At 41.8% G+C, this 264,202-nt stretch overlaps 1 protein-coding gene across 3 annotated transcripts; it reads left to right on the top strand.

Annotated features, from left to right (window-relative positions):
* The first annotated feature begins 62,734 nt into the window (after positions 1-62,734).
* On the top strand, positions 62,735-253,650 carry MYO1B (myosin IB). 3 transcript variants are annotated; one of them, XM_047870439.1, is made up of 31 exons: positions 62,735-63,089; positions 98,094-98,237; positions 118,759-118,874; positions 151,104-151,198; positions 168,279-168,383; positions 172,601-172,647; positions 178,826-178,889; positions 190,417-190,515; positions 192,143-192,246; positions 194,234-194,381; positions 194,661-194,779; positions 200,826-200,912; positions 201,539-201,604; positions 210,837-210,941; positions 213,804-213,866; positions 217,415-217,615; positions 218,779-219,005; positions 222,181-222,381; positions 224,004-224,097; positions 224,957-225,106; positions 228,274-228,342; positions 230,074-230,160; positions 230,407-230,493; positions 232,300-232,386; positions 235,799-235,873; positions 237,192-237,326; positions 240,395-240,501; positions 243,516-243,648; positions 244,032-244,184; positions 246,443-246,570; positions 252,339-253,650. In XM_047870439.1, the coding sequence occupies exons 2-31, from the start codon at positions 98,103-98,105 to the stop codon at positions 252,460-252,462; spliced, it is 3,411 nt and encodes a 1,136-aa protein (XP_047726395.1). In that variant the 5' UTR covers positions 62,735-63,089; positions 98,094-98,102; the 3' UTR covers positions 252,463-253,650. The 3 variants fall into 3 exon arrangements, with proteins under 3 accessions (XP_047726395.1, XP_047726393.1, XP_047726394.1); XM_047870437.1 differs by lacking the exon at positions 230,407-230,493 and having other exon boundaries at positions 62,962-63,089; XM_047870438.1 differs by lacking the exons at positions 230,407-230,493; positions 232,300-232,386 and having other exon boundaries at positions 62,962-63,089.
* The last annotated feature ends 10,552 nt before the right edge of the window (positions 253,651-264,202 follow it).

The following is a 264,202-nucleotide window of genomic DNA, read 5'->3' as shown; positions in this document are numbered from 1 at the left end:
CCCTAGTAGGTTTTAATATGTGATAAAAGATCTGCATGTACTGTGTTCACTCCCATTAGCCTATGTACATACATTTCTGCTGGCTATTCTTGTCTCATGTCTCTGTGCCTTGTTCCTTGTAAGTACTGATCATCTTATCAAATCATTTCCCACTGATCAGGAGTCAGGATATATCCTTTCCTCAGGCTACTTCTCCTTCAATATGAAATGGATAATCAAGTGTATTGCTCTTAAATCTGCCCAGTGGGAAGATTTCTTTTAACCACTTGCCTTCTGGGGCAGTCTTGAGGAGGGCTTTTGTACGGTAGTGGCTCAGTCCTGGCTAGGACCAACATATTACACCTACATATTTGTGAACCGTATCCAAGTCCTTCCTACCTCTGTCAGTTGGCCACAGGGAATCCCCAGTGATGCCATAGATGTAGATTAAAGGAAAGGTAATGGTACAACAGAGTTAGGGGAAACGAACCTGGGCCACTTGTCTATATAATTTACTCAGGTGTTCTGGACTGACTTCAGTCTAATCCTGAATGTACCCCTTCCATTTTGGAATGGACTACTGTCATACCCATGTGGCCTTAGACTTAGTGGATCTGATAACACTCAGCTCACGATGGGCAGCTCTATTTCATAGTCGTTTGGTATTCCATGATGAGCACTAAATTTTTATTTGTGAAAACTGTCATGCTATCTAAGTAGGGACTTGTTCTCTCCCACAAAAGATATGGCCTTTACTCCCAAATCTTTAAGTATCTGTTTTATGATTCTTCTAATGAGACTTTTAAGAAGTTATATGCAATATTCTTACCCACAGACACCTTTAGAACTTTCAAACCAGATGAGTCATATGGCTTGCGTGGCAGGACAGCTTTCACTGCAGCCTGAACTTGCTACAGGTCCCTTCTTCCTCTGGGCAACATGGAAATTGGCCCTTCCTCTGTACAAAAGTATAACTAGATAAAGTGAGAGAGAAAATCCGACATTCTAGCGGGTTGTCTATCCATCTCACTGCTAGGAACGTCCTGATCTTCCATCACCAGCGGTCCGTGTGAATCAAGGCATTCCCCTGGCCAACGGGGCAGATCTTGAGGAGCACAAGTGTCCTCATATAAGACTTCAGATGAGGTCACTGAAATGTCTCAGGACAAGTAGAAGTCCTTCTCTTCTGGGGAAGGAGAAAGGGCTGTTTCTGCTAGCTGGGAGGGGCCGGGACTCTTGGACCTTCACAATGATCAGGCTTGTCTACTCATATGTGCTCATTCCAGGTCTCAGTCTCCTGCTCCTTCCCTATTAGGGCTCTCACTTTGACATGGGAGCGTTTGGAGGCTGTGCATTTTGTCTCCTTTGTAGGTTTGCCACCCAGAACATGTGATCCTGGACATGATTTTCTTCCTTGTCTTTCTTGCATCTGCAGGAGACAAGCTACGTAGAAGCCCTTTGGCTTTCACAGCATGCTTTAAGTGGGCAATTAGCTTCTCTGAGCCTGTTAATTCCTTTTTTGCAAATCTTCCAGTGCCATCAAAAGCAGCCATCCCACAAGACAATCCTTATAATTATCTTTTCTCCTTTACTGATGAAGGACAGCAGCCACGTGACGTACCAATATCTTGCCAATTAAACCCAGGTGAACATTTTAGCAACTGTGACATCAGTGCATTCCAGGGATGAGTGACGCCCAGTTTACCACCATATATGGGGGCCCAGAATTCTATCCTGAAGGTCTGCTTTCTAAGGGCACTCCGTGTACCACTGTCTTGGCCTGGATTCCTTAGAAAACAGGACCTGAGGCAAAATGTTGTTATGTTAACACTCGGCCGAAATCCCAGGGGAAAAAGAGAAATAATGCAGGGAAGGAGGAAGAGCCATCACAGGGAAGTTCATGACCAAGCTAGGCAGAGCTTCACTGCAAACACATTAGTTGCTCAGTCTTGAGCAGACATCTCCAGAGGTACTATACAAAAGTAATTGCATTTGGAACAGTCTGGGGCGGGGGGAAGCAGGAGGAGGGAAACAACTTAAGCACAGATGGTCTCTCGTTTCTTGTCTCCCATTGGTCAGAGTTCATCCATTGTGTCAATTTCCCCCCAAGTCCAGTGGCATCAATACCGCCTCCAGGAAGCCACGGGAGCTTCCGAAGGCCCAATCCAGGCATTGTGTGGTCACAGTGTCTGTCTTCCTCAGTTAGCTGTGTCTGTTAAAGCTTCTCAGCTGTGGTGATAACTCCAGCATCAGCTACCAGGCCTTAAGGCTGCAAGAATGGGTAGGAGGCTGCTAGGCCCTTCCTGGTTGGCCTTCCAAAGCCAGGCTCTGGAAAATAGGTGAGAATGAGTGGATCTGGGTGGCACATAAACCGGGCCTAGTATATTCATTTTCCCTTCGAGGAAATAAAGCTTGATTTTAAAGTTAAAACCCCCTTTGTTTTTAAAGTGTATTTATTTATTTTAAGAGAGAGGGAGAGCATGTGCATGCAGGGGAGGGGGAGAGAGAGAGGGAGAGAGAGGGTCTCAAGCAGGCTCCATGCTGTCAGTGCAGAGCCCGACGCAGGGCTGGAACTCATTAACTGTGAGATCATGACCTGAGCCAAAATCGAGTCAGATGCTTAACTGACTGAGCCACCCAGGCACCCCAAGTTAAACCCACTCCTTAATGGTATAGCAAGTCAGTGTTCAACTTCTCTTAATGAGAACCTTTCCTCTTTTTAAAATTTTACAGACTCACAGGACTAGAAAGTTCTGGGATAATCATTTGGCTCAGCCGCCGTATTTTTCAGATGAGAAGCATGAGCTTTAGAACACTTAGGTGACACTTTCAAGTCACGTAGAAAATGGAAGAGAGAGGGGCGCCTGGGTGGCGCAGTCGGTTAAGCGGCCGACTTCAGCCAGGTCACCATCTCGCGGTCCGTGAGTTTGAGCCCCGCGTCAGGCTCTGGGCTGATGGCTCGGAGCCTGGAGCCTGTTTCCGATTCTGTGTCTCCCTCTCTCTCTGCCCCTCCCCCATTCATGCTCTGTCTCTCTCTGTCCCAAAAATAAATAAAAAAACGTTGAAAAAAAAAATTAAAAAAAAAAAAAAAGAAAATGGAAGAGAGAGACTGCCCACCTCCATCTCAGGCTTCAGTCCACAATGTCATGAGGCAGGTGAAGGGGGAGAGTTGTTGGTACCCCCACTTTTGCCTTTATCAACGATTTTTGATGGTGTTGGTTTCATGAGGTAATGTCTAGAAGCTATTTTAAGAACATTCAAGAAAAGATGTCATGTAATTTTGAAGCAATATTGTTGGTTTTGGAACACAAAATTTGAAAACAATACTAGCCAGAATTGTTGTTGAATCAAAGTGAACTTTATGAGAATCTACATTTCCAGAAGCAAGCCCTGGTCTTTGGAAATGAAAAAGAATATGATACAGAGGGGAAGTGCAATAAACAGAGGTGAGTGTGTCAGATAGAGTTATCGCCTTTCTTTAATTCTACAGATTTCCTCGACTCACAATGGGTTTACATCTCAATAAACCTGTCATAAGTCGAAAATATCGTTAAGTCAAAAATGCATTTAATATACCTAACGAACCCAATGTCATAGCTTAGCCTAGCCCACCTTAAATGTGTTCAGAACACTTACATTAGCCTATAGTTGGGCAAAATCACCTAACACAAAGCCTATTTTATAATAAAGTGTGGAATATCCCACGTAATGCGTTGAATACTGTATTGAAAGTGAACAACAGAATGGTTGTCTGGGTACAGAAGGGTCTTAAGCATATGGGTTGTTACCCCCATGATCGCAGGGCTGACCAAGAGCTATGGCTCACGGCGCTGCCCAAGGTCAAGAGTATCATACCACATATCACTAGCCTGGGACAAGATCAAATTCGAAATTCGAAGTACAGTTTTCTACTGAATGTGTTTTACTTTTGCACCAGAAAAATCTAAGTCAAACCATTGTAAGTCAGGGACTGTCTGTAAAGTGTTTGTGTTAAACAACTCTGAAGGATTGGTGCAGAGGTCTTCTTCCTGTGATCTTGTGTTCAGACCCAAATGGAAACACAGCATGCTGCCCTTTCTGCCCTCTTTAGCACAGCGATGGCGGCAGCATTCATAGCTGTCACGAAGGAAAAATATGCTCCTTGAGCAGAAACCCCTTGTTCCTTGAAAATAGCCCCATTCTTAGCAAATCTGCTTGCTTTTCCGTTGGTGGATACATTGACTTCGGTGCCCTCCTGACATGAGCACTGACAGTATAAAGACCTGAACTCTTTCTTCTGACAGCCTCCATTTCTAGAGTTACTGAAGCTACCCTCGATGTACTGGTCTCCTCTCATTGTATGTGCTCCCAATAACATCCTAACTTTTTGTTTTTATTTCTCGTCTAAGAAAATTAAAAAAAATAATTCTGGCTTGCTCAAATCTGTTTCCTATCATGTCTTAAATTAGCCTGGCACTGATCTGTTTGAATATCTGCCCCGGCTCTGTGGGAGGAAACTGATGAGCTGGCCTTGAATTTCCACCAGTGGATGCCAACCACGGTGTATCCTGGCGAGAGTTTCGGCTCCTTTTTGCCAAGGGCAGAGTTTCACTTCTGATTTCATAGAGAATCAAACCCTGAATGAGAAGACAGCTACAGACAGGAGGGAAAACAGCATCTCTTCAATCTGTCAGCTCTCTTCTCCTTCCATCCCTCTCCACCACAGAAGGATCCATTGATATGCAGCAGGAAAAATACAGATGAAGTGCAATTCAGTGAAGTGTGGGGAAAAAAAAAAAACCCTAGGTAGTTTCCAGACAAGGCTGTCACATTAGCAGTGCAAGTAAAGCATCTCAACTAGAAAGGATTTCCCACCGAAAGGATTCTCGCTTCCAGGGCCTGCCAGGTGCTACGCTAGATGCTAAAAACCTCTCCTTCAATGGAAGGAATAGCACACTTGCTTTTGTGCATGCAGAGTTTCCTATTTTACCTCTTTTAGTCTGAGAAAGACTATTGCCCTTCTGTGGCACAATCATGCTGAAGACTGAGAAATATATAATCATGCACTCTTTTTGTTGTTGCTTGAGTTATGCAGGGTGTTCTTTCCAGTGAATTCTTCTTTGGAGCCTTTCTGAAATGTCAGGTCTATGACCTCCTGCCCAGGAAAATCCATTACGGACTTGCACAGACGGAGCCAAAAAAATAAGACTTTCCCCACTAATGGAGACTGAGCAGGGGCTGCAGAATTGAACCCTCTGCAAGTGCTTTTTTGGCTTTCTCTCCCCTTCCTTTTATAGTAAGGAAGTTTGTTGAATGCACATGTTTCTCAGAGCTGAGAGGTGTGGGAAAGCCCACAGAAGTCCGGGAGGGACAATCTCCAAGTCTTAAATAGATATTGAAGGATTCTCTGCTTCTCCTTGAATATACACCCTTAGTGGAGCGATCTGAGTAACAGCACTAGAGATATTCCTGGGTGCCTCTGGGATTAGAACAGATATTGGGGGGGCCCGACCTCCTACACGACCACGGATGCAGAGTGATAACCAAAACGAGGAGCAGGAATGCTTGTGAGTGCTATGCACGAGGATAGATGAACCATCTTGTACGTGTATGTACAAATACAAAGCTGTAGCATGATATAACTGGGGTACTGGCCTTGATACAGTCTCATGATCATATTTATATGTATAGTAATGGTGTTACTCATAAAATATAAATTCCTTTAAAAAGGATATATGATAAGAAATTAAGGATATTTACGAAAGTATATGCATGGAAGAATTAATTATGATACGAACATGGCAAAAACCAAGAGTAAATTGTATTATGGCATAGCTCTTAAAGGCATACTATTCAAGTTATTGTCAGTGGTGAGAATGGAAGTGATTTTATTTTATTTTCCTTACTTTCATTTCTATATTTTTTCATGTTTTCTACAATTAAATAGTACCCTTATGATAAAAATATAAACCATTTAAAAAAAGAAAAGAACATTTTCCTTTGGGTATGATAGGAACACAGCCTGAGAGTGAACATACAAATATCTTGAATGGTCAGAATTACCTTTTTCTTTCTTTCTTTCTTTCTTTCTTTCTTTCTTTCTTTCTTTCTTTCTTTCTTCTTCTTCTTCTTCTTCTTCTTCTTCTTCTTCTTCTTCTTTTTAGAGAGAGAGAGAGCAAGAGCAGGGTAAGGCAGAGGAGAGAGAGAGAGAGGGAGAGAGAGAATCTTAAGCAGGCTCCACATTTAGCATGGAGCCAGACGCAGGGCTCAATCTCACTACCCTGAGATCATGACTTGAGCCAAAATCAAGAGTTGGACACTTAGCCAATTGAGCCACCCAGGTGCCCCTCAGAATTACCTTTAAAATGGCCTGGTTTAGGAGGCTGGCATGTATTGTTAGTTTGGTTGTTACTACCTCAATCATGTACACACACACACACACACACATATATATATATATATATATATATGAACTGAGGTAATTATAAGTTCACATGCCATTATAAGAAACAAGGCAGAAAGATCCCTTGTACACTTTACCCAGTTTCCCCCAATGGTAACCTTTTGCTAAACTATAAACTATATTATAAAATAATATAATATCACAACCAGAATATTAACATTGACACAAAATACCAATCTTATTCAGATTTTCCCAGTTTTACTTCTGCTCGTGTGTGTGTATGTGTGTGTGTGTGTGTGTGTTAAGTTCTATATGATCTGATCACCTGTGTAGGTCTGTGGCTACCACAGCTAAGAGACTGAACAGTTTCAACACCAAAAGTATCCTTTCTGTTATTGCTCTCTTATCACCATACTCACCTCCCTTGTCTCCCCAGTCTCTCATCTAGGGCAACCACTAATCTGGTCCCATTTCTAAAGTTTTGTCATTTCAAAGATTGTTCTATAAATGCCCACTATGTAACTTTGTGGGATCTGCTGTTTTCACTCAGCATACATCCCTAGAGAGCCCAACCCCTGTTGGTACTGCCATCACAGTAGTCTGCTTCTTTTTATTCCTGAGCAGTGATCCATGTTGTGTATGGAACACAGTTTAAGCATTCACCTATTGAGGGACATCTGGGTTGATTCATAGTTTGGGCTGTTACAAGTAAAGCTATGAATATTTTCTATACAGGTTTTTGTGTGACCATGTTTTTCATTTTTCTGAAATAAATACTTCAGTAGCACAATTGCTGGATCAAAAGACAGTTGCATATTTTGCTTCATAAGAAACCTCCAAACTGTGTTCCAAAGTGGCTGTATCATTTTTTATTCCCAACAGCAATGTATGAGTTACCCAGCTTCCCCACATTCTCCCCAGCATTTGGTATTATCAGTTTTTAAAACACTTTTTAAATGTTTATTTATTTTTGAGACAGACAGAGAGAGAGAGAGAGAGAGAGAGAGAAAGAGAATGAGTGCGGGAGGGGCAGACAGAATCTGAAGCAAGCTCTAGGCTCTGAGCTGTCAGCACAGAGTTCGATGCAGGGCTCAAACTCACACACTGTAAGATCATGACCTGAGCTGAAGTCAGACGCTTAACCAAGATGACCCAGGTATGATCACTTTTTTATGTTAGTCATTCTGGTAGGGGTGTGATATCTCACTTGTGGTTCCAATGTGCACTTCCCGAATGTCCAATGATGTTGAACATCTTCATGAGCTTATTTGCCTTCTATATATCTTCTTTGGTGAAATTTCTATTAGTGTCTTTTTGACCCTTTTCCAATTGGATTTTTTTAACTCATGAGTTTTGAGAACTCTTGACCCATGATAGGTATTAGTCCTTTGCTATATACATGATTTGCAAATATTTTCTTTCAGTCTGTATCTTTTCTTTCTTTCATTTCTATCCTTTTCACATGGGCTCTCATAGAGCAAGAATTTTAAATTTTATCATGCCCGATTTATTGATATTTCCTTTTATGGATTGTGTTTTTGATGCAGAATCTAAGAACTCATTACCTAGTCTTAGGTCTCAAACACTCTCTACTATGTTTTTTCTAAATGTTTTATAGTTTTACATGTCACATTTAAGTCTATAATCCATTTTGAGTTAATTTTTACAGAGTGTGAGGTTTAGATCAAGGCTTCTTTCTTTTCTTCTTCTTCTTCTTCTTCTTTTTTTTTTTTTTTTGGTCTTTTATTGAATTGCTTTTGCACCTTTGTCAAAAATCAGTTGGGTATATTTGTGTGGGTCTATTCCTGGGTGTCAAGAGCATTTTTAAACAGCATTCAACTTCACCTGGAGAGATGGAGAATGAGAAGTCACCACTTCACTGTGCATGAAAAGGGAGGGCTCTCTGTGGGGTTATTAGTGTAATAGAGCCAAATGGAGAATCAGTGAGTGAGCACACAACCTAGCCTACAGAGGGAACATCTGCTTGGAAATTGTTGAAACATCAGGTCTGAGCTTTAAAAAAAATCCCTCTTGCTTAAGGCATACAGTGGAAGATTATAGTGAGTTCTCTGCCCTCCCATTGTTTCTCACTGTTTTATCACTTAAAGGAAATGGGGCTGTTTTGATTCCTCACTATTTTCTCTTATAGATGATCAAAGACTAATTTTTAGGATATCTCTTTGAGCTTTCAGTGTCCACCAGAGGCTACAATGATCACCTTCAAAGTGGTGGTTTCCCCTCTCAGTCCCCTGCTGCTCATGTATTTGCAAATGTCCAGACTTGTGGCTGAGTGGGGTGCCTCTCAGATTTTCCCTCTAAGAGGTCCCTATGAATCTGGGGGACCCCATGAATCATTTTCAAAAATCCTAGTTATGACCCACTTACCTCAGGCAGCTGTCTCACTATATTTTTTTTGAATCAGTATGATTAACATGACTTTGTCTTAAACTTATTCACATTCTTTGACATCAGAGAGGTCTTTGAGGGATAAATGATCTGTAACCTTGAATTTGCCCCGACCATAATTACTGTCACCTTTGCTCTTTTAACCTTTCTTTCAGGCATTTAACTCTTTATACTCAGAATAACCTACAACGTGGATGTATGCACACAACAAATACTTAGAAATTTTCTTAATTAATATAAAGGGAATAAATCACCTTTCTCTCCTCCTTCTCCATAAGATATTTATACCACCCCGTCCTTTGACATTTTCCCATGAGAGCCTCTCGCTTCCTTGTTCATGTGTCTCATAACACAAATGAGAAAAAAATCTCATCGTCTTGTGTGTGTGTTTCTCTCTCTTTCTCCCTTTGTGTCTTCCTCTTCCTCATTACATTTTCTTCATATTTCTTTGTGTCTTCCTTTCAGCAAGGGTAATGAATTACAACGTCTGTGGTGCAAAATATTTATGAGGACTGAAGAAGGTATTTCCTTCATAGATCCTTAAAATTCTGGCTTCTTTGACTACATGAAAATAGTTTGCACATGCAGGTCAAATTAATTCTCAAACTTCCAACAGTGGTAAATGGCACTTGTTATTCAATCAGTCCATTAACAACTGTTTACTATCAACCTACTGTGTGGAAGGTATAGTGTGAGCACTGGAAGTTATGAAACAGTGCAATCTTCTGGGCATCTTTGGTTCATCCCAATCCAGGCCAGTCTCATTGTCCTGAGAAGCCCATGGGGAGGTCAGCGAAGACACACAAAGACACACTCACTCGTGGGACACTTCATGTGAAATGTATGGCAAAAGCTTCTCATAGGAAAACACCCCTGTAATCCTGGACCTTTTCTGCTTAGACCACAAGGCATTTGGCTTTGCTAAATCATGCCCTATGGTGATCCCTGCAGTTTCTTTGACCTCTTAAACAAATCCACCAAATAGTCAAACGAACAGTTATTTCTCAAGAGATAATTTCCAGTCCTTAAGAATTAACACGCTAAGGGCTTTGATACATAATCTAATTTAATCTTCACCTTGAAGTCAGTAATTTTATTATCCCCGTTTTATAAATATATATATTTTTAATTTTTTAAATGTTTATTCATTTTTGAGAGAGAGACAGACAGACAGAGCACAAGTGGGGGAGGGTAAAAGAGAGAGGGAGACCCAGAATCCAAAGCAGGCTCCAGGCTCTGAGCTGCGAGCACAGAGCCCAATGTGGGGCTCAAACTCAGGAACCACGAGATCATGACTTGAACCAAAGTCGGATGCTTACCCCACTGAACCACCCAGGCGCCCGTATTGTCTCCACTTTATAGGTGAAGAAACTGAAGCATAGAGAGTGTGGAAACAAATGAAGGTGACCCAAATGAGAACAAGCACAGGCTATTCATTCAGAACTTGGTGTAGCAAAGGAGTCAGTCTGCATCACTTGCGTGTGGCAGAGACTCAAAGGCAAGTAGAAGGGTGGGAAAACTTTTCAGTGGAGAAAAGGGATGGTTTCAGGTCTACCTTGCTTTGAGGCTGTTGGCATAGGGAAGCTGTGGACAAGCTAACTAGAAGCAATCATCCTATGTGATTGATTATGGGACCGTATTTGGCTTTCTCTGGTTTTTCTTTCTAAGTTGGAGGTGGGGGCAATAATTATGGAAGTTGTCAGATATCAACCAAGTCCTGACCATTTGAAGTCAATTGTTACAGAGGTATTATTTGGTTTTGTGAGCTGGTTGCTAGAGATAATGATCTGACTTCCTGGACTGGTTACTATAGGCAATAGGTTGGTTTTCTGGGCTGTTTGCTGCGGACTGTTGGTCAGACTTCTATTTTTATATATTGTCTGGTCATTGTTCATCTATATAATGATGAGCCTTTCAAGAGTTTAAGCAGCTTCTCCATCAACATATAACAAGATTAAGGTTCAAACTCAATATAGTCTGTGGAAGGATCCCCAGGGAAAGGGTGGCAGAGACAGTCAAGTTGGCAAATATGGTTGCACTTCACCTGACACCTGCTAGTGGACACTGTTGGTTGTTTACCCTCCAACCCCAATCCTCCTTCCTAAACAAACCCTAATTTTGTTTAGGTATTAAGTACTTTTGCCATGAAGCCAGATTGCCTCAGGAGAATTGACTGCTTCTCTCACTCCAAGAACCCTAATTTTTCTAAGCCGAACAATGGGTGGCATTGCCTTGGTCACTTTTCGCCTCTACCCCCATGTGGAGCTAATTTGGCCCAGAAAGAATGAAGAGGGTGGGTGGATTTGTTTCTATCTGGGTGGCAACAAAGGGGCACATACGTACCTTTTGCTACTGGTTGCCATCCCTGACTATAACAGCAACTAATCTTATGTGAAGTCAACCCTGTGGGGAACAGAATCAGAAGGCAAGAGACATCAATGAACTAGTGGCTTGACCAATTCTGCAGCTGCCCCTCCTCTTGATTTCTATTACATGAAGTAATAAATTTCTTCTTTGTTTAAGCCAGTTCGAGTCGGGCATTCTGATACAGAGAGCCAAAAGTACCCTAGTGAACACAGCAGCCTAGCAACGAATCTTTGCCTTCATACTCTGTCTCACGTCCAGTGGCAAAGCCTTTGGACATTCAGCAAGATGGATAAGAGTCATTGCACTGGGCACAGAACATCTGCATTGCAATTCAGCTTCACCTCTTGCTAATAGCTGACTTCAGGCAAGCTACTTAATTTCCCTGTACTTCACCATTTTGTGAGTAAACTAAAGATAATGATAACATCCAACTTACAGGATTGTGCTGATTATAAGAGCTGAAATGTGTCAGGTGCTCAGAACAGTGCCTGGATCATTGTAAGAGCTAGAATGGTGTTCAATGTTGGTATTATGAGAGGCTCAGCAAATATTCCCTTACCTTTGTTTCTTCCAGAATTAAAAAAAAAAAAGAAACTTTCTTTTTATCGTTCAAAACCTTAAAATCATTTTCATCACTGAAGCCAATGAGTCCAGTTCAATGTTTTCACCTCTGCTTCAAATGTATAGCCAGGCTCCAGCATCCCAGGAGCCAGCACATCAAAAGGGGCCACTCTGCCTCTTTCTTTACGTGCCTCATGTTCTGACAGCTCATGACTCACCTTTGCTTTCACTCTGCCTCTTCTAATGTTTTTTTAACCATCTTAATAACTACCATGTCAACATCTTTCCTTTAAAAATTGTTGAAAAGCCACCACTTTTAGACAGTGTGTTCTGAGGGAGCTGACATGTAGTCCATTTGTGATTACATCAATGTTCTGTTTCCTTTTTCAGTGGGGAATGTTCAATAAAGACATGAGAACCTACTACTCAAGTGCTCACACTGTGCCAGGTACTTTGCTTAGACAATACATTCCTATTAATGACATACACACAAATTGAGTGGTTTTCTCTTTTGAGGGTTTTGTGTCAGTCAGAATAACCTGGGTTATATATGAGTAACAAATAAGCCCCCAATTCTTGTTATTTTAAAATAACAGAGGCCTGTCTCTCCCTTCAACCTACATGTCCTCCTCGAATAAATGTGGGTGGAGGTTCAGTGTTCTGTATCAAGGGTCGGCATAGTTTTGCTTAGAGGGCCATTTGGTAAGCATTCTAGGCTTTTGGGCTATATAGTCTCTGTCCCAACAACTCAATTCTGCCATTGTCACTGGAAAGCATACATAGACAAATGGGTATGGCTGTATTCCAATAAAACTTTATTTATGAAAGCAGGCAGCCAACCTGGGGGCTATAGTTTGCTGATCTGTACTCTACATAACCTCATGCTGGCACCCAGGCTGGTGGAGACTCTGTCACTTGGAGTGCCACCCAGCCAGCTGGTGCAAGGAGAGAAGACCATGGAGAATCATGCACCAGCTCTTACATGCCTTACCCACGAGTGACCTGTATCCCTTGCATGCACATTTTGTTGATTATAGAAGATCACATGGCCACATGTAAGTTCAGCACAGGGAGATGGTAAGGCAGTCCTCTGTGGGTCTAGAAGAGGAGGACCACAGACACTGACCAGCGGCAGTGATGTCTATTGTGTATTACATCATTCTTCCATTCATCTCTTTCTGTGGCTCCATTTTTGCTGTGCTGTTATAAATGAGTTATAAGCAGTGGTTTTGTCTATGTTCTTACAGGTGTATTAGTCAATTTCTAGATAAACTGGGCCTCTTCCTCTTTTTCTTGCTTTTCTTGCTCAGCTTCTAGGCTTGTTATTACTCAGCAACCAGAGCACTAAAGAGCCAGATGGAAAATGATGAATAAAATGCAAATTCATCCACCTCAACGGTAGTTGGCTTTGTGCTACCACCTAGGAAAGTTTCTTCTGGGGCTCACTGTCAGGTTCAGGGTGGGACATGCATAAATTTGCATATTATTGATAATACGCAAATAAATTAGATAATTCTAATTTATATAATCTATTCAAAGTAACCAGTCTTTGTGGCAATATCTGCCTTGTGTTGGACAGCTGTGTGTATTAGAAGTGTGTGTGTGGGTGTAGGATAAATATTAAAGAACCAATTTGGTCAACTTTTTCCATAGTTTAATTTACATCTCATTATCATCGTACTTTCCTCTATTTCCTCTTTACATTTTCTCTCTCTTTTCTCTTAATGAGCCCATAATTTTTTGTAGAGTCAAAGTTAGGTTGGAGGGAGTGGGAGTTAAGGATAACTTTTTAGTTAAATTCCCTTTGCCTGTGTGCCTGATCATACCTTTCTCCAAATTTCTTTCTCTCATCCATTCATCTACCCATCCAACATCTGAATGAGTACCTACTATTTGCCAGGCCCTGTGCTAGGCATGTAATGGGGCTATAACTGCGACTAAGAGACACAATCCTTGCCCTCATGCAGCTGAAAACTTGAGTGAAAAAAAGATTGTGATAATTGATGAAAGAACCAAGGAATCCCAGAAGTTGGGGATGGTAACAGAGCATGTGGTGGGGACGTCAATCTCCTGGAAGGTGAGGCATCGGAGGGGAGAGTTCTGATTACTTTGCATGAGTGGAGGCACTATTAAGGGATTTTATTCGAATATTTTTGTTCTTTAACCTTTTGCTTCCATTGTTTATACCACTGCTGTCTTTTGCACTGTTTGGAGAACGGCATATAGCCAGCAAGTTCTCAGAAGATTTCCTGTTTGTAATAGGTTTCTCATTTATCTAAGTCTGGCTTAAAGATCAAATTGCCTGTAGGCTTGCTCCTGCTCCTTGCCAGAAGGAGCTGGCTCTTTTCCCACCCATCTGCATACAGCACTGCTCAGGTGAGAATTCACACAATTTGAATAGGAGCCCTAAAACTTTCCAGGAAATAAAGGGAGCAAGAAAGGTGTAGCTTCTTTATTTTGTTACCTTCAAGGCTCCAGATTGAGATTTTATGTTTTCTATCATTTTGTAGCTTTCTATGGTTTTAATTTTTTTTATTTTGTGGGGGAAAATGTATAACTAGTTGGAATGCTGACCAAATAAAATGAATACAACACATAAATGTAAGGGAATTTTAAGAAAATAATTCTTTTTTTTAAGTTTATTTTTATTTTTGATTGAGAGAGAGACAGAGAGAGACAGAGTGTGAGGAGGGGAGGGGCAGAGAGAGAGGGAGACAGAGAATCTGAAATAGGCTCCAGGCTCTGAGCTGTCAGCACAGAGCCTGACGCAGGGTTTGACCCCGAGATCATGACCTGAGCCAAAGTCAGACACTTGACTGACCAAGCCACCCACGTGCCCCAAGAAAATAATTCTTAATAAAATCAGCACAATGTTCAAACTGACAGAACCCTACACAGTGACAACTCATTTATTTTGCAACCTGGAAAAATCCGCTATTCCATATTGCAGAATTTTCAGAAAACTTACTACTTTTCCTTCCTCTTTTGTGAACAAAATAAAAAAAAAACACTAAACTATTTAGAATTAAAATATTTCTATGGCATTTCATATTTCTTTTTTTCTTTTTTCTTTTTTTTAGTGTCTATTTGTTTATTTTGAGAGACAGAGACAGAGTGCAAGCAGAGGAGAGGCAGAGAGAGAAAGAGAGAGAGAGAGAGAGAGAGAGAGATGCGGGGCTCAAACACACAAACCATGAGACCAGGACCTGAGTGGAAATCAAGAATTGGAAGCTTAAACAACTGAGCCAGGTGGCCCAAGGTATTTCCTATTTCTTATACCAAATATATTTTATTCTTTTCTTGATGACTCCTGGTATTATTAATTCAGATGATTCTAATTTCCTATAACATATTGATACCCTTGGAACCTACCTAAGAGGTCTAGGACAATTTATTTCAATAGGTATGGCTAGAATGCTATGCTTTAAAACTATTTACATGAAAACCCATTATAGAGTTTATTGATTTTTTGTTTGTTTTCTGGTTTGTTTTGTTTTGTTTTTTGGTGTCTCCTTCACTTTTAGGAGACACCAAATGTTCAGATGTTCCTTCTCCCAGGTAAAATGTGTCTGTCTTTAGCAACCACAAAACTAAAAGTTTATTATTTTTTATTTATTCTGAGCATAGTTATTAGGATAAACTTGGATGCGTTTAACATTTAGAACAAAACTAACAGTGGCTAAAACAAGATAGGTTCTCATGCATAAGAATTCCAGAGATAGGCCATCCAAGATGAGCATAGCACATCTTGAATTTCTTAGGGATTCAGGCTCCTTCTAGCTCTCCACTGCAACATCCTCAGGGCATAGCTCTCACTGTCACAGCTCCAGATGACCCCTACAGCCATCATATCAGGGTTCCAGCCAGCAGACTGCAGGCAGGAAGGCAGAGAGCTGGGTCTCACCTTTATGGGATACTTCCTGGATGTCTTACAAAACATTTCCGCTTGTATTTCATTGGTCAAAGACTTGGCACACTTATAGTTGTAAGAAGACTGGGAAATATCGTCTTTATCTGGGTGCATGGCTTCCCCGAACAAACTTGAGTTTCAACTAAGTTGAAATGGAAGAAAAGATGTTGGGGCCAACCACTGGCAATCTTTGCCATGTCCCAATACCAAATATCCACACCTATTAGAAAATTGTGTAGAGACTTTGAGTAATGTGGGTTTCTCCTAGGAAGTAAAATGAATGGCATTTAATACACGGACCTGTCTTAATCATTACAGGCCTTTGATCATTTTCCAGATTCTCAGCTGGGTTCTGAATACTACATGTGCTACATAAATGGCATTTGCACAACTGAGGAGCCATTGTGGCTGAAGTGATACTTACATATAAAATCCAATTGTAGAATTCAAAAAGTTCTAGTTTGCCCTACCATATAGATGCATTCTAAATATAGGAGTTTCTTCTCAAAGTATGTGCTTCAAGTACATGGGAGAATTGTATGCTGCCTGAACAATTTGGATTGGAACCTTTTACATTCTGTTACATCTACTTCCCTTATCACTGTTTCTCAACTTACACAATTTATTTTTTTTTTTAAAGGTTTTATTTATTTTTGAGACAGAGAGAGTCAGAGCATGAACGGGGGAGGGGCAGAGAGAGAGGGAGACCCAGAATCGGAAGCAGGCTCCAGGCTCTGAGCCATCAGCCCAGAGCCCGACGCGGGGCTCGAACTCACGGACCGTGAGATCGTGACCTGAGCTGAAGTCGGACGCTTAACCGACTGAGCCACCCAGGCGCCCTCAACTTACACAATTTATGCCAGGACTTACTAGAAATAATTTTTTCACATTACATAATTTCTAAAGTATAAACAAAGTCTTATATTTGGCTTATTCCCTGCATTTTATCTCTCTAAATATGTTCCTTGTGATATTTGAAACGTTGGGTGAAGTACATGTGAAAATAGGATGCCAGTTTGTTTGTATAATATATTCGTGTTTGGCACAATACCTGTGGATATTATTTCTTTGGTTTCCTAACATTTGGTTTAAAACAAAAACAACACTTGGGGCACCTGGATGGCTCAGTCAGTTAAGCGTCTGACTTCAGCTCAGGTCATGATCTCGTGGTTCATGGGTTCAAGCCCTGCATCGGGCCCTGTGCTGACAGCTCAGATCCTGGATTCTGCTTCGGATTCCCTCTCTCTCTGCCCCTCCCCCACCTCTCTCAAAAAGAAATAAAAACATTAAAAAACTAAAGAATAAAATAAAAACAACACTAGCATGAACTGGACACGTATCTGATTCAGACCTGGCTTTGCGTCCCCAAGTCCCTGAGTGACTAAGTTCTCTGAGTAGCTCTTACGGCAGCACACATACTCTTCTGATGAATTGTACAGGCTGCTGTGATTTAGCTGTGACCACAAATGTGACTGTTGCCTGTGAAGCAAGTGTGGACAGTGGAATCAGCAGTTAGCTCACTCCAGGGCTGATGAGTAACTGCTCTGCTCTAATACAGTGGCTCTGGTTGTCTACAACTGATCTACCTGGTGTTAGATATTTTGAGTATCTCCCCTATTGAGGGTTAGATAGATCTTCCCAGTCCTATACCAACGACTCACCAATGCAAGATTTCTCGCCGACCTAGGAGGAAGTTTACCCCCCACACCACCTTCTGCATCTCAGGCTGTCCACCGGGCAGGAGTCTGGCCAGTGTCAGCCAAGCCTGAGGAGTCAGGTGCCTGAGCTGGGGCAATGATGCAGAATTCTTGTCTTCCACATTTGACATGGCCATTGTTCACTGTGTTTTCACTCCGGCAGCTCAGCCATTCCTGGCCTCAACACGTTCACATGAAGTTTTAGCAGTGGGAGTAAATGCTTTCTTGATCTACCATTAAAAGTAAAAGGTAAAATAACAAGATGGCATAGGCATTTGCCTTCTGCACCCTCTGCAGGCATCTGCCTCCACTGTGTGTTCTGCCTGGCCCTTCACACATTACTGCAGGAGAAGAATCTGCTAAATGCTAAACGCAGACAGCTGCCTTCTTGCTTCTCTTCACATGGCATTTGCTCGGTCTGTGCACCGGGGGGAACAGCCTGGCAAGCTGTCTGGTGTCTCTTACAGGAATACGAATCCTATCAGACCCTAATGAATTGATTTAACCTTCATTACGTTCTTACTCCAAATACAATCACACTTGGGGTTAGGGCTTCAACATATAAATTTGGGGAAGACACATTCAGTCTATAACACCCGGAGTTCATCTCAAACACCTGGGAGGGGCAATGGTTCTGTCTCCCCAATCTCATTCTTGTTGTCTGGAAGATTTACTTGAAAACCAATGACTTCTTCCCTTGAATTGTTCCCATTTGCATGACCCCCTACCTCCTAGTTTAGACCCTTAGCCTTAGAAGCTACTTCCATTTGGGTGGATGATGGTAGAAGTCCCAGAAGAGACCCAACTAAGTGCCCGAGTGGAGCGGAAGTGGTGACATCTTGATGATCCTCTGGGCTGAAGTTAAGAATAACCACATTTCTAGCACTAAAAGCAGGGGAGAGGTCCAGATTCATACAAAAATACTTAAAGTTGGAATTTCTCCAGATAATACATAGTTTATGGTTGCTCTTGGGTGGGTGCAGGAGATAGCGGAGGAAATACAAGACTATGTAAAGGTAAAGAAGTGCAAGAGAAAGGAACTTAGCTGAGGAGCAAGGTCTAGCTTTTATCCATAGCTCTAAAAAGGACCTGAGGTTTACATGTATATTCTTAGTCCCCGTATGTTCAAGATCTATATCTCACCCAGGATACTTCTTTCTGTGCCTTCCTGGCTTTTAAGACTGCTCTCAGGGTTCCCTCAACTAGACTTCCCATGTCTCGGTCTATGTATGTGAACAAATACTGTGGGAATTTTTTGTTCTTCTCCTCATCCTTTCCCTAGTTGGTTACTGGAAAGCAGGTGTGGTCAGGGAAAACCAGTGGACTGAACTTGGATCTCTGGGATGTGCACTGCAAAGCTTTCTAGGTCCCCGTTCCTGGGGATATTGCTCAGGTTTCTGTAACTCTAGAAAAGGTATAGACCTCTTCTAGTTTTGTGGTGTAACACAAGCCCAGAGGGTACAATTTGCATCAAAGCCTACATGAAAGGTGGCCTAGGGTTGTGCCGTGCCTAGGCTGCAAGTTCATCGGAAGTGACCCTGCCTCTACGCAGTGATTCCCTAGTCCCGAAGAAATCAGTTTTTGTACCATCATCTCTGACAATAGCAGGAATGCAAACAGGGCCAATAATGACCAGGCCAAGGTTTATTTGTGTGCTTGTGCAAAAAGTTTGATTTTCCCTACCATTTTTTCCCTAGTACATACCTTGATGTTGGAAGTGACCTGTACTTTCATGGATCTCCACTCATCAGATCTCTTCTAGCTTTGCGAGGGGCAATTTGCCTAAGAAACCGATTTATTTATTCTGGCTAAATGCTACTTTCATTCCCTCATATATCTAAATCTCCTGTGGGGAAAAATAGGTTAATAGTTGTATTTACAAGCCTGACTTTGTGGTGGACCTAACGTATGCAAAATTATTTAAATTAGGACAGGAAAGTGCAAGGTGTTTCTGAAGCTTTCAAAGCAGCGAAAAAGAGTTTTCCTTAATTATTTAAAATCTAGCAGTGATGCATGCTAATATCTAAGAAACTCTAAACCAGTGGTTCTCAAAACGTGGTCCCTGGAACAGCATCACAAGGGAAATTGTTAGACATGCAAAGTATCAGGTCTTACTCCAGACCTACTTAATCAGAAAAACTCAGTGTGTGGGGGGAGGAGCAGGCAGTAATCCGTGTTTTAACAAGCCCTCCATGTGAGTGTGATGCATGCTCATGTTTGAGACGCCGTGCTCCAGGTCTAGGAACATGGTCCTCAGTCTTGGGTAGATATCAGAATTCCCTGGGGAGCTCTTAAAAAATCTGATGGCCAGGCCCCACCCCAGATGAATCAGACTCTCCAGAGGGGGAACGGAGGCTTAAGTTTTCCAGGCGATTACAATGTCTCTTTGAGGTTAAGAACCACCGCTCTAGGAGCAGCCCTTCTCAAACCTCAGCATGTATAAAAAACGACCTGGGGGACTCATTAAATACGCAGATTCACCCCCAGCGATTTTGAATTAGTGGACCAATGGAGAGGCCCAGGAAGTTATCATTTTAGCCAATAGCCCAGGTGACGTGGTTGCAGAAGGTCCATCAACCACTCCTTAAGGAACGCTACCTTAGGGCCGGGATTGCTTACAGAATCGTGAGGAAGGGCTGCGTTTGTGGGCGGGAGTGAAGAAGCCAGAGCTCTGAACACTTAAAGTGCAGGCTAAAAGAATTCAACAGATGACTGCATGGAGGAGATGGGAAATGAAACTGCAGAAAGGTGGCGAGGCTGCTTCATTACGATGTCCCTGTCAACCACTGCTTTTGCTGACCTGGGGCGCTAATGAGCTCTCATTGTGAGCAAAATAATGATACTGGGAGGCTGACCCAAATAACCCATTAAGCCACACAGACCTGTGCCTGGGTGGCTGCTGCATCCTAACAGAGTGAACACCCAAACCAGGAGCTGGGCAGCAGCATGGAAACAACATTATCAGACCTGGATTTGAATGTGGAGGTCACCACTTGCTAGCTCTGTGACCTTGGGCAAGTTCCTCATCTCTCTGACTCTGTGTTCTGACCTGTCGAATGAGGATGTGGCTATCTCCTTCACAGGGTCATTATGAAGATTAATACGAAAAGCACTTGGCACCCACTAGCCTCACAACAAAGGGTAGCTATTGTTACTCCGCTGACCGTTTATCTACCAGAGTCTGTTTTCTAATGTATTTGTACCAGATGCCGTCCAGTGGCTTTGACATCTCGAGAAGTTCCTCCAGGGCCTCTGTGTAGACTAGCAGAATCCACAACGAGCAGAGACACGAAAAACTGCCATGGTCTTTAAAACCAAATAAAAGCAAGCAAGACTAGATAGTCTTGGGAATATTTTTTTCCAAGACTTGCACTTGCTCAAGTCCTCCAGACGATTCGCCTCCAGTCTGTTGAGCAAAGTATACCTTTAGCAATTTAACCGGTAAAAAAACAAACTTGGGGAAAGAATCTTAAATACTTTCCCAGCTGTGTCCTAATTGTACGTTTAGGAAGAGTATATACAGTACATGAGCTTTTTTTTTTTTTTTTTAACTGTGGTAACATCAAGGCTAGCTGCTGCTACAGAGAATTTTACAGTGATTCATTCAGACTGTGTTTCCTTATTCAAGAAAGCTCTTTTGAACTTTCTTCTCATAAGCCCAAAGGAAATGAAAGAGAATATGGTAGAGAAAAGCAAGAAGAATTAAAGTTGGGATAGAATTCAAGGAGTCACCCAGCTTATTTCTTTGTTTCACACAGAAAAGTGTAGCCTGGCCCGCAGCAGACAGGCTTCTGTCAGCCTGAAGTAAAAAGTCAAAAGCTCCCTGTTGCTGGGCCGCATTCCTGCTGCCAGTGTAAACGAGGCGGGTGGGGAGGGTAGGGTGCGGTGGTTTCGGGAGGGAGAGCAGCTGGGTATGGTTCCCATCGTAATTACCGCTCAGATCCTTGAAGATGACAATTGAGTCATCCCCTTGTCCTTTCTTTTTCCAGGGAAAAAATCCAGTTCCTTAAAATTTGCCTCATAGGCTCTGTCTTCCAACCCTTTAATCACGCTGGCCTCTGTGAGCCCTGGCCACGCTCCCCGCTTGTCTTCTCCGCCTTGGCTGTCCCAACTGGCCCTGGTCCACGGACCAGCCGCGCTGGCGGGAACAGGAAAGCCCCTCTGTTTCCACAGGCGCTTGGAAGCCAAAAAAGATGCTACCAGGGGTCGCCCGGCACCTCCCAGGCGTTGCTCTGGGTGTAGAAAACTGTCATCCACGCGGCCGGGCAGGGACGTAATGGGACGGGAGATGATGGTGCCAGGTGCGAGCGGGCGCATTCCGCCAGCCCACGGCGGGCAGCCCAGATGGCTCCATAGCCTCTGGCCTCGAGGCCCGTTGTTGCCAGGTCTCCCTCTTTTTAAAGATGTACCGCATCATCACTCTTTTCCATTTGAGCTGTAATCGACGAAGAACATCATAGGAGCTTCAGGTGTAGAACATAAATGATTCATTATTTGTTTTTTTTTAAACATTTATTTATTTTTGAGACAGAGAGGGACAGAGCATGAGCAGGGGAGGGGCAGAGAGAGAGAGAGGGAGACACAGAATCTGAAACAGGCTCCAGGCTCTGAGCTGTCAGCACAGAGCCCAACGTGGGGCTTGAACTCACGGACTGCAAGATCATGACCTGAACCAAAGTCAGACGCCCAACCGACTGAGCCACCCAGGTGCCCCTAAATGATTCATTATTTGTATACCCCGCAAAATGATCGCGATAAGCCTACTGAACATCCCTCACCGTGGGGTTCCTTCTTTTTCTTGTAATGAGAACTTTTATGATTTACTTTCTTAGCGACTTTTGAATACACACCACAGTAGTATTAAGTATAGTCGTCGAGCTGAACAGTACATCCCTGTGACTTATTTCTTTTATAAGTGGAAGTTTGTACCTTTTGACCCCTTCACCCACTGCCACCCCCTGCCTCTGGCAACCACCAGTCTGTTCTCTGCATCTATGAGCTTGGTTTTGTTTTTGTTTTTCATTCCACATAGGAGTGAAATCGAATGGTGTTTGTCTTTCTCTGTCTGACTTATTTCACTCAGCATAAGGCCCTCAAGGTCCATCCATGCTGTTGCAAATGGCAAGATTTCATTCTTTTTATGGCTGAATAATATTCCATGATATATTTTATGTATTTGTGTGTCTATGTGTGTGGGTTCTCCCCACTACTATCTTTTTCCATGAATGGTAGTTTTATATTGCTGTTTATTCCTTGTTTTTCTTTTTAACTTAGGAATGTAATTTGTTCTTTTATAAATTTTATAAATGTCTTTTAAGTTTATTTTTGAGAGACAGAGAGATAGAGCATGAGTAGGGGAGGGGCAGAGAGAGAGGGAGTCCCAGAATCCACAGCAGGCTCCAGGCTCTGAGCTGTCAGCACAGAGCCCAATGTGGGGCTCAAAGTCGGGAACAGCGAGATCATGATCTAGGCCGAAGTCGGACGCTTAACCGACTGAGCCACCCAGGAGCCCTTAAGAATGTATTTTGAATAACTGTAACATTCTTTTTAACCAGATCCCTACTGATGAATACATAGGTTGTTTCCAGTCTTTTATAAGTAACACTTCAGTGCATCATCTCACACATGCAGAAGGAAATCTATTGAATAAATATAAGTGGAATTGCTAAATCCAAGGGTGTGTACATTTTTAATTTTTAAAGCTTGCCCAATTGCCCCCTGATAAAACCCAATTTATACCCTCACAAACAATGTACAGAATGCTGTCATCCTATTTTGTAAAAATCTACTTTCTAGTTTATTCACCTACCTGCATGGTCACACTCCAGACAATCCAAAACCATTTCATTTCTGAAAGCCAACATTCGAACATGCATCACATCTCTGTTACCCCATAATGGCCATGTTTTAGAGTACAAAAAGTAACAATAGATTTCAGAGTACAAAAAAGTGCCTCAGAAATTCCATTACGAAACATTTATCATTATTAAAATCAGAGATGTACGCAAAGATGTATTTATATATATATATATGTCTAACAGTCTGTTGTTCTTAATGGCAAAGCATTGAAAATAACCTACAACAGCAGGGTGGATCAGTTAAATAAATTATAGTATAGTAATATACTACAATACTATGTAGTCAATAAAATTTATGCTTTTGAAAATATTTAACAATTTGGAGGGGCGCCTGGGTGGCGCAGTCGGTTAAGCGTCCGACTTCAGCCAGGTCAAGATCTCGCGGTCCGTGAGTTCGAGCCCCGCGTCGGGCTCTGGGCTGATGGCTCAGAGCCTGGAGCCTGTTTCCGATTCTGTGTCTCCCTCTCTCTCTGCCCCTCCCCCGTTCATGCTCTGTCTCTCTCTGTCCCAAAAATAAATAAACGTTGAAAAAAAAAATTTAAAAGAAAATATTTAACAATTTGGAAAAATATCTACACTAGACCATTAAGTGAAGAAGCATGTGACAAAAGTTACACGTAAGCATGCTCCCTGTTTTAAAAATATGTATGCACAAAGAGGGGTGCCTGGGTGGCTCAGTCGGTTAAGTGGCCGACTTTGGCTCAGGTCATGATCTTGTGGTCCGTGAGTTCAAGCCCCGCATCGGGCTCTGTGCTGACAGCTCAGAGCCTGGAGCCTGTTTCAAATTCTGTGTCTCCCTCTCTCTCTGACCCTCCCCTGTTCATGCTGTCTCTCCCTGTCTCAAAAATAAATAAACATTAAAAAAATTGTTTAAAAATATGTATGCACAAAGAAAAAGACAAAAAGCACCCACTAATATTTTAATAGTTGTTATCTGGTTAGATCGTGTGTGATTTTCTTTTTTTTATGTTTTAAAAAATTCTCAACAACAAATATGTACTTTAACAAGCTGTTAAAATGAATACTTAGAAAAAAGAAAAGAGAGTGGAAGGGAAGCAGGAAGAAACAGGAGAGAGAAGAGAGGAGAAAGAGAGTAAGAACAGGGCTTCGGGGTCAGGACAGCTGAGTTTGGATTCCAGCTCTATTAAGAGGCCGACTGTTTTAGGCCAACTCATTTCATCTTTGTGTCTCAGCTTCTCTCTCATCAAATGGGAATAACAGGACTTACCTTGCATCATAGAATTGTAAATATAAAGCAGTAGCGAAGGCGCTTGGGGAAGGTAACTGTATTTTGTAACAGAAGGTGGCATTATTGTTATTCATATGGAATATTGTTTAATCACAACTACCTTTTCTGTAACTTGCGTTTTTGGACAGATTTTTTTTTTTTCATCTAAAATGGTTAAATCGAATGTACTATTTCCCGTGGGGCTTTCCAGGCATTTGAGAGAGAGACTAAAAGGTTCAGTTGGTCAATAAAGGTATCTGTTTTATTGAAACAAAACATAAAAATTTGTCCCACTTTCCAAACTATCTGAAATCCCCATCTTCTTCATACCTTTGGGATGATGTACTAAAAGCTGCATGCCAAAGTCAAAAGTTATTTGAAAAGGAGAATATTCTGCGGAAAAAAACATGTGGTCAGTGGCTTGTGAAGAGAACAGGGAAGATGCGTCAAAGAGCTGAATCACAGATCACTGCTCTGGGGAAAGGTATTCCTCACTCCATCGAGAGGGTCTGAGTAGCCAACAGATCCCCTACAGCTTCAGATACCTGCAATTAAACTACTTAGACTAGCATTTAATACTCTCCATGGGTTAGTTTCTAAGTGCCTTTGTAAGATTATTTGTAGTCCACACTCTACCCTTCAGCCAAACTAGAATACATTGGAATCTTATTGTTTGAACTTTTAACCTTTTTTTTGGTATTTTTTGCCAATCAAATAAGTATAAAATGGTATGTGATTGAGGTCTTTATCTGTACTTCTCTAATCACTAATAATATTGAACATTTGTTCCTATGTTTACTGGATTTCTGTGTTTCTGCTGTACTAATTTCTTTTGTTCTTTTTTCCAATTTTAGGTATTTTTCTTACCTGATGCAGGGCTCAAACTTGCAAACTGTGAGATCATGACCTGAGCCAAAATCAAGAGTCAGATGCTTAACTGACTGAGCCACCCAGGTGCCCCCAAATCTTAAGATTCTTAAGAAATCTTACGAAATTGCAAGGTCTTTTTTGTCTTTTTTAGTGAGGTATTATTAACATGTAGTGTTGTATTTATTAGTTTCTGGTGTTCAATATAGTGATTCAATAATTCTATATGTCACTCAGTGCTCATCAAGTCCTTATTACTTCATAATGGCCATGCCCTTCATTTTACAAAGATATTTTTGCTAGGTATAGAATTCCATGTTGGGGCTCTTTGTGGGGAGAAGGAGAGGATGGTCTCTCAGATCTGAGAATTCTGTATTGACAGCATTTTTGTTTTCAGCATGCTAAAGCATATTCTGCTTTACAGTGTGCTAGAAATGTTACTACCTGCTAGCTCATGTTAATTTTGACAAGAAATTGACTATTATTTTGTTCCCAATTACTTACTTTTCTCCTGGTTAAAAGTCACATTTCCCTGCCTCTTCTGTTTTTAGTATTGTATTATCTGTTATTATCTATATTATCCAAAATATTATCTGAATTTTTAATATTTTTATTAGATGCTGGACATTACCCTTTTAACATTGTTGGGTCTCTAGATTTTGTCATTCTTCTGATTTCTGTCTCCCCACCTCAGTGAGTCCTCTGAACTCTGCTTGGGTTCCCCTGCTTGCTGCACAGTCTATAAAGTGCCTCCATGAAGAAAGCCAAAGTGGTCATAGAGCAACTTTATTTGAGCCAGTTTCCTCAGGGATCACTTCCATGCACAACTTGTTTTCCAATATCTGAAATCTTGGTCTTTTCCTACACTTCATCCACTTTTCTAGTTGTTTACAGAGAAAGCATAAGTCCGGTACCAGTTACCCTGTCATTTTTTTCCAAAAGCAGAAATTTTGTTACATTGTAAAAACAACTATCCAACTAATAAGCAAATAAAGGTATCCATGCATTAACCAAGGAAGAGTGTTATCATGAACCATGAACTATGACTAGTTCAGTCCCACGACCCTGAGGCCCTTTGCAAAATAAACTGAAAACACCAACTCCACATCTGTATTGTCTGTTAATTGCCTTCAATCCTGAAAACCCACTTGCTACAATGCATTGCTGTGGTGCTGGCATAGGACTTTTATTTTTCTCTGTTGTAAGCCTAACTCTCCTAAGTATCATAAAGAAGTATGAGATGCTATAGGAGTATTTATTATTTGGGATAGACTCATAGGTTTCTGGATAAATTCTTCCAGAATAAAAAGCATGTACTATGCCCTAGATTTTCTGAATTCACTCCATGCTCACGTTATTCCTTCTCTCTTGCGTATCTCATTGCATATGTCTGTAGCTATTAAATTCTGCACCTTCCTCAATACTCAGATGATATATTACCCCCTTTATTTATTCTTTCCTTGTCAATATATTTAAAAGATTTTTTTTATGTTTATTTATTTTTGATAGACAGAGAGACAGAGCACAAGTGGGGGAGGGGTGGAGAGAGAAGGAGACACAGAATCTGAAGCAGGCTCCAGGCTCCGAGCTGTCAGCACAGAACCCAACGTGGGGCTTGAACTCACAGACCGTGAGATCATGACCTGAGCCGAAGTCGGACTCTTAACGGATTGAGCCACCCAGGCGACCCCCCCTTTTTTTAAGATTTTTTTCCTTGTAATATATTTAAATTGAGACTTTGTTGTCTCTCCTCTATGTTTCCACTTCTTTTGATTTATACTTCACAAAGGATAATTATCAATTCTAACCTGTATCATCTTCGTACAGCTGTCACATTTGCCCACCCACGCCAGTTCATTAAAGGAAGGACCCAGGTGTAATAACCTTTGTGATTTCCTAGCGCCTTGGCCCAGGCCTGTCAAACAGTAGTGCCCAGTAAATCATTGTTGAATGCACGATGTGAGTAAATGGAAGGGCCTCTAAGATAAGCTGCCCTTGATCCACTTTTTTACCAGAATCCAGCTCTGTTCATTGCAGTCTCTGAATGCAGGCACCACTGATCTCTGGATGTGTGCTTCAAAGGTCAATGATCCTGTTGTGGTTATAGCTCATGCCAACTTCTCCTTACCCTGGGTTGCCATGGAGACAGCATGTTCAATGGAACTGGTGGTAAGACTTCATGTTTCTTCTCCTTTTCATCCGTTGTATTCCTCTGCCAATCCCCTGCCCCATTGTCAGTCTCCCTCACTCACTGAAGCTCTGGAAGCTTCTGTGAGCTAAGGATAACAGTGGTTTCCGTATGCATACTTCCTCATGGAGAGGAGGTATAGATGTGCTTAAATGATAGTTTCTCAGTCCCTCTCTGATGCAGTTTCCAACACTAAGGACACTCTTTGCTCAGGGGCCTTTTGCCTCTGTAACTTCTCCTCTCTTTAGTGTGTTGGCTTATTTGTCCCTGCCCACCGTGTGATTGCAGAATTAGTCTTCAAATTGCTGTATTCTTTGGGAGTCTAAGTGAGCTGGAGGTCACAGTGCTACTCAAACAGAGGAAGGTTTATTCATGTACTTTTGGATATTTGTTGTGAGCAGTCAGTCAGAGATTTCTTCATGCCATGCAATGCCCTCGGTACTGGAGGTGCAAAATTGAGTAAGTTTTGGTCTCACGAAATTTATCACTCAGATAGAAACGTTGACAAACAAAAAGTAAACATGCAATGCATGACTGCACTAGCAGAGGATAGGTAACAGGGTGTTCTGGAAATGTAAAGAGGAAATAACTCTGCCTAAGGAAAGTAGCATGGTATCTCAGTGTCCTTGGGAAGGGAACATCTAAGCTGGGTTTTCCAGAATGAATAAGAGTTCATTAAGTGGAGACAGTAGGGGACATAGTTCAACAGGAGGAAATGACATGTGCAAGGGCACAGAAACATAAAAGATTATGATGTATGGTATGTTTGGGAGGGAGGAAATTGGTGGGAAAGTAAACATGACTAAGACTGTACTTTTTATGACCTAAGAAATATGGATTTGTTTCCATAGGCCCATGTTTCCTATATATTAGCCATTTTTTTTACCACCTTCACATTATCACCATGTATACTGTAAAAAATCTATGCCAATGTTTACTTTTTTTTTTTTTTACAGGAAAATTACTTTATTGATGACTATGGCTTACTATATCTGCTGAGATACAAGCAAAAAGTTCTAACTTTAATTTGGGTTGTAATCAATAATTCTCCTAATGTTTACTTAATACTTTCCTTTGAAACAAACTTCACTCACCTTATTTAAAATCGTGTGTTCTGTAGTATTTGATTACTTTAAGAAGAATATATATCACATACATAAATTCTGAATCAGAATAGTAGAATGGATACTGGTGAACTCATTACTCAGCATAAGAAGTAAATATTGCTATCCAACTTAAGAACTAAAACATTTCCGGTTCCACTGCTCTAATTATATGACTCTTCCCTGTGTCATCTCCTTGCCTCCCCTAAGAGATTACCACTCTTCTGTATTTTGTGTTCACTTTCTCTTGCTTTTTGAAGAATTTTATCTCCCACGAATAGATTCATAAACAGTATATTGTGGATGGAGCTGGAGAGTAGTATGCTAAGTGAAATAGAGAACGACAAATACCATATGATTTCACTCATATGTGGAATTTAAGAAACAAAGCAGATGAACATATGGGAAGTGGGGGAGAAAGAGAGGAGAGGGAAGAGACTTTTAACAATAGAGAACAAACTATGTGGGTTGTCAGAGGGAGGTAGGTGGGACATGGGCTAGATGGTTGATGGATACTCAGGAGGGCACTTGTTGTGATGAGCACTGGGTATTGTATGTAAGTGATGAATCACTGAATTTTACTCCTGAAACTAACATTTCACTGTATATTAACTAAAATTTAAATTAAAAAAATTAAAAAGAGGGGCGCCTGGGTGACTCAGTCGGTTGAGCGGCCGACTTCGGCTCAGGTCACGATCTCGCGGTCCGTGAGTTCGAGCCCCGTGTCAGGCTCTGTGCTGACAGCTCAGAGCCTGGAGCCTGTTTCGGATTCTGTGTCTCCCTCTCTCTCTGACCTTCCCCCATTCATGCTCTGTCTCTCTCTGTCTCAAAAATGAATAAACGTTAAAAAAATTTTTTTTTAAATTTAAAAAGAAAATAAACCTAAAGACTTAGTATGGAAAAAAGAATGTAAAATATCTCACCAATGTATTTTTTTATTTATAAAAAAAACCCAACCAGGATGTTGTTTCTCTTTGTTTGGTTTTTGAGCTTTAAGTTTTTGCCCTGTGACAGCCTTGTGGAAGAAAGATCAGCACAGGAGCAAGCTTGGAGGTGGGTAGCCCATTTAGAAGTGATTGTCGTCATCTGGAAAAGAGAGGAAATGGAGGGGAAAGGGTCAATATGAACCATGTCAAAGACAAGATTGCTGAAACCAAGGAATCATATAAAAAATATCTAGTATTGGCTTCTTTTTAAAAAGTTTATTTATTTATTTTTTGAGAGAGGGAGAGAGAGAATCCCAAGCAGGCTCCACACTGTCAGCACAGAGCCTGATGTGGGGCTCAAACTCACGAACCGCGATGTCATGACCTGGGCAGAAATCAAGAGTTGGACGCTTAACCGACTGAGCCACCCTGGTGCCCCCTACAGTATTAGCTTTGTTAGATATCTGCCCTTTGTAATATTTCTGATACTAAAAATACAAAATTCTTTGTTTAATTTATTGATAAAAAGAATTTGTATTTAGACCCTTGATGTGCTAGTGGAACAGGCAAAAGCAAACCCATATGCCTCCTTCCTAGAAGGTCTGCTGTGTGACCTTTAAAGACAATTAAAGAAAAGCCATGTCCCTTTGAGTGGTGTTTAAGGTGTGGTACCTTACGATACTATAAGGTAGCTGAACCCCTACTCAGATTATTTTTTAACTCCACAACAAGTCCTTCTCTCTAGGTCATAATTTCTTCAATTTGCTTCGTAATTCACCACACCCAGACTTTCCCATATCTGTTTCTCAACAAAAATCTCACCATCTTTTTGTAATTTGTCGATACAGCATTGCTATTGTTTTCAGAGTAACTTCGGAAAGACCCAACAGTTTGGGCAATAATTGCAAACTGTGGTTAATTTAAGGCTGTCTACACCACGGGAGATTTTTAACTTTAAAATAATAAGTTGAATTAGCCAGTCTTATTGAGACTAGAGCAATTAACTTGTAATTTGTGGTTGGCTCGAAACGACCACACACTGGAAGGGGAGTCTAGGTACTCCCCCAAGTCCTCACCGTGACCTGAATTGGGCGATTTGAGCAAAGCAGAGTGGCCTGGAAGAAGCTCTCTCTAGCCAGGAGGACATTCATGCTATACCAATTAGACTTGGAAACTGGTTCAACTCACTGGAACAACCACACAGCAGGAGTGTAAAAAATACAAAGTGATTACTTGTGAAAATACAGGCAGAATACAGTAATTGTCAGGTTAATTTAAGTCATCTTTGCAGAGTCAGTATCCCCTCCCATATCCACCATCATTTGATCAAGCAGTTTTCTTAGTTTGTTCCAGAATGGTTTTCAGCAAACTATTTGACGGACTAGGAAAGCCAGTTAATGGGAGAAAAACATCTTGGATAAACTAGCCATGTTCATCAGTGGTGGAATTCGTACAGTCTCTAGTGGTTCCTCATGCCTCCACGTGGCTATGCCCTCTTAGACAACTCAATTCAATTACTCTAACATTTATTTAATGCCTATTATGTAGAAGTTCTGTTCCTGGTGCCCTGCTAATGCCATATTACTTTCCTAATGAACTGGGCAACTTGGGAAGATCTCCAACAGGTTATATAATAGGATCCTCTCTCTCATTCTGAGGAAGTGATATTATTTGTCTCAAAAAACAAAATAATTGGGCAGATTGGGGAAAGGAGGGAGGGTGTGGGCCACTGAGAATGGAGAGGTTGAGGAGAGCAGGTCTGTTGCTTCATCCTGCCCAGTGGAAATTCTGGCAACTTGAAGCATGAAGCCTAGTGCAGAAAGGAATTTGGTGGTTTGGGGCCTTAGGAGGTATGATCTACTGATGCTAGATAAAAAACCTGGGATTTAATTCTACCAGAATATGATACATTCAAGATTTTGTGGCCACCTTGATGGGTTGGCACACATCCCTTTTGAATCCCTGTTCACTCAGCCATTAATTTTATTTGATTATATACCTCTATTCTGGACTTTTCCTCTCTGAATGAGAGTTTAGCTTTGTTTTTATTTTTTATATCCTGGTGATTGATGGTGGGGAGGGGAAAGATGAGACAGGAAGCAGATAGATACGCTGACAAAAAAATGACAAAATATAATTTTAATGTTTAAGTCAGAAGAACAAAAAGCTCTTTATGTGTTGTGATATTATTTGGTACTAAAGAGGAACACAAATATAATTAAGTCTTTCAACTCTATGTTTTATCCAGAGAGATCTTTTCAGAGAGTCAGGTAGTATTTATGTCATAAAAGCAGGCCTGTTTTATGGAGCTCATTTATGTGACAGCTGTTATAACCAGCATGTCTGGGCCTAGGAGCCAGAAATATGGTCCTAAATTGAACCTCTCAATATCCATGGCATAAGGGAGTAAGTTATACATACACAGGGGGAACAATATCTCACATCTGCACAGTGCTTTTTGCTTCTTTCAAAGCGCTTTCACATCCATTAGAACATGAAATTATGTTGTTTGCTAAAATTCATTGTTAATTGTTTTTTTCTGATGGTCATTTGGCCACCATTTTCTAGACTGTGTGGTTTAACTGAGTTTAAGTAAGAATCATAAAGTTGGAAAAGACGTTTGGTGACATTTTGGTCTGGGTCTTGGACTGTGAGTAGATCTTCTATAGTTCTTCCCTGAGGGGCGTCTGGGTGGCTCAGGTTGAGCATCTGACTTTGGCTCAGGTCATGATCTCGCGGGTTTGGGAGTTTGAGCCCCACATTGGGCTCTCTGCTGTCAGCGCAGAGCCCGCTTCGGATTCTCTTTCCCCCCTCTTTGCCCCTCCCCTGCTTGCACTCTCCCCAAAATAAATAAATATAAAATTTTTTTTTCAAGTTCTTCCTTGGAATGCAAATGCCCCTTAGAAGGCTATCTGACTAGGCAACAGCTGAAGATGTGATTGTTCACATCTTAGCTTGGATTACTTGGCAGTGACCTGACAAAGGAGAGAGAGAGAGGGAGTTGCAAGGTGGTAAAGAAAGTTGGCTAGAGGAAGAGGATACCTCCGGGAGGGAACGGAACACTCAGCAGGACTACCAGAGACAAAGTCTGTCTCTCCAAGGGCAAACTGTGGCAGGTGCTTCTCTGAACAGAGCGACGTCACACTCGAGTAGGTTGGCCTACTCATTCTGTCCCAAGACTCTAAGTTCTTTGCAGGCAGGGACACTTGTCCCTCATCATTGCTTTTCTGCTCTCCTCAGCATATGGTGGAAACTCAGGAAATATCTACAGCATGAATGAAAACTTTAGCCCATAACTGCATGCCTAGTTGTAATAGTTAAGCTTCTCTCTTATGCCATCCTTGTTTTCAAAAGGAATGACTCCCAGGGTGCCTGGGTGGCTCTTGAGCATCTGGATCTTGATTTTGGCTCACGTCATGATCTGGGGGTGGTGAGATCTAGCCCTACGTCAGACTCTGCACTGAGCGTGGAGCCTGCTTGGGATTCTCTCTCTCTGTCCCTTTGCCCCTCCTCCCCGCTCATGTGGAAAAAAAAAATTGGAAAAAAAAAAGACTCTGGAGCATGCCAGACTTTGAAATGTTTCTTTGTCGTAATCCTCTAGAACAAAAAGTATCCAATTTCCCTGTGGGATGATACAAGTAATGGACAGACGACATTTACTGAGTGTTGATCAAGAGTCTGGCAAGACCCTCTCACTTCATACAGATTAATTTATTTCATTCTCCCCACAGCCCTGGGAGGTAAGTGCTACTATGATCACCATTAAAAAAAAAAAAAAAAGACAGAAAATTTAAATCTAATTGCAAACAAATGTTGCCTTCCTTATGAAAAAAGAAAAAAGTGCTGAATGACAATGACAAAGGACTTTCTTCTGTTTTGTCAAACTTTAGTGGAGACTCAACGAAAATTAAATGTGATAAAAAAAAAAGACAAAAAGAGGTATTGATCCCTGAAGAGCCTAGCATAATGCCCAAGTATATCATTGCATAAAAATCTATTAACAAGTTCCTAAAATACACATGAATGCGGAATTGCATTAGAGATAACAGTTAAGAAGTGGAGGAGCCTGGGGCAGCTGGGTGGCACAGTGGGTTAAGCATCTGACTCTTGATTTTCGTTCAGGTCATGACTCTGTGGTTCGTGAGTTCGAGCCCCACGTCCGGCTCTGTGCTGACCATGTGGAGCCTGTTTGGGATTCTCTCTCTCTTTCTTTCTCTACCCCCCCCCCCGCCCTCTCCTCTCTCAAAATAAATAAATAAACTTCAACAAACAAAAAAAGTGGAGAATCCAAGCAAGATAGCACAACAACTATATCCACCAGGTGGCGCTAATGTCTCTATATGTGGGGCTTGCGAGAGCACACTTCCGCTGTTCTGTCAATGCCCTGGGCAAAAAGATTCAGGTTTCCCAGACCCTTGGCTTTGTATCCAGGGCTAATCTAGGAGATGCCAGACATCAGCGCACTCTGCCTATTGTGCTGTCAGAGGAGGAAAGTTCTCAGGTGCATAATCACCGAGGTGTAGTGGATAAAGGCAGGTCTGTTTCAAATGCAAATTCAAATGCAGGCTTTTTTCAAATCCAAGCCCTGCTAGTTGCAATCATGTATGACCTTGGGCAAGTTACTTAACCTTTCTGTGACCCAAGATCCTCATCTGTGAAATGAGGACAATCGTGGTGCCACCCTCATCCCGCATCACCTGTTATAGGAGTGCTCTGCTCACAGAAGACCCAAATGCGTGTTCTATGAAATGGAATTGATAATATGACCTTTAGTAGCTGGACACTTAAATGTAATCAACATTCACTGGGCTCAGAATATACCGTCAAGAAGAGGAGTTTTAGTCTGAAGTGCTAATGTAAAGCTGTGGCTATTTACCAGATGTAAGATGGTCACTAGAAGCAGAAATAGGGATTTAGCATTTGCAATGAGCTGGTCATTTCTCTGTGTCCTGCTGCAAAGAAAAGCAAGGCAGGTATTACCCTCCCCCTCATGAAGCTTCTAACCTAGTACGGAAGATGCGTGTTAAACAAATACCGACACAAAAGTAAACAATTACAAATGTGCAAAGTACCAGGTCTTACAGGAACGTAAAACAGATGAACCTAACCTTGTCTTCAGCTCAGGAAAAGTGCCCAAGAGGAAGTGATAGTACAAGGTGCTCAGGATAATTAGCCAAAAGGAGGGATGTGCATTCCAGGCGAAAGAAATGATATTTGCATAGGCCCGTAAGCAGGAAGTAGCCTGCTCAAGGCAAACAACTGAGAAGGTTCCAGGATATATAGCTCAAGGGGAGAAAAAGTGGGACAGAGAGGCCAGAAGTTGAAGAGGTTGCCTGCTGGGCAGTAAGTATTAAAGCATTTTAAATAGAAAAAAGACACGATCCTGCTCATTGTTTTTAAAGGATGTTATGACTGAAATGGGGAGGCTGGGTCGAATAGGTAAGACGGATGGGAAGGAACCAGTGCAAAAGCTTTTGTTTTACTTTAGCCAAATGATGATGGCAGCCTGAACCAGCATGGCAGGGTGAGAAGAAGGGAGATGATTCATTCTCAGAAATACCAAATAAAAGCTGTGCTAACAATAGGTTTACAACCTATTGTTATGTACAAAATATGTACGAGCCCATCCCCCTCAGTGGAGTCCCAAACCCTTAGACATTTCGCTTCCTGATTCTTCTTTCCCTCTCCCTTTCATGGGCTTCTTTTCACAGGCCTTGCAATGAGTATGAACCTAAGAACAAAGGGAGGAGAGACTGAAAATCTCCGTGTCACCTCAGGGAATGTACATTTGTTCCAGTTAGACTACTCTTTACCTTGTATGGGCATGGGCAACCTCCCAGTAAGGCTGTAGCCTATGTAGTACTCAGCCAATGAGAAACCGGGGGGGGGGCGGTGGGAGGGACTTGCATGCTAGGAGATAAATTGTCTGCTGTGACTGTCCAGGGTGTGCCTGTCTTTTGGACACCTGCTCTTGCAAGAACATTGACTAAAGCCCCACTTCACTGTGCTCTGGGTCGCCACGTCTCTCCTTTGATCGGGTTGATGGGCTTATTTCTAACAGCAGGAAGCGAGGGGCTCTGAGAGCCACTGACAGCATGGATTCATTGATGGGATGTGTAAGAGGGAGGAGTCAAGGTTTCTGGCTTGAACAAGAAGATTGATGACATTGCCAAGGTAGAAAATACTGGAGAGGTAGCAATTTTGGAGGAAAATTCTTGTGTTTATTTCAGGATATTTTGAGTCTGAGGCACTTAACACTCAAGAGGAGTTGTTAAGAAAGCACATATATATGTGTCGAGCTCAAAAGAAAGATTGTAACTGTTCATCCAGATTTAAGTCTTATCAATATACAGATATAATGGAAACTCTGAGGAGACCTTCTAAGGAGCAAGTCAAGTGGGACAAGGGAAGTTGTCCTGGGACAGTTCTTGAGGGAACTTCACCATTTTCCAAATTGGTAGCAAATCAATAATCAGTAATGAAAATGAATTAGGAATCAATAATCAGTAATGAAAACAGAGGCTGAGCTCAGAGGTATAGAAGGAAAACTGGGAAGTCCAGTTCCCCTCCCACCGAAAAATGATTATCAAAGAGGAAAAAGTCAATGGTATTGACAGCTATGGAGAAGTCAGGGGAGCTAAGAACTAAAATGTGTTCTTCGGATTTGGGGACAAGGAGGTCACCGGTGAGCTCGGTGGGATCAGTTTCTATGGCACATTGAAGGCTGGGGCCAGAGTGCAGTGAGATGAGAGGTTAAACATGAGGTAAAGAAATGGTGATAATACATGCTAAAAACATTTTCTAGAAATTTGGCTAGGAAGGTGACGTAGAGGAGGGAGGTTTTTTTTTCCCCCATGGGAGAAACACCAGCAATTTTAATGCTGATATAGCAAAGCTAGTAGTTTGAGAGAGAGAGAGAGACATTGAAAATGCAGGCAACAGAAAGATTCGTCAGAAGGCAGCAGGGGATTGGACCCAGGACCCAGGAAGAAGGACAACTTCCTCCTGAGAAGCACGAGAATGAGGTAAGCTCAAGAACGCCTAGAGCATCGGTAGCCGGAAGTTGGTGTGGTTGTCTATGTGGTGCTGGCGAGTGGCTCTTAAACACAAAGGGTGTCGTCAGCTGACAGTCAGCGAGGGTGGGGTGGGAGCAGAGGGAAGATCTGAAGCAGTCGACGTGCTAACTAAGCAAGATGAGCACCCAGGTGAAATTGCAGACCCCTGACGTGCAGCCACACGGATAGAAGGTGAGCGACGTCTGTGGCCCAGAGGTCACCCAGAGATGGTGAACTGTTGGGCGTGTTCACTCTCACATGTGCATCTGCTCCGCGCCAGCCCCTCTGCCGTGTGCCAGGTGCTGCCGGGCAGATGTCAACAGGACAGACGATGGCAAGGTAATGCTGGGTGTTAACAAAAGAGTGACTTCAGTCAGGAACCACAGAATCTGAGCCGTGTGGGGGAGGAAAGACTTTTCCTTTGGCCTCGAAGGTTCTGAGCCTGGGCCTGGGAATTAAAGTGACAAAAGACGAGCATTCGGGTCTTACTTGCTGTGCCTGCTTTCCCGTGGCACAGGAGCCTTCAGAGAAAAGACAGCCAGACCCGAAGGAGCTGAGAGTTCAGAGAGCTCACAAACCACTTCGACAATGAACCCTATGTTGCAGAGATGTGACAAGACCAAGAAAAAAGGGTTTGGGGCAAGGGGCAGTACGTTGTAAGACAGTGACAAGTACATATATGGGGGAAACTAATGAAAGATAAGGGGTTTTTTTAGTGGTCTATTTATACAGATTCATCTCGTTTCCAGTGATAAGAATGTTCTCCTTTTCCTAGTACAGAGGGCATCTCTCTCATGGGATATTTATGTCCTGCTTTTAGGTAGAAAGGGGGAGGGCAGAGGGCCCTTTCGGCACATGCTGTTTCTTCTGCTCAAAATAATCAGTATGCCAAAGTGGCGTATTTGGGCGTGGCAGGTTCTGATCCCCTTCTGCTAAACGGGGGGAAAGTGAAGGAAAGAGAGAACCAATGAAAATGTAGACAGCAGAGTGAGAAGGCCACTGGAGGTCTCCATGAAATGAAAGAGAGGGTATCCTGGGGTATTTGTTATCACCGCAGAAGAACAGCATTTTGTGGCCAGTGACCGAGGTTTCTGAGTGACTGACGTGAACTGTTAATATGGCTGTAAGAACTGGTGGCTGAGGTGAAGGAGGGATGATGTCCCAGCAAACTGATCATTTAAAAAAAATTTTTTTAACATTTATTCATTTTTTGAGAGATAAAGAGAGAGCACAAGCAGGGGCAGAGAGAGAGGGAGACACAGAACCCGAAGCAGGCTCCAGGCTCTGAACTGTCAGCACAGAGCCCGATGCGGGGCCCGAACTCACAAAACGTGAGATCGTGACCTGAGCCGAAGTCGGACGCTTAACCGACTGCGCCACCCAGACGCCCCAGAGTGGTCATTTTAACATACAAATGTGAGCATGTCACACTCACACATAAAACTCTGGGTTGTTCTTAGGAAAACCAAACGGCAAACAAACGAAATTCTTAACACTTTCTGTAAAGTTATGCTTTCTGCTTCCAGCTTCACCTCATGACACCTCTTCCCAACCATTCTGGTCTCTAACCTTTGAAAAATGCTGTTTCTTTGATGTGGGCTCCCACTCTCTCCTAGCCCTCAAGTCCTGTCAAGTTAACCCCTACTCAACCTTCAATATTTAGGTAACCGCATAATGTCCCAAAAAGAGCCTCCTTTGCCTTCAGGCTAGTTCCACGAACTTTTCCCTCATAGCAATGATTGTATGTTATCACGTATTTGTGTGATCCTTAAAAAGTTATTTTTGAGGGGCGCCTGGCTGGCTCGGTAGGTTAAGGGTCAGATTCTTTTTTTTTTTTTTTTTTTTTTAAATTTTTTTTTTCAACGTTTATTTATTTTTGGGACAGAGAGAGACAGAGCATGAACGGGGGAGGGGCAGAGAGAGAGGGAGGCACAGAATCGGAAACAGGCTCCAGGCTCTGAGCTGTCAGCACAGAGCTCGACACGGGGCTCGAACTCATGGACCGCGAGATCGTGACCTGGCTGAAGTCGGATGCTTAACCGACTGCGCCACCCAGGCGCCCCGTAAGCGTCAGATTCTTGATATCGGCTCAGGTCATGATCTCATAGTCATGAGACTGAGCCCCGTATCGAGCCCCACATCGGGCTCCATGTGCACTGTGGAGCCTGCTTGGGATTCTCTCTCTCCCTCTCTCTCTCTCTTTTTTTTAAAAGGTTATTTTTGTGTCTCCCCCAGCAAATCACAGGCCCCTTGAGAATAGCAAATATACATGCTTTACTTCTAATTGCTTCCCAGTCATGAGTCCTGTGCCTAGTACTTACTATGTACTCAATAGCTATTTGTTATTTAGTAAGATTTAATTGGATAAAAGGTGAACTTACCCAAAGCCATTGATTGGACTTGCTAAGAATAACAACATTAATGTTTATAAAATGTGCTCATTAAATTTTATACCCTTGTGACGTTTGCATGTATGTCACAATGGATGAATGACACCAACAGGCATGACTGATGGCAAAGAATATGAAAACTAAAGCAAACAAAAAGAATACAAAAACTTAGAGATAGTGATGTAACACAAGAGGTAACACAGCATGGAGGTTTGATACCCAGGAATCTTCCCCAGGATTTTGCCTGTAGAATGAGGGTTGCAACAGAGCAAAATGACCCCTTTTCCATAATCACAGGAGGCTGTATTCTTTTCTGATCTTTCTTCCTGCCTGACCGTTGTGGAAATTCTAGCCACCTACATACCTACCGACCAGGAACAAGTAGCATGTGTGAGACAGCCAGTGCACATCCTTGAGACTCGACTGCCAGGCTGAGTGAGGAGGTCAGGTTCTCAGGGGTATCCCCCAGCAGGCTCCAGGCCTGTCTGAGGTCTAAACCTGCCCCCTCTCCTCCCTTATTGTCTTAAGCATTCATTTAAACAATTGATGGTGCGATAACTCTGACCTATTACTTAAGAATTGTGTTCATGTGTTTTCTTGCAACCCTATGGCACTTCTCCCATTTTGCAGCTAGAGCACAGGCCATCCACTGACTCAGAGAAAAAAAGAAATATTTTCCTGACTTGAGTTCAAATGTATAAACCCTACAGAGAACAAGGTGTTCTCAGGTGAAGTTAATGGATTTGAGAGCATACACAATGATGCAGGAACAAGATTTTGTGCCCCAAAGGATTGTTCAATGAGTTAAGAGTGAGAAGTTTCCCTGAATATCGGAGGGGAAACAAAGAACATGAACTACCAGCTTATTTCTAGAAAAAAGGCAACTCCCCCACCCTCGGTGTTGGATGAGAGACAACAGAAATCCCAAGTAAATACAGGTAACTGCAGCTAGTTACAGACAGGGCTTGAAGAAGTTTCAAGATGTCAGAATAGAAATGGCTATGCAGTTTGTCAATGAAATGTGTCTCAATTCATCGGCCTGACACTGTCTCGCAGAGGGCCTCCCAGCCCAGACTTCATGTGGTTTTGGGGAATGATTCCAGTTTGCTCATAAAGAGCACAGAACTTCTGGAGGACCTTGGACAGTCTTTCAGGCCACACCACCTGCCATTCAGGCTTCAGGAAGGGCTCTGATAGCAAGGACAGTCCCCAACCACGAGGAGCCCTTTGGATAGGAGTGAGGTCCAGCCAAGCAGCCATCTGGCTGGCCAATCCCCAATGACCAGATGAGACAACAGACCTCAGTGGATGCCAGCTTGGGCACCTACCTATGCCCCCATTCTTCCCCCATCGTGTCAGCTTCCTCAAACCTACAGCGGTACCATGGACAAGGAGAAAGAAGGTCTTTGAATTGTCTAGGATTACATTTCTGCTCTTGGAAGAATCTGAACCTGATATCAACTGAAGAAATGTACCTTTTTACTATTATTCAGGAATAAAACTTCTGTTTCTTGCACAAGTGAGTTTGTGAAAAGAGATGGATTTTCTACACACATATTGCCGGTTATCTTTTCTTGCATTGATGTCTAGTCTCTACAGCTGGACTGCAAGATATCCAAGGCTGGAAAGTAGCCCTTTCCTGCCTTCTTTTTTTTCCTGTTCAGCACCCTGTACATGACAGGCCCTGTTTTTGAGAGAACCCCTATGGAATAGGATGTGCATCGCTGTTTCATTTACACACTATTGGCCAGACCATCAGTTTAAGAGTCTCTTGGCTCTGACTTCATTTGTAAGTTACCGCAGATAGTCATTTGTCACATTAAGAGATAGCAAATATTTGTCAAGCCCTTACAACATACAAGGCCTTACTTCTACCTCTTCCTGGGGTGCAGTCCTTGTTGCTAAGTAGCTCATTATTGGAGGTGCAGACAAGATGTAGTTGCATAAATTGAACATGCATTGACTTTAGGAAAACACCTAGGAGGTTTGTTGCTCATTATTTTAAATCCATGTATAATTTGATTACAAAACTAACAAATGTTTATCTGAGAAAATTTGCAAAATTGAGAAGTAAACAAATTGCACCCAATGGCGCAGAACCTGTAAAATTAGAAGTAGTCAATGTTAACATTTTGGTGTATATCACTAGGTATACATTGTAAAAATGTATCCTTATCTATTGGAGTGTCTTTAAGAAATCCCTGATACACTAGGGTGTGTGTGTGTGTGTGTGTGTGTGAGTGAGTGATTTTTGCTTCCTCCTTTTAAGAGAATGGTATTTAGGGGATGATGGTATTTGAGAGTTTCAGTGACTAAATGTATTCAGTGACCAAATATAGTAAATCAACAAAAGAAATTTGAAAATGTATTGCTGATTAGAAAAAGTTAAGGGGCACCTGGGTGGCTCAGTCGGTTAAGCATTTGACTCTTGATTTCAGCTCAGGTCATGATCTCATGGTTTGTGAGATCAAGCTCCACATTGGGTTCCTCACTGACAGTGAGGAGTCTGCTTGGGATTCTCTCACTCCTGCTCTCTCTGTCCCTCCCCTGCTCGTGCTCTCTCTCCCTCTCTCTCTCTGTCTCTCTCTCAAAATAGATAAATAAACTTTAAAAAATCTTTACAAAAACAAGAAAAAGTTAAAAATTAGATTTCTGGTGACTGGGTGGTGGAAAACCAGATAAGGCATATATTTGAGTCTAATCTGTGATGTATCCATAAAAATAGCTCTGTGGGTTAACTGAAATGTCACCCCCTCCCTGAGGCTCCCCCATTTTTCCTCTAGCTGGGTTAGCCAACTGACCCCTCTATGCTCCCAAACATTTTCACTCTCTATGTTTTACCATATATTCATTATTTTAACACAAATAATAGATACTGCTATTTCTGTATTATATTTTAGGGAGGACGCATAGTGTCGTGATTAAGAACATAGATTTTGGATTTAAACAGCCCAAGTTCAAAGTCTAGCCTTATCACTTGCTAGCTATTTGGCCTTGAACAAGCTACTTAGCCTCTCTGAACCTGTGTCCCCATCTGCAAAATGGGAATAATAGCACTTACTTCATAGAACTGTGGTGACAGACAACTAGGACAATATTTGCAACAATGCTGACCCGCCCCCAAACACAGCCAATAAATAATAGGTATAATTATTTTTATTACAGAACTTGCCATGTTGCATTGCAATAACTGGTTTAGGAATGCTTTTGTCCCTTGAGTGTGAGCATCCAGAGAGCAGGCCCTGCGTCCTGACCTCTCTCCTTCCCTGCAGAGTAGCTCATAAACGGTAAGCAAAAAGTAAGTAAATCTATATGTGTTTGCTGGAAGATAAGATAGTCATGGAAAGTGCCAGACCAAATGCTTTATCCTCCAGGGTACTGTACCCTTACTGAGATTTTTAGAACAAGTTCTAACTACAAACTCTTGACTCTTAAAATCAATATTATACAGGGCCATTTCCACACTTAACATAAGCTAACACTTAATGAGCACTTACTGTGTGGCAGTTTTTATCCCAATGGTTTACACTATATTTAAGCCATTCTGTGAGGTAGATATTGTTTCTTCTTTAACAAATGAGGAAATTGAGGCCCAGAAAGGGTGATGTGAGCTCTGCGGTTTCTGAGATTTTGTTAGGGTTCTCAGGAAAGTCCTGGCTCTCTATCTTTCCACTTGAGCTCCTAGGAAGGCAGTGAGGAAAAGAAGCGCCCAGATGTTTTTCTTTCTCTTTAGTAAAACATTTTATTTATTTTGCATTCCCTTGTCTCTTCCGGAAAAACAAACAAAAGAAATTCTTGCTTCATTCATGATTTTACCCCTGCTGAGGTCCAGGGCAGAATTTCTTCCCTGCAGAGCCCCATTAGGGCACTAATGAAGGTGACAATACTCTGCTGAGTACCCCAAGCAGTAATTATTTTTTTAAGACTGGTTTGAAATAGACTTTCAATACATTAAAATAATAATAACAATAATTCATATCCCACCTATGTGTATAAAAACAAATCACCTGTGAAATCGTAAAACTACCAATAAGCTAAATGAAATTGAGGGTGGAGGGTATTAAGAATTTTTCAGAAAGCAACTTACTCTCACAGAGAATTTTTTTTTCCCACGCGGTGGTGCGGTTCCATTAATGAAATTTATCAGTCACTTGTTCGTGTTGCCTACCCGAGTGAAAGATGTTTTAGAAATAAGAAAAACCTTGAATTTATTTTACTTCAAGGAAGCTGATTGGAACCTGTCCAGATTCCACATTTGTTCCTATTGACCAGAAGTCTTCTGACTTGGGAAAATATTTTTATTCCTCTCCCCCTTTTCCAAATGTCCTACAAAGACCTGCGTTAGGATGGGAAACATTTTCTGAGTCCCTAAGGAGTCTTCCATTGCCTGAAAGAGACAGTGGAGCTGCGTGCTGTGAGGGGGCCCCTCAAGGACGAAGATGTCTCAGAATAACCTTTTCAAACATTCTATGCATATTTTCTTCATTCATACTAACATCTGCCATATGACAGACAAAATGTGATTCTGGACAGCATTTACGATTTCCTTCCACATACATATTAAAAGATGCCCTCCCCCCGCCCCCCCCCCCCAGCATTGTCACTTTTAAGACAACTATTGCATGGGGCCTGGCATATTTATTACTTAAAAAGTTGGTTTCAAGTTTACTTCTGGAATCAGAGAAATAGCAGAGGCCACTACGTTAGAGAGAGCTCAACTTTTATTCCTCTCTCAGGAAATAAATAAATTAAGAGGAATGAGGGAAAAGACCGACCAGTTCCCTGAAGTGGGAATTTTGCCTTAGTTTTACTAACATTCCCATAATAGTAATAAGCTAGAACACATTAAGTAGGAAACTGAATTCCATCTACTGAAACCATCTTTTGATGTACTAACAAGAATTCACATGTGAAATATGTAGTGAATTTTTAAATCAGTTGAATCATAATGGTAGCTGGTGTCATAAAGGTAGCAGCGTTTTCTGTAGTGAAACAGGTAGCCCTCCTTTGGAAAAGTACTTCGAGAAATACTGTCACTGTAGAATTTTGTCCCGAATTTGAGGATGGGGTTGCTTCTGGCTTTAACTCTTGGAGGGAGATGATATTCTGAATGGATGAACTAAGAAGTGTCGTGTACTAAGAGTGGCAGATAATGTCTTCACTCAAGCTACTCATTAAATGTTTGGTAAATGAATGATGGAGAACGCTATTGGTTGTTTGGAGCATAAGGGTTGCCATTTGGGATACTCCAGAAGCAATGTGTCTCATTTACTTCCTTTAGGAATAGGTTCATTCTTCCTTTCTTCCTTCATTCATCTGTTGATGCCTGCTGTGTGTCAGGATCTCTCGTTGGAACTGAAAATACAACTATCACTCTTAGAGACATTGCTCTTAGAAAGCTGACATCCTAAGAGGTGGAGAGCAAAACAAACAAACAAAACTTTAGTCAATAACCTCAGGTCGAACAAGCGTTCACGGCTCTGATCCTGTCTGTGTCAAAGTTAGGACGTGCCTGGTATGAGAAGCAGCAAAGATGGCCGGCCTCTCTTGGGAGCTCCTGTCTCTGGACCTTTCCTAGGGGGCTGATTGGCTCAAGCTTTATCATCTGAAGCTTGCAATTAAAACACTGGAATCAGAAGAGGGCACTGCACTGAGAAAAACTCAAAATTGTCAGGATAATAAATGAATCTCTTATGTCTTCTTTTTTGAAAAATGCTCATTTAGGAGTGTTAGGCTTTAGTTTACTTGGTTGTATCCACCATCAGAAAAATCGGTCATTTTAAAGTGAATGTATTTCCTTGAGGAGAATGGATATTTGATTGGGTCTATAGAACAGTGGTTATCATACAAGTTTCCTGTCTTCCCTGACTGCCCCTTCTCCCTACCCTTATCATCACCATCCTTCCTTGTTTTGCTTTATATACTATCATCAAGTAAAAAGGAGGGTTTGGAGTCTGCATTTACAATGAGGCTAGCCCACATCATCTTCTGAGACCAGACCATTTTCACTTCATTTGTGGCTCTGTAAAAAGGGTGCTATGTCCCTCTAGCTCTCCATGTAAAAGTAGCCATAATTTGCCTTTTTAAAAAAATAAATGTTTTATTTATTTTTGAGAGAGAGGAGAGAGAGCGGGTGCAAGCCAGGGAGGGGCAGAGAGAGAGGGGGACAGAAGATCCAAAGTGGGCTTTATGCTGACAGCAGCAAGCCTGATGTGGGGCTGGAACTCAGGAACCGTAAGATCACGACCTGAGCCAAAGTCAGACACTTAACCAACTGAGCTACCCAGGTGCCCCATAATTTGCCTTTTATGACCAATATTTTTCTACCATGCAGAGAAGGAGGGAGTCAAAGTCTGGTTTCATTTGTTGCCAGTGGTTCTAGTTCAGGCAAGCCCTTCAAGTAGCTAGCTACAGATGGGGGAGGTCCCTAACAAAGAGATTGACTCTCAGTCTCAGATTTTAAATGTCTGGGCTGTTGAATTAGAATTCCTATGTATGACTCTAGTGCTTGGATGTTATTGCACAGTGAGTGTTTATTTATTTTCCAAGTGGGTCCACGGTTGTCATGTGTGAGCCATTGTTACCTTTCCTATGAACCGGCGTGACTGGATCCTGAAGAACAAGGGCACGGAATGGAGCCAGTCCAGCAGCACCTGGGGACTGCTTATCCTCTTCTTAGTGCTCTGGGCAGGACCATGCAGAGTCAGGGTGGCAGCAGGAAATCCAGGCTGCTGTAGGGGAGCAAGCGCTGGTGGCCCAATTTCAGGCCAAGCAGATGGAAGAAATGCCATCAGTCACCTGACGTACAATTCCGGGCCGTGTGGCCTAAGTGTGGGAGGACTGGCAACACCAAGATCAGGACACTTCTTAATCAGAAGGGAGGTGGCCTTGGGGCAGTTGGGTGGCTTAGTCGGTTAAGTGTCCAACTTGGGCTCAGGTCATGATCTCGCAGTTTGTGGGTTCGAGCCCACGTCGGGCTGGGCTCTGTGCTGACAGCTCAGAGCCTGGAGCCTGCTTCAGATTCTGTGTCTCCCTCTCTCTCTTCCCCTCCCCACCTCGTGCTCTATCTCTCTCTGTCCCTCAGAAATAAATAAACGTTAAAAAAAATTTTTTTAAAGAAAAAAATAAATAAAATCAAGAGTTTGAATCCCAGCCTTCCTACTTAATAATTGTGTAACTCTTGGGAAAATTACTTAATATCTGTGAACTTGAACCTCCATTTTTAAAAAAATGGGCATGATTAATTTACCTTCCACTTAGCGTTTCTGTGAGGACCGGATGATGTAATTACAGTGCCTGGCTTGTAGGAGGTACTTGAAAACTTGTGGATATAATGATTACCTTTGTAAGGAGCTCTCCGGGGTGCAGAAGAGAAAAGAACCACTCGACTGATGTCTCAGGTTGGTCATTTAGCTGATCCTCATAAACTCGGAATAGTATCTCATGCTCTCTGCTCTACCAACATCTCTTATCCCTAGCACGGACCCATACGTTCATGAGTTTGAAAACTGTGTCCCGCAAATCACAACAGGAATGGCCAACGTGATGTGTTTCAGAAATGGCATGTCTTCAACATTCGAAACGGTAGAACCAAAGCTACTGTTTTTTTTTTTTTAACGTTTATTTATTTTTTTGGGGACAGAGAGAGACAGAGCATGAACGGGGGAGGGGCAGAGAGAGAGGGAGACACAGAAGCGGAAGCAGGCTCCAGGCTCTGAGCCGTCAGCCCAGAGCCCGACGCGGGGCTCGAACTCCCGGACCGCGAGATCGTGACCTGGCTGAAGTCGGACGCTTAACCCACTGCGCCACCCAGGCGCCCCCAAAGCTACTGTTTTAAGAAAACCCGTGGAAGAAGATCATTGGCCGTTTTAATGCTAGGAACTCATTAGTACCTTAGAAATGGTTGCCATGAACTACTTTCTATTAATAACTCAGTTGATTAGGCTGAATATTGAATGGGAACTTTCCCATAGCAATAGTCTCTTTGAGCGGCTCAAAACACAAAAAGCAAAAACTAAAACTATTCCTGGATGAGGTCTCGATCCTGGCAAAATTATTTTATAAGACACTTTAGAGCTGCAGGCAGGCTTTCTGCTTCCTTTCTCATGCAGTTGAGCGTAGCCGGGTGAAGCGAACAAGGAGACGGATGGAGTTTGTACAAACTCCACGCCCACAGTTCAGATGTGCCCTGCCTGACGCTCCTCCTACCCTGCTTTACAGGTTCCATTTCACACCAGCCAACTGGCCTCCTTCAAAAAACCTGTCACATGTTTCCACATGGCCATCTACTAGGCTCTTAACCAAAGTACATGGTTGGGCCCAGACATCTTTGCGCATCTGATGGAACTCACATACATCATCCCACATAGTAGGGTCCATGGAGCCCAGGAATCCAGTACTGGGCTTTGAAGTCCTACTCAATGGTGCCCAAAGGAACAGACACAGGTTCCAGGGATGCCTTTCTTGCTTCTCCTAAAAAGATAGTCTCATCAAAGGCCCGAGTAAGGAAAGACAAAGATAGCAGTTATTTGTCTGCATGAGCAGATTAACAGGAAACGTTGAGAAAAATAATGCGGGCAGAATTCTTTGCACAGACACATTAGCATCACAAAATAAACGGGCCAGGTGTGTGAATAGACCTTTTTTCCCCACTTAAGCACAGGCAGTGCTGTGCTCTTAGCAAGAGTCTTCTCTTTCTCAAGGAACTTCTTTATTTATTCTCCATTCCAAAATTAGTTCCCTAATTTGAAACAGCAATAAACAAACATTACTGAAGAAATCCCTTGGGCTGCCTTCTCCCACACCCTCTCCCCCCACACACATTTTTTTTCTGCCGCTTTGTTTGTTCTCAGTTCTCTTTGCCTTTGTGCCCAACACAAGGGCCTGCAGTGGTTTGACTTTCTGAAATCTCTTTAGAAGAATCTCAAAAGATACTTAAATTCCATTTTGACAGGAGGGAATTAAATTCACATTAATTTCAATCAATTACGTATTAAATCCAAACAAATCTCGGTTCCATCAAAGTAAGGAGTTTAGTACTCTACTGGTTTTTAGGGCTCTGTAATTCTTCTGTTGGCCCGTTCTAGATACTGCTGTACAGGGATACAAATGGAGCCTCTGATCTAAGAAGTTACTGGAGCAGACTTAGAGAGAGATCCTTCCCCTCCCTCCTATCTCTTCTTGACTTGCAATCTTTGCTCCCTCCTCTTTCTTTCCTACCTTTCTTCCTTTGACCTCCCCTCCTTCTCTTCTCCCCACCAGCAAAGAATCCCATAGCCATGTGGCTTTTCTCTTCAGGCTCATCTGAGCACCGTCGTCATTAAAAGAACCCGCTGGTCACTTGCCTGGTTGCTCTGGCATTTCCCCTGCTCTGCTGTGTCACAGGGGACTACATTTTCTGGTTTCTTTGCCTTCTGTCTCCCACATAGGTTGAGCCAAAGGGAGGGATAGGTAGAAGATCGGGGGGTGGAAGGAGGGGAGAGCCAGGGAGTTTCTCCTCTTCTCTTTCTGTTTGGAGCCATTTTTCTGGCAGTGGCTCCTTCTCCTCCATGCTTCCAACTGCTGTTGGACAGCCCCTCCCTTCGTTGTCTCAGCATCTGCCAGGAATCCTCCTCTGCGCTTCCGACTTCTCTCTGATGGTTCCATCTTCCAGTCTCTGATAGCACCACCTTCTCCCTCGGCTCCTCCAGCCCTAGGGGGTTAGCGCTTTCTGATTTTTGTTAAACTTTGGGTTATCCTCACCATCTCTGCTTAACTCTTTGGTTCTGGTTCTTCCATCACGTGTTTAACAAGTGCCCGTAATAAAATCCCTTTGCTTGAAACACCCACAGTAGTTTCCATCTTCTCACCTTGCTCCTGACTGAACAGAGGGCTAACGATGGTAACAGCAGCTAACGGCAGAACCTTCTAGATTGGTGCACACGTGGAAGTGCTGGGAGAGGGGTGTGCTTGAAGAGAGCGTGAAGTTCTGCGCCCTTTTCCACATACTTGATCCTTTGTGTCTCTTCCACCTGGCTGTTCCTGAGTTATATCCTTTTATAATAAACCAGTAATTGGGGGCACCTGGGTGGCTCAATCGGTTAAGCGTCTGACTCTTGACTTTGGCTCAGGTCGTGATCTCACAGTTCATGAGGCCAAGCCCCGCATCAGGCTCTGTGCTGGCAGTGTGGGGCCTGCCTGAGATCCTCTCTCTTTCTGCCCGTCCCCCTACCTCTCTAAATAAATAAAGAAATACATAAATAAATGTAAAAAAAAAAATACAAACCAGTAATCTAAAATCAATTTAAGAGATTATGACCTTCTCTGAACCTCTCAGTTCTCAAGTCTTACAAAGTCTTCATGAACTGAATCCAGATGACAAGAAGTCAGAGAACGGCAGAGCCTTTGGATGGAATGAACCCTAAATGACCACATGGAGGAGGGCAGCCTACCGAACTCACTCACCACCTCAAACTGGCCCGTGCACAAGAAAGAAGCTATTACTGCCTTTGTGCAGTTGTGTATTTGGATGGTTATTTGTTATAACTGCTTATTCAGCTCCACTAGAGGAGAAAGTGAGCTGTCTGTGGAGAAAAGATAATTCTGATAATTCTCAGACAACAGCTTAAATCTTGAAAGTATAATTTTTAGGCGTGCCTGGGTGGCTCAGTGGGTTAAGCATCTGACTTTGGCTCAGGTCATGATGTTGTGGTTGGTGAGTTCGAGCCCCATGTCAGGCTCTGTGCTGACAGCTCGGAGCCTGGACCCTACTTGGGATTCTGTGTCTCCCTCTCTCTGCCCCTCCCCTGCTCATGCTCTGTTTTTCTCTTTCTCTCTCAAAGATAAATAACATTTAAAAAGAGTAGTTTATATAAGTAATCATAAAATACATATTCAACTGTTTACTGACTTTTGGATTAATGAGCTCATCAAATTTACATGTGGTAATGAAATTTTCCTTGTGTATAACTCAATCAGCTCGGCAAATGTGTTTGGACTAATGTGTTAGTAGGTCTGTCAATGTTGAAAAAGGAATACAAAATTCCCAGACACAAGGGGTTAATCATAATTTTGATGTAGTAAAACAACAAATGTGAAAAGAACAAATAGGGGTGCCTGGGTGGCTCAGTCGGTTGAGCGTCCGACTTTGACTCAGGTCATGATCTCATGGTTCATGGGTTTAAGTTCCGCATCGAGCTCTGTGCTGACAGCTCAGAGCCTGGAGCCTGCTTTGGATTCTGTGCCTCCCTCTCTCTCTGCCCCTCTCCTGCTCACACTCTGTCTCTCTCTCTAAAAAACAAATAAACATCAAAAATAAAAATAAAAATGAATTTAAAAAAAACAAAGAAAGGAACAACAGCAACAACAACAAAATAGCGACATCTCAGATCAATGGTTCTCCAGGGTGGAATGCTGCTATGGAGGACCTTATTCCATGTCCCTTTGGGGGTTTTATACATGCAACAAACCTTATAATTTTTTTTTGATGTTTATCTATTTTTGAGAGAGAGAGGGAGAGAGACAGAGCACGAGCGGTGGCGGGGCAGACAGCGAGGGATTCACAGAATCTGAAGCAGGCTCCAGGCTCTGAGCTGTCAGCACAGAGCCTGACGCACGGCTTGAACCCACAGACTCTGAGATCCTGACCTGAGCTGAAGTCAGACACTTAGCTGACTGAGCCACCCAGACCCCCCAGGCAGGAAACCTTATAAAACTAACAGCTGTCAAAGGTAGGTTGGGGTGCCTCTGAGGGGTGCCCTAGGGAAACAGGTGAAGCGTCTTTTCCTCTGTGTGCCTGGGGCACCCTGTTGCTTGCACTCTTCTAAACATGGAGAGGAAGATTTTCTGGCCTTACCTCGCTAATATTTGAGTTTCCAGCAAAATGTTATGTGGAGTTCGTGAGTGATTTTCTTTCTCATTCCCATCTGAGTGGGCAATCCCAGCTGCTTGGCACCACTGTCTCAAGACCCCAGTGATGTGGTTTTGTTCACCGCTGTGTTCCATAATCTTGAATCTCAGCTGACAGTAGCATATCTTTGTTTATGAACCTGGGGAATATTTGCCAAAGAACAGTGGTTGGTAACTCTTTGTGAGTCGAAAGTGTTTTGGGAGAATCTGAAGACTGGTCAGAATCCTCCCCCAGAGAACTATGCATATGTGTCATAATTGTAAGCAAGCATGTGCACACACAGGGGCATGCACATGTGCACACATGCACACACATGCACACACACACACACACACACACACACTTTGACATAAATCCCAGTAGGCTTATTGATCCCAGATTAAGAATCTGTCACTCCCCTACCCTGCCACATAGTCTTTGGTCATATATTGTTCTATCTATAATCAAGATGCCCTATGGGGCGCCTGGGTGGCGCAGTCGGTTAAGCGTCCGACTTCAGCCAGGTCACGATCTCGCGGTCCGGGAGTTCGAGCCCCGCATCAGGCTCTGGGCTGACAGCTCAGAGCCTGGAGCCTGTTTCCGATTCTGTGTCTCCCTCTCTCTCTGCCCCTCCCCCGTTCATGCTCTGTCTCTCTCTGTCCCAAAAATAAATAAACGTTGAAAAAAAAAATTAAAAAAAAAAAAAAAGATGCCCTGGGTATGGCCTATGTATGTAGCTGCAGTTTTATAAATTATTTATTTTCTTCCCATTCATCCCCCTTTTTAAAAAAAATATATAAAACCTATTAGACACTATTTGGAGAGAGCCTTCCTTATTTTGGACTTATCCTAAGGCAGATAGTTCCATGTCTTACTTATGTTAAAAGATTTCTCTACAGCGATATTAAATGTTTCTGCACATGAAACAGTAATTTCTTCCTGCTGTTTTAAGATATCTGTCTTTCTTATTGGCACCACATGAGATAAAGTTCTGTAACTGGGACAGAGATTTATGGAGTGTTATTGTTGAATGTATGTTTATGTTGCTTTCCTGTGGTGAAAGACCCATAACACAAGACTTCCGTTTGGGGATTGATTTGGGGCCTAGTGTAACATGTAGGCTGTAATAAGTCACAGCAGATGCTGCTTATTCAGTCCCTGCTATCCCATGTGGTTTCCAGGGTGGATAATTTTGCTCATTCTTTTGGCCTTTGCTATGGCTTGTCAGGGACCGGACTCACGTTCATAACTCTGAGAAGTGCTCGGCTGTGAAGTAAGTACTGAAAAGATGAAATGCAGTTGATCCCGAGCCATTGTGATCTTTCAATCCCATGTAAGCAAGAAATAAGTATTTAAAGCGACCCAATGCATCTTTTTGAGTTTAAAAGTCCATAGATTAAAAATATTTATGAATTGACTTGGGCAAGAAGGCTGGGGAAAACATACGTATTGGTTCTGCAAATAGATGGGAAGAAAGCAGTATGGAACATCGGTGATAAGCTGAATGAGGTCAGCCTACTGTATCTGTTTCTATCGAAATAAGACTGCTTTAGCATTAAAGTATTCTTTAATGTGCATCAGAAGTATAGGGGATGGCAGTTCCAAGATGGATTAAAAATGAAAAATTGGCTTTACAAAAACATTTAGAGCTATTTGTTGTATTTGAGCTTATTAGAAGAGGATATGACACCAAACATCTTACTATAAGAGGAAAGTGACAATCTTTCAAATTGAGCAGTAAAAGCTGTACAGGAGCCACAAAAGAAGATCCTGGAAAAACTTGGTATTCATTCACTCATTTCACATCATCCTTTCTCAGAGGAGGTGATGTTTTCCAGAATGAGAAGGCGTTGGCCAGGAGAAGAGGGAGGGGGAGACATCTCAGGCAGCAGAGACAGCATGTGCAAAAGGTAAGTGGTACTGAGAGGTCCGGAGCTGGGAGGACTCGGTGGGAGAAGCCTGGGCTGGGGGACTGGTGTAGCAGTCACAGGTATGCCAGTGGAATATCCTGAAGTCAAAGGCTTTAGGAGAAGAAGGCGGAGCAATGAGTATGGAGAAAAGAGCATGGATACTTGAGTCAACTAGGAGGTAGAAAAACAACAGAACTCCCAGAGAGGCAGAGTCAGACGATAACTGAGAGAGCAATTTAGGATGACGTTTACCTCTGGCTTGGGTTACTGGATTGATGGAGGTGCCAGTCACCATGACTGGGGATAGAGGACGAGGACTGGGGTTGGGATGGGTGGAGATGATGATTTCTCTTTTCATGTAGTTTCTCTTCTGAATATATTGAGCTTGAGGTAGGTGCTCAGTAGATACGCGAATATTTGGAACTTGAGCTTAAGAGATAACAGATTCGGGAGTCATCAGTAGTTGAAACCTTGGGTGTGGGTGAAATTAGGGAGAAGGATGGTTGACAATAGAATCTAAGATAACATCATATTCAAAGGAAAAAGGCAGGGAGAAAGGAATGATAAACAATATTGAGAAAAAGCAGTGAGACCATTAAGAGGACAAGAAAGGGAGGTAGCAAACAGAAGCCGATAAAAAGAGGGTCCAAGAAGGTGGTAGGGAGTCATGTGATACAAGGACCTAAAACTGCCTTTAAGATGTGACAACTGAAAGATTGCTGAGGATGTTGGTGAGATCAGTTTTACTGCAGTCATAGGAGCAAAGGATTGAGGAATGAAAAGGAGGTGAGTAAGCAGATGAAAACCTACTACACTTTTGTAAAACTTGACTGGTGGGAGAGAGAGCTTTTAAAACCCAGGATCCTTTTTCAACAAACATAAGAATGCAACCTTATTACCTCAAAATTCTGATCAGGTTGAACTCCCTTCTTGCAGGGGATCATGGCTCAATCTTCTGGATATTTCAGTCAACCAAGCAGATTGTTTCTAACTTTACTTATAATAATTTATACTATAAAATAATATTTTTCCAAAAAGATACTTATAGTATAGAACAAAATATCATCTGCTCCCCAAGACTTTGATATGCCCTGCTACCCATTGAGGTTGCTAATGGAGACCTCACTTGGATAGCTCAGCACCAGGTTAGGGGACTGGGGGTTTGCTTACACTCTTTAAGTTTCAAGGTCAGTTACAAAAGCAAAGAGTCATGGATAAACTATTATTAAATGGAAACCACGTAGAACTACGGTGTCTTCAATAGCAACTAGCCTAGGAAACAGCTAATTGGGAATTTGAAGATTCCATATGTAAGTTCTCACATGTCTGTAGTGAGCCAGCCACTTTTGAGGTTTCTAAGAGACACATGCCCTGATGCCCCATCTCTATCAGCTCTACCTAAGATCTTGATTCCATTTTTTACCTTTGCATTAAGGCAAGGCCATCACACTGGCCCAGAGATTTTGGATGCATTGCCCTTGGCAGATGTGTTTCCACAGCCGTCATTCTCCTTTGAGGTGACCATCATAGCCAACCACCAAGACCGTGATGGAGAGACTTCCCAGAGCACTCCTTCTCACCTCTTATCCCTCCCACACGCTGCCCACGATCTGTGGGCACAAGACAGATAGTGAAGCAGAAAGGACCTCTTCCACTGAAGAGTGTCCAATAAAGAAATCCAAGGACCTTGCATTTAGAGCAAATGCTGTGTGTCCTTAACACAAACCCTCACTCGGCAGGAGTTGGTTATCAGATTTGCCAGTTTCTGACATATCCTGATGGAAGAGATCACCAAGTATGGAAATACTGATGGGAAGGTATTTTTAAAAAGTGTGTGTGCAATATTTATTTGTTTGTTTACCTACTAGGGCCAATTCAGAAAACACCACCACCCCCCAAATTTATAGGCTACATATTTTGCCCAAGATAAAAATAGCTTGATTATATTTTTCTGATTATAAATTAATACATGCTTAATTACTACAAAAACTTGGACATCATTTGTATGAAGAAGAAGTAAATGTAGTTTGAAATTCCAAAGCCCATAGGAAGCCATAGTTTAAAAGACAATTCAAGTGATTTCTTAAATATTTTACTTTATGACTAGAAAAATGTCAATGAGTGCCTTTTAGCCACTAAATTTTTGAATATTTGAAAATTTATATTTAAACGTATGAAATGGAGGAACATAAAGGCAGCTTTCTAATCTTCCATTGAGAATGGAAATCCTGGACTGCACTGTAGCCATCGATCAGTTGCCTATCATGATCAAAAAAATGCTTGGGACAGCATATGAAGGGCTGGGTGGATGGTGAGGCCTGAGGGTATGCAGGGGCAGTATCAGGACTCCCATTGCCTGTAGGACTTGGAGGGCATTACAAAGGAAAAGGGAGTTATATCCATGGGATGAAGGTGCCAAAAACCTGTAAAGCTAGACCGTCCATTCCTGGAAGTTTCCAGACCCTGACCATCATGTTCACCATCCCATCCTAGTTATGGGCCAGCACAGGACTGAGTAGGCACTCAAATACTTCTTGATGTCGGTCAAGTTCCATCTTCTTCACTATTTGGCCCTGGGGTAATGATGGGAGTCCCCAATGATGGGGCAAGAATGGGAGTCCCCAAGATTGAGCTTCTTCCATGGCTGATAATCTAGAGCAATTATGTAGCAATCAAAATCACTCAGTGGGACCAGACCATTTAGGCATGGAGAGCCCATGTGCCAAGAAGTAATGAGATTCTTTTTCCTATGCCCAAGCTAAATCTGGATGGTGACAACTGCTTTAGGCTGATAAAGATTCACAAAAAAAAAAAATTAAAAAGTTTTAACCATGCTTTCGGATTCAGTGGAACTGTGGAAGCATGCCGGACCCTGCAGGACCCCTCCCGGAGTAGATGCTAGGGTTTTTATTTTTATTTTTAGCTTTTTAAAAAAAGTTTATTTATCTATTTTGAGAGACAGAGCACACGTGCAGGGGAGGGGCAGAGAGAGAGAAAACTTCAAGCAGGCTCTGCACTGTCAGCATGAGTCATGGCCGGAACCCACAAACCACGAGATCACGACCTGAGCTGAATTCAAGAGTCCTACGCTTGACCAACTGAGCCACCCAGGGGCCCCGATGCTAGTTTTGATACGAGTTGTAAGACGACTTCAGGAGGTTAGGAACTCTTGAAGCAATTTATAGGCCTAATGCACCACAGAGGAAAAGGCATTTGAGACCTCTGAGCTATGCTGTGTCAGGGTTATTTTAGGTGCAGACTCAAGATTTGGGGAGAACTTGTCAAGCACCCACTTGCTGAAATGGGGGCTGGTGCAGGTGAGGCTGAGGCATGGCAAAAAGGCCCCAAGGGGGTCAAAGACATAGGCCTGTGCTCCCTTCCCTTAATCATATTGACACGTATGGATTTGGGGAGAAACATCCACGTTTTGGTATGTCTGATGGGAGAGGAGGGTATGCATCTTTTCAATAGAAGTTACACTTGTTTTGGAAGTTGAGTCACTTTCTAGTGTCCTGGCCCATGTGGTCTCCTTCTTCCTCTGTACAGGGTGGACTATGCCTTGGTGGTATTCTCTTTAAAGTTTTTCCAGCTTTATTCAGAATTGAGGTAGATCATCACTGTGAAGCCATCATAGGACTTGTTTTGTTCTACCTTGCTGTGAAAGTCCTTGAAATTGCTCTGAGATCCATCTGGAAATAATTACTGAGATTATAGGCCAGTTCAATTTACTTAAAATAATAGTACACGAAATTCATTTATCAGTTCAACAATATTTATTGAATATCTTGTATGTTCCCAGGCTCTGGGGCATACAACAGTGAACCAAAGAGACAAAAATTCTGCCTTCGTGGAGCCTCTCACACAGATGTCAAGATTGAGAACACTGTGGAAGCAATGAGTGAACATGCTATGAAGCCTTGGTTTATATTTCCAAGTTACATTTCAGTTGATTAGTCAATAGTACCTCAGCCTGGATTATATCACCTTGGTTGTTAATAAATTAATTTTTTTTTTGTTAAGCATTTTCATATGCTAACACTAGTGAGGAGTGTCTACACTGGACTCAAATACATGGGTATCTAGTTTTGGGAACCTACAGCAGAAACAGAATATTTTTTCACGTTTGCTAAATTGCTCTTCATTTGGGATAGACAGCCAGTACTCTTTCCCTCTGCCCTAATATTTGCTTTTCCTTACGGTGCTCCTTGAGTCTCCTCAGCAACGAGATGACAGCTCCCTAGTTATCATCGGACAAATGAAAATACTTTTTCAAAAAGATTGGACAAAAGTCTGGCTGTTTTTCAGACAGATTTATTGTTTAACAGCAAGGTTTTGCCATAATGCTACAGCTTGAGAGGAATTTAAAAAGACAATTATTTTAGTAGTTAAAATGACAGAATGCCAAATTATAAAAATGTCAGGGGAAAAATGCAGGCAATTTAAATTTCCTGGCAATGGGTCTATAATTTATTTGTAGGATCAGAGTATTCTGAGCTACGGACAAATGCAGTTTGTGGAGAGAAAAATTACACCCAGAGTTTCACTGCCTGATTTTAGTGCTCAATTATACTGTTATGTTTTTATAAAGAATAGTTGCTTTTAATCTTCGCATAGGCTAATACCTATAAGTAACCCTATCCGTGAGACCTTTGAATTCTTCTCCTTTTTTTTTTTTTTTTTCATCTTCAAAAAGCTTTCGGGGCGCCTGGGTGTCTCAGTCGGTTAAGCGTCCGACTTCCGCTCAGGTCATGATCTTGCGTTTCATGAGTTCAAGCGCCGCATCGGGCTCTGTGCTGACAGCTCGGAGCCTGGAGCCTGCTTCGGATTCTGTGTCTCCTCCTCTCTCTGCCCTTCCCCTGCTTGTGCTCTCTCTCTCTCTCTGTCTCTGAAAAAATGAATAAATGCTAAAAATAAAATAAAATAAAATAAATAAATAAAAAATAAATTAATTAATTAAAAAAAAAAAAAAAAAAAAAAGCTTTAGTGCATGTTCCTGCCCAGGAGAAGTTCTATCAGTCATTTTACCCTCTAACATTCTTGTTGTCATTTATCTACAGTTTTTAATTTTTTAAATTAATCTTAGTTTTTATTGATGTATAATTGAAATTGGTATAACATTAAAGTAGTTTGAGGTGTACAATGTAATAGTTTGATATTTGTATATATTGCAAAAGGATCACCAATTGACAGTCCAGTTACTGTTGTATTTTTTTCTTCCGATGAGAATTTTCAAGATCCACTCTCCTGGCCGCTTTCTACATACAGCTTCTTTTTTTTTTTTTTTTTTTTTAATTTTTTTTTCAACGTTTATTTATTTTTTGGGGGACAGAGAGAGACAGAGCATGAACGGGGGAGGGGCAGAGAGAGAGGGAGACACAGAATCAGAAACAGGCTCCAGGCTCTGAGCCATCAGCCCAGAGCCCGACGCGGGGCTCGAACTCACGGACCCCGAGATCGTGACCTGGCTGAAGTCGGCCGCTTAACCGACTGCGCCACCCAGGCGCCCCCATACAGCTTCTTAAATACTTAAAGTAAGAGTAGTGTTTTTTGTCCCGGAGGCTGAAAATGCCACAGAAATATTTTTTACAATACCTAATGTGAATTTCAAATAATACTTTCAGTATTAAGCATTTATTTTCAAAGCACTCTTTAAATACATAAGAAAGATTTTCTTTCGCTGGAAACTACATAAGAAATACTAATTCAGTGTTTACTGTATTTAGAGCACTATTCTAAACTAAGAGATAAATACTAAAGAAATAAGACAGTACTTGTTTTTTGACATAAAAGAAACAAAGAGCTCACAGATTAAATGCTCACAAATGTGAGAGGAGGTATAGGGTCCTGAGGTGAGAGACTGTGCCCTGAAGCAAGACTGGCTAGATTGAAATCCTGGCTCTGATGTTACCATTGTGCAACCTCACGCGAGTAACTTAATTTTGCTCTGCCTCAGTTTCATCATCTGTAAAATGGGATTAATAAAAATTAAAGTAATGATCGTATTTGCTGTAATTATTGTGTATACCAACAATTTATAATTAATAACCCACCTCCTTGGGCTGTCCTGAGGGTAAATAATGAATTAACATACATTCAGAGCACTGAGAACACTTTTGAAAACAGAGTAAGCTCTCTGAGATCATGCTTATTGTAATGGGCCTGGTGCTTTCAGACTACATTGTTCTATTCATTCATTCATTCATTCATTCATTAATTCATTCATCCATTCATTTTCATTTTACAAGAGGGAGAGAGTGCCTGAGGGAGGGACAGAGAGAGAGAGAATCCCAAGCAGGCTCCGCGCTGTCGGCCCAGACCCCGATGCAGGGCCTCGGACTCATGGACTGTGAGAGATTCTGACCTGAGCCGAAATCACAAGTCAGATGTTTAACTGACTAAGCCACCCAGAAGCCCCTGAATTATTCCTTTAATCTAGACATCCATCATCTCTAGTTGGAGAGGCCAAACATTTATAAGAGAAGAACTAGAAAGAACTGGAATACAAGAATAGGTACTGAGAGTCTGTGGCATTAAGATGTTACCCTGGAAGAGAACGCAGGATGCATTTCAAGAAGATGGTGAGGATAGAGGAGAACGGAGTTTGGCCGCAAAGGATAAGTAAAGCGGGTGAAAACTAAGTCTTTGGGTAGGTAGATGAAGAGAGAAAATATGGCAAAAACAAAGATGCTTAGGTTTTTTTAGAACTGGAAATCCCTTAACACATTCAGGATGATGTAAAATAACTAAGGACAGAAAGCATGAAGCTTCTGGTTAAAATTCTAAAGCTGGCTGCAGATAGGGCCAGTGAGAACATGTAAAATTATGACTTCCGGCCCATTATTTCTTTTGCTACACCAAAACGAGGTAGAAGCAGGTCATATGGTCGTTTTGTTGTTCATTTCCCCAAAAGTGAATTAAAATAATTTTTTTAGAGGGCTCCAGTTAAAAACAACTAGGATAAAAGAAGAACAAGAAATCCTGCGCATTTAGTGGTAATTCTCTTCCTGGGACACACAAATGTGCTTTGTATATACATTTTCCCCACAAGGATGGCAGGATTTCCCTTGTTTTAATTTAAATCGCTGCATGTTTTCATTGAGGTGACGTGCACCTCTTATAGTCACTTTACTCCTATAATTTGACAATTTACGTCTCTCACCCTAAAATCATAGTGAGTCCTTCTGCTTCTTCATACATTCTACTTCCTTTAAATAGACTGATGGGAAAGTAAAAAAAAATGCTTTTGTAGTTGGTGGATTTATTATCCATGCTTGACAGTTATTATACCTATAGTCTGCTTCTCTTAAATTCGAAAGTTGTTGATTGATTGACTTTTGAGAAGAATGGCCAGGAAGGTGAAAGTATTTAAAAACTTCATGATATGTCTTCAGGAGTTGGATTTTGAAATTTATGAAAACTATAGGTTAATGGTGTTTTTAAAAGACAGGCAGGGGGCACCTGGGTGGCGCAGTCGGTTAAGCGTCTGACTTCAGCCAGGTCACGATCTCGCGGTCCGTGAGTTCGAGCCCCGCGTTGGGCTCTGGGCTGATGGCTCAGAGCCTGGAGCCTGTTTCCGATTCTGTGTCTCCCTCTCGCTCTCTGCCCCTCCCCCGTTCATGCTCTGTCTCTCTCTGTCCCAAAAATAAATAAACGTTGGAAAAAAAAATTTTTTTTAAAAAGACAGGCAGAACTTTGCTCTAGAAACCCTTTTGGCTTTCTAATAGCTTCTTGGTTCATTTTCTCAATGTTTATCGGGATGAGTTCAACAGTTTCTCATATTTTCTTGTCTCAGGTTGCTGAAAAAGAGGGAGAGAGCCTCAAGTGTCCCCACTATGATAGGTCCTTCCAGAGGCAGAATTGTCCCAACATAACCAAGTTCCCAATCTTTACCTTGGGGCAGGAGCTCCGAAGTCTTCCTAAGAGCCCCTCTCTCAGTAGTCCTATTCAGCACATACTTGTCCCAAACCTACTTTTGAAGAAAACTTGGCCTTTTTCAAAGGTGAAAAGGTTATAGAGTTCCCCTACTCTTTCAAACCATTTCTTCACGTTTTGTGTTTGCAAACCTGCCACTTGAATTTCTGTTAATGTTTGAAAAGCTGGACTGGATAGAGAGGTCAGAGGCCTCCTTATTGCCAAACTGCTCTAAGCTGTCTGTTTGGAACCTGATATCCAATGCGCAAAATGGAAAAGTGAGTCTAAACGTGTCATCAGATGGCAGGCCCATACACTGTTGTGAATGCTGGTGTTCATCAGGCTGGGTTATCAAGGTCTGAGGCAGTAGGATTGTGGCGGAGACTGTGGAATCAGACTGCCTGGGTTCAAATCCCAGCTCTGCCACTATTTTCAGTTCCAGTTGCTATGTAACGACCACTCCAAAGACAATCTCTTTTTATGGTCCGCTCTCCTGATTCTGAGCACGGACTAGATTTAGTTAGGTTTTCTAAGTCTCTCATGCAGTGTGGTCAATCAGTGAGTGAGGCTGGAGTCATCTCAAAGGCTCAGTAACTCACATATCTGACTGCAGGCTGGGTTCTCAGCTGGCACCATCAGCTGGAGCACCTACACATGACCTTCCATGTACTCCAGGCTTCCTCTTAGCATGGCAGCTGGGTTCCCAGGGTGAGTGTTCCAATAAAGGTCCAGGTGAAAACTGTAGCTCCTTTTATGATCTAAAATCAGATCACATAGCATCACTTCTGCTGTGTTCTTTTCATTAGAATCAAGTCACTAAGTACAGCCCACATTCAAGAGGAAGGCAATTACACTCTTCAATGGGAAGGGTGCCCAAGAATCTGACAACGTGCCTTCAAACCATCCTTGCCACTTATTAGTCGGAAGACCTCTCTGGTTTTGGCTTTCCCAGTCAGTAAAAGAACAATGAGAGTAACTTATCTCAGGATTTTGTGAAGATTAAACAAGAACAGAACAGTACCTGGTATTCAATACGCCTTAACTTAAGACCACTGTCATGCAGATCTGAATTGATGCGGATAGGGTCGTCAATGATGATATAGCTCCAAGCAGACAGAGTCTGGGCAACTGCCACCTTTCCAAAATCTATTGGTGACATTTGACAAATCCCAGTGCCTGTGTTCTTATGGCTCTGGGAACAGAGTTACTATATATGGTCTGAATTCTTTGGTTCACCTCATTTTAGTGACAGTTTCCAGATATAGGTCAGTCCATTTAAACCTGGCCCCATTTATGGCAATTTATTTCGTTATAGGATAAAGTAGTTAGAATCATGAGTAATAATTACTGTGCCTATATTGCTTTTCACACCTTAGCCAAGTAATCCTCACCTCACCCAGTGAGTAAGGTTGGAGGAGCACCCTTCCTTCCTCCAGGATGAGGAAACCAGGACCTCGGTTAAGTGGCTTGTTCTACATTCCACAAAGAGGCAAGAGGCGGGCTGGAGTGAGAAGCTGGAGGTCCTGACTCTCTGGCCCCTCCAACATGCCTAAATAATATGTAGACTGATACCCCATCACTGGTCATTACCCAATGGCAGTTAATATGCTATTTTCAGATATACAGGTATTTGAAATTCCTTTTAAACTATCTTTCATTTTTTTGTAGCAGAGAACTGGCCAGTGTCTACTTAGCATAATGTGAGATATTACAAATCTTGTAAGTAAAAGCATACTTGGCTACTCGATACACCTTTTTTCCCGTTTCGGTCAAATTAATCCTTTCTGATATTCTTGGGTATCCGAACTTTTTTATCTAGGGCAGAAGGAACTGTTGAGAACACTCCCAGTCTTTGCTGGCATGTGCTCCCAGGCTGGCTCCTAGGCGTCATCCCTCCTGCCCCAGTTATTACATTTCTAGTTTGATGTTAGTGAATTCAGGAGTAAAAAAAAGGTACAAGGGCCGTGCTCTCCGTGGGCGCTGGGCGGGGACGCCTCCCTTTCCCTCTCCTCTCCTCCCCTCCCGGCCCTATCTAGGCTTGCCCTCGGGTGCGGAGGCTGCCGCTCGCGCTCACTGGGGGGCGCTGTGCAGCCGGCACCGGGCGGCCGGAGGTGAGTCGGCTCGGAGGCGGCGGCTCCCGGTCCTGCAGGCGCGCGGAGGGGCGAATCCCAGGCGGCGAGGTCGCCGCCCCCGCCCCTCGGCCAGCCCCTCCGTCTGCCGGGGAGAGGGGAGTGGCCGCACGCCTCCCGCCGCAGCCCTGCTCTCCGCAGCCGCCGAGTTCTCTGCAGTCGGGCGCGCACCGGAGCCCAGTCTCGGCGCGTGGAGGCGGTGCGGGAGCGCGGGGCGCGCCAAGGGTCGGCAGCCGCGGGACAGCGTCCGCCCAGCAGCCTCCGCCGAGCAGCCGCCGCGGGAGCCCCGCAGCCTCTCAGTGGGCCCGCGCCCCGGAGCGCGAAGAGGACCAGGAGGCGGAGTGGCGCCCGGCGAGGTAGCGCGAGCGCTTTCCCCTTCTCCCTTGCCCTGCCCGCTCGCTCCAGCCGCGGCCCGCCAGGGGCGGTAGAGGGGGCGCCCCGCGCCTTTGTGCCCGAGGTCCCGGTGGCCCCGCCGCAGCCCGCGGGGCACGGGTCAGAGGGGGCTGCGGGGCTCTCGTCCCGGCGTGGCCGCGCTGCGGCGAGAACTCGCGCGTGCTGTAGGTCGCGCCCGGTGGTCGTGACTCCGCAGTCGTTTCGGGGGCGGGTGGGAGAGCAGGCTTGTGAACTAAGTTGCTCTTACTTTGCCCTATTCTCCTAGCACTGTGGGCAAAGTGGAATCCAGATCTTCCCCGTTCTCACCCACACCCCTCCATTTCCCTGGCCCACAGCTGTTTCCTGGCCCCCTGGTTCTTTGGAAGTGGCCTCCTCCGGGAAGGAAAACGGAGGGAGAACAATGGGGCGTCCTGGGGTGTGGGGTTCAGGTGCGGCGTGCCCCGGCGGCGGCGGCAGGGGAGAAGGGGGTCCAGGACCCGATGGGGCGTCCCGCGCGTGCAGCTGCGCCTCGCTCCTTTGTTCCGCCGCAGCGGAGGGGGCTGCCCTGGGTCTCGTTTCCTGCCCGGGATGGGATTGATTCACGGTCGTTGAGAGGGAAGGGGAGGGAGCGGGGCCGGAATGAAAACCAGATTAGGTACGGGAGCCCTGGAGGGTGCTAGCGGGGGCCGGGAGGAGGGTTGGGGAGGCGTTGATGAGAGTGCCCTGGAGAGTGGATTGCAAACACACAACATTTTGTCTAGGGGCCGTGTGGGTTTCTGAAGCTTCTTTGTAATGCTTTGTTCAGGCTGTGGCCCGAGCGTTTATTGCCTCAACAAGTTGTGCACTTCCTTGAGTTCTAGGCGCTCCCGGTGTTAGTTTGCTGAAATCAAATCTTAGTTACAGTGGAGGAGGACTTTTTTTGTTATGGATCAGGGTATTTGTGTGTATGTGTGTGCCTCTGGATCTGTGTGTGTGTGTGTAGCCAGTGGATATTGGCTTGAATGGGTATGAGGCAAACTTTATAGAATTGATTTTGACATAAAATAATTTTCTCCATTGTAATATAGTATATAACAATTTTCCAGGAAAGTTTGAGGGGAAACCACTATAAAATTAGACATTGCTAAATAAATGAATCAGATTATGTAACACTTGAGTTGAAAAACCCTTTTGCAGGCTTTCCCAGAAAACACACCCCACACACCAGTGTTTGGATTTTGAGTTGAAAAGCCACTGCTTCTGTGCTTTCACTCTCCCCATGTGGGCCACCTGGAATAAGAAAAAGAACTCTTACCATTATGGTGAATGGGAATTTTTTTTTTTAGGGGGGAGGTAGAATTAAATGTAATATGTTGGCTATTTGTTGAGTGACCCTTTTCTAGATTGGAATCAAGAAACCCAGGAGGAAACAAGGTTGACCTGCTGAGGGAGCCAGGGGGCATTGAATGATGAATGTTGTTTGAATGGGGTATTCCAAGCAAACCTGTTTTGGGAGGAGGCTGACTTTTCCAGGCGTTCATGGTTTGTGTCTATGGGACAGTAGTGGAAGGATCCCAAAGTGGGACTGAAGGTTAGAGTTACCGTGGTGATAATTTAGGAGACATTCAGGTATAGTAGTCTGGCTGTAGGCAGGGCCAGGAATGTAGTCTGGCTGCAGGCAGGGGCAGCAGATGACCCAGTGCTGTGTCTTTGACAGCTCTGAGGACCCGCTGTGAAACCACCCCATTGGGCATTCATGTTAGGACAACCAAGTTTGAAAGCCTCTTAACCTTAGCATGGGAATTAGGAGCTTACTCCAGGGGGAAAATATGTTTCCTGCCCACTAAGTGGTAATGGAAAAGAGCTGTGCAAGCTGCTGCTGAGGGTTTGTCTTTTTCGTGGGGGGATGTGGTCACATTTTCAGGCCGGGCTGAGAAGCAGTGGGACTTGTCCTCAGGAGCCATTATGATGTGAAGCTGAAGTGGGATGTAGTCCAACCATCAAGCTGTTTGTTGTTATAACTAACACATTGCCTGGCAAAACATTGTGCCACAGGCAGCAAACAGAGGGAACAGAGGGAGACTCCTTCCTTATTGTTGTGTTGCCATTTTGGACTCTTCATGTGTGCTGTGAATAACTCTGTAAAATGTAGCGCCGTTGGATTCCTCCCAAGTACTCCTTGGGATATACATTAACAACAAGCAAAGCATGAGACTGTGTTAACTGTTGCTGGGGACACGGGGTGCGGGTAGGGGGTTTCTCTTCCATAGCTTGCCTCTGGCCAAGGGCTCTCCCCGTGGAGCTCCTGTTGTGCGTTGAGGCTGACTACTGGCTGCACCCCCTTCATGGGATGGGATGAATCATCACTTTGTCAAGCCTGGCGTTAAAGACTGACTCTCCGTGGTTGCCGCACAGTTATGCAAAGCAAGGAGGAGCTGTGGATGTCAGTGGGGAAGGAGTGGGGGTGGGAGTGGTTTGGCTAACAAGGGATCTTCAGAGTGTTAAGATCCATGTTTTTAACATTTGTCCTTCTTTTTGGTGAGACTCTCCTCGCCTCCCCTTCCCTTCCACTGTTTTCAGTAGCTGGATATTTGGATTTTAATTAAATAGCCCAAGAGTAATTGTCACTATCCTTTAGTAAGTGTTTACCATGTGTGACGGGTTTTGCATACGTAACTACGAATCCTTAGAGCTTGATGAAGTGGGTGTTATATCCATTTTACAGTTGAAATGAGGCCTAGGGAATTTAGTAGCTTGGTCTCTTACACCCTACTTGTGTAGGTAACTAGTAAGTGGTGGACGGGGAATTTGAACCCTGATCTCTGATTCCAAGGTCCCTAGTCTTTTATGTAGACGCTGTATGGTATGATATCTGTTAATAATAGGAATAACAACAGTTTGATCATTTGATTCGCCTTTTGCAAAATTCGTATCACTTTCCCGTATATTATCGTAACTGATCCTTTGAGGAACCTCTGTGAGATAGGTTTGGAAGGCACAGTTAGTGACATCACAACCCTTAAAACTGTGTTGTTAAAAAGCTTTATGCTGTGTGATGGCCTGTGTGACTGAGCTTTAAGTGAAGGAGACTTTATTTTTAAAAAGTTAGGCTGCCAACACTTAAAAATACTATTCTTTTTTGGAGACCTTTAAAAGTGGTGGAATAGAATAGATCTTACATAGTGTTTAAGCATTTTATATTTATTGAAATCCATTTTAACTCCTTTTATCTTACAGCCTTTTCATAGAACAGCACCCTTTGGAGACCCAGTGCCAGAGTGTCTTTTTAGAAGAGAAATAAGGAGGGAAGGAATGTGATTATGAAGAGGAAGTGGGGCATCAGAATTGGAAACATACGCAGCAGCAGGCCGTACATTTTCCCAGCACATGCTTTGGGTCCTGGCAGGCGCCTTTTACAGAAGACATCCTTCCTTAGGGAAGTGTCGAGGGCCCTTTTTTTTTACAATACCTCTGAGATCATCACGTGTCTGTGCTCATGGGAACACATGTTGCACGGGACTTCTGTGCTCATCCTTCCCCACAGGGGAAGCGAACGAGCTTAGTTGTCCGTGTGAGAAGGGAATGGAAGCTGTCTCCAGTCCTTGGGGTGGAATGGAGAGCGGTCGTGGGGAGGAGGCACCTGTCCTTGACCTGGCAGTGACCACCCGGTGTAGGAGCGGAATGGATTTTAACACTTGGCATCATCGTTTGTTTATGGCTTTCTCAGAATGCTCCTGGGCGAATGGGAAAGTCAATATTGGTTTTGTTTCTAAGACAAGACTGTGAAGACTGTAAGTTCTACTTACGTGTGTAATTGTTTCAAGCTAGGACCTCATTTGGGGTCTTCAGGGAGTATGGTGCAGGTGCGGTAACTTTTGTCTCCTCCTCTTCGCCAGCTATTTGGAGGGAGCCAGACACGAGGTCTGCTGAGCTCTACTGGGGAGCACCTTCCAACTTAGCAGCTGAGCAGGGTGAGGGATGCGTAGCAGCGTCTCGCCCCTGTCACCTTTCCTGGGTTTCTCTTCAGTTGTCAGTGCCTTCTTCATCCGTTCGTATTTTATTAAGCATAATGATGGGAGGCCATGCATTAAAAAGCAATAAAGGAAATCCATTGTGCCTCAAAGGACACACAGCAGGGCGGGTCACTGTGCCCAGAGTGGATGTTGGTGACACGAAGAAAGTGACTGTGACAGCTGTGGTGACCAGGGCCACGCCAACACTTGCTGCCAAGACAAAAGCTGAAAACAAAAGCAAAAGAGTGAGGGGGACCCCGAGCACAGTGCCCGCTCCTTCTTTGTCGGAGGTTTCATTTCCTCCAGCCTTTGATGGTGCACAAGGGCCCGGGGTCTCTGAACACCTGCCCCTGAAGGTTGGATTGGCTGGGATGTTAGGAAGCAGCATCCTGGAGGAGAGCCCGGGGGATCCTTCTGTGGATCCTGAGGATGTCTAAAGTGCCCTTCCATGGGGGAAGGTGCCGACCTGTGTGGATGGCCCTGGTGTATGGTAGGACCTTGGTGCTTCCTGCTTTCTTTCCTTCACACCTGCCAGTGTCCTGTCCTCCTCCTGTGTTCAGCCTGGCTGGCGATTCAGTCCCGTTGAGGCTGTTCACAGACTTCGGCTGTATTTGCCTTGTGGACAAGAAATGCCAGGTCCCCAAAGAATGAAGCATTCATATTTTATATGACGGTCATTGCTCTTGTCGGTGAAGTGTTGGGTGCTTTCTTTGTGTCAGGCCTCATGCTGGGTACTCTCTACAGCTGGTTTTGTTGAATCCCCCTTGCTCTCCTTCAGTAGGAGATATTTGTGGATGAGGGAACTGAGTAAGCCCAGGAACTGTGTGCTTTCCAGAACAACATGCTGCCTCCTGGTGCAGTGTTCTTTGAAGCTTTGGGCCACTTTTTTTTTCTTTTAAGTTTATTTATTTACTTCGAGAGAGTGTGAGAGAGTGGGGGAGGGGCAGAGAGAGAGAGAGAGAGAGAGAGAGAGAGAGAATCTCAAGCAGGCTCTACACCGCCAGTGTGGAGCCAGATGCAGGGCTCAAACTCACGAACCAAGAGACTGTGACCTGAGCTGAAATGTCGTCTGACGCTTAACCTCCTGAGCCACCCAGGCATCCTGAGTTGGGCCACTTGTAAGGAGTATATTTTAAGGAGTTGGAGGGAGGGCCTGCCCTTGACAGTCCCTCCCCGCTGCCTTCCTTGCTTCCTTTGTCAGCTGGAGTCAGGGTTCCCGTGGGTGTCCTTGGCCAGTCCAGAGCTGGGCAGTTTGGTTGAAATGCTTCTCAGTTTCTCCTTCTTTTCTTGGCCTCATGCTTGGCTCTCCCATCGTGCCTCAGTCTCCCCCAGATGAGGGTGACTTGGGGAACAGGATTTAGCCTGCTGGTAAAGACCCGTTCCTTGCCTGGGCTCTTTCTTACTCTCTCCTGGCACTTCTTTATCTGCAGGAATGAGATGGCCATCTGGAGCTTTGCAGGGGCCTTGTCTGGTCTCTGGTCTCTAGTCTGTCCGAAGGCAGACGGTGTGCTGCTGGTTATCCAGTTGGAGGTCAGGGCCCGACGTGTGTGAGTGGAATGGTGTGAGAATCGCTGTGGAGCTGGGGCTGAGGGACCAAGACTTCGGACCAGGTGGGGAAAAAGAGGGTTGGTGTAGAATTTATATTCTTCCAAGATAGGCAGTTTTAGAGGTTGAAGTCTGGAGAAAAGTGAAAATTGACATTCTTTCTTTTCTTATCAGATAAACAACACCGAGCTTCTAAAAATACCAGGTGCCTGGCTTTCCCTGATAGCTTGAGAGGCCAAGAGGAAACCAGGTCTGTGCCTTCCAGGGACTTTCCCACTGGTCCTGGGTGGACCCAGGAAGCTTGGAAATGCACAGGTGTCTTCATTTTGCTGTGTTAAAAATGAAAATACAATTCAAAATTGTACCTTATGTATTTTTAAACCTGTTAAAGAGAAAAGAGAGGAATTCGACATCCTTAAAGAGGTTTTCAAAAATTGAATGGAAAAGACGATGGAACAGGTTGTTAACTACTGAGTTTCGTGAACGGGGTGTTCATGTCATTTCCCTGCTGATTTTCACTGGCTGCCCGAAAGTAGTTTTTGTACACTTCAATCAAAACAAACAGCAACAACAACTCTTGGTTTTTTCAAAAACTTTTCAGCCTTGATGGAAAAATCCCTGCTAGCCTGCTTGCATTTTCCATCCTACCTTCCTTCTTTCTTCTCCCTGAATGCTGCTTCCTTTTAAGTTCTTTGTTATTAGACCCTACAGTGCTACTTGCGGTTCTTAGCTGATCTTTTTTTTCCCCTTGAAAGTACTTCAGAAGGATCATCATGATTTCATTCATTTTAGAATCCCAGGCTAAATGCTTTTAGGAAAAGCTTAATTTAAAAAAATTTTTTTTAAAGTCTATTTATTTTTGAGAGAGAGAGAGTGAGTGTGTGGCACCCAAGCAGAGGAGGGGCAGAGAGAGAGGGAGACAGAGAATCCAAAGGAGGCTCCATCCAGGCTCTGAGCTGTCAGCACAGATCCCGATGTGAGGCTCGAACCCATGAACTGTGAGATCATGAACTGAGCCGAAGTTGCACGCTTAACCAACTGAGACACCCAGGCACCCCAGGAAAAGCTTAATTTTTATGAACCCTGGGCTTAGGTCAGTCTGCATGGCTAGTGTTTTGTAGGCACTCTGCTTAACAGTTGTAATAGGCTGACCGCAGTTTTGATCTACCCCTGATGTGGTGAGCCATCTAGGAAGAAGTTCTCATTTGCCTGAAATCTTCAGGGTGTGGAGAGGTATTCATAAAAACATATGAATTGTCACATTGGGTGAGATTCAGGCTTCTGCTTTGTGCAGCAGCAGAATATAAGTTAACACAGTATTCTGTGACATCGGGGCAGGGGGCTGGAGTTAGATTTCATTGCTTTGTAGGTTTCATGGATAACTTTAAATATCTCTAATTGCATGATCTCTTAAAAACTTCTCATTCATATATTTAAATTCATATATTCAGATTCTTGAATTGTTTATTTTTGTTCTATCTTCTATACATTTCACATCTTCAAAGGACCTTGATAGTATTGGTATTTTGACTCTCAAGTGCCCAATTTTTGGAATAGTAGAGTATTAAAGTTGAAAGAGCCTAAAGGTCACTGCTGTAACCCCTTCATTGTATCTGAGACCTGCTTAGGTTCATGAAGTTGACCTGGGACAGATCTGGGAACTTGACCGTAGTCTTCTTTGCTTTTCTTTTCTCACTGCTCCCCCCCCCCCTCCCCACGCCAAGAGTGAGCATGTGGGAGAGGGGCAGAGAGAGAGAGGGAGAGAGAATCCCAAGCAGGCTCTGCATTGTCAGTGCAGAGCCCTAGGTAGGGCTCGAACTCATGAACCGTGAGGTCATGACGTGAGCTGAAGTCAGATGCTTAATGACTGAGCCACCCAGGTGCTCCTTGACTGTAGTCTTTTAACTTCTTGCTCAGTTTTCCTTCTAGGGGAATATTTCACTATCTCCCCAAGTCCATCTAAATTCAAGCTCAGTACCCAGTACCTAATAGTTGATCCTCTTTTGACTTGGCTGTTTGTGCTGATAGGATTCCCATCATCATCTGGACTTGGGATTCCAGAAGCATTCCCTACTTCTCCCCTTTCTGTGACCCATCCATTCAGTTGTTTTATTTGGTTGATTATTGCCTTTAATTTCCAAGTCCTTAAGCCTCTGCTCTGGCTCAGGCCTCTGAAATGCTGGGTTAGTAGAATGTAGCAATTACCAAAGTGGGTTGTTCCATAAAAAGTTAGGTTGAAAAAAAAAATCCCATAAAGTGAGTAGATGTGTACTTCAGAAAGGGTTCCTTGGAGAAGTAGGTGTTGGTTCAATAACATTTTAAATAGGTTTCTTTGCAGAAAGACTTGTTATGGCCTTTCACTTGTGGTTGTGGACTATGACTATCCAAGAGAGATACAGTATGCACATGTCCCCATTGTGTGACCACTGAACCCCTTCTGGCAGGGGTCATTATTTGACAACACTGCTATAGTTACTTCACAGTACCATTTCTAGAGCCGTTACCAGCTGACTTTGTAGGAGAATGTGTATTCGTTTGATGTGAGCCACACTTGGTTCACTCTCAGATGTGTCTTAAGCTTTTTGACCTCATTATTCTCCTGGAGCTTTCCTTCACCCTGGAAGGCCCTCTCCACCCTGTTACACGTCTTTCACAACCAGGTTTGTTCTCATCTCAACCAGTTTCCCCCAGACTCTTGCTCTTCTGAACTTAGAGCATTTACTGTCTCACCGCTTAAAACAAAGAGAAAATATTTAAAACAGTCAAAATATTAAAAGGAATGTTGCACACCCCTAATAGTTAAATTACTGGAATTCACAAAAATGACACTTTCCCTATTTGTGTCTGTTGATGTGTCACACACACATTACACTCTTGCCTCTTTCTCCATACTGGGGAGCTTGTTGCCATTAGCTAGGCATGTGGCTTTTAAAAAAAAATTGTGTTATTGTTATTACATTGCATGTATATAGTATGCAGGGAGAATTGAGATCTTTAGGGCTTCATGGCTTACCATCTGTGACCTGATATACCTCTCTATTTATTTATGTCTTTTATGTCCTCTGGTGAAATTTTATCATTTTGTGTCTGAAACTCTTACATCTTCTGTTAGATTTGTGCCAACGTGCCTCATGGTTTTTGTGGTCATTGTGAATGGATTTGTGTCTCATATCTCTGATTGGTGTTGCTGGTGTACAAGAGTGGCATTGACTTTGTGTTTGTTTGTAGATCGGTCTTGACTGATCAAGTTTCCACTTAAACTTGGGTTTGTGCGTGGAGCCTGAGGTTGGGTGGCTTACCTAATAGAGCACAAAATACACCCTGTGGTGGAAATGTCACCTTTCCCACTTGTAAGATTACTGCAGTACTTTGAGAAGTAAGGGGAGGTGACTTTTTTAAATTCTTCAGTGTATGCATTTATTCATTCATCCGATGTTTGGGTGCTTATTATGTGCCGGACCCTGGACTGGGCCCTGTACTAGTCTTCAGTGGTGGTAGCACAGGCATGATTTCCGCTCTCATGGTGTATGAGGGGAGAGAGATGTTGCAGAAATGAACGCAGATATTTATGATTTATGAGTTGTGATTGGTGCTGTGAAGGAAAAGGACAGGGGACTGTGAGAATAAGAAAGGCTAAGAGAGGTGACGTTAGATTGAGGCTCCAGGGAGGGCCTGTCTGAGGACGTGGACATTGGTGCAGTGGTCTTGAGAATGAGTCGGTGCTGGAGGAAGAGAAGCCCGAAGAGCTTTCCAGACCCTCAAAAACAAGCTCAGAAGCCCCAAGATGGGGCTCTGCTGTTAATGGTAGATTGCTGGAAATTTTAGTAATCAGTGACTGAAATCAAGTTACTGCCTCTTAGTAAATCACCATGATAGTGGTATTCAATAGTGTGTAAATTATGATGACATGGGAATATTTATTTTTGGTCAGTAATTTCCTCTTCCGTCCCTTCCTCCTCAAATGAAAATGCTTGAGGGGTGCCTGCGTGGCTCAGTCGGTTGAATGTCTGACTTCGGCTCAGGTCATGATCTCTCAGCTTGTGAGTTCGGCCCCCATGTCGGGCTCTGGGATGACAGCTTGGAGCCTGGAGCCTGCTTCAGATTCTGTGTCTTCCTCTCTCTCTGCCCCTCCCCTGCTCATGCTCTGTTTCTTTCTGTCTCAAAAATAAATAAACATTAAAAACATTTTTTTTAAGAAGAAGAGAAAACGCTCGAGTTAAGAGAGTGCCTCTGTGGTGCGGCTTGAACTGGGCTGCTGCCCATCCTCCATCCCCAGTTCCCCATCTGAGTGCTGCCATTACCCCATGTACTGGCACCTGCTGGGCACATCAGAATCCTGCTCAGACTGGGTCCTGCTCTGAGTCTGGACAAGCCCTCTTCCCTTCCTGGGAGGGGTTTGGAGCAAGGCCACCTTTGGCTCTTTCAGTGGCTAAGCCCTTACCGCCCCCCCCCCCCCTCACCCCCCCTTCTCCAAAGATACACTGAAGGCTTTGGGGTAGGTGGAGGGGTCCTGTGTGAGTTACACTTAAGCCCACCTAGACTAACTGCTCTTTGGTCATTGAAGCTTTGCACTGGGGTAAGTGTGACTGAGTCTGGTTCTTTCTTACATGCCTCAGTGGGAGGCAGTGTGGTGCAGTGGTTACAGGCTAGTTCTAGAGAAAGTATTGGTTTGGAGACTTGACTCTTCTTTGTCCATGGCGTTGGGCAGGTAGCTTAATTTGTCTATGCCTCTGCTTTCTCATCTGCAAAATGCAGGTCACAATACAGCCTTCTTTTGGGGCTTGTAGTAAGGATTCAACGTGTTAACACGTGTATGTGTCTAAAACAGCGTCAGGCACAGGCATCACTCTGTGTAAAGGTTAGTTACTACTCCTTGGTCTTTCCTGAAAATGGATTCCTGGGGTTCTTCCTCCTCCCTGCCAGACACCCAGACCTGTTTGAATCCGAGCAGTGCACATAATTTATGATTTGATACGGGACTCAAGTTACTCCTAAAAAATAATTAGGAATAAAGATGGCAAAGAAATAAACCAAAATGTTCATGGCGATTGTGTTGGTGTAATTGTGGTGACTTACTTGTACCCCTCTTATTTTACACGTTTCCCATAATCTGGTTATGTCACTTCTGTACAGATGATAATATAATAACATCTTGTGGAAAAAGGCCAGGCTGGCACTTAACCCTAGTGGTTCTTTAAAGTGGGGCCGAAGAGGAGGGACGCCTGGGTCCTGCCTGCTCAGATTGCTTTGACACGTGGTGGAGTACCTTCCGGTTTATGTCTCTCCGGGCAGAAGTACAACGGTATTTAAAAGTCTTTAGTAGAGATGGCCCCGAAAGTTAGAAGGTGGGGGATGTGGTTCCTAGTGAAAGGAAACTCTGCATTCTTTGTTTCTTCTTCTGTTTTTCCCTTTGTGTTCCTTCTTGCGCTCCCTGAGCAGGCCTCCAGCCATCTGTTACTCAGTCTCTTTTGGGCTCCTCATACTCCCCTCCCCCTCGAATATGTTCTTTTTCACCCCCCATCTTTCTCCTTTACTTGCTGTCGTGCAGTAAAGGAGATGCATACGTTTCTACGTTTTAAAGAGTATTTTTTTCTTTATTTTCAATCGTAAAACTAAATGTAACTTTTTGCCTTCAAAAATCTAAATTAGTTGCCTTTTATGTACTCACACCTGTAATTACTTGATTGATTGACTTAGTTTCTAACTAAATCATTAAACTCTGGGGGCGGGGGGAGGTGGGTCTGTGCCTCCTGATAGCTCCAGGAATCATGGGGGATTGGGAGTCTGAAAGAAGGGAAGATTGAGGGGATGAGGAAGTTAAATTTCTCCTCTTTCCCTGTTTTTCTTAGGATGATCTGTATTGTTACCATTTCATTATGTGTCAGAATTTTTAAACGTTTCCAAACTGGAAGAACAGAATTCTGGACAATTACCAAGGTGCATTTTTACAAAGAAAACCTTGCCAAATCTGACACATTTCCTCAAAAGTCCGTTGCTTTTAATTACTTTTTAAAAAGTTCAGCAAGCTTTCCAGCTCTCCTTTCATGCTCTCTTGTATAATTGTGAGTGGAGAAATGGGCTTTCCTGCTAAGTTTGTTTTATCTGCAGGAATTTATGCGTAAGCAGGGGTATTCTATGAGTATCTCAAAATAATACCGACCCAAGTTTCAAAGAGGATATGACAGCCGTGGAGTGGAAGAGCTACTTCCTTGAGAAATACTGCTAATTTCAATGAGATTTCACAGTTGAATGTGAAATCTAGTTGAGGGGATTTGAATGAGGTGATGCCTTCCCATCCCATATTTCACAATTTATAATGTTTTTCATCTCTCACCACAAACGCCCAATTTGAATGTGACATAAATATTTATGAGCATTCTTTCTGTGCTGTGAGGAAGTCTAGTACAATTACAGTAAAATCTAGACTTATAGAATGGGTATCACCAGGAGTTAATATTTCTTTTTCAGAAGGATTCGTGATTAGGAATCCTTTAAATTAGGAACAATACACATACGACTTTTGAGTAAGGCAGCGGTCGGAGAAGGTATGTATGTACATGTACCCGTGCAGCATGTACCCGTTTTCGCACAGACTCACCTAGGTATGTGCAGGGCTTTGTACATGTTTGTGGCTGTTGCCTGTTTCATTTCATTTGCACCAAAACTTGGAGAAGGAGAAATTTGTTGGGTTTGTTGGTATGAAGTGTACCAGGAATAGGGCATGAGCATTGAAGAAATAATGGTAAAACTGTCAGCCCAGTCTTAATCCTTGCCTTTTGTTGCTCATTTGGAAAACAAAATGGTATGCATTAAATGTTAAAGGAAACTTGTACCCGGTTACATCCTTGGAAGGGGCCAGTTTTCCGTCTCATGGATTCCAGGATGGAATAGTTGACAACTTGCAGGAGAAATCCCCCTCTTTACCTGGCACACAGGCTGGCGACATTGGCTAGGGAGGTGGCTTCACCTGTGATTTAGCTTCCAGCCCTACGCGTGCTCTCCTGGCCTCAGCTGTGCGTGATGATCTTTTCTTACTGGAACATTTAATTACCGTGGCAGATGTGGGGAGCTCAGTTCCGCAGCCGTACAGCTGTTTGTATGTCCGGTTGGATTTCTTGAGAGAATTAATCACTTTTTCGAGGATCTTATGCTGAGGTCTACAAGTATAATAGGATTTAAGGGGAAAGTTTATTGCATGGGAGTTTGCACTGGATGTTGTAACAGATGCAGCATGGAGGTGGAGTGACAGACAGCTGAGGGGGTTCTGTAGTAAACTTCCCATTTGCCCTGAGGCCAAGCAATTCACAAAGTCCAAGATTGCTAGAACTCTTATATGGACATTCTGTCCTAGAGAGTCATCTTAAGAACCTTACACAAAGTTTGGAAAATGGAGCTAAAAAAAACACCTCTTGAGCCAGCTACTCTAAAATATCAACTGTAGTCACTTCTGAATATTCCTTTCCAAGCTTTTGATGTCTGTGTTTAAGATCTATACTGTTGCCTAGTTTTTCAAATAGATTTTATAATTGTATATTATTCCATTGAGTACCATAATATCCCCAAGCATTTTTTTTTAAGTTTATATTTTGAGAGAGAGCTTGCAGGGGAGGGTCAGAGAGCAAGGGAGAGAGAGAAACCCAAGCAGGCTCTGCACTGTCAGCGCAGAGCCCAAGGTAGGGCTCAAACTCATGAACCGTGAGATCACGACCTGAGCCAAAGTTGGACGCTTAACTGACTGAGCCACCCAGGCCCCCCACACCAAACCTTTCTTACTGTTGGGCATTTGGGCTGCTTCCACATTTTGCCGTGGGAAATAATACTGTGATAAACACTTTTGTACCTCTACCCTTTTCCATAGTTTGGATGCTTTTCTGACAGTAGACGCTGAGAACAAGCTGATTGGATCAAACACTGTTGTGACCGTTTCGATAGCTGGAGTGTGGGATGGCTCCCCGGATTCTGGCCTGTGAGGGGTCGGGAATGGCTGGCACACACAGGCCCGAAGGGGGATGGGTTTGTTTGGGCTGCGGGGCCTCAGGGCGGTGTGTGAGGCTGAGCAGACCGCTGAAGTCCAGGGCCTGGCGCTCAGGGACAAGCCAGGGCCTGAGGTCCACATGGAGGCATCACGGGTATCTGGTTGAAGATGTTAAGATTGCTGGAGGGTGGAATGAGAAGAGAAGAAAGCGGATGATAGAACTCTGGTGAACCTTATTTTGTGACAGGCAGAGGAAGGAGAGGCCATTAAGGAGAATAAGGAGTGAGGCGGGGTGGGAAGTGGGCCGCCAGGGAGAAATGGCCAGTGGAAGCCAGGGCAGGAGTGAGTTTTGAGGAGAGAGTGAGGTGGGCAACAAACAGGTGGTGACATTTTTTCCGGGGCTGTTTCGGCGGCGTGTGCCAGGTAACGGGTAGCAAGTGTCAAAGGCAGACCTCGTCAGAAACCTGAGGTGTGGAAGGAAAGACTGAAGTAGGCAGTTGCCAGAAGGGACTGTAGGACGGTTTGTTAGTCCGCTGGGGCTGCTGTAATAAAATACCACAGACTGGGTGGTATAAACAACAGAAATGTATTCTCTCACAGTTCTGGAGGCTGGAAGTCCAAGAACAGGGGGTCGGCGGGTCTGGTTTCTTCTGAGGCCTCTCCTGGGCTTGCACACAGCCCCCTTCTCTGTGTCCTCATGTGGTTGCCCCTCCATCCGTGTCTTCTGTGTCTGAGTCTTCTCTTCTTATAAGGACACCTGTCATATTGGGTAAGGGCCCACACTTATGGCCTCATTAAAAAAAATTTTTTTAATGTTTATTTCTGAGAGAGAGAGAGAGAGAGAGAGAGAGAGTGTGTGTGTGTGTGTGTGTGTGTGTGTGTGTGTGTGTGTCTGTGTGTGTGTGTGAGGGCGGGGGAGGGGCAGAGAGAGTGAGGAAGACTCAGAATCTGAAGCAGGCTCCAGGCCCCGAGCTGTCAGCACAGATACCGACACGGGGCTTGAACTCGTGAGCTGCGAGATTGTGACCTGAGCTGAAGTTGGACGCCCAACCGACTGAGCCACCCAGGTGCCCCCAGTGGCCTCATTTTAACTTAATCACTTCTTCAGAGACCCTGTTTCTAAATCTAGCCACATTCTGAGGTCCTGGGGGTTAGGGCTTCAACAGACGAATTTGGGAGACAGACACAATTCAGCCCCTAACACATGGATTCAGGCCTGGTGATCCACATGTCTCCCTCCATGCTCCCCATCTTCCACACGGTTGATCATCTCCTTCTTGTCACACTCATCTCTTGGCTTTGGTGACCTGTGCTCCTCTGGTCTCACCCCTTAGCTCCTTCTGACCCTTTGCTGTCCAGGTCCCGCAGGGTTTGGGCCTTGGCCCTCTTCTCTTCCTGAAATGAAGTTCATCTGTCTGCAACTCCTTCTCAACTGCAGCTTTTCATCCTGTAGCAAAGTATTCATTCTTCCAGGTATCAGATTAACCCTTCTGTTATTTTGATGATGTTTTATTTGATGAGAGACTAAATCATTTTGTGATCCTGTTGCTTATCTCACAGTTAAAAAAAAAAAATAGCAGGGGACGCCTGGGTGGTTCAGTCGGTCAAGTCAGACTCTTGATTTCGGCTCAGGTCATAATCTCACAGTGATGAGGTCAAGCCCTGTGTTGGCCTCTGCACTAGGTGAGGAACCTGCTTAGGATTCTCTCTGTCCCTCTCTCTCTCTGCCCCTCTCTTCTTCTGAGGCAGAATTATTTTGGCAGCTATGGTATGACTGCCTTTTTTCTCCAGATGTAGTATTTTTTTTTTTAAATTAAAGCTGTAGAGGTTAAGATTATCGTATCTGATGCTGAGGAGGGAGCCTTCACATGCATATTGGTTAAGGGGCCGAGGTTGATTTGTGAGTAGGGTATTTAAACTATGTTTGGTTGTTTTGGGGCTTCTGGTATATGTGTGTTTACACAGTGTTTCTCTCAATAGCCTATTGAAATATATCAATAGGATTTCTACACAAAAGTTCATATTTTTATTGAAGAAGCCGAGTATCAGATTTCTAAAAGTATGTAAATTATGGAGAGATTTACTATTTGGCTACCTAAAATAGAAACACCCAGATTTTGCTGGGCAACCTTGAGAGGAACATTTATCTCTGTGGACAGTTTTAAAGAAGTATGTAATTTTAAAGTATGAAACTCAAATTTAGTTTTTAATAGTAACTTATGTGTTTATTCGGTCTTTAAGAGCAAGGTTATGGAATGACATGTGACCTTGTACTCTTGACTCTATGTCTGGTTGTGGGTTTCAAGTGTTATTTTTATGCTTTCTTACATGACTTAAGCACTTCTGACTACATTTGGGGCAGAAAAAAATACGGCAGTTGGATATAGTTTTGAAACACCAGCCAAATTTTTAACCTGGTAATATGATAGTACTACTCGTTCTTTTACTTTTCTAGGCTCACAGCTTTAGAAAACAGTATAAGGCCTTAGTGACCTCCTGACTTGCTGGATCAGTTGGTGTTCTTTTTCTCCGTAAAATATATCAACTGGTGGCCCATAACACGTGAAAGGCTCAGAGTTAGAGGGCTACCCTGTAGTATGTTCTTGAGTTTCTGTTCCGACCAGTGGGGGTGTGTGCACATCCAGACTCAGCTGTGTTTTCTTTCCCCCAAACCTTATGCCAGTTGTGTACTTACTACCCTATAATGTAATGGTTTTAAATTGATGCGCAAAAAGGATTGCTGTTTTTGTGAACGTTTGTTTGAATTCATTTCAGTGTTTTGGAGACCACCCGATAAAAGTACGTTTCTAAAAAATGATTGCAGCTGATTTGAGAGTGGCTGAGGTAACTCTAAAGGATTTGGGGAGACCTGAAAGAACAGTATTCCTGCTGATATTGTCAGCCATTCAGGAGAGGTGGGTTGAGTTGTGATCATGTAAACCCCAAGAATTTCGAGGTGCCTAGGTGGCTCTGTTGGTTAAGTGTCTGATTCTTATTTATTTATTTATTTATTTATTTAAAAAAATTTTTTTTTCAACGTTTATTTATTTTTGGGACAGATAGAGACAGAGCATGAACGGGCGAGGGGCAGAGAGAGAGGGAGACACAGAATCGGAAACAGGCTCCAGGCTCTGAGCCATCAGCCCAGAGCCCGACGCGGGGCTCGAACTCACGGACCGCGAGATCGTGACCTGGCTGAAGTCGGACGCTTAACCGACTGCGCCACCCAGGCGCCCCAAGTGTCTGATTCTTGATCTCTGCCCAGGTCGTGACCTCAGGGTTTGTGAGATCGAGCCCCGCGTTAGGATTCTCTCTTTCTGCCCTTTCTTGCTTGTGCTCTCCTTCTCTCTCAGAATAAATAAATAAACTTAAAAAAAAAATAGGTAAAAAATAAAATCCGAGAATCTTAGCAGCTCAGAGGAGTAATCCACACTCACAGGGTGTGTCCACTGTAGGTGAGGTTGTGGTTGTGCTCCGTGTCACCCTCACTCGTCCCCTGTCCCCCAGGACAGAGTCTGACGGAGCAGCGCCCTCTGGAGCGTTGCTGATCCCTGGGCTGGAGGGAAAGACAGCTGTGAGGTACGTATGACGTACGCTTACATGCAGCGAGGTGGGGGTGTAAAATCTTCCCACAGGGAGGAGTGTCGAGCATTTGTCAAGAATAATGTGGTCTGCTCCCTGTTGTTTCTCTCGTGTCTTTACAGCCTCACCATTTCTTTACAGAGATTAGACCTGGAAGGTGGTGCCATGAGATGGCTTATCAAAGAAAGTACTGCTGTGTTACTATAGTCAGTGGACAGAGACTCAAAGAAAAGGCCTCAGCTTTACAGCAGAAAGATGGGCAGATAAATGTATGATTATAGGGTTTGATTTAAAATAATATGTTTTGGTTTATCTTTTTTTTTTTAAATGTTTATTTATTTTTGAGACAGAGAGAGACAGAGCATGAACGGGGGAGGAGCAGAGAGAGAGGGGGAGACACAGAATCCAAAGCAGGCTCCAGGCTCTGAGCTGTCAGCACAGAGCCCGACATGGGGCTGGAACTCACGGACCGTGAGATCGTGACCTGAGCCAAAGTCGGACGCTTAACCGACTGAGCCACCCAGGCGCCCCAGGTTTATCTTTTTAAATGACTTCCAACTTTGACTGAATTTTAAAAATTTCAACCCAGCAGCCAAACTGTCAATCCTTATGCATTTGGATGAGAGAGCCTACTTTAGTCTCAAACCCTCCTGTCCCCCTTGCCCCCTCCATCAATTAGAGTTCCACCTTTTGTGATAGATTCATCTGTTATTTCTCTTGCACTTATTCTCTTATTTCGTTTCCATTAATTCTACCCTAGTTCTTATTCCTGAACTGCTAGATTTGTGCCCCCCGCTGGTTTCCCTGCTGCTAGCTCGTAAAGCGCCTTTACACAGTTACACAAAGGTACCCTTCAGGAGTGCTTGGGTGGCTCATTTGGTTAAGCATCTGACTCTTGATTTCAGCTCAGCAGGTCATGATGTCATGGTTCGAGAGTTTGAGCCCCAGGTCAGGCTCTGTGCTGACAATGTGGAGCCTGCATGGCATTCTCTCTCCCCTTCTCTCTTCCCTTCCCCAACTCATGCTCTCCCTCTCCCTCTCCCTCTTTCTCTCTAAATAAATAATTAACATTTAGAAAAAAAGAAAAGAAAAAGGTACCCTTCAAAGCAAACACTATCCCACAGGAGCTTGACTTGATGTCAGTGTCCATTTCCCCCCTTGGCCCGGCCCACTTTTATGCAGTGCACAAACTGAACAACTGCACAGAGCAATCTTGCTTCCTGCTTCTAGCTCTCTCCCAACTAATTTCGACTATCCACTGATAAAATCTCCTTTAGATTTTTTGTTGTCTGTCGCTGCTCAAGGCATTTTTGATGGCTCTCTATCATCTATAATGGCTGTCTTTGATTTTATTTTCTATTGTACTATCACCAGTGACCCTCAGTCACACTTATTGCCCTCTGGATGTGCTGACTGCCACATGGACATCGTAGATACTCTTCCCTCTCCTCTCTCACCCCTTCCCACCACATTTCCAACTATAAGCTCCTTAGCTTGGACTCTCAGTCTTGTCTCAGTGTATCTTTCCTCGCAGTGTCATGGCCCGCCAGGGCCTCGCACCTGCTGTCTTCTGCCGTTCCGCCTAGTCACTATCTTCTGAATGTTTTGTACTTCGTGCTTCAAAGTTCTTTTCTGCTTGATCACATACTGCTCATCCTCAGAAAGCCAAGGTCAAGTTTCATGCCTTCAGCCATCCTCCTCTGATTCTCCTACACCATAATAGCCCCACCTCTAAACATAAACCCTCGTCTCTATATTGCTGCTTTGGAGGCGAATCATCTGCCCTAGGTGAGCGCCTATTTTATTAGTTCTATTGCTCTGAAGTATTTTGTTTTCTCAGCTAGATTGCCAGTGACTGGGAGGTAGTAGATGCATGTCTCATTCTTTTCTCCCAGAGTCTGTGTATACCAGCTACACGGGTCCGAGCAGTAGCCTGGAGAGAAGAGAGTCCAGTCTGGTTAATCATATAATATAGTCCTGGATGGAAGCTCAGGCTGCTTCTTCCTGGCCACAGGATATTGACCTACTTTTCCCTTCTTATCTCTGTGCAAAATATTTGTTGTACTCAGTGTGTTCTCCCTGTCACAACGAATGTTTGTCTCTTCCTTTCATACGAACCGAATGCTAAAGTGCTAGTTAAATCAGTGGAAAAAACAATGGAGGAGAAGAGTTGGTAAGCAGTTTTAATTCCTAAACGAGGGGACCTTATAATTATGTCATTTAAAAAGAACTCTATAGTTTTCCTTTAATCTATCTGTCTGCCTGCCTATTGAGAGACATGATTAAGGGTGGATTGTGAATTTTAAGTTTTTATGCCTTTTGATTTGATGACTTACAATATAATAACGTGTTATTTTGAAAACCTTTTATTTTGATAAATTACTTGTAGAAGGAAATCAACTTTTCTTAATCAGGCATATACAGTGCAGTTCACTATTGAATATTTTATTTCTTACTAAAATTTCTTTTGCAAAAATTTATTGAAAAATTATTTTGTACATGGCCAAGCTGATTAACTTTAGAAACTGTATTTTGTGTAGCTTTACAGGTTAAGTGTGCCCTTCTGTTCAAGGGGAAAAAAAGTGTGTGTATGGCAGCAAGGGGGGAGATTTGCATGTTTGTGTCTGCATATAAATATTTGAAATAATTGCTATATTGTACAGAACTTTCGGAAATTAGAACTATTCAAACTTTGTTAAAATTTATAAATTTAAATTTAGTAAACAAATTTTGGTAAAAAACATTTTAATTTGTGACTTAAAAAGAGTTATGAGTTATGGCACGCCTTATAGGTTGATTTGTTTTATGTTTGTTTTTCATAAATACTTTAGAATGTACTTGAGGCAATCTAACATATATGTTATGATACATTTGATTTTAAATTTAGTAATGCTTCCAACATGAGAAAAATTAGAAAAACACTGGCCCAGAAAATACTTCCAAATTCTGATTGTTGATTTTAATCTAAACTTAGGTGAAGTAACCCACTGCAATTTAGCTATTTTCTTTAAAAATTCTTTTTTAATGACAAAGTAGTTTTGCCTTCTGAATTTACATCATCAGTGTCTTTTTTGGAAGCATCTTAGCTATTTTTGTTTGATCAATTCTCAACTAATAAACACTCATGAAATCCTAATGTAAATGTATAAACATCTCTTCCTTTGATGACATAGTTTATTTATTAGACTCTGTTTTAGCGGGTAACTGCTTGAGGAAGTTTCTGAGTTTTTATTATTCTAAAAACTTTTTTTCTGTTTTTTTTTTTAATCTTTTATTCTTTTTTAATTTTAGAGAGAGAAAGAGCAGCAGCAAGGGAGGGGTAGAGGGAGAGAAAGAGAGAGAATCTTAAGCAGGCTCCGTGCTCAGCATGGAGCCCCATGTGGGGCTTGATCCCATGACCCTGGGATCTTGACCTGAGCCAAAATCAAGAGTCAGACGCTTAACCGACTGAGCCACTCAGGCGCCCCTACAAATTTTTTCTTAAGCACAAGTACAAAGATATTACCGAAGACATACTATTGAGTAATACATATTTTTTTTCTCTCTTTTTTACTAGTATATAGGTTCCTTAGTTTGTAATCTTTAGACCCCTTTTTGCTTTCATGACTGGATTAACTTTTTAAAATAGTCTGTGCCATTCTGTAGCTTGCCATATAGGCGTAAACAGAGAATGCATTCACACCTGCCTTGACGCCTGCAGTTATGAAGATCCTGTTGACTCCATCCGTTTCTTTCTGTGCTATGTATGATTAGACCCTTAATACATTTTTTTTTGGTTTTTTTTTTGCTGATGAGGTCAGAATAAAGAGCTAATTTCCTTAACCTCTGAGTAAATGTCATTGAGAAAGATTCTTGTGGACTGGCATTCTTGGTTTTCAACATTCTTTATAACCAGACACAGGATGCATGTTCACCCCAAAATTAAGAAACTCAGTCTTTCCAGATTTGAGCATTTTTTGCTGACTCAGTAATGACGGACTAGGACCGGCCTGGGAGATGATGTGTTCCCCCTTTGTGGGTAAACTGAGGCTCAGCGTTGGCAGTGTGCCCAAGGTCTCGCTCTCAGCTAGCTGCAGAGCTGAGTCTGCGACTTGGATGTTCTGGGTGTTTTTTTCCTGGAGTGGCTTTGGTAGTCACGTTAACCTCTGTGGTCTGTTGCAGAATGCAACAGCTGCTGTTTCCCTGCGAGATAACTTGCTTCCTTCCCCCAAAGAACAAGTGCACTAAATTCAATGCGTTTCCCTCCATTGTCACTTAAAAGAGCCTGAATGATAGGAAGGTACCTTTTAAAATAAGGTAGGTCTGCTCTAACATACCCTGGGCTGTTTTATTGTGAGTGGCCGTGTTCAGCCAGATGTCTTCACAATCTGATCCATGTACGGGATCCGACAGGGACGGGAAACCCTGTGTGAGTGCCTACCAGGTGCAACACACTGTACTTCTAATTGTAAGGGAGTACCTTGATGGGATGATGTGATCAGGTATCAAGAGAAGAGAAAGAAAGAATCTACAAGCATCGTAAGCACCTGAAGGGGTCAAGGGACAGGATGACTTGGTCGGGATATGAGCCTGTGGGATGAGATCTGGACCCTCAGATTAACAAGCCAATTAATTCATTTGGAAGGAAAGTTGGTTTTCCCCTGGGGGCTGTGTTCAGTTTAATAACCACTGGTCGCACTTGGTGTCTGTGCACCGGCCAGGAACGAATCAGAGCTGTCTGGTGTGCCAATTAAATTTGAGCTGTTTTACATTTACCTAGGGGTCCTAGGGTCTCAGGTTTGCCAATCTAAACATAGTCAGCTTCTTGGAATTTTTTTTTTTATCTACCTTGAGGGAACACATCGAGAAGTCTGTGGCTTCTAATTAGCACATCCCATGTGCAGCTGAGTTTGTGTTTCTGGCCATAACAGAGGTTTATGGGTCTTGGCTACCTTGTTCCATAGGAACTCATAGGACTTTTCAGACGTTAGCTCATTAATTCTCCTAATACCCGGTGGGAGTAAGAGAGTGTGACCATCACTTCCCCCTAAAGCCACACTGTTTACTGTCCATTCTAGATCTTCTAGGGTTTTGGCTGGTGAGGGGTGCCAGGGTGGGTGGTGGGTGCTGGGTGGAGAGGGAGGGTTTGGGAGGGGCTTTCAGACCCAGTTTTGGTGGGGTGGTGGATGGCATTCTCCGATGTTGCCTGCCCTTTGGCAGTTGTCCCTGCCATGACTGTGTAGAGTTTCCTCTGGGAAATGATGGTGGGACAGTGATGTTGGCTGCATTTCCTCCTCAGGGCACCGAACCCCATGGAATGCCTAGTGCAAATGAGGCAGCTCTTTAGGTTTTTTTTTTTTTTTAACCTTGGACACACCTGCCAGAAGGCAGCACAAGAAGAGTACGTGAGCTCCTCAGGGCCAGAGGAAGTGGGCATTGGGAAGGGAGGGGTCTAGCATCCAATGAGACCCTGCCCTCTTCGGGGCTTTGCTTCCTCAGCAGACTGCGTAATCACCCTGTGGAATGGATGTTGTCATCCCTGAGGTTTTAGATCAGAAGTTCAAATTCCAGAGATGAATTCCCTTGGATTTGAGCCCGGGTCTGTGATCCAAAGCCTGTGTCGTTCCGTGTTGGGGCACATCAAAAGGGAATTCTCAGTCATGGCAAACTCTTGCCCCAAAACTTCTGTAGAAAATGACGCTTCCCAGTGTGGAGGTGAAGCTTCTCTGTAAAAAACTGGGTGTGTTGTGAAGAGTTTGCTGATTCGGGAATCAGATTGATGAGTGTCTGTAATATAAGATGGGTGAAAGACCACTCAGACCAGTCAGAAAAGCTTCTTCCTCACCTTGCCTCTTCCAGAAACCAGCTGTGCAACACCTTCTGGGTCCATTTCTCTCTCTCTTCACAGAAGGGTTTGCCTGAGATCTAAAGACGTTTTGCTCAGACATCAGAAGAGATAGTTGGTAGCTTGTAATCCAAAACCTTCAATGTTGTCATAGCAGCCACTGTTATTTTTGACTCAAAAATCATTCTAATTAGTCTAGGTAATATACTCACCATTTTCACAGTTGGAAAAAAACCTTTCTTTTAACCTGTCACGTTACGAATTGTCAAGTTCTGTGCTGTTGTTCAAATCCTTAATAAGCAGCCTGTTCCTGGGATGGAGGGTAGCTGAGCTCCTGGTTGAAGGTGTTTGTTTGTAGGCCAGCCTTTTTATACCCAGACTGAAACAAACCTTAGCATTAAGGCTGGGTGGTTCCTGGCCCCCATCTGCCTGTGGGGAGATACCCCATGGAGTGTTAACTCCTAGACCACCAGAATGTTGACTTAATTGCCCCTCCATTAGACAGAGCTTTTTAGGATTGGAGTCTGGCTTCCTGGCTTATAGGCTTCCGAATGCTTTTAGCTATTTGTTTTAAGTCCCTGTCCAAATCTATTCTACCTTATCATTGATAATTTAATGTTCTTTGTATTATCCAGTGTTTGAACACATGAGAACAACTTACTGTATAGAAGTTGCCCAGTAGCTGGGCCTATTTCTTCCCTAATCCAAGATTCTAACAAAAGCCAACCTGTAAGAATCCATTAAGTATTAGTAACAAAAAGCTATAGAGAAGGGAGGACCTTCAATACGTAGTGGCTTTAATGACGGAATAAAGAATTGGGAAGTCACATCATGGTATTTTGTGAAGTAAATGCCGTGAATTGACATACCTTATGTCAGTTTCCCTAAGGAAGTATGTTGATGGGAGTGAGAATCAGTCACCGAGCCCTTTCACAGATGCATGCCAGTGCCCACTTTCTCATGTGCTCTGAGGAGCCCTCCAGAGCACCCTGTGTGGTTCTGTGTGGCCCCCAAACTCTCTTCTCCTTTGAAAACCATGCTGCTGGGGTCAACTGTCCTACCGCTTTGCCTGCCCTTTCGGCTGGTAAATACTGCGAAACCGTCTTGCCCTTTGGTTTCTGTCCCAAGTCTTTCCATTCTTGGGGGTTCTCTGATTATCCTGTGCCTGTTGTGGCCTGTATGGGAGGGGTAGAGGTGATGGATACAGTCTTGAAAGGAAAAATGGCTTGTGTCTCTGTTACATGCGTTCATTCATTTGCTCTCCACCCTGGGCGTCAGCCGCTGGGCCGGGCAGTGGGGCGTCAGCACCTGGAGAACTCAAGCCTTCTCCAGGGAGGATGGGATCAGCAGCTGCACCGTTGTGCAGGAGGTCTACTGGCTTGCTTGGAACTTGCTGCCTGTGAGGAGTGGCTACTCACTCTAGCCCAGGTCAGGGGGTTTATGAAGCTTAGCTGAACCTCTTGAGAGCCTTCTACTAGAACTACTACTAGAAGTAGCTACTACAGGAGCTAAAGCATTGCACAAGGTTCCGTGCTGCTTCTCTCTGCAATGAAGCACTCATTCCTCTCCTCAGATGAGCTTCCTCTGCAGGAATCTGGCAGATGCTCCCCTGAATGACACGTCCCATCCCCTGGATCAATGCTGCTTGCCTCATAGCCTCCTGACTGTAGTCTCTGTCCTACGTGCCGATCCTTGGAAGCCGGCATTGTTCGGGCTGCTGTCTACCCCCAGCCCCATCAGCAATGGCCTGGGCCAAGGAACTGTTGAAGGCCTTGGCATCTTTGCGTGTTGTGCGTGTTGCCATGGGTGGTGGCTCAACAGGGAGAGAGGAGCCTGAGGAGGAGGGCTGGGGTCAGGTTGTGAAGTCTCGATCCCTGAGGAGGAATTTTTATGTGGGTGGTGAAAGAGATACAGCATAAAACTTGCCACGTTAACCTTTTTAAGTGTACAGTTAGTTCAGTGGCATTAAGTGCACTCATGTGTTTTGCAACCCTCACCGCCATCCGTCTCCAGAACTTTTTCTGAAACGCTGTGCTCGTGAGACAACTTCCCATCCTGGCCGGTAACTGAAATTCCACTTTGTTTCTAGGAATTTGACTACTCTAGTTCTTCACGTAAGTGGAATCATGCAGTGTTTGCCCTTTTGGGACTGGCTTATTTCGCTTAGCGTAACATCCTCAGGTTTGCTCCATTTTGTGGCATGTGTCAGAATTTCCTCAGGTTTTAAGACTGAATACTCTTCCATTGTAGGCACATACCACATGTTGTTTATCCATTCATCCGTTGGTGGGCCCTTGGGCCGCTTCCACCTTTTGACCATTGTGAATAGTATTGCTTCGAACGTGGGTGTGCACGTTTCTTTTTTGAGTCCCTGTTTTTATACCCCAAAGAGGAATTGCTGGGTCATATTGAGGTGATTCTGTGTTTGTTTGTTTGTTTGTTTGTTTCTTTCTTTCTTTCTTTCTTTCTTTTTTGAGGGTCTGCTAAGGAATTTGAATACTGGCTTAAAGGGACTGGAGAGTTATTGAAGGCTTTAAAGCACGGCTTACCTGATCAGGCTGTTTTCGAAAGGCAACTTGGGAAATGTGACCCATGCATGGGGGAAGCAGAGGGATGGCAGAGGCTGTGGCAGCAAAACAAGGCAGAGAGAGAGAGAGACCAGTGAGGAGGCTGTTGTCTTCCAGGTGAGAAAGGATGAAGGCTGAGCTAGGGCAGTCACAGTGAGGAAGAACTCGGAAGGGATGAGAAGGGAGGGGAGAGACAGGTTGGGGGGGGGGGGAGGAGAAGTAAGAGACAGGGAGTGGCCAAGGATGAGAAACTGGGTCTGTTGAGACTTTACAGGATTTGGGGGTGGGAATAGGAAGGTTCTGTTTTTGTTTGGGGGGGTATTTTGGTATGGGATGGTAGGAGATAGAAGTTGTGGACATGTGTTGAGATGTTAGACTCAGCCAAGTGAGCTAGATGGTTGGTGGGCTGGCTATTGACAATATGGGTTGCTAATTTGCGGGGAGGGGAAAAGGTGAAGAATAAAGGGGCAGATGGCCAGGCAATGTGGCTGAATTGGAAAGCGGTGGGGTCGTTATTGGCGGAGCTTAAGAGCTCCTATAGATCTGCTTCACATTCCTACCTCGAGGCAAAAATATATCAAAATTTATAAATTTATCAAAATTTATGTCAAAATGTATAAAACCAGAAATGATGGCCAATTCATTGGTTGTAAAAATCGGGTTTCATAAGGGTTCTAATGAATTCAAAAGGATTCAGACTAAAATGTGAGAGTATTGACTTTGGCTTGTGTTTTGCTCATCTGTATTTTCTGATTTTTTTTCCTATAGTGAATATGTTTTGTGTTTAATCATTAAAAAGGTTATCTGCAATTTCAAAAGTGGTTTATTTTCTTTTCTTGCCTCATACTGGACCGTGAGCTTCTGGAGGGGATACCGCGGGGAGGAGGAAGTGCCAGATTATTCTCAGTGTGCCCTTCGCACTGAACACAGTGCCGGAGACCAAAGGGGCTCAATCCTGTAAATGGTGGTTGAGCTCAATTGCGTGGAAATTTAATCTAACTGCTCTCAGAGAGGAGATTCGTGCTGTTTTAAAAGATCTAGGAAGGAAATTCCAGTTTTTCTCAGTCACTTAGCTCATCGTATTAGGTACTGAACCACGTCCTATAGACTTGGCCCCTCTTTTGCCTTTGTTTTGCCATCAGGATTTGCTGAGATTTATTTTGTTCATGAAATCTTGCCACACTGGCCCAGTTTTGTTGCTTAAATGTATTTCTCATGTTATTCTTAAAAGCTTTAGTAATCTCTTTGGGAGTGAAGTGGCTCAATTCTGTTTCCTGTCCTTTGTTGATGATATTATGTTTTCAGAGGAATGGATCAAAGTGGCTTGAAGCAACAGTCATTTTTTGCCTTCTGGTCCGACCAACCATGGCAGCTGCGAGAGACCGTGCATTACTAAACGATGCAGTTGTCAATCGTAAATTTGCATACTTGTTTTCCCTTTGTATTTGTCTGAATGCCTACCATGTGCAAAGGCAGTGCACTATGCCTTTGAGGAAATAAAGATGAATAAGCTGGACTCCTGACACCAAAGAGCTGATTCTCCAGCAGAGGGGCTATCATGCGTACTTGACCACCCTGCAGGGAGGTCAAGAGTGGAACCAGAGTCAGATGGGAACAATTGTGTTCTTATGCTAAGAAGACTCCCCGAAGGTGTTCCCTTCTGACGAATACTGCTAATGACATTATAATAGATGTGTTTCAAATGTCCTCATTTACAGTTGCCAGTGCAATAGATATCTGCTTTCATTAAGTTTTCCAGCAAGTGGTTTTTATGGCTTGGTATGAAAAGTTCCCTCAAATTTAGGGGCACCTGGATGGCTCATTCGGTTAAGCATCCCACTCTTGATTTTGGCTCAGAACATGCTCTCAGGAGCCCTGTGTCAGGCTCCACATTGAGCATGGAGCCTACTTGGGATTCATTCTCTCTCTCTGTCTCTCTGTCTCCTCTCCCTTTGCCCCGCCCCCATGCACACATATTCTCTTTCTCTCTCAAAATAAATAAACATAAAAAATAAAAATTCCCCTCATATTTAAAATTATGCTAATGACTCGATCTTAATCTTTGTTAATTATGGCAACCTCAGCTCAGTTTTGTGAATGTCCTTTCAAATTTTACGATAAAACCAGTTCAACTTAAAAATATATGTTTGGGGGCGCCTGGGTGGCGCAGTCGGTTAAGCGTCTGACTTCAGCCAGGTCACGATCTCGCGGTCCGTGAGTTCGAGCCCCGCGTCGGGCTCTGGGCTGATGGCTCAGAGCCTGGAGCCTGTTTCCGATTCTGTGTCTCCCTCTCTCTCTGCCCCTCCCCCGTTCATGCTCTGTCTCTCTCTGTCCCAAAAATAAATAAACGTTGAAAAAAAATTAAAAAAAAAAATATATATATGTTTGTTCTCATCCGTGTTAACTCTGAGAACTCTGGATAACATGGGAGACCACCAGATGCTGTATTTTAGTTTATCCTTCATCTTTTCTTAGTTGTTGTTAAATTGTCAGCAAATTAATCAATTATTAATTTGGAATAACTTTTCGCTCTTGCTGTTTTGCTATTGAATGGAATGACCACGCATTTCACGGGGGAAGTGCCCCCTGGTCTGGCTGTCTCTGTAGGGCTTTTGGCTTGGAGAATGCTGGTCTTGACTCCCAGGCACGGATGACATTAACGTGGTAGGTGGCTTGTAATTTAAGGGTGGTGACAAGGGTAGTCTACTTATATTTAAATATTAGGCTACAAGTGGCCATTTTAAGATGCTATGGGATGTTTATGCTGTATTCTTTTGGATTTTGAGGAATTTTTGAAGTGCTTTCAGTGTTTTAAATGGAATTTTGACACTGAGAAAGATGCCAGTAAATGAATTGGTATACATCGAAATATAGGTAGTAATTTTGGAAGTTTATGAGATTATAGTAGGTTGGGAAAATAATGGTTGCAATCATGTATTCTGCTCTTCTTGGATGAATAAACAGGTGGAAAGCTGGGACACCCATGGAATCATCTGGCATCAGTAGATGGGCTGGTGCCTGGGCTAAATCAACACTTTTAGATAAAGAGACCCTGCCTCCAAGCTCCTCTGTGGTTCCTCCAAAGGCTACCCCAGTGATTGTATTTTGTAGATTGCTTTCACCAATGTAGGGAGAAAAAGGTTAGGTTTTACATAATAATGAAGCTGTAACAGTGGTATTGTACTGTATTTGGGTACTGTACATAGTGTTCCTGTCAGTTAGGGATCTTGGTTGCTTGCAATGCAGGAAGGATGTAGACACTCACAGAATTGCAGAGAGGTTGGAAGCCCAGGAAGGATACAGGCCTGGAAGATAGGCAGGAACCAAAGAAAGGCTAGAGGGCTGGGCAACAAGATCCATAGCAGAAGCCATGCTGCAGGAACCTTCTGGTCTTCATGCTGCTACTGTTGCTGCTGAGTGAGGAGTATTACCTCCAGCTGTCACCCCCAGCTTTCATCATCACTTAGGACTCAAAGTACCAGGAGGATGAGATCGACCTGTGCATAAGCCATGTTCCTTGGGGTGGAGAGCAAATCTATCTCCTTTGAATTCTGAGGTGGTGATTGGGCCCTGCTTCTCACTAGGTTACTTGTCAGCACAAGGTAACTGGGGACTTCCTGCAAGGGAGATTAGGAACAAATAGGAACAGGACTGTGTACTGGATAGTGACCCTTTAAAAAGAAAGACAAAAGTCTACCATGGCTCTCCCCTTTAGCTGCCCAACAATCACATACACCTTTCTTACCATGCTTATGCAAGTAACATGCCCCGGCCAACATGATGCGACTCTTCCCTGTATGGCCGAAAGCTTAGCCACTTCCTCTTCAGAGGTGCTCCTCTTCAAGATCTTCTTTGTCCGTGGCCTTCCATGGCCACATTTAAGATGAGCATTGAGGAAGATTGCTTTGGCAGGGACTGCAGTGCTTTAGCGTTTTATTGTTGTTGTTCCTGAGTTGGAGGTCTTGGGGTTGATTGTTTTAAGGATCAAGTAATTGTTAAGCCCTGTCCACCAGACTTCTTTGGCAGCATCGATCCCTTGAACATGTTTTAGCAGGGACGCCTGGGTGGCTCGGTCAGTTGAGTACCCGACTCTTGATTTTGATTCTGGTCGTGATCCCAAGGTTGTGGGTTTGAGCCCTGTGTTGGGCTCCACACTGAACGTGGAGGCTGCTTGGCATTCTCTCTCTCTCCCTCTGCCCTTCTCCCCCACTTGTGCTCTCTCTCTCTCTCTCTCTCTCAAACTTGAAAAAAAGAGTGTTTTGGTTGTTAAGATTTATTGCCTTCCATGGAATAGTAACCAGAATCAGAGATCTGCCAACTGCCAGTGTTTTGAACCTAGGACGTGGTCTGAGAACTTGTCTCCTGGCAGTGGGACCTAGCCGTGGATGCTGTGCAGAGTGTCTTAGCTCTTGGTTAATAGAAACCACCTGGGAACAGTTAAGAAGCATAAGAAGCAATAGAACAGGTGATGCCTGTCCTGTGCTACATCTTCAAGGTGGGAGTACTATCCCTTCCTCAGGCCATAGAGGCAAAACTGGGCAGGTCACATCCCCTCATCATCTCCCACCTCCAGCCAAAGTGACTCCTTTAGTAGCACCATATATTCTCCGCTCTGGCTTTCCAACAGGCCACTTTCACAGCAAGCTTGTCTTTTTCTTGAAGATCCTTGAGAAGTAACCAACACATACTCCAGCATCTGAATTTTCCTTGAATTCGCTAAAGTTGGAGGCACAAGGTCCAAGTCATAAGGTGTGATAAGCCACGGTTTAATCAGTTGTTTGCTATCACATATCAAAGACGATCATCTTTCTGGTCCAAGATGGTAGTTCCTCACCCCCCCACCCCCCCCCCGCCCCCATCTCGTAGTCTTGGCTCAGCCAGTCCATGCTCTTTGGCGTGTTACTTAGAACACTCCACTTCCTTGTACCAGCTTCTTCTATTAGGTAAGATGCTTACTGTTGCAAATAATAGAAAAATCCAACTCAAACAGCTTAAACAATAAGGAGAATTAATTGGCCTCCGTGTGTGTAAACTTAAGAGCTGTGGAGCAGGTTTCTATTGTAATTTGATCCAGAGGTCTGTGATGTTATCAGGGCTCCTGCATTAATTCTCAGCTATTTATTTAGTTATTTTTGCCTTGCTTTCCTCCATGTGATGCCATTCTCCTCGGACTACACACACTCCCAATGTGAAAGCAGGCGTGACATGGCCATGGCAGTTTCAAGTATCACATCTGTAAATTGTGCCATCCAGAGGTAGATAGAACCCTTGTCCTGATATACCAAGCCAAAGCTTGAGGCTCAGTTAAATGACGAGCCCCGAATCAATGACAGTCGCTGGGAGATGGGGATGTGTTGGTTGCCTTCGTCTAGATCATGTGCTACATTCCTGGCACAAGGGATTAAATTGGCTTCCTTAGAACAACATGGGTTTCTGTGGGGGGGTCTTGGGAAGGGTGGGAGTGGGTATGTATGTGTCAAATAAGAAGTATCCTCGGTGCTCTATATATGTGCCCATTGAGTTCTCCCATGTGACTTCTGATAGTTTATTGAAATCTTGAGTTTTAGCAGGTGATTCTGAAGCAAACCAAGGCTGGATATAGTAGTCACAGCAAGGGGACTCAGTCCATGTGTAGCAAGCTAGGGAAGTGCCTCTATGCCATTTCCCCAGTGTCCATTTTTACCATGAGAATGAGGGAGAGGTTGTCACTGTTTCTCCCCCCCTCCCCCCCCCCCCGAAGTTCTTAGATGCTGAAAAAGACCAAACAAAACAAAACAAAACAAAGCGGGAATGGAACAAAACTGTGCTTGAATAACTAAATGAATGTTGGTATCTCCTTATCAGCTGGTTTATTGTTGTAGTTTGGTTTGCAAAGGTTGTGTTTTCAGAATTTTTTTTGTCTGCGACTCAGCATTTGATTTGTCTTCTCTCCCACTTTGGATTATGAAGTTGAGATAGAAATGTAAAAATCAGAACCCCTACAAACATGCTTGAAACTTGTATTTGAAAAGATGGTAAAGCAGGCTTAATTACAGAGAAAGATTACTTAATTATTGTTACCTGCAGCGAAGTCCTTGTCTTTCTGCCTCTGTTTCCATAAATAGACTTTATATACAGCCTGGAGCAAAGAGTTCCCATTCAGCCTCTTTGCTTAATTTAAATTGCTGGTTTGAGGTGGTTATTTTTGAAACCATTCTCAGGTTGACTTCCCCGTTAATCCCTAAACCTTCTTCCCTCATCTGCCAAATTATATGTAATGCATCGCAGCTAGAGTGCTTTTGGCATTTCATGAGTCTGAGAACTGGAGATTTGATTTAAATGTTAATTTATTGCGACAAAGGTTGAGCACTCATGTTCCTGTTCCTGTGCAAGTCTTTCTATGGGCTTGGCATGAGACCAGCTGCTCTCCCTGGTTTCTGCTACATCTCCAGAGACTGGCAGGTGCCCCTCCCCCGCCTCCCACCCATATTGTTTTAAAACAGAATCTGGCCTAGTTCTAAGCACATGAAACCATTCTATTGTTGGGTTTTAGTGATACCTAGGGCCATTTATTCTAGCTGTAGTTGGCATGAAATTAAAAAAAATATACATATATGTAAACAAAAAGTTTGATTTTTCTTCTTTTGATTATTAAATACTTCCTTGGTGGGTTGTTTTTGTTTATGAGAGAACTTTCCTCTCTGCTTCTTTTAGTCTCTATATCTTTGGCTTTTCAGTGCACACATAAAAGATTTTTTTTTTCTTAAAAGGGTCAGAAATAAAGGATGTGTTTGTGGATTCATATAAAGCATTGGTAATTAATAATAAAGAATTATATAATTCTCACCCCTTCCCGGTTCTCTTGAAAATAGCCCAACTAGAATGCAAACTGGTGCAGCCACTCTGGAAAACAGTGTGGAGGTTCCTCAGAAAATTAAAAATAGACCTACCCTATGACCCAGCAATAGCACTGCTAGGAATTTACCCAAGGGATACAGGAGTACTGATGCATAGGGGCACTTGTACCCCAATGTTTATAGCAGCACTGTCAACAATAGCCAAATTATGGAAAGAGCCTAAATGTCCATCAACTGATGAATGGATGAAGAAATTGTGGTTTATATACACAATGGAGTACTACGTGGCAATGAGAAAGAATGAAATATGGCCCTTTGTAGCAACGTGGATGGAACTGGAGAGTGTGATGCTAAGTGAAATAAGCCATACAGAGAAAGACAGATACCATATGTTTTCACTCTTATGTGGATCCTGAGAAACTTAACAGAAACCCATGGGGGAGGGGAAGGAGAAAAAAAAAAAAGAGGGTAGAGTGGGAGAGAGCCAAAGCATAAGATACTCTTAAAAACTGAGAACAAACTGAGGGTTGATGGGGGTGGGAGGGAGGGGAGGGTGGGTGATGGGTATTGAGGAGGGCACCTTTTGGGATGAGCACTGGGTGTTGTATGGAAACCAATTTGACAATAAATTTCATATATTGAAAAAAAAATAAAAAAGAAAAAAAAAAGAAAATAGCCCAACTAAATATAGTTTCTGTTGCCTCTAGGAGATCTGCTAGATGTTCTAGACTAGAGTGGGAAGACATTTGTTTAAATTGTTATCTCAAGGAAGCAGACCAACCTTTGTATAAGATGTAATGTGCCTGAGTGACACCTTAATGAGAAGAATTAAATGTACTTCCCCTCAGTGTTAGGGACATGAAGATATATGAATATTTGTTAGTATCTTGAGGTATTGTTTAGGATTCATATACTGAAGGTATACAAGATTGACTTCTGCATTGGAAACATTTAGAGGGAATGTCTCAGATGAATGCACTTGTATATCCTGGTAATATTAGAAAGAGTAACACAAAACACATGTACTCTACTTTCCCGTGTTCGTATATTTGAAAGAATTTTAGTACTTTTGACAGCAATCAGATCTGAAGGCATGGGGATTTACCATTCTACTTTTGGGTGCATTCATTCATATTAGTGGTGAGGGTAGAATGCTACCTTTGTATCGTGCCTCTGTTTCTACTTGGTAGGGTTTCTTATTGAGCTAGAGAGAAACTGTAATATTTCTGGTCTGTTCATTGCATGTTCATTTGATTTTGCTTTCGTAGTGGTGTGTCTGTTGGGATGAGAATTAAGAACATTGAGGTCACTCTTGGCAAGTGATGTAAGCAACCTTTGATTTACAACACGGTTGTGTTCCTTTCTTTATGATGCAGTGTTGATGCCTGGAATGAAATTTCCCCCCATCGGTGCAGTGTTATAAGTGGTGATTGAGTTCTTTAACATGAAATGTAATACTCTCTTAAGTAATCATAAGCAAAATTTCTTACCTCTCTGTACTTCCTTATCTTAAAATGGGGATAATGATAACAGTATCTACCTCATAGAGTTTTTGTGAGGATTAAATGAATTAATGCATGTTAAGTTCTTGATAATAGTGTCTGATAGGTAGCTCATTGGTGGTATCATTTTAAAAACATTATTTCCTACTCTTGAAATCATTGTTGCACTATATGATAACTAACTTGGATGTAAATTTAAAAAATAAATTAGAAAAAAACAACAAAAAAAACATTATTTCCTGGTGCCTGGGTGACTCAGTTGGTTGAGCATCCAACTCTTGGTTTCAGCTCAGATCATGATCTCACGGTTCATGGAATAGAGCCCTGCATCAGGCTCTGTGCTGTTGGCAGGGAGCCTGCTTGGGATTCTCTCTCCCTCTCTCCCTCTCTTCTTCTTTCCCTCTCTCCCTCTCTCCCTCTCTCTCCCTTTCTCTCCACCCCTCCCCAACTTGCTCTCTCTCTCTCAAAATAAATAAACTAAAAAAACATTTCCTGGGAAAATGCATTCTGAATTTTATCATGGAGTACTGAGGGATGCCATCTTGGGGGAAGCAGGTTCATATGGGTTCAAATCTGACATTGGTATGCAAGGGCTGGTGGAATGGTGTGGGTTGGGTTCTCTTTTAGAGTTTTGCAACCTCTGGCCAGGGAGAGAGGATGGTCTAAAGAGGTATAAACTTCTGCTTCTAAAAAGTCACAGAGATGAAAAATACAGCATAGGAAATAAAATCAATAATACTATAATAACTTTATAATAATACTGTAATAACACTGTGGTGAGCATTTTGTAATATATATACCTGTTGAATCACTGTGTTGTACACCTGAAACTAATATCACATTGTATGTCAGCTATACTTCAATTAAAATAAAAAAGAAAATGGAGATTCCAGTTTCTTAGTAGCTCCTTCTGTAGATGGAGTGAGCTTGGAATGGTGGACTGGTAGGGAGGTTCAAGCAACTGGGGCTTCTGGCGGCTTGGCAGGGATTGCGGCTAGCTCAGAGGCTTCTGATTGTAGGTTGTAGGGAGGGGACGTTACGGCATTTGAGAGGCAGACGAGGGCCATTTGAAACTACTGATGTTTCATTTCTCCAGTGGTGCTAAGAACCCATCTGAAATAATTTTGCCCATTTAAATTTTCCCTTTTCCCCCTCTTTCCTACAGCAAGAGACAATGGCCAAAATGGAGGTGAAAACGTCACTTCTGGACAATATGATTGGGGTTGGAGATATGGTTCTTTTAGAGCCTCTCAATGAGGAGACCTTCATCAACAACCTCAAGAAGCGCTTTGATCATAATGAAATATATGTGAGTATACACACCAAAGGTCATCTGTGGGGTTTGGACTTTGTATTTTGTGGCACAGAGCTGGCTTCTTTTCTCCAGACTCTTCTTTTTTCTGTTTGTTTATTAGAGTCCAGAGGTATGTGTTTAATCTCTCAGAAAGAGTTTTATGTTTGCTCATTTGGCACATGAGTAATATCGATTAGAGTCAAGTGAGTGTGTTTTCCATGTGGTATTTATAGAGTGCCAACCCTGTGCAGAGGATTGTACCGGATGTTGGAGGCATCCTAAAGCAAGTAGAATGTTGAGTTCCTATCCTCTGAGGAACATATATTCAGGAGGAGTTTTAAAATCTATAGGCATCTTCTTGGGTGCCTTCATAAAATTAGCATTCTAACCTTTGAGAAGCTACCGATTAATATGCAAGGCAGTGAACTGTCAAAAAAGACATGAACCTTGTTGATATTTGTAGTTAATAGAGACAGGGACAGATTATCAGTTAAGAATATATGTTTGGTTCCTGGAGGTTTGGGAATAGTCCTGTCCTGCTACAGAGAAGCATATCGTCATATAAAAAAATGAAAACATATGAAGATACATGATAAAAGGAGAAAGTTTATGTTGTAAGAATTCTTTATAAAGGATTTTACAATGTTACTTTACCTATCTGTTCCTTAAATATATTTAAAACATGAGTAAGTGGTGCCTGGGTGGCTCAGTTGGTTAGATGCCCGACTCTTTGATTCTATCTTGGGTCCTGATCTCATGGTTCGTTGGTTCGAGCCCTGTGTCGGGCTTTGTGCTGACACTGCAGTGCCTGCTTGGGATTCTCTCTCTCTCCCTCTCTCTGCCCTTCCCTTGCTTGCACTCTTCCTCTCTCTCAAAAATAAATAAATAAAAATAGTAACAAAAAAATAAAACATGAGTAAAAAATACATTCATATACAGCTTTTCAGGAATTTGCATAAAGCACAAAAGTTTGTATCTCTTCAGGTACGGATGCGTTGTTAACTAATCCAAGAAAATGGGGGCACCGATTCCTTGTCCCAGCAGTTGAGAAAGAAACAGCATGCTTTGGATGGAAGTGGGTTTTTTTTTTCAATTTTTAATGTTTATTTTTGAGAGAGAGACAGAGTGTGAGTGGGGGAGGGGTAGAGAGAGAGGGAAACACAGAATTTGAAGCAGGCTCCAGGTTCTGAGCTGTCAGCACAGAGCCTGATGTGGGGCTCGAACTCATAAACTGTGAGATCATGACCTGAGATGAAGTAGGACGCTCAACTGACTGAGCCACCCAGGTGCCCCGAGGTGGAAGTAATTTTGTTAGATTCTATCTTGCTCCTGAGTTCTTTCCCCCTCTTTTTATATCATATCTGTGTTTGCAGATGAATTGGATTATTGGGTTGTGCTGCATATTTTCCTATCACTGTGGGAACAGTAGGAAGAAATATAAATAAATAAGTGGAGAGATCATATAAGTATGATCACTTATTACTTTTGTGGAATGAATATATGAAAAAAATTATCTGCAAAGCTATATAATTTTATGCCACATGTAGCTTTCCTTTCCAGTTAGCCAGTCATGTTTCAAGGGTAACTTTGTATAATTAATTTCCTAAGGAAGTGGTGGTTATCTTCTAGGAACTGAACTTTCTTATCTTCCTTGATTGGCGTTGCTGCAAGTAGGGAGGTTGACAGTCATTTGAGATGTGTGGATACTTCTTTTGGAATATTAATTTGACTGCTATGTATGAAGTTCAGAGATGCAGTTATGTAAAATGTTGATTCAAATGGAAAAGGTATAAAACAGCGCTGCAGAGGAGGGAGGGAGGAGGTGTCGTTTGGTTTGGCTGTGAGGCCCGGGGTGTCACCTTACCTCAGAGCGTAGTGGCTCAGCTTTCAGGTGGGAAAACCTTACGATTCTGCAGCTTTAACTGAAAGTATGGTCTGATACCGAATGAAAGACCGACTTTAAACATCGGTCTTTGAGATGGAGATAGGAGGAATCCATTCTATCGTTAAGTAACGTTGCTGATCATTTTTCTTTTTGGCTCTAAGAAACACAGTTCACTTTTCGAGGACTTGAAAATAGGAGGGAGACTGGAACATTGCATGCATTCAAATACCTGATTGTTTTTGTGCCCACTAAAATAAAGCAGTCCCCTTTTTAACAAAATGCCAAATGTTAATGTTCATGAGTCTTCAGCAGACGAAATGTCTGGGTTTCAGCCCTATGTAATTTTATTTTCTAACCATTTGAGGAATGCCCTTTCTGGTATAACAAAAACAAAAGCAGAAAATTGCTTTCTGCTTCTAGATAGTCATATCAATTAATGTTTTCCATGGTACGTTAGGACTATCTTTTCCATGAGATGTGTGCCTTCATTTTTTGTAACTAAACATGCGTCATATTGGAGGGTTGGGCATTCTCTATTTTAAGCCACACACACACACAAAAAATAAATAAAGGGTGGAGGGGGGTTATAGAGCAATATGTAGAGTATGATCCTGTTTTTTTTTAATGGGGGGATATGCACATAGGTCTGTATACTTGTTTGCACATAGAGAAAGGCAGGCTAGCTTTGGGCATCACAGTGGAGTAAGCTGAGATACGGGGACAGGGAAGGGTTACTGTTTTAGACCTCTGTATTATAGAACTCATTAAGTCAAGCATGTATTGTTTTTGTAATTAAAAAAAATACTCTACGCTAAATTTGATGACCACACCTTTGGAACCCCAAATGTCAGGTATACCACCCTTGAGAAATCTGTTTCTGGCTCTTATTCTAATAATATTCCTCCTCTGCTTTTGTTCATGGGTTGCTGCAGAATTGATTAGCCTGATACCAAAAGCCGAGTTAATATGACATGTAGAATTTTACTATCTTGTACTTTGCTTGTTTTTAAATTCTTTCCCAGAAAATGAAGGTGCAGTGTTTTTTGTTTTGTTGTTTTTTTTTTTTTTAATCTGTTTTGTGGTCTCATAGTTTAATACTATAAAAGTGGGTGGAGGTCTATGATGATCCATCATGTGAACAAATTGAGCAGTCATTTGTATGTTCAGAAGCCATGGTTGATAAAGGAGCCGATGAGTAGAAAGGCCTTGGCTCAGACTTTTGAACTCTGGCTGTACCCACAGACTGAGTAGCCTCTTTTGTGAACCAGCTCAAGGTCAGAGGACCCTCTTTTTCCATTCTGCCCATCTATCCACTTGCCCTTACACCCCCAATATCTATTTCTTAAAATAGTCTCTGCCTTCACACAGCTCTCACAAGGGACTTGTTTGTCTCTAGATATGAGTTATCAACTCTCAAGAGCATTTATAATACTTAGTGATTTTCAGGATGCCCAGCCAGCTGACTCTGGAAATAGAGTTCCTTGTGATCCTGTCATAATAAACCGGAATCTCTGGGTAGACCACTGGATTCACACACCTACTGCTTGGACCACTGATTGTGGCTTGCTGACCAGAATGAACTGAGTGGCTTAAGAAAATGATGTCCTCTCCTAAGATTGGGTAGGGCCAACTTTTTCCAAAGGCGGTGGGGTGTGTGTAAGTATGTGAATACCCAACCAAATATATTAACATGTTAAGAAGAGGAAAGGGGGAATGAATGCTCATGAGGTCACTGCTGTAAACCCATCACATGTTGGGTTGGGAGTTTGTAATGAAGTAGCTTTGTGGGTGTTGATATGAAAAGGATATGCCCCGTGAGAAGGATTTGTCATTTCCGTTCCAGGCTTCAGGTATACCCAAAGGCATGCTTCTCAGACTTTCTATTGGCGAACTCCTAATGGCAAAGAAGAGTAAATAGTTGCCTCCAGGGACTCTGGGGCCATAGTTGAAGTCCATCCACTTCAGAGAAGTTTTGTGGAAATACTTGCTTCCAAACTAATTCAGTTGTATTCTATTCTGTAACGCATATGGGTTTGTTTTTATCTAATATGCTCCTTGCAACCCTTTGAGTAATAAGGTTTTTTTGGTGCTGATAAGTACATTTAGTTTGTTTTCTGTCTGAATTGTCAGATCGGGGATCATGTAGATACAGAGGTGTGAATTCGTCCATTTTAGGATTTTAAGTTAAACTAATTGTAATTACGAGTAACTGCTTTGACAATCTAGTAAAAATTGTCTTAATTTTTAGAAGTTAGTACTACAGTTGGGATCCCCGTAGAGATGGAATCAGATACTTTTCCGAAGGATACTTAACATGCACGCTCTAGGAACATCCATCATTTGCTTTGAGGTGGGTTCATGCACTGAAGCACTGGGTTGGTTCATCATCCAGTGTGTGGCCAGGCAGCGTCTCTAAATCTGGGATGGTTCCGGACGTTGATGTGAGCTTTGCAGTAAGAGCTGTTCAGTTGGACAAGTGGAGGATCGGGTGAGAAAAGAGAGAGGCGATGTTGGCCTGATGGGGTAACATGCAGGGTCAGAGACTCTTGTTTGCTTTTATTCCTCCCTCTTGGCTGAGTGCAGTTCCGGCTGGGACAAGCTGCAGGATGTGATGTGCCTTTTGGTCTCCCAGTCTGTGTGGGGCCAGTGTTGGGAAATGTCGGTCGTGACATAACTGAGCATTGCTCTTCTGTATTCTTTCTGCTGCCTTGGTCCGACCTTCTTCCGGCCTCCCCACCCCCACCCCCCACCAGACAGAATGGTGGCAGAATTTCATGCGGACTTGTAACGTAGGAGACCCACCCAGACATGATTCTGTTTTTAGGGTGACTGGTCAGGACTGTGGTTCTGTTCAGGAACAGGAAGGCTACAATTTAGGCAAGAACAAGGCCCAGGGCAAATTTGGAAACTAAAGAACCGAGGTGTCTGTTCTCCGACAAGAAGTATTTTTGGTGCTGACAAGTCAATGTAGTGTGTTTTCTATCTGAATTGTTAGTTTGGGGATCATCCAGATATAGAGGGCTGAATTAGTATAGTTTTAGGATCTTAAGTTAAACTAATTGTGGATGTAAAAATGACTGCTTTGCAAGTCTAGTAAGAATTGTCTTAATTTTTAGAAGTTGGTGCTAGAATTACTATCCCCATACGGATGGAATCAGATGCTTTTATCAAAGATACACAACTATAAGTGCACAATCTGTTTGGTTTAAAAGAGTGCAAAGTAAATGGGGTTAACATTTATATACTTATTTGAAGTTCCAAAAACACTTCTCATTTACACACATGAAAATTCCTACCTACTGGCTGTAGATCTATTCCTGGGAATTTGGCATAATGATGTATTAGTTTTCTATTGCTGCATAACAGATTTCCCCCAAACTTTGCAACTTGTAATAACATACATTCCTTATCTCAGTATTTCTGGGGGCAGGAGTTTGGGCGTGGCTTACCTGGGTTCTCTGCTCTGGGTTTTACCAGGCTGTCATTGAGGTTTTGGCCAGGACTATAGTCTAATGGGAGGCTTGGTCCTTTTCTAAGCTCATGGGATGTTGGTGGAGAGCTAGAGTTTAGACATCCATTTTAGTGTTATTCTTCCTTTACTCGGACATTCTCCAATCTTTTTTTCCCCTTAAAATTTCCATTAAAAATTCTTTTTTTTGGGGGGGGGGGTGTGTGTCTGGGTGTCTCAGTTGGTTAAGCATCCGACTTTGGCTCAGGTCATGATCTTGTGGTTTGTGGGTTCGGGACCCGCACAGGCCTCTGTGCTGACAGCTCAGAGCCTGGAGCCTGCTTTGGATTCTGTGTCTCCCTCTCTCTCTTCCTCTACCCCGCTCATACTCTGTCTGTCTGTCTCTCTCTCAAATAAAAACATTAAAAATTTTTTTCTAATTCTATTTTTTCATTATAGAATTAACAACTACTTTTAGAAAAAAAAATCAGATGGTAAAGGGATGCATAACATAAAAATGTAATTTTCTCACCTCAGTGTCCCAGTCTCATTTCTAGAAGTAATAGTAGTTAAGAGAGTAGTAGGGAATTTTCCAGATTATGTTATCAGCTTGATTAAAAATTAAAATTTTTTTGTTCTAGAATTGGAAGTAGGAAGAGGTTCTTTTTCACTGAGATGAATGGCTCTTTACCCAGAGAACCCAGACCCAAAAATATTTGAGTGAAAAAAGAACCATTTTTACTGCCCCCTCCCCTCCCATCTAGACCAAGCAGGGAGAGGAGGAGGGATTCCCTGACCTGGTGAAAGGAAGTGCCTTGATTTGATCATGTATGAACGGTTCACCATGACTAGACTCTGCCTGCGTGGCTCATTGAAAAGGTGGATCTTTCAAGAGACATGAAGAGCGAATTGTGTGTGTTTTCAAGGGTATAGCTTTGGTGTTTGGAATGGAGACAGCGTTAGAAGGCTGGATAAAGCTGGTGAAAAATAGCAAATCACAAGGCTGAAGAGAAATGTTGTGTCTAATTTCTGAGCATAGTCTATCTCTTGGACAGTTTTATAATATTTTTCCAGAAAATCATTTTTGGTGATAACTTGCCAGTTTCAACCTGTGTAAGCTCTCTTAGCCTTTGGTGATTGGAAAATTTCTTCCTTCTTAGAACTTGCAAAATGGACACATCTTTATCTGTTATTTACCAAGCTTAAGAGAGTTGTTTCCTCATACAGACCCTATACAGTACTTGAAATGTTTGTGTGATATTTATAATATATAATTTAAATGTTCTGCTCAAGGCCATATTTGAAGTTTATTTGGAGGAAATTAAGGCCCAACCTCGGGCCTGCAGAAGTGTCGTCTTTTGATGGCAATATGGTGGGTACTAGAAGCAAAGACCTGAGCCCCGGTCCTGACACAACCACTTATTTGTTCATTTAATTTTCACTGGAGTCCTAGGCATTGTAGGTTTTTTTTTTTAATGTTTTTATTTATTTTTGAGACAGAAAGAGACAGAGCATGAGTAGGGGAGGGGCAGAGAGAGGGAGACACAGAATCCGAAGCAGGCTCCAGGCTCTGAGCTGGCAGCACAGAGCCCGACGCAGGGCTCAAACTCACGGACTGTGAGATCATGACCTGAGCTGAAGTCGAATGCTTAACTGACTGAGCCACCCAGGCACCCCCGTAGGTTTTTAAATTATCTTCATTTTACCATGAGGAAGCCGAGGCTCAGAAAGACTAAGTAACTTGTGCGAGGTCACATAGCAAGTAGGTGATAAAGCTGGGATTCGCATCCAGGAAATCTGGCTCTAGAGTTCATGCTTTTAATAGTCCTGTTGACCGTATATGGTTGCTATGAGCATTCAGTGATACCATTAATATGCAGGTATTCGCATTCTATAATGTGGTGTTCAAAATAATTATGATATGTATAGATTACGTATATGAATATGTATATGTATATGAATGTATAGATTTGAAACAAGGCAGTCTCACCAATCCAGATGAAGAATTCAAATGATAATCAACATTCCTGCCACGTGTTGAGTTAGCATTTAACAATGCAGTAACATGAACTAGCGTGACATGGACCGAGTGTGTTCAGTTCTGAAGTCACAGGTGCCCACTAGTCAAGGAAAAGCGATAGCAACTGTTAGGATGATGTTTTTCCTTCTGGAGGGTAGGACAAGATCTTGAAAGGAAATTGATTTTCATCACGTTCACCGGATGGCAGGAGATTGACAGCTGCACGTGGCCCATCACTTTTATGAGCAGGAAGTAGAGGAGGAGGAGCAAATCACAGGGGACATGTGGCTGATTCACGTGACCCACTCAGCTCCCCCCCCCCCCCCCCCCCCCGTGCATCTATTTCTGCTGTTAGATCTGTAGCACAGATATATATTAATGGGAATCGTAATTTCTAAAGAGACGCTGTTTTGTTTCTCAAACTCTGTTTTGGAGGGTTGGAGGCTGAGATATGAGGTGGCATGTTGGAAAAGGCATATAGAGCGAAGGTGGAATCTCGGCCACTTGCAACCACCGTGAGCGCTGTGAGTAATTGAGAGTCAGTTTTCTCATCCACACATTAGGTATCATGATACTTATGTTGTTGAGATGTGATGGAGATTAGGGAGCATCTTAGCCTGGTGCTTGGCACATAGTAGGTGTGGAGTACCTGGTAGGTGCCATGACCGTCTGAAAAACTTGGAAACCAGAATGACTTTTCTTTAAGGGCTCAGACACTGCGATTTCCTTGTAATTACAGTCTTTCTCTTTCTCCCCTCCCCCGACTTTCTCTTTCCCTCCCTGTCTCCCACTGTCTTCCTCCCTCTTTTCCCTGCCCCCCCTCCCTCTTTGGTATTCATTGAACACATTTCATTTTTGTTGTATTACTATTTCAATTGTCCACAAGTATTATTTTCAGATAGTAATAGACTTCTAACACAGGACTGCTCGGTACCTTAGTTAAGAGTTTTATTAGGTCTGGAGAATGGTACATTTTTGGAAAATACTTTTCTCATTGCAGAGTTTATCTCAACAAAGATATTATAGTATTGTGTTACTTTGCTCTAAAATAAAGGCTGCCCGCGGTGATATTTTTAGCCAGTATTTCAGCGTGGCATAGAACTCATATATAGTTCTGTAATTCATAGTCTGAAATGACTGGCAGCCCAGGAAGAAAGGGTTGTAATATGATGGTAGTTAAGTCAAGCCTCGGACTGCTCTAACAGTGGCCATGGCTGACTAGCCTGCTTGCCTTCCTTGGCAGCCATGATTTGTATGACCCCCGGACTACGTGTGGGCTCCCGCTCTAAGACCGGTCATTTGTGGGACAGCAGAGACAAGAAGATGAACAGCGCTTGATTCTTTCCTCAAACTGTGAATTGAGAAATCCTGGAAAAATAAAACTATCAATGAAAGCAGATGCTGGCGGTCATGAGGTTGTAGGGCCATGGTGGGCCATGCTGCAAGCAGGCACTGTGAGTAAGCCTCTTTGAAGTAGAGTAGAGTAGAAAGTGAGAAAACCAGTTAGGAACAGGCCCAGAGAAAAGCAGAAACATGAGCAGGGGATGAGCACACCGAGAGGGGAATTGGACGGGAAGTTACCACCAACTTGTGCTGCCTTAGCATGATGCCCTGCACTCATACTCACTCTTGGGTCACAGGCTGCTCAGGGGTTCCTGGGTGTGTTCCTTCGTTCAAGAGCTTGGTACTTGAGGTACAGGAACTCAGGACTTGTTGTAACATGACAGCATCACTGTGCTGAGCGGCTGAAACAGTCTGACTGAATCCCACTTCTCTGTTCTAATGTCACAGACTTTGGCGTAGAGCTTTGGCATAAAACCGTCTCTTCCACTCATTGGGAGACCTTGGGCAATTTTTTTTAAAACCTTCGAATGCCTCAGTTTCTTCTGCAGTAAAAATAGGCTGTTATTCATGAGTTCTCTCTATATATTTTGCATACGTATCACAAATATGTTCTTAGATCGGGTATGTGTGACGTACACACTGAATGACATTGTGTTGGATATAAGACCCAGAGAGAAGGCTACATCGGTATGACCTTGCGTTTGTAAGTTTTTCACTCAGGCAGCTTTTCACAGTTTTGGACTGTGTCTAAAAAAAACCAAAGTGTTGGCTAGACCAAACTGTGTTTTTCAAAAACCAAATAAGACAAAAGTCCTCTTTGGGGGAATCTGGGAAATCTTACGGATGTCTAATGAAAAACACTGTGGCACGTAATGTCTTCATGTCTTGTGATCAGATTCCCAGGATCTGGGACTCAAGAGGAGGATAAATTCCTCCTCATGAAGTGAGTCGCGTGCTGTCATTTCTGAAGATCCCATCAGTTTATCCTGTATCATCATTTTCTCAGGATCCAAGGCGTTTAACATTAGCTTCATTAAGACGTACCTCACGTGCTCATCTGATAACTCTTCAATGCTCTGTATACAAAGACCATTTTGTAAGACTTTGGCATCGTAGGATGCCTCGAATTTAGCTGAGTTACTAACGTATGTTATAGGCTTTCAAGTCCTGGCTCTCTACGATGGCCAACAGATTCCAATAGAGGGAAACTGTGAGGTTCTGTGATCACAGCAGGTAATATGTATGGGACACTTGATGTATCTCAGGTGCTGTGTTTCATGCTTTAACACAGAATCTCATTTAATCCTCAGATGAGGGAGGAACCAATATTCTCCTCCTTGTTCAGATGAGGAAACTGGAGCTTGGAGAAGTTAAGTAGATTACCCAGGAAACCAGAAGACTGCCAGATAACTTGGAACCATAGTTAAACAATATTTCAAAGGCATTTGAAGCAAATTAAATTCTGTTTGACATAGAATCTGAGCGAAGAGCTCAAAAACACTTAAGTCACTCTGATTCAGCATCTGACTCCCCCCCCAAAACACACACACACACACACACACACACACACACACACACACACACACACTGACTGCTCTCAGACTCGATGGAGCTCAGGCCCCTCACTTTGATGTTTGAGGCTCTCTGCAATTTGATCCCAGTCTTATTGTCTAGGCGATTACTCACAGGAGGTCTTTGCTCTAGGCAAGCTGTCTCATTCCTGTCTTTGAAATATGGGTGGGTGGGCCTTTGTACCTCTGTCCATGTTTAATCCATGTTGGAGCATGTGTCAGAATTAACTTCCTTTTTAAGGCTGGGTATCTTCCACTGTATCTGTATACTTCATGTTGTTTATCCATTCCTCCACCAGCAGATGCTTGGGTTGCTTCACCTTTTGGCTGTGGGGAACAGTGCCACAGTGAACCTGGACGTACAGATAACTGTTTTGAGTCTCTGGCAATTCACGCTTAAAAAAAATTTTTTTTTGAAGGATGCAACTATCATAGTAAAATTTTAGAAAAAGAGAGAAGGGTTCAATCATTACCTAAAACCTGAATTCTCCTATGCCACTCTTTGGGGGAACATTACTTTATGTGAATCACGCCCATCCTTTTAGACCTGCTCAAATCTTCTGACTTCCTGGATCATCATTCTTGGACCTCTACAGTTCACAGTGACCATTCCCTCAAGCAGACCAGACCCAAAGCACTCACCTAGGCAGTAAGAAGACTAATGACTCGGGCGGCTGCTGGGTGGCTCAGTCGGTTAAGCATCTGACTCTTGGTTTCAGCTCAGGTCATGATCTCGTGGGATTCTCTCTTCCCCTCTCCCTTTGCCCCTCCCTTGCTTGCTCTCTATCCCCCCCCCCCCCCTCAATATAAATAAATGAACATTAAAAAAAAAAAGATGACTAATGACTCATTTAGCCAAGAATCACTTAGATCTTATCTTTTTTCGTGGCCAGACTAGCTAACTCTTAAATTGTATGTTTTATGATGTAAAAGTCTTACCTCCTGAGCTCTATTATAAGCTCCTTGGGAGCACAGACCATAGGAGCGTCTTTTATTTCCCACTCTGCCAAACACGATGTTGTGCATAAAGAAGGCTCTTAGTAAATATGGGGCGCCTGGGTGGCGCAGTCGGTTAAGCATCCGACTTCAGCCAGGTCACGATCTCGCGCTCCGTGAGTTCGAGCCCCGTGTCAGGCTCTGGGCTGATGGCTCAGAGCCTGGAGCCTGTTTCCGATTCTGTGTCTCCCTCTCTCTCTGCCCCTCCCCCGTTCATGCTCTGTCTCTCTCTGTCCCAAAAATAAATAAACATTGAAAAAAAAAATGTGTTGCTTGCTTGTTCAGTGGCTGTACCTAAATTCTGTCCAGGCAGTACAGCCATGTGAAGGTTTATTTTTCCTTGGGTCCAACCCATCCTGGATTTGAACTGTTAACACTGTACAGGTGAAAGTGGCTTGGAGGAACATGGCTTGGAGATAGATTTGGAAGAATCCTACACATGCTTTTAATACTTCCTTGGTGCCATTTTAGGCTAAATCATTAGGCATCAAGTAAGATACTTCATTAAATATTACCTGTGGCATTGCCACTCTCCTGGTTTATTTCTCTAAAGTTAAGGAATGATTATTATACATTGTTTTGCATTTCTTCACAATGGAGGCACAACTTTGTGTGCTGGGATAAACATTAAAAAAAGTTTTTATTGGGGCGCCTGGGTGGCTTCGTCAGTTAAGCATCCAACTTCGGCTCAGGTCATGATCTCACGGCTTGTGGGTTTGAGCCTCACATCCGGCTCTGTGCTGGCAACTCAGAGCCCTGCTGCCTGCTTGGGATTCTGTGTGTGTCTCTCTCTCTGCCCCTCCCCTGCTTGCTCTCTCTTTCTCTCTCAAAAGTAAATAAACATTAAAAAAAAAAAAACTTTTTTTTTAAGATGAAAAATTTTCTCTGTAACTAGGTCTTTTCTTCCCCCTCCTCTTTTTTCGTTTATCCCTGGTGGCATAAGGATTTCAGCATTCCTCAGGTGATCAAATAAGAAGCTTCTGTCCAACAGATGGCTCTCTGTTACACAAAGGTGAAGATGCTGCCGAAAGGCATTAAACGGCGCAAGTTTCTCTGATTAGGCATTGTTCTTGGCCACTTTCCTCGAAGCTTCGGAGGCCTAACTGATAGCGTGGATCGAGTGCTCTGATGAGACGAAAGTGGACTCCTCGTCCTGACTGCACTTTTGTTAGATAATGTGCTGATACCGCTTAACTTCTTTGTGCTCCATCGTTATGGACCTTAAGGTGGAGACTTCATATCCATCTCATGGGGATTGAAGAAGAGTTTAGAAAAAAGGTGTTTAGGGGCGCCTGGGTGGCTCAGTCGGTTGAGCGTCCGACTTCGGCTCAGGTCATGATCTCACAGTCTGTGAGTTCGAGCCCTGCATCAGGCTCTGTGCTGATGGCTCAGAGCCTGGAGCCTGCTTCACATTCTGTGTCTCCCACTCTCTCTGCCTCTTCCCGGCTCATGCTCTGTCTCTCTCTGTCTCAAAAATAAATAAAAACATTAAGAAAAAAAAATTAAAAAAAAAAAAAAGAAAAAAGGTGTTTAAGTGCGTATTTTATACCAGCACTTTAAGGTTTAGGGATGAGTTTTTAAGGAGCTGCAGAGATGGTAAACAACTAACTGAAAATCATCCTGAAGAAAATAAGGACACTGGTAGATAGGCAGATGGGATGCCTAGTTAGAGCCTCAGCAAAGCAGGGGCTTTAAAAATATATTTTGGGGGGCGCCTGGGTGGCGCAGTCGGTTAAGCGTCCGACTTCAGTCAGGTCACAATCTCGCGGTCCGTGAGTTCGAGCCCCGCGTCAGGCTCTGGGCTGATGGCTCAGAGCCTGGAGCCTGTTTCCGATTCTGTGTCTCCCTCTCTCTCTGCCCCTCCCCCGTTCATGCTCTGTCTCTCTCTGTCCCAAATAAATAAATAAACGTTGAAAAAAAAACTTTAAAAAAATATATATTTTGGAAAAAGTTGGTATTGAAAAGAGGTGCCAAAGTAGTCATCATGGTGAAAACAAGTCATTGTAGGGTTTCCATTACATGTATTTTATGGTTTAGTTATAATTTTATTTTCAATTTCATGTGGGGAATTGAAATGTAAACTTCTAGGGGCGCCTGGGTGGCGCAGTCGGTTAAGCGTCCGACTTCAGCCAGGTCACGATCTCCCGGTCCGGGAGTTCGAGCCCCGCGTCAGGCTCTGGGCTGATGGCTCAGAGCCTGGAGCCTGTTTCCGATTCTGTGTCTCCCTCTCTCTCTGCCCCTCCCCTGTTCATGCTCTGTCTCTCTCTGTCCCAAATAAATAAATAAACGTTGAAAAAAAAACTTTAAAAAAATATATATTTTGGAAAAAGTTGGTATTGAAAAGAGGTGCCAAAGTAGTCATCATGGTGAAAACAAGTCATTGTAGGGTTTCCATTACATGTATTTTATGGTTTAGTTATAATTTTATTTTCAATTTCATGTGGGGAATTGAAATGTAAACTTCTAGGGGCGCCTGGGTGGCGCAGTCGGTTAAGCGTCCGACTTCAGCCAGGTCACGATCTCCCGGTCCGGGAGTTCGAGCCCCGCGTCAGGCTCTGGGCTGATGGCTCAGAGCCTGGAGCCTGTTTCCGATTCTGTGTCTCCCTCTCTCTCTGCCCCTCCCCCGTTCATGCTCTGTCTCTCTCTGTCCCAAAAATAAATAAACGTTGAAAAAAAAATTAAAAAAAAAAAAAAAAGAAATGTAAACTTTTAGGGGCTCCTGGGTGGCTCAGTTGGTTAAGCGTCTGATTTTGGCGCAGGTCATGATCTTGTGGTTTGTGAGTTCAAGCCTTGCGTTGGGCTCTGTGCTAATGGCTCAGAGCCTGGAGCCTGCTTCGGAGTCTGTGTCTCCCTCTCTCTCTGTGCCCTTCCCACTCCTTCCACTCTCTCTCTCTCAAAAATAAATACTAAAAAATTAAAAAACTTTTAGAATTTTAGGTGTCTAAAGATCTTCATGTTGCCCCGGGAAGAGCTGTGGTACGAAGGACATGAAACTGTTCTGACTTTCCTGTGTCTGTCTACTAATGTTTCGTTCACCTAGCATTGCGGGCTTCCACGCGATGGAGACTTGGAAAATATTCAAACTACGCTTCAATGTTTAACTTGAAAAAAGGTTTTTTTTGGTCGGATATGTTTCCAAAACGTGTATCTCCTTGTCCTCAAAATCATAATACTCTGTCTCATTTCAGCCTTTCATCATCCTTCTTTGTTCTGACAAGATGCACTCAGGGCCAGCGGATCTGAGATGCAGGCTCTTACTCTAAACAGCTCTTCATTTTTATGCTCTTAAAATTATTTTGATCCCTTCTTACTCCTTTTCTTTTTTCTTTTTTCTTTCTTTCTTTCTTTCTTTCTTTCTTTCTTTCTTTCTTTCTTTCTTTGCTTCTCTTTCTCTGTCTCTTTTTCTTTTTTCCATTAGTGGCCATTGTGTCTTCCCTTAGGGTAGGAGTTCTTAACCTGGCATATCAACTGTATGCAAACTTTTTTTTTTAATTGTTAAAGTTTATTTTATTTATTTATTTTGAGAGAGAGAGAGAGAGAGAGAGGCAGCGTGCATTAGCTGGGGAAGGGCAGAGAGAAGGAGAGAGAGAAACCCAAGCAGGATTCACGCTGTCAGCATAGAGCACCAACACGGGGCTCAAACTCAGGAACCAAGAGATCACGACTTGAGCTGAGATCAAGATCAGACACTTAACCACCTGCACCCTGCAGGCACCCAGCTGTATGCACATTTTTGTTTTTCTTCCGGGGAGAAGTGTCATAGCTTTCATTGACGTTTCAAAGGGACCTACAACTAAAAAAAGGTTAAGAAGTGCTCTGTAGCAGTATTTTTTCAACTGTAAGTTTCAACCTATTAATGGGTGATAAAAACCATTTAATGGGTTAGGGACCGCAGTTTTTTTTTAAAAAAATTGTAATGAATAGAGTTGAACAAATAATATCAGTGCATGACATGGTAAGAGTATTTACGGTTTTGTGAGAGTTTGGTTTCATATATGTGTGTACGTGTGTGTAAATATCTACTCAAATACACATACTTTGTCGTGGTGAAAATTTATTTCTCACAATGAGTCGTAGTCAAACATTTGAAACGCGCTGTGACAGAATGGCCCCAATTTAGAGATGTTGTTGCTGTTTCTCTGTAGTGTGCTGAGAGACCGTATGCCAAGTTCATTAGAAATGTGGCTAAAATGAAAGCACGTGAAGCTAGAAGGACTTTCTTCCCTTTTTGAAATATTTACAGAATTAATTACATAGGAATAAGAGAGGAAAGTAAGATAGAAGATAGGTCAACAGTGACACTATCCCAGTGCTGCCACTGGGAGTAAAACACAGTCTTGTGGGTCCTGAAGGTAAACACCACAAGCAGTGGTTTTCACCTCTGGTTCCAGATGGCCTTCTCTGGGGACACGTTAAAAGATGTGAGAGCCTGTCTGCTCCCAGACCATTGAAATTGAATCTCTGAGGATGGGGTTCTGGAAGAACTCTCTTCTAGAATAAAATGCATGGTCTTTGGGGTGTATATGTATCAGGGGTCTTTCTTCTGGGTTCTGAATTGCTGGATGCACGTCCTCCAGAAAAGACTTCAGTTTTCACTGTGATCACAATAGGAATATACAAGTATTATTTGGTTATTCACAAGGCATCTGTTCTGGAATGCTACAGATATCTGAAGTATGAAGACGGAGATTGTTTTGACCTGGGAATGTTTGAACATTCTTGATTTAATGTCTGCCCTTGAGAAGTGAAAGATAAAAGTTGCTAATTGTGCCCTTTGTAAGAAGGTAGAGCCTTTCCTCTTTATCTTCCCTTTTCTTTCCTCCTTACTCCTTCCCCTCCCCTCCCCTCCCTTCCTCTCCTTCTCTTCCTTTTTCCCTCCTGGATGTCAGAGACTGGTCCCATAGGGCAGTGGGAATAAAGGGAACTTTCCAGTGTCGTGGTGGTGGAGTGCACATGCTTGAGTTCTTAGAGGTGCCAAGGGGTGGGAACATGGAGGTGGTAAGCTAGGTAGTGGCTGAGATGGTTAGGTTGGTTATACTGAATAAACAAGTACATACGTACATACATATGAGGCTAATGAGAGCCAAGCTTGTCTCTGCTGGAGAAGGTCGATAGAACCTAATTGGTAGGTGATCTTGGCCATTATGTGAAAGGAATGCCTTTCAGTGTAATTAGCCTAATGGAAGAACATCCTCTGGATTCCAGTAGGAGTTTCTCTGTGCCAGTCCTTTGGGGCACAGGGACAAGGCTGAAGTGTGAGCCCAGCCATAGAAGTGGCCTGCTGGGAAATGAAGTAGGCTGGGAGACACCTTTCTGTCGGCTCCCTTGGTGCTGGCACCATCTGAGCTCTGTAGTAGTAGTTTGTTGATGGACACAGGATCTATGCACCTCTTATGTCCAGTCAAGTAAGTAAGTGGAACTCTAGGGGGCAAGGGATGGATCCTTGTTGCTGCTCCCTTTTGTAAAGATTTGTAAGTATTTCTGTGTTTCCTTTTTTTTCCTCCTTGGCATGTTCAGAATAAAAAGGACACACCCAGCCTTGTCTTTTATTTTTATGTACTTGTCTTTTTTTTTAATTTTAAGATTAAAAATTTTTTTTTAAATTTATTTTTGAGAGACAGAGCATGAACTGGAGAGGGGCAGAGAGAGAGGGAGACAGAACTGAAGGCAGGCTCATGCTGTCAGCTCAGAGCCCGACATGGGGCTTGAACCCACAAACCCTAAGATCGTGACCTGGGCTGAAGTTGGACACTCAACCCAGGTGCCCCTTTATGTACTTGACTTTAAGAAACTCTGTGTCTTATCTGCAACCTCTTGATGCCGGTGGTTACTTAATGAGTTCGTTTGTAGTTCTTTCTAGACCATGGTGCAATAAGAAGATACTTACTTTAAATAGTGTACAGTTGCTTGTTAAAAAAAAAAAAAATGTCTGTCAACTGTAAGTCCAAGTGTTAATTGATGTAAACATGAACTATCTGGTCCCTGTTGTTCTGATCCCCAAAAGGGAGTTTTAATCTGGTATTGCAGTTACCTGAATGGAGAATGGACAGCTGCCTAAAACCAGAGTAGACCTGTAAACTCCACCCAGCCAATCAGCTGCTGCTGGGCATTCTTTCCTGTCTCAGACAAAGGAGGACTGTGACTGAACATTTGAGTTATTCTCTTGGTACGTGTGGGAATATTTAAATCTTCGATTAATGCACATAGACCCTTCAAGGAAAAAACCCTTATAAACAGTAAGGGCAAGTGTCATGGTAGAGGACAAACCTAGTAGGAATTCATGATTAGAGGATACATATCTGAAACATATACATAAAGTAGAATGGAGAGATAGCACAGTTACTTTTACTGTTTCCTTATTGAGATTCATAAAACTTGCCCTTTACTGATTTGTTGAGCTCTGTTGGTGTATCAGTAATTGTTGCTGGGTAACAAACCAGCTCCCCAAATGAGTGGCCTAAACAACAACCATTTATTTGTGCACAGTTCTCTGGGATACCAGTTTGGGCTGATGTCAGCTTGGTGTATTTTCTCCTGGTCTCACCTGGAATCACATATCTGACCTTAGGCATCTGGTGGCCTAACTGGGACTGGATGGCTTAGAATGGCCTCAATCATATGTCTGATGGTTGGTTGTCAGACTGTGCAATTCAGGGCACCTTGGCTATCTACGTGGCTCAAGTTCATGCACATCCTGGCTTCCAGCCATAGCCATAAAAAAGGGGTTCATCCTATACAGGTACTACTCAAGCCTCTGCTTGTGTCTCATCTTATTTTTAAAAATTTTTTTTTAACATTTATTCATTTTTTGATAGAGACACAGTGTGAGGGAGGGGCAGAAAGAGGGAGACACAATCCGAAGCAGGCTCCAGGCCCTGAGCTGTCAGCACAGAGCCTGACGCGGGGCTCAAACTCACGAACCGTGAGATCATGACCTGAGCTGGAGTCGGACGCTTAACCGATTGAGCCGCCCAGGTGCCCCTTGTGTCTCATCTTATAATGTTCCATTGGACATTTGACAGTCAAGTCACATAGACAAGTCCAAACTGAAAAGCTGGAGGAGTAAACTGTATCTCTTGATAGAAAGAGTGGCAAAGTCACATTTCAAGGGGGTCTGCCTGCAGGGGTGGAAGGAATTGTTCTAGCCATCTTTGCAAACAACATCCCACAGTAGGAGCCTGAGGGAAAAGGGTATACTTTAAAGATTTGTTCAGTGGCAACACGTGGCATAAAGGTTTAATAGAATATTAGGCACTGTATACGTACTTGCTATTATATTTCAACAGAAGAACGGTTACACGTGAGTCACTTTCTTAGATGAACTGGCCCTGTCTGCATTGGTCATTCAGTTAATCAGTATTTATGGGACATCATTAAAAGGTCAGGCCCTTTCTAGGTGGTAGGGAAAGAGTTGGGGAAAAAAAGCACACGATTCAGTTACGTATAAAAGTCACAAGTAACAAAGAGAAACGTATTAACTCAATAGTGTGGCTTTTGATTTTGAGGTTGAGGTAACAGAGTTTGCTCTTTCTGTAAGAATGCTACAGAGGCAGATTTTTATCAAGAGGTTAGCCACCGTGAAGTGTGATTTTAGGGAGCACCTTGATCATTGGTTTCTCTGCCAACAGCAAATACGTATTTCGATTATTGTATTCAAGAAATTACCTAAAAAAGGAGAGTCATGTACTTTTCTACTGAAGAAGGCCGATCTTTTAATCAACAGATACTAAAAGAGTAACCAGTCATTATATTTTCATATCTACCAGTGTAGCTAGTATTAGTTCGAAGCTAGTGAGACAGTATTTCCATCTGTAGCATCCGCTGGCCCAGGTAGGTTGGAGTGTGAAGAAACCTTCTTGAAAAAGTCCTAACCAAATGGGGTAAGTGAGGAAACTTGGAGTCATCTCTTGTCAGGCCAGATTAATTAGTCCTTGTGATAGAATGTCAGAAATGAATGCCAGAAATAAATGGAGAAGCTTGCGTGGGAACAGAGTTTTCTTTCATAACTGTGGTCTTGTCTGTGCTTGATAGGATGAAAAAGTATGTGTAGAAATGACCTGTTCAGTTTTCCAGGTTGGGGGAGAAGTATTTTGTAATTAAAATAATTGTGACCCATGTTAGAAAGAAATCATAATGTTAAAGAATGTTAAAATGTTCGTACTGTTTTCTATTCTGTTCAGTTTTCTGGAAAGATCTTGACAGTCTTGAATCCAGTAATGGAAATACTGGACAAATTTGTTGCTCTAAAAATGCCACCTTTTGTTGCATGCGCTGGAAAGGTGGGGAAGTTAGAGCTGACTTTTTTTTCCCCTTCTTTTTTTTTTTCTTTCACCTTTTTCTTAAAGCAGTTTTTATCACTTAACGTATTTTTGTTAGTGTCCCCTGTAATGTTGAAACTGAAAGGAAAAATGAAGCCACTAAAATGAGTTCCAGTTACGTGACTTTGGCTTGCGGCATTGTGCTAGTCTTTGTACAAAATGAACTGAACCAGACTACTCTTGCTTGCCAGGAATTCCAGATCAAAATGGAAGGGAAGATTAGTAGTGTTCCAGTTTGTAGTGTGAGAGGGTTAATGTGTGCTAAAATAAAGTATTGGTCCCTCCAAAAGTACATTTAAATTCTACCTTAAATTTAAATTCGACATTAAATGTACCCTCCTTTACAAAGTACATTTAAATTCTGATATTACAGTACATATAATATGAAATTATGTTGTTTGAAGGCCCAAGGGATAACTGTGGCTCAAATGGAGTTGGGCGCTGTCTGAGCCCTTTGGAGAGATTGAAAGGCTGGTGTAAGAGCAGTGCCAAAGTAGAGGCCTGTTTGATAGGTGTGGATGTGGTTCAGGAGGAGGGAGGCCCTGGATTCCAGTGGGCTCAAACAGGAGGCTAAAGATGAGAGAAGGAAACACCAGTTCTAATGAATAAGAGAGAGCCTAGCTGTTGCTCAAAATTAGCTGTGGCTGGTGACGAAATTTTTGGCAAGCGTCACAGGATTTTGGAGAACTCTTATCCAAGATCATAAATTAATCTGGAGATTTATTTTGAAAGGTATTTTCAATGTACAAATCTGTGCCTTCCACTTACCAACAAAATGAATGAACACTATTGGCCATCTGCCTTCAGAGATATTAAATGTTCTTGAAAAGTGTGAATGGTCAAGGAGTAGAGATAGTTTTGTGTTTCAAGAGGGTGAAACCATGAGATACTGACCTAAGTTGTTAAAATACATCCTGTGTAATCATGGGGGATATTTTCTTCTTGCTTTTGCAGACGTATATTGGAAGTGTGGTTATATCCGTTAACCCATACCGGTCCTTGCCCATTTATTCACCAGAGAAAGTGGAAGATTACAGGAATAGAAATTTTTATGAGCTGAGCCCTCACATGTAAGTACGGTGTTAAAGCATTAAGTTTCTCTTTCACTCCAGAGATGTGTAGTTGACAGATGTGTCCAGCTGTTTCCTTTGAGTCTCCGGAAAATGTTTTCGTCATTTTTTAAAATTAGATAAAGGAATGTGGAAGTTAATTGTTAATGCCTTATTTTAAATTAAAGAAAAAAAGAGTACTTCGTTGGGCGTCAGGCCCTTTAAGTTCTGAAATATTTGGGTTCAGTATGTAAAATATGTTCTGTTAAAAATTTTGTGTAAGTAGCAGCTGCTGCTAATTATTTCTGCAAATAAAACAAGAATGTGCATTGTTTATTCTTTTAAAGAGCCCAAGCAGCATTTTTATAAAGTTGGATCCAGAAAGATCCCAAGTGTTGAGTTGTGTAATGGTTTTTGAGCAAGACGAAGAAATAGTACCTTCAGTTTATAATCTTGACAGACATTTTTCACCAGATGTGTATATCAGATCAATGATTTCACCTTCCCTGAAGCTGGACACTTGTTTGATTTTTCTGAAGGTCACTTGTTAGTGTAAAGAATTTTTGTAAATAATAATCTACAATAATCACATAGTGCCAAGGTTGAAAAACCCTGCACTAAAGTGAAAGAGCCTGCAGAGTTTCAGTTGTGTTCTAGCAGAAAAGAATTTTCTCTCTGTGATTGAAGATGAGCTATGGGCTCTGTTGACTTTGATAGAAAGTAAAAGCTAATAATTAAAAGATATACATACCCCTGTCTTAGATGTTTCCCTTGTTAATAGAGCGCATGTGACATTTTTGGACTGTTTGGAACTAAAGATTTAAATAATTCCTTAAAATGGTTGTTCAAAGCTAAATGTTATCTATTTTACCAGTCAAGTGGATTCTGATTATTCTGTTTTCTTCCAGAAGTAGATTTTGCAAGTACATCTTGTTTCATTTTGCTTTGAAATTTGTTTTATAAAGTTATCCCTGAGGTTAAGTCCGTGTCGTGAAATATTTTATTTGATGCCTGAATATTTATTTTAAATTCTGGGCCTTGAAGCCATGCTTCCCAAAATAAGATGCTTGGATAAGCTGTGTGAGAATCCCCTAGAAGCTTATGAAATATCTAGCTTCCTAGGTCTTACCTCTAACAAACCAGGAATGTACATTTTTCACAAGCTTTCCAGGTGATTCTTAAGTACATGCACATTTGAGAACATGTTGTCCTAGATGTGTATTTACAGATGTTTTCCTTTCCTTAACTGCTTATTGCAAATAGTGATCTTTACTGCAAATAGTCTTAATGATATAACAATGGCTTGTATTCATTGAGCACTTACCATGTGCAAGCACTGCTCTAAATACTTTACGTGTATGATAGCTCATTTTATTCTCAAAATAATTCTGTAAGGCACATACTGTTACAAACGGGGAAGTTTTACCAAAGCCACACAGCTCATGGATGGGGAGCCGGGCTGTGAAAACAGTCATCTGCTGTGCCTCTCAGCCAGAAATGGATTCTGCCCTTTTCGTGGTAGGGACTCTTGCTGTGCACTTCTGTCCACACACGAGGCCCTCCAGGGTAACCCTAGCTATGCCTCCGTTTATCTCCAGAGACCATCCTTCTTCCATTTGCAGCTTTAATTTCCAGTTTGGGGATATTTAGATATATAATAGATGTCTATTCTAGAACGAAGAGGTTCACGCCCTGTTATATCCATGTTTATCCCTGCCCTTGAAAGATTTCTAAGAGTCTGTGTGGCACTGCTCTCCCTAGTTTACCCCTTTTACTCCCCAAGGAAAACAACTACGATCAGCTATAAAATAAATATCCAATGTGCTTAGAATAAAAACAAAATCTTTTTTTTTTTAACTCAAGAAATGTTTATTAGATTGAGTTAAGTGACAAAAACTTTTTTCCATGGTCTATAAAACACTGCATGGGGTGACTGTGCAAGGTCCAAGTTTACCTAACGAATCTGAATTTGTGAGATATCGATCACACCCCTTTCCCATCTCCCTTTGTTCCTTCACTCCTTCCTACCTGTGTCATCTTTGCATATTCTGTGCCTTGGCCTGGAATGCTTTTCCCTCCCTTGTCCCCCAGGCAACTCCTGTTCTTCCTTCAGATCTCAGATTGCATTAGACCTCCTCGGGGAAAGAACCTGCCCTCACCCTCTCTGGCCAAGGTCAGATCTATTGCCCTTGTCACAGTTACAATTTAACAGTGCTTTATGAGATTATTTGATTCCTGTCAGCCTCACCTGCCATGCCAGCTCACCATAATATTCTCAGCATCCGAAAGCAAGTTCGGTGCTGAGAACATGCTGAACACTTCCTTCCTCCACTTACTTGCGAACTATGTAGTCTTGAGCAAATTGAAAAAAACTTCAACTCAGAAATTAAGCAGTTTGATCTGTTGAATGGGAAAATAATTATTAATTCCTAGGCTTTTTGTAAGGGATAACTGTCTGGTAGATATTTAGATAATTATCTGGCATACGGAGAGTGCTTAGTATGGAATGGGCTCTGTAGTGAATTGATAGTGGCTGCTATTCACAGTGATTACAATTGTGTGTGGGACCCATTTCAGACCTCTAACACGCTCTTTCTTCCCAGTTTCTCCTCCATGGTGGGACATTTTCCTCTCCTTTAAGGCATTTTCCTGCATTATTCTTTGTGAATGTCCATCTGTGACAGTGTCTGAAATAGGGTCAGTGATACCTAGATTTCCAACTAAAACCTAATCTGACATTCTCAGGTAGTAGTTGTTACAGTATTATGAGACAAAACGAGAGGCCTCTGGGTGGCTCAGTGGGTTAAGTGTCTGACTTCAGCTCAGGTCACGACCTCATGGTTTGTGGGTTCGAGCCCTGCATTGGGCTGACAGTGCAGAGCCTGCCTGGGAGTCTCTCTCTCCCTCTCTCTGTCCCCCCTCCCCCACTTGTGGGTGTGCTTTCTCTCTCACTCTTTCAAAAGTAAATAGAAATACACTTTAAAAAAAAAAAGATAAGATTAGTTTAGGCTTTTGATGCATTCTAGCCATAACTATTTCAAGAATTTGGTCCCAGTTTGAAGAAAAATCTTAAATAGCTGCTCAGGCCACATATACTTTGAGAATTTTGCCAATTAATTTACCTCAGATTACATTTGGAAATTAACTTGACCTGTTGTTTGCCGTGAGTCATCAGAACCTCCAGATATTTCCCTTACAACTCACGTTTTTAAAGGTGTCCAGAAATTATCTTTATTTTTTTTAAACAAAATTTTTTAATGTTTATTTATTTTTGAGAGAGAGAATGTGTGTGTGGGCAGGAGAGGGGCAGAGAGAGGGGGGGTGGAGAGATAGAATCCTAAGCAGGCTCCATACTGTCAGCACAGAGCCCAAGCGAGGCTCGAACCCATGAACCGTGAGATCGTGACCTGAACCAAAACCAAGTGTTGGATGCTTAACTGACTGAGCCACCCAGGTGCCTCTTATCTTTCTTTAAATGCCAGACAACTGAACAATATTTGCATTTCATGTAAGTATGGGACTTTGAGATAGCGGACATGTATAAATGAGTAAAATGAAACTAAATAGTGGCTTCTTACCTACACTCCTTTTCAAAGGTAGTTTTATGTTGTCATACCCTTTCTCCTCTCTTCTTCTCTGACCTCCTATCCCCTTTATGTTTGGAGTCACCCCTTGAGCAGGCTATTCTTGGGGGGCATGCCCAGAGAAATGAGGGGTCCACGGGGCAGCATAGATGACACCGTGCCTTTCTCTTCGTGTAAGGAGTGTCTTTCCCATGTGATTTTCAAATTCTTTGCACGTGAGGAATTTTTTTTTACCACGTCCCGGTGAGGACTTAGTACGTTTCAGGTAACTCAGGAACTGCATTCATGGAGAACTGCCTCAGACCACAGAACCTCATAGATGGGAAAGAATCGCGGGAGCGATGAGGAGACTAATCGACCTACTTAATCTCTTCCCATTCAGAACAGCACCAAGACAATACACCTTCTGAGATTTTATTTACCAAACCCACTTCCTTTTGGTTGATGATTGCTTTGTGATCTTGCAGCCCTAGATACCACTCTATTACCATTCTGTGGATCCTCCTAAAATCAGCACATGCTACTTCCCTTCCCAGAAGCCTTCCTGGGCTCCCTATTACTAGTTGAGTGAACTCCCAAGTTCCGTGGCTTAGTATTCAAGCTCCGCACCGTCTAGCCTCAGTTAGCGCTCTTCTCCAGGCCCCCACACACCAGCAGCCTCCTTCATGCAACCTCCTTCTGAGTCCCGGCCTTTTATGTCTCCTCCTTTCCTCTCCTCCTGCTGCATACCCACCTCTGTTGTTAAAACCTCGCCAGTCTCCTCGGGTCTGTCTGAAAGCCCAAACCACAAGTGACTTCTCCTGCCTCTGAGTTACCGGAACCACCTGTGATCCCACACCCCACTTTTCTTACTGCGGTTTGTTGTGTTTCTGTGTCATCCTCTTTAATGAGATGGAAGTTACTGTAGATCAGGAACCTTGTCCTGCATACCTCTGTGGCTCTCTCAGTGCTTTTTCTCTTAAGAGTTCAGTGACAATAGAGCAAAAGAGCTTTTATAATTTTTCATTACATTTTACTTGTGTTATCTCATCTCTGGCAATTCAATGAAATAAAACTATTTTTAGTAGGATATTTACAGTGTTCAAAATTTCATGGAGTATAATGGGAACTTCTTCACATTCTTATAAAAGAAGTAAGCTAAAATAGTATTTTTATGGTGTCCTTCAACCCTGGGTGTTCAGATCCAATTTATTCATGATACAGAGCACTTTCCTGACGTGTCTAGCCAAGGGACATGGTGACATAGAAGCAAGAGTGTGTTGTAGCCCCAGCCAGCAACCCCTTCAGGTGGTCACAACCCGAGAGAAAGCTGAAATGTGTCCGTAGCTTAGGATGTAATGTGGTAGCCATATTACACGGGGCATTACAAGCACTGTTTGAAGCAAGCAGTCTTTCCTTTTAGTAAATGAAAAAAAACCCTGCAACAAGTTTTAAAAACGGAGAAAACTGGCTTAAGGCTTTGAAAAATTTTGTTATTCTCACCTAAAAATGAGAAAGTAATGGAGGATTTGGACAGTGCTCATGTCAGTGGTCCAGACATGAGCCCTCTGTCACTAGGGAGCTTTTGACCCCTAATTCAGTGCCAGATTGATTTCATAGGACCACATGCCATCGCCCGCAGAATGACATTGCTGGAAGGCTTGTGTGTTTTGAGTCTTTGTTTCTTCTGTTATCCTTTTACTCAAGGTAAACCAGATAAATGTTATAAAGAACATTTCTGGCTATATTTCAAAATATACTAGTGCCGTGAGTGTCCAAAGCTTAGGATAAAGGTCCAGGACAGAAGATCCAGATGTTGTCCCTTTTAGGATATCAGTATTTTTTCTCTGCAGCAGACTTGACATTCTGTGAATAAAATTGTATTTATTTTGAGAACTCTTAGGACAGTTCGATCCTGAATTCTCATAGAGGTTGCTTGTGTATCAGAGTGTGAAGGTGCTTTCTTAAGGAGAGACAGAGAGAGAAAGTTAGTTGATGCGACACCATGTTGCTGAGGCTTTTGTATTATTTCTCTCATCTTACTTTTGGAGTAACTGAGCCTCTGATTGGTTCTGTACCTCTCCAAAAACCACTTGCAGAAACAGATGTGGGGCTTTCCCATTTAGCATTCTTTCCACTTACTGCTTTAGGAAAGTTACTCATTTACTGAGCAAATATTTATCGAGCACTCCCCCTGTGCCAGGCTCTCTGTCCGGCCCTGGATGCAGTTGTGAGCAAAGCAGATAAAATTCCTGTCTCCTTGATGGGGAGACAGTCTTCTGACTTAAGTATATAGAAACCCAGATTGTTGCAGCCATCAGTTAGGAGGGAAACCGACAGAGCAAAGGCAAGGAAGCTTTTGTGGAAGACAAAGTGTAGATAGTTTTCTTAGAAAGCACGGTTGGTTCCCGTTCTCTCGGGTGGTTTGCGTCAGGAGCCGATAGGTTGTCGTCTGGAAGATTTTGCATCTGTGCGGACCTGTGACCAGCGTGAGTGGCTTGACAGAGTCCGCACTCCATCTTGAGTTCTGGTGTAGGCTCCTTAAGCTGACATTTCCGTGGAAGGACACCGTCATGAAAATAGTTGGAATTGCCTTGTACCTTTCTGCACGACTCTCATGGCTCACGATGAGCAGAAGGCAGTCACCGTGCTTGCTTTTAGTCTTGCCAGACATTTGTTTGATTCTGGACAACCATGGATTAGAAAACTTCTTGATTTGGAGAGACTGTGGAGTTTCATATTAGCCAGACAGCTGTGCCGTGGAGGTGGGTGAAGGACAGCTGTTCAGCTGAAGGCTTCCTGAGTTCGTGGTGAGAAGGACCATTTCTGGGCCTAGCCCAAACTCAGTTTTTACAAAGCTCCGTGTACTGACTTCCAACCTTTGATGCCAAAGCCTTCATTCTCAGTTTATCTTATTTTTAAGTTTATTTATTTATTTTGAGAGAGAGAGAGAACACGCCTACAAGTGAGAGGGAGAGGGGCAGAGAGAGAGGAGAGAGAGAATCCCCAACAGGCTCCATGCTGTCAGTGCAGAGCCCGACGCAGGGTTCAAACTCACAGACTGTGAGATTGTGGCCCGAGCGGAAATCAGGAGTCCAATCAGACACGTAACCAACTGAGCCACCCAGGTACCCCTCAGTTTATTGTTTTATTGGGTATATATTCCTGGCAGAAAGACACCTCAACTAATTTCTCTTTCATATTAAGAACCTTTCTAAACTAAAGTTGGAAGGTTGGATCTATGCCACCAGAATGAGTTTATCATGAAAATCATTGTTTCTGTATGTCTGAGAAGTCTCAGAGTCCTAATTTCTAGATCCCTAATGAGAATTTATATCACTTCTCACAAAGTGCACATCTCAGACTTGGAAGTTTATTTTGAGAAGTCTGTTGGCAATTCCTAGCACACATGCTACCCAGCATGCATGGTTATTTCACTGATACCCTCTTAAAGGGAGAAGTTTGGTTCTTTTTTTTTTTTTTTTAATTAAAAAAAAATTTTTTTTTTTAATGTTTATTTATTTTTGAGACAGAGAGAGACAGAGCATGAATGGGGGAGGGTCAGAGAGAGGGAGACACAGAATCTGAAACAGGCTCCAGGCTCTGAGCTGGCAGCACAGAGCCCGACGCGGGGCTCGAACTCACGGACCGTGAGATCATGACCTGAGCCGAAGTCGGACGCTTAACCAACTGAGCCACCCAGGCGCCCCGGAAAAGCTTGGTTCTTAGCAAAATAGGTTTCTTCCTGCTGGAGTGTTACAGGTCTTTGACAGGCCCTGAGAAATTCTCCAACATTCTAGAAAAGATCTATTTCATCCAAAGGAGTGGCACTGAGGCCTTAGCCCTGAAAAGGATTAATCTGACATTTTACTCCCAAAAGAGAACTATAGTTGGAGCCCGTGTGGGGAGCCCTGTCTAGAGAGAGTGTGTTTAGGGTAGGTGGCCAGGGGCACCCCCTTTGTTGTCGAAATGAGAAGCATGGCCATGTCTGTTGCTGGGGCTTGTGTGGCAGCAGGACAGGGTAGGTAGGGCAAAGGGAGCTGTGTCGAGTTTGTCTAAACAGGGGTCAGCCAACACTAGTCCTGATCCAGTCTGGGGCAGTTAGCAAAGCCAGAGATAATGGAAACAGAGTTTAGTGAAGCGTGTCGGGTCCGACACTTTGGAGACTGGAGAGGCAGGGGTGCGTCCTGGGGCTGTCCTGGGATAGACAGCCCTAGTGTACCAGCCCCAGCAGGGGTCTTCTTGCCGCAGCATTGTCCAAAATGTGCTTCCTTCTCAGCCCCAGCCCGTCTCAGGGATCCCACGTCCCCACGTGGAAGTGAGGACACCAACCAGGTGTCTAACCATCCACTTCAATTCTGACACAACTCAGATTTAGGGCAGGTTTCCCAGGCCAGGGCCTCACATCCCTGCTTTGGATGCCTGCTGCGAGTGGAGTGCCCCGGCCACCCACACTTCTGCTCAGCTGATCACAAATTTGGGGGTTTCCACAACCTTCCTTAGGTTCAGTAATTTGCTAGGGTGACGCCCAGAACTCGGAAAACACTTTACATCTGTTGGGTTATTACAAAGGAGAGAACTCAGGGACAACCAAAAGGAAGAGATGCATAGGACCAAGTGTGGGGGAGGAGGGGTGCACCGTTTCCGTGCCCTCTCTGGACATGCCAGCTTGCCAACACATCAGTGCTCCCACCAGCCCGGAAGCTCCCTGAATCTCCTTCTTCGGAAGTCTTTATAACCCAGTCTGCTGTTCCTCCTTCCCTTCCCCGAGGTGGGGAGATGGGACTGTAAGTTCCCACTGTTTCATCTTGCATTTGGTCTTTCTGGTTAGCAGCCTTCATCCCGGAGCCACCCGGGGGTCCACCGTGAGTCACCTCAGTAGCATAAACTCAGGTGTGGGTGAAAGGCACTTGTTGTGAATAACAAAGAACATTCCTATCGCTCAGGAAATTCCAAGGGTTTTAAGAGCTCTGTGCTAGGAGACCAAATACGTTTCTTACACCACAGATGTGGACATGTGCATGGATCATTCTTGAGGGTTAGCTTCCTGAAACCAAGTTGCTGCTGGAGTTTCTGTATGATGCCCTGGAAACCGGAATTAGTGCGCCTCCTTTTTCCAAGAAATATCTTAAGGGTAGTTCACCAGTTCAACTCAATAAACACTGAATGTCATAAAGACCCAACTGTCAGCTCCCCCTCCACATGGGCCCTGGATCCCATCCAGCCCTTCTTGTAGTCCTGAAGGACATCACTCGAGGATTTTCTCTCCACTGTATCCTCAACTCTTCCTTCTCCCTGTTCCCTTCCTACTGACCCACATGCTCTAATGGTTCTTATGATTCTACGACTCTTAGCTGTAGCAGTTTCCTTCTGTCATAAAACTCTTTGAAGAAGTTGCACATACTTGTTGGGTTGGACTTTTATCTCCCCACTCACCTATGGCTATTCTTTTCAAGATCACTTGGGACCTCCGTGTTGCCAAATCCAGTTGTCAATTTTGAACCCTTATCTCCCTTTAAATATCAGTAGCATTTGACAATATGACCAGTTCCTTCCTGAAACCCTCTTTTAAAAATTTGGCTTTCTGGCCTCCACACTTTCCTGTTTTCCCCGAGCCCACCGGCTGCTCCGTGTCCGGCCTCCCCTGGATGTGCCTCTTCCTCGTGCTCTGAAAGTGAGCACGTCTGAGGGCCTGATTTTGGACCTTTACTTTTCTCTTCTGTAGGCATTGATTACATGAGCCTCTGTGGGCTTTAAATACCCTCTACGTGCTGATGCACCCAGAATTAGGTGTCTAGTTTGGACTTCTCCCCTGAGCTCCTGACGATTCAACATATTCAACTCTTCAGTATCTCCTTGGGTGTCCAAAAGGCATCTCCTTAGACTATTTTACTTTTCTTCATTAATCATTATCTGACATTTCACTAGGTGTTCATTCATTGGTGTCTTTATTGTTTGGTGGGTTTTTTTAGTGCTTATTTATTTTTGAGAGCGAGAGACCTAGCACGAGTGGGAGAGGGGCAGAGAGAGAGGGAGACACAGAATCCGAAGCAGGCTCCAGGCTCCGAGCTGGCAGCACAGAGCCTGACGCGGGGCTCAAACTCACGGACTGTGAGATCATGACCTGAGCCGAAGTCGGACGCTTAACTGACTGAGCCACCCAGGTGCCGTGATGTCTTTATTGTTTGTCTCCTGGACTGGAATGCCCTCTCCATGAGAGCAGGGGCTTTGTTTATTTCTCACATCCACGTATCCACAGCAGTTGGAATAACACCTGACAAAGAGTGGGCACTCCATAAAATATTCGTTGGGTGAGCGGATGAATGAATGAATCTGGGGGTCTACTATTTGTTAGAAACTGTGTGTAAAAGGCACACGTGGTCGTCGTCTTCAAGAAATTTCCAGTCTAGTTGGAGGGAGTGGGGAATGGCTACGTAAATGGGTCATTTTATTATAATAGCATACTTGCAATGACAAGGAACAAGTGGGAAGTACAGAAAAATTAGTGGCTTCAGGGATTCTGAAGACACCATCTGTGTTGAGTCTTGCAGAAGGAATTCTAGAAATAGGTGGCCACTATAGTGTAGTAACTAGCTATGTAGAAGATAAAGCAATAGGCCAGTTTGGGCTACAGCACAGTGAACCAGGAATCTTAGGAAGGCAAAAGGTGTTTGAGTTGAGATGATGGCTACATATAGAACTTTTTTTTTTAATAAAACATTCAGATACCAGTCTACTTGAATCCTTGGGAGTATTGAAGGGTTACGAAGGTCACTCCTAAGTAATAGGAGGAGAATTTGAGATGAGGGCAGTACTTAAAATTACAGGCTTATATGTCTGGAAAAATTGTCATCTTGCATTTTCAGTCACCAACTGGAAAAAATGTTCAGACTTGTTAAATATGCCTAAATATGTATGTGTATAAATGCAGTGTTTTAATCAATGAGTGGTGAGTGGCCGAATGTTGAAATGACTTATAAGTGGAAACAAATGTTAATTCATTATGTTTTATGACAGGACCTCTAGTTGCTATTGGTGACCAATCATATTATTCAGGAGGAGGAACATGTGATACAGACCATCAAAATCAATATACTGAATTTCAGCCATTATTGACTTCCATAAAGGGTGCACACTCCTTTGGCTATGAAGCCATTCCCTTGAGGTAGTGTTTGCTGTCTAGAGGCATGGGTGTTCAGCTGGTGGTCTGAAAATCATATTCTCAGTTACATTAGGAACATTCTAAGCCTTATAGATGGCTTGGCCTAATGTAAAAAGATTAGCAATAGAGCAATAAATTAGAACGCATACATTTTCTATTAATCTTGTTCCTTCAGTCCACCTCAACAGCAAAAAATTAGAAAGCACCTGGAGGGAGGATTTGGCTGGTTTGCACCATGGATCTCTCTGCCTTTGGGAAATGCATGCAGGCATATGCTTAGATTGCCTCCTTTTTAAGACTTTAGATTGCCATTAGAGGGATTCATTCCCACTTTCGTATTCTATAGTTTCATAAAGTATGGATCTCTAAGAGCTCTTGGATATTTGTTTAGAATTGCTAATTTTTAAGCTATTGCTTTGATTGCTTTCAAAAGATGTACTCTCCTATTCATAGGCCCTACCTCACATTCAGTCCTTTAGTGTTGCTGTTGCTTCTGTGTTTATAACTGTCTTGTCCATTATTAAGAATGGAGGCTTATATATAACTTGCCCATGTGAATAACATTATGGGTGAAAACAAGGACATTGAAAATGGCAGAATCCCATTGAGGTCACAGAAAAACTCATTAAAAATGTTACTGAAGTATAAAGATGTTAAGTCATAGATTTATCAAATGAACACGTGGCTGTTTAAGATAACATGATATGGATGAGTCATTGCCATCTGATTACTCATTACCTGGAATGTGGGTATAAGAAAGGAGGAAGTGTCAACATGTGTACGGGTGTTTGTTGGGCGTTGTTCCTAAAACAAATAGAAATGGTATATAATGCTTTGCATATTTGCTTCCTTTTCATAATGTAACATAATTTTCACTATAATATTGTGTCTATGATTGGGAATCACTCTTTGTCTTGCAGGCACAGTTAAGGTAGCATAACTGTTATCTTAAAACTTGAAAATCTGTCATTTTTTTATATTTAGGGACTTCACCTCTTCTTTGGTGTTCATATCTGGCATTGATTGTGACCAGAACTTTGACGATGAAAATCAGTCTTAAGTGAAGATTTTGGCTGTGGAACTAGAGAAGTTGAGTTTGCATGAAGTTGTGGCTGGTGATCAGTTGGTTGTGAGCCCTCCTTTACTTGGCCTCTTCCCGCCTGCCCCACTGTTGCTTTCGTTTCTCCTCCTTTCCCGTCCCGTCCCCCTGGCCTTGTATTTTGTTACTCTCGCTCCACACTTCTCCATATCCTCACATGCTCCTCCTCTTTCAACATGTGTCAGGAACACACCTGCATTTTCTTAGGGGTACACCTGCATTTTGCAGCTTCTTTCTAAAAGGCCACTTCATGGCCGTAACACCTATTTTCCACAGCATGCGTCATATCACGATTATATGGCACATTATTGTGTGCTGTCTTATATATTTCATTAATTGTTTCCTATTTGTGTATTGGACTTGAGCAAGAGGAAGCATCTTTTGAGCAGGGACTATGCACTATGCTTATTTTGTTGCCTTAAGATCGTGGTCTTAAGATCCATTCAGTGTGGATATTTATATACGGTTGAGCACATAATTAACTATTGAAGTAAATACCATGGAAATGTACTGTGTGCATTATAAAACGTACACAAGTATAGGGGGAAAAGATGAATAAAGACATTAAAATAGAAGTTCTAATATTTTATATCCATACTCCAGTGGCTCATCTTGGTCAGGTCCTGGACCCAAACCTCACTTCGGAGGCCTAGTGTTAGGTACACGTTAGGGTCTCAGCACCTATTTATTTTTAACCTTTAGCGATCCTGTGCTGGTTGCTAACAAGATTTTTGACTGTCCTAGTGAAAGTCAGGGGTATAGGCTAAATAAGGCAGGTTATGCTTGGGTAACAAACCTTCACATCTCAAGACGGAACACGTGAAAGTTTGTGTCTCACTAATAGCCCCCGTCTGTTGAGGGGATTTCCTCAGAGGCTCTCCTGCAAGTGGTCACACATATCCAAGCTGCTTTTAGCTTAGAGTTGTTAACAGCCGCAACACATGACTCTTAACTTTGCTGTAGAAGATGAAGAGAGAGCACAGTCAGGCCTCGTTCTCTGGCCCGGGGCACTTGGCGTGAGGTCACATGGCTCAGCCTAACTGCAAAGGTAGCTGGGAGGTACTTTCTCCCATGTACCCAGGAAGGGGAATAAGTGATGGGATTTGGTAAATGTGTTGCAGGGCCCCATGTTTGCTGGAATCATCTGTTCATTTCAGTAGGGTTATTACTATTTCATAATTGAACTCACAGGTATTGTGTAAAGCAAACTTCTGTGCGAATTTAAATAGGAGTTCAGTAATAGAATATAGAAAGAAAACAGATCCTCTCTCAAGTAATTTTTCCTTATAAGGACTGTAATTAGGGTGCATTTTCACGTTTCCACTTTAATCTTATTTGGATGCAGTTTATCTTATTTTTAGGATTTTATCTTTTTTTTACAGTTGTTAGTTTTTATTTATTTTGTAAGTAATCTCTATACCCAACCTGGGGTGAATGCATTTAAACTACAGAAGTAAAACCGTTCACTCATTTTTCATGTTTCTGTTGTTGTTCCTTTTCTTTTTTTTTTTTTTAACGTTTATTTATTTTTGAGACAGAGAGAGACAGAGCATGAACGGAGGAGGATCAGAGAGAGAGGGAGACACAGAATCCGAAACAGGCTCCAGGCTCTGAGCAGTCAGCACAGAGCCTGACGCAGGGCTTGAGCTCACGGACCGCGAGATCATGACCTGAGCCGAAGTCGGTCGCTTAACTGACTGAGCCACCCAGGCGCCCCATTATTCCTTTTCTTTCACATTGCTGTTCAGCATAGAGGCTAGTGGCATATTGGTTTATTATGAACAAGGGTTTTTAATAGTGTCACATTTCGTTGTTCTTGTTTACAGGAGTAGTTAATATGCGAATATTTGAAGATGTGTTTACATGCTTTGATAGTTTATGGCAATATATCTGTCTTTGGTGCAACTCCCATATTTTTTATTTTCTTAGAACCAACATGTTTACTGGGAGTCTTAGAAAATTTGATGCTGACCTCGTTTGTATTAATTACATATTCATCTATTGGGAATTGTGGCAAAATAGTTCTAACAAGCTTTGAAATTTAAGCCAGTGCAGTGTTAATTTTTTTGGATTCAGGTCTTTTTCAGATGGGTGGTGAATAAATAAAACTCAATTTCCCCTGTACTGGGGAGTTTAAGCTGTGCTTACAGGATAACTTAGTTAAATTCTCTTTTGCAAATACGGATGTAGCCAAAGATGGAAGGTGAAGAAGTATTAACATTTTAGAAATGATTACAGAACTATAATTCTTATTTTTAAGGCAATTATCTTGATTTTCATGGTAGGCAAACCAAAACCCATCTCTTCAACCCCCAATATAACGTCCTTTTGTATTTTCATATTATACAATGTAGATAATATGTTACTTCTGAATTTTACTTACAAATTTATATGATTCTCTTGTTAATTTTGGTCATGATCCAAGTACTTGCAAAAATACTTGAAGTATATCCTTTATATACTTTTCTTGTATCCTCTTAATCTGGACAAGTATGCTTTTTTTTTTTTTTACAGTTTTATTGAATATAAAAAGCAAGTTCCAATTTATGTATCTCTAAGCATTTATTAAAAAGCAAATCAATGTTCTTATGTCTATATATCTTGTTTTACCTACAACACAGTATCGTCTTTTGGGAACAGGGTAAACTTTCTGTTTTCTTTGAATGATTCAAGGGTACCAAATTCAGTATCTTGCTCATTGTCAATATTTGTAAGTCAGTGTATCCAAAGATATGGTTAAAATTCAATGTCAACCAACTCTTTGAAGGCATTAAATAGGGTATTAAAGCAGGATGGATAATTAGAATAAGATTCCAATTAACTGTTAACACACTTGGGTGTTGGGAGCTTTGTACTTGCTGTTCTTCCTGCTTAGAATGCCCTGGCCCCTCAACCTATGTGTGTGTCTGTGTATGTGTCTGCCTATCTATCTATCATCTACCTACCTACATACTTATGTATGCCTGTGTATCTCTGTATGCCTCTATCTATCTATCCATCCATCATCCATCCATCCATCCGTCTTCTTCACATGTCCTTCTCCCTCATCTCCTTCAAGTCTTTGCTCAACTGCCACCTTAGGGGGTCCTTCCATTGTATCCTCTCTAACAGTCGCAGCCTGCTCGCCTTTTCTGCTCTGTCCCAACACTCACTATTCCTCTTACCTGCTTTATTTCTCTTCTCACCACCTTCCAGCAAACTGTACTTTGCTTCCTTTATTATTGCCTACCTTCCGTCTCCATCTCATCCCATAGAATGTGTAGTGTATCCCCAGTGCCCAGAACAGTGGCTGGTACAGGTTAGACAGTCTGTAATATCATTTCAGTAGATTCAATAAGCCTTAATCACATCATTCAAAAATGTCCCATGTTCCAGGAATTCCAGGATACATTGTAAAGACTTTATCTTAGCTTGATATTTAGCAACTGCCACAAAAGGAAAGAAAGAAAGAAAGAAAGAAAGAAAGAAAGAAAGAAAGGAAGGAAGGAAGAGGGAAGGGAATTTCAAATGATATAATTTTCAGTTATATAGGAAACAACTTTAAATATTCATAATAGAGAACAGAAAATAATAAAGTTACTCAAGTATGAGTTTTGAATGAATCTTGAGGTTATAGCTAAATATTTACAGATTAACTTGCACCGTTAGTACAATCATTTGTGGTGTTTAAGAATTAATGATTTTTGAATGGGAAATACTCAACAAAGAATCTATGAGTGGGAAATATTTAATTCTAAGGTTCCTTTCAAATGTAAAATTCTGGGGATATATGATTTTCCTTTTTGAGAAATGTATGGCATATTTTAGGAAAAATCATTAGAAATTTTTTTTATGTTAATGAGGAAAAGATTTGCATCAGTTCTGTAGAGTAGTTAATGGGGCATATGTGGGGCAGTTTCATTCTGTGGAGTTTCTAAACTAGAGGTCATGATCTAAAGTGGAGTAATCACAGATGAGTTAACAAATCTAGATTTGAAGCTCGGTTTTGCCCTTTTTCAGCTTCGTTGTCAACTGGACATTGTGACAGAATCTCTTCTGTCAACTTGGAGATGTGACTGACATTATATTAAAATGTAGGCAAATATGTTCCAATTCTCTTTTTAGAGATGCCTCTCAAGAAATACATGTTAATTGTTTTTGAGTTATTGGTGGCCAAGGGTTGGTTTATTTACATTGGGGATTTCAGTGAATGGAACAATACATTCTCATAAGCATATTTTTCCTTTGTAGTGTTTCCACAAAAGCATGTAAGGAAAGAATCCTCTAGGAATTAGCAAGAAAGAATAATAATACTGGATTTTTGCAGAAGAATTGAGGAGGTTTGCGGTGGTTGGGTGATGGATTAGGGGATAAAGCACAGAATTAGGAATGCACAATTTGAATAGATACAGAATCCATGTGAACAGTCATGCATTTAGAATTCCTGTTTCCAGGGGCGCCTGGGTGGTGCAGTCAGTTAAGCGTCCGACTTCAGCCAGGTCACGATCTCGCGGTCCGTGAGTTCGAGCCCCGCGTCAGGCTCTGGGCTGATGGCTCAGAGCCTGGAGCCTGTTTCCGATTCTGTGTCTCCCTCTCTCTCTGCCCCTCCCCCGTTCATGCTCTGTCTCTCTCTGTCCCAAAAAAAATAAACGTTGGAAAAAAAAAAAAGAATTCCTGTTTCCATAACATGTGGCAGGGAAATAGCCCAATGAAGTTTCTCTTGACTCAGTGTTGCTATCACTTATTCTGCTTGATACTGATGACTGGAGAACAGTTTTTGAATGTTATAGTTGTAAGTGAATAAAAGAAAAATTTCTGATCAATTGCCTTTCTTAGCCGTGCTTATAAAGGAGCTCCTATATTTTGAAGCAGATTTATCTGTCTACTTACCTACCTGCCTACCTACGTAACCTGTCTATATCCATCAATGTATCATCTCCCCCACCAAACAAACAAACGAAACCCAAAGAAGAGTTGTTACTATTTACAAGGATTTTTGTCACATTACTCGCATTATTGGCTTTTTATACTTCAAAAGTGCGTGAGGAATGTGAATGAGAGCTAATTATTATATCTCCCCACATCGAAAATTGACTGGAGGCAGCTTACTATTTTACAGTCAATATTATAAAGTGACTAGCTTTTTAAAAGTCAGAGCAAAGGAAACAGAGAATGAATGAGGCCCAAACAAAAGTTAATGCCATGATGTCCTGCATGTTTATTGAACTGGGATTTTTGTTTGCTGGTGGTCAAAACAAAAAAGGAAATATGATCAGTTACAAAATAATTTTTGCACATAAGATCAAAGTACTTGAGTTGCTCAAGAGAGGTAGAGCTTTCCTTACCAGTTAGATTTAAAGAAATTTCTCTTACGGGACTTAGGATGTGAAGAATGTCATCTTGAACAACGCCTCAAAATTTCCCTGCAGAAAATAGAGTCGTGAATTTTATATAGCTACTTCTTTTTTTTTTTTTTAAAGAAAGGCATTTTTTTGTTTTTAATGTTTATTCATTTTTGGGAGAGAGAAATAGAGCATGAGTTGGGGAGGGACAAAGAGAGAGAGAGAGACAGAATTTGAAGCAAGGCTCCAGGCTCCAGGCTCCACACTGTCAGCACAGAGCCCAACACAGGACTTGAACTCACAAACCGTGAGATCACGACCTGAGCCGAAGTCGGACTCTTAACCGACTGAGCCACCCAGGAGCCCCTATATAGCTACTTCTTAGGCCACTTCACTATGTGGAAGCTAACCGAAGCGATGCCACTAAAGAGGATGTAACACCCAAAGCACAGGTTAGGAAGAGGAAGTCCATAAGACACATAAGTCAGTGGTTGTCATCCTGGGCTGCTTAGAACCGTTGCAGAATTTGATCAGGATCTGTGGAATGTGGAGGAACTGAGGAGCAAGGCATCAGCACCTACAGTGATTCCAGTGTGCATCCAAAGTCACGAACCACCAGTACAAATACCTAGCTTATTGATGGTTTGAGTTGATTCAGGAATGCAAGGAACAGAGAGATTGCGTTTCCTCCTTCCAGCGATGCGTCTGTGACAGTTTCGTATGTTCCCGTATTTGTTTTCTGTTTTCTCATAACTGGGTTTTGGATTAAAGGTCTTCTGCAGACATTTAGAGATTGTATTTTCTGGAAAAGTCCTAGAGTACACAGTCTCTGTTGTCCATAAAAGAGCCTCAATTTTAAACCCACCAAGTAACGGGTTGGGCTGTCATTATTTTATGAAAATTGATGGCGCAAACTGAGACTTGTTTGAATAGGCGGCCCCCTCCTCTCTGTAGAGAGGTGGACTGTAACACATGATAAATAGAAAATTCCCTAGACTAGAACTAGTTTATGATGGTTATGAGGCAACTGTGTTAAGATATAGACATGGTTCCAGTCTTCAGGCCTGGAGAGTGATTGCAGACATTGGTATTTTCTCAGTCAGTAGGTTTTTGAAGTACATATACAAGGGGAGAGCAGTTACATATGTGCATGTGCATGTGGGTGTGCATGTGTGTGTTTTCTTTTTTTTAAATCTTAGCCGTAAGGTTAGGTACATTAAATATCTTTAGGAATTGGGATTCCCTATTTGAATGACTGTTTATACAAATTGTAGAGAAGTCATCCTCCAGTGTGTTCGCAGTTCTGAAACCTGAGGGGTGTGCCTTTGTTCCACATATTGTAGATTTTCTTTTCTGTTCCTAAGCCTAATATAGGCATATAGAAAGCTCCAGCAAGGGTTATTTGCCATCATTCTAGGACCTGTCACTAAATTGGTTGGATTCGGGGTGCTTGGGTGGCTCAGTGGGTTAAGTGTTGGACTCTTGATTTTGGCTCAGGTCATGACCTCAGGGTCGTTTAGAGCTCTGTACTGACCAGGTGGAGACTGCTTTAGATTCATTCTCTCTCCCTCTCCCTCTCCCTCTCCCTCTCCCTCTCCCTCTCCCTCTCCCTCTCCCTCTCCCCCTTCCCCCTTCCCCCTTCCCCCCTCCCTCACTTGTGTGTGCATGCTCATGCTCCCTCTCGAATGAATGAATGAATGAATGAATGAGTTGGATTCACTATTATGCCCGATGTCAGTGGCGAGAAAGGTACATGGAGAGGAGCAGAAGGATATTATCGCAGGTTTTCCAGGCATTGTTTTTACTCGTTTGAGTTATGAAGATTTAATGTGAGGAGTTTTTGAAGATTTGTTGGTTTATTAATCTAACAGAAATGTTGAGTGCCTCACCTCTGCAAGTCCCAGTGATTTTTTTCTTGGTGCAGAAAATCTGTCCTGAAGAACATAAATTTCAGGACATTAACTGTGTGCCTTCTTCCAGGGAGGACATGAACTTGTTTGGGGGCCAGAAGGGGTCTGTGATGCGTGCGACTCTCAAGAGGCCATGGTGGAGGGAGAGGCTTGAACTTGAGAGTCTGGAGAGCAGAGACAGCTCCATTTTCATTTTTATACCCTGTGATGCTGGGTCAGTTCCTGGCCGGTTGTAGGCACTAGGTAGCTAGTGGCTATCAAACTCCTGAAGGAAGTTAGGATAAACATGATAATTTGCTCAGCAGGGACCTAGAGAAGCGACTGTACATACTTTAGAGAAGAGAGGTCATATCAGGTGGGTAGGAGCAAGATATTCTCACAGCTAGCCCTAGAGATGACTGCTTTTGCCTGTTAGTTTAGGAACTGGCAAGATTCTGGAGTGCAAATATAATCACACTTTGCCTTTCTAAAGCAGAAGATTTTAGGTGATCATTTTGCCTGTGCCTTCAAACAGAACCTGCACAAACCAGCATCAGAAAGAAGTGCCGAATACTAAAACATAACCTAAACGAAGAATTTCAGCTGGCAAGCATGAAGTTTCCCTTTAACTTTCTTTTTCTTCTTTCAGTGTTTTAAATCCATAGAGTTCTTTCTTGTAAAGATATGAATATGCACCTACATATGCATACTCGAGTAACAGTTCTCTTGATTTCTCCCTTATTAGGTTTTTTTTATAAATAGTTGGTAAGCAAACACAGACTCTGAAAATGCCATAAATTAATTTTTGTCCATTTTTTTTGCGTGACTAGGAGAAAGGACTGTTAGGATTCATTATGCAAATTTATTCTGAGCATATATGTCAGGCACTGAGATGGTGAGTCATAATTCCTGCTCTCAAGGGAGAGAAACTGTAATTAAAAAAAGTCCAAAAATTAAAACACGCTGGGGGTATAATACACGTATAAATGGGATTTTGCAGGTATAGAGTCAGGGAGCTCCTGTAACAAGGGGAATCATCCAGGGTTTCCAGGGAAGAGGGTGTTTGGTGGGGGCAGTTGGGCAGATGAGGAGCCAAGAAGGAAATGAACCATTTGGAAAGAGAGCTAGACTAGCTCCTGGGAAGGATCTTGCTTGCTTTTTCATGCATCACACACCCATGAAAACCAAAGCTCCTAGAGACTAGATCCTGTGTGAGAAACTGCCTTATTTTTACCTCTCTGGGTAACCAGAAACCAGTCGAGACACCCATGAAGGAAGTTTTTAAGTTCAAGATTTTGTGTTGAAGATAGAAGCTTGTCTTGAGCTTATATTCTGTAACAAAAACATCCACCAGCACTATGCATAGCTCTCAAGGACCCAGTATTTGTATCCAGAATGCCTTAGGCACAGTCTGTTCTCATCTAGGGTCTCTCGCCCCTCCCTAGCTGATAGGGGATGGTTGCTGCTGGCTTTCAGGACTTTCTTCTTAGTTTTTCCAAGGTTGGTCTCTAATGACAACGCCTTTATCAGATAGCTCCCCCCCTCCCCCGACACGTGGCAATAAATGCCGCCTGCTTGCAGATTGCAGTGTTTCTCAAATAAATATGTGATCTGCGTATGTGACATGTCATTTTCTTGCGGCCACTCTGCAGACAGTGTGACATGGCTTAAAGTACTTGAAAGCAGATGTTTGAGGGCTCAGTATTTGAGTTCACTTTGGAGCTGTGCTTTTGTGGGATGGAATAATGCAGGAGTTGTATTCGATCCTTTTGGGAGTGTTAGGGCACTTCTTCTGGATCAACGTTAAATCTTTCTCCAGCAGAAGCTCAAAGCATTGCTGTTGCATCATTTCCTGCGAGAGTTCTGGACCCCTCTCTGCCAGAGTGGTGGAGAGCCAGGGGAGTGCGTCCGGGAGGGAGTGACCCGTTAGCATTTTAGAAGGAGGAGGGTTGCAGGGAAGCCAGCCTGCAGGCGGAGTGGCGTGTGGTATTTTTGATTTACCCATTCTTATGTGGCCACTTTGAAGCCATTTTAGAGTGACAAACGTTTCAGCGTGAAAAGAAAAATGCAACATTTAAGAAACAGTAACTGTTGTGTAGAACAGATCTTCTGGCATCTTGAGCCTTTCTTTCTTACCTTATCATGGAAGTCCCTTCCTCCTGGGTGAGGACCAAAACTGGGGTAAGGGAGGGAGAGTGGGAGTGAGAACCGTCTGGAAGACATACCCAATGAGCAGGAGTCATCCCTTGGCTCCCCACCCTGGGACCTTTTGGAGAGGGCCATCAGTCATCCCAGGGGTAAAGCCTGCGTGGGACTGTGGGGGTGGGGGGGTCGTGGAGTGGGGGAGTTCTTTCTTCATGGTCTGATTTGTGGTCCTCTGATTTCCCTCTTTCAATCACTGAGTTTCTTTTTTTTTTTAATTTGAGACATGGATTTGACTGTGTAATAATGGACTCATTTGTTTTCCATATGGAAGCCCGGAGGAAAGGTTCCTGCATTTTGTTTATGAGCTGAATTTGCAAAGATTGGAGTAGATTTTAAACCCCATATTAAAACATTGGGGGTGTGGGAGGGAAGGGAATCTCTGGGCCACTAGGATCACTTGAGTCCAGATTCCTAGGAAATCCTCCAACATGTATCTAACACTTCTCTCTGATGCCTAAACAATGTAAGTGGGTGATACTTAAAATGGAGAATACTCCATAGAATCATAGTTTTGGAAGACAGCAATGATACAATTTTGCTTTACAGAAGCAAGCTTTAACAAACCTGGTTACAGAAACACCTAAAAGCAAGTAGTCAAACCTGGCTGCAGTGAGGACAGGATTAGGAATAGAGAAAGAGTCATGGTAATAAAAATGGCATTATATTTTGACAGTATCGTATCAGGATGGCTTGTGAAAATATCTTGCCTGGTTATAGAAGGCCCCTTTAGGAGTTACTGATGCTCAGGCCAGAAGTGAGGAACTTGTCTAAGGCAATAAAAACTGGTGATGGGGAGGAGAGGAAGGGGTGGATTTGAAAGGTGTTGGATACCTGGATGAGTCAAGCAAAATTTTAATTCAAAAAATGTTTTTCCTGGTACCAGTATCCCTCATGCTTTAGAGAAAGGTTTTGTTGCTGTTTTTAGGTAAGCCACAGACCAAATGACCTGTCCTCAAATGATTAGATTATTATCTAGTTAGTAGATGATTTCTCTACCTGGAGTGTGCAAGGGTAGGGATGATGTCACATGTATTCCTCTGCCTGCACACAGAATGCTTATTGAATAAATGAATACTGAATTCGCTTAAAATTATTTCCAAAATGTTTCCTCCTTTATGGTATCATGATGTGAATTTAGCTAATAACCGAAGTATAGTAATATAATAATAATAATTATTATTATTATTTTATGTATTTACTTCCTTTTCTCTGTCATCATGTGTGCAAACCCAGATGTTTCATTGCATACGCACAGTGGTCTCTGTGTGTGTGTGTGCATGTGTGCGTGTGTGTGTGTGTATGTATATATATACATGTGTCTATTATCAGGCATCTTGGTAATATTTGTTGATTTCATTGAATTTTGCATTCACTCTATGAAATGGGGGCAGGTCTCGCTTTCCAAAATGTGAATTGGTTTGTGACCTCGATTCTTTAAACATGCAAACTTGGCCCCAGCTGGCCCTCCAGTCCTTTCCTGAGTGCCTGCTCCATTTCAGACACTGTTCAGGGTGCTTTATAAACATCATCTGCGCAGCTCCGTGAGCTGGAAGCACAGACCAACGCTTGAAGAAATTGGTAACCTCCCACTGCTGCTCACTCCCTCTCCTCTGTGCATTTTTAAAGAAATAAAGCAGTGTGTACTTGGGGTTCCCATTCAGATGCCATCTCCATCCAGTCCTTCTGTGATGGCCACAGCCAGATTTCGCTACGCTTCTTCATTCAGTGCATGGCGCCACGAAAGGCCCCCAGCACAGTGTCTTCTACTGTAGACAAGCATCCCTATGTTTCCCGCTTCTCTTGGAGGAAAGCTGAGACTCTGCCTCATTGCATTCCTGTGTCCATAGCAGGCACTGAGGGGCTATCCAAGTTAAACGATACAGGTTTATATTTGAATGTTGTAAATCTGAAAGGTTCACTTCACTGAATTGACTTAACTATTTGGGATGGTGACGTGAGGTACCTTAGATCACAGTATCTGTTCCAAGTTAGACAAAGACACACAGAAGGTGCACATTTTTAGGCCTTAAATCAGTAAGGAACATCTATCTGGAAAATCAGTTAGCATCTTAAGAATGTGAAGTCATTCTCTTTACTTTAATGAGTAAAACATTAAGTCCTATGGGTGATTAGGAAGGTCTTTGGAGTAACTTCTCTTGGGATAACTTTTTCCAGGATTTAGTTGCCTGTAATAAAGTCGTAAAACCTGACTATGAGATTAGTTGAAAATAATCCATTTTTCCAAAAGGCTTGGGAACAGTTGTGTTGGGAATTTGTTTAAATTGTGTTTACCTTGAGCAGGAAAGGCTGTTTTTATAGATTATAACTGTGTAATTATTTTTATGAGAATTGGGTGATTGTTAGTATTCTTTTGTTAAAACGGATACTAAAAATACTTGCAGGGCTTACTGAATTTGAATTAAGAGTCTAATTGTCTCTTTGTTCTTTCCTCTAAATCAGGTGTGTTTTGTTAATTTCTGGACAGGGGAAATAACATAATTTCCTCCTTGGTGTCTGTGTTCTCCCAGCCTCTGTCCTTGCATATTGCCTTGGGGTTCAGATATTGCAGCTTTCCGTGATATACCTTTCTCAGTAAAAGTCATTTCTCCCCTTTCTGAATATCTTTAGGAGACTGCTGATGTGCTTATTACCTTCTCCCACCTCCATTTTGGGGGACTTTAGTGTCTTTCTTGTTAGATTTTAAGCCTCTAGAGGACAGATTTTCTTCACCATTGTCCTCAGAATTTGCCTGGTGAGTACAATGCCTCCTTTCTCATGGGTGCCCATGAACTCCCTGGGAACCCCTTCCTCCACACACTCTTCCATTTTACTTATTAGGGCATTGATCCATTCTTGAATAGTAGGAACCATTCGCCCTTCGCTAATTTGAGGGATAAGGCCCTGCAGCAGTGAACACTGATGAAGGGGAATCAGCCTCTTTGCTTCCAGATGCTTGCCAAACCCACAGCAGGATGCTACCCCAGTGAGGGCTTTCCCCCTGTGGCATCTCATGCTCAGGGCATCATTTTCAGAAGGAAGTCCTGAGCAGCACAAGGGATTACTACTAAATTCCAAACAGCAGCTTCCAGACCCTGAAAGCAGATGTTTCCTCCTCACTGCTTGCATATCTTAAGTCCTTTTCCTTCCTGGCATAATTTAGTCTCTCTAAACCCCTTGTCTCTTCCTAATGCATGTCTCCAGTACCTGGGTTTTGCAATCCACCTTTGAAAAAGTATTAGCCCTTGGCCCAGTCCACCTTTGTATCAGTCTCCAGAAGAAGTGACTTATGGCTGGCTGACCCCAGATGGGGGAACACATGAGGATCTCCATGGTGATTTTGATAATGGTTAGGCACATAGGGTCAGAAGACTGTGTGTATACCTCAAAGCTTCTTCATCACAGGAGGATTATAAATAAAATTTCTAAAATCTTGGGGCGCCTGGGTGGCGCAGTCGGTTAAGCGTCCGACTTCAGCCAGGTCACGATCTCGCGGTCCGTGAGTTCGAGCCCCGCGTCGGGCTCTGGGCTGATGGCTCAGAGCCTGGAGCCTGTTTCCAATTCTGTGTCTCCCTCTCTCTGCCCTTCCCCCGTTCATGCTCTGTCTCTCTCTGTCCCAAAAATAAATAAACGTTGAAAAAAAAAAATTTCTAAAATCTTGAAAGCAATCTTTGCTGTTTGTTTTAGATTATATTCCATAATTGGCATGTTGAACCTTTGAAATAAAGAGCTGTGCTTGTAAATTCTAAGAAGAGTTTCTTCAATTACACAGGGATTTCTGCTGTTACTTAAAACATTATAACACAAGTGACTCATTTTATATATACAAGACATTCAGATACCGTGATTTTTGTCACCTTGGTGATTACCTTTGATTGTTAAAGATTAAAAAATATTTTTGACCCATTAAGAAATGGTGAGAGACCAGGTGTACATTGAGGTTGACTCAGCAATCTATGGAATTTCACAAAAATCCTGTGGGAGTCTATTTTTCAAGAACCAATGTAATTCTAAAGGAAGAAGAAACTTTTTTGTGCCTATTTGTCATATCCTATTTTAAAGCCTGACTTTTGAGCTTTATTTGATGCTTTACTTTTGTCACTTTAGAACAGATGTCATCTTAAAATGATTCATCCCTGATGAGATTATTTCTGTTTGGTAGCTAATAGAAACAGGCCCTTTCCAATTGTGTAGCGAAAGAAAGCTGTGTGGCTACTTAAGTTGAGGATATACAAATGTCTATGAATTTGGAAAATTAAGTTTTGATTAAAAAAAAAGTGTTCTTACAAAAATGATTGTAGCTCATATTTTTAAGATAATTAAGTCTCACCTGCTCTCTGCCATATGCTGTGACATTGCATAGCATCCCTCTTAGGTGACAACTAGGGACTTCTTTGAGTTTAAATATATGAAAAAAAGTACAATATTGTATTTTTAAGCAATTGCTTATTTTAAATCTTATTTCCTTTCAGCCTATCTATGTCTTCCTATTTTAAATGTGGCCCCTATGGGCAACATGTAGGTGGATTTTGCTTTTGTATCTGTTCTAACATTCTCTGCCCTTTAATTGGAGTATTTTTGTCCATTTACATTTAATGTAGTTACTAATATGGTTGAATTTAGGTCTACCTTTTAATAATTTATTTTCTGTTTGTCTCCTCTGTGTTTATTCCTCTTTTCCTGCCTTTTTTTGGATTATTTGAATTTTTTTAGAATTCCATTTTAATTTTTTAGTTACTTTGCAGCTCTTGTGTTATTTCGTTGTTGTTCTAGGCATTATAATACACCTTTCAGGACTGTTATTGAATTAATATTGTATCACTTTATGTAAAATAAAGGAACTTTGCAGCCATTTGAGTCCATTTACCATCCATCTCCCCTGAACCTATTCTTTATGTTTGTTTTCATCTTCTGTCCTTTTTTACTTATAGTGTACATTTTGCCCATTGGTATTTATTTTGAAGAGAGACTCATTTTTGTTCTCTATCTTCTGTTGTTCTGAGGCTTGGGTTATGAGGAATGCTCACTGATGACGTGGCTATGAAGGATAACTGTACTGTGAAAAATATGTTAAGTTACCATGTCTGGCATAGGACAAGAATGCAATAAAGCTTTCCAGGATAAAAAGTTATAGTAACTTGTAATAAATAACTACAAACACTTATTTTCCCTGAAATTCTTCCTTCAGATGTGATATGATGAATGTGTGGTGGTAGAGCATTACACTAACTTAACAAGGTGATATTTTTCAAGTGGGTGAACATTTTCTGAATTACGAATAGGAGGGGGGCGCCCTGGGGGTTCAGTTCGTTGGGCGTCTGACGTCGGCTCAGGTCATGATCTCACGGCTTGTGAGTTCGAGCCCTGCATCAGGCTCTGTACTGAGAGCTCAGAGCCTGGAGCCTGATTTAGATTCTGTGTCTCCCTCTCTCTCTGCCCCTCCCCTGCTTGCTCTCTATCTCTCCTTCAAAAATAAATAAACATAAAAAAAAAGAATAAGAGGCAACGATTGATGTCTGCAACAATGTTTTACATGGAAGGCCAACACTGAGGAGGGTACTTGGTTGGGATGAGCATTGGGTGTTGTATGTAAGCCAATTTGACAATAAATTATATTAAAAAATAATAAGCAAACAAATCAACAAGCCTCAACATTTCCATGTAATACACTCTACACATAATTCCCTTTCTCCTTTTCCTTTTCTCCCCTGTTCTTCTCGTGGACTGTCTCAGCCCTTGAATGGAGTTCAGTATGAAGTTAGAAATTGGTGGAACACTTGAAGGTTAGGAATTTTTAAAAAGACACTTATTAATTTTTTTTGTTATGTAACTTTAGAAGAACGTACGGCTGAGCCAGAGCTAGACAGAGAAGAAATAGTTGAGATTTGTAGATCTAAATTGTAGATGAGAATTTTGAGACAGGTGATTTTAAGAGGGTTAAAATCAGAAGCAGAATTTCCCTAGTATGATTCTAAAATATTCTAGAATTCAGGATTAGGTGAAAGGGAATACCATCTTGAGAGCTTTTGAAGAAAATGACATGAAACAAATAGGTAGTAACAGTTTCGTACATTCAGGAGAGTTTTCTTAGACAAATTTTGTTCTGCTGAACTTTGGCTAATGGAGATAACAAGCTAACGAAATGGATCAGACTGTTTTAGGGAAAAGATCTCAAGCGACTCATTATGAGGGAGCCAGAGACAGTGAAAAATAGAGATCTGCTTGGAAGAACATTGGCTTTAGGTAGTGGTGGTGATGTATTTCGTGTGACATCTTTCCTGCTTTGCATTATAGATGAAATGAACTTAGAAAGCAGGTGGCAGGGTGGAGAGCCTAGAGTTTTGGGGAAAAAAGCCCTGCTGTCACCTTTGATGACCATAAAAGCAGAACCGCTGTGGAGATGGACATTCTGAGCAGAAATAAGATGGAGGAGAAGCATACGTACCGGCTACTTAATTTTTCAACGTGCAACCCAACATTGCGCCCCGACAGAAAATAACAGATGACCCAAACCAAACATCTAAAACCGAAAAACAAGAGAGATACAGCTCAGCTGTTTGGAAATGTGCAGTGAGCATGCGTGGTGGTGTTTGGGAAAGTTTGGCTCTCAGCTAACAGCTGTGCAGCTGACCTGGAAATGAAGGGGGGACTTGCTTTCAAGCGTCAGGCTGTCTCTATTCTTAGAGCTCAACTAGAAGACAGAAGAAGTGGGTGAAACCCACGCTCTTGATGTGGTGGCATCAAACCCATGCTTGCCCCTGACGTTATCGTCACTGCGTTATAATAAACCATTCATTTCTGCGTGTGGTAAATAACAATGCTGACATGCTCACAAAATAATGTGAAGCATATGGGTCACAAGTGTTTTGAAGGAAAAACTTTTCTAAAGATTTATTTAGGTTCCTTAATTACAGAGTGGTTTGGAAGACTGGCATGTGGTTTCAGTTTATAGCTATAAATGTTGGCCGTGGCGATGGGTACCTGCTAATGTTGCTGGAGAGGAAGAGAACAAGGCCGGGGGCAGGGCTTATGTCCTTCATGGCCTGCCCTTTGGTCATTTTTTTAAATAAGTGAAGTCAAGGTCTGAGTTCATACGAAGTACATATACGATCGCATTTATAGTGTGCCTGGGCTGGGTGTGCCGACAGTCCCAGCCCATTGTTCCAGTGCTTGAGTACTTCAGTTGATAAATTTTCATGGCCGTCTAGAGTCTCGAAAGAATAACTCTCCCTTTTAGCCTTTATATTAAAATATACTCCATTGTAAATCAAACCCAGTTTTGGGGGACAGCAGTTAAGTATTTCTGTCTGGACAGACAAGAAAATAACTAAGCATTCAGCATAAGTGTTTTGATGTGACATAAACCCATAGCAGGGTCATTTGGTGATCTTCTAAAGCCTTGTGTATGTGTGTTTATGTGTGTTGTGTGCACACACACAGTCATATATTGTTATTCATGTTAGAAATAATTTTGAATCATTGATGGTGTGATATTTAAAACTAACTTGCAGTCTTAGGAGCATAGGAGAGGCTTGTGTTGAACAACCCATGAGGAAGTCAGTGAATATGTACAGTGAATATATATGTGTGTGTGTGTGTGTGTGTGTATGTATGTATATGTATGTGTATGTATATATATGTATATGTATATATATATGTATGTATATATATATATACACACACCATATATGTATATATAGTAGGAAAAGTTCATTTATATTTGCCATAATGTGTTTTCCTGCATTTCTTGCCAGTGATGATAATGATAGTGGCATCTCTGAACTGTTGTCTGGAGGTGAGAAGAATGGCAGGGAGAGTGAAGCTAGTAAGAAATCTAAGCTCTGCTTTTCTTTCCTGCATGAAGGTCATAAGAAGAAATGACTTTCCTGTTTACCATTCTGTGGGGCTCACTCCAATAGTGACTTACTTCGTTGATATTTGGAGAGAATTCACTCATCTATTCTTTCCTATTTGCGTATTTTTGGCGTCTTATGCTTGTAACTCTGCAGGACGGCACAAAGATTAACTAGAAAAAAGGCGGTGCCCTAAAGGAGCTTACCTCCTGGTAGGGGTTGGGAAGATGTGTACATAACTGATTGTAGCACAGAAAGAATTCACACGTTTATTTAGGGCTTTATAACACTTCCAGAGCTTTTATACACCTTTCTTTAACCTTCTAAATACACCTTTCTTTAACCTTCTAAGCTGAAGTACGTGGTATGTGGCTCTGTTCTCCAATTGGTACGTGAAGAGACTGCCATGCAGCCAGGGTGAGGGACTGGCCTCACGGTCATGTAGGTGGGGAATTGTGGATCCGGGGCCTAGAGAATCCTACCCAGGGTGTCTTCTGTTCCCACAGTCATTGTATTTTTCACTGTCCTTACTGTGCATTGGTGTGCGCAGGGACATGCTTGTTTTTACCTGAGGACATCAGAGAACACAAGAGAAGGAGGGAGCCCCGCTGAGTGGTCTAAGGGGGTGAGCAAGGTGCTGGTTAGATAGGGAATGGCTGAGAGGGATTTGAGGAGAGGGTAAGACCTGCTGGGCAGAAGATCACCCCGTGCACTAAAGCCACCTGCTACTCAAAAAAGTCCCTTGTGCCAGATAGTTCCATTATTTTTTCCTTTCTCTTTTCATATTCATACGTTCATTCAACAAATGCTTTCAAGAATATACTTATTATGGGCAAGGGATTGGATTCATTGAAATGATGGTTACAGAATAAGGCTCATGGTGGCTCTTTGAGGTCCCACAGTAGCTCTGCCAGAAGATGAGATCACAGATAGCCCTAAGAGGATGTGACAAGAAGGGAAGAATGTGGTGCACAGTATTTCCAGGTTCAAGTTATGACTGTCCTGGGAAAGGGGTCACGGACACGTTGTGTCATTTCTCGGTCTGAGTTGGATCATTTATCCTCAAGGAGGCCAGCGTTTACTTCATAGAGCTGTTTTAAGGATCAAATCTGATTATGAATATGAGAGCACTTCATCCTGCTCAGTAAATTCTCAGTATTAATGATGCTCCTACTCACCTTTTCAAGAAGAGCCGGTCATTGACTGAAAGGCTTTCTGTGGTCTGGTCAGCGAAATGTAAACTCTCCCCGTATCGCCAGCCCTTCACTGGTGTTCCTTACTCCAGATTGGTCTCCTTTGCACTCTTGTGGCCCTGTCCGCCATGAAGCGGCAGGCTATCCCAGTGGTCAGGAGCAGGGGATCAGTTCTGGCTCTACTGTGTCCCGCCGGCAGTGTAACCTTGGCAAATTATGTCTTTATTTTGTGCCACAGTTTTATCATCGGGAAGTGGGATTAATAATAACTTACCCTTAGTAGTTTGAGTTAAAATGATTAAATATGAAGGGCTTGGAGACAGTGCTGGTAAGGTTGCCATTTTTAGCTCTAATTACTATCTGAATCCTACCTGATCCTGCCACTCTCCTGCTTACAGTCCCGGAGTGTGGCACCCTTATCATCTCTGCTCCTATTTGGAGTCTGCCCATCTATCTCCCTGGCTCATTGCTCAACCCTTCTTTATGCTCTGCCTTCCAGCAAGAAGGAATATCCACACTCTCGATTATTTTGTTTTTTGCTTTTTTGCCTAAAAGCCCTTAGCCTTGTTAATGTATTCCTTAGGACTGGTTTTCCTACTTCTGAAGAATCTGTGGCTCCCTTCCCCATCCCCTTGGGCCCCTGTCTTGTTCTGCAATGTTGTGCACATATCTTTCTCATTGCTCTTAACTTGTTGGGTTGCTGTTTTCTATTTGTATCTCTCTCCCCTGCTTTTGACTGAGAATTCCTGGAAAAGGGCTGAGTCTAGCTTACCTTTGTATTTCCAGCATGTTCTTTACACAAGGTAGACTCTTGATAAATACTTGTTGATAAATGAATAGGGCTTTACCTTTTTTTTTTTTTCTTTTTTCTTTTTCAGTTTGAGAGAGAGAGAGAGAAAGACACAGAGAAAGGATCTTAATCAGTGAGGAGTCCCTGCTCAGGGCTCGATCACACAACCCTGGGATCAGGAGCTGAGCTGAAATCAAGAGTCAGAAGCTCAACCAACTGAGCAACCCAGGAGCCCCTGTTTTAAACACAGTATCATATTGTCAAAATTATTTCTCAGTTAAGGGCGCCTGGGTGGCTCAGTCAGATGAGCGTCTGACTCTTGGTATCAGCTCAGGTCATGGTCTCACTTGATCGTGAGATCAAGCCCCGCATCGGGCTCTGCGCTGACAGTGTGGAGCCTGCTTGGGCTTCTCTCTGCCCCTCCCCTGCTCATGCTCTCTCTCAGAATAAAAAAGTAAACATTAAAAAAAAAAAAAACCCAAACAATTATTTTTCATTTAGCTGGAGGGGGCAAATTTTACCTTATTTATAAATTTTGAGTCAAGGAAGATCAACCTGGGGACTGGCCTGGTCTTGATAGGGGGCCCTGTTGTCAGCACAGGGCCCCGTGAGGAGCTTGAGGGCCTAGGACTGGAGCAGACCCCTGGCCGACCCATGGTCCTCCTTGCCTCTGGTGGGCGTTACAGTTTGTTATCTGTTTGTGAAGGCAGTAGTTCTGTATTTAGCTCAATGATGGTAATATCAGCCATTTGGCATTTGATAGAATTTTTTCTAACATTCGAAAAAATTTTTTGAAATTCCAGTGTATTGTCCTGAAAACTGCTGCATCATCCAGTGTTGGACATGTGATGCGACATTTTCTTCTTGGTTCTCTGAATTGCCAAGATTTTAATAAAATGAACCATAAGTATCACATGTGGGTTAAATAAGCATATCTTTAGAGGACGGTAAGTCAGTACCACTTCGTTTACTAGAGGATGTGAAGGAAAAGGGACCATGGGCCACAAGGATGGATGGGTTTATTTATTTCCTTTAAGAATTTGAAGGAAATAAAATCTGACGTCTTGGCTTTCTATCTGCAGCATACCAGTGTCCTTTAAAGAGCCTCTAGTTACATCTCATAAACACGTGAATATTGAGCTGAATTTTAAGGACTTCTCTCCCATTCTCCCCTACAGCTTTGCCCTGTCAGATGAAGCGTACAGGTCCCTAAGAGATCAAGATAAAGACCAATGTATTCTCATTACCGGGGAAAGTGGAGCAGGAAAAACAGGTAAGGCCAGGCCCAGCCTACCTTCCTTTCTCCTCTGTAGAAGGTCAGTGCTGCACAGATGATGGTATAGCAAAGAGGGCGGGGGGGGGGGGGGGGGGGAGTGCTCATTAGCATGAAGCTGCACCGGGCCACTGTGACCGCTCCTTTGTGGGAGGCTGCTGATTCGGATCATGGAATGTTCTCTGGGAAGGACTTACCCCATCTCTCACATGACGAAACAGGTACCTGTCAAAGGGATTTCAACCAATATGGGAGTCTGTTTCTGGATTCTGGATCTTCTGGTGCAGTCTGAGCGCTTCAGCGTCTCTTACCTTTCCTGTAAGACACCAGACCTGTGAAGTCTTACCACTTCTGAGGAATGACAAATTGTTTGGGCTTTGGGAGACCACAGGCATATCTTATCTCTGCTAAAGAGTGAGGAGGGGGGGCGCCTGGGTGGCGCAGTCGGTTAAGTGTCCGACTTCAGCCAGGTCACAATCTCGCGGTCCGTGAGTTCAAGCCCCGCGTCGGGCTCTGGGCTGATGGCTCAGAGCCTGGAGCCTGTTTCCGATTCTGTGTCTCCCTCTCTCTCTGCCCCTCCCCCGTTCATGCTCTGTCTCTCTCTGTCCCAAAAATAAATAAATGTTGAAAAAAAAAAAAAAAGAGTGAGGAGGGAAGGCACCAGAAAGATGCTTAATTTCACTCTAGAATAAAGTCTTTGAAGCCTAACGAATTGAGTATTTCTATATATTTTTACATTTATTTCTTTATTTAAGTGTTTATTTTTGAGAGAGAGAGAGAGCATCAGCTGGGGAGGGGCAGAGAGAGGGAGACAGAGAATCCAAAGCAGGCTCTGCATTATCAGTGCAAAGCCCAGTGTGGGGCTTGAACTCATGAACCGTGATATCATGCCCTGTGCCGAAGTCGGATGCTCAACCCTACTGAGCCCCAAGATTTTTCTATATATTGTTAGATGGGTTGGCACCTTTCCATAAAACAAACCCTCGAGTGGAGAGGTTGTGCTGTTTTTCATGTGCTTTTAATAAAAACAATTTGTATGATTGATGTTCTCGAGTGAAAAGCGATTTCACACATGATGCCCAGCCACCTGGAAAAGGTCCGAAAGAGCTGTGCTCTCTGAGTCCAGACTGGGACAGGTTGAAACTGCTGTTGTCAGTGAGCTTCTCTGATGGAAGTGCTAAGCCCTGAAGAAGGAGAATGGTGAGGGAGATGGTATTTTCACGATTTTATCTGTAAAATGTTCTTGTTTTCTACACAAGATTCTGATGATTCTACTAGTTTGCCAGAGTGGGATTTAAGTGTTTGTACTTTGCTTGGCTATGACGTGATTAGATTAGCATACTTTGAGTCTCTGATTATTAAGAAAGTTGCCCATGGATATTTCAGTCAGCTGACTGAAATGAGCCCCTCCTAAGATGTGCACCTTTAAAGTCTCACTGTCGGCTCTGAGAGGGCTTTTCCTTCTGCACCTGTTCCTTCCTCCGCTCTCTTTAGGAGTATTCCCTCCCTGCCCCCAGTGTAGATAAGTGTATCCAACTTCCTAGAGCCCTTTAGAGACATAACAAGTACACACTTTCTATGTGAGGTTCTAGGCCCTGGATGGGCAGAAATAGGAAAAGACTGGCATGTAAGAAGGTAAAGTAACAGAAGACCCAGTCTCGTATGGTTAGGAAGGATTGTAGGTGTAGACCACCTACTGTAGGGTCCTTCCCATAGAACTGCCAAGCTCCTTGTTTTATTTTCTTTTTTTTTGTTTTTTAAGTTTTTTAAATGTTTATTTAATTTTGAAGGGGGAGGGGGAGAGAGAGAGAGAGAGAGAGCACATGCGCACAAGCAAAGGAGGGGCAGAGAGAGAGAGAGAGAAACAGAGGATCTGAAGCAGGCTCTGCACTGGCAGCAGAAAGCCCCATGCAGGGCTTGAACTCATGTACCATGAGATTATGACCTGAGCCCAAGTCAGATGCTTAACCAACTGAGCCACCCAGGCTCCCCCAAACTCCCTTGTTTTGTGGTGATAGAGGGATCACTGCTTTGTTTTGTTTTTAATTTTTTGTATTGTTTGTTTATTTTAGAGAGAGAGACAGAGCATGAGCAGGGGATGGGCAGATAGAGAGGGAGACAGAGAATCCGAAGCAGGCTCCAGGCTGAGCTGTCCGCACAGAGCCCGATGCGGAGCTCAAACCCACTAACCGTGAGATCATGACCTGAGCTGAAGTCGGATGCTTAACGGACTGAGCCACCTCGAGGGCTCACTGCTCCGTAAAGCAACCTGCTAAATTTTCATACAGATTCAGCTATCACAAGCTCTTTCTTACCTAGATTTGAATTCTGCCTCTACCTAGTGGCCTTAACTGCCGTCTGGAACCTTCCCAAATTAGTGTACTTTCTTTTCTATAGGACAGTCATTCGGTTATTTGAAGTCATCCATCATAGCTTCCCAGGTCTAAACATCCTTGGCCTTCAAAAATTTCCTGTGTGATGCACATTCATTTACTCATTCATCCAGGAAGTAATTTTTGAGTACCTTGAAGGAATACTAGTAAGGTGAAAGTACTGTACTAAGTACTAGTGACACATTGGTGAGCCAGACACCATCCTTGTCCTTATTGAATTTGTAATCTAGTGCAGGAGATAGACAATAGCACTCTGTTACATGTGCATGTGCACAAGTATGGGTACTGTATATACACATATACCTATGTCGCATGTATACATGTAGTTTATATAGAAAAGGAAAAGTACGGGGTGCTTATAAGAGCATATAATACGATCAGATCTCATTCTCAAAACCCTCACTATCATGGTCATATTATTCTGGAATGATCCCTTTCTGTCAGTATGCCTCATAAAATTACATCCCAAGGAGAGAAATAAACCGAATAAATACTTCAAGTTTGGTCTTGGTTATGGGGGAACTATTATCTCTCTTAATATGGATACCAGGCTTCTGTTAATATAATATAGCGTATGTATTGAGTCTTACCAGTCTTCCCATCAGGCAAGATACTGTAGGTTTCTTGTATGTCAGCTTCTGGTAGGTCAGATGTGCTCAATCTGGTGTTGTCCAACAAAGTTATTTTAAGCTTACTGATAGAATCTTTATTTTTATAAATTTAGACCATTGTTAATAGCCTCTTGTGAAACTGACAAATTCTGATTCTGTTCCCTCCCGTAGAACCACTGCCATGCCATTGGGTAATAAGGGTAGCTGTCCCACATAAGTATTTCCATTGTGCTGGGCATTGTGCTTTAGTGTGTTACACATAGAAGTATTCTTCTTACCCCCATTTTTATCATGGGGAAATTGAGCCACACAAAGGCTAACCAAGTTGCCCAAACTTCCCAGTGAGTAAATGGCAGAGATGAGATTTTGAGCACAAGTAGTATATATAGCTCTAGAGTCCCCACTTTTCTTAGTTCAGCCTGCTTTAACAGCATACCATAGACAGGGTGGCCTAAACAACAGATACTTCTTTTTCTTTCTTTCTTTTTTTTTTTTTTAATGTTTATTTAGTTTTGAGAGAGTGGGAGAGCAGGGAAGGGGCAGAGAGAGAGGGAGCTATAGAATCTGAAGCAGCTCCACGCGCCGAGTCGTCAGCAGAGTCTGATGCAGGGCTCGAACCCACGAACTGCCAGATCATGACCTGAGCCGAAGTCAAGACACTTAACCGACTGAGCCACCTAGGAGCCCCCAGACATTTATTTTTAAGTCGTGGAGGCTGGGATGTCCAAGATCAAGGTGCCTGCTGATTTGGTTCCTGGTGAGAACCTTCTATCTGTTTCCTCACATGGGAGATAGAGATGGAGATGGCGGGAGAGGGGGAGGGAGGAAGGGAGGGAGGGAGAGAGGGAGAGAGAGAGAGAGAGAGAGAGAGAGAGAGAGAGAGAGAAGAACACTAATCTCAGAGCAACTGGGTGACTCCGTTGGTTGAGTGTCTAACTCTTGGTTTCGGCTCAGGTCATGGTCTTGCAGTTTGTGGGATGGAGCCCTGCGTTGGGCTGTACTGTGGCAGCAAGGAGTCTGCTTGGGATTCTCTCTCTCTTTCTCCCTTTCTCTCTCTCTCTCTCTCTCTCTCTCTCTATCCATCCCTCCCTTCCTTCCTCCCTTTCTCCCTCTCCTTCTCCCTCCCCTCTCTGACCCCTCTCCTGCTCTCCCACACACGTGTGCTCTCTCTCAAAATAAATAAATAAACTTACAAAAAAAAAAAAAAAGAACACTAATCCCATCATTGGGAGTTTTTGAGCTTTTGAGGAACCTCTGTACTGTTCTCCATAGTGGTTGTATCAATTTACATCCCCTCCAAGGGTGCAAGGGTTTCCTTTTCATCACATTTTCTCCAACGCTTGTTATCTCTTGCTTTTCTTCATTTTGGCCATTCTAACAAGTGTGAGGTGATAATTTTGTAACTTTGAATTGGAATTTTGAATTACATTCTTGAATTGGAATTTTGAATTACATTGCCCTGATAATTAGCGATGTAGAGTATATCCTCAGGTCCTTGGTAGCCATTTGTATATCTTATGTGGGAAAATATCTATTCAAGTCCTTTGCCTATTTTTAATCAGATCATTATTATTATTTATTGCTATTGAGTTGTAGGAGTTAGTTACATATTTTAGATACATGATCAGATGCATGATTTGCCAAGTATTTCATGCATTTTGTAGATTGCCTTTTCTCATCGATTGTTTCTCTGGCTCTGCAGAAGCTTTTTTGTTTGACGTAGTCCCACTTGTGTGGTTTTGTTTTTGCTGTCTGTGCTTTGCATGTCATAGCCAAGACAATATCAAAGGGCTAAGACCAATATCAAAGGGCCTTTTCCGTATGTTTTCTTGTAGGATTTTTATGGCTTAAGATCTTATATTTAAGTCTTTAGTCCATTTTGAGTTACTTTTTGTGAGTGGTATAAGATAAGGGTTCAGTTTTATTCTTTTTTTTTTTTTTCAACGTTTATTTATTTTTGGGACAGAGAGAGACAGAGCATGAACGGGGGAGGGGCAGAGAGAGAGGGAGACGCAGAATCGGAAACAGGCTCCAGGCTCCCAGCCATCAACCCAGAGCCTGACGCGGGGCTCGAACTCACGGACCGTGAGATCGTGACCTGGCTGAAGTCGGACGCTTAACCGACTGCGCCATCCAGGCGCCCCGGGTTCAGTTTTATTCTTTTGCGTGTGAATATCCAATTTTGCTTGCACCATTTATTGAAAAGACTGTCTTTTCCCCATTGAGTATTCTTGGCTCCCTTGTTAAATATTAGTTGACTGAACATACATGGCTTTTTTTCTGGGCTCTCTATTCTGTTTCTTTGGTTTATGTGTCTTCAAAAAAATTTTTTTTTAATGTTTATTTATTTTTGAGAGAGAGAGAGAGACAGTGTGTGAGGGAGGGAGGGGCAGAGAGAGGGAGACACAGAGTCTGAAGCAGGCTCCAGGCTCTGAGCTGTCAGCACAGGGCCTGACGCGGGGCTCAAACTCATCAACCATGAGATCATGACCTGAGTTGAAGTCAGACGTTCAACCAACTGAGCCACCCTGGCGACTCTTTGTGTCTGTTTTTATGCAAGTACCATACTATTTTGATAACTATAGCTTTGTAGTGTGGTTTGAAATCAGGAATTGTAATGCCTCCAGGTTTGTTGTTCTTTCTGAAGATTGCTTTTGCTATTTGTGGTCTCTTATGTAGTTCCATATGAATTTCAGGATTGCTTTTTCTTTTTCTGTGAAAAATGCTATTGGAATTTTGATAGGGATTATGTTGAATCTACAGATTACTTTGGGTAGTATGGGCATTTTAATACTATTAATTCTTCCAGTGCACGAACACAGGATATTTTTCCATTTATTGTGTCTTCTTTAATTTTCTTTCATCAATGTCTTATGTTTTCAGTGAAGAGATCATTCACCTCTTTGGTTAAATTTTTCCTAAGTATTCTGTTGTTTTTGATGCTGTTGGGAGTGGGATTGTTTTATTTCTTTTTCAGATACTTTGTTATTAGCATAAAGAAACACAACTGATTTTTGTATGTTTATCTTATATCCTACAACTTCACTGACTTAGTTTATTATAACCTTTTTTTTTATGGCATCTTTAGAGTTTTCCATATATAAGATCATGTCATCTACAAAGAGACAATTCTACCTCTTTCTTTCTGATTCTGGTGTCTTTGATTTCTTTTCCTTGCCTAATTCCCCTGGCTAGGACTTCTACTACTATGTTGAATAGGAGTGGTGAGGGTGGGCAGCCTTGTCTTGGGCCTCATCTCAGAGGAAAAGCTTTCAACCTGTCACCATTGAGTAGGATATTAGCTGTGTGCATGTCATTTACGGCCTTTATTATGTGGAGGTACATTCCTTCTATACCCAGTTAGTTGAGAGTTTTTATCATGAAAGGATATTGAATTTCATCAAATGCTTTTATGCGTCTCTTGAGATGATCGGATGATTTTTATCTTCTTATTCTATTAATGTGATGTATCACATTTATTGATTTGCATATGTTTGAACCATTCTTGCATCTCAGGGATGAATACCACTTGATGATGGTGTGTGATCCTTTTCACAAGCTGTTGAATTCAGTTTGGTAGTATTTTGCTGAGAATTTTGGCATCTGTATTCATCAGGGATATTGATCTGCAGTTTCCTTGTAGTATCTGGCTTTGGTATCAGGGTAATGCTGGCCTTGTAAAATGAGTTTGGAAGTTATCTCTTCTTGAGTGTGTTGGAAGAGTGAGAGGGATTGGTGTTAATTCTCCCCTAAATGTTTAGTAGAATTCACTAGTGAAACCATCTGATTTGGGGTTTTTCTTTTGGGGGGAGGTTTTTGATTATTGATTCAATCTTATTTGATATTAATCTGTTTACATTTTCTATTTTTTATGATTCAGTCTTGGTAGTTTGCATGTTTCTAGGACTTATCCTTTTCTTCTAGGTTGTCCAGTTTGTTGGCATGTAACTGTTCAGAGTACTGTCTCTTCAGGTTCTTTGTATTTACATGATATTTGTTGAATGTCTCCTCTTTCATTTATAATTTTATTTATTTGAGTCCTCTCTCTTTTTTCTTGGTTAATTTAGCTAAAGGTTTGTCAATTTGCTTTATCTTTTCAAAGAACCAGCTCTTAGTTTTATTAATCTTTTGTGATGTTCCAATTCTGTGTTTCATTTATTTCTGTTCTAGTCTGTATTACTTCCTTCCTTCTGCTAACTTTGAGCTTAGTTTGTTCTTCTTTTTCTGCTTCCTTGAGGTATAATATTAGGTTTATTTGAGGTCTTTATTCTTGCATGCACTTGTGACTATAAACTTCCCTCTTAAAAGTTGCTTCTCAAAAGTTTTGGTATATTGTTTTTCTGTTTTCATTTGTCTCAAGGTATTTTTTGTATAAAAATTTTTAATGGTTTCTGTTGCACTAAAATAAATGTCAAATCCAGTGTGCTTGTTAAGGTTCTGTGTGATCTTGTCCCTACCTACTTCTGCACCTTTCTCTCAGAAAGGTAATTGCACCTTGTGCTACTTTTTGTTAAAAATTTTGCTCCATATTATATATAGATAGTATTATGGGGCACCTGGGTGACTCAGTCTGTTAAGCGTCTGACTTCAGCTCAGGTCATGATCTTGCGGTTCGTGGGTTTGAGCCCCGCATTGGGCTCTGTGCTGGCAGCTCAGAGCCTGGGGCCTGCTTTAGATTCTGTGTCTCCCTCTCCCTCTGCCCCTCCCCTACTCATGCTCTGTCTCTCAAAAATGAATAAATGTTAAAAAAAGTTTTTTATATATAGACAGTATTTCATTATTTAGTGTCCCATCCGTTTTTGGATCATTCATCTGAATCTCTGGGTATGGGCTCTTAAACCTCTATTTGCTCAGAAGTTTGTGAGGTCTTTGTTCAGAACTCCTTCTTTACAGCAGGTACTTTAAGAGGACACTGGTGTCTTGGGAGAAAGTGTTTGCCTCTTTTCTATCACTAAGCAGTTCTTTCTTATGAAACAATTTAATTCTTAGAAGCAGTACAGCTTCTTGTTTGTTTCCAAGTTGACCAATGAAAATGGTAGCAAGGCAAGTTAAAAACTATGCCTCTTGACAGAAGGCATTTGTATTGGTGGTGTATCTCATGCCGCCTGCCCCTTCCCCCAATCCTTTTGACTGTATCTACAAGCCTACTCACTTCACACCTTTCTTTTTATTTAAGTGTGAAGGAGGAAGAGATGAAAATATTCCTAAGCCTATTACTTTTTTTAAGTTTTTACTCATTCTTCATCGTGACTAAAGATCTGATTGTATCACTTTGTTCCTAAGTGAGTCATCAGAAGTGGGTTGTGGTCATTGGTTTGATTGGTGTTGGCCACGTCTTCATCTCCGCTGGAACATACATTCCACGAAGACAGTGCATCTACTAATTAGCCATGTCAGTGTATGACCTCCTCCTTCTCAGAGTGTCGTAAACTGCACTGCTCCCTCCTGGAGAAAGATTCTATCGCCTGGTGGGCTCGTGTGTCTTCCTTATTGAAAAACAAAGTGGAGGTTGCTGGTACTATTTGAGAGGATTGGTGTTCATCCTTTTCTGAGAAAAACAAAAACGCCTCATTCCTCTGGGGGAAATCTAGTGGCGTGGAGTTCATTCTTCTTTTCTGTAGTTTTCTCTTCTCTTGATATTTTTTTAAATTAATAACTTGTCCTTTTGGTTTCAATATCGCATTCGCCACTTGGAATCCTTTTCTCCCAATTGTCTTCCCTAGATTTAGTCCTTCCTTGGATCCCTTTGTTCTCTGTCATAAGAATAGACAGTTGCTTGTCAGGGCCTTTGCTTTTCCCCTCCAGTGGGGCCATTCTGTTTATAATAGAATAAAGCATTCTGGGTACTGCTTTCAGTGGGAATCTGGAGGAGGGTACCATACACATGCTAGGACAGCACTTCTCAAACCCTCTACCGTGGAACACCAGTCTCCCTCCTTCCCAAATCTCTTCCTGACTGATGCCAGAAAAAGGAAATAAAGGTATGGAAGAACCAATCTCTAATTTTTTTTTTTTTAGCTTAAGCAGGCAAAATGAATCACCAAATTGCTGTAAAAACTTATGAGAGCCTACTCTCATGTGCAGACTGGTAACAGTCCATGGAACAACCAACTTTGAGTAGCAGGGGGTTTTGGATCATACTTTGGGTAGTACTGCCTAGAGGTCGTTTGATGCATTTGTCTCCATTTTGATCCGCTGTGATTCCTGGACCCTGTGATGCTTTGGTTTTCCATTATCACTAAACCTCCTAGTGCCAGGAAGTAGACCCTACTCCTGAGAGTTGCTGTTTTTCTTTTCTTTTCTTTTCTTTTCTTTTCTTTTCTTTTCTTTTCTTTTCTTAAAGTTTATGTGTTTTGAGAAAGACAGAAACAGCACGAGTGGGGGAGGGGCAGAGAGAGGGACAGCGAGAGAACCCCAAGCAGGCTCCACACTGTCAGCATAGAGCCTGATGCCAGCTTGAACCCACGAAGCTGTGAGATTGCGACGGAGCTGAAACCAAGAGTTGGATGCCTAACCAACTGAGCCACCCAGGCATCCCAAGAGTTGCTGTTTTTAAATATCCACTCAACTATGCTCTTTGGTAGCTGCTAACAAGTTTTTCCTTTTCATTTCTAGATCCCAGCAGCATCACCTACCTCTGTCCCCAGGGACACATCGTGTTTTGCTTACTTATTCCATTTTTTCCTACTTTTCTTTCATTTTGAAAGCAGTGATACAAAAATTGCTTCAAATTTTATCTAGGTTTTAGTTGTCATTAGACTATACGTTCCAGTAAAGTATAGAATTTATGTATTAATTAATGTCTGTTTCATGGAGATTACTTCCGGGAAAATTAAATGATGGAAAATAATACAGAGATTGCAGCATGGTAGTGTGAGGAATTTGGAGAGGGGGTTTAGTTATGTGGGAAAGAGGGATGCCAGGCTGTTTTTGAAATGTCACATCATCTTATCCACTAAAATTGTTTCTGAGTACACGGTCACTAAAAATTTTGTTACTAATTAAATGAAAGAAGACGAGAACTAATATTTATTGAGGGCCCAGAGTGTGCTATGTGCTTTATACGTAGTGTCTGTTTTCAGTAAGAATCTTTACTTGACAGCTTATACAGAAGTACCCTGCAGTATCAGAGGGCTTAGTTTATAAGAAGTAATTAATTTAACGAGGTTGTAAACCCCCTTGGCAGATGATGATGTTATTGGGCTTAAGCATCGGGTACACTCTTATGCTGGATGATTATATAATGTGGGCACTCAGGGAGAGGCGTGAACTCTGAGTCCTTTGGGGCCCTATTTAATTCATTACTGCTGTGCTAAATAAAAAATTCATCATGCCTCATAAAAGTGCCCAAGTATTTCTAGGCAGTGAACTCAGAATTCACTACCGTGAATACAGATAGTTCATGGAGAATCATTCAAGCCCTGATGGGGGCAGGGGGGCAGAACATGAAGGAATCATCGTAACTACATTTTTCAAAGACATCAAAATGAATCTGTGGGCCTAAGAAGATGATCCTGACGTGAGAAAACATTATGAATTATTTGGTTTCTAATTTTACAGTTACATCGGTTTCTAGGAACTCTCTAGCCGTCTGCTAAAAGAGTTATGGAGCCTGTCTTGCTCATTAAGACCTTTGGTTCTGAACCCCAAATGACCTTGTACTACTTTGCATCTCTTTACAGAGATATCACATCGAAGCAGAATAGCTAAGCAAACAGAAACCCCAAACACAGTGAGCTTTTGTTTTGTTTCTTCCCCATGTGAGAAAGGCCTCTCTCGATCCACGTTTTATATGAATTATCAGAGATCTTGTGGCCAACTCTCAGAAGCAAAGCCACTTGTATACATAGTTGTATTTCAATAAAACGTGGCCTGTCATGACTCCTCTTAGAGTAAAGGCTGCGTTTCTCATTGCAAGACCCATGCGTTGTGTCCCATGCTTAGAACAGTTTGTGGTTGCCTGTCTGGTTAGTTTGGATATGCTGCAGCTGGGTCATTTGACAGCATTGCAGACAGATGACTGCCAAGAAGGGTGTTCCTCCGTGTTGCAGCATCCTTGTTTCATTGTGCACAAGGGTGGCCTCGTTGACTTGGGGAGTCTTACTGTTGAAGTCCCTGGGCCAGCAGACCTATGTAAGCTCAGTCCCTAGAAAAACTTGGGTATCCTAGGCAAGGAGATAGAGAGGTATAGGAGCAGATAAATCTGTCAGTTTTTGTGTGTGTGTGTGAATGTGTGGTTCTCTCTGTTTGCTGTATGTGTATGTGTTACATGATCTATATGTGACACCGATGGTGTTGCGTGTGCAATGAACGGATACCTGTTAATTCCTGGATGAATTTAGGAGAAATTCTGGGAAGAAAACCCAGAATAAGCCTTGCTTATATTCATACCTTAAAAAAAATAGTTTTTAATGTTTATTTATTTTTGAGAGAGAGAGACAGAGCGTGAATGGGGGAGGGTAGAGAGAGAGGGAGACACAGAATCTGAAACAGACTCCAGGCCCTGAGCTGTCGGCACAGAGCCTGACGCGGGGGTCGAACTCACAAGCCGTGAGATCATGACCTGAGCCGAAGTCAGATGCTTAGCCAACTGAGCCACCCAGGCGCCCCATAATCTTTATTTATTTTTGAGAGAGAGAGAGAGAGAGAGAGAGAGAGAGAGAGAGAGAGACACGGAGTGCAAGCGGGGGAGGAACAGAGAGAGAGAGACACACACAGAATCCAAAGCAGAGTTCAGACTCTGAGCTGTCAGCACAGAGCGCAACGTGGGGCTTGAACTCACAAGCCGTGAGATCATGACCTGAGCTGAAGTCAGAGGCTTAACCGACTGAGCCAGCCAGGTGCCCCCATACTTTTTTTTTCATGATACAGTGACTGAGTCCACGGGAGCTTGCTGTGAACATGCCCCGGTTTTGATGTTTTGGTGCAAATGTCTTTCATTGAAATGTTTGTGTTTCCCTTCTCATTCACCTACTGCTACTTCACGATGCTTTTGTTCATAAAAATATTACTGTATAATTATTATGTAATAATTGCCTAATAATATATAATATATATTGTTCACAACCTTTTGCAAGGTACCAGAGAATACCAAGGTAAATTAGTTATCATGTGTTTCTTATCAGGAATTTAAAATGCCCAGAATCATAAACTGTCTTCTGTAACCCCTTTACATTGTTTGTCGAAATGAATTTTGATCTGGATCAAAATGTTGTAGGCCATTTTCCTATTAGTGCAGAGTATCTATTAAGCCCTAGATGTTCTACCATTTTCTAGTGAGAAGAAATTTTTACTTTGAAGACTCAGTATTTTGTTTGTCTGACTGTTGATGAATTTTAGGGTTCAAGTTACATTCAAACATATATGTACATAAATTTATATATGAGTGAAAGAAAATGATGAGCTGAGAATTGATTCTAAGCAAATGCTGTTATGTTTTGCCAGTTTTAAATGCCATTGTACTCAGGGCTAAAATAGCAGTGCTTTTAGAATTTTGAGTACATGTGAAGAATATACCTTTTTGTCTCAAATAGAATCATTTTATATTTTTACAGTATACATGAAAGGCATTGTTGTTAGTATGATTACTGGATTAAAGTATCCACAGTCTGTGTTGCTTTGGAAAATGCTTATAATTTTATGCTGTGATTGCCAAGGTCATGGTTAGTTGGTTTCCATTAACAGTCAACGTAACTCAAAATCTAGACTTTGAAATGCAGAAGATGAAAATTCTTGATTCTTAGAAATATATTTCATTCATAGAGGGTATTGCAGCAAGTTTTGATTTGGATAAATATCTAAATACGTGAATGAAGATATAAATTTATTTGAACTTTAGCACAGAGGGGCCAAAAGGAAATGAAGCAGAAAGCTTCATGAGATGACTCTTATTTCCTGTTTCCAGCATGGTGAAATGTTATGAGAACAGTCTTCTAAACGATGTTGGAGCTTACAACTTCTCCTTACTGTTCTACTTAATTCTCTAAAGTAGTGAGCAGCTCATGAACTACTTAAGTTAAAGAGCAAGTATTATGTCAGGAAAAGAAATTATGAGTGTTGTCTCTGTGAGATCATGAGCCTGTTTAAAGAAAACTACTCTTAATCCTGGCTTCCAGAAATGAATTATTAAAATAAGCCCAGTATTAGATTTCCTGAAGATAGCGAAGAATTGAATGTACAAACTTTTTTTAACAATTTAGGAATAAGTATCCTTGAACAGTATTTAAAAATTGTATTTGAATGACTTACATAGAGTCACTAAAGGTAATTCCTAATTTCAGTGAAGTTAACTCATCTTTGTATCTCAGTAGATATTGTGAGTTTATATGCAATTCAACAGCTAGGTAATGTAAGTCCAATTCAGATTCCGAAAGATCTACATCTTGTACCGTTTTTTAACAGATTTGACTCTGAGAAAACTTGATTCTGTTTCATACTAGCCGTTAAAAATTCTCTGAGAGGCCAAGTCAATTACAACAGCCACCAGACAGATTTGATTCTTGGTTGATTCCCACCCTCCCCTCCCCATCCAGCATTTTGTTCCTTAGAGTCCATCCTGGACCAGAACAGGATTTCTAGAGAATTTGGTGTGGTCATGTATCTGAAGTTTGAGGTTTGGCTGCAGTGAGGTCCATAATCATTGGAATAAGCAAAACAGCTTAGCCTGGACTTCTGATATTTATTGTCAGTTTACCTAAAAGGAAACTTACCTTTTCACCTAAAATATGTTTATGTATGTGTGTGTGTCTAAGTGTAGTTGCCACTATCTGAGACAGTTTTTGTGCCTGTGAATGTTTTTAGTCTTCTAATAGTATACTAAATCGAAAGACCAGAAATTCTTGCCAAGAAAGAATATAGTAACCTATGTGAGGGTGTAGGTGAGTATGGGGAATGAAGGTAACACTGAGAAACCAGAATGATGAGAAAGCAAGCCTGGAGATGAGTTGCTTCAGAGGCCGGTACAGAGCTGGGACACGTGGGCAATTCAGGAGAGGTGGCCCCGAGTTGGAGACCTGTCGGCACCGGATGTCAGGAATTTATTGGGAGGGCAGCGTCACTTGAACTTGAAAGCCAGAGAGTCTAGAAAGAAAATCCCCTGATGGGACCAGAAAAAGAGTTCTAGTTTGGGCTGATGGGTGGAGGGAATTGTGGCACCAGAAGTCAGAGGACATGTGATAACATATAAACTCATTGTCCATGTATAATTCCCCAGCTTTTAGAGACTTAAACCCCGAGAACAGTGGGAAATGTGGTTCGGGAACTTTATACAGTGGACAGTGTGTGAAGGAAGGGACCCTGCCCTTTGGAGGAAGGTAATCGCAAAGATGAAAAGACTGGCGTTTCTTGGTTACAGTCCCTAAAAGGAGACAACAGAAATCAGTCATCACAGACCACTGGAGAATCTCTTTGGACCCATTTTCTTTACCCAGAAAGCAAATTGGAGGAAGACTTAACTCCGACCATCGCAGAAGTCCCCAGCCTCCCATGTCATTTCTCAGGGCTCCACGAGATCCTTTAACTTTCCTACAACCCTACTTGCTCGTACTCCGTGAGCAGTCACCTTCGGCCTTCAGAGCTTTGTGTGATCTGAGTAGATTTTTTGTGTTCAGTGGCTCTGTTAGTCAGTGCTTTTGGGTTGCTCTAAAACCCTAAAGCAAGTGTTGGCAATGTGCCTAAGGTGGCATTCCACTTGTTCATTTATTACCTCGTGGTGGGGGGTGGGACTGGAAGCCACCTGCCTGTCATAGTGTGAGAAATGACAGTGTTGACATTTGCCCCCTTACACACCTGAGGGCACAGGTATCGTCACTCACACCTGAGGAAGGCTTCCTGCTCTTGGACAGTGGCACCAGTGCACAGACTTCAGAGAAAGCAAGATTTGGGCGACTGGTCTTCTAACCTCAACTGCCCAAAATGAGGGTGTGTGTTGAATTCTGCTGACAATTAATAGTTGAGCTGTTCCCAGACCTTGGTATGGAAAATCAGAATGAAGACAGCTCAGTGAGAAACAGATTCCATGGTAAACCAGTTTGGAAAACGTAGCATTCAGGATCCTTCTCCAGAATTCCACAATGCACATGATCCTCTGATAAACCCTTTAAAAAGAAACCCATTTCACTTCCTCTAATTCACGGTGACTCTAAATTCAGTTGACTTTGGACCTCATTTCCCCTGACTATCTATCAATGTTCCTTGGCACACAGTATTAAAAGATCAGGTTCTGGGAGGCAGATGCTGGGAGGGCCCACAGGCTGATAGGTAGACACCAAAGAATAAAACCACCGAAAACAAATCTTGTCCTCCTTTGAGCTAAGAAATCTTCGTGTGCCTCAGGTAGCCAGCTTCTTTTAGCAGTTTACCTTTCAGAGTTACGAGTGAAATCTATGAATACAACCGTGCCCTGAAAAAGCTGTCTTTCTTGTTATCAAATCCTTACATTAGCTGCTTAGGGTTTTTGTTTTTTAATGCTTATTTATTTATTTTTAAGGGAGAGAGGGAGCATGAATGGGAGAGGGGCAGAGAGAGAATCCTAAGTAGTCTCCACACTGTCAGTGCAGAGCCTGACATGGGGCTTGATCCCATGAACTGTGAGATCCTGACCTGAGCTGAAACCAAGAGTCGGACTCTTAATGAACTGAGCCATCCAGGTGCCCCTAGCTGGTTAGTGTTTTAACTGAGTTGAAGAGTCATTAATTTAGTCTAGTTGTGAGCAGACCAGTCGGATTTGGAAATATTTTGGGGGATAACAGTTCTTTTAAACTTTGAAAATACTTTTGTGGGGCGCCTGGGTGGCTCAGTTGGTTGAGTGTCCGACTTCAGCTCAGGTCATGATCTCACAGCTCATGAATTTGAGCCCCACATCGGGCTTTGTGCTGACACCTCAGAGCCTGGAGCCTGCTTCTGATTCTGTGTCTCCCTCTCTCTCTGTCCCTCTCCCCCTCATGCTCTCTTTCTCTCAAAAATAAATAAACGTTAAAAAAAAATACTTTTGTAAAGCTACCAAGTTATTTTTGAGTTGAATTACTGTGTATGATACAGTCATCGTGTATAAATGATTGCTTTAAGAAGATAGTTCTGACATGTTGTTGGCCGTATTACTCGGCAAAATTTTCTTCTTCCTGGTGATAACCTTTAAGCACAGTTCCTATTATATCTGAATTAATGACATGTCATTGAATAGAAAGCACAAATGTTTTATTATTTTTTAGTTTTTACATTTTTTGTTTTTATTTAAAATCAGTGTTAACATACAGTGTAATGTTAGTTTCAGGAGTACAGTACAAGGATTCAGCATTTCCATACAACACCCCGTGCTCACCACAGCATGTGCCCTCCTTAATCCCCATCACCCATTTTACCCATCCCCCAGCCTCCCCTCTGGTAACCAACAGTTTTTTATCTATAGTTAAAAGTCTGTTTCTTGGTTTTCCTCTCTCTTATTTCCCCCATGATCATTTGCTTTGTTTCTTAAATTCCACATATGAGTGAAATCATGTGGTATTTGTCATTCTCTGACTTATTTCACTTAGCATTATACTCTCTAGCTCCATCCATGTTGTTGCAGATGGCAAGATCTCATTCTTTTTTATAGCTGAATAGTATATTCACTCATCAGTTAATGGACATTTGGGCTCTTTCCATAATTTGGCTCTTGTTGATATTTGCTATAAACGTCAGGGTTCCTGTATCCCTGCAAATCAATATTTTTATATCCTTTGCGTAAATTCCTAGTAGTGCAGTTGGATCATAGGATAGTTCTATTTTTATCTTTTTGAGGAACCTCCATACTGTTTTCCAGAGTGGCTGCACCAGTTTGCATTCCCACCGACGGTGTAAGAGGGTTCCTTTCTCCGCATCCTCGCCAGCACCTGTTGTTTCCTGTCTTATTAATTTTAGTCCTTCTGACCGGTGAAAAGCACCCATATTTTAAAATATTTCCAAAACATTATTTACTCCCAGGTATAAAGACATCCTGACACATTATTAGTGGATCTTCTACCCCCAATTTCCTTCCTCCAAAAATTTTTTTTTACAGATTTCTGCTTAATTTACAAATACGGTTTGTTTCATTCGCAGAGGCCAGCAAGCTTGTTATGTCCTACGTAGCAGCAGTTTGTGGAAAAGGAGCAGAAGTGAACCAAGTCAAAGAACAGCTTTTACAGTCCAATCCAGTCCTGGAAGGTAGGATTTCCTGTGCACACTGGGTCAGTGTGACTTGAACAGTAGATCCAGCCTGCAGGGCCCTTCAGGTACCTGGTGGGCTGGGAGGTGGGCTGCAGGGGAAGAGGAAGGAAGAGATTCAGGCCCCGACCTGCCAAGCAAGTGAGCTGTGTCCTAAGAACTCTTGCCTTCAGGTGCTTCCAGGAGGAAACCGTTCACTCATCCAAAAGGAGCTTTTCCACTTACAGTCACTTTTTTCTGTTTCAATTTTTATTTGACTCACTTTGACTTGGCCTAAAAATAATCAACTGATGTTTGCGTTTGATCTGATGGCTAGGAAAAACTTGGTGAAAAAGAGCAGCGTGAGCACGGTGCTATTTTATCATTCAGGATAGCATACGTGAACGCTTATTTCTTTTGTTAGAAAGACTGTGCCAGAGAAACAGCTAAAGGATAGTTTTTTTTGAGGGTCACAGAAAGTCTAAACCTGACTTTAGAGTTCAGATTCTATGGTTGGCCATCTGTGTTAGTCAGGTTGGGCTGCCATAACAAAATACCAAAGGCTGGGTAGCTTAAATGACAGGAATTTATTTCTGGACTTCAGGAAGCTCAGAAGTCCAAGATCAAGGTGCTGGCAAAGTAGGCCGCTTGGCTTACAGGTGGCCACCATCTTGTTCTGTGCTCACATAACCTTTTCCTTGTGTGTGGCGGTTGGGGGCAGGGACCCTGGCTGGCTCTTGACCTCATCTAACCCTAATTACTTCCCGAAGGCCCCAGCTCCAAATACCATCACATTGAGGGTTAGGGCTTCAACATAAAAATATACATACATGTAGCTCATGCAGCCATCAGAAAAAGCCAGAGGTGAGCCCCTAATGCCATGGAAGTTGGCATAAAACATAGGTATAAACCGTTCTTTGCTTTGGAAATAATAAATCAGCCTTTCCCTATTGATGGCAAGCCCTTAATGTTGCTTTATATTGTATGCATGTCTTTGTTGTCACTTAATACAGTTGTTGGGATAGAATAGGGTTTCTCAACCTCATTTGGGACTGGATCAGTCTCTACTACAGAATGCCGTCCTGTGCATTCACTGGAAGACGTTTAGCCGCATCCCTGGCCTCTACCCACTAGGTGCCAGGATCACCTCTGCCCCCAGTCATTGCCATTGAAAATGTCTCCAGACATTACCAAATGTCACCTGGCAGGGAAGGGTCAGAACCATGCCTGGTTAAAATCTTTGGTCTAGAAGAGTAGGTTGGCTCGACTCTTTGTTCAAAGTCACGGAGGGTCAAGGCTTAACAGGGATTAAAGCAGAGCTGCTTTGGGGTGAGTCGGATACCCCCTCCCCAGTGTGGAGGGACAGAACCTTGCCTGTTGTCTTTATTTCCTAGACCCAGCCCCTCTTTCCTGCTTTATTCCAAGGAGATACCAGGCATCTTTATCCCTGCAGAAAGTGAAATAAGACTACTGAAAATACTTTAGCCTGTGAAAAGCAAAGGCTGAAGCATCTATTCCATTGTCACCGACCTTTCTTCCTCGTCAGTACCTTAATGAATAAAGAAGCTATTATAAAGTGCTGTTACCTTCATTTTATTTGGCTTTTTGTTTGCTTTGTCTTTTGCTTTTAAGTGAGGGTGATATACATGTATTTCTGTATTTGTTTACTTTAAGAATGCTGTGATATAAAGGAGAAGCACTGTGGAATGCTCTAGCTTGCATCTGTGATTAGAATCTGACCCTTTATTTGATGGTATTTGGAACTAGGCCCCAGCGCAGGAAATGGAAGAAATGTCTGCTGTGGGCATGTATTATCTTTTATGGGAATGCTTTACTTTTTAACTGGAACTGCTACTGTAAATGAACATTTCAAACAATGAACTTAAAAAAACAATTGAGGAATGTGTCTCAAGTGTTCTATAATGAAACACTTGTTTTTGATCCTGTGGCTCACAATAAAAGACCTTAGTGTTTAGCGCTGTGTGTGCAACTCAGATTTGTTTGATGAAAAGATGGTTTTATGGTGTGCAAATGGCGCCCTGAATAAAGTTTTTTTGAAGCAATTCCTTCACTTGCCCTTGACCTTCAAACCACAATAAACTGTCCTTTATACATCAGCATCTCAAGTTGGACTTTGGGCTATGCAAGTTAGTTAACTTGGCAGGCCTGCGTGTTCACACCCACCAGGAAGACTAGCCTGTGCAAACATGAACGATGTCATGGTCTTCATGACAACTAGAGCAGCGCTCTGCATTGTCAAGGTTGCATTTATGAATGCCTCTCAGCTGGTGGTAGACATGGATAATGATGCGATTCTCTTCAGTTAGCATCCTCTTTTGAGTATTTCCTGTGTGCAGGTTTCCCCACTCAGTAGAGCATCTCAGCTTATTTTCTACTGAAGAGAGAACTTGGCATCTGGGACCTGCCAGGCGGTTCCTGCCCCAAGCAGAATCTCTGATACAAAGAACTTTCCCTGTGTTGACTTTGTACATTTTGTTGTAACTGAGCAGGAACCAACTATTTTTAAAAAATCAAAAACCTGAAAAAGCCAGCTAACATGAAATAGAACTCATCAGGTTTGGTTACTGAGTATCCCAAGTGAACTTCGACTTTATTATTTTTTTAAATGTTTATTTTTGAGGGAGAGAGAGAGAGAGAGAGAGAGAGAGTGAGCGAGCGAGCCAGAATGAGTGGGGGAGGGGCAGAGAGAGAGAGAGAGAGAGAGAGAGAGAGAGAGAGAGGGAGACAAAGAATCCGAAGCAGGCTCCGGGCTGTCAACATAGAGCTGATGCAGAGCTCGAACTTGTGAATCGTGAGATCATGATCCAAGCTGAAGTCGGACGCTTAACTGACTGAGCCACCCAGGCGCCCCCAAATGAACTTCAACCTTAAACACAGGTCTGCACCTAGATCATGTGACTGCTTTCAAAACTTGGATCAGCTTTTAACTCTTAGTAATCATTTGAGCTCTTGTTACTCCTTTCTTCCCTCCCTTTAATTTAATGCACTTATGGGGGGGTTTCCAGGGATTTGATGCCTGGCCTCTTAATCCAAAGATTTGTTTCGGGTTGCCATCTCACTGTGTGCTCTTCAGTCCTTGCTAGCTGCAGTGGGCCCATGGATCCTAGTAATAGCCTGGGGGTGGGGGTGGGAGTGGGGGTAGTAATGGTAGAAATGCAGAATTTCATGCCTACCTCCAGGCCCATTTAACAGGATCCGCAGGTGCCTGTTTGCACGTTGAGGTTTGAGGTACACTGCTGGGCTTCCAGAGCATCAAAGTGGGATCCCTCTGCTCTTACACCTTATATTTATCCCATGTGATCCTCAGATTAATTTGCCCCTCCCTTGTGCGCAAGCTTGGTGAAACACCCCTTTCTCCTAATGACACTATGAGCCAGAGGTATCGAACAGGATCATTCTGTGCCTGAGCGGCATCAGCCTGTGGTTCTTACACTTATGTGCCTTCATTTTCTTAAAAGGGACCCCTATGGGAGGTTGGGCTCCACACAGCAGCTAATGTTGGAACAGACTTGGATTCTGCGTTATGGGCCAGTTTGGTGTTTTTTCTTTTCTGGAAAGTTTTACTTAGGTCTGATGGATGTGGACTAATGAAACTATGTAGCATTTTTAGCCTATTGGAAATGATGTTAGTTTCCAAATCTCTTACTCTTTCTGTGTTTCACAGTTACATATGTAATCACATTGAAATAGATTTGTTTTAAAATTAATGAAAATTCAAGTTTATTGTGCTTTTTTCCATCTGGGAACCTCATCAATTTCCCCAGAACCTTTGATAATATTATGTAGATGTCTCTGAAATAACCTTATTCACTGATGAAAATAGTGGAAGAGAATACAAGCCATTTTTGCCAGCCACTCAATTGACTGCTCTCAAAGCGGTAAAGGTATTGAATTATACAGGATTACGGTTATAGTAATATTTGAAAAAATTCCATGAATCAGAGGAATGACTCTCCTTTTTCTGTGAACTTATGATAAGAGATGGTGGATATAACAGCTTCTTTTTTTTTGAATCTTTTTTTTTTTTTTTTGACGCGTTAGCAACTTCTTAAGACTTCTGTTAAGTATGTTTCTATGGGAAGTTTGGACGGAAATGTCATTGCTACAAGTTGTATTTTCTAGGATTTATAGCTGTCAAATATTCCATTCGCTTTAAACTGCTGCTTGAAATTATTTTTCTGTCAATTTTACCCACGCATCTGTTTCTTTCTTACTAGCTTTTGGAAATGCCAAGACTGTAAGGAATGACAACTCCTCTAGATTTGTAAGTATTTGTATAAGCATAAGTGTTAACACTAATATTTAGGTCATGTATGTTTAAACAACCAGTAGATGTTTAGTGTTTCTTCATATACACATTTGAAAAATGAGAACACCATTGCTATTGAGACACAGAAAGCTCTATAAGGCCTATTTTTGCCTTCTGGGGTTTTTCTTTTTAATTCTTTTTGGATGACAGCTATTTCTTTCATATTTTCTTGTCTTCTATCATACAACCCTGTGGGCTATTTAAATGAGGCTATTTATCCAAATTATGGAAAGAGCCTAAATGTCCATCAACTGATGAATGGATAAAGAAATTGTGGTTTATATACACAATGGAATACTATGTGGCAATGAGAAAAAATGAAATATGGCCTTTTGTAGCAACGTGGATGGAACTGGAGAGTGTGATGCTAAGTGAAATAAGCCATCCAGAGAAAGACAGATACCATATGGTTTCACTCTTATGTGGATCCTGAGAAACTTAACAGGAACCCATGGGGGAGGGGAAGGGAAAAAAAAAAAGAGGTTAGAGTGGGAGAGAGCCAAAGCATAAGAGACTGTTAAAAACTGAGAACAAACTGAGGGTTGATGGAGGTGGGAGGGAGGGGAGGGTGGGTGATGGGTATTGAGGAGGGCACCTTTTGGGATGAGCACTGGGTGTTGTATGGAAACCAATTGGTCAATAAATTTCATATAAATAAATTAAATAAATAAATAAATAAATAAATAAATAAATAAGGCTATTTATTTATTTAAAGGAGGCTCTGTGCCAATGTGGGGCTTGAACTCACGACCCTAAGATCAAGAGTCGCACGGTCTACTGACTGAGCCAGCCAGGCGCCCCTAAATGAGGCTATTTAGAATAACTCTTTACTTATCTGAATTTTGGTATTTAGAAATCATCATTAAGAATCAGATTAAATGAAGTAGAAGGAAGGATAAACTGGGTGTCAAGTTTGTATACAGCTTTTGTCCTTTATTCAGTGGGACTGGAGAGGATGGAAGGGTATACTAGAACTTTATAGAAGGAAGGTCATTAGGTTTGACGACCAACGGCAGGGGATGGGGAGGGGGACTGGATGGTCAAAACTGCCGCTAATGGATGTTTTGGCTTTGGCTGAGGCGGGAAATGCTAATTCCAGGAATACAAGCCTTCCTGGCCTCACGCCCCAGCACTCTGCAGCACGTACTATGCATCGCGGCCCGCTGGGGTCTCTCCAGCTGTACACGTGCCGTCCTGTGTTTGGTCATTATGGGGACACAGGCACTGCCTGGTGGCAGCTGGGAGATACATGTCGAGTGTGATGGTGACATTTTTAAATTGGCCCCTTTTTTCTATAGTTTAGCCAGCTGTATACATTTTATAATAAAAGGTCATCTACTTTATAAGCTCTCTTCTCATATACATGGGACCATTTGGGGTGGTTTTTGTGCCTCTCTGTCGGAGACTCTTCCTGCCCTTTCTCCCCCACTACTTTTAGCCTCCTTTTTGCTTTTTTCTGGTTACCCAGTGCTTAAGGCAAGACAGTGACCTCAGGCAGAGGTAGTTTTGATAGTTTGGAAAGTAGAAGGCTGTGGTTCCCAATTCTAGTGCCGTGAATTTTTTCCTTTGGATTAGCCCCCTTAACGTTGCTAAAACTGATTGGAGCTGGGCCTTCTCCTGTTGTGGTAACATGGCTAATCTCTTTGTATAAATAGAGTTAGAAGCAAAGTGTGGGCAGATAGAAGTAATTCCAATAAATCAAGCTCCCTTATGGAGGCTTTATTTTTGCTGTTTGCAAATTATACATATACATTTTTAAAAGATTTCTAAACATATTTAGTTTCAGACCATAAAAATGCAGAAAACTATATTGCTTAAAGTGTCATTACTACTTTGTGATGTTTGAAATCGAGCAAAAGGCTTGGCAGGTGATTTGGCTTAATAAGTAACTTCAGAAAAATCCTATTATAATATGGGTATTAGGATATGAGATTAATACTTGATTATAGGCTAAATCATTTCATGCCCAGTTTTTAGTAATTTCTCTGCTTTGTAGCCTGTGACTTGACCAGTAATATACTGAACTCCATGTTATGATTGGATAGTAGGACTCTGCTATATTTCAAGTCCCTACTCTATATAACTGTGGCTTATGTATTATATATTTGTACTCCAAGGGAATTGCGTTTCCTTTGACCGTGTTTAATGGGTCAACCTAGAATGAACTTCTTGCTCTCTTCCCTGAGCAGTGTGATAGAAGCCGAGGTCGTGTACTTACGCATGCTTGTCATAGCCGCCATAGTGGAGTGCTTCTCAGTGCGCCCCACCCAAGTGCCTCTATTTGGATAGATTGAACTTCTACTGAGAAAGTGACCCAGCGTTTTTGAAAAGAGAATCACTCTTCCCAACCAAGGATTTCAGAGGAGGGAAGAGGGGTAATAGTTGAGTGTCTACTATCTGTAGAGAGCCAAGCTGGGCACTAAGAGGAGAGAATCCACAGGGTCAGGAAAATACCATTACCAAACCTCTCATTCCGTAAGGATAGAAAAACCCATGCAACATATCCATTTGTTTGAAACCTCTGTTGTTTTTTTAAACACAGTTAAGCATAGGTCTCCCTGTATCTCCTCTTGGAGCCTTCAGACCTTTCCCTGTTGGCATCCAGAGTGACCTTTATAAACTTAAGCCTCATCACGTCCCTGCTGAAAGACCTCAGTGGCTTCCTCTTGGACCCGGAATGCAGTACAGGCTCCTCCTGGAGCTTCCCATGCCTGCCTACATTAGCCGGGGCTTGCTCCACCCTGCCCTTGCATGCCCAGCCTCGGTGGCACAGGCCCTTGTGACTGTCAAGAGTGTTGAGCGCCTTCTTGCTTAGATCTTTGCACTTGCTGGTCCTTCGGCATGATGTGCTTGTACCCAGATCATTACACAGCTGCCATCTTGTATCATTTAGATCTCACCTCAAGTGTCACTTCCATGATGCTTTTTATAGACTCTGACTTCATCCTGTTTTTGTTTTTTTTGGGCATTCATTAGTCTCTGGAATTATTTTTTTTTTTAATTATTTTTTTTTTTTAACGCTTATTTATTATTGAGAGACAGAGAGAGACAGAGCATGAGCAGGGGAGGGGCAGAGAGAGAGGGAGACACAGAATCTGAAGCAGGCTCCAGGCTCTGAGCTGTCAGCACAGAGCCCGATGTGGGGCTCGAACTCACAAACCACGAGATCATGACCTGAGCCAAAGTCAGATGCTTAACCGACTGAGCCACCCAGGCGCCCCGTCTCTGGAATTACTGTATTCACTTTCTCTGTTTCTCTCTGATCATGGACCTTAGAGAGTAGGGGCCATGGGAGCAAGTACTCCAGCCTTCGTATTCACGGTGGTGGCCCCACAGTGCCTGGCGCCATAGTAGACACTCAGAAATCATTGATGAATAAATACCTATTTTTAATAAGCTTATAGACTTAGTCCGAAAGAATGAACATGTCTAAAAGTGTTGTGTTCATAACACAACACATAAAATAGTAAGTTTCCCATGAAAGGTACAGGTTGCATTTTATGGAATTTCAGAATAGAGAAGCTGGAGGAGTCTGGGGCAGGGGACAGTTCTGAGTGGGCCCGTAAGATTGAAATGTGCCAAAATTGAGTAGAAAGCAGGAAGAGCTGGTGGCACAGTATGGGGAAGCTGAGGGGAGAGACCAGAGAGGATCTGCACTTGTCCAAGTTAGTGGCTGGATGAGAGGGTCAGTGAAGGGAGCTGGGGGCCAAAGGCCTGGAAGGATGGGTCGGGGCCTCAATTGGAGGGCTTGGAGTTTCAGGTTCAGGTCTTGGACTTTATTTTCTAGGCAGTGGGAAGTAATTGGTTTTCTCTGAGTAGACTCATGACATGCTCATGGGAAGAATGCCATTCCAAGATCATCTGAATTCTCTGTGCTGCCCATTAGTTTATTCCTGGTCAGCTTCCTTTTCCATGCTCTGCAGTGTTTAGTCTACTGTCTTCAAACCTCCTATCCTTTACTCTGATGGTGTTATGCTTACTTCATGGAAATCATTATCATCATCGTCTTCCTCTTCCTCCTCATCCAAGTCCTCAGCTTTGGTGCCTCACCTGGCCCTGTATCCACATAGATACCCTCCTGTCACACTGGGAGATTCTCAACTCCTGTCTTGCGCCAATCCCTCCACCTGTGCTCTAGATCTGGTCACTTCCTGTGTCTAGGAACCACCCTCCATCAAAATCACCCCCTCTCATATGGTCAGCCTCTGACTCTCCTATGAAGTTATGCTTTCTCCCTTCCTTTGTGTCTGCTGCCATCATGGAGGGCATAACTGATCACTAAGTTGCCTGGGCCACATTCCTGGACTTTTTAATCATTGCCCCTGTCTTGTGTTAACCTCATATGTCCAACCGGGATCCGTCATTGTGACTCTCAACTCTATTCAATCTTCCCTTTATCGCTACTGCTGCTGAAAGCCACCAACATTTCTCCCATGACTACTGTAACTTCCTATCAGCTCTGTCTGGTTTTGTTCCTTTCAGTCCATTCCACATTATCTAGGGTGATCTTGCAAGTAGGCAGGTCTGATCATGACTTCCCTGTTTAGGAATGTTTATTGACAGGACTTTGCTGTCAGGTGAATGTTCTGATGCCATGATATGCTCCAGCGTCCCTCACCATCATCATGGATGCCAATTCTTTTTTTGTTTTTTTGTTTTTAATGTTTATTTATTTTTGAGAGAGAGAGATAGAGCACGAGTGAGATAGGGTCAGAGAGAAGGGGAGACATAGAATCCAAAGCAGACTCCAGGCTCAGAGCTGTCAGCACAGAGCCCGATGCAGGACTCAAACTCACTAGCTGTGAGATCATGACCTGAGCCGAAGTCAGATGCTTAACCAACTGAGCCACCCAGGTGTCCATGGATACTGATTCTTATGCCTGCTCCTTCCTGCTCTCTCGCCTCCTTGCTGCCTTACTTAACCCTGATACTTAGCATTTAAGCTAGGGTCGACTTCACCATTCGTCCCCCTTTCTTTGTGCCCCTGACCCACCGTAGGCTCTATCTCCAGACACAGAAATCTCCTCGTTACCTACCTCAATTCCCCTCAGGCTGCAAGTTCCTTGAGGGTGGGAACTGTGCTCACTTTTTTCCTTGTGTCTATGTTAGTATCTAGGAAATGCTTAATAGGCATTTGCTTAATGACTAAGAGAAGAGTTAGGACAGGTGACCCTTGACAATGAAGAAAGAAAAGGGCGAGGGAGCATATATAAGCTAATAAAAAGTCACAGATTGCATTGTTGACTGAGTGCCATGTGATCATGTTTCTTCCCCCTTACTATGATTTTGAAAACAGAAGGAGTTAAAGTGGTAATTCTTTGGGAGAATTATTTACAAGCCATCTATGTGACTATTACTAAAGTAGAACATGAAACAAAAGGACCACTTATTAGATCAACAATCCCTTTTCCAAACAAAAAACAGCTGTCAGGGTTACTCTGTTATACTTGTTACTCTTTAACTAGATAGTTATAGACCAGTTCTTTAAAAATCATAGTATGAAACTCCATGTGTGTTTCTGTGTGTTTAAAATACCGTCTATAAAATGTAATAGGAACCTGGGATATATATATTGCTGTATAATCTAGATCAAAAACCAAAGAGAGTAATAATGATCAGTCTTTGATTCTGGATTGGCCACACCATATAATCATGCATTTCATTTGAGTAGATATAAAAACAGTATTTTATGTGTTCCATTTTATCCACTATCCAGTATGCTTGGGAGTTTCTTAGCCATGGCTTAAAACCATTTTGCTTATAAAAGTGAAATAATTTATATTCCCGACCAGTGCATATACAAGGAGTACTGCCTTTCCCCAGTTTTTATTCTTGAATTGAATACACACACACACTTCAGAGATTGGAAACACGTATCTGAAATGGAAAAGTCACATGTTGCCTAAGAAGATCTATTCTTAAATTAGCAACATGATATGTTAGCTTTGAGCTAATGGGGTATTTAGTATGAATTATTTATGGAGGCATATTGTTAGCCTCATGGTTACATAAATTGTCTGTTAATTACATTTAAAAAAATGTATAAAGGGCTTAGTATGCTATTTTCTGAGAAGATGTGCTGACTGAATAATTTTGAGGTCAACTTGAAACTCACAAAGTCTTTCTTTGGCAGGGCAAATATATGGACATTGAATTTGATTTTAAAGGCGATCCACTGGGAGGAGTGATAAGTAACTGTGAGTATTTTACTTGAATCCTTTCAAAGAAGTTCAGAATAGCAAAACATATATTAGAATATTTTGGATACTTGAGTCTTTAAGAGATAGATATAAGAATACAATTTCTTTTTCTTAGACAATGTGTTTCAGACTATGTGTTATGTTAGACTGTGATTTCAGATTGTTTTAGCATGTCTAAATCTTTTTTAAAGATCACTTAAAGTCTTTGTCTTTGAAAATCTTTAAAAGTTTGCTAAAGAAATAAGAATTAGTCCAACCATATTTTAGATTCTTTAGGTCTTTAAGTTAATTCATTAACAAAAAGGATCCTGCGATGGTTCATTTCTTTAACAAAATAATTTCATGATTAAAAATAGAATATAAATATGCGGCACCTGGGTGGCTCAGTCAGTTAAGCATCTGATTCTTGATTTCAGCTCGGGCCATGATCTCACAGTTAGTGAGTTCAAGCCCCTTGTCAGGCTCTGTGCTGTGTGCCTGGAGCCTGCTTGGGATTCTCTCCCCCACCCCCACCCCCCGCCCCTCTCCCATTAGCATTCTCTCTCTTTCTCTGCTCTCAAAATAAATAAATAAACAGTTAAGTAAAATAGAGTTTAATTTAATAACTTTTTAGTAACTTTTGGGGTAACATTTATTCAGTAAAATGAGTGGACCTGTACTTCAGATTTTATTGTGGGAAATTTTGTTTGTCTTGGTGTAATTAGATAATTAAAATGTGATAAACCTGGTGGGAAGAACTACAGATTTATTAGCCTCCCTTAGTCATGATTAGTGATTATGGAAGTGAAATGTCCTTGTCAAAGGTGAAAAAATGAACAGCCCAGGTCCAGAGTTTTCTAAAGTGGGCGTGATTGTTGTAAATATGGCCCCTTCTCCAGTGACTTTGAACCTGCAGTACATAGAGCACTGCCCTCATATTTCTGCTCGTATTGATTTCGTAGTTGCTTCATTTGGAAAATAGGAAATGACAACTTAGGGTTTGTGCACTTCCTCCCGGAACCACAGCCTGGTTATCCTCTTGAATCCTATGTTTTTGAGGCCTCACCACTGAACCTCCCATCACTGCTGGCCTCCTCACCACCTATTGGGATTGAAAAAAATCTAAGTTTGCACTAGAAAAAAAGGTAATAAATTGACTCAGGTGTCCAAAACAATGCCCTTTAGATTTGTTATAGCAGTGGCATTCTTCCTTCAAATGAAATTGTATGCCGAACCCCAAATAGGAAATAGAGGAAACAAGATCTGATCTGGTAGAGAAGCTGAGTAACCAGAACCCCAGAACCCCTCTGGGGGCCCCTGAGATCTTTGCTGGTGACTCGAACCAGAGGAATGCCATTTGAAAATTAACATTTTAAGTAATTTGAGGAAAGTGTGTAGCTGATTTTTTGTTTTTAAGTTTTTAAATCACATTTCAGAGAGAAACCTAGGGCTAGGGTTTCCTTATCTTTGTGTGTGTGTGTGTGTGTGTGTGTGTGTGTGTGTGTGTGTGTGTGTTTTAATGTGGCAGAGGGATATGTTTTTTAAATGTTTATTTTTGAGAGACAGAGCACAAGCTGTGAAGGGGCAGAGAGAGGGAGGAGACACAGAATCCGAAGCAGGCTCCAGGCTCTGAGCTGTCAGCACAGAGCCCAATGTGGGGCTCGAACTCACGAACCGTGAGATCATGACCTGAGCTGAAGTCGGACGCTTAACTGACTGAGCCACCCAGCCTCCTCTAGAGTTTCCTCTCTTTGAAACAGTGGGATTGAAGTGGAGGAATTCTATGGTTCTTCCCGTTCCCACTGTTCTGTAATTTTTACATAGTTTGATTTTCTATTTTAGTTTCCACTTTGTGTGCCATACATTGGGATTAAGCCATATTTTTAAAAATATATACTTGTCAGAGAAACGTTTGAGGAGAATCTTTAATGTGAAATGAAACTGGCTGCTTAGGTTAAATGGCTTTATGTCAAATATGGAAACAAAAAGTATTCATGCAAACCATATATGATATAACCAGAAGCACTGATGACCACCCTTGTAAGCTTTCCGCACAACGTCTGGTGGCTCACGATAGCTGTGAAGGAAAAAGGATTTGACCCAGTTTGAAGACCACCATTTCAAGGAATGCTTAATTTTTATTCTGAAAAATATTTATATATCTTTAGCACTTTTTACAAGACAGATGAACTCTAGTTATTAATTTAACAATACCCTATTTTTAAAATGAGGGTAATCATCTAAACATTGTGGAATGACTGAATCAAAATTGCTTTTGAGGACTCTAGGAAAATATTTAAGGATTATTTTATTGTAAGTATTAGAAAGTAACTTAGGTTTTACATTTTGAAGAGTATGTTCCAAACAGAAATATCTTCCTGCCCCTGATTCTTGCAGTATCCATGGAGAATAAATATTAAACACTCATTTCGTTTCCAGTTAAGATTAATATATCCTCATGAATGGATTTTTTATGGTGTTCGTTACCATTTGTTCCCACAATGAAATTAGATGGAAATTTGTGGTAGTGGGAACACCCTGTATTTTAGAGTACCCTTTGCTACAGAAAGGAAAGGACTACATGCGTGTTAAGAGCAGGAAATTTCACCCTATGTACATAGAGCACTGACTCATAGGTGGCCAGTGGGAGTTGCTGTCTCCAGGCTTCAGGGGTGTAAAGCAATGGGCAGACTCATTCTTGTTCTCTCTAAACTGCCAGAAGTTAGCTTCTTGTAGTCCAGGAAAGAGGAAAAGATTTGCCATTTTGTGGGAAGTCTATTTTGCCTCACCTTCCAGCAGCCGTGTAGTAATGGTGTAGATCATCATTGGTTGTACTTAATACCTGGAAGAAGACACGTGATCAGCCAAGCTAGTTGGGCTCCCTGCGAGTGGAAGAGAAAGCCCCATAACTTACTCTCTCTTTCTAGAAGAGGGATGCTTGAAAACCTAAGTCTTGAACTCGCCTGACAACTGTATCTCTAAGGTTACTATTGTTAGGCAAGGGGCATTATGGAAATAGAAAATGGCACCCATGCTTCAGTAGGGAAGATAAAATGTGGAAGCACAGTTAGCACATCTTATTTTATGAGGTAGTATTTCTGCTACTTTGTTAATGCTTGTAGGTGTCATACGATTTATACATTTGCGTTTGAGGATTTTGGATCTAGTGTTATGAACTAGAAACTTTTGGCAACCTGTTGCTTTAATTAATAGTCTAGGTACTTCCTTATAGCTGTGGCACTTGATGGCAGTTTTCGCTGTGAAGACAATGTGAGAAAAGTCTGGAGGGATTTTATCTCCTAAAAGAAGAATAGCACTGATAGATATGCTGTAAAAAAGCCTTATGTTTCAGGTGTGCATATATACTTGTCCTTATAGTTTAAGGACAGGAGGTATGGCTTTCCTGTTCACAAGAGTGTATGAAGAGCTCGTGTAATATCTGACACACAGCAGGTGCTCAGTAAATCCAGAACTGAAGATGGAATTGGTTAAATATAGGCAGGCCCTACCTTTCCCTGCTTCATTATTTGGGGCATATCTATGAGGCTACTTGAACAACTCTTATCATGTGGTTTCTCATGTCTAAACAACGAGACAGTAAGTTACTTATTTCTCTGTGTCTCCCAGTTTTTCATCTTTGAAATGAGGGAGTAAGAGTACCGATCTCATAGTGTTGTGAAAAGGTGTGAATTTTTTAACATCTGAACTCTTTTAACAATGCCTGGCACCTAGTAAACATTCAGTAAATGTTTACTTTTTCTCGTTATTGCATACTTACTTTCTTGTTGTCTCTAGCCCCTAGCCAAATATATGTCCTATACGGACAGAGACTTAGTTTGTGTGGTTCATTGCTGAATGGCACCAACCAAAATAGCGTCTGACACCTAGCATATATTTCTTGAATTAATTAGTAAACACAAGTACACAGGAAATAACAAGTGATATCACTGTGACATAGACAGATTTATCAAGAAATAAAGCTCCTGCTTTATTGGGTAATTTTATCTGGAATATTTAAGACAATTTTATATTGAGATAGAATTGACGTACAGCATTATGTGAGTTTCAGTGTACAACATAGTGATTTCAAATAAGTATTGCTAAATGATCACCACAATAAGTCTAGTTAGCATCTGGCCACCATACATTGTTACAGATACTTTTCTTTCCTGGTGATGAGAACTCTTAAGGTCTGCTCTCCTAGCAACTTGCAAATATGCTGTACAGGATAATTAACTATAATTGATATGCTGTGCAGTACATCCCTATGGCTGACTTATTTTATATATCTGAATATTCTATGCTATTCATTTTTAAAGGCTTTTTCTAAATCCCAGAAAGGCAACAAAATTATTGGCATTCAAACTTCATCTGTCACTGCCTTCTCTTTTTGGCTTGAAAGAAATACTATCCTGTGAATTATGAAGGAAGGCAAATATTGAAATTAATTTGTTTCCCACTTATCAATCCACCCCAAACTTAGTAGGGTATAAAACAATGGCCCTGTCATAGGCCGTTGGACTCTGGGGATCGAGAATTCAGGTAGGGCACATTAGGGTTGGCCTGTCTCCCTGATATGTGGGACTTCAGCTGGGAAGACAACTGGTTGGGTGTGACTTGCATGAGTGGATGTTGGAGTCTTCTAGAAGCTTGATCGTATGTCACATGTCAGGCTCCTGGGCTAGGATGATTTAAAGCATGTGCTGAACTGGGACTGTTGACTGGAGCCACCTACATGTGGCCTTGTGTGGTGTGGGCTCTCACAGGTGGCTAGGTTCTGAGAGAGAGTGTCCCGAGAGGAAACATCCTGCAGTAGTCTGAGAGATCATACAGTGTTACTTCCACTGTACTTTATTAGGTCAAAGTAGGCACAAGCTTGCCCAGAGTCAGAGGTGAGGCACGTAGGTCCCACTTCTCAATTGGAAGAATGTCAAATAATTTGTCACCGTTTTGTTTTAATAAGCTCCAATCTGATAGATTTTTTTCAGGAATGGTTACAATAATTTCTCACCTTGTGTCTACACCCTTGAGCAGTCCCCTCTCTCCGTGACTCAGGGTTTGGCCATGAGTATTGTTTTGGTCAATGGAACAATAGTAGACGTGGCACAACCAGAGACTTGAAGGTTGGTTGCGTACTGGAGTGTGTCCTCCCATGCTCCTCTTGGGAACCCTCTCATTACCACCATGTGGGTGAACCTGGGCTACTTTGCTGGATGGTGAGAGACCACGTGGAATGTACCACCAGACATATGAGTGAGGGCACCTTAGATCAGCCAGCTGCCCGCAGACCACCAGCCTATGAACAAGCCCAGGAGGGATCAGGCAAGCTGGCTCAGCCCCGAACTGCGAAGGTGATGCTCAGACTCATGAACTGATAAATGGTATTATTACTTCAAGCTGCTAAGTTTGGGGAAAATTTGTTATGTAGCAAAAACTAACTGATGTAGTGGTCTAATAGACAATCTGCTTTCCCCCACCCAGTTTGGACTCCTGAGAAATAGGCACAGGACTCACTTTGGAGAGGATGCAGCTTTCTTACTGTTAGAGGCAAGGTTGAAGAAAGTGGCTTTTGGTTTCTCACCCAAGCAGGTGTGCTAGTAGTCCTCTGGAAGCCTGGCAAGACTTAGGCATCACAGTGTTAAGCAACCCCTGGCCTCTCCTTGTGTGCATTGCCCCATTTATCTTCGAGCGCTGGTAAGTAGAGCTTACTTACTTACCAGAGTAGGCTGAATGGGAACACAGTGTGGGGAACAAGAAGGCTGAAGTGTGTGTGCATGCTCACATCCCTCTCCACACCTCACTGCTCAGAGAAGTCCCTCCTCCTGCCTGGGTGAAGAGTGAGGAAGAGGCTGAGAGAGGCTAGGGAGTTAGTCTAAGGAGATCCTTCCACAAGGCATCCTTAGAGCAGGAAGGAACAAGGACCCCACTCACAGGGGAGAGGGGGGACGGAGCCGGTCTCTGAACTCCTGTTCTTTATATTTTTTTGAATTTATGATACAATTGGCTTACACTTTTATGTGCTGTCTACCTCATGACGTGTTTACATATGTCCACATCCATGCCATTTGTAGGAAATGGAATATAGTTTTACTCTTTTGGATGGTTTGGGATTTATAACTTTCTTTTTCCTTTTAGATCATACCTTTGCTATTATTGATGACAAGGTGCTGACTAGGAGCAAAGCTGCCTGTTGGAATACTTCCTAAAGGAAACTCTGCTCTGCTTTGTTTTCTGAGAATATGTAAATATTGAGGTGGAGGTGGAGATTACCTGTACATGAGTCTGTTCTCAACAGCGAGTGAATATTCATCAATAAACAGTGTCTTTTTAACCTGTCTTCTTTAGGATCAAAATTCGCCAGAAACTAAGACACACATTGTCTGGTTTATAATACAAGGCTGGGCATTTTTTAGTGCTTCAATATTCAGAGCTTCCAAAGAAGACAGAAATAATCAATCATTGGTTGTGAAGTATCCGTAGCAATAAGACAAATTTCCAAGAGCAATTCTTTTACCCTGTAATGGATGGCTTTGTATAAAAATCCATGCTTTTCTTTTTCTCGGTTTTACTGTGGCGGTTTTTCTTTTACAAAAATATTTTTACCGGAGCATTTCGGTGGTTCAGTCGGTTGAGCGCCCGACTCTTGATTTCAGCTCAGGTCATTCTCTCACGGTTCATGAGATTGAGGCCTGCGTTGGGCTCTGTGCTGACAGTGTAGAGCCTACCTGGGTTTCTCTCTCTTTCTCTCTTTCTCTGCCCCTCCCCTATTCTCTCTCAAAATAAGTAAATGAAACCTTAAGAAAATTTAAAAAAATATGTTTACTCTGAAGAAAGACTGTATGTTTACCATGAAACAAGATTATATACAAATATAGAAGAAGCCAGGTGTTTGTTCAAATATATCTAATTAGGATAGTATATCTAATAATAAGATATCATGGGCTGTATCTCATTAATTTTATTTCAGAGTTGGGTATGGAGTTTTAGATTCAGGTATATACCTATGCGAGTAAATTTTTAATCAATAGATAAACATTAAATTTATATTAGAAAAAATCAGTTGTGAAAATACACATGTGCTATATGTATGTAAACAGATGCTATAATAAAAAACAGTAGTTGATTAGATAGATAATAAGCCAAGTTTGCCTGGTGTTTTAAAGCCCAGTTTGCACATGCAGACACAGAAACCCTTTCATAGCTTCTCATACACTGGGTCCAGCTACCTATAGTGTTGACTTAATAATTCCAAGACATTGATTTTTGAGAAAACTTTAAGCTGATTTCTGAAAAATTACAATGCCGCAGTGGAGGTGGGGGTCAGGGTAAAATTGTAATGTTGTGGCGTGCCACGTGGTTCATGTGTGTCAAGGCCTGTGGCCTGCGGGTGGATGGAGATTCCTGTGATCCCCAGGCTGAGAGAGAGCCCCATGGCGAGCGTTCTCATTTGCTCTCCCTGCAACACGCATGCACGGTGCAATTTGTAAGAAGACCTTTGTCCCACCTTTTTGACTTTAAAATTTGTTACTAGTGAAACTTCCTGATTGTCATCCTTGAAGGCTTTGTTGTCTATTTCCAGGAAAAGTACAAGGTTGACTTTAGAATGTATACTCTAATCCATGAGCACACTTAAGCTCATAGAGTTTTCCGCTGAAACTACCATCAGTCATGCTCCGTAACTCACTGGTTACTTAGAGCACATGCCCATCGGTATTGCTAAATGCATCAGTGAAGGGGCATAAATGGATTCGAAAAACCTGAATGCCACTCAGACACTAGATCCATAATATTTATCTCTGAGCAATTGGAGAGGAGCACAGGATCTCGGGGTGGGTCGGTGTTGTGCATCATGGGCTTTCATTGTCATTCTAGCCTTCCTAGCAAAAAAGCTGATGATTCCTTAAGCCTTGGACTTGGACCATTTCTTTTTTTTCAGGAAGGTAGACTATACATAAAATACATTTAATCTTGCCATCTCATCCTTCATCTGTTATGTTCTAAAGTAATGTGATGTTCTTTTTTCTTCCAAACCACTACTTATCCTGCTATTCCTTTGCCAATTAAAAGACTTCCTTCTCCAGCAGGTGCAAAAAACATGGACATTTTACTTCTTTCATGTCTTGTACTGAGGGGAGGCTGGCCTGTGCTGTGCACAGGCACATGTCCCTGCCGTAGACTAGCTGGTAATTAGTCAGGACTCGGAAAGCCCCTGAATGACAGGCTCATTCTGGTAATAGTCAGGTGGCAATACCATGCTGGGGTAGGTGGGGAAGTTCTGCTTCCAGAACCTGTGTCCCTGTAGGTTTTCTCCTTTAGAACGGCTTGATAGATTTATTTCTTCCCTTAAAGTGTAAGTTTGTATCAGATTTAATGGGAACTTAAGTTTGTATTTGGAGAAAGAAATGCATCTGCATTGGAATACATGGAGACTCCTACTGTCTTCTCCACTAGGTATCTCCACTAGATATTGGCATATCCTGTACTGTTCTTTACTAAATCTTCTGAGCAGAGGCTCAATCAGTGGTGGCAGGAGCATGAGAGGCCGAAAGGAAGGCTGAGCCGGTGTTTGCTTTGACTTAATTCAGGGGAACATTCAGTAAATTAATTTGGTCGGGTAGCAAGTCTTTATAGTAAATTTAATTTATGTTCTGTGCTTTGAGTAATTATTTGATATGGCTTCATACTCTTAGATTATGTTGGTGCATGCGCCTTTAAAAAGGTAGAATCGGGGGGCGCCTGGGTGGCCCAGTCGGTTAAGCGTCCGACTTCGGCTCAGGTCATGATCTCGCGGTCCGTGAGTTCGAGCCCCACACCGGGCTCTGTGCTGACAGCTCAGAGCCTGGAGCCTGTTTCGGATTCTGTGTCTCCCTCTCTCTCTGACCCTCCCCCATTCATGCTCTGTCTCTCTCTGTCTCAAAAATAAATAAACATTGAAAAAAAATTAAAAAAAAAAAGTAGAATAGGGAATGGTTTTACGCATCAGCAAATTATTTGGGGCAAACCTTTTCCCTGATTACTTTTCTACCGAGAAGCTTGTAACTTAGGAGAAAAGTCATAAAGAAATAGGAAGCTCTGGAGTAATAGACTAAGCATTTTAGGTGATAAAACCTTCAACTGCTTTGTAATAAAAGGTTTTTTATTTTGTGACTGAGTTGCTTAGGTGAAGTCATGTATTTTATGTATGTAAAGTATGGCCTTTCCTAGTGTTTATGGATTTTGCATTCTTTTTTCTGGAAAATTACAAACAGCAGAAATGTGATATCTTAGTCACCTGAAGCTTTCAATTCTGGCTGTGTCACTTAGTAACAGTGTGCTGTGAGCCTCATTTTCTTCTATATAAAATAAGGATTATAAAGCCAACTCAAGGGAGGTGTTTGGGGTTGAATAGGATTACGAATGAGAAGCACGAATGCAGAGCAGGTCAGTGAAAGTTCCCTTCCTATTCCCCTTTGTACCTTTTCTTTTAAACACACATTGTAGTATGTTTCGTATTTGAAAATGATAGTAATCACTGATCATATCAGCACGTGTGGTTCAAGAAGTACATCGACCAACATTCCTTTCCACGCTGTGCACATTGTTCTTGAACTTGGTGGCTGTTCTCTGCTAAATCTTCTAGCCGTCACTGTTTTATACTCTTCATTTCCTGTCAGCATTTGTGCAAAGAGCGCCAAGCATTAGGCTGGCAATGCATTGCCGTTGTACAGTGTGGCCCTGTCTTGCTTTGAGGGTATTATTTCATGTCTTGAGGTACCACAATTTGCTTGTTGGAATGTGACCAGATAAGTGACATCAGACAGCTGTCATCCTTAGTAAGGTGCGCCTATGAAATGAGAGGGAAGCAGGCTGCCAGTACTCTCAAGGTATATGGCGGTATTCTTAACGCTATGGGAAGAGCCTGGGGGTTGTGGGCTTTGACCCACATGGTCATTCTGCCTTCCCCACCCCCACCTCCTGCTCTTTCTTAAGGGCCTCGCCATCCCACCTTGGAAAGAGGTGCTGCTGTTGGCTTGGGTGCTGGGAGAAATCGGGAGCAGGTGTGGCTCTCGAATGTCTTCATATTTGCAGTCGGTGCTGGGTGCATTCCCAGTCCCGGCGCGTAGTGGGTGAGCAGTAAGTGAGCTGATTTGAAGGAAATGTGTGTGAACAGATGAAGTGAACCATAGCATTTGTTTATATTTTTCATGCAGTTGACTTACTTTCTTCGAGGCTCGAGGAGTTTCCTATGAGGATTAGCTTCTCCATGAAGAATCTGCTCATGCTCTGTAGATTCTTTCTTCTGAAACTGTGCCTGTATTCTTAGAACACCATAGGAGCTTGGTCACATGATCGGTACAAGCAAACTGCATTTTTATCTTATCTGCTTGTTCTGTCTTCTGCTTTGTGCGGCAGTATTTACTTCTTAACTGAAACAGTCAGTCCTTAGAGATGATGAGTAGTACACAACCCCTTCTTTTCTAAATTTTGTCTCACTGGTGCTTTTCAATTTTCAATTTTCTTTAGTTTTGCTTAATATAAAGTCTTCATTATCCTCCATGTATGATTTGAAGGAGGGTGTTGGCAGTCATCCAAGTCAAATGGGCGCTGGAGATGAAAATGAAAACGTGGGAGCATCCCGTTACTATAATTTTTGAATTTACATATTTTTGTTCTTGTTTTGGCCAATTTAATTTTATGTGTCCTTGTAACCCATCTCTTCATTCTTATAAATGACCTTGTGTCTGGGGAACACCCTAGGACTTCTCATTTACCAGATCCACACTCTTTCATTCTACCTAGGCTCCTCTTCCCATGCTCATATGGATTCCAGAAATACAAATTGAGAAGTTCAATGACCATGCCCAGAGAACTTGCGCGTCTTTTCTCTCTCACTCATTTGTTGATAATGTTTAGATTTCAGCCTGACTGGAAATCAAATGTGTGTGTTCTCTAAAATTAATAATGGGATCACTGATTCAGAATTTTGTAACTCAATTTGGCTTTTGCCTACAGAATCCAGAGCCCCTGTTATATCACTGGTCGGTGGTAAGCAAGACTTCAGACAGGAATCCCCTCTGCCATTGTATTTACTTTGCCACCTCTTGTGTACTGCCACATTGTCTCTTTTTTGTGGTTGGTTGGCTTTTTTTCTGTCTCTCCTTCCTTCCTTCCTTCCTTCCTTCCTTCATTTTTGCATGAAAGTTTGAAAACTTGATAAGACATCTCATCACTGGATAAAAGTATCTGGAATCAAAGAAAGTATCACATATAACACCAAAAGAATATTAATATGGAAAATGTTTTGTCTTTAATCAGCTTGTTGAATGTATTGTTGAACTTATTTTGCATATTTACTATTGTTTGAAAAGAACCTGGTTTGTTTAATTTGCTAATTTTAGTTATAGTGAGGCTTCTTCCTGAAAGAACTGAAAATGTAGTTTCTGTTATTATTTCATTAAACACAGAAAATGAAAAAGAAAGTGAGGGGGGTGGGTGGGGAAGAAGAACCATGGTAGATTTGAAAGCAAATTAATAATATACTATGATTTGACTCTTTTCTCTTTAGATCTTTTAGAGAAGTCTCGAGTTGTTAAGCAACCGAGAGGTGAAAGAAACTTCCATGTGTTCTATCAGCTGCTCTCTGGTGCCTCTGAAGAGCTCCTCAGTAAGTCCCTTTTTCTGTGTTTTAATTTAATTTTTAGTGTCAAAGCATTTTCCAAAGCATTCTTTTTAATTTTCTTCAAAAATTTCTATGACTGTGGTTGAAGTGAAGAACATGGTATGTTTGCTTCTGTCATCCTACCCCAGAATTTGCTTGCTGTATGTCCCTATGTCTCACCAGATGCTGTGCATAGGTCTCAGATGGTTTACTCAAAGAGCTAACTGAATATTGGAGGAGGTGGATCATAATTTTGTTTTGATGTGTTTTTTTTTTAATTTTTTTTTATTTAAAAAAAAATTTTTTTTTTAACCTTTATTTATTTTTGAGACAGAGAGAGACAGAGCATGAATGGGGGAGGGGCAGAGGGAGAGGGAGACACAGAATCGGAAGCAGGCTCCAGGCTCCGAGCCATCAGCCCAGAGCCCGACGCGGGGCTCGAACCCACGGACCGCGAGATCATGACCTGAGCTGAAGTCGGATGCTTAACCGACTGAGCCACCCAGGCGCCCCGTGATGTTTTATTTATTTTGGAGAGAGAGAGAGACAGCGCAAACAGGGGAGGGGCAGAGAGAGGGTGAGACACAGAATCCGAAGCAGGCTCCAGTCTCCGAGCTGTCAGCGCAGAGCCTGATGCCTGGCTCGAACGCGTAAATCACAAGATCATGACCTGAGCAGAAGTTGGACGGTTCACTGACTGAGCCACACAGGCACCCCAATCATAAATTTAAACAATAAAATGGAAGAATATAATTGTTTCACTGAGGAAGAAGAAATTAGCAGGAGCCAGGAGAGGAGAACAGTTATTTAAAAAAAAAAAAATTGCTCAGTGAAAACTTAAAAATAGTGGGAAAACATTTGTAATTGATAAAAGAGTTAAAAATCTGACCTCTGGCTATTTTAGAGAACTAATATAAGTCCATCAGAATAGTATCCAATAATGAATAGCTAAGTGATAAAAGTTTTGAGCAAATAGTTCAAATTGTAAGTATGGAAAGTAAATGACATTTGGGGAAGAATCATTCTCACTAATAATCAACAAGTGTAAGCTAAAACAGCACTGAAGTGTTCACTATTTACATGTGTTAGCAAAAGTGATTAAAAAGGACAAAGCTGGCAGAATTGTCAGGCGCTGGTCGGCTTAGAGCTTGTGGGTGTCACTTCAAAGTGAGGACTTCTTCCTGGGGACTAATTAGCAATCCAAAATAAGTCGTAAAATGATCAGAGCCAGGTGCACCATTTTTTAGAATATATCCCAATGAAGTAATTCAAAAGAATCCAAAGAACATTTTATATGAAGACCTTTATCGCTGCCCTAATGTTCAATGGCACGGGACTCACTAGGCAGACATCATGTTACAATGAAATAGTATATTGAAGATGTTTTGTATTATAAAAATATGGAAGGGGGCTCACTACAAATAAATGTAAAAAAAGTAGTTTGAAATATGTACAACAGTGGTAAAGGTAGATTTTAGAAAAATGCTGTTGGTATTTGGGTATCAATTTTTGTTCTGTTGATTCAGTATCTAATATATGAAAGTCACTTTCATCTGGAGGTTTTAAGGAATGAGATATTAAAGACGGTTAGACTTACTGAGTAACTTACCAACGCGTATGTATGATTCAATAGATAAGCTTACACTCGAGCGAGATTTCAGCAGATATAACTACCTGAGTTTGGACTCTGCCAAAGTTAATGGAGTGGATGATGCAGCAAATTTTAGAACTGTTAGGGTAAGTAAGATACAGTCCTTTCATTACTGTTTAATGAGGTGCTGCCTTCACCTTATTCTGTGACTGAACATAATCAAGGTAAGCAGCATTCCTTTTCTTTTTTCTTTTTCTTTTTTTTTTTTTTTTTAACATTTATTTCTGAGAGACAGAGAGAGATGGAGTATGAGCAGGGGAGGGGCAGAGAGAGAGGGAGACACAGAATTCGAAGCAGGCTGCAGGCTCCGAGCTGTCAGCACAGAGCCCGATGTGAGGCTCAAACTCACAAACCATGAGATCATGACCTGAGCTGAAGTCGGAAGCTTAACCGACTGAGCCACCCAGGCGCCCTCCTTTCATTACTCTTTAAATTGGGTGACACTCTTTTGCTCATTTGGAACTGGTAACAATTCTGAGTTTTCTTAAAACCATAACTCATGCCCCCTAAGGTTTTAGAATTATACAATTTATTGTATTCTTACTAAAATCCTACAATATTGTAAAGGCCCATGCTTTACTGGAGCATGCGATTTTGCTATTTACCAACAGGAGCTTTCTCATTATATTATCCTAACTCTTTTAATGCCGTCTTTAAATTCCAAATATTTTTGTAGCCATAGCTTAGTAGTTAATTTCCAACTGTAAGAACTGTCCCAGGAAAGCATTAAATCAATACTGTTTTTGAGAGAAAACTTCCAAAAATCACATGTAAGCCAGAATGAGTAGCATTTCACGTTCGTTAGAAAATAAATTATTTTATTTTTATTTTTTTAACGTTTATTCATCTATTTTGAGAGAGAGTGCGAGTGGGGGAGGGGCAGAGAGAGAGGGTGAGAGAATGCCATGGAACCCAGCGTGGGGCTCGATCCCACGAACCCTGCACTCATGACCTGAGCTAAAATCGAGAGTCAGATGCTCAACCAAATGAGCCACCCAGGCGCTCCTGAACATAAATTGTTTTAAACAATATCCTATCTGCTATGTTTATGTGCGCTTCAAAAATTACTCCTTTATGACATGATATGGTAACTGTACTTTACTTTAGCTGTGGTGGTAGGGAGGCAGGAAGTAGGTCAGATTAGCAGAAATAAGACTGGCATCAGTTGATCTTCAAGGCTGAGTGAAAATAACTTGGCGTTCTTTTCCTGCTCTCTCTACTGTTGTGTATGTTTGAAATTTTCCATGACAAAAAAATTATATTACTCCCATTGCTAGGCTAGGTAGTCTCATCACAAACAAACAAACAAACAAATAAAACAAAACAAAAAAGCTGTTCGCATTTATTCTCAAAAAGAGTATTTCTCTGAGTATGTCATTTGTTAAAGACTCTGTAAGCATCCTCATACAGCAAGCCTCTCGCTTCCTGGACATGAATTAAGAGTTGAGTTCAAGTCCAGTTCTATAACTGCCTTGCCTGGCAAATCATTGGCACTTAATAAAAGCTTATGACTGAAGGAATGTTCCCTGTTACCTGTAATGACTTGGGTCGGGCACTTCACCTTTGCAGACCAGTTTTTCTCTTGTAAAATAAACGAGGAGGTTTTTATATAGGAGTCATAAAAGCTTTTTGTTCGGTTTTATTTCTAGCAGCAGAACCCGGTATAAAAAAACAACACGTACTCACACGCATACACGCATTGTGCACACGTGCACACAGACGACACACACATACACACCGAGCTGCTGCGGATGAAGCGGGGGTTGGAACCCAAGGCTTGGCTCTTAGCCTCCTCTTCTTCCAAATTCCTCTTTGCTCCCCTCCACCTCTTTGCCCCAGCATGCAGAGTGCCCCAGGGACCCTTGAATCACAGCTTGAAACCATTAAACAAGCTACAGCCCCAACTGGTGCTGTCAGGTCTGTTCTTAGGTTTCCTCTTGGAGGGCTTATTCTGGGGCGCTTTGTCTTTTTTGTTGTTGTGTGTTTAGAAACAAATCTGTTGCATGATTCATTAAAAAAATAATATAAAGAGTGACAGAAAGAAAACAGCTGCTTTTCTCCCCCCACTCCCAGAATGCCATGCAGATTGTGGGTTTTATGGATCACGAAGCTGAGTCTGTCCTGGAGGTGGTGGCAGCCGTGTTGAAACTGGGGAACATCGAGTTCAAGCCCGAATCTCGAGTGAACGGTTTAGATGAAAGCAAAATCAAAGATAAAAATGGTAAGTCAGCAGAGAGTCAACCTTATATAGCAAACTTGCTTTTGAGCATCTGCCCACTTCTTAATCTAGAAAGAAAACTTCTGTTCACTGGAAAACTTCACTGGAAAATGCTTTCCAGAGAAACTGAACAGAAGCATAATTCGAGCTGAGTTTTAAGTCTTCTGAGTTCTACATTTTATACTATTTGATTTGAATGTGCTTTAGGAAGAACATCCTAAGCCTTGACAAGGATTTTTAGCAGCACATGTGTAGTCACTTTTTGTGTCCGTCCCCCAACAGAGTTAAAAGAAATTTGTGAGTTGACCGGCATTGATCAATCAGTTCTAGAACGAGCTTTCAGTTTCCGAACGGTTGAGGCCAAGCAGGAGAAGGTTTCAACTACACTGAACGTGGCTCAGGTGGGTGAAACATCGTGGCCAGAAAGTGAGTTTTTAAAAAGTCTGTGATATTTTTACATAAGTGGATGCAAAAATTTCATTTTGCAGGTTGTTATCTTAACTGTCCATACTGTATTGCAGACATCATTCTAAGCACTGGGAACACAGCAGTAAACTAAACAGATAAGGATCCCTGCCCTCGCAGAGGTTAAAATTTTGGTAGGAGGAGTGGCCATAGCCAGTAGGCCTCGTAAATAAATGAATTTATACGGCAAGCTAGCAGCAGACAAGGAGAAAAACGAGAGCAGAGTAAGGGAGACCCACTGTGCTGGGGCAGGGAAGTTGCGGCTGAGTGAGCTGGGAAATGATACCACTGGCATGATCTGCCTTGTATTTCAAAGGGTCATTCTGGCTGCAATGTGGAGAGCAGAGTGCAGCGGGAGAATGGGTAAAAGCAAGGTGTCTTAGTTGGGCTACTATAACAGAATACCATAGTCTAGGTGGCTTAAACAAACAAAAAGAACCATTTATTCCTCAAAGTTCTGGAGGCTGGGAGTCTGAGATCAGGGGACCAGCATGGTTGCATTCTTGGTGAGGGCCATCTTCCTGGTTGACAGATGGCCACTTTCTTGCTGTATCCTCTTCATAGGGCAAGGGGTGGGGGAGGGGAGGGTGTGCTCTGGTGTCCTCGTCCCCCTATAAGGACCCCAGTTCCATCCTGGGAGCTCTGCCCTCATGACCTCATCTAAATCTATCTCCTAAGGCTCCCACCTTCAAATACAATCACATTGGGGATTAGGGCTTCAACATATGGATTTGGGGCTGGGAGATGATACAGACGTTCCGTTCATGGCACCAGGAAGCTGCAAGGAATTGTGTGCTAACCTAGAATTGATGGTGTTTGAACCAGATGGTAGCAGTAGAGTGAGAAGCGGTTACACCTGGGTACATTTTGATGCTGTTGGCTTAAGATGTGGCATGAGAGAAAGAGAAGAGTCAAGGATGGCTCCCAACATGTTTCACTCAAGCAACTGGAAAAGTAGGATTGACATTCACTAATTTGGAGAACACAGTGGGAGAAGCCAGTTTGGAGAGGCCAGATTGGCTTTCCTGCCTTCCTTTTCATATACCGTCCATCTGAAGACAATGAAATCTTTCTAAGACTCAAGTCTGATTTGCTTACTTCTTCTGTCCTTTGGTTCAAGTTCGGTGGATGGATGAATGGATGGATGCACGTGTGGATGTTACACCAAGGAAGCTTCTGAAGCCCCTTTCAATGTAAAGCCTTTGTTCTACAGCTTAGACTTTTTCCCACCCGTCTGTGCTGATCTGCACTGGAATTCAGTGACTGATTCGGCACTTTTGGCACAGAGGCCTACTTTATTCTCACCCTATAGTCCAACTGTATTCTCCTCCTCTTTGTAAGTGGCCTTAAGCATCTGTAAGACAGTAGGTGGATTTAGTCTTTCTCTTTGCCTCTCTGAACTGGTCTTTGCTACTAACCCAAGGATGCCTATGTGTCTGCAGCTTTCAGTGTTGATTTCTTATTTCGGGTGAGGTGCTTTGTCTATGAAAAACACTATAACTTGGGTTATATGTAAATTTGATTTGTAACAATCCTCTTCTGGTTAGAACTGTTGTGTGTCCTTCTTCCTAAATTACTGCTTCTGCTGTCATGTCTGTCCAGGTCAGTCTCACTCATGCAAAGTCAGATGGTGAGTCACTGACTTAATCAAGAAAAATTCATTGAGAGCCCGCTCAGCACAGGCCCCCATGTAGACCATTAGCAAGGACATAAGGGATGAAGGAAGACGCCATGGAGAAGATGGTTTCTGAGCCAGACTTGAAGGATTTAGATGAATAAAGAATGGGCAGTAGGGGGTTTCAAAAAGCAAACTGTGAGAAAAGCCAAGTTTGGAGTCCACATCAGGGGGAGGGGTGGTCTAGCTTGGCCGTAGCTTTAGACACGCGAAGGGGATTCAGAGCAACATGGCTGGAAAGGTTCAGTGTTGAGGTGGTTCTCAAACTTTAAAACTTGAGTGTACCTCAGTGCCACCTGAAGGGTTTGTCCAACACGGTTTGCAGGCTGTGCCCCTAGGCTGCTGTATTCAGTAGGCCTGAGGTAGGACTGAAGAATTTGTATGTCTAACAAGTTCAGTGCTGCTGCTGCCGGTGGTCCAGGGACCACATTTTGAGAACCACTGTACTAAGGTCACACTGAGTTTAGACATTTTCAATAGGCAGAGTGGGGATCGTTAAGTAAAAAGTATTGCAATGAGAAAATGCCTCCTGTTTAAGAAGGTCCTTTAAGAATATCCACATGTACGTGGATATATATGGAATATATATGTGGGTAAATGTTGGTCTGTTTTTACTGTGTGTTTTACTCTCGCTTTTTAATCATCCTCTCCGGAAACCGGGCCCAGGTGCGTCTTACTTTATAAGCTTGAGTCACCTTACATCACTGGGTTAAACTTTTCCACATTGTTTTAACCTTTAGCATGAAAGAATTTGGCTTGAGGTCCTCGATTTTTCAGTTCCTTATTCAAGTTCTTTTTTTTTTTTTTTTTTTTTTTAACGTAGGGTTTAGGTTTCTACCAGTCTTACTGCCTAAAAGGTTTTGATTCCAGCAAGAACTAATTTGTTTTATTAATGTTTCCTCATAGCTTCAGTTCTTGGACCCCATCCTCATCCGTATTGCCCCATTCCTCATTTTGCCCAAGGCATTTAGATCTTTCCTCAGATACAGTGACTCATGGTGAAATGATAGGAACTCAAGACAGAGTTGTAGTTCAGTTTTTGCCACATCCTCTCTCCTTGGCTTCCAAGCCCTCAGTAATCTGACCCGGCACCCTTTCTTTATCTCAGTTTATTCCCTGCTACTTCTATAAATGCCATGCTTATTTTTACCCGGTGCCTTCGCTCTTCCTTATCCCTTCCCCACATGGCGTGGCTAATTCTTCCTGCCTCTCTGAATGGTCCGTCTAATTACCCCTCATCCAGGAAGATCACATAGTCCCCCTCTTCTCCCTTCTGGGAATTCCTTTTCCCCCTGCTGTTGGACACTCGTTCTCTGATTGTTTCACTCATGGAGTTGGTCTCCACCACTCCACTGTAAGCTGCTACAGGGTAGGCACCCCCATGGCCAGGCATCTCTTGTGTTTCCACCTGGGCCACACCTAATACCAGTCATCGCTGAAGCACATTTCACTTGGGATTTTTTCAGTGTGCTTCAATGCCGCTGTAGAAGTGCAGTCTCTTCATGTTGTGCTTAGAATCTGAGATGGTGAATCCATGCTCTCAGTGTCTTCCTTGATTTCTGTACACCTTGTTAGTGATCCTTAAATGAGAATAAACATTCCTTCCCGTACTGTGGAGGATGTTATTATGGAGATTCGGTGGCATGAATCAGACTCTAGAAATCAGGGCTGGCAGATTGGCAGCCCCTGGTACCAGATATAGCTCAATAGGCATATTTTATTTGATGAAAGGGTAGTTTTGTTGTCTTGTTCTGTTTTGTTTTGTGTGCTTGCTTTTTAAATTTTGAATTTGCGTGCCTTTAATGTGGAATGCGTCTACAGATCATACTATTTCCCATTCATTTCTGTCATGTAGTCCCTGGAAACATTTGAGTTTGAGACTTCTGGAATAAGTTATTTGTTTGAAAGAAATAAAGAAGATGAACATGGGCTGTGAATACATTTTAAAAAATATAAAGGAGTTTGCCAGAATGAGTTGTCACTATTAGTTCGGTTGCATATTGAAATGGTGGTTTGTTGAAATCAGCACATAGCTAAAACAAACTGGATGCCATTATGGTGACATTCTGTTTATAAATAGGTAATGTTTTGAGGTTATGCGGTGTTTTGAGATAACTGGAATTTGCGAGAAGAAAGGGGAAAGGATTAAGAAAGAATTCTATAGGCTCACAGTGGGATAGGAAAAGGATACTTCAGAAATCGTAATATAAATACATGTATAGGCTTACTCTGTGCCAGGCGCTGTTCTAGGCACTTACATGGCCTATGTGAAGAAAGTAAAAACTGGAAGGAGGATAGAGAAAAGGCATTCATCTAAATCCAGGCTTCTTTCCCCATTTCAACATATATATGCATTTTCTGCAGTGGAATCATTAACCACTGTTACCCTCCAAGATGACATTGTGTGCTTGGGTTTTATTTTTTTTGTGCCAATTCATTGATGGATTTTCTAGGGAGAGGTTCAGGATTAGCATGGAAGTGTCAGATGAACTGGAAAGGTACCATAAGCTACGATTTGTTGCCAACGAAGGGCCTATGTTATTAAAGCTGTTACACTTCATTTAGAAAGAAATGTGGGAAAAGAATTTCTGTATAATCTAATAAGTTGTGTTCTTTATAACATAAAAATGTAAAGCTTTAATAGTAATGCTCAAATTTCTGCTTATAAGCAGTGAAATGCATGCCTGTGGCCAGAGTGTTAAACACAGCAGCAAACTGGAGCGACTAGGTGGCTCAGTCAGTTGAGCATTCAACTCTTTTTTTTTTTAATGTTTATTTATTTTTGAAAGAGGGAGAGAGAGCACAGGAGAGGGGCAGAGAGAGAGGGAGAGAGAGAATCCCAAGCAGGCTCTGCACTGTGAGTGCAGAGCCCAACTCAGGGCTTGATCTCACGAACTGTGAGATCGTGACCTGAGCCAGAATCAAGAGAAGCGTCTGACTCTTGATTTCAGCTCAGGTCATGATATCAGGGTTGTGGGATCAAGCCCCAGTCGGGCTCCGTGCTGAGTGTGGAGCCTACTTAAGGTTCTCTCCCTCTGTCCCTTTCCTCCACTCATGCGCTTGCTTGCTCGCTCACTCTCTTTGTAAAACAAAACAAAACAAAACAAAACAAAACAAAACAAAACAAAACCCAAAATCCCGGCAGCAGACCGTCTTGCTTTACTCCCCGGAAGCTGCTGGCGCTCGGGCCTCCCCAAGAGCGCTGCATCGCATTGTTGGTGTGCACTAGCTAAATGCTCATGGCACCCGATATGTGCAGGGACTCTTCGGTGCTTCCTGGCAAGGCTGACTTCCTCCAGGGTGTGCCTTCTAAGTCAGGGGTGGAGAGACCATGTCCTCTGCCTCTTCTTTGGCAAGTAGCTCTGAAGAGCTTCAAATAAATGAATAAGCAAATAAAAGCATTTATTTGTATTATACAGTATATTGCCCACAGTGTATCGTGACTCTAGCCTCTAGATGTTATGGAATATCTTTTTTAAAATGTTCGGAAGGGGTACACCTGGGTGGGTCAGTAGGTTAAGCATCCGACTTTGGCTCAGGACATGATCTTGCGGTTCGTGGGTTTGAGCCCCGCAGTAGGCTCTATGCTGACAGTGCGGAGTCTGCTTGGGATTTTCTTTCTCTCTTTCTGTCTCTGCCCTTCCCCTGTTCATTCTCTCTCTCTCTCTCTCTCTCTCTCTCTCTCTCTCTGTCTCAAAAATAAATAAACATTAAAAAAATTTTTTTTAATGTTCAGCAAGTTGAATGAAGGAAAACATTTCTGAATCACATCAGTCAAAACCATTTTAATGTTTTTCCGTTGAGTTTCCTTTCCTACGTGTAGGGGTTAAAAAGATATAGTCACTGTATTAAATAGACAGATTTTTATTTTCACAAAACATAAGCATTTTCCATTTTATTACCTAATGTTCATAATGATCATTCTGTGATAACTGTGTAACTTCCCTTTCAGTAGGCTTTCATTTATTTTTCTTACTATTCCCCTGTTGTTGGACTTCTAAAGTGCCTTTGATTTTTCTCTGTTCTGTAATACAGAGATGAGTATCTTTATGGAGAAAGTGTTTGCAATATTTAGAATTAGTTTCCTGGGATGCAAAAAAGTATAATGATTGAGGATAAATAATTTGCCCAGTTCTCTTAACGGTTTAATTGTTCATCCAGAGTATAGTAAAAACTGGCTCTGAAAATAACTTGAAATACAAGAACTTTAAATATTTAAAAAACACCTTTATTATTTTATTGACATTAAGCATTGTGACAATCGTGGGTGTTGAGTTTTTCTTGTCTTTTCTTTTCTTTTTCAATAGGCATATTATGCCCGTGATGCTCTGGCTAAAAACCTCTATAGCAGGTTATTTTCATGGTTGGTAAATCGAATCAATGAAAGCATTAAGGTACTGAATCTCTGCAACCAGATAAATCAGCTGTAATAGATGTGTTCAGATTATAAACGTTAAGTTAAAGATATTTTAATTTTATAATCAGATAAGACTGTTCCTTGAAAATAATTTACCTGCATAGAATTGAAATTTGTCAGGACTCTGTTTTGTTTTGCATAGATGTTTTTGTAAGAAATCTCACCGGTCAGTGGCCTCATGGGTTTTGCAGAGTTAACTTTGAGAGTCTGCATCCCAGGTCCTGGTCGAGGCTCATCTAACTAGTTGTACACACGTGGCTGAAAAGGTCACTTGACCTCTCAACCTACTGATATGTTTGTCAATAAAATGAGGGTATTGGAGTATTGGGAGTTTGAAAGGCCCGACCTATTGTAAGATTCAGTGATTGTTTATTATAATTAGGCATCACTAATGCCTTCTTTAAATAAGTCATCTATCATTAAAATTTCTGGAAAATTCTATACCAGTATCCTGTGTCATAGATTAAAAAACAACAACTAAATTATAGTTATTCTAGTTGTGAAACACAGTTAACTTGTAACATAAGTCTATCTTCCTTAGTATGCTTTTAGTGTTATATTTCAAGCCTAAATTCAACTCATTATTTTAAAACTTTTTTTAAGGCACAGACAAAAGTGAGAAAGAAGGTCATGGGTGTTTTGGACATTTATGGTTTTGAAATTTTTGAGGTAAGCTTTTCTCTATTCTTTGTATTGTTTCTATTCATGCATAATAGTTGGAAATTAAATCATATATTCTATAGACAGCATTTAATGTATAGTTAATATAACTTTGAATCTACAAAAAACCTCTGTGCTGATGTAACAAAACGTACGTGTGTGTGTGTGTGTGTGTGTGTGTGTGTGTGTGTGTGTGTGTTATATGTGTGTGTGTTTAAGTGCTGAGAGCCAGCATTTTGGAGACAATGCTGTTTAGGAAGAACTTCTTGTATCAGTATTTGACTTTTGTAATTGCAGATTCAAAATTCTTACTGGGCAATTTCCAACAAGGTTTATGGACATTGTGCCTGTAGTCATTCAGTCATTTGTAGGAAAGTGAGACAGGATGATGCCATGAAAAAGCCAGGGACGGGAGAGCCAGATGCCAGTCTGGCCTGGCCAGTGCTGGCATTTCATCCTGATGGGCTCAGGCTCAGGGTCTGGATTGGGTGATTTGTTGGGTCTTATCCAACTGCAATCTTACAGTGTGAGTTCTGTTGCAAAGATTGAAAGAATTTCTGGTAAACTTCATAATGAATTTTTTAAAAAGACTGCATGCTTATTACAAATTAAATATTTAAAAATTATATACTTATGTTGGAATTTCCTATTTATCCTTTTGCTTTGACATTTAGAAGGTGTTTTAAGAATTTTTGTTTCGCTTTGCTTTGCTTTATTTTTTTATTTTTTTTGTTGTTGTTGTTGTTGTTTTGTTTTTTGCTCCTTTCCCCATCATAAGGATCTTTTAAAACTCTTATTTCTCGGGAGTGGTATTTTAGTTTGGTTCAGGAAAATAACAAGTAGATCAGGCTCTTCCTTTCTTCATTCTCCCCATAAGTAATGATTTGTGAATTCTTTTAAATAACCAAGCCCTGCCCAGAATGACCACCAAAAGTGTTTATGTGTTCCAAATTATCAGGTTCACAGAACAGAAAAAAACATCAGCCCCCTCCCTGCAGCTAAGCCAGGACTTTCCAACAAATATCTTTTTCTTACGACATTTATTTTTGTAATAAATTTTTGTAAATCAAGATCCCTGCTTGATTTTGTAAATCAAGATCCCTGCTTGATCATGTTCTGTATTTAGTAGTCAGGGGTAAATCATTCTTGAGGGCTGACTGTATGCAAGCATTGCGGGAAGTGTTACATATATTGTCTGATTTAATATTCACAAACACTTCATGAAATAGTTACTATTATTCCTATTTTACAGGTGAGTAGGTGAGGCTCTGAAGGTCAAGTCACTATGCTGGAGTTACATGGCTACAAAATGGCAGACTCAGGACCTAAATCCTAGGCCCCCTTCATAAATAATAAAAAACCTCTGATAGGGCCTTTTTGTTACTTTTCTCCCCAAACTCACAGGGTCCCCAGTACCTGGAAATAAAGGAGAAAACCCAAACATGATAAGTTTCTCAATCCCTATTTCTGTACCATTGCCTCATTCCAAACTGACCAGCATGGGGAACACCCGTGGAGTTCTTCTACGTGCTGGTGGCCAAGCGTGGGACACCTGTGCTGTGTCCTGCCTGCTGCCCCCTGTCCTGCCGACCATTGAAAACTGTTCTTCAGCACAATGTCCACTTGTATTGATGCCTCTTTAGCAGACTACGCAAAACAAAGTTTCTGGTCTTGTGGCAATAGGGAAGAATTTGAGGTTTGTGAGTGAGGAGAGCTGCTTGAGTATACTCAGAACTCATGGTGATGAAATTACTTTCTTTCTAGCAAGTCCTCAGGTTACTGTTACCAAAGGGCAGCCGGTCAAAATCATTGTTTATAGTTGGCAGGGAAAATGATTTCTTACCTAGCACACTGCTGATCTATATTTAGATGGTTTCATGAACAGGACAAAAGTAGAGATCTTACTAGAAAGTTGGAAGGAAAACACACACACACACACACACACACACACATTTAATGATGTATCTAAAATCAAAGAAACTGGTTTTATTTTATTTTTATGTTGCCATAAGAAGATTTATTGATCTATTAGGCCAGGTGCCTAATGTCATGTCATAATACATGAAAAATTTTTTTAATAGGATAATGGGGTCATGAGGGGACATCAGCTTGTCTTTACATTCTGGTCTGTCCTAAGATCTAATCAGCCATGTGGTAAGTGACCACACAGCACTCAGGGAGCTGAGTTATACCCCATGAGCAGTTTAACCATGCCTAAGTGAGGAAGTCATTTGTCATTATTTATTTACTGCCTAATAGGAATCATATTCCTGCGGTAAACAAGACAGCTGTTCCTTCCCTGCATGGAGCCTACAGTGATATTAGCCGACCCTAAGATGGAGGGTCTGTTCCTGGCTGAGGGCACATCCTATCTGGTAGGAAGGTCTAATCAAGAAACTAGGTTACTTTTTAAAGATGCGTTTGTTACAGATCTAATCCAAACAGAAGTTAGAGGGGCGCCTGGGTGGTTCATTCAGTTCAGCTTTGGACTCTTGATTTTGGCTCAGGTCATGATCTCGTGGTTCGTGAGTTTGAGCCCCGTGTTGGGTTCCATTCTGTCAGTGCAGAGTCTGCTTGATACTCTCTCTCTTCTTCTCTTTCTGCCCTTCCCCTTCCCTCCCTCCCTTCCCCCCACCAAATAAATAAACTTAAATACAACAACAACAATGAAGTTAGGTGTTCTGAGTGGACACAACCTGTAACTTGGGACGGGGTAAAACATCCTGTAGCAATGTGGGAATATTTTTTACTTGATGGCCAATTCAGGTTTCTCTCCAAGCCCATCTTTATGAATGTGCTTCACTTCTGCAAGTTATATCCTGATTTTTCTCAACACTGTTACAACTATGGACTTCAGTTATGAAAATGCCTGCATTATATTTGAAAATGCCCTTCTTTCTTCTTCAGAAGAATGTTCCAGCTCAGTAGTTCCTAAACTTAGCAGCATGTTGGAATCACTTGGGGAGCTTTACCCAAAAGCAAACAGGTTATATTTTTATTCTTTTTAAACAGAACTTTCGGGAGAGCCTGGGTGGCTCAGTTGGTTAAGCGTCCTACTCTTGGTTTTGGCTCAGGTCATAGTCTCAGGGTTTGAGAGTGCAAGCTTGGGATTCTCTGTCTTCCTCTCTCTCTGCCCCTCCCCCACTCGTGTTCTCTGTCTCTCTCTAAATAAATAAACTTAAAAAATAATAAATAGAACTTTTGGCATGGTATAAGGAATATAGTCACCAATATGGTAATGGCATCCTATGGTATATGTGCTGCCAAAGCGAGCACTAATGGCATCCTATGGTGACAGACGGTAGCTACCCTGGTGGTGAAAATAGCACAAAGTATAGACTTTTCGAGTCACTATGTTGCACACCTGAAACTAATGGAATGTGTGTCAACTGTACTCAAAAAAACAAACCAGAAATTTCAGTCAAGGCCAAATTAACCAGTCATGTCTACAGCAGATCTTATGATGGCCCTAAAATCATGAGAAGTTCTTTTTCCTTCTCCATGCAATAGATGCTTTGACTTTTTTTCCCTTTCCTTGAGAGAATTAAGACTTGTCTTTCATTATAACTAATTGTTCTCTGCATTTTCCTGTGTAAACTTTCTCAGGTTAATCTTCCAAACATCTTGATTCTTCGTAATCTGCTTAATTATTTATTTTACAATTAAATTTATTTGGGGAGCACAGAATAGAGATTTGGGTGTGTGCTTTTAGATACTTTTACCTGCTCTTTGATACAGAATTAGAAATGGTTTTTTTGCTTGTGATTTATTCACATGCGCACCCCAGATGCCATCCCATAGTTTTCCTGGTTTCTCAGCAAAATTAGAAAACATGGAAACATCAGGAAGTTCATACTGTTGAACATAAGGAAGCCAGATAATTAAGGACTTAAAAGTACCACAAGCTGAAATATAAGGGCTCAAGGTCTGACTTAGGGAGAAGTATTCAGAATCCTCATCAGTGCATAAATGAAGATTTCTGTGATACTGTCTACCCCAGTGAAAATAAACTGATAGAACATAATGAAAATTCTGCCTTTATTTTCCTTGAAATTGACTGCAAGAATTAAGGGTTCTGCCTTGTAGAACACCCTGGGCATCACTTTAAAAATTGGACAGTAAAGGTCCAGAGGAGAAAAAAAAATTTAATGTCTCTAATTCTGCCTCATGACCCCGTTGACAGTTCCCATGAAAACACTTTTCAGCTGAGCTGGTGGAAACCTTTCATCCATTTTGGTCCGTCTCTAAACGGAAGAGGGAAACTGATGCATTAAACCATGGGATGATGACACATGGATTTGACTGCAAAGCATTCCAGGGCCAGCTGTGTGAATAGCCCTGCCTTGCTGGCCGCATGTGATCTGATGTCAGTTTGGAAAACAGATTAGTGGAACACTGATACCAAAAAGAAGGGGAAGTGAGTTAAAATCCACAGAGAAGAAAAATCTAGCCAGAAATCCTTATTTAACGTCAGTCCGATTTTGTAAGGGAAGAGAGTTATATAATCCAGACACTCCAATTCCACACAATCAAGTTTGGATGTTCTTGTAACTGATCTCTGAGAGACGTTCGTAGCATCACCATAAAAGAACAACAGCTATTCTTTTTAAAAAATTAAATTCAAGACTAAGTTGAGCCATCTGAATCGATTTAGCTTCTTGCTAAGTGCTTATCTGGGAAGTACTACAATTGGCAGGTAGTTTACTGGGAAAATTAATAAATTATTAGTGTGCCATAGGCCAAAACAGAACAGCAGGCTGGATATTTCACTTTTCATACAATGGAGCTAGTTTCGTGCAGGCAAAGGGCTAGTTATTTTGAAGGGCTAGCTCTTTCTTCATCTTGCCCTTTTGAGCCTCATATACATACATGAACCTCATATACGTATATTGTATATGAACCATATACAGTAAAGATATGAGAGGCTAGATGCAATGATTGTTCCAAATCAAATGACCTAATAGTTGGGTAAGAGTCAGTATAGCTTGGTAAGTGTGCCTCGTGGTTATGAGATTTGTTTTCTAAATTGTTTTTAGAAGAAAATTGATCCTGGTTATAGGCAGTCCCTTCTGTTCCAGCTTTTTCCCTCTGATTTCATTCTCCATGTGCTAGAGAACTTGAAGAGGAAGGAGAAGATTTAAAGTACCCTTTAGAGTGAAAATGGAGGGAAATAATATGGTTCATAATAGTATGGACATCATTACTCTCGCTTTAACCTTTTAAATCAATGCTTAAAGTATTTAAGAAGAGCACTATCATGCTGTTTTTCTTAAAACTTACCATGTTTGTGTACTGGGAAGAAAAATGTTACGTATTTAAAGAATACAAGACTGAAATGTCTCCCTGTCTCATAGTGCATAAGATATCATTAGCCTCCTCTGTTGCCAAGAAAATACAGAGAAATTAATAACAGGCCAGTATTTTTGATCCATCTTTCAAAATCCTTTCAAGCAGAAAGTTCATAGTTGATACTTAAGAGTATAAACTGGTTGTGAACTTCATTGGGGGGTATGGTTTGCTGTTTCTTTGATGTTGAAAAGGTGGACTCAGACTCAGGAATTCTTGACAGAAACCCTAGACTTTAAAGTTTTGGTATATTACATACTTCTAAACCTACCAAGTTCTTCCTATCCCGGTATACTCTTGGTGACTACAGTGTAAAACAGTATCAAACGTAGACACCTTGCTGTTTACCTGTTTTTCCTAGAGCAGTCCAATGGGGGTGGGATGGTTCTGGGCTCCATTCAGGGAGATGGTATAATGGAAAATTCTGGATGTGCGTATTTGAAGATGTTCCCCAAAGTTTTAGTTTTCTCCCTTAGCCTTTGGGGATAAATGTGACTTAGACAGTGGAGACACATTCCATGCATAGGGCATGGGTAGAAAACTGGAGACGGGAGGGGAGATGAGTCATTCAAGTTCCTGCCCACTTCCTCCTTAGGAGACTTTGATTCATGAGACTGACATGTGGGAGACAGCGCCCAGCTCAGGGATCTCTGGCCACCCACGGTTCTCGACACACAAAAAGCATCCAAATATCTAATTGCTTCGGGGCCTTTGTATTCATGTGATGGTTCCTAGATCCAGTTTAGCTGTTTTCTAAAGGGAAGAAGGACCCGAGTGGAAAACCCAGCGGTGTTTAGTGCCTGTGTGCATGAAGTCACGTTCAGAGCCTGTGCAAGGTGCAGCTATAGGAACCGCTACCAGGCTGCTCCTTAATTTTTTTTTTTTTTTTTGCAAATTATAAACTTTTGCATGTTATTTTTAATGATTCGTGAAGTCCCATTTCCCAAAACATTTGGACAATGTCAACAACTCAAACACAGATCATAAGAAATGCGATGGCCTTCATTTTTGGCAATAATGATTGCTCTGGTGATCTGTAACACGTTTTGCAGGCTGTGAGGTATGTTTGCCATAAATGCTCAGATATTTCTGTGGGGAAGTAAGCTGGTTTCTGCCTTGGTGATTGTGCTGTTCTATTTTGTTTTTGTTCTTTAAGCAACAGGATAAGGTAGGAGAGACCAGTTTTTTTCTTAGGCTGTCTCCAGAACGCTCTCTCCTTACCACATTGTTTATGTTTGAAGGAGAGACATAGCAGGGACAGCACGGGGGGTGAGGGGGAGTGCGGTGGTGAGAAAGAGGAGCTGCTTCTGGATCTTGCTGGATCTCTTCACTCTTGTGGTGACCTGCTAATTGCCTCTGTCTCTGACTCCCTGGGGCGATGGGTTATACATACACGTTTTTCCTGATAATTTAGAATTAGACGCATTAAATCCTGAAGCCTTGGGACTTCAAGCAAGTCACATGAGGTATTGTCTGAGTCAGACTTTTTATCCTGCGTAGCTCACGCCTCGCAGAACCACAGTTCAGACACCACTTGTAGGTATTGTAGACCTGTGGTTTGAACTGGTTGGACGTGTGTCTTGATTTCGGAGTTTTATGCCAATCAGAAACATAGCCCGAATGGTAAAATCTGTCATTTGCACCAACGAATAACTGTCGGTAAGTGTTTACTGTTAGAAGTTTATGGCAAATTAAGAACTGATTGCATTTTGTATAATCTGTCCCTTTTTGCACCAGAATGCAGTAAGTATGAACTGTTTGCAGTGACAGTCTGTTGCATGCTCCTGTGTTAATGGCTTCTCCAACTGTGTGGATTCTGCAGTAAATGGCCATTGATTAACTGTGTGCAGATATGAACTAGAGAATTCATACAGGAATCTTTAAATGTTGAAGGGAAATCCAGTTGAGTTCTAACTTACTCCTTGAGTGGCGTTGTAATTGTGAAGCTTTGCCTCTGATTTCTAACCTGCTTGTGTGTATTTCATAGTCCTGTTGCAGAGCGTACTTCAAGCTGTTCATGGTCATGTGATGTGTCCAAGGACACTACTTATTCTCCACTTCCTTTTCCTCATTAGTTACCATATGAAGTTCAGCATCATTTTGCTTAAATGGCTCCATGAGCATAGACTTATTAAATTGACAGAAAGGATTTACTCCATGGATTCCCATTAAAACTTTAATTTTATTTGTAAGTTTAATTTGGGGTAGTGGTATTATATAAGGATATATTTTACCAAACTAAGAAAGCCAGACTTCCTCATTGAGAAATGACCTTATCCTGACCATAATCATAATAAGGTGTCTATCCCAGATGGGCTTGTGCTTCTGACAAAAATTGTTAAGTTCCAAAGATTAGAACACATAGCTTTTAAAATTTTATGTGAAAATGAGTATTGGGGAAGACCCTTTGTGCCTAAGACTGTGTTCGTCTTGAAAATCAGCGTGTGCCCTTTAGTAAGAACCTGCAACATTAAAAACAAAAAACAAAATAGCTTTTATCCTTGACCAGATTTAGCATTAAAAGATTAGTCAGTGATAGTGTGTATGTGTCATTTAAGGTTTAGAGTTAGAAGTTTTCCCTGATTAATTAGTTCATCACTGGTGATAGGAAACTCTTAGCTGACTTCCGGCAAAGAATGTGGTCAGATACTGCGTGACTTTTTTGCTTTCGTCACTCACAGAGAGATTCGAAGGCCAGTTGCTCTGTGTTTTCACAGGAAGTGACGAGCTTCAGTTTCACGCCTGGATACTCCTGGCTCATTAGGCCAGGAATAGCCACCTCAGTGGGACAGGAGTCAGGTTTATCAGTGGTGAGGTCATACCATCCCTTGCTCCCATGGCTACCATCTCCTGTCTGCAAAGACATATGATAGAGGTGAAGAGAACATGTTTTCTTACCAGATCTACCTCTTCCAGAATGGTGCGGTTCTTGGCGAATTGTATTCATTCCACAGGCATGCATTTTGTGCCCTCAGTATATATGTCAGTACATTAAACCCTGCGGATTGTTCAGAGATGATTTAGGTATGGATCTTGCATCGGAGTTCATAGGAGGTAACTCTAACATGAAGAGAAACTGCTGAGGGGCCGAAGGGTGATAAATATGTGAGCCTTCTGAGAGAAGAGAGATTGTTTCTCGCTGGGGAGATGATTTTGATGTGCTGATTCCCTTGGGTCTCTTATTTTTTAGGCACTTCACTCATTCATTCACTCATCAAGTACGTGTGGAGAACTTGCTAGGTGCAAAGTCCTGTGCAAGGCATGGGCTTACATTGGTCAGCAAGAGAGTCACATGGTCAGCCCTTGCCCTTAAGGAACATACAGTCTAATGAGACAGATGAGGCTGAAACTAGTCAATACATGTGTACACATACGCACACGCACACACGTATATACACACAGCATGATTTTTTAAAAAGTGCTGGTATCTAAGAGTTTGAATGAGGGAGCTGACCTCAGAAGGGGGCAATAAGTGGTCAGGTCAGGAAGACTTTCTTGGGCTCTAGAGTTTCACCTGAGAATGGAAGATTGAGAACTTGGGTGACAGAGATCATAAAGCTCACTGTTCCTTTTCTGATCCTTTAGGAGAAACTTTTTTTTTTTTTAACCACATGTAGAGTGCTTCTCTGTCAACTAAAAGTCTTCATCTTTCAAATACTGCATAACGCGTGTATACCTCATTCATTCACTTGACTCGTGAACCATTTCTTGAGTGCCTGCGGTGTGCAAACCCTCTGTGTGCTGGGCCTCGGTGTCCCAGGAGCTGTGTGCTGGGCTGCAATTAAATCTGCGAGATGGCGTGTGATGTCTCTTATGGATTGAGCTGTTGGAGCATCGCTGCTGTGGGACAGCTAGTGCATGGTTCATAAGGCCGTTTTCATTTTTCTCCATATAGGACAACAGCTTTGAGCAGTTCATTATTAATTATTGTAATGAAAAGCTACAACAGATCTTCATTGAACTTACTCTTAAAGAGGAGCAAGAAGAGTATATACGGGAGGTAATGTTGAAATATATGTTTTTTAAATGTTCCTTTTATACTCATAATACAAATTGTGGATTTAGAAGCCTATCTAAACATGATCCTAAAATCAGATTTATTTGAGTTTAGCCATGTTGTGTCTCTTAAAAACCCATTTGTTATGACATCTAAGCTACCTGGGATTATCTTTGCTGCTCTGCTGCTAGTGCCTCGAACAATGCCTGGCACATAGTAGGTGCTCAGTAAACATCAGATGACTGACTTGAGTCCTGGTGGATTCTAGTGCAATGATCTAAAATAATAGTGTGTTTAAAAAAAAAGAGTCTGAGATGAATGGACCAACAACTATGACATCCATACAAGGAAACACTACTCAGCAATTAAAAAGGAACAAACACGGGACGCCTGGGTGGCTCAGTCCGTTGAGCGTCCAATCATGATCTTGCGTTCATGGGTTCGAGCCCCGTGTCGGGCTCTGTGCTGACAGCTCAGAGCCTGAAGCCTGCTTCGGATTCTGTGTCTCCCTCTCTCTCTGCCCCTCCCCCACTCATGCTCTTTGTCTCTCTCAAAAATAAATAAACATTAAAAAAATGTTTTAAAAAAGGAAGAAATGCCATTTGAAACACCAGGGATGGACCTAGAGGGTATTATGCTGAGTGAAATAAGTGAGACTGAGAAACACAGACACCGTATGATTTCCCTCCTGTGGAATCTAAAAAACAAAACAAATGAATAAACAAAAAGCAGACCGATAAACACAGAGAGCAAACTGATGCTTGCCAGAGGGAAGGCGGTGGGGGATGAGCAAAGTGGGTGAAAGGGAGTGGGAGATACAGGTTTCCAGTTATGGAATGGATAAGTCACAGAAATAAAAGGCCCAACGTGGGGAATATAGTCCATGGTCTTGAAGTAGTGTTGCATGGTGACAGATGGCAGCCACACTTGTGTTGGGCATAGACTCAGGTATAGACAAGTTGGGGCACTAGGTTGTACACCTGAAACTAATGTAACAGTATGTCACCTCTACTGAAAAAAAATTTTTTTAAACCAACAAATACTTGATCATGTGCTCATCTGAAGAATTTTAATCATGGCTTTTCCAGAGTCAAACATATTAAACATGAAAGGAAAAAAATAATAAAATAAAAATGGCGGTCCATTGTCCAAAAAAAAAAAAAAAAAAAGGAAAGAAAAAGGAACAATTGATAAACACCATAAAATGAAGGATTCTCAAATGCACTAATGCCAAATGAAGGAAGCCAGACTCGAAAGTCTGCATACTGTATGATTCCATGATATGTTGTTCCAGAAAAGGCAAAGTGACAGAGACAGAAGAGTTGGTCATTGCCAGAAGACGGGAGTCGTGAGAGTGTGACTACCAAGGGGAAAAACAAGGGAATTTTGGTGGTGGTTACATGACACCATGCATTTGCCAAAACTTATGAGAACTATATACCCAGAAAGTCAGTATCACTCTGTATAAATTTGAAAATATTTTGAGGCTTTGTTCAATCTTGAAAAGCACTGATTTCCTAAGATTTTATAATAAAAACAGGTAATATTTATTGAGCTCTTGCTGTATTGCCAGGTGTTGTACAAGTGCTGTGTATGGATTATCTCAATGTAATTTGAAAGTAATCAGAAGTAGTGTTTACAAAGTCCTTGTATCCTTAATTGTAAAACCATACTTGGTTTTCATCCTTTCATTTTTTAAATAGTTAATGTTTTTGGAAGTATAAAATTATTTCAGACAAAAGGAGAAATCATTATATTCTGCATATGTTGTATTATATTTTTGTTTCCTTTTCATTTATTTGCTTTAATATTTGAATAATGATACTACCTATTTTTCTTCATTTTCTATAGCATAGTTGTAAATCATTAAAGACACCGAATCCTTTTTTTTTTTTTTGCCTCAATATAGATTTTTCTAATGTGATTGTTATCCCCAGTGACTTAGTAAAATAACCCATCTACTTGAAAGCTACATCATAAATATTTCATCTTTCTTTCAGAATGATCATCATGCTTTAGAAACGTTTTATACTTTTCTGGCACTTTTTTGACGTAAACTTCCTAAAAGCCAGATTCATTCCCTTCCTGTCTTCTCACCATAAAGAGATTGCCCCAACTTTGATGTGTAACTTAAAAGTTTGTACAGATTGTCTGAGACACGTCTAAGAATATATAGGAAGATCCCTAGCTTGCTGTATGAATTAAATTTCTTCCCCTTAGAAGAAAAATAAATGTTTACACTTGTGGGCAGAGTATAAACAGATCCAGAACGATTACATTTAGCCTCACAGATTTGGCTTTGTAGCTAGCATTAGAACCAGTGGGTTGGTTTTTGTGTCTTTCCTTATGTTGAAAATATTTTGTCTTAGCACTGGGATATTTTTACATTTGAAATAGTCAACTGCCCTACAACATGGGATTGACTCTAAAATTAATTTTTTCCTTGTGATTACAAATCAAGAACAGAAAAATGTAGGCCCTAGATTCCTGGGATCAAGTTCTGACTTATTTCCTTATAAACATTGTAAATATACACAGAGTAATATTGACCCAAGGGCCTGTTGAGTCCGTGTTTGGCACAGAGCCAGGGGAGTGCATGGGAAATTGTCACAGATGGCAGAGTGGAATGAGGGGCAGTCTCAGAACAGGTCAAGGGTGTTCCTTCAGTCACATCGTGTCAATGGTGGACTGCTACAATTAGGGAAGTTTTGGGAACCGGAAGATGACATTTGCTGCATTATTGTGTAAAGGAAATATTCAGAGAGGAAGGGAAACATATTAAGATGGCAGAGTCTGTTTTATCGATGGTAGTGTTGTAGTATCATCATCATATGGAATCTGATTTTGTTCTGTTTTCTTTCTCAGGGTATAGAATGGACACACATTGACTACTTCAATAATGCTATCATTTGTGACCTGATAGAAAATGTGAGTATTAGGTATAATTTTCTAAAAAATTCTCAGTAATAATTTACTGCTTACAAAAGACCTCACTGCCTTGGTGTCTTCATGATTTTGACACTTCTGAGAGCTGTGGAGTTCTAGAGACTTTATTGTAGCCATGAGGAATCATACACAGTTCTTGAACACACATATAGACAGCTGGACATTTTGATCCTTGGCTAGGATTTCCTGTGCTCATCTTGTGGCCGCATCACAGAGCCCTTTAGGGCATTAATATGCCTTAGATGCATCATTCTTTTCTGTATACTGGTAACCCAGGTCTGGTCCGCGGCTCCTGGGAATATGAGCACTGGTCAGAGGAGGCTCTGAAAAAAAGGTTTTCGCCAAATCAAATATCCATTTCATTTCTAAAACTCTAGTAACTTCTTCATATCCCGTTCAATGGTTATTACCAAAAAGATAATTATTGGTGAGGATGTGAAGTAAAAGGAACCGCTGTGCACTCCTGGTGGGAATGTAAATTAGTGCAGCCATAACAGAAGATAGTATGAATGTTCGTCAAAAAATTAAAAATAGAACTACCATATGATGGTAGCAATTCCACTTTGGGAATATATCCAAGGGAAACGGAATCAGGATCTTGGAGAGAGATATTTACTCCCATGTTAATTACAGGGTTGTTCACAATAGCCAAGATATGGAAACAGCCTAAGTGTCCGTCTATAGATGAATGGATAAAGAAGATGTGTGTATATACAATGGCATGTTATTCAGCCACGAGAAAGAAGGAAATCCTGTCATTTGTGACAACGCAGATGGACCTTGAGGGCATTACACTAAGTGAAATAAGTTAGTCGGAGAAAGACAAATGCATGACATCATTTATATGTAGAATCTAAAAAAGCCAAAGAAACAGAAGAGAATGGCAGTTGCTAGGAGCTGGGAGTAGGGGAAATGGGGAGATGTCAGTCAAAGGGTACAGACTTTCTAGTTGCAAGATGAATAAGTTCTAGAGATGTAATGTGTAGCATGGTGATTACAGTTAACAGTGCTATATTATGTATTTGAAAGTAGTTAAGAGGGTAATTTTTAAATGTTCTCATCAGGAAAAAGAAATGGTAATTATGTGATGTGATAGAGCTGTTAACTAAGGTTATGGTGGTAATCATTTTGCAATATTGAAAGGGTACCAAATTATCGCCTTGTATACCTCAAACTTACACAGTGTTATATGTCAATTATATCTCAGTACAGCTGGGAAAAAATTTTAAGTAAATAAAGAACAGGGGCGGCTGGGTGGCTCAGTCAGTTGAGCATCCGAGTTCGGCCCAGGTCATGATCTCACGGTCTGTGAGTTCAAGCCCCCCATTGGGCTCTGTGCTGACAGCTCAGAGCCTGGAGCCTGCTTTGGGTTCTGTGTCTCCCTCTCTCTCTGCCCCTCCCCTACTCAGGCGCGCTCTCTCTCTCTCTCTCTCTCTCTCTCTCTCTCTCTCTCTCTCTCTGTCAAAAATAAATAAACATTTAAAAAAATTTTTAAGTAAATAAAGAACAACAAAAAAACATGCCCTTCAAGTTAAGATAAAGGAAGATGAAGGGACAGTCATGGGAGCTGAGTTAAGTAGGACCCCAGGAGTGGCTCAAGTATTGACCTAGCTTTGGTTCAGAGAACCTATGCAGGGGATGTCTTGTGTGTGACTTTGCAGGTGGCCAAGAGCCACAGGATTTTTCAGGTGACCACATTTGTCTGTATATATGTGAAAAGGCTTTTGAAGTCTAAAAAATTACTAGATATGTCTTAGATTCCAAAAGGTTACTAAATATTTTATTTTTATATCATCGTCTGTAGTTTATTATAAATGAATTGACTGCAGGAAGATTGATTTGTATGTGAAAACCTGGAAAAACTTATTTTATGCTTAGGATTACTCTCACTCCTGGCTTTGATAACAAAGTTATTTGAAACAATGCATAAACTTTATTGTCCTACAGTGGTTTTAGTTGTCAGTGGTAGGTGAGTGCTGTGTTTTAGGAATAGAATCACAGGCTCTACATATCCCAACAAGTGCCTTTCACAAAACCTTTTGGAAATTATATAATTAGCCAGTTATCTCTTCTCTCAGTTTTCAAGATATTCCTGAAAGCTGCACCTTTAATTAAATTGAATATACTGAAGCGTTACTGTTTTTCTATTAATAAGTAAACTTTGTTTTGAAAAATCTGGACAGTGTTGGAGTGTGAACACTAATGTTCCATGTAAGCAGTTCAGAACTCTAATATCTGGGAAATCAGTAGACTGACTGGAAAGTTTTCCTGGTAAATTTTGTGGAACCCAAATTGTGGGAACTTGACTTCCAGAAGTCATGACTAGCACATTTTCCTTCATAAATAATAACCTTGAACTTAATTATTTCCCTTCAAGAAGGAAAAAAAGAGAAAACAGTGTTCATACACTTAGTTTAATTAGATTATCTCAGCCCTAAGCACCCTTGCACATATGTTTGAAGAAACTCATGTTCACATAGGAGCCTGGGCACATAAAGGAAGTGTTTCCTTCCAGCGTTACCTAAAAGTAATGTTTACTCTGGGGTTGTTATGAACATACTTGATTCCTGAGAGTCCACACTTCCCCTGGGTTTTGTGTGGAATCAACAGATCCTGGTCAGAGGATGTCCCGGCCTTGTGAGGAGAAGGAGAGAGGAACCCGGGACTCTTGCCTGGTGGATGTGGGTGGGGCTGATGGTCAATAGAGTGGATTATTCTCTTGGGAATGGAGACATATGAGCCTGTAGGGGCAATCCAAGGAATAGCAGCCTTTATTTAGCAAAGTAGAAGATTCCTGATTTTTTACTCCTTTTAACTGGGCTGGCTGCTCTTGGGATAAATACAATCATAGGGTCTGAATACATAACAAATTCTCACTCATGTTCAACACCCGTTCTGAAATTTTATGTGGAATACGAATTTTATTCTAAACAGATACTCTTGAAATACAGCTTGATTGCATTGATCCCAAATCACATCTTTTTTTTTTTTTACTACAAAATAAACTGTATTTTGAACACATGAACGATTTGAAAACATCTGAAACCAATTTCCTTCTCAAGCTATGAATCAAATAATGGCCTTAGAAAAGACTGTGCTTTGTGATTTATGACCACATGTTGTAGAGACAGCATTGTCACATTAGTTTCTGACGTTTAGACTTGTGTTTGAATGTGTTTTGAATATGAGGTCTGACTTGCCTTTTTCGAACAATGTGAGTTGCAGTCATCAGCCCGCTGAGGTGGCTGAGGTGACTCCGTAGGTCCTGTTCTGAGGGCAGAAGGGAATGGGGGAGGGCAACTGATACAGACCCCTCCTCCCCAACATCACACACACACCTGGGACACTGTGGAAGGGGACCGACTTCTGTGGCTTTTTGTTACTTGTTTTGATTGTCTGCTTTTCGTTGTAACTGAACGGAATTTTCTCGTGACTAAGTTTTTTAATTGTGTTTGACGGTGTAAATAAGAATCATTATGAAAACAATACAGTGAGGAAGGAAGGAAACCTTTTTACTTCCTTTCTCGCAGAACACAAACGGAATCCTGGCCATGCTGGATGAGGAGTGCCTGAGGCCTGGCACAGTCACCGACGAGACCTTCTTGGAGAAGCTCAACCAAGTGTGTGCCACCCACCAGCACTTCGAGAGCCGGATGAGCAAGAGCTCTCGGTTTCTCAATGACACGTCCCTGCCTCATAGCTGTTTCAGAATTCAGCACTATGCCGGCAAGGTATGGGGGAGCCACAAGGTATGGGGGAGCCGTGAGTGCTCAGCAGGCCTGCGGCTGTTCCCCCGAGGAGGCCGTGCCTCAGAGGTAGCGTTCTGACCAGTGCCAACTCGTGAGGAGAAGCTGAGTTGCTAGAAGAGTAGAATCAGTAAATGTTCAGTAGAAGTAGAATCTGGGTCATGTTGAGCAAAATCTTACTAATACTGAGAGCTGAGAGGAAAGCCAGTGGACTTCACGAGAGAGTTGGAATGTATTTTAAAAGTCGATTTTGTTGTTTCTCAGCTCTGAGATATCCTATAAAAATAGATCTGTCAACATTAATAAAAGGAGACGTGGTAGTAAAAATTAGGAGGCACTAAAGACTTACAATAGGGTTTTACAAGCACACAAATATTATGAGTTCTTAGATTGAGATTTTGAAACAACAGTGGGGAAATACTGACTTTTTAAAAAAAGCATTATCCATTTGCTTTTGTGAGGGAATTTTATACCATCTAAGATACATAAAAATGTTAAAAACAAATTTGACCATAGCTTAATTTTCAGAGTCCTGAAAAAGTATTGATTGACATTAATACCTCCTTTCTTCTAAATAAGATTACAAACTTCAAAGAGGAAAACATTCTCAATTATGTAGCTAGTAAAAATTAAGTATATAGTATCTGAATTACTGTTAATTTCAAAAAGTTGGAACTTGGTACTTATCCCCCCCAGCTTATGTTACTAAAAGATACTTTTCTGTTCGATTTCTCTGCTCACCTAGGATGTCTGAAAATATCAGTGCTATCTCTATTTTCTCCTATCTACTTAAGACTAGAATTGGCATATGTGAACTTAAAAAAAAAAAAAAAAAGTAAAACCTCAAAAATGTGCTCAAACACCAAAAAAGCCTAAAATCCTTTGAAAATGTTATGAGAGCATTTTTGGAGTTTATTCTTGCAAATCCTGAAGGGTAATAGAATTTATTTTGAACTCTTCTGTGATTTAGACAGATGGAATTTAAACTTGGAGGCTAATTCGGTATTAGGAGTGTGACTAATGTGTCGGGGGTTTTTTGATGGAGAAAGAGGAGGCGGCAATAGAGATAGTCCTGGAATATTTTTAACGGGTATATGACGTTCTGGAGTGCAGTTTATCAACTGCGGAGTCTCTTGTGCTTCTCGTAGGTGCTGTACCAGGTGGAAGGATTTGTTGACAAAAACAATGACCTTCTGTATCGAGACCTGTCCCAAGCCATGTGGAAGGCCAGCCACACCCTCATCAAGTCTTTGTTCCCGGAAGGGAACCCAGCCAAGATCAACCTGAAAAGGCCTCCTACAGCAGGCTCTCAGTTCAAGGCATCCGTGGCCACGCTGATGAAAAACCTGCAGACCAAGAATCCAAACTACATTAGGTATTTTTGGCACATAAAATTCTCTGACAAGTTCATCATGAAGGCACTTTCAAGGAAGATCATTTTCCTGTTTGCCTTAATCTGAATTAGCCCCAGCAGAGGATAACTGAAGCTCTTAACATGTCGAATAATGTGGTATCTTGGGTTTACTTAAAAAATACTCCAGTGCCCTTTACCTGCCTTCAAGTAAGGAATTTCAGAATGGGGGAAAAAAGTGTGGTGTGGGGTGGGAATAGATATTTAATGAAATCGCATTGTTGGCTCCTAGGTTCTTAACTTTCTGTATCTCTTTTTTGTTTAATGACAAATTCAGAAATGTATACTTTCTTTCTGGTAAGGGTTTTGCATAATACTCTTTATTGGATTCGTTTTGGATTCTTGTTATGTTAACTTAGAATGCAGCATTAAAGCAAGCAGGGCTTTAGTTAGAACTTTGGTGTTAGAAAATATGTGCCTCTTTCTTTCCTAGGAGACTTGTAGATTTGAAGAAAGGAATGACTCCCCAGACAATCTTACATTTTTCAAAGCAACAGAAAGAATTCCTTAAGAAGCATCTGGTCTCTTTTTTCTTTTTCTGGGCATCTTAGATCTCAAGATTCAGTAAAGACCAATTAGGATTAGAGTTTTACATATGTGTATTTGGTGAACTAGATAATAGGAGATGTGTGTCTAACAGGTCAGATTTCATATAATGCATACACACCCATACATACCTTCCATAATTGCCTTTGAAAATACAGTTGCGAGGAAACTAGCGTGAAGAACATTTTTGTGTCTGGCTTGTTTACCAAATATTGATATTAGTAACAAATGTAAAGAGTCAGAATCCCCTGGTTTGATTGCAGTCAGTCAGGTTGGAGCATATATTGGTTAAAGATCCTAGTTTCAAAAAAGAAAGAAAAAAAAGGAAATTTTCTGTGGTCAGTTGCTTTTGTTATTCTCAATTAAGTGGACTTTAAAAAAATCATTGCTTAATAATAATTTACATGACATGGTATGCACAGATCCTAGGTGAACAGCTCAGTTATTTTTTTCACCAGTGTATATATACACTTTGGCAATCACCACCCTGGTCCAGATGTGGAACACTCTGTTACCCCAGAATTGTTCCTTCATTCCCCTTCCCTTTTAGTGGTTTTAATGTATTTCTAAGAAGTCTTAATGAACTACAAGTTTGTGAATATTATCATATTTTTTCCTAGAGTCTTTGTAGTTTCAAATTTCATATTAAGGTCCATATTTTTCCATATAGATAACCTGTTGCTCTGGCATCATATATTGAAAAGAAAAAAACCTCTTATTTTTAATTCAGTTATCTTGATGTCTTTATTGAAATTCAGTTGAAAGCATATGTAAGAGTCTAAGTCTAAACACACTAGTCTGTTCCACTGATCTGGTTGTCTATTTTTTTTTTTTAATGTTTATTTACTTTTGAGAGGAAGACACAGAATCTGAAGCAGGCTCCAGGCTCTGGGCTGTCAGCACAGAGCCGGACATGGGCTTGAACCCATGAACCATGAGATCATGACCTGAGCTGCAGTCGGACGTTTAACAGACTGAGCCACTTAGGCACCCCCTGGTTGTCTATTTTTAAGCCAAAGAGTGGACATTATTTTTATAAATGTTAAAGGAGAAGCATAAAAACACTGAGGTCATAAGATTTAATTGTTCACCTATTACATATGTGTGTAGAATTTATTTAACAGTTGTAGGTAGGCAAATGTAGCCATAAATGTTTAGCAGCAGTGTTAAGATACTGAGGTTGCTTCCATAAGATCCAAACATAACAATGGCTTAAACAAGATTGTCATTTATTTCTTTTTTTTTTTTTTTTTTAATTTTTTTTTAACATTTTTATTTATTTTTGGGACAGAGAGAGACAGAGCATGAACGGGGGAGGGGCAGAGAGAGAGGGAGACACAGAATCGGAAACAGGCTCCAAGCTCCGAGCCATCAGCCCAGAGCCTGACGCGGGGCTCGAACTCACGGACTGCGAGATCGTGACCTGGCTGAAGTCGGACGCTTAACCGACTGCGCCACCCAGGCGCCCCGATTGTCATTTATTTCTTATGTAACTTCTGAGTATAAGGACTCCAGGGCTAATACGACATCTTTGTTTTGTGGCTCTGTGATTCCCAGGGTGTTTCTCTCATCCATATTGTCAAAGATGGCTCTCCACCATGGCTACATTCCCAACGAGCAGTTAGCAGAAGAACAAAGGGAATGCAAGCCCCTTCCTTTTAAAGACACTTTCGGAAGTGCCATATATTAATTCTGTTGTAATCCTAGTGGCCACAGTTTTAATCACATGGCCACACCTGCTTGCAAAGGAGGCTGGGAAATGTTGTCTTTCTTTGAGCAGCAAAATGCCCTGTTAAAAAGGAGGGAGAGGGGCACCTGGGTGGCTCAGTTCGTTAGGCATCCGACCTCAGCTCGGGTCATGATCTCACAGTTCGTGGGTTTGAGCCCCCATCAGGCTCTGTGCTGACAGCTAAGAGCCTTGAACCCGCTTCGGATTCTGTGTCTCCCTCTCTCTCTGCCCCTCCCCTGCTCACACTCTGTCTCTCTCTCTCTCTTTCTCAAAAATAAATAAACATTAAAAAAAAATTTTTTTGAAAAGGAGGGAGATATGGGGTTATAGGGAGACAACAGTGTTTTTAATAATGTCACTGAAGTATCTAATACACATACAATACAGTAAAGTGTATGACTCTTCATTGTACAGCTTGTTTAAGTTTTAACCCCATCTGGACCAAGATACAAAACATTTCCATCATCCCATAAGATTCCTTTATGCCCCTTTCCTGTTGATCTGTACCCTTAATTCTCCCCAGAGGTAACAGCAAACTGGTTTCTAACCATAGATTTATTTTTCTCGAACTTCATATAAAAAGTGTACTCTTTTATGTCAAACTTATTTCAGTCAACAAAATGTCAGTGATACTCATCCATTTTATTGTATGGGTTGGCATTTTATTCTTTTTTAACTCACATGTACATCACATATTTTCTGTAAAATGATTTGAAATAATTTCAAAAGCAATGACTAGGTTACCCAAGAATAATAAATAATTATCCCAAGCAGTAAATAACTATATACTATATTTTATAAAACACAGACAGATATATCCGTAAGAGACAGAGTTTAAAACCTAAAATCTTTGTAATCTTTTAGGTGCATCAAACCAAATGATAAAAAAGCGGCACACATCTTCAACGAGGCTCTTGTGTGTCATCAGATCAGGTACCTGGGACTTTTGGAGAATGTCCGAGTCAGGAGGGCAGGCTATGCCTTCAGGCAGGCCTATGAACCTTGCCTAGAAAGATACAAAATGCTTTGTAAACAAACATGGCCTCATTGGAAAGGACCAGCAAGGTAAGAAATTCATTGGTTACATTTAATAATGAAGTTATAAAGGATACAAATAACATGCTGTTTTCTTCACGTGCTGTTAGTGTACAGAATTTGACGGAAAGTTGGATGTAACCTCTGTATTGGACCATCTTCCATCAGGATACCATTTTGTATTAATTATTGATTATAGAGGTCTCGATTGTAAGGTTTGGATGGGGCTTATCCAATCCACGAATTTTAAAAATACGCTGTGGCAAGTTAGTAGGAAGGGATCTGTAATTGCTAAGTATATTTGTGTAGAATCATAAAAGGGTGGAGTTAGAGGTGTCTTGGATCAGTGCTCTCACCCTTTTGGTTTTTTTCTGTAGGGAATTAACCCCAGAGACAGATGGTGGGGGTGAGGGTCTTTCTCTTTGCACGAGGTCCGCACCCATGGAGAAATAGATATAGGAACAGATTGGACTCAGAGAGTCAGTGTTATTGCTGATAAAGCGGGATTGAAGAATATGGCAGAATCTGGGCCATGCAGCTTTCAGTTTATCTTCCCCGAATTGTACTTAGCCCTCCAGTCCCAGACAGAGCACTGGACCACTACAGGCCCATCCCATGGAGCAGCCCCTGTGAGCTCTCCACATGCAGGGAGAATGTGTGTGCTGGTTGGAGCGGGGGGGTGCTGCTGCAGAAGAGAAAGTGGGCTTTGCCTGTCTGGTGGTCTTTCTTCTGCTCTCACCAGTCAGAGGAGTTGCCCCTTCTCTGTAGGTTGTAGAAGCTCTCCCAACTGCCACAGGAAGGCCAACGTGCCTCTTTTACGGGCCCGTGCAGAGACTAGGGATTTGATTTCACATACTGGTATTGCATCCACATTCTCACTGGACTGGCCTTTAATAGGGACATCAATAGTATTAGACACTCACCCTTTAATACGAGGAGATGAACTCCAGACATATGATGGGGTCTCTGCTACAAAATTCAATACACAGATGATATAGAATGTGGGTACTGTTTGTTCCCACTGCTAATTTCCAGGTCAGAACATGTATTCACTCCCTGCCTGGCACCTAGGCCATAGGTTGATGGGATAAAGTTTAGTTAGAAATTGCTGTTGAAACCGGGGTCCAGGATGGAGAAGTCAGAACCAAGTTCAGGCAGGCCTCGCTCCTACCACATAAGGCCTATGCTTCATGACACCCCATTGGTCTGGCACTTAGCGCTCTCTTCTTGGGTCCTGCCCACACTGTGAGGCACGGAGGCGCAATATTAAAAATATTTTGGAGAATTAACCATGTGCATTCAAAATAGGTGTGAATTTCTTACACACCCTCCGGGTTCTGGTTGGTGCTTTGTGATGGGTGTATCTGATTCAAAGATTACCTCTGCTAATGAAATCAAGATACGGTTTTAATACCCTATTGTCTTAGACTGCATAGTTCTGAACTCAAATTTACTTTTTTAGTGTTACCTGGATTTGGTTTAATTTGTGGAATTCAGTCGGAAGATTCTTTGATAGAAGGCTGCTTACTAAAAGACCAATTATACTTGGAAAGAAAGCTATTATTTTATACCACTGAGAACCTGATACTGTGATTTCAGAGAAGATAACCTCTTTTTGTAACTCAGAAAACTATTTTTATTTATTTTTATAGGGCTGGCGTGGAGGTTCTCTTTAATGAGTTAGAGATTCCTGTAGAAGAGTACTCCTTTGGTAGATCAAAGATATTCATCCGGAACCCAAGAACAGTACGTAACCCAAACCTTTACAGACTGAACTTATGTTATAATCATATAGGCAAGTTCTTAAAGGATATTTAACTTCATAACATTACCCAAGATGCTGCCGATAGTGCCTCATTCAGTTTTTTCTGCAAATGTCCGAGAGGATGGGCGAGTAGGGGGCATTAAAAGAACACGTGTATTTGTTTATGAAACATCAAAGTCTTAGATTGTACAACACTTCATAAATCATAAAGGAACTGTTGTTACAACAATAAAACCTTCTTAACTCATAGGAATTGGAGGTAAATTCAGTCTGTATTTATAATACCTGAATTACACAATAATTTTAGGAAAGACAGCCCTATTATTTTGAGGTACATGAAAGCACTCATATTTTAAAAAATTTTAAGCTGAAAATTTTAAGCTTAAAATTCTACTTAGGAACATCCAAGGGAGCATTTTTTTATAAATGAATTAGCATGAAGTATAACAAATACAACAGTGTTTTTGGTAATTTGGAAATTTGGAGAATCTGGAAGAATGTTTGAATTGTTAAACAGAGACCTTATCAGCACTGCCCTGCCGTAACAGTTGCATTCTCCTGGGTAGAGTAAAGGTAAATCTAAGTGCCCAGTTCGGCCCTTCTCTGATTTGTCATAAATTCTATATCACCTAAGATAAATAGTGATCTTGTATGAATTCATGAAAAGAGTTTTCTCATGGGTTATTATCCATATCATCCATAATCAAGACAGTTATTCATTTTTTTCCTCAGATGGGGTTGACTTTAACATCATGACATTTTTCCGCCTGGGGATGTCTTTCATGTATGTCATAAGGTTTTGGTAGAGTTTTGATAAATCCAGCTGTCTTTTCTTATTAGTTATTCAAGCTAGAAGACCTGAGGAAGCAGCGTCTTGAGGACTTGGCCACTCTCATTCAGAAGATTTATCGGGGGTGGAAATGTCGTACCCACTTCCTCCTAATGAGAAAAAGCCAAATCGTGGTAGCTGCCTGGTACAGGAGATACGCGGTAAGAGCCTCCACCCTTTTACTCTGTAAGAATGATGCTCATTGGCTAGTATTTGTTATGTACTTTGCGTGTAAGTTTTACGTATTCAGTCCTCCCAGCAACCTCATAAATTGAGTGCTTTTGTGGTACCTTTGTTAAAGGTGGGAAAACTAAGGCATGAGCCGTTGAGTAACTTGCCCGTGGTCACGCAGCTGCTAAGTGGCAAAGATGAGGTTTGAATCCAGGACTCTTTCATAGCTCAAGTTGAGTATATCACACTGCCTTCCAGTGATACAGGTCCACATAGTGGGAAATCTAAATCTTGAATTTGCTCATCGGATTAGAAGAGACGGTGTCATTTAACCTTTTTCATGGGGTAGGCTCAGCTTTCCAAAATAATTGGCTGTTTTCCATGTATTGTAGCAGCACTGAAAGTGGCTTAATTCCAGAAAACTGATGCCACATTTTAGTAGAATTCTGGATTTGGTGAAAGGATTGGATTTCCTTTAGTCCTCAGATTGCTGGCCCTATTATCTATGGGAAAAGACTTAAAAATAAAGTATGTTTAGTTAATTGACATGGAATTTCTTTTGGGAATTTTGTCTCTCACTTGATTATAGATATTTCATTGGAGGCATAACAAGTTTGAAGGAAATCTGAAGGTTTGCCTTTAGGTTGGCTTAAACTTAGGCTGTGTTCTCACAAGTGAATTTTGTGATAAGAACACTACTTCTGAGTGCTTTTTCATTCTGTGCTTTTTCTCTAAAGAATCGGAAGATGAATTGAATTTGCAATCACATCTCCTTTAGGATACTCTCTTTTTCTGCTCTGGAAAAGTTTTGCTATGAAGCAGTGTATAATCAGGACACAGTTTTGCTGACCTATTCCCATGTAATACATTTTAGTGTAATATGTCCACATTTGAGAAATTAATGAGATATTTAAATGATGAAGCCAAAGGAAAAAAAACTGCTTCAGCTTTAAGAGAGTATCCTTAAAATGGTTTGAAAGGGTACAGCCAATGGTACTACAGCTGTTCACGTATGAACCTATCCAGCCACGATGAGAGATTCATTCATACGTATTCTGCAGAGGCACAGAGAGAGGACTGTTGTCACTAACCTGTCTGTGGTGGATTCTCTTCTGTGTACACAGTAATGGCACTTGGCTCTTCTGCAGATTCATAATGCTCTGTTTTATATTTGCCTGAGAAAGGAAGGACCAACACATAGCCAGTGGTCCGGGAACCCTTTTCGTCATTTTTTGTTTGCAGATCATTAAGAAAATCCAAGTTGGAAAGTGTAGTGAATTCATCTGTCTTGAATTCAACAAATGCTTTTGGAATACCTACCCTGCCAGGCTCTGGGGATAGCAACATGAACAAAACTGATGCCTGACCTCATAGAGTTCATACCTAGTGAGGGACAATATGCATGTAACCAAGTAAATAATCAGAACAATTATAGACTGTAGTCAGCTGTGAAGGAAACAGATTACTGAGATAAAGAATAGTGAGGAGATAGGATATAAATTTGGATAGTATGGTCAAGGAATACCCTCTGGAAGGGGGCATTTCATTAGAGGGATGAGAAGAAACAAAGCAATGAACGAAGAGAGCAGGTGCTATTTTACCTTCCCTCCCTATATAGAACTTTTATATCTCCAAGTGAAAAAAGGAGCCACCATATAATGTATCATTAGCTCATGATGGTGAGTTATAACTAGTATTAATTGGGAGAATAGAAACAAATAATAAGCCCAACTTTTACAGAAGGTATTAATTTCGCTCTAGTGTTAGTTACATCTGTTTTAGAATTTGAACTAAATATCTCAGCCAGTTAACTACATGTTATCCAAGCTAGTGATTAAACTCAACCTTTCTTCTCAACCAGATAACTCAAAGATTTTCTGAATGTCCATTTTCAGTTGCTGATTATTTTAAAATCCATATTCTATTTTATAGCTCTATGAGACGAATTGTTTTAAGGTTTATTTTTGAGAGAGAGCACGAGCGAGCATGAGTGGGGGAAGGACGGGGAGATAGGGGGTAGAAGATCCAAAGCAGGCTCTGTGCTGACAGCCACAAGCCTGACGTGAGCCTTGATCTCACAAACCATGAGACCATGACCTGAATCAAAGCTGGTCGCTCAGCTGACTGAGCCACCCAGGTGAGATGAATTTTAAAGTAAGATAGAGTTGTTTTCAAGCCATTTAGGAACTTCAGAAGAAAACATCAAGGTATCAGATGCATGTCAGAAGTGATGGTCAGATATCATAGATATAGTTTGTTCTATAGCCACGGAATATTGCTCTGTGAGGAATCTTGCCGAGTTTCTAGCTCCTCATTTGACAGATGAGGAAACCGAAGTCCAGAGGATGTAGTGATTTGTCCAAAGTCGTAGGGTTCTCTTTGTCTTTCTGTCTGGCATTCTCTTTTTGTTCTGCTGCTCATGTGTTGATAACATCACTCTGTTTCCTCTGAGCTTCCCAAATCTAGCCTAGAGGGCTGGAAGGCATGTGTCCCACCTCAGAAAAGGGAGCTGAGCAATCCAGCATTTCCAAAGTGAGAGAGGCACAGCATGACTTCATGGCTTGGTTAGAAAAGCTGTGAAATTTCATCACAGATGCTGACATGCCGGTGAATATTCCACATTAAATACAATACGAGCTCACTTTTCTAGGGATGGTATTCCAGTGGCCTCCACTCTTCCGAGTAGAAGTAAAAAGGGCCTTTGGGCATTGATCTTGCCATGCCCACATGCATGGCCTGCCACACTGGGTTTTCTTTAACCTTCCCCGCCTGGAAGTAACTTTGGCTGTGTCTCAACCTACTTGGTGCTCACTTGACCCTCCCAGGATGTGGTTTCTATTTTACATTGCTGATTGGTACCCAGTGCGAGTCCTTGAGTGCAGGAATGGAGTTGGAGTCACTTGTATAGCCTCATAGTTCAATTAAAGTGATACTCATTTGATTATATTTAGCACCCTTGAAACATACTCCGGATTAACTGTAATAATTTTGGATTGTTTGATATTTTGGTTTCTTTACATATTGGTTCCCAGGAGGAATATGGGAGATTAAGGGTTAATTGCACTAAGTGAGCAAGTACTCTGTCTCAATCCTTGCAGTATAGGTATTATAGATGTGTAAACAGAACTGGTAACAATCTCCCCCTTTTGTCCCACAGCAACAAAAGAGGTATCAACAGATAAAGAGTTCTGCCTTGGTAATTCAGTCTTATATCCGGGGTTGGAAGGTGAGTTTAAAAGAAGTGAGCCTTATTTATTGGGGGTTTTTAAGTTCTTCACAAAGGAGGATGATGTCTTTAAGGTCACCCTGCAGGGGGGAGCTCCTCATCTCCTGCCTACCCTGTAAACAGTCAGATGGAAAGAATAAATATTATGGGCTACACTGGGGCCCTTGTGACCATGTCTTGGCCGCATCCTTCTAACTGGCTCTCTTCTCAAGAGCTTTGTTCTCGAAGCAGGAAGTCTTGAAATAATACCGTACATGATTTCAGTATCCTCTTGCCCCCCGTTTGCAAGGGAAGTGGTAGTCCAGAAGGCTGTCTGTCAACACTGTTGCCTCCGCACCTGTGCGTCCTGCCCGGCCCAACTCCTTCCATAACTTCCTGGTGACCATCTTGTGGGCTGCCCTGTCATGATCAAAACATCCTGAGCTCTGGCCATTCTAGTCGGGATCACAGTGTACCCATCACCTAGTTCCAGATCCTGGCTGCAAGGCTTGGTTCAGGGGTCAGCAGTCCACAGCCTATGCCTGTTTTTGTACAACCCCAGAAGGAAGAATGGCTTTTATGTTCTTAAAGCATTGTTTAAAATAACAGAACTTTTCATGACGTGTAAAAATTATATGGAATACAACTTTCATGTGAATATATATACAAATATAAAATGTATATAAATATGTATACAAATATAAGTACAAGGCTCATATAAATAAAGTTTTATTGGTACAGACCCTTGCTTATTTATTTACATCTTGTGTGTAAATACATCTTGTGCTTTAGCGCTCTGACAGCAGAGTTGAGTAACTGTGATAGAGACCTATAAACGGGAAAGCCAAAAATACCATCTGGCCTTCTGCAGAAAGTTTACTGTCCCTGCTCTAAGTCAAAGATCCTTCAGAGCCTATTCTGACCACTTTCCTACTGGGAGATTTCTGTGGAGTGGGCTAATGCAGAGGAGCTACTTCAAGACAATTCCCAGGCTCAGAACCCCTTCAGAGGGTACAACATTGGGCCGGGAGTCCAGTGGTATCGATCGACCTTTGTCTAGGCCATGGGTCAATTTGGCGGCTGTGCGATAGTAAATGCCAGAATATAAATGCAAGCACATAGAGTAAGTGAAATCACTGCCTGCAAGTCCTTCTTTGACCTTATTACTGGATCATGGGTCCGTGTCTCCAGTCTAGAGCCTTCAGACATTCCGAGCCTACCTCCCAACCAACATGTCCTCCGGGCCCCCATAAAATCAGTTTCTGGTAACTGCCTGGGAGAAGCCACTGGTTTTGGACTAATGAGATTTTCTTTAGCAAGTTTTTAAAGATCTCTTTTGCATAAAAAGTACAGCTGAGGTGACGTCGTGTACAACAGTGATGAAGGTGGTAAATGGGTTTTGGAGCACTGGAGATCCTCCGACCGCATCCCGAGAGCTATTCCTTCCATCTGACGTGCACCAGCTTCTATGGCTCGTGCTCACATTTCTTCATGTCCCACGTTAGGGCACAGGAGGCCGCTGTCTCGGTCTGAATGGGGGCCACACTGCTGTACTTAGTGACCTTTTTACTTATTACCTTCTCATAGTCCGTTTAGGCCGAATAAGCAATGTCCCCTTTTCCTTTCTTTCAACGATGGATCTTTCGCTTGAGAGTGGATGTTATGACTGTCTCTGCAAGTATGTTTTTCAACCAGTATGGCATCTTACTTTTTGCTAACTTCCTACTTTCTCTGGGTGATTCTTCACCTTAGGCCCGAAAAATCCTGCGGGAACTGAAGCACCAAAAGCGCTGTGAGGAGGCAGCCACCACCATCGCGGCCTATTGGCATGGTACCCAGGTAGGCCAGACACTGCCCCCTGGAAGGCAGCGGGGGCGGGTGTCAGAAATTGTTTCACTGGCTTAAGCTACTGAGCACGCATTTACCTGTCTCTCTCTCTCTGACGTTTTGGTGTGGGGTGGTGGCACACGCTTTCGCGTTTGCTGTGTGATGGTGACCGGTGTCTTTCTTCTCTCTCCTTTGGGAACCAGCAGTAACCTTTCCTGCCTTAAACTTTTCTGTAACTCCTTTTCAAATGCATCACAGGCGCGAAGGGAACTGAGCCGGCTGAAGGAGGAGGCTAGGAATAAACATGCTATTGCAGTTATTTGGGCTTACTGGCTCGGATCTAAGGTACTTGATTCGCACATCCCATTACTCCGTCCCGGAATCGGCAATAACCAGTTTGTATCTTTAGCCTGTCAGGGGGTGAATGCCTACAGTTAACAGTGCCTCACCCCGGTGCATGTCCTAGCCGCCGGATCGAATAAACCTGGATGTGGTAGTGTAGTAGTGCACGTTAGTAGGAGCCCTAAGCATGTGTAGGCCAAAAAGACTAATTGCTTATTAATGAGGCACTGGTCCAGTTGCTGTTTAACAAAACAAAACAAAAACAAAAACAAAAAAAACCCCTCAAGTAACATGCATGTTTCGTTGTGGTTTTTTTTTTCCTTCCCTTTTCTCTCCCCCCGCCCCCCAGCATATACCAGCAGTTTTCTAGAGATATTTTTGTTGGGTGGGGGGGTGGAGGGGCATGTTGGGAATGTTAAGATTTGGGCTTCAGTTGGTCTTCTGCAACATGGTGACAGGAAGAACACCTTTAACGCATGCCTTAAAAAATATTAATCCACGAATGAAATTGTTTTTTAGGCTCACTGTGGCCGCCATTGATTATTATAAGCAAAATATTGTATGCGAAAAGAATGATCATTTGTGATTGAACAGAAAGCTGTGTTCATGCAAAGCTAGCTATCATTGCCGCTGAAGAATCCCAAGAATTTCAGCTTCAGCTGTTTGTGTTCAGAAACAAAGGCCTCCTGAAATACTCTCACTAATCCCCAGGCAGAGTCGTGGGCTCTGTGAACATTTCACATACCCCAAGGGACGAGACTTTTAGATGTTTTTGTTACTTAGAAAATCAAAGGTCATCTCTGCTAAAAATGTGTATTCCAGTTAGAAACATAAATATCAATATAATCCTATGTTTTTAAGTTTACCTTGTCAGCATTATAAGTCCATCTTGTGAGAAAAATGAGAAAAGTCAACATTTGCCTGTATAAGGATCTTAATTTGCCAAAAAAACTTACCAGAGCTGTTCATTTGTGTCCCCCCCTTGAAAAATCTGTGACGAACAGGCTAGTTCCTTTAGTAATCAGAGGGAAATGTCCTAGCTGAGGCAGAAGGACTCTTAGACAGTTATCCCTGGGGTTTCCCCACTGAGGTAGCCCATTTCCCAGTCTGAGTACCAAAAGTGGTGAAAAATCACTGCATGTTTCATCTTTCAAAGTAGCATGCTTCAGATTGACTGTTCCCTAAGATTAATTTTTAAACCATAAGTCGTTTCACTTTTTATCTTGCTTCAGTGTATTTCACTGTCCGGGGCCTTAGCTCACACTGAATTTTGATATGTGCTACTTCTAATTTGCTAATGGGAAAGAAACAACTTTATTCTTTCCATGTTCTAAATGGTTGTTCACAAGAGTTGTCTTTTTGTACGTCCAAATGAATGAACACAGGAATTCCTAGCCTCTCTAGTCCTGGGTACTGGCAGCAAAGGGAAGTCTGCTGAAGTCACTAGGTGCCACTCACAGCTCTAAGGCTTGGATAAGGGAGAGAGAGAGTGTGGAGAATAGAAGAAGGAGAGAGAATGAGGAGGGAGGAAAAAGGGAAAACTGGAAGTAGGGGGGCAGAGGCGTGGCTTACCTCCGGTACCACATAGATGGCCTCCCTCTGGAACAGAGGCTCAGTGCACTAAACATACAAAGGACTGCACCAGACTTACGTGGATTCTTTGGGTTTAAGTGATTATGCCCTATTCTTCTATCATTCTGAAATCCTTATTCATAAGTTGGCTCTTCTGTTTGGTGGGGTATCTTCTTCTGGTCATTTGTGCTGTCTGCATTGGGCCGTCTCTTTTATTTACTATCTAAAACGTTCTAGGCTCGAAGGGAATTGAAACGCTTGAAGGAGGAGGCTAGGCGTAAGCATGCAGTCGCTGTCATTTGGGCTTACTGGCTTGGACTAAAGGTACTTCCCCACCCCTTCTTTCTGTCCACGGTGAACTCAATGAAGCCTAGCACTTACTAACCCGGAGAAAATGATTGATGATGCTTGCTTATGGTCTGCACAGTCTTTTACAGTGTCACCTTGCCTAATTCCATTTCTTTTTGAGAACAAACCTGTGCACTAATATTTTCTGATGTTGTTGTGTATTTCTTTAAATAATAGGTTTAAAGTATCTAAAGCATCTAATAAGACATTTTGTTATCCAAGTCCTATTTTGTGTTATCTTTATGAAGATGAAGTTTGTGTTTTGTTTTTTGTTTTTAATTCATGAGACAGAGTTACAGTAGTTGAGCTAAAAGCTGACCCATGGTTTACAGTGGCCAGCCAGGGGATATCTGGCTTTTGTTTCCCTTTGTCTGCCTATCCTGCTCCAACGATGGCTCCTGGAGCAGAGTGTTCTACAAAGTGACTGCCATTCTAATTGTTCAGCTTAGAAACCAAAGGGTTTTGCATTAAAAGTACAGATTTTGGCAATTAAGACCAGCAGTCGCTCATTCGGGTTAAACAGAACTTTATAGATTCAAATGCCTTTTAATGCAGGATAGGGTTTATTTCAAAGTGGTGCTTACTGCTTTAGGCAAGATATGCGTAAGTAAACATGACTGAGCCCCAGAAACAACTTTTTGCCATTGAGAACAACTTTCGGGCAGTGTAAAGATTGTGTCTTCCTGTTATTCAATAACTCATCACCTTAGGGTACCATCCATATTGTCTTTTAGGAATAATTAGGCCCCTATTTGACACTATTCCTCTTTATTATTTTTGCTATAACCATTCATCTTCTTCTAAATATTTACCATCCAGGAAGCCACTGACTCTGAATCTAAACAGCATCAGCAGTATCTGTATGTTCTGCTTTTGAGTAATCTGCATTTTCCCCTGAAAGTTTAGCCTGTAAACTTTCAGTGAATTAACCTTTTTGATTATACTGAATATTCATCAAGTAATTTTTGAAGTACTTAAGAAGTAACTTAAGTATGAATTTAAGATGTTCCATTTCAAGAATTCTAAACAAGTTCTAGAACTACTTTTTTTAAAGGATTTTATTTCCCATTTTACTCACTTGTTCTGATTTGCATCCTGATTTTCATAAAAGGAGGGAACCAAACATTGAGTCAGGATTTTTACCCTGTATAATATCTACCAGCAGAATCACATTTGTCTTCAGTTTCTGGGTTTAACTCACTGCATATGATTTCAGAAAATCTTTCCATCTTAGGGGTGTATGCTAGTAACCCATAAATCAAATTCAGTTTGTAGGTGAATGGTGTTGGAGCTGAAGTTAACGGGCCCTACTCTAGATGTAACTGCCCCCCCCCCCCCGGTTTCCAATAAAACAGAAGTATTTTAATATGTCACCATTATCATTGTTCTGAAATAAGATTAAACTTCTCTGAAGTCCAAGAATGTAATAATTTTGTGCTAGTGTTTTTTAAAGAATGATGTTGATAAGAGCAGTAGTTTTGCCCTTTTATGTGATTAGGTTCTTGTGGAATTGATTACAAAGTTCAGTGGATCATTTTTGGACTGCCAGGGCCCGTGAGGGGGAGCCCATTTTATATGTCAACGTGTCGTCAGCCTTTTCTATTTATAGCTGTATTTCTGGAGAGTATTTCAGGGGAAATATTCCTGTGAATATCAAAAAGCATGTTGCAGTGAACTCACTTACAATGACATTCAACTACATATGGTAGGACTCCAGTATATTTCTATGGATATGTTCACATGAAACCTTACTCTAACTTCTCTGCTTCCCTATGCTATTAAAATTCCAGGAGCCAATTAAAAGGTACCATTTTTCTTCCCTTTGTCCCTTCTAACTTTATTAGTTTGAGATTTGAATCTAGCAACTCCTTGGCTAAAGGAGAAAGGATAATCAGTACCATAGAATATGAACAAAAGGAGGAACTTCCTGTGTGGTATCTGGGGGAAAATTTTTTTTAAATCTATTTTTGAGAGAGGGAGGGGCAGAGACAGAGGGAGAGAGAGAGAGAGAGACAGAGAAACCAAACAGGCTCCACACTGTCAGCGCAGAGCCTGATAACAGGACTCAAACTCATGGACTGAGACCATGACTGAGCCGAAACCAAGAATCGGATGCTTAATTAACGACTGAGCCACCCAGGTGCCCCTGGAAAAAATTTTAAACCGTAATAATCCATAGGCGTAGAGAATGGGTCTGGCACTTACATGTCCCATGGGACCAGGGAGGTCACAAGGATGAGGGAAGAAGCAGATGGAAGGTGGATGAGGAAGGATGGGGCCCTGAGCAGTGTGGAGCATTCTGTCTCATAAAGGCAGCCACAGCTCCTGTGGTCTCATCTTTGTCATGTGGGAATGGGGCTCACCGTTGCTAGATCTTAGAAAACTTGAAGAGAAACGTGTAGCCTGAATTTTCCGTGCGAAGTGCTTCATTTAAAAATAGGCATATAAAACATTTTTCTACAAACTGAATTTGGCTAGCAGGTTGTGAGCTTGGATTTTGAACATGTGCAGTTAAACCCAGAAAAGTAAAGACAAAAGAAAAAGGCATAGCATGTCTGAATTACTCAAATAGGCTGGTGTTTTGCTCAAATCTAACGTTCTCATTGACAGCTGAGTGACAATCGGTAGTTTAAGTAGTTTTTAGGTTTTTTTTTCTCAGTTTCAAAACTTAACTGTATCATTCATTCATTCATTCATTCGGTAAACACCTCACCTAGCGATCTGATTTGTTGAACACTAGTGTGCAAAGTGCATATGACAGTGTAGCAAGGAAGAAATAGGGAAACTAAAACTGTAACATGTCCTGAGTGTTGTGATAGTGTTAGTAGAAACTCGGACAGGAGTAGAGATGAGAGAAAAATTAATGCAGTTAAATGGGAGATTTCTAATGGGAGACCACAAGCTTCTTTTTAAATTCTTATTTTTAGGCACAATGAGCTCCCAGCGCACGGCACTGAAGTCCTGTCTTCGTATGCAGGGCTTTGGAAGCTATGCTGGAGTTCGTCCGGCATTTTCTTTTTACCTTTTAAGAACATTTTGCAGTGAAAATTACCTATATAATTTTTTTTCTGATATGTATTTTGATTTGTGATGAGTTTGTAGCCATGCCTGTAGAGTGTTTCTTGTCAAATCTTCAGGCACTTTAAAAACGAATTGGGAGGATTTAAAACATTAGAACATTCTGGTATTACCACTTTGCAGCTCTCGTTTCTTTTTCTCTGATTTAAAATCCACTGTCTCAGTGTGCTTCAATCATTTTACTATATCCAGAAAGTCACTTATAAAATTTGACTTGTTCCACCTTTTTTTTCATTTTTGATAGAAGTGTATCATATGGGCACCTGCCGGCCACACGTTAACCTCTGTGTTCTGCTGCTTCTATTTAAAGGTCCGTCGGGAGTACAGGAAATTCTTCAGAGCCAATGCTGGAAAGAAAATTTATGAATTTACGCTTCAGAGAATTGTAAGTCTATACTTTCTTTGTGGCTAATTAGCATTATAGCACTAACTAGCAAATAGCACCACCTCAATCATAAATGGCTTGTTTGGTAACTATTAAACCCTAGCTGTGACACTGAGAGATTGTGACCTTCTATCATTTCCCCTCAAATTCAGGTAGAATTGTGTCAGGTTAGCAGCCCACATATGATCAATGAAATGTTCTTTGACAGAGAGAACGTTCTCTGGGGAAGGGGAACCCAAGAAAGCCTGGTGTGTTGGTTCAGGCTACTATAATGAAAATACCATAGACTGTGTGGCTTAATAAACATTTATTTCTGATAGTCCTGGAGACTGGACAGCCCAAGATCAAAGTGCCAGCATGGTCTGGTTCTGGTGAGGGCTTTTTCCTAGTTTCCTCACAGGAGAAGAGAAAGAGAAGCAAGCTCTTTCCCGTGTCTTCTTATAAGAGCAGTAATCCTGGGAGCACCACCCCTTGTGACCTTACTCACCTAATTGCCTCCCCAAGGCCCCGTTTCCTAACACTATCCCATTGGGGGTTAGGATTTCAACATAGGAATCTGAGGGGAACACCAAGATCTTGCCCTGCTGAACTGCCACAAGCTGCTGCAGGGCGAGGTTGGTCAACGAGCAGAGCAGGGCTGTGCCACGATTCCGGGATGGATTCTAACATTTCCCTCTGGCTTCCAGAGAAGTATATGTAGTGGTAACGTGCAAACTCTGGAGCCAGCTCACTCTGCCATGTACAGATTTACGGCTTGAGCAAATCACATAACTTCTGTGAGCCTCATCTTGTCGCCTGTAAAATAGAGTGATAATTGAAAGCTCTTAGGGTTCCTGGCTCATATTCAGTACTCTAGAGCAGTGCTGTCCGATAGGACTTTCTGCAGCAGTGAAAATGTTCTAGATCTTTGTGGTACAGTAAAGTCTAGCCACATGTGGCTGTTGAGCACTTGAAATGTAACTAATGTGATTGATGAACTGGATTTTTAACTTTTAATTACTGAAGATTTAAACAGAAATAGTCACAGGTGGCAAGTGGCTGCCTATTAAACAATGCAGCTTTCTAGTGTTAGCTGGTGTAAGTATTAATGTTAATTTTAAAATTAGTATTCTTCTTTTCTCTTAACCATTTAGTGGAGCTTAGATTTTCCCAACCAATACAGAGAGTTAAAAAGAGATTTTCCAGAGGAGTTGCAACATTTTATAAACTAACACTTGCTAAATTCCACCAAGTGGTTTGCTTGATCCTGGTTTATGTAAAACAATGACTTTTCTGGTATATTTTACTTATCTAGCATTTTTTGTCAAACTCAACATAGGTGCAAAAATACTTCTTGGAAATGAAAAATAAGATGCCTTCCTTATCTCCAATAGACAAGAACTGGCCATCAAGACCTTACCTATTTTTGGATTCTACTCACAAAGAACTAAAAAGGATTTTCCACTTGTGGAGGGTAAAAAAATGCCTTGTTAGGTTTTTTTTTTTTTTTTTTTTCAGAGACTTCTTAACATATATTTTGAGCGTTTGAAAAATGTTATGTAAAAGCAGATTTTTAACCATGCTCTTCCTCTAACCTCAAAGAGACGTATCTGAGGACCTTGGTATTTTTGAGCCATGCACCGTACTTGGCTTTGTGTGAGAATTTCTAGAGCAGCCAGGTGTTCCCATGACTGTCACCTGTCATCCTTGTCTGGAAAGGAGAGTGTGCATGGCTCCAGTGTCTTTCCCTTCCAGATTCCAGTTGCTTTAAAGTAGTTCAGGTTTTTGTTTTGATGTGTTTCTGTTATTTATCTTTACCTGAAGGAATACTGCCAGAGATAGAAATAATAAAATTTGAACATCTTCACAGGATATAGTTAAATCTGGAAGATTGTAGGAGTTTACTTTCTCAGATGTATTGAGTACGTCCATAAACGTACGCGAGAACACTACATGTTTTGATGGACTGGGGAAAAAAACGGCTTTAGAGTGCCTCCCAAGACATCAAAGAGATTAAGTTTCCCTCAACCTGAATTAAATGGAAGCTAAAAATCTATTTGACATTGCCTTATATTTTTAGCTTCCTTAATTTTATGAGAGCATAACGTGTTATTTAGGTGTTGCCCAGAAGTACGTGGGTTACTTATATAGATGTTGACTTTATTTTAGTAGTTCAGTTGATATGTGGAATGCTAAATATGTACAAGTGTCAGATACGATATAATCATTAATATGATAATCGTATAATCCTACGATATAATCATTGAAAGGCTTACCAAATTTGGTAAGTGAATGACTGATGGATATCACTTCCAGGAAACTCTTTCCTGCTGGGCACTGTAGGCTTGTCCCTTTCCAGAATTACATATGTAGAGTGACATTATCACTGAATAGTGTAATATTGGTGACACAGCATGTGGAACGGGATTCTCCGTTCTGTTCCCTAACTTAGTGAGTCAGTTTGGTGAAATTCACCAGTGTCTCAGTGCTCATCTCCCTCTTTGAGTCTGACAGTGAGACTATTTTCAGAAATAACGATGGGGAGCTTCTAATGCCAGGAGTCTGCTCTGCCTCTGCTCTCCCCTGGCCCCTGGCCCTTACCTCCCTTGCATTTGGGGATAGAGAATGAGAGGGATGTGTTTATTCCTGAAAGGGTGGGCAGCAATGCTAACATTCCCTCATACCATTATATCAGTGGGTCTCAACTACATTTCTAACTGAATGTCTTAGAGTTCATCTGAAACACCTGGCCTAGGGGCACCTGGGTGGTCAGTCGGTTGAACGTCCGACTTTGACTCAGGTCATGATCTTGCAGTTTGTGAGTTTGAGCCCGATGTCGGGCTCCGTGCTGACAGCTGAGCCTGGAACCTGCTTTGGATTCTGTGTCTTCCCTTCTCTGCCCCTTCCTTGCTCACGCTCTGTCTCTCTCTCTCAAAAATAAATAACCATAATAAAAAATAAAAATAAAACATCTGTCCCTGCCCCTCCAGCCACCCCGTGTCCCTTCAGTACCATCTCAGAATCCAGCCAAAGGAGAGATTTCTCAGGTCAGGTGTCCATACCGTAAAATGGCAATAGGGGGTTCAGAGCAGTATTTTTCAGACCAAGGGTTGTAGCATATTTGTGCGTCGTGAAATCAATTTAATAGATTACTGACCAGCATTTTAAAATGAAGTACAGTAGGATAGAAGACGTCCACATGGCCAACCAACACATGAAAAAATGCTCAATATCACTCATCATCAGGGAAATACAAATCAAAACCACAATGAGATACCACCTTATGCCTGTCAGAACGGCTAACATTAACAACTCAGGCAACAACAGATATTGGCGAGGATGCAGAGAAAGAGGATCTCTTTTGCATTGTTTGTGGGAATGCAAGCTGGTGCAGCCACTCTGGAAAACAGTATGGAGGTTCCTCAAAAAATTAAAAATAGAACTACCCTACGACCCAGCAATTGCACTACTAGGTATTTATCCAAGGGATATAGGTGTGCTGTTTCGAAGGGGTACATGCACCCCCATGTTTCTAGCAGCACTATCAACAATAGCCAAAGTATGGAAAGAGCCCAAATGTCCATCATGGATGAATGGATAAAGAAAATGTGGTCTGTGTGTGTATATATCTATCTATCTATACACACACACACACACACACACACACACACACACACAATGCAGTATTACTCAGCAATCAAAAAGAATGAAATCTTGCCGTTTGCGACTACGTGGATGGAACTGGAGGGTGTTATGCTAAGTGAAATTAGTCAGAGAAAGACAAAAATCATATGACTTCACTCATATGAGGACTTTAAGAGACAAAACAGATGAACCTAAGGGAAGGGAAACAAAAATAATATAAAAACAGGGAGGGGGACAAAACAGAAGAGACTCATAAATATGGAGAACAAACTGAGGGTTGCTGGAGGGGTTGTGGGAGGGGGGATGGGCTAAATGGGTAAGGGGCATTAAGGAATCTACTCCTGAAATCATTGCTTCACTATAGGCTAACTAATTTGGATGTAAATTTAAAAAAATAAAAACTAAAGTTTAAAAAAAAATAATAGAGTACAGGGCATGTTGAAGGAATTGTTTTGTGAAGCTTTTGTGTCAGTTGTCTATGTGTGTGCATGTAAATCAATGTGTGCAATGAGTTGTGATGTACAATGTCATTCTTAGGCTAAGTCTTTGTGAGAAGAGTGTGACAGCCTGAGGCCTAAAGGATGTCGGGGCGGGGGGGGGGAGGGGCTGATGTCATAGTGGGAGGGTCAGTACTCCCAGTAGGGCCCTTGCTAGCAAGGCCCTCGAGTGTTCTGAAGAAGCATCCCAGGTTCCACAATACAGACCGTAGTTTTTATGGCATTTTCTAAGACCAACCTTTTAAAACCCAAAAAGGAAAAATGCTCTTGTTTTTTTAAATGGATATTTTGTACACATTTACTCTTACTCTTCATGTTACTAAATTGGCTTAGCAGATTTAAGAATGAGTAATGACTTATGTAAGTGATATCTTTTTTTTCTCCTTTTCATTTTTCACAGTGTAAAAAATACAGAGACCAATTCACAGACCAGCAAAAGCTGATTTACGAAGAAAAATTAGAAGCCAGTGAACTCTTCAAAGACAAGAAGGCTTTATACCCATCTAGGTATTATGGCTTTGCTTTACCCATAAAAGTCAGTATTTTAAAAGCTCCTCAGATATATTTGTAGGTCACTTCTAGTGGAGTTTATGTCAGTGATACATGAGAGATTTTTAATTCTATGAATTATTTTATGATCAGCCTAACTCTTCCAGACAAAAGCAAATGGCATGTATGGGTTTGCTTAGGTCACTAGATTTCCAGTTGACATCAGTTAATCACTCTCAATTCATACTATGATGAAATATTTGTATTTTATTTTTTTAAAAAATTTTTTTTCAACGTTTTTTATTTATTTTTGGGACAGAGAGAGACAGAGCATGAATGGGGGAGGGGCAGAGAGAGAGGGAGACACAGAATCGGAAACAGGCTCCAGGCTCTGAGCCATCAGCCCAGAGCCAGACGCGGGGCTCGAACTCACAGACCACGAGATCGTGACCTGGCTGAAGTCGGACGCTTAACCGACTGCGCCACCCAGGCGCCCCGAAATATTTGTATTTTAAATAGAAGATAGGAGTTCTGTGTTAAGACTATTTGTACTCTGTACTTAAAGTCAAGTGGTTTTAATCCCTTATTTCCTTTCTTAAAATTAATTGTTAGTGAAAAATATTTTATAATGAAATTCATCTTGGAAAACTAGAAAGAGCAAAATGGCAAGGTAATTATTGTTCTGTTTTCCATAATTTAGAATTGAAGACCTAAAATGAGTATTTTGTAGTTTTATATTCCTTTTTAACCCATTCAGTGGAGAACATCCAGCTTTTCTCCCAAGTTGTATGCTGATTTTAATATGTATTCGACATCAAGAATAAACATGTAATAAACATGGAAATAAAGCTCAGCTCTGTTGAAAAAAGTACACTTAAACACTTTTGAGCAATGGCTTTCATGGCATACTGTAACGAAATGAGATTACATTTGTTGGTTTTATTTCATTGGCATTAGCCTAAACACTTCACTAAATAATTAGAAGTCATCGTTTAAAATACAAATTGTATAGGCTATTAAGATAAATCTTCATTGTAAGTTCTTGTTCGTTTTCCACAGTTTTCAGAGGCCGGCCCAATTTCTGCTGGTAATATACTGTAATCCCCATGCCAGTCTTCTTCCTTGAACCAGCTGGGTCAGGCTCATTTGCATTGTAAAGAAGAGTGAGCTGGTCTGTCACTCTAAGAGTGTTGCGGGAGCACTGCTCTGTGATGGCCTTTGGTCTGCTAACTCCTTGGGCATGACGTTAGTGGCCTGTGCAGTCAGATCGGTCCCTTTATTGTAGGCACCAAGCACTCAATAAAAGAAGCAATATCAGTTGTAAGTTTACCAAGTGAAACCCTTGGTAAAGACCGCTTATCTGAATATTCTTCTGTCTCCCAAGTTCATCATTTCTCTCCAGAATCCCTATCCCTTTCTCATCTGTTTTTAAATAAAAAAGTAAGTTGTACAATTTCAAGCGAAATCTTTAACAACTTTTAGCTTCTTCCAAAGGACGGCCCAGAAATAAAAAGTATATCTGCTGAGTATATTCACATGTATTCCATGTGCTGTGCTTGTATTCTTTGTGTCTTTAGGGACACAGCCTCCTGGGTCAGCTGACCTGGTGACTTGAGATGGTACATACTCCCTGTGAGTCCCACGTAGCATCTTCATCCGAAGTTGTCCAGAGTGCCTGCTAAAGAAAGCACTTTCGAACACGAAAATGGTCCCTGTGCTCTCTCCAGCAACTAATTGATTTAACTTTTTCTTTATATCTTTTTCACTTGTAATCATCTTAATTAACATTCCCTGTGGGTGACGCTTCAGAAACTGAAAGGAGAAAAATGCATTTTTGAAGAAACAAATTCAGAGACTCTTAGCACTTTTTAATTATTAAAAACACATTTGTTGATTCTTCCTTTAAAAACATTAAATGAATAAAGACGCATTTGACTATGAACAGCAAGAAAAAAATATTAACATCAAGCCAGGTCCTCTTTGGGTAGTGTTCTCTGTGCATGCTCCCCCCGGAGCAGTCAGAGGGGTGGGATAATTTAGCCTCCCACCACTGTGTGAAGCAGCGGCCCTTCTGGGTGCCAGCCTGTTATGTGCTGGGAGCCGTGAAACACTGACCACCTACGTGGATTTTTCTTCCCTATTCCTCCACCCACAACACAAGCATTTAAAGTTGTATTTGCAAATTGCCAGAACTTTACAGCTCAGAGTGAAGCCACAGTTTGTTGTTGTTGTTGTTGTTGTTGTTGTTGTTGTTGTTGTGGGGTTTTTTTTGGTGTCTTTGAAGAAGCTGTCCTGCAGGTGTCACCCCACAAACCTTTAAGGGAAATCGACATCCTAGCGCATGATTGTGCGACTTGTAAGATACAGTTTGTTTGAAAGAAAACTGCTCTGCTTCTGAATGGTGACCTTGGCCCCTTCTGTCCGAGTAGGGGCATATCCTAGGAGGAAAGGCCTGATTCTCCTTTCATACGTTGCCTATTTAGAGCCAGAGTTATATGGTAATATTAAGTGCTCTGTAGCTTTCTTCTAAAGCGGTTGCTCTGGATCTGTTCTTCCCAGGCGGCCTATTGATTTTCTGATTCTCTGCAAGAAAATGAAGTTTTTCTTTGAAGCAGCTGATGGTAATGATCTGTGCTCTTTTTTCCCGTTGCCACATGTTGTTTAAAGGCATTAGAAGCCCTTTGTGGGTAGCTGTTAACTTTATATTAACAGATTAGAAGGACTTGCCTTTTCCTTGAGACCATGCACTTGGGCCTTGGCTGTCTTTCTTGTGACAGGTTTCTATCTTGATTGTTCCATGTGATAAGATTTTTATCAAAGTCCTACCTACAAAATGCCATGATGACATCAAAAATGTATTTGAAGTAGGTTTCAGGTTTCATTTCCAACTATTTAGGACATGTGTAAAATGCATAAAATTAACTCTGATGAAGTTATCGCTCTTCAGAATCAGCTAACGTGTTACCTTTCTCCCATAATACTTCCATCTGGAACTGTTTCTAATGTGAGGGGAATTTTTTTTTTCCCTCTAGTGTTGGGCAACCATTCCAAGGAGCTTACCTGGAAATCAACAAGAATCCCAAGTATAAGAAACTCAAAGATGCTATTGAAGAAAAGATTATCATTGCTGAAGTGGTGAACAAAATTAACCGTGCCAATGGGAAGGTAAAATGCTATCCCTGAAGACTTGTAAGAAGTGTTTATCAATTGGGACAGTCATCTTTAGTTTTCTGAATATTCAAATTTGCATTTCATTTTCTCAGCAGAATTCTTATAAAGGAAGATGTTTCCCCTTACCTTTAAGCTTAGGTGGAATTTTGCTTGTTCTCTGAAACTTTCATGATTTAAGATATGTTATTTGTGTTTTTAGTGTGTTCTCAGTTTACATAGGTATGCATGCTGAAAGATACAGAATAAAATGGGCATTTCTGCAAATAACTAATACTTTAAACTCAAGGACCACTGGGGATGTTTTTCATCATTGGTTTTACATCCTTATTTGTTTTGTTTTGTTTTGTTTTGTTTTGTTTTGTTTTGTTTTGTTTTAGAGCACATCCCGGATTTTCCTCTTAACAAATAATAATCTCCTTCTTGCCGATCAAAAGTCCGGGCAGATCAAGTCAGAGGTTCCTTTGGTGGATGTGACCAAAGTATCAATGAGCTCACAGAATGATGGCTTCTTTGCCATCCATCTCAAAGAGGTAAAGGTCCAACTATTGATTTGTTTGAAAGATTTCTGCATTTGTCCAATCTCCGAGGCACTGATTTAAAATTTTCTACATCTGGGGCGCCTGGGTGGCTCAGTCGGTTAGGCATCCAACTTCGGCTAAGGTCATGATCTCATAGCTTGTGAGTTCGAGCTCCACGTCAGGCTCTGTGCTGACAACTCAGAGCCTGGAGCCTGCTTCAGATACTGTGTCTCCTTCTCTCTGCCCCTCCCGCCGCTCGCACTCTGTCTCTGTCTCTCTCTCAAAAATAAAAAAAATAAAAAACAAAAACATTAAAATTTTCTACATGTTATTGATTTGCAGATTTGGGCTATATTCACTCCTATGTAAAATCTCAGGCTTGGCTTTTTAGTGATTGAAATTGACTAGTTGAAATTGAACTGATTAATCACATTTATTGTTCATAGAATTCTGATTTCCCTGAGCAGCTTTTGTTTGCACTCACAGTGATGTGCTTTATTTTGAGAATAATACATGGAAATACCAGGATTTCATTGCTTCCTCCTGTGGTTTTTTTCTGTATACCGCTTGATAAATGCCCGTCCCCTTATTCATCTTTAATTTGTGGTTTTTTAATTAAAGAAGGCAACCGCAATGAAACAACTGCCTCATAACTTTGACCTAAAGACTTTTTAACATTCAGTGCTTTTTTAGCTTAACTAGGACTTCCTGATTTATTTTATTTTATTTTATTTATTTTTGAGAGAGAGAGAGCACAAGTGGGGGAGAGGGAGAGAAAATCCCAAGCAGGCTTCATGCTTAGCGTGAGCCCAGTGTGGGGCTTGATCTCACAACTGTGAGATCAGGACCTGAGCTGAAATGAAGAGTCAGACACTTAACTGACTGAGCCACCTAGGTGCCTTGAGGACTTCCTGATTTGAACGAAGTAGTTAAGAATGTAGCCTCTGGAGTTGGTCTCACCAATTTTACAGTGACCTTGGCTGAGTCATTTAACTTCTGTGTGCCTACCTAATTTTTCTCCTCTTTATGTTTTATTGTATTTATTTTTTTAATGTTTATTTTGAGAGAGAGTACATGTGCACACACGTGTGTGCACATGCGTGAGTGGGGAAGGGACAGAGAGAGAGGGAGAGAGAGAATTCCAAGCAGGCTCCTCTCTGTCAGCGCAAAGCCAAATGCAGGGCTCCATCTCACAAGTCGTGAGATCATGACCTGAGTCGAAATCAAGAGTCCAACTGGGGCACCTGGGTGGCTCAGAGCCCAGAGCCTGCTTCGGATTCTGTGTCTCCTTCTCTCTCTGCCCCTCCCCGGCTCGTGCTGTCTCTCTCTCAAAAATAAACATTAAAAAGACTTTTTTTAGAGAGTCGGACACTTAACCAACAGAGCCACCCAGGCACCCTTTTCTCTTCTTTAAAATGGAGAAAATAATGGCACTAGTTCATAACGTTGTTATAAGGATTCAGTGAGACACTGTGTAAAGTGCTCAGCATAGTGCCTTTCATATAACAAATAGTCACTGAATAAGCAGATGTCGGCGAATATTAATCATATTTAGGGACCTGCATCTAGCTGGTAGTGCACGTAGCTTGCTGTTTCTACACTTAGGAAAGTCCCGTATGCTTCATTCTGCCTCTTTTCCCCACCGTGGATCCTAACTTAAAGGGAGCATATCCAGTCCTAACACAGTGATTCTGAACCTTGATTACACATAATAATGCTGGTGCCCAGGCCATGCCCCCAGTCCCCTCAAACCAGAGTTTCTTGGAATGGGGCACAACCATCCTATTTTGTGTAGCTTAGCTGGAGAGCCACTGCCTTAGGATATTTGTTGGGAGTGTTGTTGTTCTGCTTATGTTTTTAACCAAACCACTGAAGAATTTTTTAAACAGCCCTTTCAGATTGAGTTCTAGGTTAGGTCAGTGCTTCTCAAGCCTGAATGTGCAAACAGATCACTCAGGGATCCTGGTCAGTGGGCCTGCGCTAGGGCCCCAGGTTCTCCTCGTCTAACAAGCTCCCAGGTGTTGTGGAAGGTGCCTGTGGTCTACCTACCAACTTTGGGTAGCGTCAGGTTAGGTAACCTTACTAAAAGTGCCCCGAGCAAGTTTGGAAGAAATACAGCTTTCATCGTTATTGTTTATTTGGAAGAATGGACTCCAGTAACTAATGTTTTTTTAAAGAGCCAGTAAATACGTTTTCAGCCAAGCCTGTAAACATTTACCTCCTAAGCTGCCTTTAATTATGATGGTCTGACTCTTGCTTTGTCCTTTTAGGGCTCTGAAGCAGCTAGTAAAGGAGACTTTCTCTTCAGCAGCGATCACCTTATTGAAATGGCCACAAAGCTGTATCGGACGACTCTCAGCCAAACCAAACAGAAGCTCAGCATCGAAATTTCTGATGAGTATGTTCATAACTGTTTGAATGTGGTGTTTCACTTTCTGCTTTCTTGCTTTAGCCGAGCACTCTAGTCTTACTCATTAATGCAACCACTACCTTTAAGTAGCGAGCGTGCGTCTGGTATTTATTCTAGATGGTGGACGGGTAGTGAATGGTACTGATCAAGTCCTTGCCTTCATGTCCCTGACATCCCGGCGGAAGACACAAATATGCATACATAATAAATAAGTGATATGACTTTGGTTAATGACAAATGCTTGTGGAGAGGGAAAAAAGGCAGGATAAGGCCCAGAGTGTGCTATTTTTGATAGGGAGGTCAGGGAGGCTTGTTTGATACAGTGACATTTGAGTCGAGGCTGAAATCAGTGGAGCAAGCCAGGCAACCATCTTGGGAGGTGCCTTCTAGGGCAGGGAGGCAGCAGGTGCAAAGGCCCTGAGATGGGAATGAACTTAATGGCAGAGTGAAGTGGTAGGACAAGACCCTGAAGAGATAGACAGAGACCCGGCCATGTGCAGCTTGGTAGCTAAGGTAAGAAGTTGAGATTTTACTGAGGTCGATGGAATGCTATTACAAGTTTCAAGCAAGGATGTGGCATGATCTGATTTGTGATTTTCAAAGATTCCTCTGGCTGCAGTGTGGAAAATAGCTCTAGGGAGGCAAAAATGGAAGTGGAGAAAAATTGGGAGCTTCTCTGAGCTGTCTAGGATGATGTGGCTTAGGCTAGGGTGGGAGTGGGAGGTAGTGAGAAGTAGATTCCAAATGTAATTTGAGGGAAAACAAGAGGACTTATTAACAGATTGGACGGCAGGTCTGGGGCCTGAGCCCAAATGGTGGTACCATTTACTGCCACAGATGACGCTTAAGAAAGAAGGGTTTGGGGGTGGCTGGGTGGCTGGGCTGCAATCAAGAGTGCTGTTTTGGATGTATTATATTTGCTATGCCTTTTTCTGACATAGATAGATAGAGAATAAGCATTCCATGTTGACAAGGTTGACTGGTGTGCTAAGACTGCTATATATAAATTTGAAATTTTGCTCTTTTTACTTCACAGTAGGGCTCTAAGGATAGAGACTGATTATTTATATGCAGGTTGGAGCATTCCCCCCACTTATGAAATCTATCGATATGAGCTCATTTGAATGAATTTGAGTTACTGTGCTGATTGATACCTGATTGGTTACTTTACTTTTCAATAGAGTGTTTACTACCTGTTTATATACTTCTTTGCATGTACAGTAAGAAGTCACGGAACCAGATTGCTCAAGAAGTGATTTTATTTTCTAATTAAGATTTTTGCCAGCCTATTCTATTTCAACTCTTTCTAAAAGTCTTTCTAAAATAAACCCATACCTATTCTTGGGGTGCCTGGGTGGCTCAGTCGGTTAAGTGTCGACTTTTGATTTCAGCTCAGGACATGATCTCACGGTTCGTGAGTTTGAGCCCCGTGTTGGGGCAGAGCCCCGATAGTACAGAGCTTGCTTGGGATTCTCTCTCTCTCTGCCCTTCCCCCACTCCTGTTCTCTCTCTCTCTCTCTCTCTCTCTCTCTCTCTCTCAATATAAATAAACTTAAAAAAATAAAATAAAATAAAAAGCAAAATAAATTCATACCCATTCTTATCCCTCTGTAGGCCAAGCTAACTCTCCTTGATGTTTGAGGATGTACAGAACCTTGGGTTCATCATCTGTCCTCATTGTACCCCAACAGTGGTATTTAGATTTGGTGGGAGATTGACCTTTATGTATACTCTACATAGGAAATTGCAGTTTGGACTAAATAGCTTTTCTTGTCATTGGGTCCTTTCTCATTAAACAAAGAATACGTATTAGGAAAAAATATAATGGCTACTTGGGTTCTAGTCAATTAAGATTTTAACCTGTTAGGGCCTATTATAACTTTAAACTCCCTTTAGTTGAAATGTGTTATAACTTGGGATGCAGGGCTTCTGTTTCGGTGGAACTGGTAATCCCCACTCATCCCGGGAAGATTCTGTGGATTCCAGATGCAGGAGCTCCTTGGAATACGGATGAAGCAGCCTTACGGTTGACTCGCTACATTAATGAGGTTGTCTTTACAGAGAAAGTCACATCAGCACCCAGGCCACAAAGGATCGCTACTCTTAAGCATTTCCCAAGCTGGTATTGTAGGAACACAGCCTCTGCTGTGAAGAAAGTAGTGGCTCGTGGAAATGTACAATCTGTCTTTACTACAGGTCTCCCAGATGTGCTGTGTTGTCACACATCATGACTCTCCAGAGGGGCTGGGCAGGATAGCGTGTGCTGTTTCTCATACGTCATCCACCACAGAACCCTCCCGCGGTTCTCACATTGTGTGTGAGGCACACAGTTGTGCAACACTGATGGGGATGGTTTGCTTGTGGGTGGCAGGGACCCTGCCTTGTCACAGAGAGGGGTATGATGTCCTGGATGCGTAAGCTTTCAGTAAACATGCTTGTGGGAGTGAAGGTTTACAGGGTGGCCATGTGAAGAAAACAAAACATTTAGTTGCATCGTAAACCAGTCCAAAACACCTTTCCTTTTCCAATTCCTAATCGTTGTTTGGTTTCATAAAAACAAACAGCTGATGGCATCCTGCAGAGCACCTATGGTCCCCTGCCCAGGCTTCAGGGAGCCACATGGCAGAGCAACGGTCAATGTAGCCTGTTTCATAACCTCTAGAGCTCTTAAGCAAGGATCATACACCTCCTTGGAGCACATTTTAAATTTTAAAAAAATTTTACAAAGTCATGGGCAGGGGTGCCCATGATGTATTTTTTTTGCAGTCCTAAGTGGCTTTAATCCATTTCACTGCCAGCTCTGCAGATTAGTAATTTTTTTTTTAAGTTTATTTATTTTGAGAGAGAGAGAAAGCACACACACAAGTGCAGGAGAGGGAGAGAGAGAGAGAGAAAGAGAGAGAGAGAGTCCCAAACAGGCTCCGCACCATCATTACAGAGCCTGATGCGGGGCTTGAACTCATGAACCGTGAAATCATGACCTGAGCCGAAATCAAGAGTTGGACGCTCAACCGACTGAGCCACCCAGGCGCCCCTCGGCAGATTAGTATTATATCCAGTGTGCAGTTCAATGACCGAAACCTTCCTCAGTGTGTCCTTTTCAGAAGCAGAAGTAATATTTTAATACACCCAGTCTCCTTAGGCATTATGGATAAACTGGCTGTCAGTTTACAAGAGGAGAGTCAGAGTCCTATTTACTCCTTAGAGCAGTTTTAACCTGCTTTGTAATTCCCAGTTCTTATTCCCAAACGGTTCAGTCCATAAATAGATTGCATTTTAAGGACCTTAAATAAAATGTGTAATATTTCTAAACAGTTTCTAAAAACGAAGTCCTAAAGGTATTGAAAAAACCAAAGTGAATTTGTTCTAATTAAACATTTTAAATATGTGTGTGTATGTACATGGGTACACACACATAATATACAAACGTGTAAATCATTCAACATATGCAGTTGTTTGTCTGAATATTTTAAATCAGAACAAATCATCTAAATTCTTTTTGCTGTGACGTTCGAACTGGTATTGATGCTGTGAAAGAATGCATTCAACATTATTGTTTGCTGGAGGGTGATTCTCTGATTACCATGCCCTCACTGTGGGCCATGCTCCAGTTTTCTCTTTTATGAAGTGGAGAGGAATAATATTACTTGCCTATGGGCCACCTGGGTGGCTCAGTCGGTTAAGCGTCTGACTTCAGCTCAAGTCATGATCTCACAGTTCATGAGTTCGAGCCCCGCGTCGGGCTCTGTGCTGACAGAGCCTGCTTCAGACTCTGTGTCTCCCTCTTTCTCTGCCCCTCCCCCAGTCGTGCGTGTCTATCTCTCTCAAAAGTAAATAAGCATTAAAAAAAATTAATAATATTACTTGCCTCATAGGATTATTTTAAAGTTGAGTTAATATATGTAACTTACTAAGAAAAGTATGGTGCATGATGAACATTCAATAAATCTTGCAATCATGCATTGTGAACATGAAGACAGCCAATGCTAAAGTTATTGGGGAAGAGAACTCCCTATACTTTCATTACACTATAAGTGGTCTTTGAAAATTAAAATGTCAAAATATTTGATTTTTTAAATGTGTGTATTGGCATTAAATTCGAAAGGTGCTTTCTTTCTTTGAGGCACATAGATACAAGTATATATGCTGGAGAGATGCGATTTTGGAGCCATAATTCTTTTTGTCAGTACTTTCAAGGTAAAAAGAAATAGACCATTCCAAAGCAGGGAAGTACTATCCTGTTAAAACAATTGATAAATCAGGAGCGTATGTGTCACATTTCACTCCTGTAGACAATGTTTGCAAAACACGGACGGGTTCTGTAGACCTTGACGCTGAGACTAATGTGCATGGAACAGAGCTGTTTTGATGTTTGCCGTTGTCGTGGATCCAGTGAGCATGTGATCTGTCACACGGTTGTTAGAGTGACTCAGCTATATGCCAGCAACTCAGAAAACTGTTCCCTGAGAAACCTATTGCAAATATGGCAACGTTGTACTGACTCTTACGCTGGAGTGACGAGCACTGGCTTTGAGATGGGAAAGCCCGGGTTCTGGTCCAGTCATGCCGCTCTCCTTCCTCCACAGGGATGCCATCCTTGAGGGCAGGGACCTCATTTTGTATGGCCAGGTGTCCCTTGCAGCCCTGAGTCCAGCAGGAATGCAGTACGTTTGTGGTAGGAAGGTGTGACGAATCATCCTGGGGACGAGCACTTGACCCCTAACAGTCTATGAAAGGACAGATTGGAACTAGAATACGGTTTCACATGTTGTACCACATGTACTACTACTGTAGGATAAGAAGTGGCTTTGGGTATGCACTTACAGAGTGTGTAAGTGTTTTGATTATATGTATATGCTATATATGTATATAGTATATATGTAGTTTGTATTAGTAATATATAGTGTATATATATATATATACTATATATATACTATTATATACATACTATATATACTCTACTATATGTAGTATATTATATATATATTTTAATGGACATTAAAAATATAAAGGGAATATCAAACTTGCAATTTTATTATTATTCCATAGGTCACAGCTATTTTGAAATCTACTTACTTAGGGTTAGAAACAACTGTTAGCATAGTGTGTGGATATGACAAAAATTGTTGAGGAAATAATGTCAGTAACCAGTGTTTGGAAATCATAGTCTGGAGTGTCTCTAGACCTCTTTAATGATATTTTTTCATTTAATTTTCTCAATCTGTTGGTAATTCAATAGGAACCTCCCCCACCCCCTGCCAGTTTATGGTCTTACTATGCAAAAATGGAGAAAAATGGGAAAAGAGCAGGTTGGTCTTCATTTGAAACATGGAAATAATTCTTCTTAGCCCTTCTTACCTTACTGGAGTGTGATGAGTTAATGAACTTCACTTTCCTTAGGGGCTAAGTGATGGCTGTTGCAAGTGCTGATGGAAAGAGGCAATACTTGTCAAGGTCAATATCCATTAGGAAACAAAAGCTAGTTGGGGGCACCTGCGTGGCTCAGCCGGTTAAGCATCTGACTTGATTTTGGCTCAGGTCATGAGCTCAAGGTTCGTGGGATCGAGCCCCACATCAAACTCTGCGCTGACAGCTTGTATTCTGTCTCTGCCCCTCCCTACCCCTCTCTTTCTCTCTTTCAAAATACATAAATAAACTTAAAAAAAAAAAAAGAAACAAACAAAAGCTAGTGTTAGTGTCATCATCAGCTGTTGTGTGTATACTTTTCTTTAACCTGCCCTATTCTTTTCTTCCAGGTTCCTGGTTCAGTTCAGACAGGATAAAGTATGTGTGAAGTTTATTCAGGGCAACCAGAAAAATGGGAGCGTCCCAACGTGCAAACGAAAAAACAACCGTCTCCTTGAAGTTGCTGTTCCTTAACTGGCTCCTCCTCTCTGCTTTCACGGACTCGTTTCCCTGTAATAGTGCAATTTTGTTTTGTTTCGTTTCGTTTTGTTTGGGGTTCATTGTATGTTTGGGAATTGCCAAAGGCTAATACTGTTAAGAGTCCCTTGGCAAAATAAAAATATTCGACTAATCAATTTTTAGTATGGGAATAGTTTTAACCCTTAAAATACACAGCGTGTCCTGGCCTGTAACATGTCACACGTGTTTTCTGTTTAGTCATTGTGTTAGATCTGTGTACCTTAAATCAGCATATTACTCATGAATCAGTAATTACGTATAGGAAATGGTCCCAGAAGATAGTGCATTCATTCATCAGATATTTATTGCGTGCCTGCTCTTTGCAAGGCACTGTGCTGGATGCAATGAAAACTTATTGGGAACCCTTTTTTGTTTTTCAGGCCATGGCAGGCTGGCTGCTTTGTGCTAACTTTACTAGGGCTGAGGGAGGTTGAGATGTTGAAACCAAAACAGTAACTGTTGCTGACGAACAGCATTGTTCTGAATCCTGTAGTGTGATCTTTAACAAATATACTACCAGAAGGGCTGGTCCTAGAAAGTAGAAATATATGACTGGGTAAAAAAATGCCTCTCCACGTAGTTTCTATTTGAAAAGAGAAAAACTGACATTTGAACAGGACTTTTAACGTGTTCGGATCTTGTCATTGCTTTTAACACTAAACAACAGAGTCATTCTTATTTCAGAAAAAGTGCAGAAGCAGTCCAAATAAGTCTACAAATAAGATTGTATTTTCCTGTTTCTGGTAAGCAGCATCTATGATCCTATATAGGCTCATATTTGCAGAGTGTTTTCACCCAAGTTCGAGGAAATCCTTTAAACAGATTATACAGTAAAGAGCTGAAAAGCCTTTCAGATAGTGGCAAGCATTCTGTACAACGTGCAATAAACATCCAAGATCTTTTTTGCAAGTTTTATTTATAATATACATTTTGTATGCGAGGTGATTGGTACAGGGTGCATATTTTAGTCAAGGGTCAAAATTGTGTTAATTTGCAGGACTTTTTTTTTTTTTTTCAAATTTACAATAAGGGTTCATTTTGGAAACTACATTTTAAACTTTGGAATCAAATTGTTTCTTATTTGGGAGGATAATGTATATACATTGGTATGTTAAATAATAAAACTGTTCTAATTTGGTGCCATTTCCTGAATCACAACTGTATTTTTGTATCTCGGGCTCTTTTTTCATGTTGTATGTCAGTGTAATATCACATAGAAAGGCTTTACAATTCAAACAGTGTATGTTTTCTGTGTAATTGAATTTCACTTAGCCTTTTATAAACCAGAAACATTCATTGAAAGTATTTGGATGGGGGAGGACTTTCTTTTTAATTTTTGTACTTAAAATGATTGCTCCCATAAAGAAATTCTCAGAAGCCTTTATGTTTATTGGTGCAGGTAGAGGATATCATTATTTTCTCTTAGTCTTCTCCAGCATGTGCCTAAAAGTGGTAGATTCTGAAATAGTTCCTGAAATAAGTGAGTAGAAATTTGGAACTAGAGGGGTGCTTGGGTGGCTCAGTTGGTTAGGCGTCCGACTTCAGCTCAAGTCATGATCTTTCAGTTCATGGGTTCAAGCCCCGCGTCAGGCTCTGTGCTGACAGCTCAGAGCCTGGAGCCTGCTTCAGATTCTGTGTCTTCCTCCCTCTCTGTCCCTCCCCAACTTGGGCTCTGTCTCTGTCTCTCTCAAAAATAAATAAACATTAAAAAAAATTTTTTTAAATAAAAAAAACTGGAACTAGAGAGGGTTTTTTAAAAAATGTTTAGGGGCGCCTGGGTGGCTCAGTCGGTTAAGCGTCCGACTTCACCCGGGTCACGATCTCACAGTCCGTGAGTTCGAGCCCCGCATCAGGCTCTGGGCTGATGGCTCAGAGCCTGGAGCCTGCTTCCGATTCTGTGTCTCCCTCTTTCCCTGCCCTTCCCCCGTTCATGCTCTGTCTCTCTCTGTCTCAAAAATAAATAAACGTTAAAAAAAATAATAAAAAAAAAATTTTTTAAAATGTTTAAAAAATATGTAATACATTCATACTGTTCAACATACAAATAAATGTAAGCAGATATACAATGCAAATTCTCCATCCTGTCACTCAGCCATGTGCTCAGTTACCATCCCCCCCCCCAAGTTAACCATTGTTTTTACTTGCTTTTGCCCTGCTTTATGCATATGCTTCCAAAACAAAATAAAAATACAGATTTTTACCTCTTGCTTTAGTAGACAAAAGCTAATATGCTAGATAGACTTTGTTCTTTACTCTGCCTTTTTTGCTCAGTATTCTTTTTTACTGTGGTACCATTTTCCATTGTATGGATGCATTTCTCAGTCCCCTGCAGATCACTGTTGGGTTGTTTTCCTGAATGGAAATATAAGTCTGGGATGGAGAGGGCGAATATTCCATGGGTCTTACTTGTTAACTTTTCCCAAATAACTTATCTGCAGATTGTTCATTATGAAGATTAGCAATAATAGCAGTTAGCAATAATATATTTTCCAAAGTTCATTTCCAAAAGAGAAGCCATTTGATCTCAAACTTTGTTGTAGATGTTCTGCAAGGATTTAAAAATATCTCTACAAGGTAGTTTTAAATGAGAGTGTTTTTGCATACACATCCATCAGTTCTAGTCTTGTCATCGCAGTAATAAGTTTTGGTCATGAAATTCATTCTAGGTGGGTTGTGACTTGACTTGGAGAAGTTTTTCTGAACTTTAGCAAGAAAGCCTCCTGATGTACCAGGGTGAACTACACATCCTTGGAGTTTCCTAAACTAAGCTCGCCAGCTGGGGAGAGCATCCTTGAAAGGTACAAATTGGAAGCAAGAGTTCTTAATGTTTTCAGTGTATGTAGTGGTGCCTCTTTTTTTTTTTTTTCCATAGGGAGCAAGTGCTAGTGATTATTTCCATAGGGAGATAATTGCTGAGAGCAATTATTTAGAGCTTTTCAGCTCAGCAATAGAGTCTTAAACCCTGGTTTTCAAACGTGAGGTTAGAGTTGGGTCAAAATCACGAGGAAAGCTTGTTTTTAAAACACAACCAAAACAACCATGCAGATTCCTGGGCCATACCCCTTCCCAACTGAATTGGGAATCTCCAGAACAGAGTTTGAAAATAGGCACTTAAAATCTCCAGGCGATTAAGCACATTCAAGTTTGAGAACCACCAAGAAAAATCCTCGAGTTTCTCTGTAGCCGCCCAGCCATCTGTCTTAACAAGTCCTCCGGGAGGTGGTTCCGACATGTGCCCACGTGTATCAGAACTGGCCTAGAGCCTCTCTGTAGCTGCGAGCTGCATTGTTTGCCACACCTGCCGGTGCCTCCCACCCACCCCCAGTGCCTGACTAGATGTTACTGATAAACTGTGGCATTGTTCTGTTATAATGGGTGAGCAACCAATATTTCTTTATCTTTGAATTTCTGTCGCTGTCCTGCAATGGCGGATTAAAGTATTACGGGCACTCCGGATTTCCTCAGTGCCCTGGCCTGGCCACACAGCCCTAACTTGTTTCCAGCCACCACTTACTTGCCCAGCCCCTGGAGTGACTTGTAGGTCTAGACTAAAAGAGGTGCTTGCAAAAGGTAACCAGGTAGTGAGCACCAAAAATCAGACCATGGCAGTTGCCGAGTATTCTTGACCTTGACTTCCACGTGCCACGGGGCAAGAAAGGAACATAGGTAGGAAAGTCACTCTGTAACCGATTGGTTACAGTTTTGTATTTCCCACTCTTGGAATAATAAGTTGGACCCAGCACTCAGACCTAAAGCCTTCAGCTCAAGTTTGAATAGCTTTTCTCCTACCCCAGGGGTTCCGCGGTGTGTCTGTGATCCTAAGGCACCATGGTCGCGAGTTCTGAGAATCATAGGTGCCCCCTCAGGTTTGAGGCTTTGGCAGAAATCTAAGAGGATAAATGGTTTTGTTATGCCATTTCAATTAGTATGCAGAGTGAGAACTCTCAAATTCACGTAATTAAGTATAATTACGGTAATTAGGATATGGTTCAAAATTCTTAGTCTAATAGACAACCGCGTCTTTTTTGTGTGCTATTTTTCATGTAATAAATGAGGTGTTTAGGTTCTAACGTATTCAGATAACGAGCACCCTTTCAAATGGTGTATGTTGCTGGAGAAGGATTTTGAAAACTCCTAATGTGTTTATTAAGTCTTATACAAGCCTTTGTTTTTAAGCTGGGCGTTCTCTGCTAACGACCGACCGCAGCATTCAAATTCACTCAGTTAGGTGCAGGGGACAAAAAGGAAGAGAAGGAAGGACAGTAGTTTTGCACTTCTTTTCCTCCTGGTGGGAAAACACAGCTGTAAGTTTTCATTGTCCATTTGAAGATTTAATGTTGAGGACTTAAGGTTTCATCACTGGAGGGGCTCTTTCTTGGCATCTCCTTGTAAGGAACAAACACTCCATTCCATGCCCTTCACTCTCAGCTTCTGGTCAGCTAACCCTCAGGAAGCCACGGCTTGGACGAGCTGGCACTTGCTTTCTGCTCTTTCCGGCTTCTATTCCAATAGGCACTCAGTAGAAAATTAATTGTTTTTGAGTTGGTTTCCTGCAAATCTTGGAATTGTTTGCCTCATTCTCTTTGGTTTGAAGATCATTTTCAAAATCTGGAGTTCATCACAGCACAGCGTAAACCACAGCCTCTTTCTCGTTAGCTTTTTTTGCCGCCGTGGTGGCCAGATCTCCTCTGCTCCGTTCCGTAAAATTCAACAAAAATCTGACTTTGTAACCAAGGAAAATAGTGTCGGCTTCTCAGCATTTAAGGAGGAAACTGGGAACAGGATTTAATTCTGTATTCACCCAATGGCCTGGCGATACTGAGAGAAAGAAACAGATCAGTCAGTCACCTTATTTCATGTACCTAAAAACATTTTTGCGGGTCTAGTTTTGATATCTAATGGATATACTATATGCATTAATTTTAGATGGATAACAATGATTTGATATATGTGTATATTGTGAAATGATTACTACAATATTCCGTGAACGTCTGTCCCCTCATGTAGTTATTTTTTTCTTTTTCTGGTGATGAGAACTTTTAAGGTTATTCTCTATTTTTTTAAATTTTTTAAATGTTTTTATTTATTTTTGAAACAGAGAGAGAGCATGAGCAGGGGAGGGGCAGAGAGAGAGGGAGACACAGAATCCGAAGCAGGCTCCAGACTCTGAGCCGTCAGCACAGAGCCTGACGCGGGGCTCGAACTCACAAACTGCGAGATCATGACCTGAGCCGAAGTCGGACGCTTAACCGACTGAGCCACCCAGGAGCCCCAAGGTTATTCTCTTTAGATTATTTCACTTAGTTTATACTCCCTCCAACATTCCTTTTCTCATTTCCCCTTTCCTTTCATCCCTTCTCTGACTAATGAGTGGATCTGGCATGTTCTCTACAAATACGTATATATACATTTAATGACCTACACATCAGGAACGTTCACATACCAGAAAAACTGAACACATCCATGTAGTAGCACCCAAAACAAGAAGCCCCTTTGTCCGCCCTAGTCACAGTCCCCCACAGAAGTAACTTTCTCTTGTATTCTAGTATCATATATTAGTTTTGCCCTTTTTGTTAGTTTGGTTTGGGTTTGGTGGTTTTTTTTTTTTTTTCTCCATATAGATGGAATCCTACAGTACATACTCTTCCTTCTGACCTCTTTCATTCAGTATTATAACTGGAATTCATTCACATTGTTGCTTGTAGCTAAAATTTGCTTGGCCTGTGTAATACCTCAGTGTGGGTAGGCTGCAATTTGTAATCGATCTTACTGTAGATGGGCATTTGGCTATGACGGGTAGTGTCCCTGCAGACGTTCTTGTACACATCTTGGCGAGTATCCACCCTCCTGTCTGCGGGGTGGATACCTAGGAATAGAGCTGTGGGGTCACGGGGTAAGCTTCCGTTCACCTTGAGTAGATTGCATCAAACTGACTTTCAAAGGAACTGTAGCAATTAACGCTCCCACCAGCAGTGAGGGGACAGGGGGGCGTGCATTTTCTCTATATCCTTGCCCCACCTAATGTCGTCAGTCTTCTTAATTTTGGTCCCGCTGGTGGATCTTAACTTTAATTCACATTTTCCTGATGACTCATGAACTCAGATACCTTTTCAATATAGGCAATTTGCACGTCATCTTTTGTGAAATACCTATTCAAGTAGTTTGCCTTTTTTTTTTTCCTGTTGGGCTTGTCTTTTCGATTTGTAGCTATATTTTGGATAGGAGACCTCAGGTGTGGGGGTGGCAGGCATCTTTCACAGTCTGTGGTTACCTTTTTACTCTCCTACTAGTATCTTTGGATGAACAGACATTGCATTTTAGCGAAGGCTGGTTTACCAGTTCTTTCCTTTAGGGTCCATACTTTTTCCCATTGAAGAGATATTTGTTTGCTCAAGGTTATGAGGATACTTGTGGTTTCTTTCAGAAGCTTTATTGTTCTGCCTTTCACATTTAGCTCTTTAGTCTACTGGAATTGATTTTTTTTTTTTTTATGATGTAAAGTAGGGAGTGAGGATTCGTTTTTTTTTCCCCCACATGGATAGCCTTAAAAAGACTGCACTGTTTCTAGATTCTCTCTTCCGTTAAATTGATTATCTGTCTCTGTGTTAATCCCAAACCGTGTCAATCATTACAGCTTTGGAACAAGTTGGCATGGTCATTTGGAAGCAAAATTCATAACTCGGAGGTCCTACACTCTTGTGAAAGCAGGGAGTAAAGCATTACAATTAATAAATACACATTCATGTATTTGGAGTAATGATCGTTCGTCAGAGTCCTGGAAATGTGAACATAAAATCAGCCCTTTAGCCACAGGGACTTGGGCATGGGAGTCCCTTAATGGGATCATATGACGAGAATATTAAGTGTTTCCTTGAAGTCAGTTAATGTCTAATTTTACATGATATTTTGGTTTTCCATTGACGTAGCAGTTTCTATCCATATTACTAATTATCCCCATTTTAAGTTTTCCCTAAAATCTTCATAAAATTACTATCTTATATAAATGAACGTATTTCTTTTTGTTTTCAGGTAAAATTGTCTGTTTTCCTTAAATGTGCTTCCTTTGGTGGTGAGAGAATGCCGATGGTTTTTCTAATTCTTTAACTATCTTTTACAACTATTTTTACAGTCTTTACAATGGATTATCTCGTGCAGTGATGACAGTTTATAGATGAAGCCGGATGGAACTAGAAGTCCCCTAGGACCCTCAAACTTTTATTTTTAATTTAAAAAATGTTTCTAAATAATTTCCTAGCAATCACCTAAGCTCTTCTCTCGTGTGCTGTTTGGAGCTAAATTCAGAATGGCCTTTTCTAAAATGATTGCTACAAATTCAGTTTCCTGAAGTGAATATTCTAATTGACAGAAAGGAACACCACTGAAAAGGCATGTAGTAGCATTTTTTTTTTCAGTAGCATTTAAGGCACATGCATCTTCTTAAAAAAATATATATTTATTTACTTATCTATTTAGGAGCATGCATGCATGTAAGTTGGCGAGGGGCATAGAGCCAGGGAGAGAGGGAATCCCAAGAAGGCTCCACACTGTCAGCGCTGAGCTCGATGCAGGGCTCGAACCCACAAACAGTTCGATCGTGACCTGAGCCGAAACCAAAAGTTGGATGCTTAACCAACAGCCACCCAGGTGCCCCCCTGTGTGTGTGTGTGTGTGTGTGTGTGTGTGTGTGTGTGTGTTTCCACGAGGGGCCAACTGTAGACAAAGGAAAACGTGTACTTTTCATGTTATATGCAACAATAATAATTGCCTCGAGAAGGTACAAGTGTGTATAAGTCAAATAGGAAATAATATATACTGAAGGGACACCACAGAGTTGTTGAGGCGTTGTATGGTAGAAAGTAAAAATGTTTCTTCATTTGAAAACCTGAAAGTAGTCCTTCAGCTATAAATTCAACCTTCCTTGTGTATTCAGTAATGTAACATGTGGTGAGACTGCCATTCTAGTGTCTTCTTTTTGTTTTTTTTAAGAAACTATTTCCAGCATGACTATTTATTAAAACTACATATACAGCATATTTATTTGTGATTGAATATGAATGTTATATTTTAAAGATATTGGTCTTTCCCAAGTATACGTTCTTTTTTTTTTTTTTTTAGTGTTTATTTAAACTCCAGTTAGTTAACATATAGTGTATTATTAGTTTCAGGTGAGCAATAAATATAGTGAGATTCCACACTTCCATACAATGCCTGGTGTTCATCACATCAGGTGCCCTCCTTAAATCCTAACTTCTAATAAGGGGCAATGTCATCTTTAAGCAGAGTAACCAAAACTTACTCTCCTTGTTTTAGCCCCTAAAAATGACCTGAAGGTTGAAAACAGCTTTTAGAATAGAAGTTCATAGAATATAACTGTATCTGTTAGATTTGACTCAATACGGTTTTATGCAAATGAAGCTACCTAATACTTTCTGATGGAGGAAAACCAGTAAGTTTCTATTGAGATGACCAACCTGACCATTTTTTTAAATGTTTGTTCATTTTTGAGAGTGTGCAAGTGGGGGAGGGGCAGAGAGAGGGAGCAGAGGATCCGAAGTGGGCACTGTGCTGACAGCGGTGAGCCCAATGCAGGGCTCGAACTCACGGACTGCAAGAATGTAACCTGAGCCAAAGTCTGATACTCAACCGACTGAGCCACCCAGGTGACCCCCCAACCTGACCATTTTTAAGAATCAAATTCAAAAAGGATTTTACAAGTTTAATGTTGCCCAACATACCATGTGCACAGGAGAGGAGAGAAGTTATTCGTATTTTGAGCATTATTTTGTAGAATTTGAGTGACTGTAAACAAAAATGTAGGGGCGCCTGGGTGGCTCAGTTATGCGTCCGACTTTAGCTCAGGTCGTGATCTCACTGTTCATGGGTTGGAGCCACCCCTCGGGCTCTGTGCTGACAGCTCGGAGCCTGGAACCTGCTTCGGATTCTGTGTCTCCCTCTCTCCCCCATCCCGCTCGTGCTCTGTCTCTGTCTCAAAAATAAATAAACGTTTAAAAAAAATTTTTTTAATGTAAAGGAAGATATTCTTAGCTATTTTGGCATTTGTTTCTGTTGGAAAACACCCTCACTTTACTGTAGTTTTGAAAAGGAACGGGCAAAAAGTTCTTATGTCTGGGTATTGTTATGGACAGACTTGGCACGAATTAAGGTAGAGATCCAGAGAACAGCAATAGTTGGAATTTAGTCTTTCTGATGATCATGGGTTGTTTGGTAACAGCTGTCTTTACTTCCTCGCACAATTTGGACTTGGATCTGAAAAAGAAATAGGATCTAGTAACGTTAAATGAAAAGCACTTGGGAGCTGTTGCTGAAACATTATAAAATGGGAAGGAAATCCACCCACCAATTTGTTCTTTCCACTAGAACAGAAACCCACAGATGAAGATGTCATGTGTGGTGTCTTGAACTGCCCCCAACCCATACCAGACACACAGTTTATTCGAGTTTATTTCATGAGTGTGGTTTGATACATATAGACATAGACACTCCATTCGTAAAAACAGAACAACAGCCATTTGTGATGAGTCCACGAGACTAATTAGGAAAATTGGTACAGATCTGCTCAGAAGTCATCTTTAGTCAAAAAAAAAAAAAAAAAATTCATCATTAGTCACATAGTTGCCACTTACCTCCCAAACAAACCTATCTTTGAATACTTCATCTTTGAGGCTCCCTCTGCATCATTTTTTAAAAAGTTTATTTGTTTATTTAGAGAGATCTCTTGGGCCACGTGGATGGCTCAGTCAGTTAAGCGTCTGACTTCAGCTCAGGTCATGATCTCATGGTTCATGAGTTTGAGCCCCACATCGGGCTCTATGCTGACAGGAGCTGCTTTGGATTCTGTGTCTCCCTCTCTCTCTGCCCCTCCCTTGATATTACTCTGCCTCTCTCTCTCTCTCAAAATTAAATAAAACATGAAAACAAGGGAAAGCTCGAGTGGGGGTGGGGCAGAGAGAGAAAGGGAGAGAGAATCCCAAGCAGGCTCTGCACTGTCAGCACAGAGCCCAACTCGAGGCTCAAACTCAGGCACTGAGTTTGGCACAGGTTGAGTCGGGACACAACCAACTGAGCCACCCAGGCACCCCTGCAGCATTTTTAAAAATATGTTCTGCTGAGACATGGTACATTTTAGTAATAGGGACTGCTTTATGTTGAGGGTGGAGATTTTAATTCTTCCAATTTTGCGATCAAGTCCAATTTTGATGTGGTCAAGTCACTTATTTTTCAATAACTGCATCACCATTTGTTCTTTTCAATATATTTGATATTCAATTATTAGGACACCTGGGTGGCTCAGTCGGTTGAGCGTGACTTCGGCTCAGGTCATGACCTCACAGCTTGTGAGTTCGAGCCCCACATCAGGCTCTGTGCTGACGGCTCGGAGCCTGGAGCCTGCTTTGGATTCTGTGTCTCCCTCTCTCTCTGCCCCTGACCCACTCGCGTTCTATCTCTGTCTCTCTAAAAAATAAATAAACATTACAAAAATTTTTTTAAATATTCAAATATAAAACACTTTTTAAACCAAAATCAGATCCCCTAATGAGCCGTTTTGCTCTATCTCAGGCTTCACCTCAAGTTTTGCCAAATGTGTATCATCGGACAAAACTGCCAGTCGGCACAGTAGAAACTCTACACTGACCTTCAAATGAAGGTACATATAAAGTGTCTGAAAGGCTGCCATCTTGATTTAGAACATGGATGCTGAGATTAAATGTGTCAGTGAAGGAAAAACACTTCCAACTCTTACCTAAAAAGAATTTTCCCTTTACACATGGAATTTCAAGAATATCAGTGAAATACTAGTAAGAAATTATCTCTGTCATCTAGGGTGGTTCCCAACTTTTTCTAGTAAGAAGATCCTTCTTAATTTATTCATGAACACTTGCATGTGATGATCATGCTTTTGGCATCTTCCGATTCAATAAATAACATGATTTTTATAAATGCATTACTGAAATAAATTCACATTTTCTTAATCATAGCACCTCTCACCACATTTGCAAAATGGGATTACATGTGTCTGCAAGTCTTATTAATACAGTCTACAGACTTGGTTCATGTGGATTCATAAATCCCTTGCAAAACCTCCAAAGTTTGTGAATTGCCCGTCCATATCCTCTAATCCCTTTGCTTTACAAATAAGAAATATCAGGGCCCAGAGAGATTCAATGATTGGTCTAACTTTTTTTTTTAAGGTTATTTATTTTTGAGAGAGAGAGAAAGACCACGCATGCGAGGGGGGAATGGGCAGAGAGAGAGGGAGAGAGAATCCCAAGCCAGCTCCATGCTGTCAGCACAGAGCCCCACACGGGGCTCAATCTCACAAACCGTGAGATCATGACCTGAGCTGAAATCAAGAGTCAGACGCTTAACCCACGGAGCCATTCAGACGCCGCTGGTCTAACATTTTATGATCACTGGCAGCACTAGACTGTAATCCATGTCTTCCGGTTTTTCTACTCTCCACCACAGGTTCCCTTAGGAGGATAAGGAAAAGATACCCAAACTCCTGTGTTTTCTTTTATGAATTTACAGTGGTGGCTATTAATGGAAGATGCCACAATACAAAAAATATGCAGGAAAGGTGAGATCCCAATGTAGAAGCCAAAACTGGCAGTGTCTGGCACCTAGTAGTTGTTCAATAAATGGAGCAGATGGAAACCCGACTTCTTTTCCATAA

This window comes from Prionailurus viverrinus, chromosome C1 (genome assembly GCF_022837055.1).
Source record: "Prionailurus viverrinus isolate Anna chromosome C1, UM_Priviv_1.0, whole genome shotgun sequence".
Taxonomy (NCBI): Eukaryota; Metazoa; Chordata; class Mammalia; order Carnivora; family Felidae; genus Prionailurus; species Prionailurus viverrinus.
Note: the sequence above shows the minus strand (reverse complement) of the source record. Positions and strands in the feature narration are given on the sequence as shown.

What these genes read in the sequence shown, in the direction of transcription:
- MYO1B (XM_047870439.1), top strand. Translation starts at nt 98,103, where the DNA reads ATGGCCAAAATGGAGGTGAAAACGTCACTTCTGGACAATATGATTGGG. An exon ending in ATGACAACTCCTCTAGATTT is followed by an intron (nt 172,648 to 178,825) that starts GTAAGTATTTGT and finishes TTTCTTTGGCAG; the next exon opens with GGCAAATATATGGACATTGA. An exon ending in CTTACTGGCTTGGACTAAAG is followed by an intron (nt 232,387 to 235,798) that starts GTACTTCCCCAC and finishes TTCTATTTAAAG; the next exon opens with GTCCGTCGGGAGTACAGGAA.